The sequence below is a fragment of the Zootoca vivipara genome, chromosome 6 (assembly GCF_965207765.1).
Source record: "Zootoca vivipara chromosome 6, rZooViv2.hap1.1, whole genome shotgun sequence".
Classification (NCBI taxonomy): domain Eukaryota; kingdom Metazoa; phylum Chordata; class Lepidosauria; order Squamata; family Lacertidae; genus Zootoca; species Zootoca vivipara.
The window spans coordinates 75,162,048-75,441,898 of record NC_142589.1 but is presented as its reverse complement, the minus strand read 5'-3'; the positions used below and the strand labels follow the sequence as shown (position 1 = coordinate 75,441,898).

The window sequence follows — 279,851 nt, the reverse complement described above, 5'->3', positions numbered from 1 at the left end:
TACAGGGCTGCCTTCAAATGTTTCCAAAATGTTATATAATTACAGAACTCATCTCCTTAACCTCTGATGGGAGGGCATTCCACAGAGTGGACGCAACTACCGAGAAGGCCCTCTGCCTGGTTCCCTGTAACCTCACATCTCTCAGTGAGGGAACCTCCAGAAGGCCCTCAGAGCTGGACCTCAGTGTCCAGGCTGAATGATGGGGGTGGAGATGATCCTTCAGGTATACTTCAGGGCCAGGGTCGTTTTAGGGCTTTAAAGTCAGTAGCAACACTTTGAACTGTGCTCGGAAACATACTGGGAGCCAATGTAGGTCTTTCAGGACCGGTGTTATGTGGTCTCAGCAGCCACTCTCCCAGTCACCAGTCTAGCCACAGCATTCTGGATTAATTGTAGTTTCTGAGACACCTTCAAAGGTAGCCCCACGTAGAGCACATTGCAGCAGTCCAAGTAGAAGATAACCGGTGCATGGAGCACTCTGATGAGACAGTGTGCAGGTAGGTAAGGTCTCAGCCTGCATACCAGATGGAGCAGGTAGACAGCTGCCCTGGACACAGACTTGGCCTGCGCCTCCATGGACAGCTGTGAGTCCAAAATGAGGCTGCGCACCTGGTCCTTCAGGGGCACAGTTACCCCATTAAGGACTAGGGAGTCCCCCACACCTGCCCACCCCCTGTGCCCCACAAACAGTACTTCTGTCTTGTCAGGATTCCACTTCAATCCATTAGCTGCCATCCATCTGCCAACTGCCTCCAGACAGTCACACAGCGCATTCGCCACCTTCACTGCTTCTGATTTAAATGAGAGGTAAAGCTGGGTATCACCCACTTACTGGCCAGCCCAACCCCCCTTGATGATCTCTCCCAAGTAAGTAGCAGGTCCTCTGCATGGAGAAGACGGAGAAATGCTATTGGGTGTGAGAGAGAAATCAGAACTGCTCAACACTTACCGTACTTTTCTGTGTATAAGACTAGGGTTTTGTTTTGTTTTTACTAGAAAAAAAACTGTTAATAGGGGAGGGGGTAGTCTTATACACGGGGGCAATCTCCCCCATTTTCTTAATTTTGAGTCCCCCAAAATAGGGGGCATCTTATACATGGCGGGGGGGGGGGTTGTCATACATGGAAAAAATACTGTGTACCTGAACAAGTGTGCATGCACACAAAAGCTTATACCAGAACACACTTAGTTGGTCTATAGGGTGCTACTGGACAATTTTTTATTTTCAAAAATTATTTTTACTTCGATGGAAAAATAAGGTACTTTGCCTCTGTCTTCACCCAAAAGGAAAGCTGTGCCCAACCTAGTGATAACAGAATCAACAATGCAAGAAGGGAGCTGCAGCCCAATATGGGAAAAGAGTTAGTAAGGGAACACCTAGCTACTTAAAATGAATTCAAATTTCCAAGATCTGATGAGCTGCATGCAAGGGTTCTAAAGGAGCTTGTGGATGTCATCTCAGAACCTCTGTCTATAATCTTTGAGAAATCTTGGAGATCATTTGAGGTCCCTACAGACTGGAGGTGGGCAAATGTTGCCCCCATCTTCTAAAAGGTGGGGGGATAAGATCCAGGTAACTACCAACCGGTGAGCTTGACATCGATACCAGGAAATGTCCAAGAACATATAATTCAACAGTCAGTCTGTGAGCACTTAAAAAAAAGGGTGCTGTGATTACTAAAACCCAGCATGGGTTTCTCAAAAGCAAGTCATTCCAGAGGAATCTCACCTCTCTTTATTTATTTATTTTTGATAGAGTTACAAGCTTGGTGGATTGGGAGAATGCGGCAGCAAAAAAAAAAAAAAAGCTAATGCTTACCAGAGAAGAATGGTAAATTAAACTGTTGGACTGAGAATGGTAAATTAAACTGATTGGGAAGCTCAGGAACCAAGAAGACCAAAACTTTAACAAAGAGTGGGGTGGTGGTGGAATTATCTTGGAGACCACTGTAAGCAGATGAAAATGTTAGCCGGACTGCAATAACACTTGTAATGTAGCAAATACTATGGAGACAATGGAGTGATATAAAATATGGACTAACTGAATAATATGCAGTTGAAAGGGTTGACAATAGGACCCATGGAGGGGAGGATGGGAAGTCCAGAGATTCGGGGGAATCTTTAAATGTGGATGAGTATGCTTGTATTGTCATATTCTTATACTTGTAAAATCAAATAAAAATTATTTCCAAAAAGTAAGAAAAAAAGAAGAATCTAATGCTGTTCTAGGCAGCATTGACAGAAGTATAGGGTCCAGATCAAGTGAAGTCATAATACCGCTCTAATCTGCCTTGGTCAGACCCCAACCGGAGTAATGTGTTGTAGGTTTAAGAAAGATATTGAGAGATATTGAGTTTAAGAAAGATATTGAGAGGTTAGAACTCTGATTCTTCTCGCCAGGCCCTCCCCAGGCCAGAACCTCTGTTCCCCAGAGAACCCCCCCCCCCCAATGTCTTACCTGCTAGAAGTAGAACCAGGCAGGATCTTGCAAACCCAGAAGGTCCGCAAGCTGTTGGGCGGTGTCTGCATGTTGTTCGAGTTGCTCTTGCAGGTGGGAGGGTTTGGGGCATCCTGGGAGGTTCTCTTTGTGCCCAGGTTGGTGCTTGGGTTCCCCCCGTGTTCTTTGATGCCGGTGACTGGGATCCCCAGCTGAGCCCAGAGACCCATTCTAGGTTCTCTTCCCCCACCCTAAGCCTAGGGTGCTTCAGTGCCAAGAGCCTGCTCAACCCCAGTGTAAACTCCCGGGTAACAAGAGGAAAGAGGTCATAAAGCAGAGACATGAGTCATGAGCTGAGGGAGACCCCATGAGTTCCCTCCTGCTATGAAATAATAATAATAATAATAATAATAATAATAATAATAATAATAATATATTTATACCCCACCCATCTGGCTGGGTTTCCCCAGCCACTCTGCGAGGCTCCCAACAGAATATTAAAAACACAATAAAGCATCAAACATTAAAAACTCCCCTAAAGAGGGCTGTCTTCAGATGTCTTCTAAAAGTAAGGTACAGTGGAACCTCGGTTTATGAACACCTCGGTTTACGAATTTTCGGTTTACGAACTCCGCGGACCCATCTGGAATGGATTAATTCACTTTCCATTACTTTCAATGGGAAAGTTCGCTTCAGTTTATGAACGCTTCAGTTTATGAACAGACTTTCGGAACCAATTACACCTATGCTTCGGCTTAAGTACGCTTCAGGTTGAGTACTCCGCGGACCCGTCTGGAACGGATTAATCCACTTTTCATTACTTTCAATGGGAAAGTTTGCTTCAGTTTATGAACGCTTCAGTTAAATACTCTGCGGGCCATCTGGAACCAATTGTGTTCATAAACCGAGGTACCACTGTAGTTGTTTACAGTCATACCTCGGTTTAAGTACGCTTCGGTTTGAGTACTTTAAGTTTAAGTACACCGCGGACCCGTCTGGAACGGATTAATCCACTTTCCATTACTTTCAATGGGAAAGTTCACTTCAGGTTAAGTACGCTTCAGGTTAAGTACAGACCTCCGGAACCAATTGTGTACTTAAACTGAGGTACCACTGTATTTCCTTCCTGATGGGAGGGCGTTCCACAGGGCGGGTGCCACTAACGAGAAGGCCCTCTGCCTGGTTCCCTGTAACCTCACTTCTCATAGTGAGGGAACCACCAGAAGGCCCTTGGAGCTGGACCTCAGTGTCCAGGCTGAACAATGTAGGGTGGAGACGCTCCTTCGGGTATTCTGGGCCAAGGCCATTTAGGGCTTTTAAAGGTCAGCACCAACACTTTGAATTGTGCTTGGAAATGTACTGGGAGCCAATATAGTTTTTCAGGATCGGGGTTATGTGGTCTCGGCGGCCACTCCCAGTCACCAGCCTAGCTGCCACATTCTGGATTAGTTGTAGTTTCTGGGTCAGCTTCAAAGGCAGCCCCACGTAGAGTGCGTTGCAGTAGTCCAAGCGGGAGATAACCAGAGCATGCACCACTCTGGCGAGACAGTCCGCAGGCAGGTAGGGTCTCAGCCTGCATACCAGATAGATACACTGAGCTGCAGCCCAACTGCTAAATATTGTATACGAAACCAAAATACCTATTCAGATTCAAGACACAATAAACATCATTGACACACCAGATGATATCATGTGGTGCGTGTCTGTAAAGAGATATAAAGGGGGGGGAAGAGATTGTGTAGGATCAGAAAGGTCACATGAAACATTCACCTATGACCACTAAGAATATTGCTCGGAAACGTACTGGGAGCCAATATAGGTCTTCAGGCCGGTGTTATATGGTCTCGGCGGCCACTCCCACTCACCAGTCTAGCTGCTGCATTCTGGATTAGTTGTAGTTTTCAGGTCACCTTCAAAGGTAGCCCCACGTACAGGCAGGCAACAAACTCTTACATCCTCCTAGTGTCGCAGTAGCTTATGCGATGTGTGGAGACTGGCCCCTTCCTTGGAGATACCTGAGGCAGTTTATCTGATTTTCTTTTCTTTTGCATGGAGCTTGGTTAGGGGGAGAAATTTGACTTGGTTGGCATGTGAACCTGCTTATACCTCACTTTCCAAAGCAATTAGAATCATAGCATCGTAGAGCTGGAAGGGGACCACAAGGGTCATCGAGACCAAACCCCCTGCAATTCAGGAATCACTTCTTTGAGATTGGCAACCCCATTCTCTGGCCAAGAAAGGTGTGCAGAAACCCATGCGCTAGGCATTACGTCGGGCAAAATTGCATTGCAAAAAAATGTGTATATCTCTGCTTGGCAAGAAATGTGCATGTTAGGAGAAAATCTTAACTGAATTTTCACGAGGTCTTTAAAAAAACAACAGAAAACGTACTGCACACTAATGTGGAGGATTGAACCTATAATTGCAAAATATGAGAAATGGGGAGAAACGGAAATGGACTTATTTGCCTACTGCTACTCACAATGACATCCAGACAACACCACCACCACCAATATGCACATTATAGAATATGGCAGATACTGGAATATACAGTAAACCCATCCCAGCAGTCCCTTACAAAGCAGTGCCGATACAGTCAGAAATAACCACTTGAGGCTTTTATTTCACCAGCAGATATGATGTGTGTGGTTTTTCTTTTTCTGCCTGGGGGCCTGGATAGACCTAAGAGATGGTGCTTAAGTGTCCCATCACGATCTCCATGCATACGATATTCATCTTCGGGGGTGGGTGGGTGGGTGGATTTGGAGGTTCCTTGGAGTTTGTTGGTGCTGCTCCATACTTGGATGATGGCAATATTCTGGACTAGAATGATCAATCTACCTTTAACCTGGAAGAAAGCCAGTCTAGAATCAGAGGAAAGTCGCCACAACTGGAAGCAACCCCACCATCTTTATCTCTGATACCCTGGAAGGTTATACTTCTAACGCATGGAATTTATTTAATTATTGCAATTATATCGCCCCCTGTGTCCCCCCCCCAAAGAGCTCAAGGGGGCATGCGTGGTTCTCTGCCTTCTCATTTGATCCTCAAAACAGGCTAGGGCGTCCCCTGCCAATCGGTGTTGATGATACTGAGATAAATGAACCAATGCCTGGCTCATTATAGGGTGATTTCCTGTGCTGCGCAGGATGTTGAGATGCGATTAGATGCTAGTAGAGGATATGATATTTGTCGGATATGATCCTTCCTTCCTTATGTTTGTGAGTTCAGCAAAGGGAACCCCCCTCCCCCAATAACAATACGAATTTTGTGCAACATCTGTCTCCATTTTAATCATTGGAACCCCACCCCAAACCACTTCCTCCCCAAAGGTGGAAATGGGATTCCAGAAGTCTGCAATCCCTCCCTGCCTCCTGGCTGGATGTTGTTTCGTCGTCATCATCATCATCATTTTATTATTTATACCCTGCCAATCTGGCTGGGTTCCCCAGCTATTCTGGGCAGCTATCAGAATATATGAAACATAATAAGGCATCAAACATTAAAAACGTCTCGATACAGGGCTGCCTTCAGATGTCGTTCGTAACTTTTAGAAGACATCTTAACTTATGTGGTTTGTGGTTTTTGCAGAGAAAAATCTGGTTTTCTCCAAAAAGAGAGGTTTCAGGCTCCATCCTCTAGGTTTGCTACTTACTGTGCTGCAGAAGACATGGTGGGTACCGTGGAGGGGTCCAATTCAATGCTAAAGAAACAGGGAAAAGGATCAAAGAGTTTAGGAGGGAGAAGTATGGTGCCTCTCCATTGTGTCAAAGATGGTCGCTTCTTTAGAAAACTTCCATGTCCCTTATTTGACTGGTGCTCTATTTTCTGCTGTTCACTGAGCCTCTCTGGTGTTTAATTTGCCTTCTGGGGACACCTCTCATTCAAAGTTTTGGTGTAAGATGCTACCGTTGTCATTCAATTCCCCTCCCCAGGGTCTATTCATGTCTCAGTGGGCTGACGCAAGGGAGAAATGTGCCAAGAGGAAGGCACGCTTGGCAAATCCACACCGTGATCAACTCCTGCCTGGAAACCAATGTCCCCACTGTGGAAGGACGTGTGGATCCAGAATTGGCCTCCACAGTCACTTACGGACCCATTGTTAAAACCGTGTTTATGGAAGACAATCTTACGGGGCTACGAGTGATCGCCAGAGAAGAAAGAAGAAGCAGTGCTGGATTTACGTATAAGCTAAACAAGTTATAGCTTAGGGCCCCACTCTCTTGGTCGCCCCCCCCCAAAGAAATTAAAGGGGGGGGGAACCTGGATGTACATTTCCAAAATTTAAGATAAAAAACAATAAAATAAAACCTACATACAGCAACAGTATTTTGTGTTGTGTAGGCTCCTATGATGTGCATATTTTGTTATGTGCAAATGGCTTTAGATACCTATTAGGTCTATAAATTACAATATAACATATATTCAACATGAAGAACAGCGACAATCTGTTGTTGACAAAGGACAGCTGGACATATAAAGGGTCCTGTTACCTTCAGTAGCTTAGGGACTCATCAAACCTAAATCTGGCCCTGGGGCCACCCCTTTGCAGTTTAAAAAGAACCTGGATTGTTTAAGAGGCTAAAACTAGCCCATCCAAACTCCTTCAACACCTGAGCCCAAGCACTGTGTCATTTAACCCTTGGTTCACATTACACCAACAAGAGGAACATGCAGGAGAGCTGGTGCGAAGAACCTCTGGCCCTCCAGATGCTGTTCTCATCTTCCCTGCGCATTGGCCGTGCTTGCTGGGCCTGATGGGGGGGTTGTGGGGCAGCAACATCTGGAAGTCCACAAGTTCCCCGCACCTGCCACGGAGGCAGGCTGAGGAACTTGCACCCCACACCCCAAGCACTCACTGCCCCATTGTGTAGGGCTGGTACTTACGTAGATGCCTTGTTCTTACTGCCCACCCTAGGGAAACAAAGGAAATTTCAGAGGTAGGCGTTAGACTTGCATCGTTTCCCACAGTGGACCAGAGTCTCCCTTCTTTTGAAGGCATCTATGCAGAGCTCCACCTCATCCTCACATCCACCCCTGAGGCTGGGTTGGTGGAGCTGCCCTGTGGGACTGCTGCAGCCATAGAGCTCTCCCAACTTTGCTGCTGCCTTGCCCTGATGAGTGCAACCCTAGTGGTACCACGTACCATGTATAAGTGCCAATTTCCCCACCAACAAACTACCTAGGGGTGTGTTTTTTTCAGCAGGAACTTGGGGAAACTGAGTTCCCTTACCTTTTAAAATTATATATATATATATATATATATATATATATATATATATATATATATATATATGTCAAGGGTGGGCCTGGAACAGATATGCACACAATCCCTGGGCCAAAAACACACCTATACCTGTAATCAATGAAATTGTGGCCATTTCTAATCCAGATCGTTGTCTGCTTGAGTTTATTAATCCCATCTTACATTTAGCCACGGCCTGGGGAGGAGCTGGCTGCGCTGTGACTGGACGCGCAACAAACCAACTTTGCGATGAGTTCCCCCACTCCCCCACCCCACCCCAGAAAAAAAGCACTGGCGCTACCAATGTGAAGGAGAGTAGCTGATTGGCTGACCTAGTGATCTATAGGGTCCAAGGTATTGTAGGGGAAAGGTGGAGTCTTTTTTTTTTTTTTACTAGGACCGCAGTCAGGTGCAGGACTTGGGTGGATGGATATATGCTCAGAATGGGGTACCTTGGAACACACACACTGCTCAGGAATTTGTGATCTGTATCCAGAACCAAGCTCACAAGCCCCTCCACACAAAAGCCCGCTTCTGTCTGCATGCTAGACCATTACAAAGTCACAAACCATTGTTGATCCACTGAGAATCAGCCAAGGATCTGCCAGTTCCTCCTGATCTACCTTCTGCCCTCCTGTTCCAGGGGACCCCAAGAAAGTTCCATTTTCCTGAGGAAATCTGGCCTGATCCACGACAAACGTCTAAAGCACAGCCAACACACTTTGAAAGCACATGGCTTCCCCCAAAGAATCTCAGGGGCTGTAGTTTTCCAGTCACAAAAGATGCAGTCCCTGGCACCCTTAACAAAATACAATTTCCAGGATCCTCTGGGGGAAGCCATCAGCTTCAAATGTGCATTGGTTGTGCTTTAAATGAGTGGTGTAGCTCTTTCCGTAGTCATAGTGGATTTTCCCAGCTGTTCCCCAGATTGAAGATTGTTTAGTTTGTCCCATTGGTTGGAGCCAATGAGAACCAACCAGACCCTATTTGAATAGCTCCACTCCTTTATCTCTGTAGCCCTGCCTTGAACTAGAAACCCACCGACTTCACAGTTCTTAAGTGCAGTACTTAGTGCTGGTTCTTACTTGTCTCCAAGGATAGGTTTTTGGTTTACGTCTTCCTTAACAGAGGGTGGAGTCAGAAGTGGAAACTTTTTGAGGCTCATGGGACTGAAGCGTCTTCTCAGAATTTAAGCCATAGGTATCTTTCCCCTCCAGAACAGAGTTGTACAAATCCCAGTTCTGCATGTCTGCTGCAGAAATTGACTAAGGATAGCACCAATTGGCTGGTTCCTGTGATGTCAGGAATCTTCAACCTTCCCTGGACACATCCTTGGAGAAGTTTTGCAGTTCTTTTAAATTGTTTGGCGGGGATGCACATTCAAATGAACAGGAGTAAATGTACATGCTGTGCTTAAAAATAAAATATATTTCAGACAAGTAGTCTGAAGAAGCACTGTGAGGATGTGGAATATGGAGCAGATGATTCAGCAGGGGAAACACAGCCCAGAATAAGTAAGGAGGTAGTACAAGAATACTTGGCTAGTTTAGATGTATTCAAGTCTCCAGGGCCAGATGAACTACATCCAAGAGTATTAAAAGAACTGGCAGAGGTGATTTCAGAACCACTGGCAATAATCTTTGAAAATTCCTGGAGAACAGGCGAAGTTCCAGCAGACTGGAGGAGGGCAAATGTTGTCCCTATTTTCAAAAAGGGGGAAAGAGAGGACCCAAACAATTACCGCCTAGTCAGCCTGACATCAATACCAGGAAAGATTCTAGAGCAGATCATTAAGCAAACGGTCTGTGAGCACCTAGAAAGAAACTCTGTGATCACTAAAAGTCAGCATGGGTTTCAGAAAAATAAGTCATGTCAGACTAATCTGATCTCATTTTTTGACAGAATTACAAGCCTGGTAGATGAAGGGAACGCTGTGGATGTAGCCTATCTTGATTTCAGCAAGGCCTTTGACAAGGTGCCCCATGATATTCTTGTAAAGAAGCTGGTAAAATGCGGGCTAGACAATGCTACCATTCAGTGGATTTGTAACTGGCTTACTGACCGAACCCAAAGGGTGCTCATCAATGGCTCCTCCTCATCCTGGAGAGTAGTGACTAGTGGGGTGCCACAGGGTTCTGTCTTGGGCCCAGTCTTATTCAACATCTTTATCAATGACTTGGATGATGGGCTTGAGGGCATCCTGAGCAAGTTTGCAGACAACACCAAATTGGGAGGGGTGGCTAATACCCCAGAGGACAGGATCACATTTCAAAATGACCTTAACAGATTAGACAACTGGGCCAAAGCAAACAAGATGAATTTTAACAAGGAGAAATGTAAGGTACTACACTTGGGCAAAAAAAATTGAAAGGCACAAATACAGGATGGGTGACACCTGGCTTGAGAGCAGTACATGTGACCACAAACTTGACATGAGTCAGACCACAAACTTGGTATGACCACAAACTTGACATGAGTCAGCAGTGTGATGCAGCAGCTAAAAAAGCCAATGCAATTCTGGGCTGCATCAATAGGAGTATAGCATCTAGATCAAGGGAAGTAATAGTACCACTGTATTCTGCTCTGGTCAGACCTCACCTGGAGTACTGTGTCCAGTTCTGGGCACCACAGTTCAAGAAGGATACTGACAAGCTGGAACGTGTCCAGAAGAGGGCAACCAAAATGGTCAAAGGCCTGGAAATGATGCCTTATGAGGAACGGCTTAGGGAGCTGGGTATGTTTAGCCTGGAGAAGAGAAGGTTAAGGGGTGATATGATAGCCATGTTCAAATATATGAAAGGATGTCATATGGAGGAGGGAGAAAGATTTTTTTCTGCTGCTCCAGAGAAGCGGACATGGAGCAATGGATTCAAACTTCAAGAAAGAAGATTCCACCTAAACATTAGAAAGAACTTCCTGACAGTAAGAGCTGTTCGGCAGTGGAATTTGCTACCAAGAAGTGTGGTGGAGTCTCCTTCTTTGGAGGTCTTAACATATTTCTGTATCCTATAATATGTCAAGAATGCTTTGATGGTGTTTCCTGCTTGGCAGGGTGGACTGGATGGCCCTTGTGGTCTCTTCCAACTCTATGATGTGAATGTCAGATTGTTGAAGTAGTGTTCAGTTTGCTGATATGCATGCCTGTCATTTCAGGTAGGAAGCCTGGAGAAGCCAGACTCCTGCTATGGCTGAGGGACACTCTGTAAGTTCTCTTATTTTCTGTTACCTGAATCCCTGCACTTCTCATAGAACCCCAAAGATGGAGATGGAATCTCGGAGCTCTGAGACACCCCTGTAACCCCGAAAAGCTGGTTTTTTCCAAGGAGGAGGGGGAAGGGGGGAGGAGGAGGAGGAGGAGGAGAGCAGAAGAGCACCCAGGATTTGCCTGCTGCTTACCTTGAAGGTTTTTGGCTTGCTATTGCAGGAGGTTCTGGTTCAGCACTTCTAAAATAAGCAAAAGGACAAAGAGTTCAGGAGCAACAAGGTTGTTCGGGACCCTCTCAATTGTGTCACAGAAGGTTCTCAGATATTTGAGGCCTAAGTCATCTAGGTGCTTTAAACGCTAGTCTGAACACCTTGAATTTCACCCAGAAATGAACCAGCAGCCCAATGGAGCCGTTTGTGAGGAATAAGGTGAGGAGGCATCTAACCAACAGCCCGGTTTTCCTGACCAAAATTCTGAGCCACCCTAAGCTATTTGAGTTTCTTCTGCATGAGAATGAGCAGGGTGGTCTAGATAGGGAAAGCACGGCCGTGTGAACAGGGAACAGCCCTCCCCAATGCCACAACCCATCACCAAATGCCTCCCCAGCACCCACCCACCATCTTCAGACTCCAGGCAGCAAAAACCAGGTTCTTCCAGAAGGCTTTTGGGATCTCGTTATTCATTGCTTCCCCTGTTGCTAAAAAAACGGTTATTGATTTCTGTTATAAACATTTTGATTTAGCCATTCAGTAGAATTATGTATCTTACAGTAATGGAGCTCAGCAGTTGTGGGCAATGCCTATCAGGTGTCCACACTAAGATTGGCATAGTTTCTCTCTTAATGAAAAAGATTGCCACAGAGCTTTAGGCCTAGGCCTCCAACATTTCTATGATGAACATAGTGACATCCCTATCTATACCCTCCAACATTTCTCTGATAAATTTAGGGACACCCAGTGCTACTTTTCTGGAAAAAGAAGTGCCGGAACTCATAATGAACACCTCTCTCATTCTACTAGAATGGCAATGGCGCCCACCAGAGAGGTGTCAGAACTGAGTTCTGACAAGTTCCGGCTGATAGAGAGCCCCGAGGACTTCCTATTCCATACCTTCCAACATTTCTCTGATGAAAATAGGGACATCCTAAGGAAAAGTGGGACATTCTGGGATCAAATCAGAAACCGGGATGGCTAGTGTAAATCTGGGACAGTCCCTGGAAAATAGGGTTGGCACCTTTCAGATTACTGAAAGATTAAATTAGAACCTATCCTTTTAGATACAAGGAGAAACAACAAAGCAATAAGTGACGAATAGATATTTGTTACCTTCGAATTCGTCTGCTTCGAAAGCTAATCAGACCCACGGCCAGTAAGACCCCCAGGAAACATCCAAGAACAATGGCTGAGATGGCTCCTCCTGTGAGGCCTCTGGTTGTTACTTCCTCTTCCTTGTCTTCTGCAGGTAAGGGAAAAGTCATGTGAAAACAGGTAAGAAGGCCCACCATGCTCCAGTTCGTCTTAGGGATGGTGGCAACTCTTCTCCTTTCTGCCAGCGATGGGAACCCAAATCTGCCTGTGGCATTGGCAGTGTGTGGTTTCCAGAAATGCAAAGAATACTTGCCTCTCTATGGACTTTGACCGTTAGCCTTCTATTTCTGCCTCGGAAATTATGCTTTATTATACTAAACTAGGGTTGTGAGACATGAAAGAAAGTTGTTGAGCTTGCTTTTTTTGGCCAAAGTTGTTGAGCTTCCTTTTGCAAAATCTCCCCCAAAAATGAGGGGTTTGGGCGATTTTAAAGGAAATTCCCGGACATTTCTACCAATTTTTGGAAATTCTGCCAGGACACTATTTTCGATGGGGGAATTCCAGATATATCCGGGAAATGCTGGACATATGGCAGCCCTTGCTTTGGCCATTTGCCACTTGACACCAGAAACAGCTGATAACTCTTCCTATCACCTGTTTCTGGTGTCTGTTGGCAAAAGGCCGTCGTGACAGGTCAACAACTCTGTCTACGGCTCAGCGGTGTGCAGCAGCCGGGGGCCTTTTTTATGCAGGCAGATTTTTATAGATTGGATTGAGGTTTTTGCCTTAATGGAGGTGCTCCTAAACCAAGCATCCCATTTAAGCTTGACCGTCCTTCGCACCTGTTCTATAGGTTCTATAGTTAAGAAGGGCCCTGAAAAGGAGTTACCTGGAACCTCCAAATATTTTCGCCCAATGACAGTGTAGTCTATCCCATTCCTCCACACGTCCATCTGTATCTCATATACAGCAGTGTCCTTAGGGGTGATTTTGGTGATGAGGAGAGAGCAATCCTCATTAACAATTTCCCGACCAGTATGGCCAAACATGTAATGCACAGTGACATTTGGTATAGTATAGTAGAGCACAATGGACCTCGATTCAGGGCCCACCCCTCGCTGCCAAAGGCAGCCCACAAAGTCTTTGATAGTTTCATCCAGGGTGAGTAGGATGTCCTCGCCTCGGACCGGAATTGATGGGTACAAACTGATCCCGATAAACTCATTGGGGGGTTCCATGGTTTCCCTGGGCTTAGGACGCTTTGAAGTGGGACCACCAGGACCACCCTCTGTTGTCACTGCAGGAGGAGGACTCTTGGGGGGTGTCCAACCAGCAGGAGGAGTTAGGGGAGGAGGGTGGATAACACGAGGGGTTGGAGTGGGAGTAGGACCCTTAGTTCCCACTGCTGGAGGGAGAGGGGGTGGAGGTGGAGGTGGAGACTTAGTTGTCACTGAAGGAGGAGGGGGAGGGGGAGGAGGGGGAGGTAGGGGTGGAGACTTAGTTGTCACTGAAGGGGGAGGTGGAGGTGGGGGAGGTGGGGGAGGGGCAGGAGGATGGGGAGGAGGAGACTTAGTTGTCACTGAAGGAGGAGGGGGAGGTGGGGGAGGTGGGGGAGGCGGACGAGGACGGGGAGGAGGAGACTTAGTTGTCACTGAAGGAGGAGGGGGAGGAGGAGGGGGAGGGGGAGGTGGCTGAGGGGGAGGAGGACGAGGACGGGGAGGAGACTTAGTTGTCACTGGAGGAGGAGGGGGAGGAGGAGGAGGGGGAGGGGGAGGTGGCTGAGGGGGAGGAGGACGAGGACGGGGAGGAGACTTAGTTGTCACTGGAGGAGGAGGGGGAGGAGGGGGAGGGGGAGGTGGCTGAGGGGGAGGAGGACGAGGACGGGGAGGAGACTTAGTTGTCACTGAAGGAGGACGGGGAGGAGGGGGAGGGGGAGGGGGAGGTGGCCGAGGGGGAGGAGGGGGAGGACGGGGAGGAGACTTAGTTGTCACTGGAGGAGGAGGGGGAGGGGGAGGTGGCCGAGGGGGAGGAGGACGAGGACGGGGAGGAGACTTAGTTGTCACTGAAGGAGGAGGGGGAGGAGGGGGAGGGGGAGGGGGAGGTGGCCGAGGGGGAGGAGGACGAGGACGTGGAGGAGGAGACTTAGTTGTCACTGAAGGAGGAATGGAAGGAGCCCCAGTTGTCATTGCAGGGAGAGTCCCATTTGTCACTGCAGGGAGAGTCCTGTTTGCCGTTGCAGGGAGAGTCCCGGTGGTTGTTTCAGGGAGAGCTGCAGCTGTTGTTGCGGGGGGAGCCCCAGTTGTTGCTGTTGCAGGGGAAACCATGGCTATCACCGCAGGAGGAAGAACAGAAGGACTCGTCGTGGCAGCCACCTGAGGCAAACGAGGAGGCTTAGGAGCGGCCATTTTCTTCACATGAGGACGACGGGCTTTAACCCTTCTGGCAGCTTGAGTCAACAGGAAGCAAGAGCTCAAGATGTAGGCTGTGGAATGGGGATGAGAAAGTCACTCAGTTCAACAGGCCAACAACAGGCAGGGGTAACAGAGACAGGAACCCTCGTAATTTCATTTATTCTTTCTCCTACGTTTAAATCCTGCCTTTCTTCTGTCATGGCATCCAAAGTGCCATACATGCGGCTCTCGGGTGGTCAACAATTCAGTCACTGACCAGGCCGAGACCTACTAGGCCTCAGCAAGTTAGTGGTGGCCTCACCTGCCTTCAGACAACCCTGCAATTTTACAACCAGGAGGGGCATCGCAGCTTACACCCCTGAGAACAGATAAAGGGGGATCTTAGATCATCTTTATATTTAAAAAATATACGATTGTCATCTCAGAATTTGGGAGGCATGGCTTTTTATACTAGCAGAATATGAAAAGAAGCAGACAAGAGATCGTATAATGGCTAAGGGATGAAATTCCCTTTTATACGAAACCCTTTTTGTTAACCCATTTTGCTCCCAACAAAATCTAAAAAGCTGGTGCAAATTAAATTGGGGTATAAGCATTGAAGAGGATAAATCGAGCAATTTATGGGGGAAAGCACCATATAAATATTTGTCAGCAGCTACCAGGGAATGTTTCGGTGTTCTTGAAGCTACGAACATGGGTTTGACCAAACTGCGGGAGGCGGTGGAGGACAGGAGTGCCTGGCGTGCTCTGGTCCATGGGGTCACGAAGAGTCGGACACGACTAAATGACTAAACAACCAGGGAATGTTTATTAAAAATTGTGCATGGATAGTATTTAACACTGAGGCATCTATGGATGCCAAATTATAGGTACACACCAACTTATGTGGTGGCGCCGTCCACAAATGGAACAATTTTGGAATGAAGTTTTAAAAGAGATTGTAGCTCAGACAATCCCAATAACCCCAGTAACAGCCTTACTTCATTACTACAGATATGGACCAATTAAAAAGTAAGGAATTAATAACACATTTATTGACAGCAACTAGAATGGCAATAGCCAGAAATGGGAAAACCTTGCAGTTAATGAATATTGAGCACTGGTATAATATAGTCTGGCAGGCAGCCATAATGGAAAAGCTGTTTGAAAAAAAGGTGCCGTGGTGGAGGAAAAAAAACCAGATATGTCTACACGGTGTGTTGTGATTTTATTAAATATACAAACAAAGCAACACAGAGATGAGAAATACCTGGTTTTTGAACCTTTTTAGAAGTCAAACGGACTTCAGGAATGGATTCCATTCAAGAACCAAGGTACGACTGTACTGTAAAACAGTATTTTACATCCCCACCCAGTAACCCATATTTTGTTAGTCCTGTTTTGTTTAGGATCTGTGTGTGTACAGTTCGAAAGCATGTCAAAGTGCAAGTAGATAAATAGGTACTGCTCTGGCGGGAAGGTAAACGGCGTTTCCATGCGCTGCTCTGGTTTCCCAGAAGTGGCTTAGTCATGCTGGCCACATGACCCGGAAGCTGTACACCGGCTCCCTTGGCCAGTAAAGTGAGATGAGCGCCGCAACCCCAGAGTCGTCTGTGACTGGACCTAATGGTCAGGGGTCTCTTTTACCTTTACCCTTTATAGCTATAGCTATAGCTATAGATATATGTATTTTTTAAAATAAATAGATCTCAGTCCTTCTGGGTCTATTCTCCCTAGACCATCATCAAGCCAGGATCTCTGTTCCCCAAAGACACCCCCCCCCCCAAAAAAATCTTACCTGCTAGAAGCAGAACCAGGCATGATCTTGCAAATCTGGCGGGGCCCCAAGCTATAGAATGGTGTCTGCATGATGTCCGTGTTGTTCTTTCAGGTGAGAGGTTTATGGGCATCCTGGGTGGTTCTCTGTGCCCAAATTGGGGTCTGGGTTCCTCCCAAGTTCTTTGATTGTGATGACTGGGATCCCCAGCTGAGCCCAGACACCCATCCCTGCTTTTCCTCTCCCCCTCAGCCCAAGATGTTTCACTGCTTGGGAGCCTCCTTAACCCCTAGTGCAAACTCCCAGGTAACGGGAGAAAGAGGTCATAAAGCAGAGATATGAGTCATGAGCTGAGGGACAACCCATGAGTTTTCTCCTGCTTTCAAACAGGCAGACTAGAGGCTCATGCATTTCTCCAATAGCCCCTGTGCTATGGAGGTTGGACCCCTGTAGATATCCAAACTGCTGCATTTGATTTAAAAACAAAAGCACATATGTAGCATCATCCTACAGGCCACACAAAAAGTCCTGTTTCCAATCCCCGGAGCTCTGCCAGCTTAGAGCTAGCATATCGAGGAAACAATCCATCATTCCTCCCTCTGTCCTGACTCCTGTCTGATGACCTCCTCAGACTCAGATTATGGCTTCCAGCAGAAACTTCAATGATCAGATCAGTACGACACATGGGCCAATTGGAGACCTAAAGACATGGCATGGGCTAGAAATCTGGACACTGTAGCTGTGAGCAGAATAGGAGTCTCCTAAAAACTCTCAGCACCTTTAACAAACTACAGTTCCCAGAATTATTTAAGGGGAGCTATGGCTGTTTAAGAGGGACGCGGGTGGCGCTGTGGTCTAAATTACAGAGCCTAGGGCTTGCCAACCAAAACGTCGGTGGTTCGAATCCCTGCAATGGGGTGAGCTCCCGTTGGCGGAAAGGTAAACGGCGTTTCCGTGCGCTGCTCTGGTTCGCCAGAAGCTGCTTCGTCCTTAGCTGCCAAGTATCCCATTTTTCGCGGGAAACCCCTGCATTTGAATTCTTTTCCCGCTGTTCTCCCGAATGGAGAAAAATCCCGGGAATCCCCTGGATTTCCTACCTGCCAGGGAGCCTCCATTTTGGGCGCCACTGTTCCCCTGTGTGGGCACTGGAAATCGGGCAGAGCGGCCACCGCCATGCAGCCACCACCAAGATGGCCGCCAGGCATGTGTAGAAGCGACTTCTGCTGCCGCTCTGCCCGATTTCCGGTGCCCACACATGGGAAGAGCGGCCCCGGAAGTTGCTTCTACGCAACTTCCAGTGCCACGCCACTGCTGATCCCACATTTTTCAGCGGGAGATGTGGCAGGTATGGCTTAGTCATGCTGGCCACATGACCTGGAAACTGTCTGCGGACAAACGCTGGCTCCCTTCGCCTACAGAGCGAGATGAGCACACAACTGGACCAAACGGTCAGGGGTACCTTTACCTTTACCTTTATGGCTGTTTAAAGTGGTGCACCATTGCTTTAAATGTATAGTGCAGGGGGGACGGACCACGTTATGTTCGTGTCACATTGGAGGCCTTGTTTTGAAAATGGATCCCTTACCCTCTGATGAAAATAAAGACATCCCATTCCATAATTATAATTTTACTATTTATACTCCACACATCTTACTGGGTTGCCTCAGCTGCTCTGGGCAGCTTCCAACATTTATAAAAATGTTAAACTTTTTTTAAAAAAACTTCCCTATACAGGATTGCCTTCTGACGGCTCGAGGGTTGGATAACTCCAAACCTTCCAACATTTCTCCAACATCCAGACTTGGATCACTCTGAGAAAATGTACCATCTCTCCACAAAGGAGAGTTAAAAAAACAAAACAAAAAGGAGTTCAACGTCCAGCTGAAGTCTCTGACAATCAAGTCTCCGTTTGCCCAGTTTGGCAGATCTTTTTTTTAATATAATTTTTATTAGTTCTTCCAACATTATAATAACAAACACTATCCGTTTGCCCCCTCCCTTGGGTGGGCAGGGTTTGCGACACCATGTGGACTCCTGGAACAGGTGAGCCACCCACCTTTGTTCCAAGGGAAGACATCGCCCTGCCCTCATCTTGGCAGGCCTATGGGCAAGCCGGCTGGGGATGGGGCAAGGGCCAGCATAAGGGGCTGATGCCCCTCGGCCCAGGCTCACTTGTTTTCCTTCCAGGTTCCTTTCCAGGTTCCAGGACCTTTGCTGGTGAGGAAAGTGCCCTACCCCCGGCCATGTGGGTTTTGGGCTGCTGTGCCGGCTCCGCAATACTGCCCTGCTAGCCCTGTATGCGTGTGTGTGCCTAGCGACTGTTTCCTTTTACAGAGCAGCGCACGCCTCTCAGCTGGCTTGGAACTCCCGGGACCGCAGGCAGCATTTTGTTGTTGCGTGTGTGCTACATATCCAACATTATAATAACAAACAAATATAATCTTTGATCTGACAAGCTTATGACTTCCCTCCATCCCTTCAGCTCAGCTGGTTTATTTGTTTTGTTTTCAAGTCTTCGTATTGCACTTTAAAACATTGATCTCTGACCTTCATAGCTTTAAAATCAGTTCTATCTCAATTGGTCTAGAACAGGGGTCAGCACAGTTTTTGTGGCTTAGGCCGGTTCACGGTCCCGCAGATGCCGTGGTGGGCCGGAGTGTGTGCACGCACAAATGCTATTTTCGGCACTCTTTCCAGGGCGGGGGAGGCGTGCACAGCTTCCCATTGGCTGCAGGAGCTTCCTGCAGCCAATGGGAAGCCGGCCAGCATCATGGAAGGCGGTCCCCGCTCAGCTCTGCACCAGTTTAGCGTCACGCACAGGAGCCGATCAAGCGGGTGCTGGGGGTCCCTGAGTGGGCAGCGGGGGGGGGTGTCCATGGGCTGGTTAAACAACCCCCATGGGTCACCTGTGGCCCATGGGCCTTAGGTTGCCAACCCCTGGTCTAGAAAATTTCAAAGTTTATCATTGCCGGATTTATTCCAATCCTGCTAGTGTTTTCACATTTTTACAACAATTATTCATATACCAAATAAATTTGTTCCAGTCTCTTTGGAATTTTTTTTTTGACTTGGTTCCGGATTCTACCAGGCTAGTTCCGCCTAGTCTCTCATTTTCGCCAGCCACTCCTCGTTGGTAACACCTGCAATTTCCATCTTTGGGCTAATAAGGTTCTTGCTGCCATCGTGCCATACATAAATAATCTTTAGTCTACCTTTGCAATTTCTTCTCCCATCAAACCCAGCAAAAATGCTTCTGGTCTTTTGAGAAAAGTATATTTAAACATCTTTTTTAACTCATTGTAGATCAATTCCCAAAATGCTTTCACTTTATCGCAAGCTCACCACAAATAATAAAAATCTCTGTCTTTCGCTCTGCATTTCCAACATAATTTGTTTCTCATCCTGTACATTTTGTCCAATTCTACCAGTGTCAAATACCACCTATACTGTACATAATTTTCATTACATTCTCTTTTAAGGCCATGCATGTGGTCAATTTTAAACTTTGATTCCACAGTTTTGACCAAGCTTCAAACTCAATATTATACCCAAAATCAACAGCCCATTTTTATAATAACTTCTTTGGTCTCTTCATCTTTTGTATACCATTCTAACAACCAATTATACATCTTTGTTAACAATTTAACTTTGCCCTCCAACAGTTCGGTGGCATCTTAGGCGGTTGTGCACATGCCTTAGAGCAGGCATCCCCAAACTTTGGCCCTCCAGATGTTTTGGACTACAATTCCCATCATCCCTGACCACTGGTCCTGTTAGCTAGGGATCATGGGAGTTGTAGGCCAAAACATCTGGAGGGCCGCAGTTTGGGGGTGCCTGCCTTAGAGGGAAACAACATGGCACCCTGCAGATGTTGTGAGACTCCAACTCCCAGCCCCTGCTACTATGGCCAATGGTCAGGGGTGATGGGAACTGTAGTCTAACAACACCTGAAGAGCACTGTGCTGGCTACCCCCACAAGACATCTCTAACAATCAAATGGACCCATTTATCCAACCTGTGTGCAATTTGGCAGACAGATTGGATAAATGCCAATTATTGTAGACATGCCGTGTAGCACTCATGCCGTGGAAATCAACAAAGTTACAGGCAGCAGATGGTTGTCGTCGCCCCGCCCCCCCTGAAATCAGTGCAAAAATGGAGGCAAAACTAAAATGTAACAAAAGTAAATTGAAAACAAGGTCCATGGGAATAAACAAAACAAAGGCATCTTTCAAAAGGAAATTAAATGGAAGGCTAAATCTATTCCCATTTAAGTGCCTACCCTGAAATTCAAGTGATTCACCATGATATTATAAATTTTAATATGTACATTATGTAATACCATGGAAGTTAATGGAGTATACACTCATCCCAACCCAGACCCAGGCAAAGGATTACAGATGCCGACAGAAGTGGGTTCTGGAGGCTTTTATTTCATCAGGGGCAATGTTGTTTTTCTGCCCCTGAAGGCTTGGGTGGGCGTTGTTGTTTAGGGTGTTGATTATTTCGTCATGATTTCCAAGGATATGGTGCTCCTCTCCTGGAGTGGTGGTGGTTGGGGGTCCACGGGCTTGGCTGATGCTGTCCAAGACTTGAATGCTGACTAAATTCTGGACTAGAATGATCTCTTCACCTGGAAGAAAACCAGCCTAGAATCAGAGGAAGGAAACCAGAAGTGGAAGCCGCCACATTCCCCACCAGCTTCCTCTTTGAGGACTTTGAAGGCCCCCTTCCACAATGTGAGTCTGACCCAAGCTGGACATAGAAATGGAATCGAGGAACTTTGATCTCTGTAATGATCTCAGGCAGGCAAGCAAGCTCCAATAAGAATTTATGAGTCTCTAGCAGTTTTATGGTACGTTTATTTACAATTAACATCCAGAGAGCGGCTCCGAGCCTACCCCTCTTCACTACGAGTTGGTCACTCTGAGTCTCCTCACTTTTTGCAGCACAAAGGGTGCCAAAGTCCAGTCCTTCCTCCTTTGTATACTTCCATTGCATTTTAACCCTTTCAGCTCTTCTGGTTCGGGGAGAAGGTGGGTGGACTCCTCCCTCCCCGCTCTCAAACATCGCCTTCCTCCTGTTTGCTTAGCAACCGCCTCAATGCCATCTATCTCCTCCCCTCCCTCTGCCTGCGAGCTTTCTGAGTCTGCTGCTCTATCTGAGCCTGATAAATCTTGATGAAGGAGGCCTGAACTAACCCACTCCTGCTCTGTCTGTGATTGCATTCCCACATCTCCAGAGTCAGACTCTGGCTCTCTCTGTACTGGCATTCCATCTCCAGAGTCAGGCTCTGCCCAGGCATTCGATTCAGCCACGTCCCTGACAACCTCCAACTTCTGTGGTCTCAGACAACACAGGGCAGAATGAGGTAGAAAAGTCCTGAGTCCACATCCCTTCTAAGTTTATACAACCTTCTCTAAGATTATACAATAATCTTACAGTGATGCAATATTAATAGTTAGGGATGCATTGCAATGACCAATGCAGATCTCCTTGTTTTGTCTTTTTGCTAGATCTGCTCTTTTCTGCTTCAATATCTTGTTTCCCAGTTACTTGTGTTTTCCATGAAGTTCCATTCTACATAACTGTCAGGGACTGTACTGAGGAGGAATGGTGGGTGCCGCCACCCCCTTTTTTCTGAACCTTCCCAGGGGCAGGAGGACAGTATTGATTTAGAACAGTGGTTTGAAGAAGGGCATAGTCCAGAGGGGAAAAGCTGGGAAATACTAGGTGAGGAACAGCCAGAAGAGGAATAGGCAAGAGAGAGACAGCTGGCAGATTCAGTGTCCTTGGACAGCATTCCTGACACACACACACCCTTCGCCTAAGACTAGAAGGGCTTGGGAAATGTTAGAACAGAAAGTGCAATGACAACAAACTCAGATTACCCAACGTAGGAGTGATGTAGATTAATGGGGATGGGGGGGAAACCTTTACTGGGAGCAACACCGTTTTATAGAGAAATATGCATTCCTTTGTCTCTCGCTGTGATCATTAAAGAATTTATCTGGTAAGAACACTCCTTTCGTTTGATCTGCTTATTTACTGCCACCCGGGGAACAGATCTGATTCCCCGAAATCTGAGAGTAACAGAACTTTCATGACATTCTCTTGAAATGGAAACACTTTGGGTTTCCAGAGTTCCTAAATGCTTGACTTCAGAGCACACAGAACAACTCTTCCTTGGGGTTCCTCCCATGCACTTTCTCCAGAATGACCCTAGGAGCCAATCCCCAATGGCCGATTTGTCCCCCCCCTTTCACTCCAATTGGCTCCAAACAGCACAAAGAAGGCTCCTTCACATTGGCTAAAGCACTCCCCTTTCATGCTGATTGGGCAGCTCCAGGATATTGGAGATAGTGATCCTTCTGGGACCCTGCTGCAGAAATAGTAGTGAGTGTTTGACCCCACCCTGACCCTGGACCACTACACCACTGTGGTTGGGGATTGAGAGAGAACCAAGGGACAAGCCATAGGTAAGAACTAAGAAAGAAGCAGGAATCAGAACCATGAGACAGGCCATCTTGGGGCCTGAAACTGGAAAAAAGGATGGCACTATTTTCCGATTCTCTTTTTAATTACCCACGTGGGCTCCACAAACCTTATTTTCCTCCCACTGGTACTTACCCAGGTCGGACATTGTGGCTGCTTAAAACCAGCTGATTCTCCATCCTAAGGAAACAAACAGCATCTCAAAGGTAGGCTTGGGACTCACAGGGTTCCCAACACCGGACCAGAATCTCCCCACTTTTCCAGCTCCTCTCCTCAATACCGCCCCCCAGGATACAGCTAAGAACCGGATTAAAGTACATGCCAGCATCCTACACATCTGGATAGGCTTGCCTATACAAAAATGCTGTTAGCAAGTAAAGAGTACATGCCTTAGGCTTAGGGGACAGCAAAAGGTGCCTGCCTGGTGTCAAGAGGCAGCGAGTTCCAAAGTTTTGCAATCTTTACCAGATTTGCAATCTTTACCAGAACCAAGAAAAGTACAGATTGACAAATTTGCCAATTTTGGTTCCCTAAATTCCTTGTTTTCCCAGCATTTGAGTGTGAATTTCTCATATTGAACCCATTTTTGTACATAGTTTTGTCTGATCAACATCCCCCCCCCCCCAATAAAATAAACCAATCATTTTTGGTAGGGTTGCGTTCATGAACATGCATTTAGATGCACATTTTAGTATATGCATTTCTGGACATATTTTTTTGGCTGGAGAACTACATGGCGACATTTAGGGAAATGTGGATTTTGAAGGATGACTGTACTTCAGTTCACATTAGGCAAGCTCACTTTTAAATGAGAACACAATCATTTCCCATAGGAAACCTGGAGAGGCCATGTTCGTTCTCTGGCTGAGGGACCCTCCATAAGTCCCGTCACTTTGCATTCGCTGGATCACTGGAACCTCATTTAACCCCCAAAGGTGGACATGGAGTCCCGGAGCAGTAAAACCAGACCACCAAAGCTGGTCTTCCAAAAACAGGATCTGGGCCGTATCCTGATTCCTGCAGGCCTGCGACTTACCTTGCGCGAGAAGGTCTGTTGCTTCCCATAGAGCTAAGGAAAGAGGAAAAACAGCAAAGAATTCACGAGTGATAAGTTTATTTCTGGCAGCTCTCAGCGGCCTACCACAAGCTCCAGCTTCCCATCTTTGACATCCATGGAGAAATTTTGCAACAGTTTTAAACTGTTGAGGGGCATTTTGTGCCTTTTGAACATATGGGAACAATTGTATGTGCAATGGTTTAAAAATAAAATAAAATCTGCAGACAGTGTATATTTTTAGAACCCATCTGATTTCTGTAACAGTAAGTTGTTTTAAACCATTTTAAATGTTTTCATGTTCTAACCTGCCCTGGGACCTTAGGGTTAAAGGCAATGAATGAATAAGTGATATAAATCACAAGTGAGGAAGACCACGACTGACTGTTGAAGTCATGCTCAGTTTTCTGCTGTGCATACCGGTAATTTCAGGGTCATACTATGGCTGAGGGAACCCTCCTCCCCCAATAACAATACAGTACAAATTTTGTGCAACATCTGTCTCTATTTGAATAACTGGATCCCCCACCCCAAACCACTTTATCCCCACATGTGGAAATGGAATTCCAGAAGCCTGCCCTCCCTCCCTGCCTCCTGGCCAGATGTTTAATCATCATCATCATCATCATCATCATCATCATCATCATCATTTTATTATTTATACTCCACCGATCTAGCTGGGTTTCCCCAGCCATTCTGAGCAGCTATCAGAATATATAAAACACCAGCTGTACCCGGCCACGCGTTGCTGTGGCTCTGTGAGTTAAATTGAAAAAAAAGGAAAGGGAAATTTTACCGGGTGATGGGGGTTAGGTTAGGCGAGGCCGGCCTGCGTTTCGGGACGTCGGGGTGTGAGTTGAGGAGCGGTGAGGCCCAGCCTCCTTCCTGGCCTGCCTGGCGGCCTTCCTCTCTGCCCGGCGGTGGGGGTGAGGAGAGGCAAGGGGTGTCCTGACTCTGGCGGCGTCGGCGTCGGTGGTGGTGGTAGATGCGGGGCCCAGCCTGACTTTCGTGTTGTGGGCGGCAGAGGCGGCGGGTAATGCGGGGTCCGGCCTGTTGCGGGTGATGGGAGGTGAGGAGCGACAAGGCTTTTCCTCCCTCCCAGGATATCTGCGTGTCCTCCCTCTCACCCCGGTGGCTATGGTTCTGGAATGGCGAGGTAGGAGGAGGAGGAGGAGGGGCGGGAGTCTGGAAACATTGTTTTATCCCTCCCCCCCCCCATAGAATGTCCTATAGGATATTTTCCTCTGGCGTCCAACAGACGGTGCTATTGCAAAACAAACGGATATGGTGTCTGTTCCTCTGACGACCACTGGAGGGAGCTATTTTTTAGACAAAATCATGTTGTTACCTTTGACAGGTGTGACACCTGTGTAATCTAAGTTTATGCAAACACCCGCATATTGGAATGGAATGTTGTGTCCAAATTTCAACACGTTAGGTCAAGCGGTTTCGGAGAAAAGTGGTCGTCCGTGAACATGGACCTTTTACATTTATATATATATATATATATATATAAGATAATAAAGCATCAAACATTAAAAAAAAACACCTCCCAGTACAGGGCTGCCTTCAGATGTCTTCTAAAAGTTATGTTGTTCTTAACTTTTAGAATACATCTTAACTTAGGTGGTTTGTGGTTTTTGGAGAGAACATCTAGTTTTCTCCAAAAAGAGAGGTTTCAGGCTCCATCCTCTAGGTTTGCTACTTACTGTCTTGCAGAAGGCATGATGGTTACCACAGTGGGCTCCAATTCATTGCTAAAGAAAGGGGAAAGGATCAAAGAGTTTAGGAGGAAGAAGTTTGGCGCCTCTCCGTTGTGTCAAAGATCATTGCTTCTTTAGAAAACTCCCATGTCCCTTATTTGACTGGTGCTCTGTTTTCTGCTGTTCACTGAGCCTCTCTGGTGCTTAATTTCCCTTCTGGGGACACCTCTCATTCAGTGTTTTGGCAAGAGATGCTACCGTTGTCATTCAACTCCCCTCTCCAGAGTCTATTCATCATATGTCTTGGCGGGTTGATGAGATACATCTTCAGGACATAGGAACATCAAAGGAGTCTGCTGGATGAGGCCTATGGCCCATCTAGTCCAGCATCCTGTTCTGACACCCAGATGCCTGTGGGAAACCCGTGAGCAGGATCCGAGCACAAGAGCAACTCTCTCCTCCTGTGGTTTCCGGGAACTGAAGGAAGAGGAGAGCCATGGTGGCTGGTAGCCATTGATAACCTTCATGAATTTGTCTAAACCTCTTTGAAAGCCTGTGGTTTCTCATGTGCAGACATCCCATGAGAATGCAAGCGCATGAGCAATTGGGCTTTCTCCTAGTTTCTCATCCCCCCCAAAAAAATATTTCTATATCGGTTTGTGATTCATTTTTATTTTTAAATCCTCATGAGAATTAATCAGCATTATTGCGACTTTCTCCTAATACCGACATATTTCATAGAGAAATTCACAGAACCACAGATTTGTAGAGTTGGAAGGGACCACAGGAGTCAACTAGTCCAACCCCTTGAAATGCAGGAATCTTTCACCCAACGTGGGACTCAAACCCATGACCCTAAGATTAAGAGATGCATGCTCTACTGACTGAGCTATGGAATTTTGCCTGATATACACATTGTGGAAAAGCAATGCCTCTCGTGTAGGCACCAGCTCTTTAGGATGACCCAGTTCCCACAAGGGGCATTCGTATCCTGGTCAAAAACCTGGCTTTTCAAGAAGGCTTTTAGGATCAACTGATCTATTGGATCTCCTACTAATACTCAGATAAAAGTGGGATTGGGGGTTGCTTTTTTAAAAAATTGTGCTCCGTCTGTATTCAATATCTGACACCCTCCTCTCCCTCTGATTCTCCTTCCATTTCAGTTTTTTTAGTCATTTTTCATACAGCTTTTAAATTTTTGGTTAGGCCCCTCAAGATTTGTGCAAGATCAAACTGGAATGCAAGAAGAAGAAGAAGAAGAAGAAGAAGAAGAAGAAGAAGAAGAAGAAGAAGAAGAAGAAGAAGAAGAAGAAGAAGAAGAAGAAGAAGAAGAAGAAGAAGAAGAAGAAGAAAGCATCACCTTCTAGAAGTGTGTGTGTGGGGGGGGGGGGTTCTTCCAGTAGCACCTTAGAGACCAACTAAGTTTGTCATTGGTATGAGCTCTCGTGACAAACTTAGTTGGTCTCTAAGGTGCTACTGGAAGAATATTTTGTTTCAACTACGTCAGACCAACACGGCTACCTACCTGCTTCTAGAAGTGAACACAGTCAGGAAACTTATCAGCACTATTCCCAAAAGAACCGCTCCCACAATGGTGCCCAAAGCGAGCCCTGCGATAGCGCCAGGAGTTAGGCTTCTATTTTTTTTCTTCAGTTCTGGAATCTTTTCTTCTGTAGAGACAAGGAAAGGCAACTGTGAGAATGAGGAAAAGGAAGGATCACAACGCCTTGCTCCAAATGGTCAAAGCTACTTTGCTTAAGTTTGCTTTTCATGGAATCATCATAGAATTGGCAGAGACCCCCAAGGGTCATCCAGTCCAACCCCCTGCATTGCAAGAATCTCAATTAAAGCATCCGTGACAGGTGAACACCCAACCTTTGCTTAAAAACTTCCGAGAGCCCACAACCTCCAGTGGGAAACCATTCCACTATCAAACAGCTCTTACTGTCAGAAAGTTCTTCCTGATGTTGAGTCGGAATCTCCTTTCTTGTAACTTGAAGCCCTTGGTTCGAGTTCTACCCACCAGAGCAGGAGAAAACAAGCTCCCTCCATCCTCCATGTTAAAGCCCTTGAGATATTTGAAGATGACTAATTCATAAATGTGAGCTGAGTCAGATTTCTTCCCCCGGTTCCCAGTCCTTACCTGTGACCAGTAAGAACGCCTCGCCCACTTCGTTAGCAATCCTTCTAGTCTTGAATATTTCGTAGAGGCCAATGTCATCGAATGTTACGTTCCGGATGTGCAGGGAGCAATCGAAGTTCGCCGTCTGACGCCCATCATAGGCTGCTTTAGGGTAGAATGCAGCTTTTGGGGGTGGGTGATAGAGGAAGATGGGGAAGGATTCGTCCTTTTCCCCTTTTGTCCACAGGCAGGAGGTGGCATCCATCATAAGTCCTTTGGGGATGAAGGTGACATCCTGCCCCACCAGGGGAAATTCTGGATCCAGGCTGACCTCAATGGTAATGTTCTGAACAGCTTGCGTCAACAGGAAGCATGAACTCAATATATGACCTAGAGGTGAAGGGGCAAGGAAAAGACAGTCAGGACACGGCTACACTTGTCAATTGTATTGTTATAACTGCGTTATAAACATGTGGCACCAGATGGCGCTGCAGAGCAGCAATCCATCGCCAAAGGGATTTTCCATTAAGCGCTTTTCTAGCGTTCCCCCCCCCTATAGCGTTTTTTTTAATCTGCCAAGGAGTGTGGTGGAGCCTCCTTCTTTGGAGGTCTTTAAGCGGAGGCTTGGCAGCCATCTGTCAGGAATGCTTTGATGGTGTTTCCTGCTTGGCAGGGGGTTGGACTGGATGGCCCTTGTGGTCTCTTCCAACTCTATGATTCTAATCTGTATAGATCCAGCCTCAGTCAGTTCTAGGAAGTGACATAAGAAAAAACTGTTATATTGGATCATACCATTCTATTCATGGGGGGGGGGTCTGCATGGATTTCTCCAAGGGGATGTGTGTGTAAAGGAAAATGGGAGTAAGCTAGTTTCTTACCCAAAGAGAGAATAATATTGCTTGTACACTTTGCCTACACATTGCAGGTTCTGCAGAAGCAAGAAACTTCCTCTTTTTTCTTTCTTTCCCACAGAATGAAAGTTGCGGATCTGGAGATAATGGCTGGCATCCCATGTAGCGCTAAGCAACTTTCCTCTCGGTGCAAGGATTCAAGCTTGAGCAATGGGATTTCTCCCCCTCTCCTTTCCCAGGCAACTCCTAAATCTGTTACTGGGGGGGGGGGGCTCCCTGCATGCTCTGCTGCAGATATGGGGGTGCAGATTTTCTGCCATACAGTTATAGTTTCTGCCACATCTTGGCGGCAGGGCATGTGTGTCGTCCAGCCCAGTGGGTGGTCCTGTCTGTCAGCTTCCTCCTCCTCCTTAGTTTCTAGACCTCTGTAGGGAGGAGGGTGGGGATGCCACTAGGCTGGCACCCTTCCCTTGCAGAAGCCCCGGGAACCAACTGCCCTGCGAGGGAGAGCAGCAGGACCATCTCCTCTGGCATTGGAGGTGGCATGAACTGCCCCCTCACCTAGTATGGTAGTGGGAGTGGCAGGAAGCTGGGGAATTTGAGCCACGCCTCGGAAGACCGAGGTCCTACTCTGTACAGCCATCAACACCAGTTGCAATGCAGCCAGGGGTCAAGACTCTTCCTTACATACTGTTGAGGCCTGTTCCAAAGTCTGAGCAGCTCCAGGGGTGAGATCTGGAACAAAATATCGGGGGCGGGGCGGGCAGGTGCCGTATTTTTTCCGTGTATAAGACGAGGGTTTTTAATTTTAAAATATTGTTTAAAATTTGGGGCTGGGTAGTTCATAGGGGTGACAGGTAACTGTTTGCACCCGCGAGTAGGAGATATACAGTGGCGATTGGCGTTTGGGATTGGCTGTTGTGGTGGCAATTGGGCAGGCGATTGTTGTTTTTTGAGAGGTGTGCGATTGGCAGCTGCGGTCAGGCGGGTGAGTGATTGCCGGCAATCCACCCACCAAAAAGCTCCACAATCCTGGGCATCCCCCCCCCAAAATAAAAGAAATATCTGGGCAATCTCCCCCCATTTTCTTAATTTGGAGTCCCAAAAAATAGGGGTTGTGTTATATGTGGCAGCGTGTTATACACAGAAAAATACAGTAAGTCCTACCCCCCCCAATAGTTGATCACATGACACAGCACACACAAACCATTTGAATGGCAATATCCACCAGCTTTCGGGGGGAAAGCCCCCTCAAATATTTTATGGGGGGGCAAAGCCCCCATGGCCCCTATGACTAGGCCACAATGGCAGGTCCATCTGCTCTATGAGGGGTTGTATCATTGAGAACATACCTCCCTTGGAGGGTCTGATGAGACTGTAGCCCCTTCTTTGTTGGTTTTGAGAAGGATGATCCCCCACTCCCCTACTTCCAGCACCAATATGGTCAGCACTGGCTATGGTACAGTCACTTCCGAGAAAGCAGTTGGTTGGGAGCTAACCAAGCATTCAACTAAGGATCAGTACCGGAGATTGTTCTTTTCCTCCACCCTCCGAATGCCCTTTCCTTTCATGCCATGTATTTTTGATTGCAACATTTAAGGGCAGGGACTTCGGAGGCTGCTCTGGGAGCATTTTTCCACCAAAGTGCAGGGTGTAATAAGGAGGAGGGAAAGGTAAACATCAGGGGAAGAACAAGAATCAGTGGGGTTGGACTTGACAAACTTCAGGTCTCATTCCAACTATGAGTTCTGTGAGGAAGGCCTGACAAAGTTGCATCCCTGGGGAAAGGGGTTAGAAGGGGGAACATTATATCCACTTTACATATTTCAAAGAACAGTTGTATTGTTGCACCATGATGTCAGGATTTTGGATTGGGTGGGGCATGGCTTGTACTGAGACAGCCAAAGAAGTTACATCACCTCGAAAGTGCAATGTTAGATCCACGGAGTCCCAACTAAACTCTCACCTGCAAGAAGCACCATTGCCCAGGATCTCCCATGGCCACAGGGGGTGCCAGCTTGTGGGCACTGTCCACATGATGTTCCTGCCCCTCTTGGAGATGGGAGGGGCTTGGACATCCTGGGTGGCCTTTGTGCCCAGGGGTTGGCTAGGCTCCTCCCGTGCTCCTTGCCGCCAGCGGCTGGGGCCCCCAGCTGAGCCCACCCACTCCCCACCCACCCCAGGCTGTCCTCCTAGGCCCAGGGTGCTTCATCCATAGCTCCCCTCTTCTCCCCCCACCCCACTGTGAAGCTCCCTGGTAACAGGAAGAGGTCACAAAGCAGAGGACTGAGCCACAGGGAGCAGTGTGTGCATGGGGGTAGAGTGGTCCTGTTTGGGGAGGTTCTTCTGAAAGGCAGGCTATACATTTGTACACCAAGGCAGAACTTTTGCCATTTTGGACGTGGGGGCAGTTGGTTTTGATCAGCAAGGAGATTCTGAGTCAACTTCCTGAATTATCAGCTCTCTCTCTGTGTGTGTGTGTGTGTGTGTGTGAGAGAGAGAGAGAGAGAGAGAGAGAGAGAGAGAGAGAGAATTTTCACATTTCTTTTAACAGTTTACAAAACACAAGAAAACTAATAACCTTTTTTTTACTCATTCACAAAAAAATATTTACACACCTCTATTGATAAAACTCCCCAAATTGTTTAAATTTTACATAGAACTATGCAATATTAAAAGGGACGTGGGTGGCGCTGTGGGTTAAACCACAGAGCCTAGGGCTTGCCAATCAGAAGCTTGGCGGTTCAAATCCCCGCAATGGGGTGAGCTCCCATTGCTCGGTCCCAGCTCCTGCCAACCTAGCAGTTTGAAAGCACGTCAAAGTGCAAGTAGATAAATAGGTACCGCTTCAGCGGGAAGGTAAATGGCGTTTCCGTGTGCTGCTCTGGTTCACCAGAAGCGGCTTTGTCATGATGGCCACATGACCTGGAAGCTGTATGCCGGCTCCCTCGGCCAATAACGCGAGATGAGCATCGCAACCCCAGAGTCGGTCACGACCGGACCTAATGGTCAGGGGGTCCCTTTACCTTTATGCAATACTAAACAGTTAACATCTATTGTTATTGCTTGGAAAGGGGTCACATGTTGAAAGGAAAGTCTTTCTTCACACACGCCACAGCCTCGGTTGAAATACCCATCACAGCTGAACCAGAGAAGCCAAGTGACGGACAGAGCATCGCTTTAACACCAGGAAGTACAAATCTGAAAAAAAATGAGTGTCTGCAGCTGGAGAAAAACAAAATCGTTACCTATTTCCTACATCCACTTTCTGCACACAGAGAATTGGATCTGCCTTCACTGGGAGGGAAGCTGGGGGCCTCAAAATGCTCTCTTCCCATCATATATTTAAGGCCAAGCGACTCTGGAACTTATAAACTGAGAACAGAAAGACCTCTGGGGACATGAAACGGGGGTGCCCACATAAAGGTCCACAATTAGGAAAGATTTTCCCCTTTCCTATCTTTTAGAGACTCCCCATATGCCTTTAGCGGGTTCACAGTACATGGTCTCGGACCATGTTTCTGAGCACCAGCTTCCTAAAAAAATTACCTTGTTGATTTTTGTAATGAGAGTGAGCAGCTGATGTCACAAAGCACAGGAACCTCGGCTTTCCTCAAATTGTTTGCTGTGCTTCTTCATTGTAGGAACCATCAGCTTTTAATTGGTGCATATATCGAAGCCAGGCGATGTTCAACTTGCCTTTGCAGTCCATACCTCTGATTCAATAAACATTTATTGTGATTCGGGATCGAAATGTCTGTCGTTGATCCTACAGACCACAAGGAATGTCTTGGTGACTTGCATCCAAAACTTTGGGGGTAATATCAGAAATGATATTTAAAAATTGGATTAAAATGCTGGGGGCGGGGCAATGCAAATTGGCATTTTGATGCCAGTGACATTGGACAGAAGTTGTCAAAGATTTGCATGCATGAGCAGCACCCAGGCAATGGGAACTTGAGGTTTGCAAGGGGCAGCAGGTCCAAGGCAGGTTTAAAGGAGAGAGAGCTGTCAATTTCAGAACATTGGACAGCTCTGGGAAAGGGAGAGAGCTGTATGAAGAGTCCTCCTAAGAGAGCTCAGGCATTTGCAATTTCTCCCCAGCATCTGTACGATATCTCATTCCATTTTAAATAATCTTTCTTTTTGGTGTGATTCTTTGGCCAATAGCCATATCTTCACTGGAACAAATTAATAGGCCGTCCATAGGCCTTTTCCACCTGCCTTGCCCCACCCTGCAGTCTCTGCTTCTCAATTTGTATTGTATTATTTTATGCACTGTGACTTGCCGTTGTTTTTTATTGATTATGGTTTAGTTTAGAAATTATTTATTGTGATTTTTAAGAGTGGGATTCTGTTTAATTTTTATATGCTGATATTTAATATTCTACACTATTCTAATGGATTGTTGAATATTACTTTATTTGATATAAGTGGCTTATTTTAAAGTTATGTTTTATTATCACATTTTTGTATTGGATTAGATTGCTATAAGGTGTACATTCCTTGTTTCTTCAACTTGAAAACCTCCTTGGGTATAGTAAAATAGAAAAGTGGTATAAATGTGAAATGAAAATGAAATATTATTTATTTGGAGCGCCTGGAGCCCGCTCTTCAGCCAAAAATACTCCCAGGGGAGGCTCATCCAGACCGAGGTCCCACTTGCAGCATTGAGAAACCCTGTGATCTGGCCTTAGCTGAGATATATTGACTGACTCAACAAGACGCAAGCAATAAATGTTCTGGCTAAGTACACCCAGAACACTCTGGTCAAAGTACATCAGGTTTAAAAGTGTGGAGGAAGCAATGACAGGCAAGAATAAGCCTTCCCCTGGTTGAGGGGAATGGGGCTCTCTGCTGGCCAACAGGCAAGGGCTTTCCCCATCTGTCTTGCCCCACCTTCCAGCCCTCAGAACCCTAGGAGATTTCAGAAGGAGTTGCTACGAAGGCCATTATGTGATTGGTCTGTTGTTCTGTTCTGTATTGTATTGCACTTATTAGTATTTTAATTCATGCGGAGTGTTTTAATTGAGTTGATACAGCAATCGAGAAATTTCGTTGTTCCCGCAAGGGGATAATGACAATAAAGATCTATTCTATTCTATTCTATTCTATTCTATTCTATTCTGTTCTCTGATGAACCGAGGGGAAGACTATGAGTCATGGGGCTGGGAGGAGAGCGTGTGTGAATTCAGAAGTGCTTAGTTTGTTTCTGGTTGTTAGTTTGGGGTTGCCATATTCTGAAGAGCAAAAAAGAGGACACATTTGCCGACTTCTACTTTAAACGACACGAGTGGCCAAAATTGTGGAGCCTTTTGGGAAAAGTGTATTTTTGAGGTTTGATGGCTCATAACACCACTTTTTTTTTTTAGTAATACCATAAACGTACGTATATATCAGTGGAAAGATAATTTAATGAAGAATGTAATGCAACAAAGTTTGTTCAATTATCTGTGTTCCATCAAAAGTTATAGCCGAATAACCAGGAAAAGGAAGCACAACTTGCTTAGGTTGATATGCAGTAGCTTTCCTTCATTTGAATGTAGCCAATGAGAGCCAGTCAGGTGTTATGAGCCATTAAACCGCGGAAATACACTTTTTTCCAAAAGGTTTCCACAATTTTGGCCACTAGTGTATGGATCACTGTGATGACTCTACCCATGAAAAAAAGGGCATATGGCAAGCCTTGTAGATTGTGAGTGCTGTAATGTTTTGTGGATTTTATAATACGGCTTTTCTTGTGGTTGTGCTGTTTCATCTGTTTTTAAGTTGTTTTGTTAACTGTGTTTTTTATAGAAGGGGGGTTGCCTCACTGATGATTTGCAATTGTTTTGCTGGTGATTTGTTCATTCTTTTGTATGATTTGTGTTGTAATTGTGATGTTCCTGCCATGTAATTATTTATAGTACGTAAGCCGCTTTGCGACTCACGTGAGGGGGAAGCGGCAGAGAAATATAATACAGTCGTATCTTGGTTCTCGAACGGAATCTGTTTGACTTCCGAGAATGTTCGAAAACCAAGGCACGGATTCCGATTGGCTGCAGGAGCTTCCTACACCCAATCGGAAGCCTCGTTGGATGTTAGGCTTCCAAAAAAAAAAAAATCGCAAACCGGAGCACTCACTTCCAGCTTTGCAGCGTTCGGGAGCCAAAATGTTCAAGTCACAAGGCGTCCGAGAACCAAGGTACGATTGTAAGTGAGAAAAAAATGAAGTAGATCTTTTAAATGCCTAAGAATATACAAAGAGCTCGGGTGCACTAGGCAAAGGCCCATCTCATGCAGCGTCCTGTTCCCATAGGGGCCAACCAGATGCTGAATTCCAAAGGCAGAATCTGGACACAAAATCACTCTCTCCACATGTGATTCCCGGCAGCTGGCATTCAGAGGCATACCGTACTGCTCCCAGAGGAGGTAGAACATAGTCATAATGCCTAGTCCTCATTGATAGTCTTATCCTCTGTGAATTTCTGTAATGCAGAGTTCCCTGGGAAGAGGCATTGAATAGTAAACCACTCTGAGAACTGTATATGCGTGGGGAGAAATAGAGTCTCCAGCAGCTCCAGGCACCCTTAGCAAACTACACTTCCCTGGGCAATTTAGAGCAGTGGCTCATAAACATTTCCCCCTCTAAGCCACACTTTCAGAATGGAAATTTGCTCACGCAACTCAGACTTATTTTTATTGGTAAGAAATGCATTGGAATCTGAAAAGAAAAAACTCCCAGCAGGGGGCCTTCTCGGTAGTGGCACCCGCCCTGTGGAACGCCCTCCCATCGGATGTCAAGGAAATAAGCAACTATCTGACTTTTAGAAGACATCTGAAGGCAGGCGTGTTTAGGGAAGTTTTTAATGTTTGATGTTCTATCATGATTTTTAATATTCTGTTGGGAGCCACCGATAGTGGCTGGGGAAACCCAGCCAGTTGGGCGGGGTATAAATAATATTTTTAAAAAATTATAATTATAATTATAATTATAATTATTATTATTTCCACTACTACACAAATACCTTATAATATGGTCAAGGGGCATCCAGAAAGAATAAAGCAATACAGCTACATAAGAACAGGAATCATTCTCAAAATGATAATTATAAATTGGTTTCTTACATATGTACCTTGAATATGTATACTGCACAAGCTCAGTGAGATGTGGGAGCTTGGCTTCGACAGGTAATCTCGTTTATATTAGGTCTAACTTGAGGCAAGCAAACTCTCATCTCCTCATCAACACACACACAAAAAAGCCCTTCTCTTTTCTGACCTTTCATATTTGACAGGCTTGAACATCCCTGTTCACAGCAATATGTTGTGGAGAACTGCAGAAAAGTAGCCGTGCTCTTGAAGAGAGGCATGGATGCAAAAAACAAAACAAAAATGAATGGTTTTGATACTGTACTACTCTATACTATAATGCACTGAAATGTTCAAAGGTTTCTTTGATTGTCCTTGAATCTTCCTGCCACACTTGCCATCCAGTTCCGGGGAAGCTGGGCGGGGGGGAGACACCCTGACTGGCTCCAGGAGAGGGCAAGGCAGGGCAGAGACTCAACCCTGCCCACATCGGAGGCTCCTGCAGACACATAAGTAGAGGCAGCCTCCAGGAAGCAGAGTGAAGGGACCCAGGAGTCCGGCTGAGTACCGGAACACCCAGCTTGGCAATGGGGAGCCAGGAGGGGCGACTGAGTCACCACTGGGGGATTGTCCTTGGGTGGAAAAGGAGCTGGGAGGCAGCATTTCTAGCAGGTGAGAGGGATCTGGACCCTCGGGGGGGGGGAGGGGAGAGGGGGACCCAAAGTCGGTTGCGGAACAGATTACCCTCGATAGTCTTTGGTGGTGTGTAAGTGGGTCTCTGCCCTGCACTTGTCTACTTTCGGAGTTCATTCCCCAAATGAATTCATCCTGCTGCTGCTGTAGCTACTGCTGTTCTTACTACAAATGATTCCTGCCCCCGCCCCCAAGGGCCAGATTTAGGTTTGATGAGGCCCTCAGCTACTGAAGGTAATGGGGCCCTTTATAGGTCCAGCTGTCCTATGTCAACAACAAATTGTCACTGTTTTTTGTGCTGAATATATACTACCGTAAATGATAATTTATGGACCTAATAGGTATCTAAAGCCATTTGCACATAACAAAATATGTATTTTATTAAAGTAATTGTTGAACTGAAATACAATTAAGAAGAAGTATATTAATAGTGAAATACAATTAGGAAGAAGTATATGGGGGGGAAGAGGGGCGCTAAATTATAGCTTGTTTAGCTTATGCGTAAATCCGACACTGCCCCCCCCTCGCCCCAGCCAGTTCTGCTCCTATTTCTGATGCTCTCTGGGACAGAGGACCCACTTTTGATAAGATTTGCACAACATCAGAAAACGGCAGCAGTAAACCACATGGTAAAAATGTATGTGCCCTATATATTGTGCAGCAACTTGTGTACGCAAAGAGTTTACGACTCCTTTCCTTTCTTTGCCAGTGGGTGTGTCGGGAACTTAGCCTTTTATAAGTATAGATGGAGGAGCAGCATCGTTGCCAGGAAAGGTTGCAGAGTTTGGGCCTCTTTAGCTCAAGGAAAAGGCAAGTTGGAGGCAACACGATAGAAGTTTATAGAATTCAGCGTAGTGGACAGAGAAAAGTTTTCCTCCGTCTCTCATGACACCAGAAATCATGGGCGTCTAAAGGAGCTAAGTGCTGGAAGATTCAGCATAGATAAAGTCCACACATAGTTAAACTATGGAACTCACTGCCACAAGAGGGAGAAGAGGATTGGGCAGGAGGGGAGAGTCAGGTCCTGCTTGCCAGTTTTGCCAAAGACATCTAGTTGGCCACTGTGAGGACAGGATGCTAGACTAGATGAGCCATTGGCCTGATCCTGCAAGGGGCTCTTCCTATATTTCCTTTTGATCCCTCACTAGCTATATCTATTTATTTTGATTATCCAAAATTTGCACACACACACACACACACACACACACACACACACACACACAAACCAGTTGCACAAGCAAGTTCTCAATTGCCTGTTGACTTTTGCACATTTCTTGGGTGGGGGTTGTTTTAAAAGGAAGGCACACCCACAGCGTTCTGTGCGCATGCCCTGCTTGTACTTTACTGGCATAACAGATTTGACAAATTAAAAGGTGGGAACAAACAACCCAGGGAACGCTTCCTGGTATGAACAGGTAAAGCTGAAGTTGCAAATATATTTGGCCTATATAATAGTGTTGACACAGTGGGTGGGAGGCGGGCAGGTTGTACTCTGGGCAAGAGCGATTATTTCCCCCTTTTTACAGCATCACTAGGAGGAAGGGGTGGGTGCAGCTTAGCACAGTACCATCAAATAATGGTCAAAGCAATTCTTATAGAACCATAGAACTGTAGAGTTGGAAGGGACCCCAAGGGTCCTCTAGTCCAAGCCCCTGCAATGCAGGAATCTCAAAGCTGTGCCTGTGAATATCTCCTTTATCCTGAGTAATCTGTTTTGTATGATTGGCTCTTTGGATACAGGTAGGTAGCCGTGTTGGTCTGGATCGAAGTAAAATAAAAAAATTCCTTCAGTAGCACCTTAAAGACCAACTAAGTTTTTATTTTGGTAAAGCTCATACCAAAATAAAAACTTAGTTGGTCTTTAAGGTGCTACTGAAGGAATTTTTTTATTTGGCTCTTTGGACTGATGAAGCATGTAGCAAAACCTGTAATATATCCGGAAAACAGGTCTTCTTTTGCCCACCTGTGTTCTTTCCATCAGGGTGGTGTCTTTGATCCCTGTTTTGTATGATTGGAAAAAATTGCCACCTCTGGCTTCATGAGAAAAATCTCTCTTATATCCCACACTGCAGCCTCCGTACTGAGTTCTTGCTTCCTGCTGACTCAAGGCCAGGACACCATTGCCACCAAAATCTCCATCACTGTGGAACCACTGAATCCAGTAGCAGGGCAGGATGTCACCCTCACACCAGAAGTTGTCTTAGAAGATGTTAAAAGGTACTGCTGGTACCGTGGGGTCACAGCTGAATCGGAGGAACTGATCTTCTGTATATATCCGTTTTATGAGTTGGGAGCGGCCTACACTGGGCGAGAGACAACAGGTCCTGGCTGCTCCCTTCACATCAGGAATTTAGTACCAGAGGACTCTGGGATTTATACAGTAACACTGGACAAAGGTGGAATGCTTTCCACTACAGGCCATGTGGACATGGAGGTTTCAGGTATGATGTTCTCCAGCACTTCTGACGCCCTTATGTCAGGGATGAGGAAATCGGTGGGCCTCCAGATCAGCCCTCAGACAGCATGGCCAGTGATCAGGAATGAGGGGAGTGGAAGTTGGACAACATCTGTCACCATCCTGATACATCTTTAGGCACCGGGGAGAAACATTATAACTAGGCCTTAGGGCCTTCAACCATCTGTAGCCTTTTAGATGCAGGTGCAATATTTTTCATGTAGCTACAGTGGTACCTCGGGTTAAGAACTTAATTCGTTCTGGAGGTCCGTTCTTAACCTGAAACAGTTCTAACCTGAAGCATCACTTTAGCTAATGGGGCCTCCAGCTGCCCCCGCATGATTTCTGTTCTCATCCTGAGGTAAAGTTTTTAACCTGAGGTACTATTTCTGGGTTAGCGGAGTCTGTAACCTGAAGCGCCTGTAACCCGAGGTACCACTTTATGTCTTTGCCCTTTCCCCGCTTGGTTTTAATGTACAGTGGTACCTCTGGTTACGAACTTAATTCGTTCTGGAGGTCCGTTCTTAACCTGAAACTGTTCTTAACCTGAGGTACCACTTTAGCTAATGGGGCTTCCCCCCGCCGCCACGTGATTTCTGTTCTCATCCTGGGACAAAGTTCTTAACCCGAGGTACTACTTCTGGATTAGCAGAGTCTGTAACCCGAAGTGTTTGTATACCACTGTATACAATAGAGTATACAATACAGTATACAGGTATTTCCTGTATATGGTAGATACCACTGTATCTACCGTATTGGCCTGATTATAAGCTGCACCTGGATATAAGCCGCACCTTTAAAATTCGGCAGCTTGGGGGAGGCTTGTGTGCCACAGACAGGATGGGCGCCATTGCCCCGCACTCCTGGGATGCTTCCTGTGGGGGGGGGTGAGCCATGCTGCTTTGCTGGTGGTGTAAGGTCGCGAATATAAGCTGCACTTTAATTTTTCACAGTCAGACTTTGGGTGGGGAAGTGCGGCTTATATTTGGGGCAATATGGTATGTGGAGTTGTTTGCTTGTAAGTCACTGAGTTTTGCCCTGGGCAAGATAAAGGAACTAACCAAATTTTATCATTAATAATAATAACATCTGGGGAGCTACAGGTTCCACCATGCCTAGTTTTAATGCAACCTGAGTTGTCTCTCCTGCTGAGTCTTTAAGTGTCAAGCGTCAGAGGATCCAACCCCACACACTAGGTTGCTAGGGATGGATAAGACAAGGAAAGTTCTTACCAATGCTTTTTATTCAGTATTCACAGAGAGAGGATTAGAAATGCAGCCTCTTGGAGTAATGGTGTTTCTCCGAGTGAAACCCTGCCCCCACTGTCTCTCCCATTATGCGTCATTACTACGGTGGGCTGAGCTGTGCCTTCTGCCTCTGAGCTCTCTGCTCTCCTACTTTCAATGCCCACCGGGTTCTGGGAAAGGAGGGGTCTGGAATGCTTTCTAAAGACAATGAGTCTGTCAGCTGTCTCTCCCCTGGTGCTTCTTCCTCCTCCTCCTCTCCCTCTCCCATTATTTCCCAGCTTTCCCCCTCATCTGCCTCTGAGCTGTTGTAATTCTGAACTGTCTCCTTCTTCTCTGGAAGGGTCAAGCTGGGGAGGCGGTCTCCACCATCCCTCCTATGCCCAGTCCCTGGCATTAAGTAAAGCATCCCATGTGTTTCACCTGGGAGTCTAGTCAACCTCTCTCTCTCTCTCTCTCTCTCTCTCTCTCTCTCTCTCTCTCTCTCTCACACACACACACACACACACACACACACACACACACACACACAAAGTGAGCCTCTCCTGTCTTAGGGAATGGTCTATAGGTGAGGTTCCTTAATGGTCATATGTGATGGAGAATGCAAGAGCTGGAACACACGAGGACTCACCAAGGATGAGCCTCTTTCTATTCTTTGAACAGAAATCCTCTCCAGACCAGTTCTGTTGCCTGTAGAATCGGTGGTGGCAGAGAACGGGAGCATCACCTTGCACTGTAACACCTCGGACAGCTCCAATGTCAAAGTCTTCTGGTTCAAGGATGGGGAGCTCCTCCAAGCTCAACCAGGACTCTCTGAGCATAACAGAACCCTCACTCTAGCTGGAGCCTCCAAAGATGTATGGGGGACCTATACCTGCGAGGTCAGAAACTCCATTAGTGACGCCATGAGCAATCCCAGCGTAATAAGCAGTGAGTGATCCTACCCTGACCATGCTGGCAATTCCTATTCTCCTCTCCTGGGGTGGCTGCGTCCAAGAGATTTGAGGGGTTACTAAATGTTGATTAGTGGTGGTTCAAGAATGTTAGTGATGACCTATTTTGCAAAATGAGAGGTGCTGAGGGCAAACCTGCCTGGCAGCCACAATCGTCCGCCTGCAGAGATAGGGTTGGTCCTAAAACACATACACACCATCCATGTAAAAAGGTGCGCCTTCAGCATTCACCAAAAGCTGTATAGAGAAGGTGCTAGAAATATATCTGTGGGGGAGATATTCTACAATTTGGGGGCTACCACAGAGAATGCCAAGTCCTGGGTGACTTCCTTGACAACTGAGGGTAGAGGAACTACAAGAAAGGATCCCTCTGCCGATCGTCTGTAGGGTGGTCTGTAGGGAAGGAGGCAGCTTGCCAGATATTTGGGACCTATGTTGTTTGGGGTTTTAAACACTAGCATGAGCACCTTGAATTCGCCCTGGACACAAACTGGCAGTCAACACCGCGGTTTTAGAATACTGGTTAATTGAGTTCTAAAAGTCACCACGGCCATTAATCTGGTCACTGCATCCCTCGAAAGGACATTTTTCGATTCCAGGTTCTCGTTCAAGTCAAGCTCCTTGGGAGGCAGAGGACATTGCTAAGGTCACTGCTGGGATCTTGATTCTGATACTGTCATTGATTGGGCTGGGGTTCTCGCTCTACAGATGCCGTGAGTATGACAATGAAAGCTGCAAGCTAGAACTAATTGCTAGAAAGTTAAACCTGGGACTGTTGCTTACAAATCCGTATTGGGGGCAGTGGGGCGGCGGCGGCGGCGAATAAGCAGTGTGGGAACATAGGAACAGAATAGGGAGTTAGAATGTGCCATACAGCCCAAGTAATGGGAAATTGCTTTAGAATCTGTATGGAACGTTTTGTTAGACTTAAAATGGAGACTGATTCAGCCAAAATTAATGTTTCGGGTATACTCGACTTCACAAGGTATAGTCTAATAGTATAGTGTGAAACAGTCTAACATAGGTTAATGCAGAGGAGTAATGCTAAAAAGGCTTCATTGAGGCATCTGATGTGGCATGTGACTCAAAATTCCTTTTGGTCTGAAGGTATTGTCTTCATTCATTTTGTATTGGAGAACTCCTTTGCAGATGTCTATTGTTTATTGCATTTCCGAAGGCAGCCCTGTTCAAGGATGTTTTTAGTGTGTGGTGTTCTATTATGCTTTTACTATTTCTTTGTTCGCAACCACCCAGAATGGCTGGAGCTACCCAGTCAGATGGGCAGCACATTATTATTATTATTATTATTATTATTATTATTATTATTATTATTATTTCTGCCCCACTTTTCCTACAATGAGCTCAAGGTGGTGTACGTTGGTTCTTCCCCGTTGCATTTTATCCTCACACTTTTGCGAGGGAGGTTAAGCTAAGAGGCAGCGACTGGCCCGAGGTCACTCGGTGGACTTCAGGTGGCCAAGTGAGGATTTGAACCCTCGTCTCCCAGCTCCTGGTCCAGTAACGCATATAGTATATTCTTAAAAAGTAACAACTAATGGAGAGCTTGAATGTTAAGGTTTGGTTCCCAGTAGCCTCTCTCCTTCAGGTGGCCGATGTCGGACTCAAAAAGCTTCCACTGTTGAGGCACCTGAACCGCCAACATGTGACCCTCCTGCCTATGAAAATGTTGCCCATTCCAGACAGGTAAGGCCTTAGATGAGCTTTGTAAGGCGCCCCTACAACCAGGTGGTCTTTCCTTTCAGTGCTGTCATTAAGCTTGGTGTTCTAATTGAAGAGAATATAAAGGAACCTTCCCTGAGTAATTTATAGGTAAAGGTGAAGGTACCCCTGACCGTTAGGTCCAGTCACGGACGACTCTGGGGTTGCAGCGCTCATCTCGCGTTATTGGCCAAGAGAGCCGGCATACAGTTTCCAGGTCATGCGGCCAGCATGACTAAGCCGCTTCTGGCGAACCAGAGCAGCACACGGAATGCCGTTTACCTTCCTGCTGGAGCAGTACCTATTTATCTACTTGTACTTTGATGTGCTTTCGAACTGCTAGGTGGGCAGGAGCTGGGACCGAACAACGGGAGCTCACCCCGTCACGGTGATTTGAACCGCCGACCTTCTAATCGGCAAGCCCTAGGCTCAGTGGTTTAGACCACAGCACCACCCACGGCCCATGGGTAATTTATAGACTAGATTAAATGAGTTAAAGTGAGGGTCACCAAAAGGCAATGGCAACCCTGAGGTCTTCCCTGGTTGCCTATGAAGCCTCTGAGCACCCACACCCACACAGCCTCCTTGCACATGAGATGGTGAGAATGGTCACCCAATTTTCCCTTGAAAAGTAAACAAGAATGAAAGCTGGAAGAGAGACGCTCTTTCCCACTTCCTCCTTCAGCTCTATGACATTTCCAAGGTTCAGATTCATTCTATTTGGAATCAGCTTTAACTGAGATCCCTTGGAAAAGAGAAACTTGTGTGTACACGCTTTCTCTTTTTCAGTTTTTTCGCGGGAGCAGAGGTGGGAGAGAAGTGACCTGAGGGCAGGCACGCCGACTCGAGAAAGAGATTCTGGGGGCTTGCATTGCATCCAACATTGTGTGTGATGCCCGGATGTTGGACACGAAAGAAACCCCCACGGAAAATATAGGGCATAACTTAGATTAATCCATTCAAATGGGCCTCTCTGTAAGTAGACATATTTGGTACAGCCCCTAGGATAGCATCCATGGCACTCGTTCCGTTAGCACAAGGATTTACACTTGCACAATGGACTTCCCCTCTCCTTCCCTCAAATCTGCTCTGGAGGGTCAGGGAAAGCCCAGGACAGATTTAGGGGGCACATGAGGCTAAAGGAGAAAGTTCCATTGCGCAGGGGCGTAGCGAGGCACCACGACACCCGGGGCGGCAAATTGCTACGTAATGATGCATGTCTCGCTACGTAGAGGGGGATCGCAACCCCCCCCCCCGCGCGAATTTAAAACGGAGCCTGGACGCTCTGTTTCAGCTCCGTTTAGAAGTCGCGGGTGGGCGCGATCCCCCTCTACCTAGCAAGATGTTGCACATGCATGCTAGGTAGAGGGGGATCACCCCCGTGACTTCTAAATGGAGCCGAAATGGAGCGTCTAGGCTCCAGGTAGACAGCCCACTGGCACGGGGCTGCACCAGTGGGCTATCTGCCTGGAGCCTGGACGCTCCGTTTAGGCTCCGTTTTGAAGTTGCGAAGGGTGTGTTGTACGTATGCGCAGCATCCCGCTGCACATACGTGCTAGGTAGAGGGGGATCGCGCGCCCCGCAACTTCTAAACAGAGCCTAAATGTAGCATCCAAGCTCATACGCCGATTGCGGGGTGGTGGTGCAGCCCCGAGTGCCACCCCCCCCCCTCCAGCAGGCACCCGCGCAGCGCCCAATCACTCGGCCGGCGCGCCTGCAGTCGCCCCCCGAGGCTGTTGTGCAGAGCTGAGGGGCGGGGCCGCGGCCCCGAGTGACACCCCCTCCAGGGCCTTGCCCGGGGCGGACCGCCCCCCGCTTGCTCCGCCCCTGCCATTGCGCAAGCACAAAACCTTGCACTAACAGAAGAAGTTACTCAGTGTTGCATTGGATGCAAGTCCTAAATTCCATGTAAAGGACACCTGGATATACCAGTATAACCCAACCAACAAGAGAGCACTTGCATTTATTGGCTCCTCTTTCAAAAGTGCATTCTGCTTCTAAGGCAGGCATAGGCAACCTTGGCTCTCCAGATGTTTTGGAACTACAACTCCCATGATCCCTAGCTAACAGGACCAGTGCTCAGGGATCCTGGGAGTTGTAGTTCCAAAACATCTGGAGAGCCAAGGTTGCCTATGCCTGTTCTAAGGAAAAACAACAACCCATGTCATCAACTCGGGGTTGACTTTGAAGTTTCCAACCTGATGAACCCCTGTTTTCTCTCCAGACCCCGCAGTGAAGAGACAAAGTCTGCATAAAGAATATGTAACATGGTGACAGAGGAGCTCCACTGCTGAGACTTTTTTTCCATCCTTCAGCCATTGACCCTTTTTCGAGGAGTTTCATTGCTTAGTGATTGTGAGGACCAGCACAGTCTCTATCAGGGATTCAGGATAAAGAGACACTGCATTTTCCAATGAGGCCTTCTGGAAATCATGGTCTCTGTTTAGAGCAAGTCAATGCCCACCAAGACCCTTTCCCATATTGTGGGATGTAATCCGTGTAGCAGTCAAATACAACACTTCCTGTTTGCCTAGAGTGGACACGCAGGGGAATGTTGGTCCAGCCAGTTGAACTTCCTGTTACACCTGGTCTGGAGCATCCTCCCCTTGCATGTGACCAGGTAGGTGGGCGTGACCCTTGCAGACCCCACAAAAGGTCCAGTCATGCAGCCACCTACCTCTTTTGATGCCATTTCCTCTCCTGTACTACACTGCTGGCTCTCTGCCAGCAGCACATGGGCCCATCCTTACAAGGATGTAAGCCACACTGTAACTACAAGCTAAAGCCTGCCTTCAGGGATCACACTGTGAACTGAATGTAATTAAACTTTTTATTACTTATAAGAAAGAGTGCTGTGTCCTTATTTCTTTTTAAAGAGGGAATGAAAAGGGGAGTTACCAGGATCAATCCAGTCTGAGTAAAATGGATTAGACTGCTTAACTAAAGAGATTCAAACAAATCTGCAAACTAGCTTCTTGTTAGGAGAGATCATCAGGGGGTTTGGGCTGGGTGTCCATCAATATGCAGATGATACCCGGCTCTACCTCTCTTTTAAATCGGAACCAGTGAAGGCGGTGAAGGCCCTGTGTGAGTGGCTGGAGGCGGTTGGAGGATGCATGGTGGCTAACAGATTGATGTTGAATCCTGACAAGACAGAAGTACTGTTCTTGGGGAACAGGGGGCGGCTGGTGTGGAGGACTCCCTGGTCCTGAATGGGGTAACTGTGCCCCTGAAGCACCAGGTGTGCAGCCTGGGAGTCATTTTGGACTCACAGCTGTCCATGGAGGCACAGGTCAGTTCTGTATCCAGGGCAGCTGTCTGCCAGCTCCATCTGGTACACACGCTGAGACCCTACCTGCCCGCAGACTGTCTCGCCAGAGTGGTGCATGCTCTAGTTATCTCCTTCTTGGGCTACTGCAATGCGCTGTACGTGGGGCTACCTTTAAGGTGACCTGGAAGCTACAACTAATCCAGAATGCAGCAACTAGACTGGTGACTGGGAGCGGCCGCCGAGACCACATAACACCATTCTTGAAAGACCTACATTAGCTCCCAGTACATTTCCAAGCACAATTCTAAGTGTTGGTGCTGACCTTTAAAGCACTAAACGGCCTCGGCCCAGAAGGAACGTCTCCACCCCATCATTCTGCCTATATCAACTTCCTTAAGGCTTATGAAATATTAAATATTACACATTTTTTTCAAATGTAATTTAAATTTCTTCCATTCTTCTTCCACTGTCTCTTCTTCCTGGTCACGGAGTCTACCTGTCAGTTCGGCGAGTACCATAAAGTCCATCATTTTCATTTGCCATTCATCTATAGTTGGTATTTCTTCTATCTTCCAATTCTTGGCAATGCAGCTGTTGTGGCATGCAGAATGTATGTAATGTCTTTTGAGGGGATTTCTTCCTCTATTATTCCAAGCAAAAAGACTTCTGGCTTTTTAATAAAAGTGTCTTTCAACACTTTTTTAATTTCATTATACAGGTTTAGCCTTTCCCAGAAGTCTTTTACGTGATCCACCTGGAGAAGGAACTGGCAAGCCACTCCAGTATCCCTGCCAAGAAAACTCCATGGACAAAGACAACAGGCATATAAAAGTTATGACGCTGGAAGATGAGCCCCTCAGGTCGGAAGGCGTCCAACATGCTACTGAGGAAGAGCGGAGGACAAGTACAAGTAGATTCAGAGCTGATGAAGCGGCTGGGCCAAATCCGAAAGGACGCTCAGTTGCGGATATGCCTGGAAGCGAAAGGAAAGTCCGATGCTGTAAAGAAAAATATTGCATAGGAACCTGGAATGTAAGAACCATTGATGGAGGTAAGCTGGATGTGGTCAAAAATGAGATGACAAGAATAAATATTGACATCCTGGGCATCAGTGAACTAAAATGGAAGGGAATGGGCGAATTCAGTTCGGGTGACTATCATATCTACTACTGTGGGCAAGAATCCTGTAGAAGAAATGGAGTGGCCCTCATAGTCAACAAAAGAGTGGCAAAAGCTGTAATGGGATGCAATCTCAAAAATGACAGAATGATCTCGATACGAATCCAAGGCAGACCTTTTAACATCACAGTAATCCAAGTTTATGCACCAACTACCGGTGCTGAAGAAAGTGAAATTGACCAATTCTATGAAGACCTACAACACCTTCTAGAAATGACACCAAAGAAGGATGTTCTTCTCATTACAGGGGATTGGAATGCTAAAGTAGGGAATCAAGAGATAAAAGGAACAACTGGCAAGTTTGGCCTTGGAGTTCAAAATGAAGCAGGGCAAAGGCTAATAGAGTTCTGTCAAGAGAACAAGCTGGTCATCACAAACACTCTCTTCCAACAACACAAGAGACGACTCTACACATGGATATCACCAAATGGGCAGCATCGAAATCAGATTGATTATATTCTCTGCAGCCAAAGATGGAGAAGCTCTATACAGTCAGCAAAAACAAGACCTGGAGCTGACTGTAACTCAGATCATCAGCTTCTTATAGCAAAATTCCAGCTTAAACTGAAGAAAGTAGGAAAAACCACTGGGCCAGTAAGATACAATCTGAATCAAATCCCTTATGAATACACAGTGGAAGTGAGGAACAGGTTTAAGGATTTAGATTTGGTGAACAGAATGCCTGAAGAACTATGGATGGAGGCTCGTAACATTATACAGGAGGCAGCAACGAAAACCATCCCAAGGAAAAGGAAATGCAAGAAAGCAAAATGGCTGTCCAACGAGGCCTTACAAATAGCGGAGGAGAGTAGGCAAGCAAAATGCAAGGGAGATAGGGAAAGATACAGGAAACTGAATGCAGATTTCCAAAAAACAGCAAGGAGAGACAAGAGGGTCTTCTTAAATGAGCAATGCAAAGCAATAGAGGAAAACAATAGAATGGGGAAAACCAGAGATCTGTTCAAGAAAATTGGAGATATGAAAGGAACATTTCGTACAAAGATTACCATAATAAAGGACAAAAGTGGTAAGGACCTAACAGAAGCAGAAGACATCAAGAAGAGGTGGCAAGAATACACAGAGGAATTATACCAGAAAGATATGGAGGTCTCGTACACCCCAGGTAGTGTGGTTGCTGACCTTGAGCCAGACATCTTGGAGAGTGAAGTCAAATGGGCCTTAGAAAGCACTGCTAATAACAAGGCCAGTGGAAGTGATGATATTCCAGCTGAACTATTTAAAATTTTAAAAGATGATGCTGTTAAGGTGCTACACCCAATATGCCAGCAAGTTTGGAAAACACAGCAATGGCCAGAGGATTGGAGAAGATCAGTCTACATCCCAATTCCAAAGAAGGGCAGTGCCAAAGAATGCTCCAACTATCGCACAATTGCGCTCATTTCACACGCTAGCAAGGTTATGCTTAAAATTCTACAAAGCAGGCTTAGGCAGTATGTGGACCGAGAACTCCCAGAAGTGCAAGCTGGATTTCAAAAGGGCAGAGGAACCAGAGACCAAATAGCAAACATGCGCTGGATTATGGAGAAAGCTAGAGAGTTCCAGAAAAACGTCTACTTCTGCTTCATTGACTATGCAAAAGCCTTTGACTGTGTCGACCACAGCAAACTATGGCAAGTTCTTAAAGAAATGGGAGTGCCTGATCACCTCATCTGTCTCCTGAGAAATCTCTATGTGGGACAAGAAGCTACAGTTAGAACTGGATATGGAACAACTGATTGGTTCAATATTGGGAAAGGAGTACGACAAGGTTGTATATTGTCTCCCTGCTTATTTAACTTATATGCAGAATTCATCATGCGAAAGGCTGGACTAGATGAATCCCAAACCGGAATTAAGATTTCCGGAAGAAATATCAACAACCTCAGATATGCAGATGACACAACCTTGATGGCAGAAAGCGAGGAGGAATTAAAGAACCTTTTAATGAGGGTGAAAGAGGAGAGCGCAAAATATGGTCTGAAGCTCAACATCAAAAAAACCAAGATCATGGCCACTGGTCCCATCACCTCCTGGCAAATAGAAGGGGAAGAAATGAAGGCATTGAGAGATTTTACTTTCTTGGGCTCCTTGATCACTGCAGATGGTGACAGCAGTCACGAAATTAAAAGTTGCCTGCTTCTTGGGAGAAAAGCAATGACAAACCTAGACAGCATCTTAAAAAGCAGAGACATCACCTTGCCGACAAAGGTCCGTATAGTTAAAGCTATGGTTTTCCCAGTAGTGATGTATGGAAGTGAGAGCTGGACCATAAAGAAGGCTGATCGCCAAAGAATTGATGCTTTTGAATTATGGTGCTGGAGGAGACTCTTGAGAATCCCATGGACTGCAAGAAGATCAAACCTATCCATTCTTAAGGAAATCAGCCCTGAGTGCTCCCTGGAAGGACAGATCGTGAAGCTGAGGCTCCAATACTTTGGCCACCTCATGAGAAGAGAAGACTCTCTGGAAAAGACCCTGATGTTTGGAAAGATTGAGGGCACAAGGAGAAGGGGACGACAGAGGACAAGATGGTTGGACAGTGTTCTCGAAGCTACGAACATGAGTTTGACCAAACTGCGGGAGGCAGTGGAAGACAGGAGTGCCCGGCGTGCTATGGTCCATGGGGTCACGAAGAGTCGGACACGACTAAACGACTAAACAACAACAACATCATTTTCATCATGTTCTCTTTCAAAGTAGTACATGCAGTAAATTTAAGTCCTTCCCACACTCTCCCAATCCTTTAGCATTATATTGTGCCCCACATCTCTTGCCCATTCAGTCATTACTGATTTCATTTGTTCATCTTTCGTATGCCACTCCAGCAACAAATTATACATCTTAGAAAGATTTTTTTGTACTTCTCTCCAACAATGCCATTTCCAGTTTGGATTTATCTGTTTGAAAACCTGTATTTTTCTTATCCACCCTAAACATTTCATTAATCTGATGATACTGTAACCAATCATCTAACGTATCTTTTAAGCTGATGACTTTAATTTAAATTTAATTTAAATTTATCATCAACTTGTATCAGCAAATCACTATATTTCAACCATTGGGTTTCCATATTCAATCTTTTATGGGCCTTAGCCTCCAAAGGTGATATCAACCTGGGTGTTTTCCTTTCTAACAAATCTTTATATCTGATCCAAACATTATACAATTATTGTCTTATTATATGATTTTTAAATCTGTGGGCCTTTATTTTGTCATACCATAAATATGCATGCCACCCAAGCACATTATCAAACCCTCCCAAATCTAATAAATCAGCATTTTCCAACATAAACCATTCTTTCATCCAACAAAAAGCTGCAGTGTCAAAATATATCTTTAGATCTGGCAGGAAGAAACCACCTCTTTCTTTCACATCCGTTAACATTTTAAACTTGATTCTAGGTTCCCCCCCCCTGCCAGATAAACTAAGCGGCGCAGTGGTTTAACCCACAGCACCACCCGCATCCCTGTTGAAACTAGGGATGTCCTATTCCATCATCATCATCATCTTCATCATCATCATCGTAAGGTGACAGCTGTGTTCTCTGGGATTCTGTCAGCTGCAGGAATGGGCTGGAGAGGATTTCTGCAGATGAAACAGAAAGACAGTCATCTTTTGTGGGTCCTCTTGGTTGCTGAATCTGGTTATGGTCTCTTTAAGAGAGGCCATCAAAGAAAGCCACTTTGAGCCATTAACATGTGCTAGTGCATATTAATTTGTTTAAAAATGCTTTTAAATGAATATAACTCGCCGCCCCCCCCCAAAAAACCCTGAAACATTTCCCAATTGAACAGCTATAAAAAGGCAGTAGCAAGACTAGCGTATTCTGGTTTAGTTTTCTGATGGAAAAATGAATAATTTTGTAGGGCCTCAGTCTTGGGGAAGAGGAATTGTGTTTAGGACAAATTCACGAGCCGCACGGACGCCCCCCCCCTCGAGGGAAAGCACAGAACTCTCCCCCTCAGAGCTCAGCAGAGGAGATAGATTTGGGTGCATAAGAAGTAAGAATGGCTGGAGAGCAAGTTAATCATACCTGAAACGGTGATGTTTGTAGTCCCTGTGTTGATAACCCCAATACCTTCTGATTTAAATGAATAGGTTCCAGAGTCACTTAGCTTTAAATCTGTGATGCGAAGGGAGCAATCTGGGTTCACAGTTTCCCTGTTAGTGAAGGCAGGTCCAGGGTTCTGACCATAAACTGGACCTAGGAAAAAGGTAATAATAATGTTTCTTTCTTCAGTTGCCCCTCGGTACCATTTGCAGCTACGAAGCTTCTTCAGATCTAAACCTTCTGATGTCAAGGTGACACGAACTCCTTCTTTCAGCACTTCTGGAACAACTCTGATACTTTTTCCAATTCTCTCCTGGCCTCGAGTCAACAGGAAGCTGGAACTCAGGATGGAGGCTGCAGTATGGAGAAGAAAAGAAAAGACATGTTCTGGTAAAGAAGAAGAAGAAAAAGCACACTCTAAATATCCCAGTTTGTATCAGTGATTCCCCTCAGGAGCTGTCCTGCAAACACTAAGTGCAGCTCTTACTTTATTGAGCAAGCAAGGCAGTTCCTTTCCTGGCAGCTGAGCCTCAGCCTTCTTCTGGGGCAGGCATGAAGAAAGGGGAAGCATTATTGCACTTCCCCTTCCAGGACCTTCCCATGTCTCCAAGTAAGCAAACATTAACATAAAGGAGTCCAGTGAAGGAGGTTTGGGAACCAGTCTGTGTTTACCTCCTTCAGGGAGGCAGGATGATTCTTTTCTTTTCTTAATTTTTCATTTATAACAAATAAACATATTAACCTGATTTATAAACCCTTTATGTACTCTCACCATACCACAAATACACATGCCAGCCTAATATATTATCATGACATTCCAAGTCTTTAATATGCAGATTCTTCAGTAACAACCATTCCTTCAACCAGCACAGACAGGAAGCTTCAAAATATAATCTCATATCCGACAGGAAAAAACCTTTTTCTCTCTTTCTCATCTATCAATATTTTGTATGTTATTCTTGGTTTTTTCCCTTGCCAGATATATTTCAAAATATCTTTTTGCCATTTATTGAAACAATCTGTTTTGCCGATCACCAGCATTGATTGAAACAAAAATAACATTCATTTTAATAAATGATTCCTTTCTTCACACAAAGTGCTCACTGGGCACTAAGAATCCTTCTACCAATTTTAAAAAAATCTCCCCCAGGGCTCCAGCCTACCCCTTTAGTACTACCTCTCTACCTTCCTCCAGAGCTGCTTTTCTAGAAGGCTCTGAGGCATTGTCAAGGTCATCCCCCGCCCAACTCAGCTGTATGTAACCATACCCTCCAACATTTCTCCAATGAATATAGGGACATCCTAGGGAAAAGCAGGGCATTCCAGGATCAAATCAGAAACTGGCTTCTGTAAATCCGGGACTGTCCCTGGAAAATAGGGATACCTGGAGGGTCTGTATGTAACTCCACCTGCAGTCTTTCAGAACTCTGATTCTGTGTCCAAGTAGGTAGGAAACAGAGGGTGAAGCAGTGCGGCCCTTAGTGGGACTTGCCAATTTTGCATTTCAATCCAAGTTTAAGTACATACTGTATTTAAAATGCATTTTCTTGCAAATGAACACAATAGTCTAGTTTGATTTCCTGACAAGGACATCACAACAACATTTGGAGGAGCATAAAATCTGGCAGAGAGTGAGGTTTAGACCTCTGCATTAGTCTGAGAGATGCAGATCTCTATGAGAATTAAAAGACCAAATTCCTCCTGCATCCGCACCCTACCCTCAAGCTCAGCTGCATGTAACTCCACCTGCTTTCTTCCAGCGCTCTTACCAGCAACCCCTTTGGAAATGGGGTCCGGATTCTGCATCCTAGTAGGCAGGAAACCGAGGGTGTACAACAGGGTGGTCCCTAGCAGGTCTTTTGCATATAAATACATGTTTAAAACATTATTTTCACTCAAAACAACACCTTCCTCTAATTCAAATTCTTGTGAACTGCACCACAACAGCATTTGGAGAAATCGGGTGCAGAGTTAGGTTTCGACATCTGCATTAGTGGGAGAAACCAAATTCCTCCTGCATCCTCAACTCCCCCCAAGTAAGTCCTCCCCATTATAGGGTGTTGCCCTCTCACCTGCTAAGAGCAGCATCTGCCAGGAGACCTTCCAGCTATGGGTTCTGCATGGCCTGTCCATCTTGTGGGTGCACTTCATGGAGGATCGGTTTGGCTCTCTGTCCCTTCACAGCTGGTGCTCCAGGGTCTTTATCTGCTCCTTGCCTAGCACCTGGTTCCAGCACCACTGCTGACTCCGAGCAAGTCTCCAATCAGAGAGACAGGGACTTGGCCACTGACTTTTCAGCACTGGGTTTCCCCGCAAGGGTTGGAAATCATCCAAATAATGTTCTTTCATTAACTTCCTCCTTTGCCCTTACTAGCCAAGCCAATCCCTGAACTATTTGCTCAAATACAACTCCACAGGTTGTACTTGGCACCTGCTTCTGCTTTTTCAATTTACATTTGTGATTACTAGTGCTAGGATTTCACCATAAATCACATGCTGAGATGCTGGCATACTATTATTTCCCAGTGGAAGTGAGCCAACATTTACATGCGTTGTTGCTCCAACCTTTAAACACTAATAGCGGCACCATTCTCTCTTTGTTTTTCCAGCATTTTCCCTCTTCAGCCGAGACTTGTGATTGATGAGAAGCAAGAGGGACAAAGTTCATCCTGGGACCAAGTTCTTAACCCGAGGTACTACTTCTGGATTAGCAGAGTCTGTAACCTGAAGTGTTTGTATACCACTGTATACAATACAGTATACAATACAGTATACAGGTATTTCCTGTATATGGTAGATACCACTGTATCTACTGTATTGGCCTGATTATAAGCTGCACCTGGATATAAGCCGCACTTTTAAAATTCAGCAGCTTGGGGGAGGCTTGTGTGCCGCAGACAGGATGGGCGCCATTGCCCCGCACTCCTGGGATGCTTCCCGTGGGGGGGGGGGTGAGCCACGCTGCTTTGCTGGTGGTGTAAGGTCGCGAATATAAGCTGCACTTTAATTTTTCACAGTCATACTTTGGGTGGGGAAGTGCGGCTTATATTTGGGGCAATATGGTATGTGGAGTTGTTTGCTTGTAAGTCACTGAGTTTTGCCCTGGGCAAGATAAAGGAACTAACCAAATTTTATCATTAATAATAATAACATCTGGGGAGCTACAGGTTCCACCATGCCTAGTTTTAATGCAACCTGAGTTGTCTCTCCTGCTGAGTCTTTAAGTGTCAAGCGTCAGAGGATCCAACCCCACACACTAGGTTGCTAGGAATGGATAAGACAAGGAAAGTTCTTACCAATGCATTTTATTCAGTATTCACAGAGAGAGGATTAGAAATGCAGCCTCTTGGAGTAATGGTGTTTCTCCGAGTGAAACCCCGCCCCCACTGTCTCTCCCATTATACGTCATTACTACGGTGGGCTGAGCTGTGCCTTCTGCCTCTGAGCTCTCTGCTCTCCTACTTTCAATGCCCACTGGGTTCTGGGAAAGGAGGGGTCTGGAATGCTTTCTAAAGACAATAAGTCTGTCAGCTGTCTTTCCCCTGGTGCTTCTTCTTCCTCCTCCTCCTCTTCCTCTCCCATTATTTCCCAGCTTTCCCGCTCATCTGCCTCTGAGCTGTTGTAATTCTGAACTGTCTCCTTCTTCTCTGGAAGCGTCAGGCCGGGGAGGCAGTCTCCACCATTCCTCCTCTGCCCAGTCCCTGGCATTAAGTAAAGCATCCCATGTGTTTCACGAGAGTCTAGTCAACCTCTCTTTCACACACACGCCCAAAGTGAGCCTCTCCTGTCTTAGGGAATGGTCTAAAGGTGAGGTTCCTTAATGGTCATATGTGATGGAGAATGCAAGAGCTGGAACACACGAGGACTCACCAAGGATGAGCCTCTTTCTATTCTTTGAACAGAAATCCTCTCCAGACCAGTTCTGTTGCCTGTAGAATCGGTGGTGGCAGAGAACGGGAGCGTCACCTTGCACCTTGAAGTTGAATCCTGACAAGACAGAAGTACTGTTTTTGGGGGACAGGAGGCGGGCAGGTGTGGAGGATTCCCTGGTCTTGAATGGGGTAACTGTGCCCCTGAAAGACCAGGTGCGCAGCCTGGGAGTCATTTTGGACTCACAGCTGTCCATGGAGGCACAGGTTAAGTCTGTGTCCAGGGCGGCTGCCTACCAGCTCCATCTGGTACGCAGGCTGAGACCCTACCTGCCCGCAGACTGTTTCGCCAGAGTGGTGCATGCTCTAGTTATCTCTCGCTTGGACTACTGCAATGCGCTCTATGTGGGGCTACCTTTGAAGGTGACCTGGAAACTGCAATTAATACAGAATGCGGCAGCTAGACTAGTGACTGGGAGTGGCCACCGGAACCACATAACACCGGTCCTGAGAGATCTACACTGGCTCCCAGTACGTTTCCGAGCACAATTCAAAGTGTTGGTACTGACCTTTAAAGCTCTAAATGGCCTTGGTCCTGTATACCTGAAGGAGCATCTCCACCCCCACCATTCAGCCCGGACACTGAGATCCAGCACCAAGGGCCTTCTGGTGGTTCCCTCGTTGCGAGAAGTGAGGTTACAGAGAACCAGACAGAGGGCCTTCTCGGTAGTGGCACCCACCCTGTGGAACGCCCTCCCAGCAGATGTCAAGGCAATAAGTAACTATTCTACTTCCAGAAGACAGCTGAAGGTGGCCCTGTTTAGGGAAGTTTTTAATGTTTGATGCTGTACTGTTTTTAATATTTGGTTGGAAGCCGCCCAGAGTGGCTGGGGAAACCCAGCCAGATGGGTGGGGTATAAATAATATATTATTATTATTATTGTTGTTGTTGTTGTTGTTGTTGTTGTTGTTGTTAGTGATGACCTATTTGCAAAATGAGAGGTGCTGAGGGCAAACCTGCCTGGCAGCCGCAATCGTCCGCCTGCAGAGATAGGGTTGGTCCTAAAACACATACACACCATCCATGTAAAAAGGTGCGCCTTCAGCATTCACCAAAAGCTGTATAGAGAAGGTGCTAGAAATATATCTGTGGGGAAGATATTCTACAATTTGGGGGTTGCCACAGAGAATGCCGAGTCCTGGGTGACTTCCTTGACAACTGAGGGTAGAGGAAGGGGGCAGCTTACCAGATATTTGGGACCTATGTTGTTTGGGGTTTTAAACACTAGCATGAGCACCTTGAATTCGCCCTGGACACAAACTGGCAGTCAACACCGCGGTTTTAAAATACTGGTTAATTGAGTTCTAAAAGTCACCACGGCCATTAATCTGGCCACTGCATCCCTCAAAAGGACATTTTTCGATTCAAGGTTCTCGTTCAAGTCAAGCTCCTTGGGAGGCAGAGGACATTGCTAAGGTCACTGCTGGGATCTTGATCTGATACTGTCATTGATTGGGCTGGGGTTCTCACTCTACAGATGCCGTGAGTATGACAATGAAAGCTGCAAGCTAGAACTAATTGCTAGAAAGTTAAACCTGGGGCTGTTGCTTACAAATCCGTATTGGGGGCAGTGGGGGGGATAAGCAGTGTGGGAACGTAGGAACAGAATAGGGAGTTAGGATGTGCCATACAGCCCAAATAATGGGAAATTGCTTTAGAATCTATATGGAACATTTCGTTAGACTTAAAATGGGGACTGATTCAGCCAAAATTAATGTTTCAGGTACAGGTGAAACTCGGAAAACAAGAATATCGCCGAAAAGTGCATTTATTTCAGTAATGCAACTTATTTTTTTATTTTTATTTTATTTTTCACAAATGCTTTCTTTTGGAAATTCCACAGTAATAAAACAAATAGTTACAATAATACAAAAATAAACACTGCTATTACATTTCATTAATTACATTCCATTTATAATTGACCCGCCTAACGACAAATAATTACAATTACAACAAAAAAAGGCTTGACATATCTTGCTTTGCATGTCATGCATCTATCTCACATATTGGTTTCACCTTTTAAGTTGCGTTACTGAAATAAATGCACTTTTTGACGATATTCTTGTTTTCCGAGTTTCACCTGTATACTCGACTTCACAAGGTATAGTCTAATAGTATAGTGTGAAACCCCCTTCATGGATCACTGCCTTGCCGTGGCGAAGGGGCTTAAATAACTTAGAGAAGTTATGTTTTGACCAAACGTGATCCACCTGGAGAAGGAATTGGCAAGCCACTCCAGTATCCCTGCCAAGAAAACTCTATGGACAAAGACAACAGGCATATAAAAGTTATGACGCTGGAAGATGAGCCCCTCAGGTCGGAAGGCGTCCAACATGCTACTGAGGAAGAGCGGAGGACAAGTACAAGTAGATTCAGAGCTGATGAAGCGGCTGGGCCAAAGCTGAAAGGACGCTCAGTTGCGGATATGCCTGGAAGCGAAAGGAAAGTCCGATGCTGTAAAGAAAAATATTGCATAGGAACCTGGAATGTAAGAACCATGAATGGAGGTAAGCTGGATGTGGTCAAAAATGAGATGACAAGAATAAATATCGACATCCTGGGCATAAGTGAACTAAAATGGAAGGGAATGGGCGAATTCAGTTCGGGTGACTATCATATCTACTACTGTGGGCAAGAATCCCGTAGAAGAAATGGAGTGGCCCTCATAGTCAACAAAAGAGTGGCAAAAGCCGTAATGGGATGCAATCTCAAAAATGACAGAATGATCTCGATACGAATCCAAGGCAGACCTTTTAACATTACAGTAATCCAAGTTTATGCACCAACTACCGGTGCTGAAGAAAGTGAAATTGACCAATTCTATGAAGACCTACAACACCTTCTAGAAATGACACCAAAGAAGGATGTTCTTCTCATTACAGGGGATTGGAATGCTAAAGTAGGGAATCAAGAGATAAAAGGAACAACTGGCAAGTTTGGCCTTGGAGTTCAAAATGAAGCAGGGCAAAGGCTAATAGAGTTCTGTCAAGAGAACAAGCTGGTCATCACAAACACTCTCTTCCAACAACACAAGAGATGACTTTACACATGGATATCACCAAATGGGCAGCATCGAAATCAGATTGATTATATTCTCTGCAGCCAAAGATGGAGAAGCTCTATACAGTCAGCAAAAACAAGACCTGGAGCTGACTGTAACTCAGATCATCAGCTTCTTATAGCAAAATTCCAGCTTAAACTGAAGAAAGTAGGAAAAACCACTGGGCCAATAAGATACAATCTAAATAAAATCCCTTATGAATACACAGTGGAAGTGAGGAACAGGTTTAAGGATTTAGATTTGGTGGACAGAATGCCTGAAGAACTATGGATGGAGGCTCGTAACATTATACAGGAGGCAGCAACGAAAACCATCCCAAGGAAAAGGAAATGCAAGAAAGCAAAATGGCTGTCCAACAAGGCCTTACAAACTATGGCAAGTTCTTAAAGAAATGGGAGTGCCTGATCACCTCATCTGTCTCCTGAGAAATCTCTATGTGGGGCAAGAAGCTACAGTTAGAACTGGATATGGAACAACTGATTGGTTCAAAATTGGGAAAGGAGTATGACAAGGTTGTATATTGTCTCCCTGCTTATTTAACTTATATGCAGAATTCATCATGCAAAAGGCTGGACTAGATGAATCCCAAACCGGAAATAAGATTGCCGGAAGAAATATCAACAACCTCAGATATGCAGATGACACAACCTTGATGGCAGAAAGTGAGGAGGAATTAAAGAACCTTTTAATGAGGGTGAAAGAGGAGAGTGCAAAATATGGTCTGAAGCTCAACATCAAAAAAACCAAGATCATGGCCACTGGTCCCATCACCTCCTGGCAAATAGAAGGGGAAGAAATGGAGGCAGTGAGAGATTTTACTTTCTTGGGCTCCTTGATCACTGCAGATGGTGACAGCAGTCACGAAATTAAAAGACGCCTGCTTCTTGGGAGAAAAGCAATGACAAACCTAGACAGCATCTTAAAAAGCAGAGACATCACCTTGCCTACAAAGGTCTGTATAGTTAAAGCTATGGTTTTCCCAGTAGTGATGTATGGAAGTGAGAGCTGGACCATAAAGAAGGCTGATCGCCGAAGAATTGATGCTTTTGAATTATGGTGCTGGAGGAGACTCTTGAGAGTCCCATGGACTGCAAGAAGATCAAACCTATCCATTCTTAAGGAAATCAGCCCTGAGTGCTCACTGGAAGGACAGATCGTGAAGCTGAGGCTCCAATACTTTGGCCACCTCATGAGAAGAGAAGAATCCTTGGAAAAGACCTTGATGTTGGGAAAGATTGAGGGCACTAGGAGAAGGGGACGACAGAGGACAAGATGGTTGGACAGTGTTCTCGAAGCTACGAACATGAGTTTGACCAATCTGCGGGAGGCAGTGCAAGACAGGAGTGCCTGGCGTGCTATGGTCCATGGGATCACGAAGAGTCGGACACGACTAAATGACTAAACAACAACAAAAGCATCTCAGCATGTGATTTATTGTGAAATGCTAGGACTAGTAATCACAAATGTAAATTGAAAAAGCAAAAGCAGGTGCCAAGTTCCTGGCTGAGAGTCTACACTAGATCAAATTTCTGGACTGGTTGGAGACCACCGCATTAGACCTTTTCTGTAATGAACCCTAAACTTCCAAGTTCCCAGTTTCGGTCTCCCTCTGTGGACTCTTGCAACCCGGACTGCACCTTTGCCGTATTTTTTTGAGGTGGGTGCTGTGGAGTTGTACCGGCATTTGAGCAAATAGTTCAGGGATTGGCTTGGCTAGTAAGGGCATAGGAGGAAGTTAATGAAACAGCATTGTTTGGATGATTTCCAACCCTTACGGGGAAACCCAGTGCTGAAAATTCAGCGGCCAAGTTCCTGTTTCTCTGATTGGAGACTTGCTCGGAGCCAGCAGTGGTGCTGGAACCAGGTGCTAGGCAAGAAGCAGATAAAGACCCCAGAGCACCAGCTGTGAAGGGACAGAGAGCCAAACCGATCCTCCATGAAGTGCACCCACAAGATGGACAGGCCATGCAGAACCCATAGCTGGAAGGTCTCCTGGCAGATGCTGCTCTTAGCAGGTGAGAGGTCAGCACCCTGCAATGGGGAGGACTTACTTGGCGGGAGTTGAGGATGCTGTAGGAATTTGGTCTTTTAGTATAGGTCTGCATCTCCCACTAATGCAGATGTCGAAAACTAACTCTGCACCCAATTTCATGCTTCTCCAAATGCAGTTGTGGTGCAGTTCTCAAGAATTTGAATTAGAGGAAGGTGTTGTTTTGAGTGAAAATATTTTTTAAAAAACATGTATTTATATGCAAAAAAACCTTCTAGCGACCACTCTGTTGTACACCCTCGGTTTCCTACCTACTAGGATGCAGAATCCGGACCCCATTTCCAAAGGGGTTGTTGCTAAGAGTGCTGGAAGGAAGCAGGTGGAGTTACATGCAGCTGAGCCTGATTGTAGGATGAGGATGCTGGAGGAATTTGGTTTTTAATTCTAATAGAGATCTGCATCTCTCAGACTGTGGGACCCAGGTGGCGCTGTGGTTAAACCACTGAGCCTAGGGCTTGCTGATCAGAAGGTCAGCGGTTCAAATCCCTGTGACGGGGTGAGCTCCCGTTGCTTGGTCCCAGCTCCTGCCAACCTAGCAGTTCGAAAGCACGTCAAAATGCAAGTAGATAAATAGGAACCACTACAGCGGGAAGGTAAACGGCGTTTCCGTGTGCTGCTCTGGTTCGCCAGAAGTGGCTTTGTCATGCTGACCACATGACCTGGAAGCTATACGCCGGCTCCCTCGGCCAATAATGCGAGATGAGCGCGCAACCCCAGAGTCGGTCACGACTGGACCTAATGGTCAGGGGTCCCTTTACCTTTACCTTTTTATCTCTCAGACTAATGCAGAGGTCTAAACCTCACTCTCTGCCAGATTTTATGCTCCTCCAAATGTTGTTGTGATGTCCTTCTCAGGAAATCAAACTAGACTATTGTGTTCATTTGCAAGAAAATGCATTTTAAATACAGTATGTACTTAAACTTGCACTGAAGTGCAAAATTGGCAAGTCCCACTAAGGGCCGCACTGCTTCACCCTCTGTTTCCTACCTACTTGGACACAGAATCAGAGTTCTGAAAGAACTTGATGACTTCTGGATGACCTTGACAATGCCTCAGAGCCTTCTAGAAAAGCAGCTCTGGAGGAAGGTAGAGAGGTAGTACTAAAGGGGCAGGCTGGAGCCCTGGGGGAGAGTTTTAAAAAAATGGTAGAAGGATTCTTAGTGCCCAGTGAGCACTTTGTGTGAAGAAAGGAATCATTTATTAAAATGAATGTTATTTTTGTTTCGATCAATACCGGTGATCGGCAAAACAGATTGTTTCAATAAATGGCAAAAAGATATTTTGAAATATATCTGGCAAGGGAAAAAACCAAGAATAACATACAAAATATTGATAGATGAGAAAGAGAGAAGAGATTTTTCCTTATCGGATATGAGATTATATTTTGAAGCTTCCTGTCTGTGCTGGTTGAAGGAATGGTTGTTACTGAAGAACCTGCATATTAAAGACTTGGAATGTCTTCATAATATATTTGGCTGGCATGTGTATTTCTGGTATGGCAAAAGTACATAATGGATTTATAAATCAGGTTATTATGTTCATTTGTTATAAATGAAAAATTATAAAGGAAAGGAAAGGAAAGGAAAGGAAAGGAAAGGAAAGGAAAGGAAAGGAAAGGAAAGGAAAGGAAAGGAAAGGAAAGGAAAGGAAAGGAAAGGAAAGGAAAGGATAGAATCATCCTGACTCCCTGAAGGAAGTAAACACAGACAGGTTCCCAGACCTCCTTCACTGGACTCATTTATGTTAATGTTTGCTAACTTGGAAACATGGGAAGGTCCTGGAAGGGGAAGTGCAATAATGCTTCCCCTTTCTTCATGCCTGCCCCAGAAGAAGGCTGAGGCTCAGCTGCCAGGAAAGGAACTGCCTTGCTTGCTCAATAAAGTAAGGGCTGCACTTAGTGTTTGCAAGACAGCTCCTGCAAACAACTGGCTCACTGATACAAACTGGGATATTTAGAGTGTACTTTTTTTCTTCTTCTTCACCAGAACATGTTTTTTCTTTTCTTCTCCACACTGCAGCCTCCATCCTGAGTTCCTGCTTCCTGTTGACTCGAGGCCAGGAGAGAATTGGAATAAGTATCAGAGTTGTTCCAGAAGTGCTGAAAGAAGGAGATAGTGTCACATTGACACCAGAAGGTTTAGATCTGAAGAAGCTTAGTAACTGCAAATGGTACCGAGGGGCAATTGAAGAAAGAAACCTTATTATTACCTTTTTCCTAATTCCAGTTTTTGGTCAGGCAAATGGAACTGCCCACACTGGCAGGGAAACTGGGAACAAAGATTGCTCCCTTCAAATCACAGATTTAAAGCCAGATGACTCTGGAACCTATTCATTTAAACCAGAAGCTTTGGGGGTTTCCAACACAGGGGCTACAAACATCACCGTTTCAGGTATGATTAACTTGCTCTCCAGTCATTCTTACTTCTTATGCACCCAAATCTATCTCCTCTGCTGAGCTCTGAGGTGGAGAGTTCTGTGCCTTCACAATTCCTCTGCCCCAAGAATGAGGCCCTACAAAATTATTCATTTTTTCATCAGAAAACTTTACCGGAATATGCCTTTTTAGCTGTTCAATTGGAAAATGTTTGAGGGTTTCTTTGGGGGGGGGAGAGTTATATTCATTTAACAGCATTTTATACCAATTAATATGCACTAACACATGTTAGTGGCTCAAAGTGGCTTTCTTTGATGGCCTCTCTTAAAGAGACCATAACCAGATTCAGCAACCAAGAGGACCCACAAAAGATGACCGTCTTTCTGTTTCATCTGCAGAAATCCTCTCCCACCCAGTCCTGTGGCCGACAGAATCCCTAGGGTCAGGGAACACAAGTGTCACCTTATACTGCAACACCTCTGACCGCCTTGACGTCTCCATCCTTTGGTTCAAGGATGGTAATCCTGTCCTATCTAAGACCGGGCTTTCTGACCGGAACCGAACCCTCACGCTAACTAGCATCACCAAAGAGGACGAAGGGATCTATACGTGTCAGGCAGTCAACCCTGTCAGTAATGCTATAAGCAACCCCAGTAAGATAACTTTGGCATGTGAGTAATCCACTAATAAACAAGGAACCCCTTTCCTCCTGACTCTGCTCTCCATGCTAGTGGTTTCTAACTCCCTATCGCTTTTTGTGTGTAGGTAGATTATGGTGGTGAGAGAAAGGCTCCGTGTGTCTGCCTGGCTTGCTGCTCGGCAACATGCAATGAACGCCTCATTCTGGGAGTCAACGGGGTGGGGAGCAAGCGGTCAGCAGAGAAGCCCTCAGAGTGGCTCTGATGGAGAACTACAGGGTCTGCCACCCGCCTGTCATCACTCTCAGTGCTTACATCCAGACTGGACTGAGGTCCAGCTCCGAGGGCCTTCTGGCTCACTGTGAGAAGTGAAGCAACAGGGAACCAGGCAGAGGGCCTTCTCTCTAGTGGCGCCCGCCCTGTGGAACGCCCTCCCATCAGATGTGAAGGAAATACACAACTATCTGACTTTTAGAAGACATCTGAAGGCATCCCGTTTAGGGAAGTTTTAAATGTTACAACTATACCGGAATACGCTAGTCTTGCTACTGCCTTTTTAGCTGTTCAATTGGAAAATGTTTGAGGGTTTCTTTTGGGGGGGGGAGTTATATTCATTTAAAAGCATTTTTAAACCAATTAATATGCACTAGCACATGTTAGTGGCTCAACGTGGCTTTCCTTGATGGCCTCTCTTAAAGAGACCATAACCAGATTCAGCAACCAAGAGGACCCACAAAAGATGACTGTCTTTCTGTTTCATCTGCAGAAATCCTCTCCAGCCCAGTCCTGTAGCCGACAGAATCCCTAGTGGCAGAGAACACAGGTGTCACCTGATGATGATGATGATGATGGAATAGGACATCCCTAGTTTCATCAGGGGTGCGGGTGGTGCTATGGGTTAAACCACTGTGCTGCTTCGGCTTGCCGATTGAAAGGCTGGCGGTTTGAATCATAGGATCATAGAGTTGGAAGAGACCACGAGGGCCATCTAGTCCAACCCCTTGCCAAGCAGGAAACACTATCAAAGCATTCTTGACATATGCCTGCCAAGCCTCTGCTTAAAGACCTCCAAAGAAGGAGACTCCACCCCACTCCTTGGCAGCAAATTCCACTGCCGAATAGCTCTTACTGTTTAGGTGGAATCTTCTTTCTGGTAGCTTGAATCCATTGCCCCGTGTCCGCTTCTCTGGAGCAGCAGAAAACAACCTTTCCCCCTTTTCTATATGACATCCTTTCATATATTTGAACATGGCTATCATATCACCCCTTAACCTTCTCTTCTCCAGGCTAAACATACCCAGCTCCCTAAGCCGTTCCTCATAAGGCATCGTTTCCAGGCCTTTGACCATTTTGGTTGCCCTCTTCTGGACACGTTCCAGCTTGTCAGTATCCTTCTTGAACTGTGGTGCCCAGAACTGAATCCCCGCAACGGGGTGAGCTCCCATTGTTCAGTCCCTGCTCCTGCCAACCTAGCATTTTGAAAGCACGTCAAAGTGCAAGTAGATAAATAGGTACCGCTCTGGTGGAAAGGTAAACGGCGTTTCCGTGCACTGCTCTGGTTTTGCCAGAAGCGGCTTAGTCATGCTGGCCACATGACCCAGAAAAACTGTCTGCGAACAAACGTCGGCTCCCTTGGCCTACAGAGCGAAATGAGCGCCGCAACCCCAGAGTCGTCTACGACTGGACTTAACTGTCAGGGGTCCTTTACCTTTTTTTTTTTAGTTTCATCAGAGAAATGTTGGTGCTTATGGGACAGCTGTTTTCAATGCTCAAAGGGCCTATAGCTTGTCATGCAGCCCACATAGATGAGTGTGGGAGAAGAGCTTGGTGGAGCTGGAAGGATCAAAGAATATCACTAGACTGGGGAAGAAGAAGGTGGGGGAGAGGGGGTTGGGTGGTAATACTTTGGGTGTATGTTGGGTTTTATGCAACATTAATGTCTCACATCAGGTGAAAAAAAAAGACTCTACAACTTGAAAAAAAGAGACAATGCACGTTCTCTCATAAATCAAGAAAATCTTTAATAAAAAATATTCAGAAAGAAAGAAAAAGAAAATCACTAGACTGGGCACTGAGTTTGAGGAAGAGCTATTTCTCACCTTTTGGAGGGCAACACCTTGGCTTATTTTCTAGCCAATCTCATGTGAGCCAGGAAGAGTTGCATTCATTTCTGGACATTATTTGCTGCTGCCTCTCTGCCCCCAAAGCCGGGTAATTCTAAAATATTAACTTTCCTTCCTTTGGTGCTTTTAGAGGGAGAGATGAGAGGCTAGATTATTGTCAACCCTTAATGCAAAATCATGGGAAAAAAGTCCTTTCCTCTTCAGATTCTTCAGGTGGTTCTTCTCCTTCTTCTGGTTCTGCTGGAGCCCTCGCTGGGACTGTTATTGAGTCCCTGGCTGTGATATTGGTGCTGGTGGGGACCCTGACTTACGTCTCTCTCCGTGAGTAAAACTAGAGCTGGCCGTCGACTGCAGGGTGTTCTCAGCATGGTGCTACCAATTGTGGGATGAGTTTTACTAGTTAGGAGAGGATATATTAATTGCAATTTATACCTCCAGGCACCCACTTGTGCAAGTTGAATAGAGTTTAAAATCCCATCCTTAGCAGAAAATTGAAGCATAGGAATTGCGAAGCCTTCTTTTGATAAAGCCCAGCTACAAAGTAAGCTGTTTCCCAATTTCTTATCTTGCTTGACAAAGAATCAGGCAACAGAGTGGGAAGTACCGTAAGTTTAAAACATGATTTACTTACTTTTAGTCATGCAATGGTTCTCAGCAACAGCAGCAGTATACAAACTATGCAGGTAAAATACTTATATTTACAGTAAAAACAGCCTCAGACATGTGCCTGAGCTGGAGCAATTGGAGGTATGTCTGCCCTCATTGCTGGTTGAAGGAAGAGGGGAGGGGAAATGAAATCACATAGATCCCTCTCTCTGAATTACATGTCTATGGTCTGAGTCTCTGCCTATCAGCAATTCAGCTCTGTGGTCTTAACCCCTTCTCATGCTAACTAGCAAGAATATGCATTGTTCAGTTGGGCTGTTAATCTACTACACCAGTGGCCCCAGCACACACACACACTAGTGAAGAGCAGAGAGGAGGAATGATTCACTGTATATAGTTTTAGTTTATTTTCCTTAGACTAATAGTTGTATAAATTGCAATGTTAATTCTGCAATAAATACTTTAAGCTGAAGTGAAATGGGTGAGGTGTTTATTCCCACATGGTAATTCACCAACACATGAGCTGAACTAAGAAAGAAGAGCCTGGAAGACTTTCTGGGTGACTCTGATGACTGGAAAAGGAACCCCAAATGATTGGCATAGTGTGGGGGTAGGCAACCTAAGGCCTGGGGGCTGGATGCGGCCCAATTGCCTTCTCAATCCAGCCCATGGACGGTCCAGGAAGCAGCATGTTTTTACATGAGTAGAATGTATGCTTTTATTTAAAATGCATCTCTTTTGTGGGGCATAGGAATTAGTTCCTTCCCCCAAAAAAATATAGTCCAGCCCACCACATGGTCTGAGGGTCTGTGGACTGGCCCATGGCTGAAAAAGGTTGCTGACATTTGCACTGACATTTAAATCAGTCGCCTCCTTTAGGCTGTAAGCTGTTGGGGGACTAGTATGTGTGCCTGTGTAAGAAACAGTGTCATGGTTAGAGTGTCAAACTGGGAACCTTGAGACCAGGGTTTGAATCCCCATGTGGCCACAAAGCACCTTGGGCCAGTTGTTGCCTCTCATCCTAACCTACCTCACAGGGTTGTTGTGAGGATGAAATGGAGAGCAGCAGAACTGTGTAGACCACCCTGAGCTCCTTGGAGAACAGGTTGGGATAGGATGCAATCAATATCAATAAACTGCCATTTCTCCTTGTTAAGGACAAGATTCAAACAAATGGTTCTTAAAAAGCATAAATAAATGGTCTTGCTGCAATTTGCTTGATGTTACCCTGCTCTGGGACGCGGGTGGCGCTGTGGGTTAAACCACAGAGCCTAGGGCTTGCCGATCAGAAGGTTGGTAGTGACGGGGTGAGCTCCCGTTGCTCGGTCCCAGCTCTAGCTCCAGTTCGAAAGCACGTCAAAGTGCAAGCAGATAAATAGGTACCGCTTCGGTGGAAAGGTAAACGCCGTTTCCGTGCACTGCTCTGGTTTGCCAGAAGCGGCTTAGTCATGCTGGCCACATGACCTGGAAGCTGTACGCCGGCTTCCTCGGCCAATAATGCGAGATGAGTGCCGCAACCCCAGAGTCGGTCACGACTGAACCCAATGGTCAGGGGTCCCTTTACCTTTACCTTACCCTGCTCTCAGGGGCAGATTTTTAGGGTGTGTTGTAGGATATGAGGTCCACATTACGAGTTTATTCCCAGACTTCTCCCTCTTCCAGGTGTCTGTCGTCGAAATGGCAAAACTTCCACCCAGGTTGTATCCACCCCTCAAATATATGAGAATGTTCCTCCACCTGGACAGGTGAGTGACTCAGGCATCCATAAGGCCGTTTGGTGTGAGATGGGTCCACCTCAAGCATGGTGCCCACTAGGCACCTACAGCATCTAAATGCCATGCCATCTCCACCCCATACCCCTTTGATCTGGGTTTCCTCTTTTCAGGGGAAATTAAATAAGTTTTAAAAAAACCTGTTGCCTACAATCAGTTTGTGACATCAACCTGTTTATGTACCTGTGTAACCTCCAAGACATTTGGGGATGGTATGATTGAAAAATTGTATCTGATGTAGAAATATTTCATCTTTCTTTCTCCTCCTGAAGCGTGAAGAACTTTCAAACTCTGGCAGACTTCAGTTCTCTGCCAGGAGCATTAACGGAGGATCGATTATAACCAGGCTCTGTTGGAAGAAAGATTATAACCTTGCGAGGAGGGCTGCCATCAGACTAGTTTTCTTATGCTGTTGTTTATTGCCAACATTATGATGGGTTTAGAAAGGAGCAGATCCTCTCAATTTTAAAGCATTTACCTGGTAGACAAGGATTAGGAAAACTCAGTTCTGGGGGTTAAAATATCACTTTGCCTGTCCCTCAGTCTTTCCACAACACACACCCCTTCTCAGGTCATGTCCACCACCAAACTGGCTTCACACCTTGCCTGAGTGTTTTCGCCTGGCTAGAATATATCTTTGAAAGTCTCAGCCTTGCCCGGATAAAGGTGTAGGGAGGGATGTGTATGGAAACTAGCCTATTGCACAAAGGTGAAATTTACATTTCTCGCTCCACCCATTTTTACATCCGGCTCCACCCGCTACTGATCTGTGGCCACTTAAAATCTTCCTTTCCCATCAAGCTGGGGAAATTTTCCTTTCTCTTGTAGCAAACCACGTGAATGGAAAGGGCAGGAATGTTATTGGAAGGGGCACCCTTTTTGGTAATTGAGCCAGGATCTCAGATGATCTTAAAATTGGGTTTTGAGTCGATGTAGAGTTGAGCATGTTTTCTCTTTATCATGTTGGCAGTTTATGTAATCTGGAATTGGTCACTCCAGTTGAATTTTGCACCAGGTCTCTGGCCTTGTGAATAAACATGATTTGACCTGTTTAGAGTACTAAGTCTTGAGGCACCCTCAAGCTTTTCCCGCTATTGCACGTTTATTTTTTGCATCAGTGCTAATTTACCTGACCTTGGGATCAGATTATGGGTGCCATTTCCATGATCCAGAGGATTTATGGTCTAGATTAAACAGTGGAGCACAGAAAGGAATGACAAATTAAGTCACGAAGATGCGAAAGGAAAGTGGGTTTAAAAAAACAAAACCAAAAAAAACCCCAACAACTTTCTGTTTTCAGAAAACACTCCCTGTTTCAGCATCTGCCAAGGTGCCCCTAAATGTGGGTCTTAAGAAAATGGCACTGGCCAGGTTCAGCTGGCCACACATTTGAAACTGGCCATAATAATAGAAACTGAATTCTCAGAATTCTGCACTGACACACTGCCAGAACTGAGCATCAGTGCTACAGTGAAGTGCTACCTTCAACACATTTTTTGTCGTTGACCCAGGTTCATCATGAAAACTCCTCCAGCGCTGCCAACACATATGAGGTGAGTCCTTTGCGCTTCAAAATGTTTGGAAATGCCAAATATGACAAAATATCTGTTACAGTGGTCCCTTGGTTCTCAAACGCCTTGGCACTCAAGCAACTTGGAACCCAAACACTACAAACCCAGAAGTAAGTGTTCCGGTTTGCGAACATTTTTCGGAAGCCGAACATGCTCCGTTTTGAGTCTTATGGTTCCGATTTGAGTGCCACACTTCTGTTTTGAGTATTATGCTGAGGTCTGTCCATTTTTGCTATTTATTTTGCGTTTTTGTTTTTGTGGCTCTTTTTTGTGACTGTGTCTAGTTCAGCTACTGATTGATCGATTGATTGTGTGACTGCAGTAAATTGTTTATTGCTTTCATTTTATGGATCTATTGTCTCATTAGAGAGTAAAATTCCTGTTAAATTGCTGTTTTAGGGGTTGTTTTTAAAAGTCTGGAACGTCTTAATCCATTTTGCTTTACTTTGGAATGCTTTGGTTTGGGAACAGACTTCTGGAATGGATTAAGTTTGAGAACCAAGGTACCACTGTATTAACAAGAGCCAATCAGCGGCTCTCACAATTAACCCAGGACTACAGACACAACTCAGAATGCTGGCATTAAGATGGCCTTGTACATTTTAGGGCCTTATGGGCAATTAATTGTCTTCCTCATGTACCTACCCAACAGAACATAATGGCCCAATACCAAGTCACCCCTTTAGTCTATCAAGACGAGTAATGCCTACATTGAATGGCAGCTGCTCTCCCAGATTTCAAGTGGGGATCTCTCCCTCCCGAACAGAAATGTATACACCTGGATGGCCAGCTGCCAAAGGTGTGCACGTCTCCTGCAGGGTTGTAGAGTCAGGTGGAAATGGGTGTTTCAGCAAGTGAAGCTTTTCTCTGCTCACACTGCAAAAGAAGCCCTGCAGGAACTGGACCTGAAATTCCTCCTTCGCCTTGAATTCGCAGTGGCATTCCCTGTATTCCGAATTATCCAAATCCCATGCAGAGGACGCCCAGGTTCCCTGACCAGTATAAACCACTTGCATTAAAGACACTTGCTCTGATTTCCTTCTCTTCTTACAAGCCATTACTTCCAAGAATATAAATACGTAAATAAAACGCTGGCCAGGAAAGCAAATGAAAGCAAAGATGGGTTTGACTTTGCGGCTTCCACCTGACCCATCTCCATTTTCTCTTTAGACCTTGCAGCCCAGGATCCCATCTGTCTATGAAGAGATACAGAGATAAGAGTTGGACCCAGCAATTTCCTCTCCACTACTGAACCTCTCCTGGGCCCTCAAGCCTCTTTCCTGATCTGATCTCTTCCTTTCAGATGGTGCTGAGTAACTGTAGGGACCAGGACATTTTCTCTGCAGGGCTTAATCCTTCTGGAAATCCTAGTCCTTGTTCTGAAGAAAAGAGCCAGCCTTGGTCCCCAAGGGACTCTCATGTTGGGAAAGACTTGCAGATACTGAGACAGAGACACAAAGGAAGTTCTCCCTGGAAAGGCCAGGCAGATATCCTTGGAATTGCATCTTGTGTGACTAAAGGATTAATGCTGAGGGGGAAGAAAGAAAAGGGAAATTCCTCATGAAAACTCACCTGCATTTTAATGTAAATATAATATATTTACATATATATGTAAATATAATATATTTAATGTAATATACACATTTTTCCAAATAGTTTTGACAAATGTTGACATTTTTCAAGTATTCCCCCCCCCCAATAAAATCCATGTTTCCATGTTATTTTCACACTATATGCACACACACTACACCCCTGAATGCTACTGCTGGAATGAGAAAGTCTTTGTCATACACCTGCAGTTGAGTAAGAATAAGAATAAGAATAATATTTATACCCCAGCCACTCTGGGTGGCTCCCAAGAGAATATTTCAAACATGATAAAACATCGAACATTAAAAACTTCCCTAAACAGGCCTGCCTTCAGATGTCTTCTAAAAGTCAGATAGTTGTTTATTTCGTTGACATCTGATGGGAGGGCGTTTCACAGGGCAGGCGCCACTACCGAGAAGGCCCTCTGCCTGGTTCTCTGTAGAAAGAATGTCTGTCTGCTTTCATGTGGGAGGGAGTTCCAAAGACAGGTCACCAAAGGTATGGCTTCTAGTAGTTGCAAGCTGTGCATCCGAGCCTTGGAGGAACACAAGCAGAGACTCCCTTGGATATCTCCATGCTTGGGCAGGGATATAAGGGGTTAGGCAGTCCTTGAGATTGTAAGGAAACCTCTGAGCCGTTTATTACAATCAAGCTGTGAAAGCAAGCAAGCTACCCTAGCCTTGTGTCGCTGGAATGTAGCCTCTCACAGCATCCACCCCCACCCCCCACCCCCCAGACGTGTGTGTCCCAGAAGCTTGTCCATGAGGCAATGAACCTCTCTGCCTGAAAACGTTACCCCACACCGGATCTGATTGACATTTTCCCTTCCTCTAATATGAGAAGGCCTCTCCTCTCCTGAAGTTGCCTCATTTGCTGTGTGGTTCCTCCCCAGCAGCCTTCTTTCCCCATTCGTCGTTGCAGAACCACAGCTTTTACACTCCTCTCTGGGCAGAGAGGGAGTCCCCGGCCTCCAAGAAAGCGGAGTTGTCCCACCCAGCCTCCTGTTTCGCTGGGGTGAAGGATCCAGCAAAGCACAGCCAGAGACCTGGGGGTCACTGGCGGCTGAGTGGAAGCAGGAGCTGCTGGAGGAACCCAGGCATCCTGGTGACCCTGCTGGCGGCAGCATCCAGCTTGTGAAGTCCCACAATGGGGAGGAGGCAGGAGCGTCATCTGAGCCTAGCAGGTGAGGCAAACTGGGGTGACAAAGAAGGCCTGGGAGTCTGGGAAGGTGCTGAAAGGGAACCACAAGAGGTTTTCCCCCTTTCTTCGTGGCTGCATTCCTTGTGGCTGTGTCCATTTGTATAGGGGAGAGGAGAGGAGAGGGGGTGGGAGCAGACCCCTTTGACACATCCCTGCCCATGGATGAAGAAGAAGAAGAAGAAGAAGAAGAAGAAGAAGAAGAAGAAGAAGAAGAAGAAGAAGAAGAAGAAGAAGAAGAAGAAGAAGAAGAAGAAGAGGTTTCTTTTAAAATTGTAGCTCAATGCAGAAAGAAGGGAGTTTACAAGCATGCAGTTGAACACACACAAAAGGAACACAGACCAGAGAAACAGACGTATGCTGTATTCACACACATGTAGTTTAATGGAACTTACTTCCATGTAGGGGTCAGTTTTTATTTTCTCCATTTCCCGTTTTTCCAATCTCAAACTCAGTTCTCCACATTTTGAAGCAATTTCTGATTTTATTTTTAAATGCTCATTGAAATTATTCCGGAAATTAGTGCTCATTTCTCCTAATAAACATGTTTTTGTGTGCAGTTTTGACTAATGTACACTTTTTGGAAGCAATTTCTTCTACTATAATGCACTTTTGTATATTATGTTCTGCCAAGAACATATTTCATATTTATGAGAATTTTCTCCACAATATTCAAGGGGGGAGTGAACTTTAAGGGAACTACAGTACATCATAAAATTCAGTAAAGTGAGAATTTTGAAGGATGTCTTTATGGTGTTTCACCTCTAGGGATCTAGCAAGAGTTAAGTTGCAAGGGTGGTAAATAGCCAATAGGAGCTCTCCAGGCAGAAGCAGGGGTATATAAGGAGAAGCAGGCAGTCAGAAGGGGGAGATAAAAGGGAGAGTTGATGGGAGTTGATGAGAGAGGTGGAGAGGATTTTGAGATAGAGGGTTAGAGAAGCTAGGAGGTGAGCTGTGGTGCAGAATCTGAAAGAGTAATAAGGGAACTTCAGTCAGGAAGGAAAAGGGGGGAACTAATACTAAAGGTTAAGTTTAAGGAAAAGTACTTGAGAAACCAATAAGAATTTATATGCTTGTAAAATAATCACCTAAATAAACTTATTTGTTTGGTTTGCTTTTCATCTGACTGGAATCCATTAATTGTGAACCAGTACACAGACTTACTGGTTGGTGGCAGCAAGGGAAGAATAGAGGTGAGGGAGGTACTGGGTCAATAGACCGTTAAACGTCCGGGGACCCTTTGCCGGTGTATCTCGCCACAGTCTTTATTTTCATTATTGTACTGTTTTGGGACATGCAAATCTTCAGAGGCTGATTTTCATGTGAACTGAATCAAATTTCATGACTATTGGCAGCTCCATATATATATTTTTGGCCTAGTACAGGTGTTTTTGTTTTCTTCTCCACAACACAGCCTCCATCCTGAGTTCTTGCTTCCTGCTGACTCAAGCCCAGGGCAAGACTGAAATACACATCACAGTTGACCCAAATGAGCTGAGAGAAGGACAGAGTGTTACCTTAACACCAGGAAGTGTTTCTCTGAAGCAATTCCACGGCTGCACCTGGTTTCGAGGGACACTTGAAAACAAAAATCGAATATTTACCTATGCCAGAGCTCCATTTGAGGAACAGCTAAACGGACCTGCCTTCACGGGGAGGGAGACTGTCGACCCATTTTGCTCCCTTCACATCACACTTTTAAGGCTAAATGACTCGGGAATGTATACAAACCTAACTGTCTCAGGTATGAGTTTCCCTTCCTTTCCCATCTTTAAGAGGTGGCCTTGATGCCTTTAGAAGTAGCCCCCTTTTATCCCTCCAAAGTTGTGTCCTCTGTTCAGTTCCTGACTAGATTTATGAGTATTATATCCTCCAATGAACTTGCCCCCAGCACATCTACTGCCCTAAAGAAGCCCAGGCACAACAGCTGAGTTCAGTAATCACAAGCAAATAATGAAGGTTAGGAAAATAAGCTTCCCTTTAGGTTCCAGCTGTGAGGTGGTTCTTTTCGGCTTTTAGTTTCCCAGCACAATGCAGTAGCTAGTCCAAAAGCTCTCTTTTCAACTTCATAGAATGGGCCTTTTGATCAAAGGGGAGGTCTCTTTCCCTTCCTTTTTCTCTCCTTTACCATAATCTCAGTTCTCAGGTCTTGCTTCCTGTTAACTCAATGTTGCAACTGAAATTTTGTAGCTGAACAGAACAGCCAGCAAGGCTGGAGGGAGGAGCTGCTGGGATTCTCAGCTTTCTCTTGTCTGATGTATAGAGTTCCTGATTTCTCTCCTGGAACACATGAAAGCATTCTGTTCTTTTACTTGTCTAGCACTAGGGAAAGCACAATATCTGCCTCAGGCGTTAGATTTTGGTTGCTATGGAAGAGCAGTTTATTGGATTATTAGAAACTGATGGTTTTAAGTAGGGTTGGGAGCCCTGCTTGTGTCCCCCATCTTAGCCTTGGAGCAAAGGCCCATGACATCAGCAACTTGCACAAATAGGCAGAAAATCTTATTTTTGTGATATGCAGAGGTCACTGAGCAAGTTGTTTAAAGGCCCATTCCTGAACTCAGCAGAATTAGTTACAGGTAGGTAGCCGTGTTGGTCTGAGTTGAAGCAAAATTAAAAAATTCCTTCAGTAGCACCTTAAAGACCAACTAAAAAAAATAAAAACTTAGTTGGTCTTTAAGGTGCTACTGAAGGAATTTTACAGGGAAGTTTTTTATGTTTGAGGTTTTATTGTTTTCTTATATCTGTTGGAAGCTGCCCAGAGTGGCTGGGGAAACCCAGTAAATTAGGTGGGGCACTAATAATCCTATATAATAATGTCCAAGATGTCCCTGCGTCCAAGCTGTCCCGTGTGTCCCTGGGTCACTGCGCATGTGCCCCAGGGATACAGGGATTGGACAGCAGAGACTGCGCGCGCGCACTCTCCCCCCCCCTCTGCCTCCTCCAACCGCCGCTCCTGCCGGACACCGCCTCACTGCAGGGCACGTCAGGGAAGCGAGGGTGGAGGCCGGTGAAGGCCTCCTCACAACCCTCCCTGGCCATGAGGAGCGGCGGTTGGAGGAGGCAGTGGGGGGGGAGAGTGTGCACGTCCTTCCTGTCGGCAGCTGCGGGAGAGGAACGGAGGAGGAGAACGCAGCGCTTTCTCCTCCTCCGTTCCTGTCCCCCTGCCGTCGACAGCAAGGACAGGTCCCAGGGTTCGGAGAAGCGCTGCACAAGCGCTTCTCCGAACCCTGGGATGTCTCCTTGCTGTCGGCGGCTGCGGGAGAGGAACGGAGGAGGAGAACGCAGCGCTTTCTCCTCCTCCGTTTCTGTCCCCCTGCCGCCAACAGCAAGGACAGGTTCCTGTCCTCCGTTCCTGTCCCCCTGCCGTCGACAGCAAGGACAGGTCCCAGGGTTCGGAGAAGCGCTGCACAAGCGCTTCTCCGAACCCTGGGATGTCTCCTTGCTGTCGGCGGCTGCGGGAGAGGAACGGAGGAGGAGAACGCAGCGCTTTCTCCTCCTCCGTTTCTGTCCCCCTGCCGCCAACAGCAAGGACAGGTCCCAGGGTTCGGAGAAGCGCTGCGCAAGCGCTTCTCCGAACCCTGGGATGTCTTCTTCCTGTCGGCGGCTGTGGGAGAGGAACGGAGGAGGAGAACGCAGCGCATTCTCCTCCTCCGTTCCTGTCCCCCTGCCGCCGACAGCAAGGACAGGTCCCAGGGTTCGGAGAAGCGCTGCACAAGCGCCTCTCCGAACTCCAGGATGTTCTAGCGCCCGTTATTAAACGGGCTGAAATACACTAGTCCTATATAATAAAGTCCCTGTGTCTCTGCATTCAGTTTTCCCGTGTGTCCCTGGGTTACTGCGCATGTGCCCCAGGGACACAGGGATTGGACGGAGAGACTGCACGCGTGCACTCTCCCTCCCTCTGCCTCCTCCAACCGCCACTCCCGGCCGGACACTGCCTCACTGCGGGGCACGTCAGGGAAGCGAGGGTGGAGGCCGGCGGAGGCCTCCTCCTCACAACCCTCCCTCGCCCGTGAGAGGAGCGGCAGGAGGCCGCGAAGCAGCGGCAGCGAGGTAGGCGTTTGTGTCCTGCGTCCTTCCTGTCGGCGTTCCTGTCTCCCTGCCGCCGACAACAAGGACAGGTCCCAGGGTTCGGAGAAGCACTGTGCAAGCGCTTCTCCGAACCCCGGGATGTCTCCTTCCTGTCGGCGGCTGGGGGAGAGGAACGGAGGAGAAGAAAGCAGCGCTTTCTCCTCCTCCATTCCTGTCCCCCTGCCGCCGACAGCAAGGACAGGTCCCAGGGTTCGGAGAAATGCTGCACAAGCGCTTCTCCGAACCCCGGGATGTTCTAGCGCCCGTTATTGAACGGGCTGAAATACACTAGTAATAATAATAATAGCCGAAATGTGTTCACCATGCACAGCCTAGTAGAACAGCTATGCTTCCAAAATACAGTGAAACCTCGGGTTACAAACACCTCGAGTTACAGACTCCGCTAACCCGGAAATAGTAACTTGGGTTAAGAACTTTAGCTCAGGATGAGAACAGAAATCACGCAGCGGCGACAGCGGGAGACCCCATTAGCTAAAGTGGTACCTCAGGTTAAGAATGGTTTCAGGTTAAGAATGGACCTCTGGAACGAATTAAGTTCGTAACCAGAGGTACCACTGTAACAGGTTTCTGCTTTAGAAACCACGGGATCTCTAACATACTCCAGCGGTGATTTACTGTGATGATCCCTTCTTATGTGGAGGAGTTCCCAAAAAAGGGCCTTTCCTTGATGGCCACACTTGAGGAGGCCAGGAGGCTGCAAGGACCCACAAAAGATGACCCTCTCTCTCTTTCATCTGCAGAGATCCTCTCCAACCCAGTCCTGTGGCCGACAGAAACCCTAGTGGCAGAAAACACAGCTGTCACATTGTGCTGCAATACCTCTGACCGCCTTGACGTCAACATTGGTTGGTTCAAGGATTTCGATCCTGTCCTATCTAAGACCGGGCTTTCTGACCGGAACCGAACCCTCACGCTAACCAGCATCACCAAAGAGGATGAAGGGATCTATACGTGTCGGGCTGCCAACCCTGTCAGTAACGCTTTAAGTAACCCCAGTAAGATAACTGTGACGTGTGAGTAATCCCATTTCAACTACACTAGTATGCTAACAATGGCTCAAACTCCTGATTCTGCTCTTCTGCTCCCTAGTGGTTTCTAAAGGGGTGTTGAAGCTCAAACATACCAGAAGGACAGACAGGGTCACGTATCCAAAGACACACTCTTTGTGTGGTAGTAGCTTAGCTGCCAAGTATCCTGTTTTTCGCGAGAAACCCCCAGATTTTAATCCATTTCCCGCTGTTCTCCCGAATGGAGAAAAATCCTGGAAATTCCCTGGATTTCCTAACTGCCAGGGAGCCTCCGTTTTGGGTACCGCTCTTCCCATGTGTGGGCACCGGAAATCGGGCAGAGCGGCACCAGAAGTCACTTCTACGCATGCCCGGCGGCCATCTTGATGGTAGCCGCATGGCGGCTGCCATCACCAAGATGGCCGCCGCCATGTGGCCACCACCAAGATGGCCACCGCCATGCGGCCACCCCCAAGATGGCCACCGGGCATGCATAGAAGTGACTTCTGGTGCCGCTCTGCCCGATTTCCAGTGCCCACACATGGGAAGAGCGGCCCCGGAAGTTGCTTCTACACAACTTCCAGTGCCGCACCGCTGCTGATCCCCCATTTTTCAGCGGGAGACTTGGCAGGTATGGGTAGTAGCTTATAGAGAAGTTGGATGAGGAGAGGTGAAAGAAGGGGGGATAGTGATAGCTTATGTGTGGAGTTTTGTGTCAGCTTCCCATGGGTAGGCTCTGTATTCATTCATTTATTCATATATTGGAGGATCCCAAACGCAGCCTTGCTATTTAAAATACAGCAAAGGGAGCCCCAGTTTAGATTAAGCAACGTTCCTTACTCCCAGGTTATGGCTACATAGATGCCTTGGCTTATTTCTGAGCCAATCCTATTTGAGCCAGGAAGAGTTTCGCTCCGTTCTGGAGACAGTTCATATGTTCCCGGGCCTTTGCATCAAAGCTTGGTATTGTTAAAATATCAACCTTCCTTCATTTACCCAAAGAGCCCTAATACTTTGGGGAAGAGATGTCAGCCATAGTTAAAGCCTTTAAAAAATATGCTTTGCTCTTCAGCTTCTGCTACTTCCGGTTCTACTGGAGCCCTTGCTGGGACCATTATCGGGTCTCTGGCTGCGATATTGGTGCTGATGGGAACCCTGACATACGTCTTCCTCCGTGAGTAACACCAGCACTGGCCCCATGATTCAGACCCACCAAGTGTCCCTATTTTCCAGGGATGTCCCTGATTTAGAGAAGACATCCCGGTTTATGATTTTATCCCGGAATGCCCCGCTTTTCCTTAGGACGTTTCTATTTTCATCGGAGAAATATTGGAGGGTATGGAGTTATGAGACCCCCCGAGCCAAGGACATAAGTAACTATACAACTTTTAGAAGACACCTGAAGGCAGTCCTGTATAGGGAATTAAAAAAAAAAGTTTAATGGGTGGCATATAAATAATAAATAAATTGGAAAAGTGTTGGAGGATATGGACTAGTTTGTCCCTATTTTCATCGGAGGAATATTGGAGTTATCTGACCCCCATGTCATCTGAAGGCAATCCTGTATAGGGAAGGGGATTTTTATGTTTTATGTTTTTTATATGTGTTGGAAGCTGCCCAGAGTGGCTGGGGCAACCCAGTAAGATGCGCGGGGTATAAATAGTAAAATTGGACGTCCCTATTTTCATCGGAGAAATGTTGGAAGGTATGCATAGTTCAGGGGTCCCTTTTCAGGGAGCTGCAAATGGCCCCAACACACACACACACACACACACACACACACACACACACATTGGGGCTGCACAGACAAGCTTGGTGTCCATTCAAAACCCACAGCGCACCCACACACTGCTAAAACAGCTGCCTGAGAGACTAAAGAAGAGTGGCAGCACAGCTGGGTTCAGCCACAGGGGGGCACCCTTCTGAGCTCCTGGGGTCCTCAGCCAGTGCATCCTCTGGCAACAGGCCAAACCACTGGAACTTTCCAAACTCCTTTGGTGCTTTCCCTGCTATGCGACAGGAAGCAGATGAAGAACCCAGGTGGCTTCCACTCTCAACAACAACAACAACAACAACAACAACAACAACAACAACAAATTATTATTATTATTATTATTATTATTATTATTATTATTATTATTATTTATACCCCGCCCATCTGGCTGGGTTTCCCCAGCCACTCTGGGCAGCTCCCAGCAGAATATTAAAAACACGATAAAACATCAGAGATTAAAGACTTCCCTAAAAAGGGCTGCCTTCAGGTGTCTTCTAAAAGTCAGACAGTTGTTTATGTCCTTGACATCTGATGGGAGGGCGTTCCACAGGGCAGACGCCACTACCAAGAAGGCCCTCTGCCTGGTTCCCTGCAACCTCACTTCTCGCAGTGAGGGAACCGCCAGAAGGCCCTCGGTGCTGGACCTCAGTGTCCAGCTGCATTTCATTCAAACACACCTCATGCATTGCTTATTCAGTTACTGGGAGGTGGTTGTTTTCAAAACTCAGAAAATTCAACTTTATTTAACTTAGTGGAATAGCTGGACAGTTTCGCCAGGGATAGAAGACTTAAAGGTAAAGGGGCCCCTTACTGTTCGATCCAGTCGTGGGCGACTCTGGGGTTGCGGCGCTCGTCTCACTTTACTGGCTGGTGCGGCCAGCATGACTAAGCCGCTTCTGGCAAACCAGAGCAGCGCATGGAAACGCCATTTACCTATTTATCTACTTGCACTTTGATGTGCTTTCGAACTGCTAGGTTAGCAGGAGCAGCGACCGAGCAACGGGAGTTCCCCCCGTTGCAGGGATTCAAACCACTGACCTTCTGATCAGCAAGCCCTAGGCTCTGTGGTTCTGCTATTCTGCCCAACAGTGGTCCATAGAGCAACTTCCTAAATTATCCTAGACACTTCTATGTCCTCTCCATTAGTTTGACCACTTCTTTCAAATAGCATTGCCTCCTCCCCCGGAAAACTGAGTAAGGGAATCATTTTGCTGGAGATTGCTTGATGTTACACTGCTGTCGCAGGCCGATCTGTAGAGTCTGCACCAAAATAAGGAGTTCTGTGTTAAGACTTTATTCCCGGACTTCCCCCCCCTCCAGGTGTCCATCATAGGAAGGACAAAACCTCTGCCACAACCTCTGCGGCCACACCCACCCTTCAAATATATGAGAACATTCTACCACAGAGGAAGCCTGAGGTAAGTGACTCAGAGCGGGTATTTGTCATGAGATAAATACTCCTCAAGCATGTACCGTAGTTCTTTCAAAACGCCCATTGACATAGAAATGTAAGCCCATACCCCCCCCTTCCCAATTTCATCTGAATTTACCCTTTCAAGCAGCAGGGAGGGGGGTGCACACGAGGAAATTCAGTAAGTTAAAGAAGCGACAAACAAACAGAAACAACAAACAGTCCCCCGACTGGAAATTTGCACTAACAAGAACTGGACCATTCACCAACTGCTGGTGCATTCCTGCCTGGATAGCGCAGTTATCAGGGCGCTGCTACTGCTGCTGCTGAGAATGCGAAGGTTGCAGGTTCGATCCCCATATGGGAAAGCTGTGTTTTCCCGCATTACAAGGAGTTGGACTGGATGATCCTCAGGGTCCCTTCCAACTCTATGATTCTGTGGCCGATGAATGATCTTCACCACCTTTTTTTCTTTGACGCAGATTGAGCCCGAAAGCTCCTCTGAGGCCGCCAACGTATATGTGGTGAGTGGAAATCCCTTGCGCTTCAAATGTCAAATATGTTCCAAATATCTGTTGTTGGCCGGAGCCCCTTGGCAGCTGTCGCGCGCCATCAATGCAGCGGGATCTGCATGGGCTTCCAGTTTATTCGCATCCCATGCAAAGGAGACACAGGTTCCCCAAGCAGGATAAGGGCTTATCCACACCCACCTTTGGCTCTATGCATTGCTGTTTGCTCCAATTTGATGGTTAGAGTTTTCATGGGGAATCTGGCATGGCAAAAGAAAAAAAAATCATCTTTGTTGTTATTTGACCTGGACCAGGTGCCTAGAAATGTGGAGCAAAGTTGAGAATGGATGAGCCCTAACTCATGCAGAAAGAAGGCAATTTGCCAACGAAAATGTGTTTGTGGCTTCCACCTGACCCACCTCCATTTTCTCTTTAGGCCTTGCAGCCCACAACCCAGTCGGTATACAAAGAGATAAAGAGATAACAAATGCCCCCCCCAACCTTCTCTCCACTGCTGAGGCCTCTCCCAGGCCCTCAAGCCTCTTTCCCTTTCGAATTTCTTCCTTTCAGCTGCAGCCAACTGATTGTCGGGACCAGGACATTTCCTCTTCAGGGCTTAATCCTTCTGGAAATCCTAGTCCTTGTTCTGAACACAGGAGCCAGCCTTGGTTCCCGAGGGACTTTCATGTTGCCTGGTGGGAACAACTTGCAGATACCGAGACAGAGACGCGAGGGAACTTCTCCCTGGAAAAGGCCGGACTGAAATCCTTGAAATCGCACCTTGCATGTCTAAAGGATTGGTGCTGAGGGAGAAGGAAGGAAGCGGGCAAGTCCTCATTAAAACCCACCAGCACCTTTTTCCTACTGGACACATTCTTGTGTGCCGTTTTAACGGATGTTCTAACTCTTGCAAGCAATTTCTCCTAATATGATGCATAGTTTCCTGGTATTTTCATGGACCAACTCTTTTTAATGCACACTTTCGCCTAATACAGTGGTGCCTTGCTTAACGAATGCCCTGCTTAACGAAATTTCCGCTTAACGAAAGGATTTTTCTAGCGGAGGTTGCCTCGCTAGACGAATTCGTTTTACGAAAAATTCATCTAGCAAATCGCGGTTTCCCATAGGAATGCATTGAAATTCAATTAATGCGTTCCTATGGGGGGGAAATTCAAAATATTCAATGCATTCCTATGGGATTCGCTAGACGAATTTTTCGTTATAAGAAAAGACCCGTGGAATGAATTAAATTCGTCTAGCGAGGCACCACTGTATATGCATTCTGGACGCATAGCTTGGTCATTTCAAGGTGTGGATAAGTGAATTTTTTTAAGGATGGCTGCGCTTTCAGTTCTCATGTTGTAGAAAGTGAACATTTGATCGATTTGCCTTTAAGTGTCTGGGGGTACTCAAGGGTATGCAGTACTGGCACTTCCCCCCTTGTATTGGGAGGGGAATAGTGTGGGAATACCTTAGCACTGTACCGTAGCTCTCAAACGTCTTCTCCGAGCCACACTTTCAGAATAAAAATTTGCTCACACTGCAGTGAATTTTTTATTGACAATAAAATGCACTGGAAAATGAAAAGAAACAACACCTAGCAGTGCCTGATTTATGACATAGGACATTATTATTATTATTATTATTATTATTATTATTATTATTATATTTATACCCCGCCCTCCCCAGTGAGAGCCAGGCTCAGGGCGGCTGACATCAATAAAATTACAATAAAACATAAAAGAAATAAAAACAATTGATTAAAATGCAGATTAAAAGACGGTTTAGATTTTAAAATTGTTTTAAAATGCAGCCTCATTTTAAAATGGCCCAAATCAAAACCCAAAGGCCAGGCAGAACAGCTCCGTCTTGCAGGCCCTGTGGAAAGATGTCAAATCCCGCAGGGCCCTGGTCTCCTGTGAGAGAGCGTTCCACCAAGTTGGGGCCAATACCGAAAAGGCCCTGGCCCTAGCAGAGGCCAATCTAGCCACCTTATGGCTCGGGATCTCCAAAATATTGTTATATGTGGACCTTAAGGTCCTCCGCGGGGCATACCAGGAGAGGCGGTCCCGTAGGTACAAGGGTCCCAAGCCGCATAGGGCTTTAAAGGTCAGCACCAACACTTTGAATTGTGCTCGGAAATGTACTGGGAGCCAATGTAGGTCTTTCAGGCCTGGTGTTATATGGTCACAGTGGCCATATAACTACACTGAAATGTAACTACTCGGCAGCCAGTACACTACACTGATATGTTTCTTTGATGTTTCTTTGATGGCCCTTAATCTTCCTGCCATGACTGCCTTCCTCTCTTGCCACACCAGGATGGCATGAATCACTGCCTTTGCATGTGATGTGTGTCTAGACACTAACACTATTAAGTGTAAAGAAGATGTGAATTTGGGTGCCAAGTTCCTGGTTGGGAGTCTAAGGCGGGTTTGGGGTCCTGATTGGTTTGAAGACCACTGCTTTAGACCTTTCCCACAATTAATCCTAAACTTCCCAACTCTGTATGACACGCTGCCTCGGCCCAGTTCTTCAGATCAGATCACATCTCTGAGAGGCGAGTGCTGACGAGCAAATTGTTCCCGGAGTGGCTTGGCATATGAGGAAGCAATAGAGTTCTGCTACGGGTGTCTTGCAGTTCTTGGGGGAAACCCAGTCTTGAAATCTCAGCTGCCCAGTTCCTCTCTGTGTGGTCAATGACTCAGCCGGAGGCAGCGATGGCACGGCATGCTGGGCAGGGAGCAAAGAAGGACCCCAGAACACCAGCTGTGCGGAGACAGGCAGCCTAAACCGAGCCCCAACAAAGGGTGCCTGCAAGATGGGCAGGCCATGGATGGTGTCCTGGCAGATGCTGCTCTTAGCAGGTGAGAGACCAGCACCCTACAAGGGGGAGGACTTACTTGGGGGGAGGGGGTAGAGGATGCCCAAAGGATTGGATCCTTCCAGTTCCGATACAGGCTGACTTTATTTGAATTTCTCGGACTAATGTGGGAATACGAGCTTAACCCAGATTTCATACTTCTCCAAAAGATGGAGTTCTCTGGAATTCCAGCTAGAGGAAGCTGTTATTCTGAGAGAAAATCAGGTGCATATTTAAGTGCATATTTTAAAATGGAGGGCTGCCTTCCTGCTGCCCTACCATTTCCACAGAGGTTGCTGGCAGGGAATCTGAATGAAGAGAGCTGGAGTTATAAACAGTGGAGAGGGAGAAGGACTTTGAAGGTGCCCCAGAGCCTTCTAGTGAAGGAGCTGTGGGGAAAGATAGAGGGGGAGTACTAGGGGGGCAGGCTGGGGTTCTTACGGAGACAGAGACAGAGAGCCCAGATCTCAATGAAGCATCAAAGAAACCGTATCAGTGCTTGGATTGTGGAAAGAGCTCCATTAGCAAGGCACATCATCATCCCACCTCACGGGAAAGAAATGTCACAGGTTTGAAACCATCTGAATGCTTAGAATGTGGAACGAGCATCAGTCACAAGGCTAGTCTTACCTCACATTTTAAAAAAATCCACGCAGGCAGGAGAGAAACCATAGGAAGCAGTCTAGAGTGAGAGACTAGGGTGGTGTCCACACTTTCCAGAAACTCTACACTTTGTGAGACTTCTGTGGGTGAGCTGAGAGTTTGTTTCAGTGCTTTTTCTTTTCCCTGGGGGGAGGCAGAGGGATGCATACCCCTAAACGTTTTGTGAATCTAAGTTTGGTCTCATCGAGGGGCAGTATTTCAATATGAGTAGGAAAATGAAAGTACCCCTAAACATTTTTTATAAAGGAAAAAAGCACTGGTTTGTTTGGACCCTGGGCGAGAAACCGGCAGCTGAGAGGGAGGGTGTGACAGAAGGAAAATGAATTCATATTGATTTATATACATTGGGAGCTTTGTATCAATTTTCATATGTAACTGTGCATTTTGGTGGTATTTTGTCTAAGTTGTCTGTCATTTATTTTAGAAACCTTTTTTATTATTTTTCAGTTAAAAGGATATAAACGCGAATATCAGCAGTGTCAAAACCATTGGTTTCCCTCCCCTTCCCACCCCTCACCCAGATTGGAAAAATAATGTGTCAACTTTTCCCATATGTCTATGTGCATAATTGGTGGGTGCTGGTCATCTGGGTGTTGACATGGACATTTTAAAAAGGGGTGCCCTATTTCAACAAAATTGTCTGTATCGGATACGCCATTCCGGGCATGTACTCAGTTAGTTTCTCAGGTAAAGCCATTCTCCACACATTTGTGTGATGTGCAGGTGAACGAGTCCTTTCCAAGTTTTTTGCTATAAGTACCATAATTTTGCTGCCGCTAGAAGAAAAGTGATAAGTTCCTTGTACGGTGGTACCTTGGTTCTCGAACTTAATCCATTCCGAGAGTCCGTTTGACTCCCGAAAGCATTCGAAAACCAAAGCGGAAGCTGCGGCGGAAGTTTGGCTTCTGAGAAACGTTCGCAAACCGGAACACTTCCAGGTTTGTGGCGTTTGGGAGCCAATTTGTTCGGGAGCCAAGCCGTTTGAGTACCAAGGTACCGCTGTATAGCCATTTAAGTTGAGTTAATAAACCTAGCCATGGATTACATTGTACGCTCTGGTTCGTAATTTTGCTAAGGGTGTATAAGATTGCTGGTGCATCGTCCTGTTTCTTCTAGAGTGGAGAGACCCAGGCAGGATGGGGCCTGTGGGTGGGGTCATGTCTGGAGTGCTTGGATATAGCAGCTTCTCTTTGGGAATCCTGACCTTGGAAAGCTGAGCACCTGATGCCATAGGGCAGGTATCCAGGAGAGACCAAATCATGTGTTATGGGTAGGGATGGGTGAAACCATCAAGTTTGGTTTTTTCTTATTTTTCTTATTTTCACATGTTCTCCACGTTCCTGCATTAGGGGAAAAAAAAACCCCATGAAATTTCATCAGCATTTTAGTGTGAAATTCTCTTGATACACACTTTTTTTTTTTTTTTTGCAAAGCAATTTCCCCTACCGGTAATATAGCACCTTTCCATATGCTGTTTTTTACTTGCTCGTTGTGAATACGCTCAACTCTCCCCTTGGAATATGTGGTTTTGGCGGGAGAACTGTGTCGCAAAATGCAGAGCTTAGTGTGGATTTTGAAGGGTGACTGTGCTTTGGGTTCATGCATTGTTCCATTGCATTTAAATTTATTTATTAAGTTTGTATGTAAATTTATTTATTTATTTGTTGCATTTATATCCCAACTTTTTATCCATGGAGCTCAAGGTGGCTCATTCAATCCCCACCACAACCCTGTGAGGTAGGTTAGGCTGAGAGGTAGCAACTCTCACAAGGTCGCCCAGTGAGCTTCATGGCCGAGTGGGGAATTGAACCCTGGTCTCCCAGGTCCTAATCTGACACTTTAACCACTGCACTAAAAGGTAAAGGTACCCCTGACCGTTAGGTGTAGTTGCGAACGACTCTGGGGTTGCACGCTCATTTCGCTCTATAGGCCGAGGGAGCCGGCGTTTGTCTGCAGACAGTTTTTCCGGGTGATGTGGCCAGCATGACAAAGCCGCTTCTGGCAAACCAGAGCAGCGCACGGAAACGCCGTTTACCTTCCCGCCGGAGTGGTACCTATTTATCTACTTGCACTTTGACGTGCTTTCGAACTGCTAGGTGGGCAAGAGCAGGGACCGAGCAACAGGAGCTCACCCTGTCACGGGGATCAAACCGCCGACCTTCTGATCAGCAAGCCCTAGGCTGTGTGGTTTAGACCACAGCGCCACCCGCGTCCCATAACCACTGTACTACCACTGACCAATTTCTCTACCCTCCCCCATCCCTAGTTCATGGGCAGCGGTCAGCCTGGTTGAATGTGCAACAGGAGCCTTTTCTGATCTTGCTATTCTGAGTCAGGAAAAGTATTGCTCATCATAGTGACCCACCTCATTGGCCCTGTAGCATCCCTAATTCACACTCTCGCAGGAACAAGAGGATGAATGAATATGATGCAAAGATGATATCACCACCACTCCGACACTGAAACTCGGTACAGAAGGATGGGGGGAAGTTACAGTGAAGGAGAATTTAAGCTAACTTACACTGGTCTGAAAGTCTTTGGAAACTCCTTGGCCTAGAACCCAAGGGCGTACCCACCATGCGGCAAGTTAGGGCAGCTGCCCTACTCTAGAAGCAGGGCTGGTGGGCAGAGGCGGAGCACAGCCCGGCGGAGCGCGAGTTCGCCATTCCCGCCGCACCGCGCCGCACCCTCCCTCCAGCTCCCCGGCGCGCCCTCAGGCAAGGCCAAGCGCGGCGGGGAACCAGGGAGCGCGGCGCGGTGGGTGGGAACGCCGAACTCGCGCTCCGCTGGGCTGGGCTCCGCCTCCGCCCACCAGCCCTGCTGCTAGGGAGGGGCACAGCCCGGCGGAGCGCGAGTTCTCCGTTCCCGCCCGCCGCGCTGCGCCCTCCCTCCAGCTCCCCGTCGCGCCCTCTGGCAAGGCCAAGCGCGGCGGGGAACCAGAGAGCGCGGCGCGGCGGGCAGGAACGCTGAACTCGCGCTCCACTGGGCTGGGCTCCGCCTCCGCCCACCAGCCCTGCTTCTAGGGAGGGGCACAGCCCGGCGGAGCGCGAGTTCGCTGTTCCTGCCCACTTTGTGGCCCCTCCCCTTCCGTGCCTTGGCCCCTCCCCTTGCCCCCCCTAGTTTTGATCCTGGGTACGCCCATGCTAGAACCATTTATTCTTTCTTTCTTTCTTTTTCTTCTCTACCTTACAGCCTCCATCCCAAGTTCTTGCTTCCTGCGGTTTCCAGGCCAGGGCAAAATGAGAATACACATCAAAGTTGAACCAGAAACCCCAAGGGACGGACAGAGTGTCACCTTAACACCAGAACGTGTTGATCTGTTTAGCTGCCACTGGTACCGAGGGGCAGCTGAAGAGAAAAATAAGATCTTTGTTTATTCACTAAGCCCATTTACTGAACAGAAAAATGGACCTGCCTTCAGTGGGAGGGAGTCTGGGGCCACAGACTGCTCCCTTCACATCACAGATTTAAGGCTGAGTGACTCTGGAACTTATACATTAAGAATGGGAGGAGTTCTACGAAATGAAATGGGAGCTACCAGCATAACCATCTCAGGTATTGTTTTCCCTTCCTTTCCCACCTTTTAGAAGTGCCTTCAGACGTCCCATCTCTTTTATCTGTCTAGAGTTGTTACATTCCTGCATTGCAGGGGGTTGGACTGGATGTCCCTTGGGTCCCCTCCAACTCTACAATTCTATGATCTACTGAGTCTTGCATCTGCCGAGGACCAAGTAAACTTGCCCCCAGAACAGCACCTTCTGCGGAGAAGCCCAATCATAATAATTAGTAATTTTATTATTATTTATACCCCACCCCAACTGGCTGAGTTCTGTAATTATAAGTGAATCGCGAAGGCTTAGATTTGTTTGTTTATTTATTTTTCAAGTTCTGCTTATGGGACATGGTTCCTTTCCTGGCGCACCTCAGCAGAACAAAGTTTATGTTTCCCAAATGTGCCCTAACCCCAACCAAATGCACATAAATCCCTCCCAACACACCAGGGAGTACCCCAAAAGCTCCCTGACCTTGACAACTGTTTGATTCCTGCATTAGCTTATAGTGGGTCAAAATTATGTGTCCAAAATAACAGGATGCCACTTTAGAAGCTGCAGGATCACTTTAACATACATCAATGGCAATGTACTGCATAGCCCTCAACCATCCCGGTAAAACTGGGACATCCTGACCCGTCCCCCCCCAGTGGAGAACGGCGGCCATTTTGAACACGGTGAACTTGCATGATTTCGCATTGCAAACTCGCCCTGAAAAAGCACTTTTTCAGGGCTGCGATCATGTGAGTTGTGTGGAAGTACAGCCCTGGAAGGCAGCATCCCGGTTTTTTGTTGCGACGTTGAAATATACTCAGAGTCAAGAGCATAGCTGCCAAGTCTCCTGTATTCCCCAGGAAACCCTCGTTTTCCCAGCCATTTCCCGCTGGCCGCCCGGATTTTTTAAAATCCCGTAAATCCCTCAGATTCTTACCGGCCCGGGGAGGCTCCTTCTGCGCATGTCTGGAATCTCTGGACATGCGCAGAAGCAATTTCTGGTGCTGCGTCCATTTTGGAAATGGGCAGTGCATGCGTCGAAGCGACTTCCGGTGCTGCTCTGCCCAGTTCCAAAATGGCCGCAGCATGACTTCCGGTCGTAGCGCGACTTCCGATCCTGGATTTTTCAATCTGGGAGTTGGCACCTATGGTCAAGAGTGAATTTCATGCTCTTTATTTGGCTTGTAGTAGCAACAGAAGAAGAAGAGAAGAATGGCTCTTTCCCCAAAATGTCTGCCTATATACATTATTTACACAATGGGCCTTGCATGATTGGCTACTTCAGGGCTGCACCTGTAGGCCAGTCAGGTTGCAGATTCACTTCTGCCAGCAGCCTGATTGGCTGCTCCTGCAGGCCAATCAGGTTGCTGACTCACTTCATCCAGGAACCTGATTGGCTGCTCCTGCAGGCCAATAAGGTTGCTGATTCACTTTCCCCTGGAACTGGATTGGGTGACTCCTGCGGACCAATCCGACTGCTGCATTCGGGATCCTATTGTTCTAGGATTCAGCTCAGTACATAACAGACGTGTTGGAGGCTAGGCTACTGTAATGATCCCCTGCTGTATTGAGTAGCAGCCTCAAAGTGGCCTTCTTTAGTAGCTACAATTGAAGATTCAGTGACCATGAGGACCCACAAGTTATGACAGTATTTCTGTTTCATCTGCAGAAATCCTCTCCCACCCAGCCCTGTGGCCGACAGAATCCCTAGAGTCAGAGAACACAAGTGTCACCTTATACTGTAACACCTCTGACCGCCTTGACGTCTCCATCCTTTGGTTCAAGGATGGTAATCCTGTCCAATCTAAGACTGGGCTTTCTGACCGGAACCGAACCCTCGCGCTAACTAGCATCACCAAAGAGGACGAAGGGATCTATACGTGTCAGGCAGTCAACCCTGTCAGTAATGCTGTAAGCAACCCCAGTAAGATAACTTTGGCATGTGAGTAATCCACTAATAAACAAGGAACCCCTTTCCTCCTGACTCTGCTCTCCATGCTAGTGGTTTCTAACTCCCTATCGCTTTTTGTGTGGAGGTAGATTATGGTGGTGAGAGAAAGGCTCCGTGTGTCTGCCTGGCTTGCTGCTCGGCAACATGCAATGAACGCCTCATTCTAGGAGTCAACGGGGTGGTGAGCAAGCGGTCAGCAGAGGAGCCCTCAGAGTGGCTCTGATGAAGAACTACAGGGTCTGCCACCCGCCTGTCATCACTCTCAGTGCTTACATCCAGACTGGACTGAGGTCCAGCTCCGAGGGCCTTCTGGCTCACTGTGAGAAGTGAAGCAACAGGGAACCAGGCAGAGGGCCTTCTCAGTAGTGGCGCCTGCCCTGTGGAACGCCCTCCCATCAGATGTGAAGGAAATACACAACTATCTGACTTTTAGAAGACATCTGAAGGCATCCTGTTTAGGGAAGTTTTAAATGTTTGAGGTTTTATCGCTGGGGAAACTCAGCCAGATGGGCAGGGTATAAATATTATATTATTATTATTATTATTATTATTATTATTATTATTATTAACACCAGTCCTGAAAGACCTACATTGGCTCCCAGTACGTTTCCAAGCACAATTCAAAGTGTTTGTGCTGACCTTAAATGGCCTTGGCCCAGTATACCTGAAGGAGCATCTCCACCCCCATCATTCAGCCTGGACCCTGAGGTCTAGCTCCAAGGGCCAGCTGGTGGTTCCCTCGCTGCGAGAAGCCAAGTTACAGGGAACCAGGCAGAGGGCCTTCTCAGTGATGGTGCCCGCCCTGTGGAACGCCCTCCCATCAGATGTCAAGGAAATAAACAACTATCTCACTTGTAGAAGACATCTGAAGGTATCCCATTTAGGGAACTTTTAAATGTTTGAGGTTTTATCGCTGGGGAAACTCAGCCAGATGGGCAGGGTATAAATATTAAATTATTATTATTATTATTATTATTATTATTATTATTATTATTATTATTATTACCTCACCCTGTCCTGTCTGTTCACTATCCCTCAAGCACCCTGTTTCTAGCAATTCGCAGCTCCTCTAAGGTGTGGCCAGAATCCCACCACCAGTCCAATCCTCTTCCTCTGTGCCTTCCCTGAGCAGCTCTTGGTTGGGCAGATTCCATCCCCCCTCTTCCTCATGCAGTCAGTCCCTGACATGGTGGCACTTTAGTAATGCTGATGGACTAAGAGCTGCTCACCGGTAAAACCTACTTTACCCAACAGAGTAAGCTCTGCTCCTAACTGTATGGTGGACAGTTTTGCTGCTGTTTTTTGCTGGTCTGAAAACGCTCACTGTGGGGAGGTGCATAGCAGCTGTGCGTACAGAATGATGCCCCCTACCATGTTTTCCAGCCCCTTGCTTCTACCATAGAGTCTACAGAGGCTAGATTACAGGCAGTCCTTAATTATGACATTGCTCAGTCTCTTAAAAATATGCCTTGCTCTTCAGATTCTTCTGCTGAAGCCCACACTGGTACTGTTATCGGGTCTCTGGTTGCAATATTGGTGCTGATGGGAATCCTGACTTACCTCTTTCTCCGTGAGTAAAACCAGAACAGATCCCAGACTTCAGGAGACCCCTGTCAGGGCCACACACACACACACACACACACACACCCCATAGCTGCCAAGTTTTCGCTTTTCTCGCGAGGAAGCCAATTCAGCATAAGGGAAAATCCCTGTAAAAAAGGGATAACTTGGCAGCTATGACACACGACAGCCTGAAGTAGCTGCCTTGGGCAGCAGAAGCCCAGTAAGCAAGGGTTTGGGGGTGGGGAGCAGCGTCAGGGACAGCAGCTGTTGCAAAGTAGCAATATTGTACAGCTAGGTAGCTAAATATGTGTAAGACTGACTCATTTTTAGGAATCGAAACATTGTCCAGACACTCGTTAAATAATCAGAATCTTCATTTGCCAAACAGATGATAAAATAATATATGCAAACATTCACAAAACACAGTGCTATTTTTCTAGAAAAAGAGGTGCTGGAACTTATAGAGAACTTATATAGAACTTATAGAACTGTAGAGTTTGAAGGGGTCCTAAGGATCATCTAGTCCAACCCCCTGCAATACAGAAATATTGTGCTTGAAGCGACTGGATGCATAAAAACGAACTCCTTTTGGAATGAAACATTGTCCAGACCCATTAGATATCATTCAAAGCTTTACTTGCAGAACTTTCTTCAAAACATCAAATATACTGTACATCCAAATAACTCCATACAATATCTTTTGCTGTCCAGCACAGGCTCAGCATATTCAAAATAAAAGATAATTCCAAAAAGATCTATAAGCAGAGACCTCTCTCTTCCTACAGCCTCCATTTTGACTGGAGCTGTATTCACTCCCTTCAGCAGGCTCTTTTATACATCTTTTCCCCTTCAGAGCCCAGGAATTCAGCCACCACCCTTCCAAGATGGTGAATTTGCAATTCAATACCTTAATCACCTGATCTAAGGTTAAACACTCAGGTGTTAGCTAGCAGAGAATAACAACAATTATCAGCCCTCCAAGAAGCTCAGAGAGCACTTAGTGGAATTTCCCCATGTTAAACCTTTTCAGCAATAGGTATTCTCCATTTCAGTGTCAATTAAACAAATAGCCTTAACCGTGTTTTCTGTGTCCAGCTACTGAAAGTGTCCTGCCCAACCCCACGCTGTGAGTTTCATTGATGGGGATTCGAACCAGCATCTCCCCAGTCCATCTGACGCACAAACGTCTCTGAAGGTTTTGAAACATTCACTTGTTTCAGGATGTGAGCCTTTTGAGGACTGGTACATGTGCCTGTGTAAAAACTGCTGTTTCCCTTCTTGTTAAGGACAAGATAGAAATGGATAACAAAAAAAGTGTAACGAAAAGGGTTTTCTGCAGTTTACCTGAATTTACCCTGTTGCCAGAGGCAGAAGTGTATAGTCCAGGCATCCCCAAACTGCGGCCCTCCAGATGTTTTGGCCTACAGCTCCCATGATCCCTAGCTAAGAGGACCAGTGGTCGGGGAAGATGGGAATTGTATTCCAAAACATCTGGAGGGCCGAAGTTTGGGGATGCCTGATATAGCCTGTAAAAGGGTAGGAGTTCCATGTGAAGAGCTTATTCCCAGACTTCTTCTCCCTCTTGCAGGTGCCCGTCATCGGAATGGCAGAAGTTCTTCTCTGGTTGTACCTACCCCTCAGTTATATGAGAATGATCCACCATCTGGACAAACAAAATCTCAAGTGAGTGAATCAGGGGGCCTCTAGATGGGTGTTTGTCGTGAGATGGATATTACTCATGCAGGCAGATTTTTCATTGAGTTCATAGCCCGCCTTTGGAATCAAGATGGCAGCCCATATCCCCCCCCCCGTTGTGGTATTGATTTACCATTTTCCTGGGGAAAGTTGGCCACAATCCATTTGCAAGAACTCAAAGATTTGGCAGTTGTCTGTGCTAGTACAGTGGTGCCTCGACTTACGAATTTAATCCATTCTGAAGGCACCTTCGTAGGTCAAAAAATTCATAAGTCAAAAAGTGCCATTGGAAATGCGATTTCACATAGGAATGCATTGGAAACGGAAAAATTCGTAAGTCGAAGCAACCCTATCTAAAAATTCGTAAGTCAAAAAATCCCTATCTAAAACCGCCGCGGTTCCCTTTCAGATGTTGAGACATTCGTAAGCATGCGGCCATTTGCCTCATTCGTAAGTAAAAAAAATTGGTTGTCGAATCGTTCGTAAGTCAAGGTACCACTGTATAACTTCAGCCTATTTTTGTGTTCGATCCAGGTTAAGCCTGAAAGCCCCTCCAAGGCAAGCAACACATATGAGGTGAGTAGAAGGTCCCTTGCCCTTTGAAATGTTTGGAAAATTTCAACTAGGCTCAAAATATCCATTATCAACCAAATAATAGCCTATTACTGAAAGATCTGAATTGGCTTGCAGTTTGATCTCAAGCACAAGTCAAAATGCTAGCCTTAAGCTTCTCTCATACAGTTTAGGGCCTTAGAGTTCATATTCTCCCACACTTAGCTACCCAACAATTTAGACCGTCTTCTGAAGCCCTTTTCCAGATTCCCCCCACCTTCAGTGGTAATGTGGGTGGCAGCCACAAACAGGGCCTTTTCTGAGTGGTGCCCCAAGTCTGTAAGTCATCCACAAGGGAAGCTTGCCGGGTGCCAGCACTGCTACCCAGTGCAAAGGTGGGCAAATCTCCTGTAATAGAAATGGGCATCTCAGGAAATATAAGCTTTTCCCTCCACGCACTAAAGGAAACTTCAGCAGATATTGCCCCTGAAATTGCTCTTCTACAGTGGCAATCCCTGCATTGTAATTTATCTGAATTCCCATGTGAAGGGCACCGAGGTTCCCAACCGATATAAATTATCCAGACAAAAGGCACTTGCATTGATTTGCTTATCTTCTTACAAGATGTTCTGCTTCCAAGAATATAAAGAAAAAAATGTCACCACCCTTAGTCTCATGCTGCCCAGGAAAACAATTCAAAACCAAAATGGATCTGACTTTCTTGTTTCCACCTGACCCATCTCCATATTCTCTTTAGACCTTGCAGCCCAGAATCCAGTCTGTCTACGAAGAGATAAAGAGATAAGAGTTGGACCCAGCAACTTTATCTCCACTGCTGAGCCTCTCCTGGGCTCTCAAGCCTCTTTCATGTTCGGATCCCTTCCTTTCAGCTGCAGCCAAGTAACTGTAGCTCCCAGGACATTTTCTCTGCAGGGCCAGGTCCTTCTGGAAATCCTAGTCCTTGTTCTGAAGAAAAGAGCCAGCCTTAGTCCCCAAGGGACTCTCACATTGGGAAAGACTTGCAGATACTCAGACAGAGACACAAAGGAAGTTCTCCCTGGAAAGGCCAAACAGAATTGCATCTCATGAGAGTAAAGGATTAATGCTGAGCAGGCGAGGAATCGCCATGAAAATTCATCAACCTATTTGTGTACACCTCTCCTAATAAACACCCTTTTTTTTGCATTTTTTTGTCTAGTGTTCAGATTTTTGCAAGCACTTACTTTCTCCAAATGCGATGCATCTTTTCCTGTCATTTTCATGACTATATTCTTTATTACACACACTTTCCCTTAAAATATACATGCTTGATGTACACATCATTTGGTTGCAGAATGGCATTGCAAGATTCAGGTGCGTGTGAATTCTGTAGGATGCCTGCATTTTCGTTCCCATATTTTTCGGGGAATTGTTCCCATATTGTAAGGGACAAAAGGTACAGAGACCCCCCTTCCATCCTGAGGAGTAGTTCCTCCACCAGCAGCAGCGCCAGTGGGGAGGGGGAAGAGTCCAGTGGGGAAGGAGGAAGTAGGGGACAGAGCTCTGGCAGGATAGGAGAGCCTCTGTTGCACGTGAGAGAGGAAGAGAGAGCGGGGGAAAGGGGGGAGAAGGAAAACAGGGAAAGGAGACCCTCTTTCCCTCCGGTTCTGGAATTACGCAGGAGGAAACACGGAAGAAGATTTGGGGTGCCCAGACTCTTATGTTGGAAGAAAACGCGGGAAGCGCCATTCCAGGGTTCTGACCCAGACTGAGAACATGTATCCTGTACAGCTCTAGCACTGTAAATAGCCTGCACACAATAAAAGCATGAAAAGGCAACGGTTTGGAGAGTCGTTACTCTAGAGTAGTCGCAGAGCCTCCTCTGTGACACATATTGTTCGGGAAATTTGCACATTTGATATATTTGCCTTCAGTGCAAACTGAACTTGCCTTAGGAACACCACTTCAGCCCTGTCCATCTGTGCACCGCAACACCAGTATTTAGCAGACCAAATATTGCTGGGCTCAGCCTCCCATGAACCCCCCACCATGCTGCTTGGGGCTGATGGGAGCTAGAGTCCCACAACACCTGCAGGAGCCTAGGATCACAAACACACCCCTGCTCTGTTACTGATTTCTTCTTCCTGCTTACAAACCAACCTTCCACGTGTATCAAGTTTCTCCCCTTACTTGTATCTAATCCAGCCAAGGAGAACCTTGTCAGGTCCTGATCCTTGCCCTCCTTGAGTGTCATTGCCTTGAACTGTGATGAAGCCTTCTGCTTCTGCTTGAAGTTCAGTAGAAAGAACATCTGACTGATCTCATGTGGGTAGGAGTTCCCTGGGCCTAGGTCCGCAACATTGAAGGTGTGTCTCTGGGCCATGGGGGAACCACATGGAACAGAGACTCTCCCAAAGATCTCCAGGATCGGGCAGGAATACAGGGATAAAGGCAGTCCTTAATCTTGTATTAAAACCTCTGAGCCATTTATTACAATCAAGCATTATGTAAATACTGTGGAAGGAAGGAAGGAAGGAAGGAAGGAAGGAAGGAAGGAAGGAAGGAAGGAAGGAAGGAAGGAAGGAAGGAAGGAAGGAAGGAGGATAGCTCAGTTAGACTCTTAATCTCAGGGTCTGTCAGGGGCCGTGCTGAGGAGGGTTGCATAGAGAAGGAATGGTGGGAGACTCCCCCTCCCCCTCCCCCTGCTCCTGATCGAGATCCTGAATCTTCCCAGGAGCAGGAGAACAGTATAGATTTGGAACAGTGGTTTGCAGAGGGACACAGTTGAGAAGGCAGAAGCTGGGAAGTACTGGGTGGTGAACAGCTAGGAAGAGGAGAACTGGGGGAGAGAGAGTTAACAGACTCACTGTCACTGGAAAGCGCCCGGCCACTCAGCCCAAGGTCAAGAAGAACAGATAAAGGGGCAGCACAGAAAGCACAGTGGTTGCGAGATCTGGTTACAAGACATGGTAGTGATGTGGGTGGCTAGGGAGGAAGTGGGTGGAGCCCTTAATTGGGAGCACTGCCATTCCTAGGAAATGGATTCTTTGTTCTCTCGCTGTGATCATTCAAGTTCTAACTGGTAAGAAAAGAAAAGACTCCTTTCCCTTTGTTCTGCTTATCTACTGCCAAAGGGAGTGGGGGGAGGAAGCCGATTCCCTGAAGCCTGGCAGGGTCATGGGTTCGAGCCCCACCTTGGGCAAAAGATCACCACATTGCAGGGGTTTGGACTGGATGAACCTCATGGTCCCTTACAACTCTACAATTCTATGGTTCTAGGGAGGGAGGGAGGGTGGCCAGAATATACCTCCAGGTACAGCCTCACATTCTACCCATCCCTGGCATGTGATCCTTGGAAGAAGAAGAAGAAAGTCCCCACCTTCTTTTCCTTGCTGCAATCAGAGGAAGTTTCTCCACTCCCCAGCCTGATTCATTTGCCATGTCCCCAGCCCTTCCTTCGCCATTCCTCTCTGCCATCCATCATCTACAGCACCAAAGCCTTTGCACTCCTCTCTGCCCCCACCCATTAGCGGTCACTGGATGGAGGGAGGGAGGGAAGGAAGGAGGGGAGGCAACTGTCTCTGGGTCAGCAGGGCTGCCCCACCCAGCCTCCTACCGCAGGAGGAGGAGGTGGCATTGAAGGAACCCAGACACCCTGATCCTGCTGGCGAGAGCATCCTGCTTAAGTGAAGACCAGGAGGAGGCAGCAGGGGCATCTGAGTTGAGCAGGGGAGGAGAGCTGTAGTAACAGAGAAGGAAAAGAGGCAGTGAAAGTGTTAGAAAGCCAAAGAAAGTATTTTTTGGTTAACACATGGGCCTAAATGGCAATGCAAGTGTGTCCTCTTGCTCCATCAACCACAAGAAAACAAAAGGAAATCAAGCAGACGTTACGACAACTGAAAGGAAACTACAACTAATCCAGAATGCTGCCCTACACTGGTGACTGGGAGTGGCCGCCAAGACCATATAACACCAGTCCCGAAAGACCTACATTGGCTCCCAGTACGTTTCCGAGCACAATTCAAAGTGTTGCTACTGACTTTAAAGCCCTAAACGACCCTGGCCCAGTATACCTGAAGGATCATCTCCACCCCCATCATTCAGCCTGGACCCTGAGGTCCAGCTCCGAGGTCCAGCTGGTGGTTCCCTCGCTGCGAGAAGTGAGGTTACAGGGAACCAGGCAGAGGGCCTTCTCGGTAGTGGCGCCCGCCCTGTGGAACGCCCTCCCATCAGATGTCAAGGAAATAAACAACTATCTGACTTTTAGAAGACATTTGAAGACAGCCCTGTTTAGGGAAGTTTTTAATGTTTGAGGTTTTATTGCTATTATTATTATTATTATTATCATTATCATTATTATTATTATTATTATTATTCTGTTGGGAGCCACCCAGAGTGGCTGAGAATACCCAGCCAGATGGGTGGTGTATAAATAAATTATTATTATTATTATTATTATTATTATTATTGGTTCAGGAGTTTGACTAACAATGCATGAAACATGGGCTCACTCCTCCTGCTAAAAAATAATATGCCAATGCCTTAGGGTGTGGTGCGGGTTTAAACGACAGCACTATTGAGCCCAAATGAAAACAAAAAATGTGAAAGTAGGGCTGGAAGTCTAAGATGGGTCTCAGGTCTCGATTGGTTTGGAGATCACTGTTTCACTGTTTCGAACAGTAATGAACTCTAAAGTTACCAACTCCCTATGCACACTTGTTCATCTCAGATCATATCTTTGCTCCCAACGCAGAGAGGTGGGTTCTGCCGAGTTGAGTATTTGAGTGAGAAGTTCCAGGCGTGGCTTGCCTGATAAGGGCATAGGAGGAAGTGAAGGAAAGAGCTTAATTTGGATGATTTCCAACCTTTGGGGTGAAACCCAGTGCTGAAAATTCAGTGGCCAAGTCCCTGTTTCTCTGATTGGAGACTTGCTCGGAGTCAGCAGTGGTGCTGGAACCAGGTGCTAGGCAAGGAGCAGAGAAAGACCCCAGAGCACCAGCTGTGAAGGGACAGAGAGCCAAACCGATCCTCCATGAAGTGCACCCACAGGATGGACAGGCCATGCAGAACCCATAGCTGGAAGGTCTCCTGGCAGATGCTGCTCTTCGCAGGTGAGAGGTCAGCACCCTGCAATGGGGAGGACTTACTTGGCGGGAGTTGAGGATGCTGGAGGAATTTGGTCTTTTAGTACAGATCTGCATCTCTCCCACTGATGCAGATGTATGAAATCGGGTGCAGAGTTAGATTTCAACATCTCCAAATGTAGTGGTGGTGCAGTTCTCAAGAATTCGAATTAGAGGATGGTGTTGTCTCGAGTGAAAATACCTTTTAAAACATGTGTTTATATGCAAAAGTACAAAGGCCTGCTAGGGACCACCCCGTTGTACACCTCGGTTTCCTACCTACTAGGATGCAGAATCCGGACCCCATTTCCAAAGGGGTTGCTGGTAAGAGCCCTGCAACAGGGCATAAAAACTCCTTTTGGAATGAAAGAAGCTTACATGCAGCTGAGCTGGGGGTAGGATCATGACCTCAGAGACTTCTCAAGAAGGAGCTCTGAGGGTAGCACCAGCGGTATTAGAAACCGAAATATGAAAGCTAGAAGCTAAATGGCAGTTTAAACCTAGGTTATGGGCGCAACAACAGAATGTCTAGGCGCGATTTTTTTTAGTAACAAAATTACAAAGCTGAAAATGAATGCACTGCAGCTAAAATATTATGTTCATATTTCACTTGGGCTAGTCCTTCCCCTGCCCACCCCCTTAATATTCTTAAGAGGGTATCTTCCCCAGTCTTCAGAGAGTAGCTGGAAGTGGGGACGCAGAAAAGGGTCCTCTTTTCCTTCCCCTCTGCAGTGTTAATCTGAAATCGTCGGCGCAGTACTGCACCCAGAGCTCAGAAACTGCTCACGCTGATGAAATTCCCTGTCGCAAAGTGTGCCTGGAACAATGGGAGTTTTGAACGCTGAACACCAGAGGACCAGGCTGCAGTCCTTTCTGAGCCAGAGATGGAGAGGCAAAACTGTTGGAGGGGGAACCTGGGTGTCACGGTCCGGTTTATGGGCGGCCGAAGTCCCGGCTGAGGACATCGGGACCAGAGACAAGACAGCGGGGTGGGAGCTGGAATGGGAGTCTGGAAGCCAGGAGTCAGGACACCAAGGGCCTGAGGGTCAGGGAGCCAGGATTCAAGAAGCCAAGAGTCTGGGGATCAGGAAGCAAGGAGTCAAGATGCTAAACACAGCAAGGCAGGAAGCGTGTTGCTGTGGCAAAGAGCCAAAGGGAAATGCTGACCTTATATCCCTTCCCGGCTCTTGCCACCAGGTGCTGTGAGTTACCAATCGGCCTCACCTGTGCGGCCGCACTTTGCCTCTTCAGAACAAACTTAGGAAAGCCCCAGTCCTGCGAAGCCCTACTAGCCACAGGGCCTGGCTCTTGCACACACTCCTGACACTGGATACCCAATGAGATGCGGGCCTTGTGAGTAGAAAGCAGTCACCCTGAATTCCTGAAGGGGGTGAGCACAGACAGGGAAGAAGACCTCCTTCACTGGACCCTTTTACGCTACTGTTTATTTACCTAGAAGCATGGGAGGGTCTTGGAAAGGGAAGTGCCTGAACGTTTCCCCTTTTTTCATGCCCCAGAAGAAGGCTGAGGTTGAGCTGCCAGGAAAAGAGCTGCCTCGCTTGCCCAATAAAGTAAGGGCTGGACTTACTGTTTGCGGGACAAATCTTGAGGGCAGGGGCGGTCCAGGACATTTTGCTGGTGTGTACAAAACGCCAACCAAATGGGCCCCCTCTCTGCCCTCGCCACCATGCCTGTGTTTCCACCAACTCCACCGCTGCAACAAGGTAGCGGCAGCAGCCAAGGGGCAGCAGCAGCAGGGAGCGCTAGGGGGGGAATGGCAGCAGGTGGCGTGGCAGCATGGGCAAAGCTGCAGCAGGGCTAGCAGTGGCACAATGGCGAGGCTGGACCTTACATTACTTCGCCAGCCTTGCTGGGATCACCAAAATGGACTGGGGCATTTGGAGTGTGCTTGTAAGGCTTGGTTCCTAATGAGGGATAATGAATATATAATCGGTTATGATGTCATTCAAAAGAGAAGGTTAAGGGGTGATATGATAGCCATGTTCAAATATATAAAAGGATGTCATATAGAGGAGGGAGAAAGGTTGTTTTCTGCTGCTCCAGAGAAGCGGACACGGAGCAATGGATTCAAACTACAAGAAAGAAGATCCCACCTAAACATTAGGAAGAACTTCCTGACAGTAAGAGCTGTTCGGCAGTGGAATTTGCTGCCAAGGAGTGTGGTGGGGTCTCCCTCTTTGGAGGTCTTTAAGCAGAGGCTTGACAGGCATATGTCAAGAACGCATTGATGGTGTTTCCTGCTTGGCAGGGGGTTGGACTGGATGGCCCTTGTGGTCTCTTCGAACTCTATGATTCTATGAAAATATACGAATAAGCCACTTCAAAATGATGTAAATATCATACAACACATCTCACAAAATATACAAGTAATATACAGTATCCAGTGAGCACTGATCCATTAGTATGATCTGCACTAGTATGAATATTTTGTTCGCTGATGAAGCCTTTATTCCGAAACAGTTGAACTATTTCGGATATACTGTCCTTTTGAGACTCCAGAGAAACATCTTCCTTTGAGACTTTTGTGAGATGTCTTCCTTTGAGAGACGGCTTGGCATTCCTCGCTATTTGTTGATTTGTTTGATTCTTTTTTTTACTCTGAGACATATAACAACTTGTAGTTACTTGTATATTTATGTACAACAAAGGAGAATTTAAGCTAATTTGCATCAACTGGCCTAAAAGCTTCTGCAGGCAGTATAAACTTGACTATTGGCAGTTACCTACTATCAGGTCTCTTATTATTCTTATTCTTATTATTTAATAAATGTGTACACAACACTATACCCACAGGTCTCAGGGTCGTCCACAAGATAAAATCAGAATATAAAAACCCAAAATCCATAATAAGAACAAGAACAACCCAGTAACCCCCTTCTCCTCAAGACTTTTTAAAGGGGCATTGGATGTCAATAAACCAAAGTCCTGGTTAAAGAGGAACATTTTTGCCTGGCGCCTAAAGGTGTATAATGAAGGCACCAGCCAAACCTCCCTGGGGAGAGCATTGCACAAATGTGGAGCCACTGCAGAAAAGGCCCTGGTGTTGCCACCCTCTCACAAAGGAGGCACATGAAGAGGGGCCTCAGAAGATGATCTCAGGGTCTGGGTAGGTTAATATGCAGAGAGACGGTCCAAATGGAGGTCTTTTTCCTTCTCCACCCTACAGACTTCATCCTAAGTTCTTGCTTCCTGATGACTCAAGCCCAGGACAGTCTTGGAAGGCCCTTCTCGACTGAAGCAGCTTCTGTAGAACCAGAGACTGCCACCTTCACAACAGAAGGTACTGAACTAAAGCAACTTACTATCTGCTCTGGGACCAAGGAACAATTGATGAGAGAAATTGGATTTTTATCTATTATCAGGTGCCATATATACACAGCTCTTGCTATCCAAACACAATGCGCTCTCAGGAAATCATTTTGTTAGGTGAGTGTTCGGAAGTCAACGATTTCCATTGGTTCCTAGGGGGAAATTTCTATTGCGTTCCCGACCATGAAATTCTTGCCCACATGATGAGGAAAAACCTGGGGAAACCCTCTGAAACCTTGCAAGAGGCAAATGAGGAAGGGGAGAATGCTCTCTTATTTAACCGATCTCTTCCCCTCCCTCCCTCCCTCCCACCGTGGTTTCTGTGAAATGCCTGCCATGGACCAGGGAGAAACCCCCAAAGGGTTCTTTAAGGATGTATGCAGGTCCAGTTGTTTAGATATCTGAATCTGCAGCTTATATAGCCAGGTTGGGTACTAATTCCTCACGTTTGGATAACTGAATTTTCACATAGCAAGCGTTTGGATAGCGGGACCTCTGTGCAGTGGACAGGAAAACGTTTCTGCCTTCATTGGGTGGGAAACTGGGGCCTCAGATTTAAGGCTAAGTGACTCTGGAACACATACACCATAAATGCAAGGATTTCTGGGCTGTTATGAAAATGATATATCAATGGTACAGGTGAAACTCGGAAAATTAGACTATTGTCAAAAAGTGCATTTATTTCAGTAATGCAACTATTTATGTTTCTTTTAATTTTTACAAATGCTTTCATTTGGAAATTCCACAGTAATAAAACAAATAGTTGCAATAATACAGAAATAAACACTGCTATTACATTTCATTAATTGCATTTCATTTATAATTGACCCACCTAACGACAAATAATTACAATGACAACAAATAAAGGCTTGACATATCTTGCTTTGCATGTCATGCATCTATCTCATATATTGGTTTCACCTTTTAAGTTGCATTACGGAAATAAATGCACTTTTCGACGATATTCTTATTTTCCGAGTTTCACCTGTATCTAACATTGTGCAAATTGACAAAAATGTATAAATCTTTTTATCATATGTGGTGGTCTTGTAGTAAGGTTAAAGCTTACTGGGAAATGTAATGGATTGAAAAGGATGTTTAAAATAATGTTTGGTAAAAAAACAAAAAACCAGAAGCTTTTCTTTGGGGAATTATAGGGACGGAACTACCTGAACTGTATAGAAACTTATTCATGCATGCTACTACAGCAGCAAGAATATTACTTGCCCCAAAATGGAAAGAAGTAGAAGTCCCAGCAAAGGAAGAATGGATACAAAAACTTATGGAATATGCAGAAATGGCAAAACTTACCAGAAGAATAAGAAATCAAGATAACAAACTTTTAATGAAAGAATGGAAATAGTTTATTGAATATTTACAGAGAATTTTTAAACAGATAAGAACATTGGCTGGATTATTGTAATAACCTGCAGTTTCATAAGAGTATATATTTAAAGTAGATGAATAGATGATTTAATTTGGACATGCAGAAGATGTTAAAAATAAATTTAAGGAACTGCAGAAAGAGGGGGAAGTGAGTCAAGTTTTGAAATGTTAAAATGACTGTAAAATTATGGAAATGTATAAACTTGAAAAATCATTTTTAAAAAGAATTTCTGGGATGTGAAATGGAATATAAACATAACCATCTCAGGTATATGTCCCCCCCCTAGTTCCCCATGTTTTAGGGGGACGCCCTCAGTATGTTCCTTTTATTCACCCAGAGCTGAGTTCTCTTTTCAGTCTCTACATTTTTAGGGAAAGTTGCTTTGTGGCAGTGTATGTCTCAGGCAAAATTACATGTATATTGGGAGAAATTCACTCTTAAATCGTTGATGAATTTTCAAAGGAGGTCTATTTTCTTTTCTGTAACTTTCAAACTAATGTGGAGAACTGAACCCAACTCAAGACTGGAAAAAACAGAAATGGACGTATTTGCTTATCCCTGGTCTGGAGGGACCCCAAGTCCTCTTCCTTTTCCTTGAAGTTAATGGTCCTTTTCTCTGTCCATCCCCACTGTCAGGAATGAGCCAGCTCCTAGTGGAACTTTACAGCTAGCTGCAGAACAGAGAGGGTTAGATCTGACGCAGGCTGAACAGGGGCAAGTGCCCAGTGTGACTCCCTTGGACATTGAAACGTCGGTTGCCAAGGGAACAACTGAGAGTGGGCTGGAATACAGCCAAAGCTCTCAGGAAGTTCAAACAGATGCGAGCAGACACAGAGATAGTCTGTCAGAACGGGAAGAGGCTGGAGCTAATCCAAAAAGTCCAAAGAGTCGGCACGAATGGGAGGGCTGCTAGACAGGAAACAAAACAAGAGACGTAAGGTGCAAAAGTTCAATATATTCTGTAGGAACCAGAAGGAATCTTCAGAAGGGTCATCTTCTGATAATGTTGGTGGCTTTGTTACAGCCATCTGGAGCTATCTTTTTGTTTTTGCAATAAATCCTCCTTTTTAATTACCTACACTTACTGTGTTATCAAGCCGAAATCTGGTCTCCTGACCCACCCTGCAGCTTCCACCCATTCCATCTTCTTCTCAATGCATTCAGAAACTGCAGCCGGGACCATAATCTCAACGACAGAGGAACAATCAGATCTACACAAAGAAAAGAACTTCATTGATACAGAAAAAGGTGGGAACTCAGAGAGCAATAGTTTGGCCTCCTAGTTCTGAGGGGAGGGGAACTCTTACATTTCCAGTTCTGAGCAGTGAGCAGAGGTGCTAACCTCACTCCTTTCAGATCAAGGGATGGGATTCACCTAGCAACTGAAGTTCCTAAAAATATTCTCCGCAGGCCCAGTCAACCACTCAAAAAGTTTGGTGGCCACCACCGTCATCATTGGGGTTCTGCTGGTACTCGTCGTAGCTGGGTTTCTGCTTTACTTCTTTCTCTGTGAGTAACATGCTGGAACCTGGGAGCACAAGGCTCCCAACCATGAGACAGAAATGACGGTTCGTGTCCAGAGCAGGAAGGAGATGTGTTTGTAGGCTTAAAATCCATCCCTTTCCTTAGACCTTTTGGAGACCCGGTAAAAACTGCTCCTAGGAAACCTAGGAGGTCATGCCAGTGGTCTATCTAGCTCAGGACAGTCAACACTGACAGGCAGCAGATTGCAAGCAGGGGTCATGAATCATAGAATAGTAGAGTTGAAAGGGACCCTGAGGATCATCCAGTCCAACCCCCTGCAATGCAGGAATAATAATAATAATAATAATAATAATAATAATAATAATAATACGCCACCCATCTGGCTGGGTTTCCCCAGCCACTCTGGGTGGTTACCAACATAAATTTATTATTAATAATAATAAAGCGATAAAACATCAAACATTAAAAACTCCCCTAAACAGGGCTGCCTTCAGATGTCTTCTAAAAGTCAGATAGTTGTTTATTTCCTTGACATCTGACAGGAGGGCGCCACTTCCAAAAAGGCCCTCCCCATCTGGTTCCCTGTAGCTTCACTTCCTGCAATGAGGGAACCACCAGAAGGCCCTTGGAGCTGGACCTAAGTGTCCGGGCTGAACGATGGGGGTGGACATGCTCCTTCGGGTATATGCAGCTGTCCCATGTGGGGATCAAACTTGCAACCATGTCATTATCAGAACCATGCTGTAACCAACTGAGCTATCCAGTCTCTCCCAGCCCAACCTGGAGATGCTGCTGGGGATGGCACCTGGGACCTTCTACATACAGGGCAGCTGTTCTACCACCAAGCTGCCTTAGAAGAAGTCCTCCTTTTGTTCCATCTTGCTCAGTATTGTCTACACTCCAAATCCAGAGATTTGGAGAGGGGATGCTCCCAGCCTCACCTAGGGGTGCCCCCAGGGACAGAACTGGGGGTGTTGTGCATGCAAAGCAGATCCTCTCCCACTGAGGGATGACAACCCTTCCCCCTTGCCCTTCATGCCCAGTAGAGACCACATTTGATGAGGATGACGCTGCTGATGTTAATGTAGGGTTTGGATGTTAACATTTGACTCCGAGCCTCCTCCCTTTCTCAGGTGTCCGTCGTAAGAGCTACGGGACGCCCACTCAGGTCATCTCCGTGACACCGTTATATGAGAACATCTCCCCTGCTCAAAAGGTAAGGCCTCAAGTGGGCGACACGAAGGTTTTCTCTTCCTATGTGCTATTGTCCTGCTTTCGGGAATTGGCTTCCTCCCCTGTGGCAGTAAATAAGAAGATCAATGAAAGGAACGTCTTACCAGTTAGATTCTTTAATAATCACAGAGAAAATAACACGTCTACCTAGAAATGGCGGTGCTCCCAGTTAAGGCTCACTCCCCCTCTCCGTCCCTGTTAATCTACGTCACTCCTATGTCTTGTAATCTGATCTTCTACCCTCTGCACTTTCTGTTCTGCCACTTTCTGAGCTCTCTGTGTCTTTGGGGAAGGCGGGTGAATGCTGTCCAGAGACTGTGAATCTGTTAACCCTCTCTCTTCTAGTGTTTCTTTTGCTAGCTGTTCCCCATCCAGTATTTCCCAGCTTCTGCCTTCTGAACTATGTCCCTCCGCTAACCACTGTTCCAATTCTTTACTGTCCTCCTGCTCCTGGGAAGATTCAGGATCAGGGGGAGGGGGAGACTCCCACCATTCTTCCTAAGTGCAGCCCTCCTCAGCATGGTCCCTGACAACTATTCAACATTGGCTTTCAGATTTTGAGGTGCTGTCGAGAGCATAACAGTACCTGCCCTGGGAAATTTATAAACTTTAAACAGGAAGGTATATATTTATTAAAATGCATAATAACAAATGTATAATTCCCAGCCTCACAGTGACTTATCAGGTGCTACATTAACACAAAGCTTAGGCTGAGAGACAGTAGCTCAGGGGTGCCCAAACTTTTTTTTAGGATTGAAGTTGTAGAGCCTTTTTTTTTTTACAATTTTACCCCAAAGTTGTTGAGCTTTTTTCTAGGATTGAAGTTGTTAAGCTGTTTTTAGGATTTTTGAGCTGTTTTTAGGATTTAACCCCAGGACATATAATGCCATGGGGACCGAATTAAATTGACCGGCGGTCCGGATTAGGCCCCAGAAATGGGCTTTGGACATGCCTGCAGTAGCTGGTTGCCCAGTAAGCTTCATGGCTGAGCGGGGATTTGAACCCTGGGTATAACAACCAATAAATGACCTTCAAGCATTTTTCATTCATTTCAGGTCGTGCACAACAATTCCTCTGATGCTGACCAGGTATACGAGGTAAGCACTGGCAGGAGCTCTTCATGATTTACCCTTGAGAAAAGACCCGGAAGAAGCCAATATTGGGCAATAATTTTGGAGGTGGTGCTGGGTGCACTTCAGGGAGGGTAGATGCAAAGGAGGGGTGGGCTCTTGTGTCTCTGAGAGCTGGTCAGAGGATGGGATTTCTTATCTTTCCCTCCTCCCAGGCACAAATATCAATCATGTCACCTGATGCCCTGCCTCCCTTTCTTCTTTAGAGTCTGCAGCATGGAGATCAGAATGTCTACAACGAGTTGATGTTCAGACAAAACCCATCGGAAGCCCCCTCTGTTAGGTCGTCTCCTTGACCCCCATTGCTCATCCCTTTTCAGAGAAGATGTGCTCATTTCAGCACATCTGAAGTGGGGAAATCATGTTGTTGTTTAGTCGTTCAGTCGTGTCCGACTCTTCGTGACCCCATGGACCAGAGCACGCCAGGCACTCCTGTCTTCCACTGCCTCCCGCAGTTTGTCAAACTCATGTTGGTGGCTTCGAGAACACTGTCCAACCACCTCATCCTCTGTCGTCCCCTTCTCCTAGTGCCCTCCATCTTTCCCAACATCAAGGTCTTTTCCAAGGATTCTTCTCTTCTCATGAGGTGGCGAAAGTATTGGAGCCTCAGCTTCACGACCTGTCCTTCCAGTGAGCACTCAGGGCTGATTTCCTTAAGAATGGATAGGTTTGATCTTCTTGCAGTCCATGGGACTCTCAAGAGTCTCCTCCAGCACCAAAATTCAAAAGCATCAATTCTTTGGCAATCAGCCTTCTTTATGGTCCAGCTCTCACTTCCATACATCACTACTGGGAAAACCATAGCTTTAGCTATACGGACCTTTGTTGGCAAGGTGATGTCTCTGCTTTTTAGGATGCTGTCTAGGTTTGTCATTGCTTTTCTCCCAAGAAGCAGGCGTATTCTCCGTCAAAATGGGCCCTCCTTCCTCCGAGGCCTGTCCTTCTGGCTTCGAATGAGCAGCCACAACAAATCAGCACCGGAAGAAGAGTCTGCTTCCTTGTGACCCTGCTCCCGTCTTAAGATGGGGAGGCTTTCACAAACATGCTTGCAGAGGGATCGTGGTTTGGTGAATGTTGAGTTTTTTGGGTGGGAATTTTTGTAATTTGGTACAGATGGATACATACTAGTTGTATAATAAAAAGGAGAACTCAATGGATGCCTAGATCCAGGTTTGGGGCAAGTCGTCTTTGGTGAGAGAGCTCCAGCAGAGATTTAAAATCACTAAACATGCAACGAAGTAAAGCATGGAAATATAGGCTGCTGGACCTTTAACATATCCCCTTCTTGGTTGTTTCCAAAGCTCCCCACTGCCCTCTGCCTAGAAAAAGACCATAAATTTGGTAAGTTAAAAATGGTTTACTTGCAAACTCTTTGAGACCCAGCATCTCCTCCCCTCCTGGTTTTTTGGGGGCAGGAGCTGGCACAAAGAAGACCTTGGGTCCCCTGGTCCCCCAAATCACCTTGGGAGTTTTTAGGGGATTTTACAATCTCATCCACCACCACCCCTTCCCTCCGCCTAAGTCTCTCCCATGGACGGGAGAGCTGCCGTCATGGCCCCGGACACAAACTGGAAACTGCAGCCATGTAGTTTAAAGACTAACAAGCAAACCCTACTCCCAGCTCAATCAAGATTTGAAGTGGGTGCTAAAAAACCAGAAGCATTTTAATTAGGAATCTTAGGACAAGACATACCGAAGAAAATGAAGGATTTTTTCATTGTATGCCACCACTGCAGCAAGAGTATTGTTAGCACAAGGGTGGAAGAAGGAAGAAATACCAACCAAAGAACAATGGCAAGAGAAATTGATGAATTATGCAAAACATGCAAAATTAACATACAAATTACATGAAAAGGACAATTGGGAATTCAAGGAAGAATGGGAATTATTTACAAATTATTTGAAAAAAACAACAGGGAGGCTTACGTTCACTGGCAGGATTTGAATAAACATACACAATTTTCTTTTATTAAAATAATGTAAACAATTAGGGAAATGATATGTATAATTGTATAACTTGCAGAAACAATATGCAAAAATAAATCAGTTAAGGGAGCTGAGGGAAGTCCAGGGGGGAGGGGGGGAGGGAAGGAGCGGGGAAAAGGGAAAAATGTAGATGATTGCAGTATTGACAAACTTTATTGGTTTAATATTGATAAAAAAAAGTTTTTTTTAAAAAAAAGTGGGTGCTTATAGCTGGTTTGCTATAGTCTCTGCTTCTGAAGGAATATTGATTGACTTGAACCATTTGTTCCAACCAGCATTTGTTCTATGCTGGGGTTAAAGGTTTAAATTGTGTTAGCTGCTGTGTTTTGTGCAGATTTTCACTGGGGTTGTTGTTTTGATTGAGCTCCTTTGTTTCGGTTTCAGGATTTTTATCATAAATTGCATTTTGCATTTTATTGTTATAAGTAAAGCACCCAGAGAACATGGCTGGGTGGCTGTATACAAATGTAAATGATAATAGTAAATGATTAATAATAATAATAGATGATGATGATGAATATTTGCTCAATAAACAGGTTGTCTGGAAGCAACCGCTGTATGCTGAGATGACTGTGTGTAGCCCCCCCCCCCCACACACACACACACTTCTGGACGGTTATGTAATGTTTGACTCAACGCTGCAAGACTGATGCTGTAGCTCTGATATGGAGGGACGTTCTCTGAGGGAAGCCCCGTTGAAGTGAATTGTGCAAGCATATTGTTCATTTAGAGAAGATTCTCACAGGATTCTGCCCCATATTACTTAATTGTGTGTGTGTGAGAGAGAGAGAGAGAGAGAGAATTTGACATTTGGAGTTTCCTCAGGCGCCTGAAAGATTTGAGTCATGACTCCATCTATTGCTTCCTTCTTCAGTTGTCAAAACAATTTTTCTGTGTTGCTAGAATCGCCTCGCCACACTTGGAGCCATCTGTCTGGGCTCTTTCGGACTGTCACTATTTTGGGGAGACCATTTGCAGGCCACACTGTTCTGCACAAAACTTGATGCATTTCCACAAAGACAGGGATCTGACTTTAGTTGGATGCTATGCAGGTGGCGCTGTGGTTAAACCACTGAGCCTAGGGCTTGCTGATCAGAAGGTCGGCGGTTCGAATCCCTGTGACGGGGTGAGCTCCCGTTGCTTGGTCCCAGCTCCTGCCAACCTAGCAGTTCGAAAGCACATCAAAATGCAACTAGATAAATAGGAACCGCTACAGCGGGAAGGTAAACGGCGTTTCCATGTGCTGCTCTGGTTTGCCAGAAGCGGCTTTGTCATGCTGGCCACATGACCTGGAAGCTGTACGCTGGCTCCCTCGGCCAATAATGCGAGATGAGCGCGCAACCCCAGAGTCGGTCACGACTGGACCTAATGGTCAGGAGTCCCTTTACCCTTTACCTTTTATGCTTTTATATATGGTGTAAATCACCCAGAGTGGCTGGGGAAACCTAGCCAGATGGGCAGGGTATAAATACTACTACTATTATTATTATTATTATTATTATTATTATTATTATTATTAATTATATTACCTGTCAAACACCATATACTGGTCTGCAACTGCCCCCCCTGCCTGCCAGTTGACCACTCCAGCTGCATGAGATTGAGAGGGCAATAAAAACAACATGCGAGTCTTTTTACCACTCCTCTGCAGTCTCATTGGACTCTGGACTTTGGGAGCCATCTATGGTCTCACATGATTCCTTATTGCGCCAGGTTGGGGTGGAGAATGGAGGGTCCTTCATAGAATTATAGAGTTGGAAGGGACCCCCCCAGGGTCATCTAGTCCAACCCCCTGCAATGCAGGAACCTCAGCTATAGCATCCATGACAGATGGCCATCCAACCTCTGCTTTAAAACCTCAAGTGAAGGAGAGTCCCCAACCTCCCGAGGGAGTCCATTCTGCTGTCAAACAGCTCTTATCGCCAGAAAGTTTTTCCTGATGTGCAGTTGGAATCTCCTTTCTTGTAACTTGGACCCATTGGTTCAAGTCCTACCCTCCAGAGCAGTAGAAAACAAGCTTGTTCCCTCTGCCACGTGACTAATCTTCTTTTAAGGTCATGCTAGTTGGTGGCCGTCACTTGTGGGAGCGGATTTCACAGGTTAACTATGGGCCATGTGGGGAAAGTCCTTTCTCTGCTCTGTCCTGGACTTTCCAACATTCAACTTCACTGGACATGGAATCCTAGTGTAGGGTTGCCATATTCCTAAAAGTGAAAATCCGAACACAAAAAAATGTTGAGCTTTTTTGCCCAAAGTTATTGGGCAAAACAACAAAGAGAGTTTTTGAGCTATTTTGAGATTTTCATGGACACTTCTTCACCGATTCCCATCCGGACATTGCTTCCGCCTGCAGTATTCCGGCTATGTCTGGGAAATTCCAGGCATATAGCAACCCTAACTTACCTCCCCTACCCACCCACCCCCAAACCATGTCTGCCAGTCCAGCTGGAAGGAGCGTGTGCAATTTTGAACAGAGAAAAGCCCGAAATGTGGTAACCTTTCCTCCTAGGGGAGCTTCTCCCATCCCCTTGATAAATTGGGCTGTCCTTTTCTGAGCCCTTTTCCAACTGCGCACGTCTGGGGGCAGTTAAGACTGGGCAGCGTCTCCTTGGCTCAGGCTTTGGGCTGGGGATCTGTGTTTGTCTTGTGGCCTCATCATAAGGTGATGCCACAGGCTCCTTCCTTCCCCTTTTTCTTCCGCCAGATGCCGACCGAAAGCTTTTGCTCACATCACTCCACCATGGTGGCAAAAAAGACAATCACGCAAATGTATAATCAGTGCAAAAACAAAACTATGCCGTGATAAATCCCTGAAACGAGATATTGATAAAGGTGAATAATACTAAAACTCAACTAATGATTACTCAAAGAAACATAATAGGTTTAAATTTCCCAAAAGAAACTAGGATATAGAAAAGACATGAATATCTCAAAATAACCTCTAAATAAAGTAAACCTTGACGAGGTGCCAGCTAAGTGACTCGTTTCACCGGAAAATCTCTATCTGTTTCCTCAGAAGGAAAATGTTAAGGGGCTGAGGTTTCCTTATAATCAAAACTAAACAGGAGCTGTAAGCTCTGAAAAGAATTGAAAATGACATACGGTAGCAGTCAGGGATAAACTTCCCCAAGAAAAGACTATAGTTGTTTAAACTAAAGGTTAGCTAACCTATGGGACAATTCAACTAATGAATATCATTGCTCTTAGAAAAGATTAAGTAAAGGGCTGTAAAAGCTCTCCTAGTTGTGATGGTGTGAAGCCATTGTTCAGACTGCAAGAGGGTGTTTCTGATTCTTGGCTTATATACCTAGTGGAGCTCCATTTCTTAAAGGGCTAGGAACAATTGATTGTCTTAGGGCACGGGTGTCAAACACAAGGCCCGGGGGCCAAATCCGGCCCGCCAGACCTCGTCATGTGGCCCGCCGAGCGCCCCAGCCAGCGGGACCCAGCAGTGGGACCTTGCTGCTGAAGCGCTGCGCCAACAAAGCGCCGACAAACAGCTGGGGCCGGGGGGGGGCTAGAAAGGCGGCCGGGGCAGCGCTGCGTGGAGCGCCCCGAGCCACAGCAGGCGAAGGAGGAGGCAGCTTGCTGGGTCAGCGCCCGGCAGCGCCGCACGGAGAGTCCCGAGCCTCTGCGACACAGCAGTGCTCTGTAGCACTTTGAATCCTCCTCCTCCTGCCACGGCTCGGCACCTGGAAACGGCTGCTGCTGCTGCTGCTGAAGCACAGACAAAGCACCCAGCAGCGCCGTGTGGAGGAGGAGGAGGATTCAAAGTGCTACAGAGCACTGCTGCATCCCAGAGGCTCGGGACTCTCCGCACGGCGCTGCCGGGCACCGACCCGGCAAGCCGCCACCTCCTCCTCCTCTTGCCTCACCTCCTCCTCCTCCTCCTCCTGCCGCGGCTCAGCCTCATGAACGTGAGCTCAGCAGCGGCTCAGCCCCACGAACCTGCAACTCTGAGGCTTTACACACTTCTCCTAAAACGGACACCCGCTGCCTCACGCTGCACGGGAAATGCTTTTTGCCCCTGGGTCCCTTCGCGCTCTTTTCTGGCGCTGAATCAAGGCGGTGACCCCCCCCTTCCCTTTCTTTCTTCCTCTCTCTCGTTCTTATTCTTTCTTTCCCTCTCCTTCCTTCCTTCTTTATCTCTGTCTTCTCTCCCTCTTTCTTTTTCTTTCCTTCTTTATTCCTTCTTTCCTACTCTTCTTTCTCTCACCTCTTTCCTTCCTCTCTCCCTCCTGCTCCCTCTTTTCTTTTTCTTTCTTCCTTACTTCCTTCCTTTCTTCCTTCCGTCCTTGCCAACTTTCTTCCTCTCCCTCATTCTTATTCTTTCTTTCCCTCTACTTCCTTCCTTCTTTCTCCCTTTCCGTCTTCTCTCCCTCTTTCTTTTTCTTTCCTTCTTTATTCCCTTCCTTATTTCCTACTCTTCTTTCTCTCCCCTCTTTCCTTCCTTCCTCTCTCCCTCCCACTCCCTCTTTTCTTCCTTCCTTCCTCCCTCCCCTCCCCTTCCTCTCCCTCTCCTCAGAAACATAGGATGCTGCTTTATACTTCTGGCCCTTAAACCCTGGAACCAGGAAAACAGCTCCAGTGAGTCAACCTTAGCCAGTCCCTTTGGTGAAGGGTGGTGGCTCACTGGCAGAACATCTGTCCTGCATGCAGAAGGACCCCAGCATCTCCAGGTACCAGTAGCTCTGCAAAGCTCCTGCATGAAACCCTAGCGAGCCTCCACCACCCAGTGCAGTTACCAAAAATCATTTTTCAATAAATTGTACAATAATTGTACATTTGAATATCTACTTGCCATTATTCTGACTATGTTGGTTATTATTTACATTATTACAAAAAACAGTAATAATTGAATGCAGTGACAATAATTTATGATAATAAAGAGTGGACACATAGTCCTACAGATACAACCGGCCCTTTGAGGGTGACCAAACTGCTGATGCGGCCCCCAATGAATTTGATTTTGACACCCCTGTCTTAGGGTGTGTCATCACTCCACTAGCACATGACGTGGCACCCAACAAGAGGGCTGGGAGTCACGAGAGGAGGAAGCCCAGCTCTGCCTGATTCACGCTGAGGACAGGATGATCCTTCCATTACAAGCCCCCATTCCACTCCTGTACTTGCGAACCACCCCCTGGAGCACTCGTGGAGGGTAACAGGAAGAGCAAAGGAACCCAGGCTGACAGCACTGTTGTCCTGTCAAGCAAAGCCCCCAAGTTGGAAAGGCAGGCAGGGCATCTGTGCCTCACCTGGACCCTGCGTAGGTGCGTTGCAGGGGGTTGGACTAGATGACCCTTGGGTCCCTTCCAACGTTATGATTCTATGAAGAGCCCCAGGCAGGCAGCCCTCCTAACAGGGCCATGTCTGCCGGTGAAGTGACGCCAGCATCAGTACCAGTCTGGGGTGGAATTTTGTGCCAAATCAAACACCCACAGCTGAAGCAAAGCAGCATTGCAGAGTTGGGACAGTACGGCTTATCATAGCTCTGGATTCCCTTTCTTGCTAGAAGCCAAAATCTTGCTAGAAGCCAAAATCAGCACCCTTTAAATATGTGGCTAGGAAATTGGTCAATTTCTTTCCCGTGTGTGTCATGCTGTCAGCTCAGAACTCTTCCTGTCCATCCTTCTGAGAAAATGTCTTGCTTTTTATTATTATTATTAAGCATACAAGAAACAATCCAATACAGCCAATATTTCACAGGACAGGTGGGTGTGGAAGGGGGGAGAGATTAATAAGCAGCTATTAACATCAGCTATCAAGGGACCCAGGTGGCGCTGTGGTTAAACCACTGAGCCTAGGGGCTTGCTGATCAGAAGGTCAGCGGTTCGAATCCCTGTGACGGGGTGAGCTCCCGTTGCTCGGTCCCAGCTCCTGCCAACCTAGCAGTTCGAAAGCACGTCAAAATGCAAGTAGATAAATAGGAACCGCTACAGCGGGAAGGTAAACGGCGTTTCCGTGTGCTGCTCTGGTTTGCCAGAAGCGGCTTTGTCATGCTGGCCACATGACCTGGAAGCTATACGCCGGCTCCCTCGGCCAATAATGCGAGATGAGCGTGCAACCCCAGAGTCGGTCACGACTGGACCTAATGGTCAGGGGTCCCTTTACCTTTACCTATCAAGCTATTAAGGGACGTGGAGCTGAGGAACTGGTTTCCCTGCCTTTGCGTTTTCAGATGTTGCTGTACTCCAACTTCTGTCGGCAGCAGCAAGGGCTGACCAGGGCCAGGGATGATGGGAGTTGCAACATCAGAACCATCTGACTCAGGCCTGCCCAAGACACTTTGCCGCCTGAGGCGAACTGCAAAATGCCCCCCCAGCCACCAGGGAAGAAAGGGGTGAGTGAAGACCTACATCTGGAACAAGGGCGGAAATAAAGATCTGCACCAGGAACAAGGGGCGGAGGAGATCAAAATCTCGGGAGCCCCCCTCGCAAATTATCTCCCAATACATTTTTTATTTGACCAACCAACAATTTTAATGAACTGATGTCGATAAAATCAGTATTATTTTGATCCGTTGTTGCAGGGCCCCTAAAAGGTGTGGGGCCCACAGGCCAGTGCCTACTCTGTCTACTTGCTAATCCGGCACTGGCTGCATTACAGGAGGTTGGACTAGATCAACCTTATGGTCCCTTCCAACTCTTACAGTTCTAAGGTTCTATGATCCCTTGGAGGCTGGATCTCCTGCTCCTGTGGCTCCTGCCGCCTGAGGCTGTTGCCTCACCTTGCCTCATTTGTGCACCCTGATCTGACCCCACCGCTTGCAGGGGGGCTGCGTGCGCCCAGGACAGTTTCTCCGGTTTACAAAGTTGCCCACAGGCCCCCAAAAGTAGGCGGAACTTTTTTTCGGCGCCCCCTTCTGGCAACACCCCTTGCTGTCTTCGCCTTCATCGACGTCGTCCGCATCCGTGCCGTCCTTTTCCTCGCCAGAGTCTCTATCTTCCTTTACCGTCGGGGCCGCCCAGGCGTTCTGTTTATTGCGCATTCATGACGCGCCTGAACTCTTCGGTTCCAGGCCAAAAGGCGGCTGAGCCTGGAGGGCGCGGCGTTGGCCATCGCGTCTTCGCGCTCCTCCGTCTGGTTCTGGGCAGAGCCCTCTTATTCCTGGCTCCCGACGGCCGCACATTGGCGAGAATGCAGCGGTCCCCCGACCTTGCCAAGGACGCAGGGAAGGAGCCAGACGGCTGAGTCGGATCGCTGTGGGTGCAAGCCCGGCCCCCCGAGGAAGGCAGGGCTGGGCAGGATCAGCTCTAGGCTGCCCGGAAGCGGGCAAACGAAGGCGCCCCCACCACGAAGCGAAGCCCCGCCGTGGGCAGGTTGGACGTGCGTCCAACCCAGCCTTGGAGACCCCCGGGATGGAGGAAGTGCTGGCGCGCAGGGCTCCTCGCAGGTGAGCAGGATCGGGACCAAACTGATGGATATGGTTATGGTTTCGTGCTGCGAAGCTCCCAGCACTTTTTAAAACGAAGAGCGGGGGCCAGATGGATCAGGGGGGCTGCAGAAGCATTGAGACTTATTTCACTTTATGCGTGCGCGCGTTGTTCCTCTGATCAAAATCGCACACGCCCCTTCCAGCAGCTTGCAGACATGGATTGGTGCAGGTGAGTAGGAGAAGCAAGTACTTGACTCTCCCCCACCCCGCCACCCCATGGCTATTGGCAGGAGTGCCAACTTGGTGCCCATGCAGATGCCATGCACCGTACATGGCCCTGGGCTGGCACCGAAGTTTGTGGGTGCCCTGCCCCTTCATGCGGAATTTTGTGGGTGCTCGAGCACACAAGACCCCAGGGAGTTGGCACCTATGGCTATTGGCAGCTTTTGGGTCGGGGTTTCCCTTGAGCACGCTGCTGTTTCTCTTTTGACTTCATTTCTGCTGTCACTCAGCAGTTGAGTTTTCTATTAGAAGAATGTTATGCAGGGTGATCATAGCATAGAGAATTGAATGCTCCCGACAGTTGAAATTCTCCACTGAGAGAGGCTGAATTCTGCGCAGGCTGAGAGCCTTTGCTTGGGGCTCCTTAGTTTGCCTAATTGTTGAGGGGGGGGGGGAGGTTGCATCTGCCCGTCATGGCAAAGAACATTGCAGCGTGCAGCAAAGGCACCATCTTTATCCCTTCAGCTGAGATGGCATCGCTGGTTCATAAGCTGTGGCTGACACTCACTCAGCCCGGTGTTTTCGCAGTGGGTGATGAGGTGGGGTATCTATTTCTTGACTACCCAACTTCAGAATGTGGGGGGGGGGGAGTGGGCAAAGGGGTGAAGAAGGCCCTGCATACGAAAACTTAGGACATATTTTGTTTCTTCCACTGTTACCGGTACTTGTACGTTCAAGAATGTGTGTATTGCAGTTGATGTCTCTTTGATGCAGTGAAAGAGGAAGACTTTGGGGGCATCCATGGATCTCTTGAAGGGAACAGAACTGTGCTGAGACTAGGACTTTCGTTTGAAGTGACGTCTCCTCTTTGCTCTCTCCCCTTTACAGCCTCCATCCTGAGTTCCTGCTTCCTCTTGACTCAAACCAAGGGCGAGAGGGAGATAGCCATCAAGATGAAAACAGAACACCCAGAAGAAGGAGAAAGTATCACCTTCACGCCTGCAGACATTGATAAGGGGAACCTTAACACCTTCAGCTGGTACCGAGGGGAAATTGAGGAGAGTAGTCGGATCTTTACTTATATACTAGTACCAACCAGAATACAGAATAATGGACCTTCCTTCACTGGGCGGGAGACTGGTGGCCTAGACAGCTCCCTTAACATCAGGCATATATGGGTAAATGACTCTGGACTCTATACATTGACTGCTAAATTATCTTCGGAAACGGTGATAGGATTTGCAGTCATACATGTCTTAGGTATGGTGTTTACTTCCGCCTTACTTCTATTACTGTAAGTTATTTTAAACTGTTTCTAATATTGTGTGTTTTAATGTTGTAGCCCAGGGGTCCCCAGACTTACCGGGCTTTGGGCCGGTTCCCACCACGCCGATCGCGCGGCGGGCCGGCGGGCGGGGGAGTGTGCGATCGTGCGGGCCGGCGGGCGGGGGAGTGCGCGATCGTGCGTATGCGCACGGGCGCTTACTGGCGCGGCGGCGCGCTTCCAGGTCAGAAAAAGTGCCGGAAATCGTTTGTGCGCATGCGTATGGGCCTCCCCCGACCCGGAAGTGCACCAGAAATGACCTCTTCTGGGTCGGGAGAGGCCCATACGCATGCGCACAAAGGATTTTTGGCGCTTTTTTCCGACCTGGAAGAGCGCCGCCGTGCCGTAAGAGCGTGTGGCGGCGGTGAGCGGCGGGGGTCGTCGCGGGCCGGATTGGGAGGCCAATTGGGCTGCATCCGGCCCCCGGGCTGTAGTTTGGGGACCCCTGTTGTAGCCTGCCCTGGGAACTAAGGGCACAGGATGGGTAAATAGTGGTAACAGAAATAACAATTACAGAGTTGACTTTATAATCTGAAACACAGACAAAAAGAGAGACATCGCACATTCTTTTGTAATTCACGGAAATCTTTAATAAAAATTGTTTTTTTAAAACAAATCATAGTATTGCAGAGTTGGAAGGGACCCTGAGGGACATCTCGTGCAACCCGCTGCAATGCAGGAATATGTGTGGAGACGAGTGATGGGGGAGCCCAAGAAATCCACCTGCACCTGGCAGCCCTGCCGACCTTGAGGATCATATTCCATAAATTGGGAATTTCAATTAATGCCGTTGCGATCTTGCTTGTTTACCTTCGGGTAGAATTGCTTAGTCAGTTAGAATAGAATAGAATAAATCTTGTCCCCTTGCGGGAACAACGAAATTTCTCGGTTGCTATATCAACTCAAATACAGTGGTACCTCTACTTACGAATTTAATGTGTTCCGAAAGCACATTCGTAAGTCAAAAAAAAATTGTAAGTCGAATCCCATAGGAATGCATTGGGAGAAAAAATTTGTAAGTCGAAGCAACCCTATCTAAAAATTCGTAAGTAGAAAAAATCCTATCTAAACCGCATCCAAGATGGCGGACGGAGCTCCATTCGTAAGTAGAAACATTCGTAAGTAGAGTTATTCGTAAGTAGAGGTACCACTGTAGGACACTCCACATAAATTAAAATACTGATAAGCGCAATACAATACAGAACAATATAACAGATAAATAAGATGACTTCAGAGTCCAGAGTTTCCATTTAAGGCCAAATTGGTGTGGGAAAGAAACTTTTCTTGAGACGGCTCATTCTTGCCTTCAGTGTGGTGTAGTGGTTAAGAGCGGTAGACTCGTAATCTGAGGAACCGGGTTCGCGTCTCCGCTGCTCCACATGCAGCTGCTGGGTGACCTTGGGCCAGTCACACTTCTCTGAAGTCTCTCAGCCCCACTCACCTCACAGAGTGTTTGTTGTGGGGGAGGAAGGGAAAGGAGAATGTTAGCTGCTTTGAGACTCCTTAGGGTGGTGATAAAGCGGGATATCAAATCCAAACTCTTCTTCTTCTTCTTCTTCTTCTTCTTCTTCTTCTTCTTCTTCTTCTTCTCTCTTTATCTCCATCAAAGGAGATAAAAGGAGCTCAAAGAAATGATGACCAGGATCTAATGCCTTTTCTATGGCACCTGATGGTATAGCTATGTTCTAAGGTAGAGAGTGAACAACCAATGATACTCTCTGCTGTTTTAATAATTCTGCACAACACTATCCTTTCCCGAGAAGTACAGCTTACATACCACATACTAGTCCTGTTAATACGATTTTGTAATTTCTGTATATTGTTGCTTTACCCATTTTATTGCTTTACCCATTTGTTGCTTTACCCATTTGCTCCCTGCTCCGGGGTTGAAAACATCCAATGAAGAATGGGATAGGAATACTGCAGATAAATCAGAATGGAATGGAAGGCTCTCGTGTGCAGGGGAGCCTGAATGTCCCATGCACACAGGTGCATTTGTCCATGCAGGCCACCGTCCAGCTGCATTCGTGGAGGGATGGGAAGAGAAAGTTTGAGACGCCTCACTGCAGCAAGGCCACAGACAAGCTTGGGGCAAAGTTGCCACCTTTTTTTCTTTTGCTCCTGCCTTTGACAGTAAATCAGAGCAGGCAAGAAAGAGTCTGGTGATACTCTTTTTACCGCATATCTCCATGCCAGGGAGAAGAAGAAAAAAAAACACCCTTAGCTATTTATCAAGGCTCTTCTGAATGGCGCATGAGCTGGGGAAATTAAATAACTGGCAACATTAGGTTGGTGTCCAGAAGAGCTGGTTTCACTGAAAATTGCCCTATACTCAATGTTACACATGTGGAGGACATGCAAGGGGGGGGGAAAGAATTTTGGAATGTAATCTTTAATGAGCTTTAAAAAACGATTAAGGTATCTGTAAGGGGGAAGGCTTACAGAGAACAGTCTCCCCTCATCAGGACAAGCTCGTCTCCGAGCACCAACTCGAGCGAAGGGTCAGATGACAAGAGCCAGGAAACGGAAAGGGAGTGCCGGCCCTCAAGCAGCATCCAAGAGCCTTTGCTCCATAGGCAGGAAGAGAGGGAGGGGGAAAGAGGGGACAGGAGTCAGTCGGTCAGCAGGCCATTCCCCTCCACACCAGAATTGAGGTGTCGGGGAAGAGGGAGGCGCTTCACGGTTCCAAGGCTCTTGTGTTGGTCTAAAACCCGGAAATCGCCAGTGCAGGAATCTGATTCGGAATGAGCAGACGTGAAATCTGTGGCACCTTGCACTGTAAATAATGTGCACTAATAAAAGCATCTAAAAGACAAGCAGATGTGGAGGGTCGTTACTCAAGAGTAGCCACAACAACCCTGACAGCATCCTTTATTTAAAAAACGGAGGCGTTTCTCTTAGGGATACTTGGCCCAGATACAGTGGTGCCTCGCTTAACGAATGCCCTGCTTAACGAAATTTCCGCTTAACGAAAGGTTTTTTCTAGCAGAGGTTGCCTCGCTAGACGAATTCATTTTACGAAAAATTCGTCTAGCGAATCGCGGTTTCCCATTGGAATGCATTGAAATGCAATTAATGCGTTCCTATGGGCAAAAAATAAAATTAAAAAAAATTCAGTGCATTCCTATGGGATTCGCTAGACGAATTCTTCGTTATAAGAAAAGATCCATGGAACGAACGAAATTCGTCTAGCGAGGCACCTAAAAGTGCGAGAGAATTGTTCTTGTATGCTACTGTAGCTGCAGGAATATTAATTGCATCAAATTGGAAAGGAGAGAAAATTCCAACAAAGTTGGAATGGCAAAGTAGGTTGTTGGAGTACACCAAATTGGCAAAAATGACAGTAAAACTGAGAGGTTATACAGAGCAAACTTTTATTAAGAGATGGGATATGTACAAAAAAAACCCAACGTTATAAATTACTGTAATAGCATAATGCCAGTGGAAGGACTCGAACAAATTATGTGGTATGTTGCCTAACAAGAGAATACAATACTAATAGTGTGCTAGATAGGTTAAGCAGTGAATACACGATGGGGTGGCGGGAAGTCGTTGGATACTGAAGTGGAATGTACAGTGATATGATGTAACAAATAGAATGATTATCTTTCTTTTGCATTATTATTATTATTATTCAACTTGTATGTTTGTTATCTCTTTTTAATCTCAATAAAGCAATTTTTAAAAAGAAAAGAAAGAAAATTGCCCTATACTCATGTGATCAACTGGTCACATACTTTCCAAACTCACAGCACCTTTATCTCCTGTCTTGCAGAAGTACAAAGGGCTGACTCCCATCCTCAAGCGTCCATTTTTGGAATCATCCTAGGTTGTATGATTATACTCGTGGCCCTGGGAGGTGTGGGGTTGGTCCTGTACCCCAGGTTTTCCTCAGCGTAAGTCTGCCATCCTGATCCCCTTGATTCAGGGTCCCCCTGAATTTGCCATCTCCCCCCCCTCCCCCGGTTCTCCGGGAAGTTCCTGTTCTGCTTAACTGGTTTGAGTGGTCTCTCTGTTCACGCTCAGGGTTTGAGGCTGTCTCACTGGTGTGGGTTTCTTTCCCATCTCTCCAGCCTAGGTTGGAGTCCCACCCCACACAGAGACATCTTTCCCATAGGGGTTAGTGGCTCGTTACGCCAGGATGCCGGCCTCTCAGGGTCACCCCAGCGAGTGGGGGAGCTGCACGGCTTTGCCAGTAGCCTCCCCTTTCCCTGCAAGCCGCCAGCTGCGCCCCGCCAACCATCTTTCCTTCCTACCCTCCTCGGCCCGCCCCCCTCTGCGGGTGGGTCCATTGCTGCTGCTGCTGCTTGTGCTGCTCGCACAAGCACTCGGTTCCAGTGGTCTGGTCAGCCACGCCGCAGCCATCACATCGGCGGCGTCCTCTGTGGGCGGCAGCTCCCAGGGCTACGAGGTGGTCCGCAAGTTGGGCCCCGAGTTCTAAATTCTGGGAAAGGGAGGGAGCGCCGGAGGGATCTTTGCACCACAGTGCCGGATATGCTTAAGATGGCCCTGACCCCACGCTTCTCTTAGAAACATTCAGTGCCCCACTGTTTATGCCTCCCAGCCAAATGCACAAACACTAACCAGGGTTGCCATATTGAAGAGGGGGCAGAGGAAGAAATGCCTGCTTCAACTGTGACACTCGGGCAGGGGAAGTTGCAGCAACTGAGGTTCCCTCTTCTCAATAGTCCGCCAAAGGCACCATAGGCCTATCCTCTGTTAAACCTGGTGATTCACACACATTTGCGAAGAGTAGATGACCACATCAAACCCCCCTCCAAAATTGGTTAGAAACTGTACACTTTGGGTTGACTTTTCAATTCTAAAAGGAAAGGTAAAGGACACCTGACAGTTAAGTCCTGTCACAAACGACTCTGGGGTTGCAGCGCTCATCTCACTTTACTGGCCAAGGGAGCCGACATTTTGTCCGCAGGCAGTTTTTTCCGGCTTATGTGGCCAGCATGACTAAGCCGCTTCTGGCGAAACCAAAGCAGCGCACGGAAACGCCATTTACCTTTCTGCCAGAGCAGTACCTATTTATCTACTTGCACTTTGACGTGCTTTTGAACTGCTAGGTTGGCAGGAGCAGGGACTGAGCAACGGGAGCTCACCCCATCGTGGGGATTCGAACCACCGACCTTCCGATCGGCAAGCCCTAGGCTCATGAGGGGTAGCTAAGTTGTGACCTTCCAGATGCTGTCAGACTCAATAAATGTCTGGAGGACACCTGATTGAGGAAACCTCCCTTAAAGGTATTTTTTGCCATTTTGGGAGTTTCCAATATCTAGAGGAAATCCTAGCAAGGCATTTTTTGTGTGCCCCCAACCCATCTCAGGCCACTCGCCCTGCCTGCTTCCACTAATCTAGTAAGAGTTGTTCCCTCCATGGTCTCAGCCTTTTGAGCAGAGGGTTCAAAAGGAGCAGAGGGTTGTGGGTTTTCAGTCAGTGCCTCCTGCTTGGCTCTGGTGGGCTTATGCTCTGGGAGTCCTCTCTGTTCCCTGATGCTCTTTCTCTGTCCTGTTTCTGTCATTTCAGACCGGGGCGCCGCTGAGACGAAACCCAGCCTGGTAAGAATGACACACATATGATTCCTAATGTATTCAGACTCCAGAGTTCTGGTCCAATCTCTAGAACGGAGTAGGGAGGGGAGGGGGGGTTGAGCTAAAGCAGAGCAAAGTGAAGGTCTTCCTTCCTCAGAAGGAAGTAGGACACGGGTGAGGAACTTTTTCAGCCCAGCGAGCCAGATCCTTATTTCCATGAGTCCTGTGGGTCAACTTTGACAGGTAGGCTGGGTCACCCACCTACCAGTCACCTGACAACCACTCCCCTCAGAGCATCCTGCTTGGTTCTGCTGGCCTTGGGTTCTGTCTGTTGTACATTTCAGGTCTGTGACTTTCTCTCTTTGTAATTTCAGACCAGTGCATCTGTAGGAAGAGAATACAAACCCACATTGGTAAGGATAGAACAATCGCAGACCCTAGTATATGCAGACGTCAGCATTCTGATTCTTTTTTTAAAAAAATAATAATTTTCATTTTTAATTTTCATAATACAACAGAAAAAAGAATTAAAGTAATATAAAGAATAAAAATACAAATAATAATACAACAAAATACAAAGAAAAAAATTAACACAAAAATCAAAATAAACAATTCCCTCTCACCCTTCACCCTACACCCCCACCAACCCTTGTGTGACTTCCAGCCTATTCTCTATTTCGACACTGGTTTCTCAGAGAAATTATGTATGCCTTTTTGAATGTTTTATATCTTGATTATTTATACTACTTGAACCCTTCACCTCTCTGCTAAGAGGTTAGCGTTTTCCACAAATTTCTTCTTATAATCGTTGAATTTTTCCCAATCTTTATCAACTTTGTGTTCAGATAACCCTTTACTTTCTCCTATTTTCCTTGCCATATTTTGGTATCCTTAATTTGCCAATCCTCTATCTTTGGTATTTGCACACTCTTCCATTTTTTTGCTATGAGAAGTCTGGCGGATGCAGTTGCATACATAATAAAACACTTATCCCCCTTCCCTAATCTCCTCGATTCAAAGTCTAGAAGTGGGAGAGGGGTTGAGTTGCAGCAGATGATGTATTTCTTCCTGCAAAGGAAGTAAGAGCAGAACCTCTTCAGCCCAGCAGTCTAGATCTTTATCTCCATAAATCTCCCTGGGCCAGGTTTGCCCGATAGGCTAGGTCACCAACCTGTCAATCACATGGCAACAATGACTATGAATTTCATTTGCAAGCAGGTTCCCTTGAAGTCACTTAGAAACAAACCTCAAAGTGAGGGCCACCTTTGGAAAGCAATTTTCCAATCTATATCAGTCGATGCAACCCCAGGATTAAGATACCATGTTATTTGGAATAAAACTTGCAGCATTTCCTGAGGACAGGCAAATGCTCAATATATAGAATAATCCCCAAGAAATACAAAAAGTTATAAGAACTCTGAAAACCAATAATTCACCATGCTTTGATGGTTTACCTGCATAATTTTATAAAAACATTTTCAGATAGCAGTACTGTTAAATTAAGCTGTTAAATTATTGTAAGCTACGGTAACTAAGGTAATATAAGAATCTTGGAAAGATGAAAAAAATAACCTTAATTCATAGGAAAGACAAATATCCGACAATACCCTAATCTTATAGACCAATATCATCATTAAACCAAGATTTTAGAATTCTTGCTCCAATGTACACAAAAAGGTTAAAGTTATTTTAATGTATAGACATCCAGACCCATGGGTTTCATTATAGGCTGTTTACTATCAGTTAGTGCAATAAAATTCTTGTATTTAATAAATGAAAGAAATAGAAATAGCTTTGGTTTTCTTAGATGCTGAAAAAGCTTTTGAGAGGATAGAAAGCAATTATTCATACTCCCTGTTGGATAAATTAAACACAGTGGTACCTCTAGTTATGAACTTAATTCGTTCCAGAGGTCCGTTCTTAACCTGAAACAGTTCTTAACCTGAGACACACTTTCAGTAATGGGGCCTCTTGCTGCCGCTGCGCCGCCGGCACACAATTTCCGTTCTCATCCTGGGGCAAAGTTCTCAACTCGAGGAAACTCTTTCAGGTTAGCGGAGTTTGTAACCAGAAGCATTTCTAACCTGAGGCGTTTGTAACTCGAGGTACCACTGTACTGGTGTTCCTTTCTTGGAAAATATCAAAGCTGTTTCTGAAGACCCATGCACGGTTTTATATATAAACGAACAAATATAAATAAATTCCTGAAATCATTTTTGAGGAGGCAGAAGCCCCCCTTTCACTTTTGCATTTTTTGTATGCTGAACCATTGACAAAATTGATACAATCTGCAAAAGAAGTACCAGGAAAAAATGTTAAATCAAATACCAATGCTGGTATTCATAATATTGATGTTGTGTGAAGTATATATGTATTCAACAATACTATGTACCTATGAATTTGTTGAGTTTATGTGTTCGTTGTGTTTTTTAAGTGAAATTGAAAAATATATTTAAAAGGAAGGATCTAGAGCTTGGCTGTTACCCTGACACCTTTACACTCGCTCGCTGGCTGGATTATTGGAAGGTGGGATCAAGTTTGATGTTTCCTGGATAACAAATCGATTATTGATTGCATGTTTTCCCTTATAACCTTGCAAGTAGAAAGTTGTGTGCTCTGTTGTGTCATCGTGTTTGCTTTTGAAAAATTCAGCGAAAGCTAGAAGTCCAGGGAACGGCCTTGCAATAAACACTCAAAAGTGCTGCCCCAATACAGCCCCCCCCCACCGCAATCCATTTGAACCTCCTCTTGGTCCCACTGACTCCTTCTTATGGTCTCTTGCAGGGTGAAGAGGACATACAATATTCAACACTAGCCTTCAAGGCCAACCGCCCTCCTCAGTCAGAGTCAGGAGCCGTCCGGCCATTGGAAAGCAACATAATATGCTCAGAAATCAAGCAGAAATGATCAGGGATAATTCTCCCCTGGTGGTCTCCTCAGTGCAAACATCTCCTATGACTCACCTCCTTTGCCTGGATTGTTTTGGGGAAGAATGTAGAATTCTCCCACATAGGCACACAGTCGCCTGGTGTAATAAAAAGTTTTAGCAGTGAGACCAAGTGGTTCACAGACGAGGCCTCAGTTCTTGCTGTGACTTGTGTGCGTACCGAGAAAGAGGCTGCTTCATCCTCATAACTGGGTGGGGGAAAGCTAGCAATGGTTTGTATCTCTTTTCTCCTCAGCATGTCAGGCCATTGTTTCACTTCCTGGCTGTGCCAAACGTCCCCTCTTTCTCCTGTCCCTCAAGTTTTGGTGTCACTACCCCAGACACCACAAGCCCTCCTTGAGGGAGCTGGATTTCAGGCACCGGCGAAGAAAGCGCTCAATATCCGGGAAAGTGTGCACTGGGAAGCAGGCTGGTGCGGCAGTTGCGTCCAGTGCCGGACAGGAGAGGACCTTGGCTCCTGATGCCTCCATCTGACTCCAGATGCTTCTGAGCTCATCCTTTTTTGAGGAGGCATAAAAGCTTGCTTGGGGGCCAGGCCAGACCCGTGGACTAGCAGTTCTCCCCTCTTGCTGGACTGGCAACATCTCCAACAAGACAGCAACGCCCTTTGCCTTCCAGTCTGGCTTTAGGCTCCAGCTACTCTTTTGCTCATGTGAATTTGAAACTGCCCCATGGATGGATATGTCAGGTGGAGACATGAGGGCTTGAAGTGTGTGTAGGGGATTTGTAGCGGCAAAGGGATAGTGATTTCCCCTCTGTTGGGTAAAGCCATTGGTCCTCACACACACATCAGTTTCTCCAGATTAACCCACAAAATCCAGTCTACAATGAGATGACTGTCAGGATGCTGTTAGTGGGTGCCAGCTGGTTGCCCAGGAAAGTATAAAGACAAGGAAAAGTTTCTTACATCCCTTTTTTATTTCATTATTTACAGAGAGAGTCATAGAATCATAGAGTTGGAAGAGACCACAAGGGCCATCCAGTCCAACCCCCTGCCAAGCAGGAAACACCATCAAAGCATTCCTGACAGATGGCTGTCAAGCCTCTGCTTAAAGACCTCCAAAGAAGGAGACTCCACCACACTTCTTGGCAGAAAATTCCACTGCCGAACAGCTCTTACTGTCAGGAAGTTCTTCCTAATGTTTAGGTGGAATCTTCTTTCTTGTAGCTTGAATCCATTGCTCCATGTCCCCTTCTCTGGAGCAGCAGAAAACAACCTTTCACCCTCTTCTATATGACATCCTTTTACAGTGGTACCTCGGGTTACGAACATGATCCGTTCCGGGACGCAGTTCATAACCCAAAATGGTCGTAACCTGAAGCGCCATTTTGTGCATGCGCAAAGCGCAATTTCCATGATTTTTCTGCTTTGCGCATGCGCAAACCGCACGCGCCGCTTCTGCAAACTCCTACTTCCAGGTTTGTGGAGTTCGTAACCAGAGGTGCTTGTAACCCGAGGTACGACTGTATATATTTGAACATGGCTATCATATCACCCCTTAACCTTCTCTTCTCCAAGCTAAACATACCCAGCTCCCTAAGCCGTTCCTCATAAGGCATTGTTTCCAGGCCTTTGACCATTTTGGTTGCCCTCCTCTGGACACGTTCCAGCTTGTCAATATCCTTCTTGAACTGTGGTGCCCAGAAATGGACACAGTGGTACTATTACTTCCCTGAATCTAGATGCTAGAGGTGCTAGAGAGGTTATAGAACCCAGCCTCTTGGACAATAGCATTGTCCCGAGTGAATCTCCACCCTCAGTCTCTCCCACTTCCTCATTTGTCATTCTCACCATCTCTACGGGTGCTGCTACGTGCCCTCTGTCTTTGAGTTCTTTGCTCTCCTACTTTTAAGGCTCACAAGGTTCTGGGAGATGACAGGTCTTGAATGTTTTCTAATGGAAGGTAAAAAAGATAAGGTAAAGGACTCCTGGCCAGTAAAGTCCAGTCAAAGGCGACTATGGGGTTGTGGCGCTCACCTCGCTTTCAGGCTGAGGGAGCCGGCATTTGTCCACAGACAGCTTTCCGGGTCATGTGGCCAGCAGGACTAAACCACTTCTGGCGCAACGGGACACCATGATGGAAACCAGAGCGCACGGAAACACTGTTTCCTAAAACACTGTTTTCTAATGGCAATGTGTCAGCCGGATGTTGTTCTGGCTCTCCCATGATTTCCCAACTTTTCTCCTCATCTGCCTCTGAGCTGCAACCCAATTCAAACCCCTGTTGTAGACTGTCTTCCTCTTCCTCCTCCCTGGAAGGGTCAGGATGGGGAGGCGGTCTCCACCATTCCTCCTCTGCCCAGTCCCTGACAATGACAGAAGCATCAAGGTGCAGATTGGTGAAGCAAGCGAGGACACAGCAGGCTGTAAGAGAGAGTGGGGTGTGTCAAAGGGAATCAAACAGTTTATCTTCCATGTTTCTCCAGCGTTGTGGTATCTGCTGGGTGGAAAGGGAAGAGGGGTGCTAAATGGTTTGCAGCTTAGAGATTTGAATGAGATGCGAAGACAAATCTTGGGTTAACTCAGCGTGGCAAGGGCAAAAGAAGGACCAGGGAGGAGCAAAGCGTTCATGAGCTCCCCTCCAAGAGCCCACACCCACATGCTCCCAGTAAACTGTAGTTTGGCTTACCATGCCATTCAAAGGAGTCTGTTGTCTTGTGCCTTGGGACTGGGTTTAAGTTGATGCCACCTCAAAAGGAGGACCCTCATGGAGTCATGGGTATATGGTTGAGGGCGACCCAGTAGTTCACTTGGGATACAAACCCCAGCTCCTTGTCAGGGACTGGCTAGATCAGGCACCCCGAAACTCCCAGATGTTTTGGGACTACAACTCCCATCACCCCTAGCTAGCAAGACCAGTGGTCAGGGATGATGGGAATTGTAGTCCCAAAACATCTGGAGGGCCGAGTTTGGGGGTGCCTGGGCTAGATGAAGAGAGGTGGGGGAAGCCGGCAATACCCCAGAGGAGGGGAAAAGCTGGGAAATACCAGAGGCAGGAACAGGAATCCTCCTTGGAGGCTCCACCACAGAGCTACTCTGACAGCTTCTCTGCTGACAACTTGCAGTCCGTCCGTCCCCCACTCCCAGAACAAGGCATTTGTTGCATGTTGCTGAGCAGAGAGCCAGGCTGACATAGAGAGGGTCCCTCGGAGCTCTCTGTAGACAAAGGAAGGGGCCTGGTGCAGAGGGCTAGGGAGTGGAGGGGGAGCTACAAGCCTTCTTCACCCAGACAACAGCTTCACTCAGAAGCAACCTTTGGAAGTCTCTTATTTTAAAAATAATAATTTTTCTTTGATTTTACAAGAGTAAGATAACAATACCAAATGCATATCCATATTTAGAGATTTCTCCGAAACTCTAGGCTTCCTACCTTCCCCTCCATGGGTCCTGTTATCAGCCTTTTCAATTGCATATTATTTCATCATCCACGTTTTATGTCTCTCCATTTTGTCCATAGTAATTTCTACATTACAAGTATTATTGCAATCCTGCTAATGTTTTCATCCGCTTACAGTGGTCTCTCAAGTAAATTGTAAAAAAAAAAAATCCCATTCTTTATTAAAGTTTTGGCCTTCTTTGTCGGAGAACCAGCCGGCAATGGTGCGAATAAGTTGAGACAGACAGGGATCCGCAGATGCAAAAGGTATGCAGGGAAGTGCAGAGATCTCTCTCAACCTCAGCCTCTTTATTAAGCATTTTCCCCTCGTAAATATACATTAACCTTTAACTTATACATCACTCATGCCAACAAGGAAGATGTGTAAACAGACAGACTGGTGCCAGTGGTCCTGTGGTCCTGTGGTAAATCACTTGATGGATTGCCCCCCAATAAACCGTGCCTTGTACAAAGAAGTCCATATGTACACCCCCACACTTCTTGGTTCCTGAGTTTTCCAATCAGTCTTGCCATTTCGGCATAGTTCAACAGTTTGGTTTGCCATTCTTCTCGCAACCTTTCGAAGTCCCAGTGTGCTCTTTCTTCTGCTTTCCTTAATAAAGAAACTGTTAGCCAAGCGCTTCACTCTTTTCCTCTGATCTGCGAAAGACCTGCTCTCCTTGTTGGCTCCCTGACACTCCTTATTTGCAATTGCCACCTAGGATCATTGTGTATGAAGAGAGCATTGCACAAAGACAACAGTCTTGATCGGAGATAATGGGATGTCAAGGGAAGGGACAGTCACCTGCTCATGGCAGTCGATGATACGGGGTGGCCAAAAGCTTATTTGTGGGTGCAGGGCATATAAGTCTGCTAGCTTAACCATGCCTACTCAGGAGTAAGTCCTACTGAATTCAGTGGGGCACATTCCCATGTTAAGTGGGGTTAGGATTGAGGTCCCAGTCGGCAGCAGCGGAGCTTCATGCTCCGTCACCGGGGGCGGAGAGCAGGCACACTGCCCATAGTGACATGGCGCGTGTTCTGGGGGTGCGGCACGTCATGCATTTTTGGGGCGGGGTGCACAACATGGCACGCTTTGGGGGGCGGGGCACACTGTGCGCAGTGGCGAGGCGCGTGTTTTGGGGCAGGGTGCACGTTTTGGGCGGCGGGCAGGCAGCAGCAATGGTGCCCCTGGGATCGCGTCGCTCAGGGCGCACCGCCCCTATCTTCCTACGCCCCTGCCAGTCGGTATCTTGAGCTCTGCTGTGAGCTTTCGTGAAAAGAAGGAACTGAGAACAAGTCCCTCCCTCCAACTTTTGACCTTCAAGTGGGGCCAAGGGAAGGAAGTTTGCCTGCCTTTTCTTCATCCCTTCTGGGTAGGGCCTCCTCCTTTCTTCCTTCCCCTTTCTGCCACAGCCAGAAGCCATGCCTCAGCTCTGGTCTCTGCCCCACAGCCTGTCACCTGGCTGGCTAGCTTTGGCACAGAGAGAGATGTGAGGTGTGGGCTTCTGTTGCCAAGTTCCCTACCCTACTCTGTGCCCGTTGGGGGCTCTTGCCCAGCACAGAAGCAGGAAACACAGGAGCACCAGAAAGAGAAGACGAATCCAGGAGTCAGCCGAGGGGAGCATCCTCTGGATCAAAGTCTGAAATGAGGAAGCGGGAGAAGCTGCCGTACTGTGCTTGGGCTTCGCTGGGGAAGAAGAGTTTATGGCAGGCCACACTCTTCAAAGGTGAGATGGATAGGGACCCTAAATAGGAGGAAGGAGACACAAAGGGGGAGGGGAAATAGGTGCTGGGTTTCGATTTGTCCTTTGCTGGAGGGTGGCTAGTCTTTGGTGGCTGACTGCACAGCTCCAGTCACCAATTTCCCCACATTTCACCATCTGCTATCTGATAGCATGGAAAGAGGTTTTGATCTCTCTAAGGGTGACAGGCCACATTCACAACATACATTTAAGGCATTGTGATACCACTTTAAACCATCATGGCTTCCCCCAAAGGATTCTGGGAGGTGTGGTTTGTTAAGGGTGCCGAGTGTTGTCAGGTGACTTCTATTTCCCCTCTCAAAACTACAATTCCCAGAGGTGCCTCTGAAGAGGGGCTGACTGCTTAAGCTACTCTCGGAAGTTCTTTGGGGGCTGCAGTCCAGCAATGAGCAGGACACACACAGACTCACACACACAATCACATTTTTTTAAAAAAATTAATTTATATACCGTTCTTCATCTGAAGAGCACAGGGTTGTTTACATATAACTTTGAAAAACCATAACATACTCTTGAGAGGAGGCCCTTTTCTCAGTCCTGCCCCCTTCACAGCCAATCTTGGTTGAGATGTAGGACAGAGCCTTCTCTGTGGCTGCTCCCAAATTTTGGAGCTCCTTTCCTAGAGAAGTTAAACCGGTTTCTTCCTGGTCCTTCCTTCCTTATTCCAACAGCCTTTTAGGAACTGACTGTTCTTAAGGAAAGGGATGGTGCTGCGATGTTTTTATAGTTATTATCTCTGTTTTTAATAGATCATAAATGTGTGTGTGATTAATTATCTTTTAATGATTATCTTTTCTATGTTTGTAGCTTTTGAGTCCTAGTCTGGGGGGAAAGCCAGACTATAAATAAATATAATAATAAATATAACAACCACACACGCACATAGGGAATTGTTTTATTGTGTACTTGAATTGTGAATGCTCACATTTCAATGTTTGTGCAATTTGTTTTTATAACCTATAATCCACTTAGAAGCCTATTTTAGCATTAAGTGACATATAAACTAAGAAATTATAATGGAAAGAGGTGGAAAGAAGATGAAGTCCCTACCAGAGAAGAATGGCATCCACCCAAGTTGATGGATTCTGCCTAAATGGCTAAAATGACCGGAAGAATCAGAAATCAGGAAGACCAAAATTGCAATAAGGAATGGGGAAAATTTATAACTTGTCTTAAATACCATTGCAAACAGTTAAAATCGTTAGTAGGATTGGAATATCACTTGTAGTTTAATGGTGAATCTTGGATACAGTGGAGAGGTAGAAGATTTGGATTATCATAAAAGATGTAGGAGGAAATGATTAACAACAGGACCCACAAAAGAAAGGAGAGAATTCCAGGAGATTCTTTGGAATCATGTTTTTATGCTGTATGTCAGATATGTGACTGTAACATTTTAATCTGAAAAACCAAATAAATAAATTGTTAAAAAGGAATTATAATACGGGGACATGCTTTTGCTCTTCTTCCCACCCTTCATGCTGCAGCCTCCATCCTGAGTTCTTGCTTCCTCTGGACTCAAGCCCAGGCCAAGACTGGAATACCTATCAAAGTCGAACCAGAAATACTGCAAGAAGGACAGAGTGTCACTTTAACACCAGGAGATATTAATGTGACCACACTTCGTAGCTGCAAATGGTATCGAGGGTCGAGTGCTGATGAAAATCGAATCTTCACCTATTTCCTAGCTCCAGTGATTTCACAGAAAAATGAATCTGCCTTCACTGACAGGGAGACTGGGAGAAGAGACTGTTCCCTTCACATCACAGATTTAACACCAAGCGACTCTGAAACCTACACACTGGAACCAGAAGGACCTCTGGAACACAGAACAGGGGCTATCAATATAACCGTCCCAGGTATGATTAGCTTGTTCTCCAGTCATTCTGACCTTTTATGCACCCAAATCTCTGCTGAGCTTCGAGGGCCAAATGACTCTGGAACCTATACGTTGAGAACAGAAGGACCTCTGGGATTTGAAACAGGGAGTGCAAACTTAGAGCTCTCCGGCATGAAACACACCCATCCTCTAAGCAGCTTCTGGCTAGGTCTCTGAGCATATCTGCTGGTTGAGAGAACTTTCCCCCAGCACAACTGTCTCCAAGAAGAAGCCATGTCATAACTGCTGGGTTCATTAACTGCAAGCAAATCACGGAGAATTAGAAGAAGAAGAATGTTTAGGTTTAGGTATTGAAGGCAGCTACTTTTAATAAGGGTTCCTGCTGTAATTCCATAATTCCTAGCACAACATGGTGGGTCTGGAAGTTCCCCTGGGTGGTGGTAACTGCATAAAATGGGCCTTTTGATTGAGGGTAAGGTCTCTTCCCCCCTTATTAAACCCCTCTCACGTGGCAATCACAATCCGCAGGTTTTGCTTGACTCGAGCCAAGCACAAGACCCCAACTGAAAGAGTTCATTTGCCGCCTTCATTATACACCTTTAAAGGTATATATAATATATATAATACACCTGACTGTTAGGTCCAGTCATGGATGACTCTTGGGTTGCGGCGCTAATCTCGCTTTACTGGCCAAGGGAGCCGGCGTACAGCTTCCGGGTGATGTGGCCAGCATGACTGAGACGCTTCTGTCGAACCAGAGCTGCGTACGGAAACGCCATTTACCTTCCCGGCGGAGCGGTATCTATTTATCTACTTGCACTTTGACGTGCTTTCGAACTGCTAGGTGGGCAGGAGCTGGGGCCGAGCAATGGGAGCTCACTCCATCGCGGGGATTCGAACCACCGACCTTCTGATTGGCAAGCCCTAGCCTCTGTGGTTTAACCCACAGCGCCACCCGCGTTGCTCTATATACACCTTTAGGCACCAGGCAAAAACGTCCCTCTTCCTGCAGGCCTTTGGCTGATTGGCATCCGATGCTCTTTTAAATGTGTTGTAGGAGGGGGAAATTATTAGTTTGTTCTTATTTTGTGGGTTTTTTATATTGTTATTTTATGTTGTGAACCGTCCCGAGATCTACGGATAAAGAGTGGTTAATAAATTTAATTAATTGATTAATAATAAAAATGGTGGAACCAGCAAAGTCAAAAGGAAGGAAGAGTTCCTGCTCAGATAGGTTACTTGATACTAGTCCTCAGGGTCAGCAGATGGAAGGAAACTCGGCCATTGCCTATTACCAACCTTCACTTAAGGAACAGATCCATGGAAGCGCCTGCTCTGGGTGGGAAACTGCAGGGCCTGGGTTGTCTGGCTTTTAAAATAGGAGATTCTTTCATTTCTGTGTTTTGCATCATGGCTATGTTATTCTTTCCTCCATTCACCTCGAAGGCCTTGATATGTTTGAAAAAAGGCAGTCAGCCAGATGAATGCTGGTCCTTATTGCTGCGATTGCTGAGTTCCTCAAAACCTTCTTTCTGGTTCCAGATTCTGCTCTGCTGGAAGCAGGAGTCGTATCTCGGATTGTCGTTGGGTCTCTGGTTGGGCTGATGTTGTTTGGAACACTGCTTTGTGTCTTATTCTGTGAGTAAGATGTTGGAAGCCTCAGGTGCCTGGCTCCTGTCGCCAACTACTGGAGCCCAGGGGAATTGCTGGACAGGGCGGGGACACAGGGTCTGCAGAAACAAATGTGCATAAAATGTGTTTGTGCTAACATTAATGCCAAACAATAATAATAATAATAATAATAATAATAATAATAATAATAATAATATTTTTATTATTTATACCCCACCCATCTGGCTGGGTTTCCCAACAGAGGACTAAAAACAGAATAAAAACTTCAAACATTAAAAACTTCCTGAAACAGGGCTGCCTTCAGATGTCTTCTAAAAATCAGATAGTTGTTTATTTCCTTGACATCTGATGGGGGGGAGGGCATTCCACAGGGTGGGTGCCACTACTGAGAAGGCCCTCTGCCTGATTCCCTGTAACCTCACATCTCTCAGTGAGGGAACAACCAGAAGGCCCTCAGAGCTGGATCTCAGGCTGAATGATGGGGGTGGAGATGCTCCTTCAGGTATACTGGACCGAGGCCGTTTAGGGCTTTAAAAGTCAGCACCAACACTTTGAGTTGTGCTCGGAAACGTACTGGGAGCCAATGTAGGTCTTTCAGGACCGGTGTTATGTGGTCTCGGCGGCCGCTCCCAGTCACCAATCTAGCTGCCGCATTCTGGATTAGTTGGTAGTTTCCAAGTCACCTTCAAAGGTAGCCCCACGTAGAGCGCATTGCAGTAATCCAAGCAGGAGATAACTAGAGCATGTAAGCCATCCATGTCACACACACACACACACACACACACACACACACACACACACACACCTTCAGTTAAGTCCCTCTTCCATTCATTTATTCCCCTTTTAATTTTCTGACAGATCCCACTCCAAATCAGTTCTGCTTCTATCATCCCAATTCTTTACCCCAATATCATCCCTTATGATAAAGAAAAAACATAAAAGCAAAGCACTGTGTAGGGTGAATGTTCAGGTTTGATTCCAACTTTTCTCCCTCCTTCAGGGGCCTGCCGTCTGAGATTTAAGACTTCTGCCCAAGTTGTATCTGAGCCTCCTTTACCTGATGATGTTCTCTTTTCTGGACAGGTGAGACCTGGACAGGTGAGGTATAGTGAGAGAAGCCGTTTGCACTGCCAAATCCTATTCCAAGTTTGTTTTCAAGCAGGCAATCCATTTAAGAACATGAAAGGGTTGCAAGGGCCCTGCCCCAAGGAATATATACAATCAGCAAGGCAGGAAAAGGATTAGCAGTTGACAACTCAGCAAAGAGAGTGGGATTGGGACACACAAAATTGGCTTTCTAAAAGGGAGGCCGCCCTCCTTTGGGGACGTTAAAAAATGTTTTGCAAGCCTGCATCTCCCCAGGGTTCACCTAAGCCTGTTGATACCCTCCTTCATTTCTCAACGGATCCATTTTGGTTCAATTTCTGTTGCCACACAGCTCTCAAGTTTGCTATTAGAACTAGCAATATTCAGAATTCAGCACTAACGCCCTGTCTGGGCTCAACAGCTCATCAGCCCCTGCTACTGGTGCTATTGCTTAATAACCAAGAACTGGTCTTAAGCATCATTACTATTATTGTTGTTTGTATTAAATCCAGGTCAAGTCTGACAGCTCCTCTGATCCCATCCACATGTACCAGGTAGGTGAAGTTCCATCACATTTATCCTTCTCTCAGAAAAGACATGTGATCCCATGTGATCTCCTCTCTCAAAGGGACAGAGCCACTGGAAGGAAAGGCCCTAACAAAGTCCTCCGATGACTTTGGTCTCTGGCTGAAACAACATCCTCTTTAACTCAGCAACATGGTTGACTGGGAGCTGTCCGTGGTCCTTATTTACCTGGCCTGAAGTCCCCGAGCCCCAGCAGAATCAGAGAGGCAGAAACTTTCAGACATGTATGCAAACACCTCCTCCACATATGCTGACCTTGTAAAGTAACACCTTAACATCCAAGCCGATGAGGGATTTGTTCTAAATACAGTGGTACCTTGGTTTAAGTACACAATTGGTTCCGGAAGTCTGTACTTAACCTGAAGTGAACATTCCCATTGAAAGTAATGGAAAGTGGATTAATCCATTCCAGACGGGTCTGCAGAGTACTTAAACTGAAAGTACTCAAACCGAAGCGTACTTAAACCGAGGTATGACTGTATGGATTCAGGTTCCCCCCTCCCTGCTTTCCACACTGATGCCTTTCCCTTCCTCTTCCCTTCTTGGTTAAAAGTTGTTTGCCTTAGGAACTTAAAAGAGCCTTAAAATAAATAATTAAAGTATTAGTTTAAAAGATTCCCTCTTCCTGCTCAATTGTCAAAGACTCAGGACAATTTTATGGTAGATAAAGTCTATTCATGGCTATTAATATGGCTGGCTGTGTGGTGCCTCCACGGTTAGAATCATAGGCTCGTGGAACTGTAAAGTTGGAAGGGACCCAAACGGTCATCTAGTCCAACCCCCTGCAATACTAGAGACTCCCTGACAGATGGCCATCCACCCTCAGTGGCCAACTTCCCAGGATGCCCAGGTTAAAAAAAAAAAAGCTTTGCTCTCAGTGCTTCTGTCTCATGCAGCTCCATTTCGTCCTCAGGCCCTCCAACAGAGAAACCAGGCAATGTATAACCAGCCAAACTGGTAATGCATGAACCCACCAACGTCCGTTTTACTTCTGACTTGGAGCTTCAATGGAAGGGCACGCCCTGGAAGTCCAAAGTACAGCCCCCTGTTTCTCTGGTTAAAGGGATCTTGTGGAAGGGCAAAGGAAGAACTGCCTGAGACCTTGGAGATCCAGTTGGAATCAAAGTACTGAGCTAGCTCTGAATCTGCCCAAAGTAGCTTCCAATGCCCTACTCTGGGAAGCTCTCCCTATAATGGCCATGAAATTCGTGAAACTGTTACTTGTGTGGCCAGTGGCTGAATCTGCAAATATAGCTCATGGCATCCTTTGCCAACCAGGTGCCTGCCAGATGTTTTTGACTCCAACCACCATCAGATCCAGCCAACAGCTCTGGATTAAAGAAACAGAAAACCATATTCCATTTTTTTGCTATGGACAAAATAATTTGTTGCCTGAGACAACAAGAGTTGTTGAGCTTTTGGGGGGCAAAGTTGTTGAGCTTGCAAAATTTCTTCCTTCTTGGCAGCAATAAGTAATTAGCTAATTAGCAATTTGTTATACTTTCAAATCATCTGCCTGAGGCTGCTATCTCACTCTGCCCAATGGAAGGGCCAGCCCTGGCTAATGGGTCAACTACCTCCTTTCTTGGTGGTGTAAGAACATGCCCCATGGTATATCCAGTTGATGAGGATCGAAATGAAGGAAGATGATCTCTTAAGTTCACAACGCTTTGCCCAGGCCTTCTCCAACCCATAACCCCAGAATCTCTGTTTCATTTGCTTATTTATTTATACTGTTTTATTTGTTTGGGATAGTATTTCAGAGAGAGAGAGAGAGAGAGAGAGAGAGAGAGAGAGAGAGAGAGAGAGAGAGAGAGAACATAGTGCACCGCTTACAGATTTTAAGCACTTTGGAAATGCTTTTAAATAAATCAATAAAGCTGCTGGTAGATGCAATTAAAAAATAAAGGAAATTTCCTGAATCACCACCAGGGGGCACATCATTGCATGTATTGAGAGAGTTTCTTGAAACTCAGCAGAATAAATTTCTGAGTAAGGTCATCCATCCAGGAGGGTTTAACTTCAGGTCCCCCCCAAAATCAGCCTTTGTCAAAGTGCTTTGGCAAGTGTCCTGGCAACTTGGTTCCCGGGTGAAATGGATTAACCCAAGTCCTTTTTCATCTGGTTTCCAGCCTAGTTTTATTTGTTAGTTTGCTTTTTACCTTTCTTTACCACCCATCAACTTAACTGTGCTCTCAGCCGAACACCTGCCAACGTGGTGAGACAAATTATCTATAGAGAACTTAACCGCTGCTGACATTAACACTGGCCAAAGACAAGGCATGAAGTGAAGGAAGGAAGACGAACTTAGTCCATCCATGTCATAAGAGGAGGTTGGATGGCCACCCGTCCTGGATGCTTTGGTTGAGATTCCTGCATTGCAGAGGGTTGGACTAGATGACCCTCGGGGTACCTTCCAACTCTACAATTCTATGATTCTGAGATTCTATGACCCTAGAGCAGGCATCCCCAAATTGCGGCCCTCAAGATGTTTTGGCCTACAGCTCCCATGATCCCTAGTTAACAGGACCAGTGGTCAGGGATGATGGGAATTGTAGTCCAAAACATCTGGAGGGCCGAAGTTTGGGGGTGGCTGCCCTAGAGTCTATCAGTGACCAGAGTCAGACTCCTGTTCCACTGGCTAAGGCACTGGACCAAGTTCCTGCCATTGAACCCGGTGGTCAGGGGCAAACTATATGATATTCCACAGCGCAAGTACCTGTTAAAGGAGCTGAGCTTAATTTTCTCTATGAAAAGTTAAGTCTCCAAGGAGATGAGAGATTGTTGCTGCCCCAATGAGAGGGAAAGTCCTCTCAAAGAAGAGACTGCCATTTCCTGAACAGCCACTAGAGGGACACAGAATCCCATATTAAAAAAAACAGGGTGTTGGGGAGTTGATAGAAAATATCCAATCTCAGTTTTGAAAGTCAGTGGGTGGTCTCCAGCAAATATTCCTATCTCAGCCTAATTTATCTCACAGGGTTGTCGTAGGGATAAGATGGAGTAATTCCAGACACACCGTCCAGAGCTCCTTGGAGAAAGCGTGGGATGTGATATATAGCACCACCACAGCCAACAACAGGCTCAGCTTGTGGGCTGTTTATTTGCAATGCTGTGTTTTTATGAAGTATATTGCGAGAATGCTTAATGGGTACTGGTGCTTCCCCATTAATACAGAGCACACATTAAGTGCTCAGGAAACCATTTTAACTGCATTGCCTGAATCAAGAGGCGTTGTCATCACTAAATACCTCCTCAAATGATGGGGCATTTAAATGCATTTCACGAGATGCAATTAGTGCCTTATCGATTCAGTTGTTTTCATGATGTATGCAGAAATTAATTCGGTATCCCAACAGTTTTTGTTGTTGTTTTGCAATTTGGAGAGGGGTCTTTTTTTGGAGGCCCAAACCCTAATCTTGTCCCATCACCAGCTTTGGTTGCCATCCTAGTCGTCTTCAAGGAATAAGGTAGGGAAGAATGTTATCCTTTGTCTCAGGCAGCAAAATGTCTTGGGCCAGCTCTGCAGGCAGCCAACATCCCAAGAGATTTGTGCGTGTGTATGTATTTTCCATCTCAGGCACCAAAAATGTCTTCAACCACCGCTCTGTCAGGGTTGCCAATGGCAGGGCACCCCTGGGTGCCCCTGCAGAGCCCTGCCCTGGTGCCCACAGGGTCTCACTGCCCCCATTCCTCCACAGGCACAAATCAAGCTTGAAAGAAGGAAGAATCCTCTCCCCAGCAACAATCTCCAGGAGGATCACCACACAAAAAAGTAAAAATACAAAAAATAGCTTGGACAAAAGTTGCAACACTCTTTTTTCAAACCTCGGGGCAGCTATGAAACTATGAAACTAATGAAGCTTAAGTTTCAGGGCCCCTAATCCTGAAGCAATTTTGGATTAAAATTTTTGTGTTGAGAAGACCCAATTTGAGTCACACAACTCTAATTGGTTAATCTTGCGTTGTATATATTTCAAGAATCCCTAAGTTTGAGAGTCAGTAGCACAGATGTTGTAAAGGTGTGGTGATCTGTCCGGCAACAACCCCCTTGAAGAATCATAGAACTCTAGCATTGGAAGGGACCCCGAGTGTCAGCCGGTCCAACCCCTTGGAATGCAGGGATCTTTTGCCCAACACGGGCTCGCCTCGAACCCATGACCTTGAGATTAATAAATGTCTCATGTTCTACCGACTGACCTACCCAGAGCTCGTTGTTGGCTGCGAAGGGCCCCAAAAACGTAGGTCCGCCGGCGCCACTGCTTTGGGTTTGGAAGTGTGGGTTTGTGAGTGTGGTTGTCGTGTGCGTAATTGCGCTACACGCACCGAGCGGTGCAAGCGCGGTTCCGCCGTGTGGCCGGGAAAGTTTCCCAGGCTTGCAGACGCTCCCAGGGTTCCCCGAAGGTTGGCGACCCCCTTTTCCTCCCGTCCCACGTTTCTGCCCGAAACTCGCCCTGCCTTTCCGGGCGGGAGGGCGACCTCGGCTCTCTCTATTGCGCTTCCCAGACGTGGCGGGACGGGCGCGCCCCGGCTCTTCCTCCTCCCTCCTCCTGCTCCCCTAACGGGAAGTGTCTGCTCGGCAAGGCGGAGCCGATCGAGGCTTCAGTGGCCGCTGGCTGGTTGTGGGCAGAGTCCTCTTCTCCCCGCCTCCGACGGCCGCGCCTTTCCTGCGAATCCCGCTACCTGGCCGAGGACGCTGGAGCGCGCAGACGGGGTACAAGCCCGGCCCCCGAGGGCGGGACAAGCGAGACAGGGTAGGGTAGGGCAGGGTCGCCTCTAGGTTGCCGGATCTCCAGCCGGGCAGATCAGAACCCAGAGATCTGCGGCCGGGCGCTGGTGAGCAGCTGGAAGCGAAGGGCCACACCACGAAGCGAAGCCCCGCCATGGGCAGGCAAGAGGCATGGAGACCCCCCGGATGGAGGCACTCCTGGCACACGGCGCTCCTAGCAGGTGAGGCCGACCGGGACCCTAAAAGAGAGCCACATATTTATTTATTGGGGGGGCGCTGCTTGCCAGGGAGTTGGAGAGTCTCAAAGGAACGGGGGGGGGAGAATGGGGCATCTCTCTCTGACCCCGCTTGCCTGCCCTGTAGTTGTGTTCCCCAGCAACAATGATTCTGTGTTGAGATTCCTGCATTGCAGAGGTTTGGACTAGACGACCCTCGTGGTCCCAAAGTTGGAGGGGATCCCGAGGGCCATCTAGTCCAAGCCCCTGTGTGAAGCTCAAACCCACAACCCTGAGATTAAGAGTTTTGTGCTTTACCAACTGAGCTACCGAGGGGATGATTGTACGATTCTAGCTCATATGATTACTGTGTTTATTGCATTTATTAGAGCAAGATCCTAGGGGTGATCAGATGTTTAGTGACTATTCAATGCATCACTCTTGATTTTGACTTCAGAGCCCCTTAGCACCATAGGTCCACGCTCATGGCAAATTGCGCTTGAATAGCTACTGTCTTTCCACCTCTTCCTGAGAATGTTCCCCTAAGGCATCCACTTCTTACAAACTTTTGAATACTTTTGCAGGGTTGAGGCAATTTCATGGAACAGGAAGCTATCAATGGCTGCTAGACTGGCTGGCTATAGATTACCTCTGGTGTCGAATACAGTCCCTGAATTCCAGTCCCTGGGGATCTGGAGCAGGAGAGGGTCATTGTACTCATGTGGGCTTCCCAGAGGCATCTGTTTGCCGCTGTGGGACCAGGATGCTGGAATATAGTAGTCCTGATCCAGAAGTCAGGCTGGCCTTATGTTCTTAGGTCTTACGGGTTACCTAACCCAAATCAAGGGAACTTCTAGCACCTATAACCTAGTCAGCCCCTCTCCATAGGGTCAAGTTACATGGGAGATGGGTGGTTGTTGTTGTTGTTTAGTCGTTTAGTCGTGTCCGACTCTTCGTGACCCCATGGACCATAGCACGCCAGGCACTCCTGTCTTGCACTGCCTCCCGCAGTTTGGTCAAACTCATGTTCGTAGCTTCGAGAACACTGTCCAACCATCTCGTCCTCTGTCGTCCCCTTCTCCTAGTGCCCTCAATCTTTCCCAACATCAGGGTCTTTTCCAAGGATTCTTCTCTTCTCATGAGGTGGCCAAAGTATTGGAGCCTCAGCTTCACGATCTGTCCTTCCAGTGCGCACTCAGAGCTGATTTCCTTAAGAATGGATAGGTTTGATCTTCTAGCAGTCCATGGGACTCTCAAGAGTCTCCTCCAGCACCATAATTCGAAAGCATCAATTCTTCGGCGATCAGCCTTCTTTATGGTCCAGATCGGTGGTTAGGCTCCCTTTTTCCTGAGCTGCAATCTTTGTTGAGCTCATCCTCCTTTGAGGTTGCTGTTGGGTGACATCTGGTTTGGACTTTCCTGCCCATAGATCTAAACCAATTCCAATGGGAATTCCCATCCCCATGGCAGGGATGGGATGGAAAGTGAAAGAGATAAAAGGAAGGCAAAGGTTATAGTTCTATGCAAAGTTTGCTGATAATGCTGAGGTTTATGGAATACTTGTACAGTATGGCTAAGGAAAAGAGGCAGTTTTAGAAACTAAGATAAATATGTTAGGCGCCAAATGGCTCCTTAAACCAAGGTTACAGTTGCCAAAGCGGAAGGCTTAGTTGCCATTTTGGGGCCAGATGGCTCAAAAGTCATATTTTCCAAGGCGACCTTTTGGTTCCTGAAGTTCATTCGGATTCATGCAGATAAAATATAACAGATAGAATTCTACAGGATGTGTTGCTAATGTGTGAAAACAGTCCAGATCCAAGAATTTCCAGGCACACAACTCCAGATAGTGGAGACGTCATGCGGGATATCTGTTTCTTGACTATACTATTTCAGAACACAGGTGGGGTGTGACAGCTGACTTAATTATCTCCATTATATTAAAAAAAATTTTTTCACTTTTTTCATATGCTCATTAATGTGTGCATTGTAATTATATCAGCACTCTTTTGGGCTAAAGTCTCTTTGAAATAGTGTAAAAGCCCATAACAGCATGACTTTGGGGGCATTTCTTCATCACCTGACGGCCTTTTGGAATATGATTACTACACATGCTGATATCTGTTCTTTTTGCCTAGAACAGGTCTTTTGCTTGCAGTTAAGTTTCCTTTTTTTTTCTTCTCCACACTGCAGCCTCCATCCTGAGTTCCTGCTTCCTGTTGACTCGAGCCCAGGAGACACCTGGAATAAGTATCAGAGTTTATCCAGAAGTGCTGAAAGAAGGAGATAGTGTCACTTTGACACCAGAAGGTTTAGATCTGAAGGTGCTTAGTAGCTGCAAATGGTACCGAGGGGCAATTATGGAAGAAAAATACATTATTTTTACCTTTTTCCTAACTCCAGTTATTGGTCAGAAAAATGGAACTGCCCACACTGGCAGGGAGACTGGGAACCCAGATTGCTCCCTTCGCATCGCAGATTTAAAGCTAAGTGACTCTGGAACCTATTCATTTACACCAGAATCTTTGGTGGTTTCCAACACAGGGGCTACAAACATCACCGTTTCAGGTATGATTAACTTGCTCTCCAGTCATCCTTACTACTTATGCACCCAAATTCTCCTCTGCTGAGCTCTGAGGTGGAGAATTCTTTGCCTTCCCCCTTGGGGCGAGAGGCAGCTCGTGAATTTGTCCTAAACACAATTCCTCTGCCCCAAGAATGAGGCCCTACAAAATTAATCATTTTTTTCATCAGAAAACTATACCAGAATACACTAGTCTTGCTACTGCCTTTTTAGCTGTTCAATTGGAAAATGTTTGAGGGTTTTTTTGGGGGGGGGGAGTTATATTCATTTAAAAGCATTTTAAAACCAATTAATATTTTAAAATCCCTATACTCTGTTACTTGCATTAGTAGGAATTGGGGGGGGGGATCCAATACAGTTCACATTTAAAGTCAGTTTCCAAAACAATATGAGACACAGCAACCCTTTGAAATTCACACTTACCTGAATTTTGCAGTTCTCCAGCCCAGTAATGTGTCCAAAAACACAATATAAGAAAGATAATGTGCAGAAGAATGCACATTTGTGATAATATACAAAAATGCATTATAATGTGTGTGTTAGGCAAAATTGCAAAGCAAGTTATGTACATTGGAAGAAATCGCACTAAAATCCTGCTGAATTTTTTTAATTTTCATGAGGATTTGTTTTGATGGGGAAATGTATAGAACTGAATAGTAGAGAAATTAGAAACTTAAGAGAAACCAAAGTTGACAGATTTGCCCATTCCTCTGCACTGGTCACCCTTATATACTGTTACATTAGTTAATTCCCATTATATGCTCAATCTGGATGGCTAAAGAGTCGTAGACCTGCACCATTTCCCCCTGTGAGTCAGTACATGCTCACAGGGGAAATCAAGTTCCTGATTGTTGTTAATGATTTATAATGCAAAAATAGGAATTGTTAGTGACTCCAGATTAACCAAACTGGAGGGGAAAGATGGGGTTTTCTGAATGTGGGATGTGAACCAGTCTCCTTGGATCTGTGCCAGCTTGTTGGTATTGAAAAGAAGTTGATTCAATTTGGCTAACCTGCTGGAGGGGAAAAAGTAGTTCTCTATTTTGAGTGAATGGCACAGACAGGAGTGCCAAGAAAAACAATGAACAGTGGTGTCTGGGTTATCAATAGAATAAGGTTGGCTGATATATATATTTGTAGGGTGGTACCCTGGCGTGCTCTGGTCCATTGGGTCATGAAGAGTCGGACACGACTAAACGACTAAACAACAACACTCTGGACGCTGGTGGTGCTGTGGTTAAACCACAGGGCCTAGGGCTTGCCGATCAGAAGGACGGCGGTTCGAATCCCCACGACGGGGTGAGCTCCTGTTGCTCGGTCACAGCTCCTGACAGCCTAGTAGTTCAAAAGCACATCAAAGTGCAAGAACAGTGGTGCCTCGACTTACGAATTTAATCCGTTCCGAGGGCACCTTCGTAGGTTGAAAAATTCGTAAGTAGAAAAGCGCCATTGGAAACACAATTTCCCATAGGAATGCATTGGAAACGGAAAAATTTGTAAGTCGCAACCCCATCTAAAAATTTGTAAGTCGAAAAAACCCTATCTAAAACCGCCGCGGTTTCCATTAGGATGTCGAGAAATTCATACGCGTGCGGCCATTTGCCCCATTCGTAAGTCGAAAAATTCGGTTGTCGAGTCGTTCGTAAGTCAAGGTACAAGTGTAGATAAATAGGTACCGCTCCTGGCGGGAAGTTAAACGGCGTTTCCGTGCGCTGCTCTGGTTCACTAGAAGCGGCTTAGTCATGCTGGCCACATTACCTGGAAGCTGTACGCCGGCTCCCTTGGCCAGTAAAGCGAGATGAGCGCCACAACCCCAGAGTCAACCGCGACTGGACCTAATGGTCAGGGGTCACCTTTACCTATACCTTTACTCTCTGCCATTTTTCTGCATCTGGTCTTGCACAAAAGTGGTTGGAGGGCTACCCCAAAGTGGTAGATTGTCCTAGGTTCAGTCCCCAACATTTCCAGGTAGGGCTCGGGGGAGAATCTTGTCTGAGATTGTGTAGAGCAACTGCTGGCTGGTGTAGTCAATAGTGAGCTAGATAGACTAAGGCATTGTAAGGCAGTTCTCTGTGTTCCTATAAGGGACAGTTCTTTCCTGTTCTTTTGGACTGGGGGCTATCCTGCCTTGTTACCTTGATGAAACTTTCCCAGGGGTGTCTTTATACAATGATGTTGGAGCAAATTAATCCACTGTTTTACATGTCCTGTTCTAGTATGCAACAGGCTCCCGAGCTGCAGAAAGCGAGTGGAGCATCTGCACATTGAGTTAAGGCCACATGGAGGCCAAGGCACATGACCAAAGTGACATGATGAGAAGGGAGTTGGGTGTTTACATTGCTGTCATGGTGTGGGTTTGTTCCATGTACACCTCGCTTGAACCAGAGAGTTTTCCAAAGTGCCAAAACTGGTGTGGCAAATGTGGTGCAAGTTACATCCAACTAAGGATGTGTTCACACTTCTTCTGTTTACTGTGCACTCACACTGCCTTTCCAGTGCTGGGTTTTTTAATCCATGTTCACATGACGTTGGCCAAAATGCCCATGTTATCTTGTATTTTGTTATAAGATGCTACTGTTGATGTGTTGTTTCTCAAACCTCAGCCCAGTTGGAATCCTTAAGGTCTGGACACCTTTGCATAGGGTAGAGACACCCCCACTTTGCCAATGTGTGTGCAAACAGAAACAAATCTGACATGAATGAAGATGTGCTTATGTGAACAGCTTGCAAGGGTGGGGAGCAGGGAAATGCTTTAAGATGGCAGTGTCTACCCAAAGTTCTACTTGAAAACGACCCATTGAAATGAATGGACCTAATTTAGTCATGTCATTTCAATGGGTCTACTCTGAGAATGACTAACATTGGGTGCAACCCATTGTCTTTAAAATGAGTAGAAGAAGCAAGAGTGACTCATGGGGTACAATATACATGGGCCTTATTTCAATGAACAGGAGCTATATGCTTAAAAGAGACAGGTGCAGGAAAATCTATTGATGCATTGCACCCCATGTTAATTAGTTATACAGTGGGTTCCACTGGATTTTTCCTTGTTTTGCACCAAAATGCCTTTGCTTGCTCCTGAATGGCAGAGTTGGCGTATTAATACCCCAGGATGATTTAAATACAGGTCTGATTTGACTTAGCAGAGGTGACTCCCAAAACTTGGTTGCCTGCGTGGACTTTGGGTTTTAATATTCCAGGGGTGCCCTGTGCAACGCCCCCTGCGGCACCCTCTTAGCCCAGCGCCCAGTGCGAGCAAAGCAGTCATGCTCCCCTAAATTCGCCTCTGCCTGCATGTTCTCACATGCACAGATTCCTAGGCTGCAGTCTGTATGTATCACTGATGTGTGTTTGGATCACATTTCTTCATATGCTATAGTATACCAGCTATATTCATCTGAGTGTTGCAACGCGTGCTGTCATATTCTGTTAAAAGGGTATTAAACTTGAGTAGGTACGAATTGAATTCAGAATTCTAAAAATCTGAATATTTGGTAGGGAGGTTTTCTGAAGCACGAAATGAGATCATGGATTTGTGAAAGCTAACTATAGGTTTTCCAAAGTTGCTGGGCATTTATTTATTTATTTATTTCGGCTAATATGCCAAAATGGTTGTCTGATCCAGCTGTCTGACAATAATCGGACTGTTGATATCCCACACATTATCCACAGGGATGCTGGGAATGCACATGTGCGAATCAGCACTGAAATATTATCAGATCAAACACTTGTACAGCGCTTGAATACTTGTTGCTGGATATAGGAACTGAAAAAACACTGAATACTCAATTACTTGTCAATTGTAGATGTGTTCTCCATCTGTCAGACTCTATAGAAGCATCTCTGTTCTTTTCTGTTTTTGTTAATACATTTCTGAAATGTTTATTTGCTGGGTATTTGTTTCTACCAATCTCTATCAAGCCTCAGTAGGAGAAAAAAAACTGTTGTTAATGGTTCTCTGTTGGCAACCCTCTGGTTTCAAACCAGTGATATGATAGTTGCAACCTGCAGCTGATGTGAGCTGATGCTGGACGAAGCAGCTCACTTTAGGCATCCAATTCCAGGGTGCTATTAAGAATCAGAATGCAATTCATGATCTGGTGGTGGTGTTATATTTTACCAGCATTTCGATTGCCATTTGGTTTTTCCTGCCTCGGGTACCAACCGGCTTCTGAAATGGGGCAATCTTTGGTTCCCTTCCTCATGCTTTCACATAGCTCAGCAACGATAACACTGTGTCTCTTCCATCTGTAGAAATTCTCTCCAGCCCCAACGTGCTTGTTTCCCCATTCCCTTTCCTAACTGAGTTCGAGACTGCCATTTTAACTTGCAAAACCTCGCCTAACGTCAGTGTCGCCTGGTTCTGGGATGGAATGCCTCTCAGGGAGAGCTCTCAGATGCAGCTTTCCAATGCTAATCAGACTCTCACCATCCATGGCATTAAGCGCAGCGATGCTGGGGACTATCGCTGTCAAGTGTCCAACCCAGTCTCCACTGCAAGGAGTGATGCCGTATACATTTCAGTGTTCTGTGAGTATCTGTCTCCAAGCGCCGTCCGTTGGACCTGTCCCGGTCTCTGCTTCTTCTCTGTCCTGTGGCATCTTCTCCCGCCTTTACATCTCTTCAGGTGGTTCGGTTTCAACAAAAAAAGTCTTATTTTATTTCTGGTTCTTCAGATCTCTCCGGGTTGCTTCTAGGGAACTTCTTCATGGTGCTTGGATAGAGAGTCAAGATATGGTGATTGTACTGTGCCAATGCAATGTGCAAATTTTGTTGCGGTATCCATGAAAATCTAGTTCCAACGGTTCAGTTCAGAAGTCCGCCTCCGCTGCTGGCTGACTCTAGCACCTTGGTCACCTTCCTTGTCCTCTCTGTTCCTCATTAGATTAAATTGTAGCTTACCCTCACCTTCTAACAGGAATGGTCCTGTTCAGTATCTTTGCCAGTCTGCCATGCCCTCCTCTAGAATACCCCATTTCATTCCCCGCCCTGTTTTCCATTTTTCTTTCTTTTCCAACAAACAACATTAGGTGGCTTAGTCCTCATGGCATTTTTTGCTGCCTTTGGTTATTTTTAAATAAAGATTTGGCATAGTTATGCAAACCTCAGAATTCCTCCAAGCACTTCCTCTCGTTTTCCCAGTGGCAAATATAAAGTTTACAATAGGTGTGGTAGGGTGTGTTGTTTTTTTACAATGAGTGAAACAACCATAAAATAAATGCAGGTTAAAGTCCGAATTGGATTTCCACATGACATCAAAGTGGCTTGTCCTTCTGGGAACAACACGCAGAGGGATAATATTAATAATAAGGCCCAACGATTAGATTTTTGAAGAGAGGAAGCAACAGATCATTCTAAATAAAAGCATGAAACAGGTAGTCCCGAAAAGAAGCATGATGTTGCGGACCATACGTTTTGTATTAACTGAAAACAGTTGAGTTTTTTAGTGTTTAATTTTGTGTGTGTGTGTGTTTGCCATGTCAGGCAGGCACCATTTGTTCTGTCTCAAGCACCATATTAAGGGCCTTACACAGAAAGGAGTGAAGCCATTCAGAGCTAGGAAGAGAAATGGCCTGCAGATTTCCCTCAGATTCATCCTAGCTCTGCCTTAATTTGAACATTTCGTGGGTCAAACTGGCATGTGGCTCTTCCAGGCAATTTATTCATGTTCCTCTTGCCTGAGGGAGATAATTTGTGGACGTGGGAGGAGGCTGAGAAATCTCCGAAATCTCGCTTTGAGGCCCACTTATAAAATCCCAGACACCCACCCCTTTGAGCAGAGAACACTGACAGACATGTTCTCTTCACGGAGAGCTGAACGAACCAAGCTGCCTATATTTATTCCACATCTTTCTTTCTTTTTATCTATTTCCTTCCCTTTTCTTGTCCACTTCATGTAATTCTGAAGCAACAAATAAATCAGGAGAGGGCTGTGTGAGGGTTCGCCCCAGAGTCTAGTCAGGTGTGAGGGAGAGAGGGCTTGGCCCCGGTCTCAGCTAGCACAGAAAGGCCTCCGCAGGATTTCCCCCCTCGCACAGATTTGTTTTTCTCTTCTTCCTCCTCCTCCTCCGTTTCTCATTAACTTGACAACTGTTTTTATTTGCTGGCGTCAGGCGCAGCTTGCTGGCACCGCTCACTGTGGCTCCCTTGGGTAAAAGGGCACCCAGGCAAGCGAGGCGAGGCAGGACAGGGGCGGCCTCTTGCAACCGAAAGGCGCTAAAGGCCTGCTCTGCTAGGGAGCTGAAACAGGAGGTTTATTAACAAGGCTCTTCTCACAACAAAGGGAATATAGCCACAGCTATGCCTTTTATCAAAGGAGGTGCGATTTTGAGGCTCCGAGTTAGCCCACATTGGCCATACAATTTTCACTTCTCCACCCCAGTAATATTGTTTGCAGTAGTTTAAGGAATTTTTAAAAGTGCTCTTGGGGATAGATTTAAATGCGGAACAAAGCTTGCTACTTTTGGGTGCTGCACTGGTAAAATTGAGGCAGAATGAGCCAGACGTCAAAGAGTTCATAGCTGTGACTATAGTATAGTCCTGGCCATCTGCTCCCATCTTGGTAATTATTTCAGTTATTAGAAAGGCAGAGTTGGAAAAACAGGCCCACAGTGCCTAACGGTCATTGAAGTTCCTTATTCTCCAAATAGTAAATTCAATTTCACATATAAATTAAGATTGCAAGGCCATGATTATTATTGTTTCAGCAAAATGGCTTCCCCTATTAGTCTACTGGAAAGGCAGATTAGCTGCTGCTCTCTGCTGTCTTCAGAAGCCTTCGCCCCAATACACAGACACAACACACATTTTTTTAAAAAAAACTGAAGGCAAAATTTATTTTAAGTCTGCTCAGGTACGCAACTCGGCCTTCAGAAACGTCTGGATGAACTTTAGCCATAATTTCTTTAAATAAATTTTTTTATTAAATTTTCAACAAAAACAACAACGAAAACACTGACAATAACAACCACAAACAAAGAAAAATATGCACAAAAACAATATCAAATCCATAAAATGGGATTCTCCACCCCTGGCTTCCCTCCCACCCACCCCCAGTTTGTTATTACTATTTACCTCAGATTTCCTGTACTATTTCTAAAATTACAAGTGTTTTTTAAAATCCTTCCAATGTATTAACAAACTTTAGCCATAAATTTTAGTGTTTCTGTTTTAGTTATGGACAGAGCACACAAACTATGAACGATCCACAAAGGTTTTGAATGGGTGGCAGGACAGAATGCAAGGGGCTCCAGACCCATTGGGAAAAACCTCTATGGAGACAATGCACAGCCACTTCTGATCTGCAGGGCTAAATGATCTGACTGCAGCCACTTTTCCTTCATTCCATATCAGTGAATAGAGCTGTGAACAGTCTGTTTCCTCCACTAGAAACCGGGTAAGGAGGATTCAATCAGGGAAACCCTTTGCGAAGGAAACACAATCTTTCTGTGCTGCATTTTTAATGCTTATTGTTTTGATCTTTTCACTTGCCAGCCTCCTTGGGAGAACTCATTCATAAAGGCAGGACGATAAATAATTACAATGAAGGTATAAATAAGTAAAAAAAATGTAATGCCACCCCCACCCCCACGGTTGCATACAAGAAGGCTGAGGGCCAATTTTTTGCCAGGGGCAGCAAAATATTTTGAGCCATCCCTGTTAGGCGGACTTCCTCCTGTGCCACTTCCTGCAGCAAACTCCCAGAGAACATCTCTCAGAGGCTGCTAGTATGTGCAGCCATTGCTGCTGTGCTGTATTCTGTGTCCCTGCTGAATAGGAATCAGCCAGTCGAGCATTTTTATTGCGTCATCTAAATAAAGGTCATTCCAGTTATCCCTAGAGACAGGTAGAATAGGAACAGCAGTGTCTGGAAATGGTGCCAGCTAGTACTGGCAGGTTGTTCTCCAAACAGGTGCTGTTTGTACAATTGATTTATTTCCTTCTTCCTAGTGCTGAGCCCTGAGAATGAATAGAAAGTTTGATCCTGGTCTCAGCCGTGGCTCAAACTAAACTCTGAGGGCACTTCTGCTAATTTTCTGAGTCCTGCCCTCTCTGTCTACAGTTTAAAATGAATTTATTATTTCCTTCCTGCCCTGTGCCTGTGCCTGTCGGTACTGTAAAGCTGCTTCTCATTTTCATTTCACTTCTAATTTGTATACCGCCTTTTTATATTACTCTACACAAGTATATTACTATACAACAAAGATTGCACACCTTATGACAATCTGATCCTATACAAAAATGTCATGATGAAAGCCTAACTTTAAAATAAACAACTTATATCAAATAAACTAATATTCAATCATCCATTAGAATATAATAATAGCACACAATGAAATATCAGCAGATAATAATTAAACAGAAATTCACTCTTAACAATTACAATAAATAATTTCCAAACTATAATCAACAGAAATAGCAAGTCACAGTGCATAAAATAACACATTACAAATTGCGTTTGCCAGTAAGTTGCGTTGTGGCCCATTTCAACGACAGGCTATAGTTCAACAAGATAAAGGTGCATGCTTTAAATACGGAAGTTTCTGGATTCTGTGCCTCGCACCTCAAGTGAAAGGTTATGGAAAATACCTCTGCCTGAGATCTTGGAGACCTATTACCAGTCGCATTCAATAGTACTGTGTTAGCTGGACAAGTGGTCTCACTTAAATAGCTTCCTCTTGTATGCTACTGAGGCATTGCTCTTCCACAGCTAGCTGGAAATGGAATTAAAATAGGTGGTGCTTCATACTGTGGCATTTTGTATCCAGCAATAGTTGTCCATATGGCCAGGATTGTTCTATAACGTCTACTCACAAAAGCATCCTATTCAAGAAAGGCCCCCTTAAAAGCCTTGGTTATATGTTATCCACACCAGGCATCATGTTTAGGCTGGAATTACATTTTATAGCAAGCTCCTGCTCATACCACCATATGTCAGGTTTGAAGACAACACAGAATACCCTGGGACACAACAATTCCCCATAAAAAGTGAGGGAGCAAAAGATGGCAACTCCTGGGGAAGGGACTAGCGTGGATGCAACCTCAGTGTAATTCCAGAAGTTGTTGAGCAGGGCCCTATAGGAGCTGCACAGAAATTGACTGAAGGGGGGGGGTCCTGGGATCTCATTTTGCAAGCAGAAAGCAGAGGTGCCACAAAGGGGAAGGATGCGTACCAAGGTGACAATGACGAAAACCAGCAGCCTGCAGCTAAGACTCATCACTGTAGATCTGTATGGAGATACACCAAGCTTGTTGTCATAACATCTGAGGTGAGATGCACAGGTCCCTAGGATGCCTGTCAAGGAGGTGCAAATAGACCCAGGTGAAGAGATAAGTCCTAGCAAGATTCTCTCTTAGCACTGTTCTATTTACTTGTGTCTGTCACCTTTCCCTGGAACATCAGGGGGCTAAAAAATTCCCTGTCTGTCTGGCTCCATCTTGTTCTGGTGAAGGAATCTTTCATGTTGCGAAGGGATGGGAGGGAATCTCAGTCGCCTGCTGGAATAACAACATGGTAGCTTCATCTGTTTGCCTCAGTTGGACCCGAAACACCTGAGATCCAGCCAAAAACAAGAGTTTACAATGAGCATTCTGACATCCAACTCAGCTGTGCAGCTATTGGAGAGCCTGCTATTGTCTATACTTGGTTTATCAATGGGACAGAACATTCTGTCGGATCCCAACTGCTTATCCGAGACATTTCCGTGGAGCAGTCTGGGACGTATCTCTGCAAGGCGATGAATAAAGTGACTCGTGACCAGAAAAACACCACCTTGGAAATTGAGGTGGTGGGTGAGTAGTTCAAGAATGGCTATCTGTTGCCACTATTCAAGGAATATGATCTGCTCCGGCCTGTTTACTGATTACACCCTGCTGTCAATTTGGGTTGATGAAGCTTTCTCTTTATATCTGATTTTGGACCTCCAGGTCTTAGCTTGTTGTCTCTCATGCTGTGATCCCACTGTGCTTTCATCCAGTGGCTGACTCTTGTTTGTTTTGTTTCCATGTCCTTTCTTCCTTAGGGTGTGTCCAAGCCAGCATTCTTGATGCATTGGATTTTTCATCTTGCCTATGACCATTTGCTTTTTTTTGGTATGCTGTCACTCTTTTCCTTTGGGGTGCCAAAGTTTTCCTAGATGTCTTCCCACTTCCTCTGATATCAACAGGAAGTTTGCACATGCCACTAAGCCTCTCCAGTTTTCGTTTCCAAGCTGGTTTTTTTGTGGAGTCAGGATGGAATATGGTGCTGATTTTTAGCCACAAAATCTCAGTTCTTTGTGAGATGTTACCTTCTGTCTTAAATCTCTGGGGAGCAAATTATCAACTGATAGTACAACATTCCCTGGCAATGATTTTTCCAATGGTCTCTTCCTTTGTCTGTCTGGGCCCAGTGCCTGTTTCTCTTAATATTGGTTCTTTTCCAAATTGATCAAAATCCAGCGCTTTTCACTACACGAAACATGGAGCCCTTTTGCAACTTTTCTTTCTCAACAGGAGAGGTATGTAATGTGGCCATTTCTGGCCCCTCTAATGCCACAGAAAATGATAATGTCACTTTGACCTGCACTGCTGCTGGCACCAATGTTTCGTATTACTGGCTGAATGGAAGCCAGCTGATTGAAGAAGGAGGTCATATCTCTTTAGATGACAACAACCAGAAACTCATTCTCAACCCAGTCACCAGGAATGATTCTGCCTACTACACCTGCTTTGGGAACAACAGCTTCTCTGAAAATTCCAGTGAGCCACATTGGCTGCAAATCTTCTGTAAGTCTAGACTGACTATGTGGGCAATGGCAGGCAACTGGTGTCCCATAGTCCAAACCAAGCTGCAGTCAATCATAGGTTACCCCATCACATTCTACCTTCTGTAGCAGACAGAAGTGGCTCTTTTAGCCCTTATCACAGCTTGCTTCAGGAGGGAGAAGAAACTGCCAGGGTCTGTCCTGAACACACGTTTGCTACAGCCTCCCTCTTTTTCCTGAGAGCAGTGTTCTGCGGCTATCCATTGCAGCTAGCTGTGAGTATACTGCCTGCATGAAATGAAGAAGAGTAAGAGATTTGACCCACCCCTGGGACTCAACTATGAATTGGTCCACAGGTCTATCTTATTGCTAACCCCTAATCCTATTGTTATTGTTGGAGGTTTTTTTTCTATGCTCCATTTCATCCAAGAAAGCCCCCACCCCACCCCCAGACACTCTCCAAGTTCCCAAATAGAAATTTCAAATACAAAATACAACTTCCTTACGGAGTTGAAAGGGTTATTTTAGGTAACGTTGTGTGTAGGCTGCAGGGGACTTTGCCTCTTTGGGTTACCCCAACAAAAGACATAGAGAAAACTGAAATAATCATTGGTTTTCACTACATCTGTCTTTTGATCAATAGGCTGATTGAAATATCATCTGCATCCTGATCAGGTTTCTGCTCCTCTGTAGATTAATACCAAAGGAAAGGCTCAAGAGTGGGTAGTGAGTGATTTACCCTGAGGTCCATACTCTTTGCATCTAAAAGAGTCATCTATTACCTAGAGCCAATTCTAATGATATACTGTATATCTTCCCAAATACCCTAGAGGTCATATATTCATTCAGCATCCATTCCCAGGGTGAGGCATCCATTTTTCTCCAGGTCAATAAGATCGCATGGGGACAACATATTGCAAAAACAAAGGTTCCAAGGGCTCTGTGTTTTGGCATCAGTGTAGTAACAACTGAGTAGCACCCTTACTACTAGCACAGCCTGGCCCTTTCCAACATGTGGCTTTCCTATATTTACTTCAGACGGGCCTGACAACCCCACAATCGACCCTCAGGAGCCAGTTTATAGAGACCAATCCACCCTTAACCTCTCGTGTTCTGCCAACTCCAACCCACCTGCCAGTTATTCTTGGTATCATAATGAGAATCTTCTGGAAGCTCAGAACGAGTCCCAACTCCTGATCTTGCATCTTTCTCTAAATGATGCCGGCAAATATACTTGTAAGGCCACCAATGACGTCACCGGCCTTTTCAGACACACCAGCCTGGAGATCAGCGTCCTGGGTGAGTAGCTTGAATGGCCAGGCTGGATCCTAGGCTAACGTGCACCTTCCTGTGGCTGATAAGACTGTCCTTGCAGTCACTGCTTCATCTGTACAATGGGGACTTGATTGCGCGAACTCTGTCCCATGGCCATTTTGGCTTCCAGAATGCATTCCTCGTATTCTTGTCTCCTCACTGTCCCTTTGCAGTAGCCATGGCGATCACTCCACTTCAGTTCTTGATGTACCATGAACTTTCTCTTCTTCAGGTCAAATCCAGTTCTTGATCTTGGAGTCTCTATGTCTCCCACCCTGTTTTTGAACTCACACTACTATTTCCTGTCAATGAATCCACTCAGATAATGGACAAAAATTGTGCAGACATTCCTGCCAGTTCTCCTTTGTGTGTCCTCTCTTCAACAACCTTCCTTCTAGACCTTCTGTTGTGATGGTTCACGTTGGCAAGCATTTTGCAATTATTCACTTGGTGCTTCAGGCCCTGAACTGATTCTTTCATTCCAGATGCCTGTCTTCCTTAACTTTGTCCAGTAGTACCTTAAAGACCAACTAAGTTTGTTCTTCGTATAAGCTTTCGTGTGCATGCACACTTCTACAAAAGCTTATACAGTGGTATCTCCGGTTACGAACTTAATCCATTCTGGAGGTCTGTTCGTAACCTAAAACGGTTCTTAACCTGAGGCGCGCTTTCGGCAATGGGGCATCCTGCTTTGCACATGCCTCCAGCATGCGATTTCTGCTCGCATCCTGGGGCAAAGGTCGCAACCAGGAGCAGCTACTTCCGTGTTAGTGGACCTCGTAACCCGACGTGAGCGAAACCAGAAGCGTTCACAACCAGAGGTACCACTGTACCCAGAACAAACTTAGTTGGTCTCTAAGGTGCTACTGAACTTTTTATTATTATTATTATTATTATTATTATTATTATTATTATTATTATTATTTCGACTGTGTCAGACCAACACTGCTACCTACCTGAATCTATAATTCCTTAACTTTGTTCCACTTGGGCTTAATCTTGGTTTTCTATAGAAGGTCATCTTTGTTCCAAAAGCTGGATCAGAAGATTCTCCACTAATTTGTACTGATCCATAAATAACACATCACAAAGGAGCAAACTGTTCTTTTTTCTCTGTTGCTGAACCTTTAGATTTATTCACACCATTTCCTTTAGTGTAGTGACCATTTTTCATTAAAAAATGCATCTTTTTCTGGGAAGAGCAGGTTTTTCTTTTTCTTTTTTAAAGGACTGCATGTTTACTCCAATAGATTTGATGCAGTATGGAGGGGTTACTTAGAACTGGAATCATGAAGAATCCAGTGCTAGCTTCTGTTGAAATAAACTAGCAGAAAGATCTATCAAGGTGTCTGTGGCGGATGGGTTCACAAATGCAAAAGTGTAATGCATTCTGCCTTCATTTAAATACAATCAAGGCAGAAAACAGAATAAAATTTCTATGTAAACTTGTCAGAAGAAAGTTTTACCATGTTATTTGCAGATCATAGAATGCAGTGCAGTATCTCTCTGCTTGAAATACAAATGCATCTGCAAACACTCTTGTGGAACATTTCTATATTTCATACCTTGAATATCCAGAGATATCTCACTGAGACTCAGAACTGATGCCTTTATAGGCAGAAGGCATTTGAATACCTTCTCATCGGCCTGCCTCCATTGTTGCCTTAAGTCCTTTTTCTCATGGTGTGTTGCACATTCCAAATCACAAACTGTCAGTCAATTGACTATTGCTATTCTTTGTGGTCAATTTCATTTTTAGGATCCTAAAGTTTTCCTAGATGTCTTTCCACTTCTGATGTCAACGGGAATGTTCTACCTGTCACTAAGCCTTTAAATTTCCTTTATAATTGCAAAGCCAGTTTTCATTTCACTGCCTTTTCAAGCTGTTTTTTTTTGGAATATGGTGCTGATTGTTAGCCACAAAATCTCAGTTCTTTATGAGATGTTACCTTCTGTATTAAATCTCCTCTGGGAAGCAAAGTCTCAACTGGTAGTATAACACTCCCCCGGCATTGATTTTTCCAACAGTCTCTTCCTTTGTCTGTCTGGGCCCAGTGCCTGTTTCTCTTAATATTGCTTCTTTTCCAAATTGATCAAAATCCAGAGCTATTGCACTACAAGAAACATGGAGCCCTCTTGAAAGTTTTCTTTCCCAACAGGTGATGTATATAATGTGGCCGTTTCCGGCCCCTCTAATGCCACAGAAAATGATAATGTCACTTTGACCTGCACTGCTGCTGGCACCAATGTTTCATATTACTGGCTGAAGGGAAGCCAGCTGATTGAAGAAGGAGGTCATATCTCTTTAGACAACAACAACCAGAGGCTCATTCTCAACCCAGTCACCAGGAATGATTCTGCCTTCTACACCTGCTTTGGGAAAAACAGCTTCTCTGAAAATTCCAGTGAGCCACATTGGCTTCAAATCTTCTGTAAGTCTAGACTGACTATGTGGGCAATGGCAGGCAACTGGTGTCCCATAGTTCAAACCCAGCGGCGGTCAATCATAGGTTACCCCATTGGCTCTTTCAGCCCTTATCACAGCTTGCTTCAGGAGGGAGAAGAAACTGCTAGAGTCTGTCCTGAGCACACGTTTGCTATAGCCTCCCTCTTTTCCTGAGAGCAGTGTTCTGTGGCTCTCCATTGCAGCTAGCTGTGAATATATTGGCTGCATGAAATGAAGAAGAGTAAGAGATTAGACCCACACCTGGGACTCAACTATGAATTGGTCTGCAGGTCAATCTTATTGCTCACCCATAATCCTATTTGGCAGTAGGCCTAGTTGATATATCATCCAAAACTGGTTTGAAGTCCATATTGTGATATTGGTTTCATAATTTCTGACCTGGCAATATATCATGAAGCATGGTGTGTGCTATGTAGAGATCGCAATGTGGAAAAAACTGTGAAGCCAGCCAATGCTTCTCTCGATTCCTGCAGCCCTTTTTCACTCTGCCATCTCAGCTCTCCCCTGCTTCATGCGGGGTCAGTGAATCACAAGAGCAGCCACCGGCAAAAAGCGTGATCCAGGAAAAACCGTGAAGCCAGCCAAAGCTCTATCCTTATTTCAGATATGTTTAGCTGGTGATACAGCACAATGTTGAAAACCAGATATCTCCCATCCCTAGTGGGCAGTGGGCCGTGTTCTGTGTCTCTTCACTGCAGCTAACTATGAGTATAGTGGATGCAAGAAGTGGAGAAAGGAAAGAGATTTGACCCACACTTTGTACTCTTCCCTGAATTGGCTCCCAAGTCATCTCATGGCTAAAACCTAATCCAATTTTAAAGAGTTTTTAATGCTCCCTTTCGCCAGAAAATGCCCCCCTATGGATGCTCACAAAGTGCACAAATAGAAATATCAGATAGGGTTGAATGGGGTTTTGATCTGATCCTGTGTGCAGCATGCAAGGGATTTCATTCATTTCCCAATGGCTACAGAGCAGTAACTGAACCTTGAAAGCCTAGTGGCCAGTAGGGAGGAATACTATAGAATGGATCAGGTAATAGTTGCCTTGGGTCACCCAAACCTGCGACAAACTTGGCTCGCTGCCACATCCAGCTTGGACAATCCCAACAAAAGTTGTGGAGAAAACAGAGAAAACTGTTTGGTTTTACTGTATCTGTCCCTTCGAGCAATGGGCTGATTGGAATATTATCTGCATCCTGATCAGCTTTCTGCTACTCGGAAGATAAATACTAAATGAAAGGCTCAGGAGTGGGTATTTAGTGTTTCCAACCCCTCTTCCCCAAACTCAGATCCTTAGCAACTAAAAGAGTCAGGAAAAACCTAGAGCCATCCTGACAATATATTATATGTTTTTCCAAGCAACCCTGAGGTGCTATATTCACTGAGCATCCATCCCAGGGATATTTCTCCAGGGTAGTAATGTTGCCTGGGGACAGCAGGTTGCAAAAACAAAGGTTCCAAGGGTTCTGTGTTTTGGCATCAGTGTGGTAACAACTGAGTAGCACCCTTCCTACTAGCACAGCCTGACCCTTTCCAATATGTGGCTTTCCTATATTTGCTTCAGACGGGCCTGACAACCCCACAATCGACCCTCAGGAACCAGTTTACATAGAGCACTTCCCCCTTAACCTCTCGTGTTCTGCCAACTCCAACCCACCTGCCAATTATTCTTGGTATCATAATGAGAAACTTCTGGAAGCTCAGAACGAGTCCCAACTCCTGATCTCGCATCTTTCTCCAAATGATGCCGGCAAATATACTTGTAATGCCACCAATGATGTCACCGGCCTTTTCAGGCACACCAGCCTGGAGATCAGCGTCCTGGGTGAGTAGCTTGAATGGCCAGGCTGGATCCCAGGCTAACGTGCGCCTTCCTGTGGCTGATAAGACTGTCCTTGTAGTCACTGCTTCATCTGTACAATGGGGACTTGATTGTGCGGACTCTGTCCCGTGGCCATTTTGGCTTCCAGGATGCATTCCTTGTATTCTGTCACCTCACTGTCCCTTTACAGTATCCATGGTGATCACTCCAGTTCCTGAAGTACCATGAAGTTTCTCTCCTTCGGGTCATATTCAGTTTTGGTTTTTTTTTTGTAGTCTCTGCTCTTACCATATTTCTGGACTCACTACTCTTTTTTTCTGTCGATGAAAACACCCAGATAACATACAAAAACTGTGCCAAAGTTCCTGGCATTTCTCTTCCTCTGTGTGCCCTGTCTTCAATAACCTTCTTTCTAGAAATTTGATTCATGTGGTGGTTCAAGTTGGCAAGGATCCCGGAATGGACCCTTTCCTTCCAGATACCTGTCTTCCTTAAATTGATTCCACTTTGGCTTTATCTTGGTTCTCCATGGATGGTCATCTTTGTTCCAAAGACTGAATCAGAAGATTTTCCACTGATTTGCATTGAAACCATAAATAACACATCCACAAAGGAGCAAACTCTGTTCTTTTATTCTCTGTTGTTGAAGCTTCAGATTTCATCACACCAGTTCCTTCAGTATAGTGACGGTTTTTCATACATAAATATTTCTTTCTCGTCAAAATGAAGGTTCTTTCTTAAAAAAAGAAAAGAACTGCATGTTTACCCCAATAAATTTGATGTGGTATGAAAGGGGTACTTAGAGCTGGAATCATTAAGAATACAGCGCTAGCTATCAATAAATCATGATGTCAGTGAGGGATATGTTCTATGTAAACTTGCCACAAGCAATATTTACCATGTTAATTGCAGATCATAAGATGTAGTGCACACTCCGTACATGAATATCAGTATTTACTTGCTCAAATATAAATGCAACTAGACACACAGTCTTGTGGAACTTTTTTATATTTCATACATTGAATACATAGAAATATTGTCACTGAAAGTCATAGCTCATGCCTTTGTAGGGAGAAGGTATTTGAAAACCTTCTCATCTGCCTCTATCCATTGTTGCCTCAGTCCTCACATTTCCTCATGGTGTGTTGCACATTCCAAGTCACAAACTCTCAGTCAATGGACCATTGCTGTTCCTTGTAGGCAGTTAATCTTTTCCGGGTTCCAAAGTTTTGCTACCGGTAGATGTCTTCCCACCTCCTCTGATATCAACTGGAAGGTTGCACCTGTCACTAAATCTTTATATTTCCTTTATGATAACAGAGCTTATTTTCGTTACACTGTCTTTTAAAGTTGGGGTTTTTTTGGGGGGGGTGAGAATATGGCTCTGATGTTTGGCCACAAAATCTCAGTTCTTTGTGAAGTGCTACCTTCTGTCTTAAATGTTGTCGAGGAAGTAAACTGTCAACTGGTAATACAACGCTCCCCCGGCATTGATTTTCCCAACCATCTCTTCCTTTGTCTGTCTGGGCCCAGTGCCTGTTTCTCTTAATATTGCTTCTTTTTAAAATTGATCAAAATCCATGGCTATGGCACTACAAGAAACATGGAGCCCTTTTGAAAGTTTTCTTTCCCAACAGGAGAGGTATATAATGTGGCCACTTCCGGCCCCTCTAATGCCACAGAGAACAGTATTGTCACTTTGACCTGCACTGCTGCTGGCACCAATGTTTCGTATTACTGGCTGAAGGGAAGCCAGCTGATTGAAGAAGGAGGTCATTTCTCTTTAAACAACAACAACCAGTGGCTCATTCTCAACCCAGTCAACAGGAATGATTCTGCCTACTACACCTGCTTTGGGAACAACAGCTTCTCTGAAAATTCCAGTGAGCCACATTGGCTGCAAATCTTCTGTAAGTCTAGACTGACTATGTGGGCAATGGCAGGCAACTGGTGTCCCATAGGCCAAACCCAGCTGCAGTCAATCATAGGTTACCCCATCACATTCTACCTTCTGTAGCACACAGAAGTGGCTCTTTCAGCCCTTATCACAGCTTGCTTCAGGAGGGAATAGTAACTGCCAGAGTCTTTCAGGAGCACACGTTTGTAATAGCCTCCCGCTTTTTCTGAGAGCAGTGTGGTTCTCCATTGCAGCTAGTTGTGAATATACTAGCTGCATGAGGTGAAGAAGAGTAAGAGATTTGACCCACACCTGGGACTCAACTATGCATTGGTCCACAGGTCAATCGTATTGCTAACCCCTAATCCTATTGCTATTATTACAGGGGGTGTTTCTATGCTCCAATTCAGCCAAGAAAGGCCTCCCCCCAGCCTACCCTGGACACTCTCCAAGTGAACAAATAGAAATTTCAAATAAAAAATACTACTTCCTTATGGAGATGAAAGGGTTTCTTAGTTAACCTTGTGAGTAGCATTCAGGGGACTTTGCTCATTTTCCAAAGGCCATAGAGGTGTAACTGAAGCTTGAAAGTCTAGTGGCCAATAGGGAGGAATACTATAGAAGGGATCCAGTGTTAGTTGCCTTGGGTCACGCAAATCTGTCAGGAATGTGGCTCACTGCCACACCCAGTTTCAACAATCCCAACAAAAGTTGTGGAGAAAACAGAAAGAACTGTTTGGTTTTCCTGCATCTGTCCCTTTGATCAATGGGCTGATTGGAATATTATCTGCATCCTGATCAGCTTTCTGCCACATGAAAGGCTAAATAATGGGGATTTAGCATTCACACACCCCAAGCTCAAACTCTTAGGGTCCTGATATTCTTCCAAACAACCCTGAGGTGATATATTCACTGAGCATCCAATCCAAGGAATATTTCTCCAGGTCAATAAGATCGCATGGTGACAACATTTTGCAAAAATAAAGGTTCCAAGGGCTCTGTATTTTGACATCAGTGTAGTAACAACTGAGTAGCACCCTTACTACTAGCACAGCCTGGCCCTTTCCAACATGTGGCTTTCCTATATTTCCTTCAGACGGGCCTGATAAACCCACAATCGACCCTCAGGAGCCAGTTTACATAGAGCACTTCCCCCTTAACCTCTCGTGTTCTGCCAACTCCAACCCACCTGCCAGTTATTCTTGGTATCATAATGAGAAACTTCTGGAAGCTCAGACTGAGTCCCAACTCCTGATCTCACATCTTTCTCCAAATGATGCCGGCAATTATACTTGTAATGCCGCCAATGATGTCACTGGCCTTTTCAACCAAACCAGCCTGGAGATCAGCATCCTCGGTGAGTAGCTTGAATGGCCAGGCTGGATCCTAGGCTAAAGTGTGCCTTCCTGTGGCTGATAAGACTGTCCTTGCAGTCACTGCTTCATCTGTACAATGGGGACTTGATTGTGCGGACTCTGTCCCGTGGCCATTTTGGCTTCCAGGATGCATTCCTCGTATTCTGTCACCTCACTGTCCCTTTGCAGTATCCATGGCGATCACTCCAGTTCTTGAAGTACTCTTCTTCAGGTCAAATCCCGTTCTTGGTCTTGGAGTCTCTCTGTCTTTTACTATATTTCTGGACTCACACTAGCTTTTTTCCTGTCAATGAAAACACCCAGATAACAAAAAAATGTGCCTCTCTCATCTGACTCTATCCATTGTTGCCTCAGTCCTCACATTTCCTCATGGTGTGTTGCACATTCCAAGTCACAAACTCTCAGTCCATGGACCATTGCTGTTCCTTGTATGCAGTAAATCTTTTCCGGGTTCCAAAGTTTTGCTAGATGTTTTCCCACTTCCTCTGATATCAACTGGAAAGGTGTACATGTCACTAAGTCTTTATATTTCCTTTATGATAACAGAGCTTATTTTCATTACACTGTCTTTTCAAGCTGGTTTTTTTTTGGGGGGGGGGCTTAGAATATGTCTCTGATGTTTGGCCACAAAATCTCAGTTCTTCGCGAAGTGCTACCTTCTGTCTTAAATGTTGTCAAGGAAGCAAACTGTCAACTTGGTAATACAACGCTCCGCCGGCATTGATTTTCCCAACCATCTCTTCCTTTGTCTGTCTGGGCCCAGTGCCTGTTTCTCTTAATATTGCTTCTTTTTTCAAATTGATCAAAATCCATGGCTATGGCACTACAAGAAACATGGAGCCCTTTTGAAAGTTTTCTTTCCCAACAGGAGAGGTATATAATGTGGCCACTTCCGGCCCCTCTAATGCCACAGAGAACAGTATTGTCACTTTGACCTGCACTGCTGCTGGCACCAATGTTTCGTATTACTGGCTGAAGGGAAGCCAGCTGATTGAAGAAGGAGGTCATATCTCTTTAGACAACAACAACCAGAGGCTCATTCTCAACCCAGTCAACAGGAATGATTCTGCCATCTATACCTGCTTTGGGAACAACAGCTTCTCTGAAAATTCCAGTGAGCCACATTGGCTGCAAATCTTCTGTAAGTCTAGACTGACTATGTGGGCAATGGCAGGCAACTGGTGTCCCATAGGCCAAACCCAGCTGCAGTCAATCATAGGTTGCTCCATCTCATTCTACCTTCTGTAGCAGACAGAAGTCGCTGTTTTAGCCCTTATCACAGCTTGCTTCAGGAGGGAATAGAAACTGCCAGAGTCTGTCAGGAGCACACGTTTGCTATAGCCTCCCGCTTTTTCTGAGAGCAGTGGGGTTCTCCATTGCAGCTAGCTGTGCATATACTGTACTGCCTGCATGAAATGAAGATGAGTAAGATATTTGACCCACACCTGGGACTCAACTATGCATTGGTCCACAGGTCAATCATATTGCTAACCCCTGATCCTATTATTATTATTACAGGGGTTTTTTTTTCTATGCTGCAATTCAGCCAAGAAAGGCCTCCCCGCAGCCCACCCTGGACACTCTCCAAGTGCCAAAATAGAAATTTCAAATAAAAAATACAACTTCCTTATGGAGATGAAAGGGTTTCTTAGCATGTGTGTAGCATGCAGGGGACTTTGCTCATTTTTCAAAGGCCCTAGAGCTGTAACTGGAGCTTGAAAGTCTAGTGGCCAATAAGGAGGAATACTATAGAAGGGATCCAGTGTTAGTTGCCTTGGGTCACCCAAATCTGTGAGGTATGTGGCTCACTGCCACACCCAGTTTCGACAATCCCAACAAAAGTTTTGGGGAAAACAGAAAGAACTGTTTGGTTTTACTGCATCTGTCCCTTTGATCAATGGGCTGATTGGAATATTATCTGCATCCTAATCAGCTTTCTGCCACATGAAAGGCTAAATAATGGGGATTTAGCATTCACACACCCCAAGCTCAAACCCTTAGGGTCCTGATATTCTTCCAAACAACCCTGAGGTGATATATTCACTGAGCATACATTCCCAGGGATATTTCTCCAGGTTGGAATTCTTGCATGGGGATAGCAGGTTGCAAAAACAACTGTTCCAGAGGCTCTGTGTTTTGGCACCAGTGTAGTAGCAACTGAGTAGCACCTCTTCTAACAGCACAGCCTGACCCTTTCCGATATGTGGCTTTCCTATATTTCCTTCAGACGGGCCTGATAAACCCACAATCGACCCTCAGGAGCCAGTTTACATAGAGCACTTCCCCCTTAACCTCTCGTGTTCTGCCAACTCCAACCCACCTGCCAGTTATTCTTGGTATCATAATGAGAAACTTCTGGAAGCTCAGACTGAGTCCCAACTCCTGATCTCACATCTTTCTCCAAATGATGCCGGCAAATATACTTGTAAGGCCACCAATGATGTCACCGGCCTTTTCAACCACACCAGCCTGGAGATCAGCGTCCTGGGTGAGTAGCTTGAATGGCCAGGCTGGATCCTAGGCTAACTTGCGCCTTCCTGTGGCTGATAAGACTGTCCTTGCAGTCACTGCTTCATCTGTACAATGGGGACTTGATTGCGCGGACTCTGTCCCATGGCCATTTTGGCTTCCAGGATGCATTCCTCGTATTCTGTCACCTCACTGTCCCTTTGCAGTATCCATGGCGATCACTCCACTTCAGTTCTTGAAGTACTCTTCTTCAGGTCAAATCCAGTTCTTGGTCTTGGAGTCTCTCTGTCTCTCACCATATTTCTGGACTCACACTACTTTTTTTCCTGTCAATGAAAACACTGAAATAACGAACAAAAATTGTGCAGACAGTCCTGCCATTACTCCTCCTTTGTGTGCCTTGTCTTCAAGAACCTTCCTTCTAGAAATTTGATTGATGTGGTGGTTCAAGTTGGCACGGGTCCCTGCATGGACCCTTTCCTTCTAGTTGCTTGCCTTCCTTAACTTTGTTCCACTTGGGCTTTATCTTGGTCCTCCATCGATGGTCATCTTTGTTCCAAAACCTGGATCAGAAGATTTTCCACTGATTTGCACTCAAATCCCAAATAACTCATTCCCAAAGAAGCAAACTCTGTTCTTTTATTCTCTGTTGCCGAACCTTCAGATTTCATCATACCAGTTCCTTCACTGCTGTGGATTCCGTCTTCCTTGTGAAATGCATCAGAGATGGAATTGTAATTATTGTTTGCTGCAATTCTGTGTTTTTAGGTTATTTACTGTATCAACTATTTTCTTGTCCACTTGCCTTGTTCCATGTTGACATTCATCCCAGACTGGACATTCATTTTACACTGACAACCTTTTGCAACTGATAATGTTGAAGTGTTTCTATGTGCGCCCTCCTGTTCTTTGCATCTGCCAACTTGTTCCTTATTGCTGCAGAATTTAGTTTACTGAAGTTTCCTAATTGAAAATAAAGAAGAGTTTCACCTCTCAACGGCAAATGGATCACACTGCAGGACCTCTCCTTAAAGGACAGCCGGATATATTCAGCTTCCAAGATGCAGAACGAATAAACTACCCTGAAGAGGCCTACTTACTTCTCCACTTTTAACTTGGATAACACCATCATTCCCTCTACTTCTCTCTCTTTTCTCTCTCTCCCTCTACAGGATATGTCACTAATATCACCATCAGTGACTCTGGCAAGGCCATCGAGAATAGCACCACAGTTCTGAACTGCACCTCCGCAGGCACTAACGTTTCCTACTCTTGGTTAAGAGGGAACGAGAGCCTAGTGGTTGGAGAGCGCATTTCTCTGAGCAACAACAACCAGGTCCTCACATTCAGTCCAACGAGCCGGAATGACTCGGACAGCTACAGCTGCTATGGATATAACAGCTTCTCTAATGACAGCACCTCATACTTGCTGAATGTTCTCTGTAAGTCTGGTTCTACCGTTGAGGGAGGGTTGAAGCAGCACTGGGAGCGGAGCATGTGGAGGCTTGACTTAGGCCCTGAGAGTGCAAGACTATAACTTTTAAAGATGAGGATAGCTGGCAAGTAGATTCAATAAGACTGAAATACACAAAGGTAGAGAGACCCACCATGTCTCTCTGTGTGTCTCTGTTGTTTTTTAAACCCCCCCCCCACTTATTGCAGTGTAGTAATAATAATAATAATTAATAATAATAATAATAAATTTTATACCCCACCCATCTGTTTGGGTTTCCCCAGCCACTCCGGGCAGTTCCCAACAGAATATTATTATTATTAATAATAAAAGCGATAAAAGATCAAACATTAAAGACTTCCCTAAACACGGCTGCCCTCAGATGTCTTCTAAATGTCAGATAGTTGTTTATTTCCTTGACATCTGATGAGAGGGAATTCCACAGGGCGGGCACCACTACCGAGAAGGCCCTCTGCTTGGTTCCCTGTAACTTCGCTTCTTGCAGTGAGGGAACCACCAGAAGGCCCTCTGAGCTGGACCTCAGTGTTGAACGATGGAAGTGGGGACGCTCCTTCAGTATATCATAAAATATTTTGAAAGTACCATCAAAATCTCTCGGAGAGATAGAAGATCATTGTAGCGGCCCTTATTTGATCTAACCATACACTTGATTTCACACAGCACTGTCAAATCTTAAGAACCGCATCAGCCCCAAAGATAGTAAGTTGAAGTTCAGGGGTCTGCATCATATTGAGCGAGATCTGTGGCCCCTGTAATCCAGAGCCAATGAAACGTAATGATTAGAGTGTTAGGCTAGGACCTGGCAACCCAAGGTTCAAATTCCTACTCAGCCATGAAGCTGACTGGGTGACCTTGAAGCAGCCACTGTCTCTCATCCTAACCTCCCTCACAGGCTTGGTGTAGAATAATACAGAGGGGAGAACCAAGCAGACCCCCTTGAGCTCCCTGGAGGAAAAGGTGGGATATAAATGAGAAATCAGAATAAATGAATAAATAGAACTGCCTGGCCTGATTGGCAGCAAAGTAGCTGTCCAACATCGGAGGCAGATGCCATTTCTGGACTGCTGGAATCCTTCTCTGCAGATGGCAAGGACTAGATTTGTGGCCTAGTAAAGGCATACCATGTGCTTTAGCACATAGCTCCTTCCCAGTACGTATTGTGCAACTTCCTGTATGGTGACTGGCTGGCTGTGGTGTGATGTAAAAGTCTAGCCCTGCTGCTCAGAAGTTAGCTGAGGCAATACTCCTTCCTTGTCTCAGATTTCACACAGACACACACATTTTACTGACAAAACCTAAGAAACCAGAAGGAGCTATTTCTCCTTTCGAATGCTCAAACTGCAACTGCTGCACATCTGGGCACATTGGGCTCCTCCTTGAGTTTTGATGAGGGAGAGTTAAATAATACTGCTGCCTCTTGTGTTACCTCGGAGCTATTAAAGTGACAAGCACTATCTCCCAATCAAGACCTGCCACTCTTAAGCTTGCAATTCCTTCTTGTCCTTAAGCAAAGCCAGCCACCCAGCAAACTTCAGAAATCTTAGCTAATTGCTTTTTTTTTAAAAAAAAAAAAAAAGGCCAGTCTCACTTTATAGTGTATTGTCCTGACGCACAGCTTTTCCATTTAATTGAGCGTATATGTTCCTCTTTTCATAAATTGCTCAAGAATAAGCCGCAACAAGTTCCCAAAGATACATTTAAAAACAGTGAACAAAATTATTGCCCACATCCTGCCCAGCTTGTTCAGCTTCCCATTTAAGGTTCACTGTTTCCTGCTTTCCTCTCTCTGATAATAGAGTCTGCAATATTGATTCCCAGATCACAAACCAGTTAATTGGAAGTCATGACTTCTACCAAGGATTTCCCCACAGTTTTGGGGAAATCCTGAGAATTCCTTTGTCAGGATTCCCAGAGAAATGTAAGCATGCTCTAAGTAAGTAAACTTATCCTGGATATGGAAGGGGCAGTCTAAACCTCCCAAGGCAGCTATTCTGCTGTCTCCGAACAAGCGCTTCTATCTGCAATTCAGCTTACTTCCAACTAAGAGAACAACATCACACTTCGCATGCCGAACACACAGGCATGTGCCGGTCAATCCGACTCACAATGCATTTTGCCAAAGGTGGCACCTGAGCCCTCCAGGATCTCGCTGGCTTCCCCCAACTTCTGACTCTCCTGTATTTACTCCAGATGGGCCTGATGACCCTGTAATTAGCCCCAGTGAGCACTATTACGCAGAGGGCTCCAACCTCACTCTCTCCTGCACTGCTGACTCCAACCCAGCTGCACAATACACCTGGAGTTTCAATGAGACATCAGACATGCAGTCCACCTCCCAGCTTTCTATCCACAATCTGCAGTTCAACCAAAGTGGGAATTACACCTGCAAGGCTTTCAACAATGAAACCAATGCTAACTCCTCCGCAAGCTGGAAGATCTGGGTACTAGGTGAGTATCTACAGGGTTACACGCATCCATGGCTTAGAAACGTGACTTCTAACTCACTGGCATTTCTTTTGCCATGCTGGTCGTTTATACTCCTGTCCCACTTCCTGTTCCCATGGGACTCTTCCTGGAGCCAAATCCAATGCCATCTTTTTGCCTCCTATTCTGTCATATTCTGCCTACCCAGCAGGCTCAGGTGCTCTTCTGTTAGTGATTAGTCTCTCACAGGATATTGCTTGACTCAGTGTCTCTTCGAATCAGTCACCTGTCAATGAAGACCTTCAAATCAAGATCACCAATGGAATCACCTTCTGTGGTGTTTTGCTGCCTTGGCAAACTTCTTGTATGTTTTCTGTTCATCTTATTCGCAAGACTCTGTCCTCTCCAGGATGCATCTCCTGAAACAGGATAAGAATCTTGATGCAACAGCTTACTGCTTCCCTTCAAAGGAATGGTGCTCACAGCCACTTGCTTCACTGTCTCTCCCTCTGGTGCCTTTTTGCAGTGACTGTAACTTCTATTTAGGACTGGCCACAAATCAAAGAAAACAAAAATATCTCTTGTCCGTGGAAATTGTCCATCTGTCCCCAGTCAGGGCCTTGTTCATCACCTGTCACTCAACACTTCTTTGGTATCTTTGAGGTCCTTCTTGTTCTTCTGTTGGTGAAAGCATTCGCATGGCTTTTAAACTACGTTTCTGTCCTCCTTGGAAGATTTCAAGGGAAGAGGGAGTCCTTGCAGGCAGACCTGCAACACCCTTCCCTGCATCTCTTCACCATTTGTTTCTTGATAACCCTCTGCCTCCTCGTTATTCTTTCCTTACAGCGGAAGTTTCTGACGTTACCATTACGGGTCTGTCGGAAACCATTGAGAACAAGTCACTGATTCTGACTTGCACCTCTGCTGGCAGCGAGGTCTCTTACTATTGGTTCAGAGGGAATCAGAGCCTGGAGGATGGAGGGCAAATATCGCTGAGTCACGATAACCAAACCCTCACAATAAACCCGGTCAACCGGTCTGATGCAGGTCCCTACACCTGCCTTGGAGTCAACAGAATCAGCAAGAACACCAGTACCCCCTTCGAACTGACAGTGTTCTGTAAGTGTGGCGCCAATTCTCAGTTCATCCCTTCTATCACCACCTCCCAGCTTCCCTCTCCCATGTATGTGCCTCCTAAAATCCGAATGAGGAATATATCATTCTTCAGTCCCTTGAGCCACCTCTTCAGCCCTTCACCATGATGCCCAACTTGTGATTCTCCTCTGTTTGCTCCAGATGGGCCTGATGATCCTGTAATCAGCCCCCAAAACAAAAATTACAGTACGGGATCCAGCCTCAACCTCAGCTGCAGTGCCGACTCTCACCCGCCACCTCAATACACTTGGATTTTTAAAGAGGAAACAATTGGGAACATCTCTGAGCTGTTGATCTCAAATCTGTCTCTCAACGACACTGGGAATTATACCTGCAGTGCTTTCAATGCTGAGACTAATCTCAGCAAAAACACAATCCTCCATGTTGAGGTGTATGGTAAGTATCTCTTCAGGGATCCCAGCTTGGTGTTTTCCGCTGTGGCACCAAATGCCACCAGTTTGTCTGCATTCTCTTTGGGGCAGCTCCCTATGCTGCCCACTGTCTCCTCATCTGTCCTTTCCAATGTCTATATTCATCAAGACTTCCATGAGTCTCTCAAGGAGAGATCAGGCTGGTCTGTAGCTTGAAACTTCCTATGCTGGGTGTGGCTATTACCCTGGATTATACTTGGTTTACAGGAACTTCCTTTATTTTCTACTCATTTTGCCTGATGCCTGCAGCGAATGGTCAGACAATACAAAAACCTGGAGTGTTAAATGATGACAAGAATCATGACTGGTGGTAGGGTGTTGCCGCCGCCGCCATTTTAATAACATATACACAGCTAACTTGCGCGTTGAAACATGCCACGTGGTCCTAACTTGATAGCCCAGAGTGCTAACTTGGGTATATTATATTCTGTCTACATCTGGGAAGGGGGATGGGGAATCCCATATAATGTTCCTTTGTGTACCATGCTTATTTAGATTAGGAATTGAGGAACCTTTCTTCTGTGGAGACTGAGTTGCTTTTCCTTAGGAGTAATCTCTTTGTAGCTGGGGCTGCTCTTTTCTTCCTCCCCACCCATCGGGCAGCAGGGGGAGGGAGAGCTTGAGCTTCTCAGAGGTCTGAACTGAGAGCTTTCAAAGCCCGCCCCCTTCCCTCCACACTTCTTCCATTAGCTGAGCACGATCTCTATTGGCTCACCACCCACCTCTGCCCTGCCTCCTTCTCTTCCTCTAGGCACACACCCACAAAATTCGGAGGAGGGCCACTTGCCTCCCACCCCAGATTTAGCTCTTTAGCATGTAAATTTCTTATGCAACATAGGCCGTGCTGGAATGTTAATGAGATTCTGTTAGCATAGCTTAGTGATGGGACTGTCACTTTGCATTGTGTATTGGAATGCTCTGTGCTATCCAAACTTCTAGGCCAGGGGTTCTGTGGACCACCCATGGCCTGCAAGCTTCATTCGGGTGTTCTGCAGCATGTTTGTGGGAAAACACCATTTGAATTCTATGTTAGTCGCCCCCTCCACCGACCACATTGAAAATTGCTGAGGGTCTTAGTGTCCAAAGCTTTCTCCACTTCTGTGATGAACTGGGAAAGAGTCACTCTGCGGCATGTGGAGTGAGTGCCATCAGCCTCAGCTTAGCCTGGTCTCTGTGCAAATCTTGGACCCCAAATACGAATGAGGCTTGTACTGGGATTCTGGCTATTTTAGGTGGGGAGGGAAGAAGCACTTCAGAGCATAATAGCATGGAGTATCAGAATAGTAACAGGAAGCAAACGGATCTGAAAAAGATCCAAGCCCTTGAGAAGACCTGCTCAGCGACTAAGCTAGGTTTAATTCTTTGTTTGCTGGAAGATCATATGCAACTGTTGCATTGCCCTTTGGGCAGTGCCAACTTGGCAGTTTTAAACCAGTGTGACTGGGATTCTTTATCCTGCTGTGCGCCTTCCAAGCATGCATTCAGTGCATAGGAGTTATGAATTCACAAATTTTGCATGAACCGTACACAAATACGCAACATTGTATTTGAGATTTCACCCTCTTGGAAATGGCAAGCATGATTATCCCCAGTTGGGGGTTCTCCCATAAAGAGAAACTGTTATCCCTACAAGTGCCAGATTCCAAAGCTTTTAAAAATGTTACTAGCCCTTACTACTGCAACAATATGTCTGGGAGTGTTTCGTAGATAGTTGCTGAAATTTCAGAAGCCAAGGGCGGTCACTACAGTAAAAGAATGGTTGCCAATGCCTGGGGTTTGTCCTTACACAGGAAAACATGAACCAAGAGATTATGCAGAGCAATACAAATGAAAGACTAAATTGTGGAAATCTGTGAAATAAGTTGAACCTGCATAATTTCTTTTATGCCGCAGAATTCAGAGTTTTTTTGGAGCAGAATTGGGATTCCCTAGGTAGATGTAGATTTTGTTTGTTTTGTTTGTTTTTAAAACATGGAGTACAAACAGCCCTGATTCTCGGGTAACTAATTTATGCTAAGTGATTATGCGAATGCCTCCTGTTAAGTTTCAGTTGGTTACTAGGTTAATGTGTCACAGCTCTGCTCAGGTTCAGAGAGTCCTGTATCAAGATCTGCTTCCAATCCCCACCATCCATTGAGTGTTGAAGTTGTTGCTGGCTGTTTCTCTTGGCCGCATTGTCACATGCCACCCAGAACTGTGAACCATCATCAGCTCCATTGCTGCTTCCTGGCAGATGAGATAAATGGCTGGCTAGATCGGAGGGAGGAGTCGGTCGGCAAAAGCCTGCTCTTTCACATCTTGTTTGCTCTGTAGAATTTGAAGATCACTTCTTTGTGCTTTCTCAGTCCACCCTTTCACAGCATCCATTGTCTATGAAAATGTGACGTTCCAGGTGTGTTTGTGTCCGTCAGGTTCTTTCAGCACAATGCATCTCAAATGCCTTTCTTTAATCTTAGTTTCAGCATTTCCTTATTATGCCAATAAAGCTCAACCCTTGAACTGAGATATGGCTTTCTCACCCTGGGGGATATCCTGGCTGACTGAGTCACCTCTCTCAGTGATAACAACTCTGTGTAATGCATCTGAGGTCTGTTCCTCATCTCTCTTATTCTCCCACCACCACCCTCCCACCCCACCTTTGTCTTATGCATCATCAGTATAACAAACTGTATATTCCTGCGTATAAGACTACTTTTTAACCCAGGAAAATCTTCTCAAAAGTCGGGGGTCATCTTATATGCCGGGTCATATTTCTTATACAGTGAGTATATCCCAAACACTATATTTTAACTGGAAAAGTTGGGGGTCATCTTATATGCACAGTTATATATTCTTATACGCCGGAATATACGTACCTGCCTTTCAAACCTGTTTACTTGTTGTGGTTCCCAGGGACTGTATCCTTGGAATTCTTTGAAGGGGTTCTGAAGGAATCCTTCTTGTTTTCCTTCTAAAATTCAGTTCCCATTGCTCCTCACTGGCGTCGCTTTGCTTCTTTTTAATTGAATTCATTCCCAAATCCAAGAAAGCCAATTAAACAAGAGCACCAACATGTGTGATTCAATACAAAAATCAAAAGCATGTCTCTAAATCTGATAAATCCTGCTGCACCACCGGAGGCGTCCCAGGGGTCCTTGAGCCATGGGGTCTTTTACATCTGTTTGTTTTCTCCTCCACTCCTTTTTTTAAAAAACTGTTTTAACTATTGATTTTACTTTGCTTATAGGACGGCTGAGTGCATTATGAAGTGCAGTCGTGGTGGGGGAACCCCTTTCTCAGAGGCATCTCTACATATAAATGAACATATGCAGATTGTATGCAAATAAATGTCAGGGACCTGCACCCCTGTCCATTCAGTTACCTAGCAGTGACCCTCCCCCCCCCCAACACCATCCAATAAACGTCTTGTCCTTCCTCCTAGTGGTTAGGAGGGCCCCTCAATTGGTGCCTCTGCAGCTTCTTTGCTGACTTGTCTCCTGCTCTCTTCAAGCAAGCAATGAAAGGAGCAGGCTCACCCTGTCACCGTCTTCCCCAATGTGGGTGACCTCCAGATGTTCTGGATTACAGCCCCCATCAGCTCCTGCTAACACATCAGTGCTGGAGCTGATGGTACTTGTAATCCCAAACATCTGGAAGGGCACCAGGTTGAATTAGACTGCCTTGTCTTCTTTCTTTCTCTCTCTCTCTCTCTCTCTCTCTCTGAGAGGTGGTGCCGATTTGGCCCAGGAGAAGAGACAAGCTAATGGGCAATGGCATCAATGGTGCCTGTTCAGGAAGAAGGCACGACTAAGAGCATCTTCCCCCAGGACCCCCGGGAACCTGGAAGTATCACTGCGTGCGGTGCAATTGCCCAGGATGTTCTCCTGCACAGCCTCATGGAAGAACCCTGGGAAAGCTTTCCTGCTCCTTCCTGCAAATTGCATAAACTTTCCCGACACTTCATTAAAGCACTTAGCAGCACACTCCCCATATTAACATCCCCTTTACAAAAAACCCACAACACCCTATTATGTGACGCCATCAGCAACTGGTGTCCAGCCACTTTTAAATGGGCAAGGGACCTGAGATTGAGCACTAATAGGGCTTATTAACAAATGAAACTGATTTGCAAAAATGATACATATAAAAATATGAGAGACACTGCACACACCTTTGTAATTCAAGAAATCTTTAATAAAAAATACTTTTTTTAAAAAGTGACCACAACAACATATAGGTTGTTTAAAAAAAAATATCAAATCACCTTGTTTTTGTAAAAAGTCTCTGGGTTATAGCAGTCGCTGGCGCCACTTAATTGTTAATTTCAAAGCATGAGGTCAGTTGTTGTCTCAGCTACTCGCATTTCAAAATTTCATTAAATCACAGTTTGCAAATTCCATGTAAATTGCTGCTAAGAAGAGGCCTTTAGAAAGCAGCTGCAGGAAGCTTCTAGCTCACTTGCTTCCTCCTCGAGATGCCTTGGCTGGAAATGCTGCCAAAATGTATCTCCTCCAACACATACACAGACACACCCTTTTTGTGTGTTCTCTATACTGCAACAGAGACAACAATGCCCAAAACAACTCATGACCCTGGCAATTCAGTACGTAATTCCTTGAACACTTTCGTATAGTAATCTTGAGCTATGCTTTCAAAAGAAGCAGGATTCTGCTTTAAAGGGGACAGGATTTCTAACACACTCCAGAGGCAAAGTGCTGCACTTTCCCTAATAACCACAATTGAAGTGACCCTGCCCAGATTTAGGGGCCATGAGGACCCACAAAGCATGACCCTCTTTCTGTTTTGTGTGCAGAAATCCTCTCCGACCCAATCCTGTGGCCTGCAGAAGCCATAGTGGCAGAGAACGCAACCGTCTCCTTACAGTGTAACACCTCCGACAGGCCCGATGTCACCGTCACCTGGTCCAAGGACGGTAACCCTGTCCCAGATAAGGCTGTGCTTTTCAACAGGAACCGAAACCTCAATCTAACTGGCGTCTCCAAAGATGAGGAAGGGATGTATACATGTATTGCTACCAACCCTATCAACACTACTAAAAGCAACCCCAGTAAGATTAGCTTGGCATGTAAGTAACCCTGATTTGAAAATGCTTGGTGACTCCTTTCTCCTTGCCGTTGCCGCATGCATTTGGCAGCAAGGGCATTTGTGAGTCCTAATGGGGATTTCCTCTCTCCCTTGATCTCCCCACCCCCTGGTCTTTCTGAAATAAGAGGTGCTGGCGCTCAAAGCATACTTGGAGGCTATGAGCCCACTATTCCCTAACCCCGATGTGTGGAGGTAGCTCATGGGGAGGCGGGAAAAGCACTCTGGAGATGCTGTCTCCTTTGTTCATAGAGGCCTGCATGCTAAAGCTAAGCCCCAGGATTGAAAATGGCTTCAGAGAACTGAACCCCAGCAAACACTTTCTTACATTAAGCTCTAAAGCTGGTTGGCCAGCTCTTTTGCTGCGTTTGGGGTGGTGCACACACACACACAGGGGGGGCGTGGCAACACAAACGCACCCCGCCCCTGTTTCCACCCCTTGGTCCTGATTCTACTTGCTTTCCTTTCTAGATGGGCCAAATAACGCTAAGCTGAACCAAACAGGAACCATAACTCTAAAACTAGGCTCCCATTTGGCTCTGCTGTGTACTGCAGAGTCCCTACCAGAAGCCCAGTTTCAGTGGTTTTTCAATAATACTGATATGAATGTGACGGCGAACACCTTCAGCAAAGACTTAACAGCCTGGGAAAATGAAGGCAATTACACCTGCCAAGCTTTCAACAGTGTCGTTAAGAAGCTGGCCTCAGCATCTGTCAATGTGAAATTGACAGAGCATGGTGAGTCCTGTGACAAGCCCACATTTGTCTCTTGTCCCACCAGCATTTTGAATGCCCCACAGTCTCCCCCTGGACCTAATTATTTGGAAATGTGGCCAGTCCAAGTGGAATTAACAGAGGAGGACGCAACTGACTTTTTTTGCGGGCAGAAAAGGGTGGTATCTAGAGTCAACTGCACCAAGATCTCATTGACACCAGTTGAGTGAGTTCATCGTGACAACTCCCCGTGATCTCAGTGAAACTAGGTGCAACCAACTTTGTCTGGATCCAACCCAAAGTCTTGTTTTGGCTTTCCCTTGCTCCTGCGCCTTTCATTATTTAAAAAAATGTATACCCTGCCTTTCTAGGCGAAATGGCTATGCAAGACTGTTAACAGTGTCACAAAATAAAACATGACAAGCAAGATGAGATATAATCAAACAATAAACTGCGTTAAAAAAAATTAAACTTTAACTACAGCCTGAAAACGTAATAGCTTCAGTTTTCCCCACCCCGCATTGTTGCACCTCTTTACTAGCAAAAGCTTCACCTGCTGGGTGTCCGACTGCAATTTAACAGCACAGATTGGGCAGGGCCAGGGTTAAAAAAACAGAAGAGGCAGACCTTGTTATCTATTCTTGCACCTGAATGCTAGGGAAAAAACTTTGTGGCAAATTTCTGTAGTCTTTAGTATTGAGGGTTTTATGCAGCGAGGTGTTTTCTTTTGGAGGAGGAATGATGATCCAGAGATGTGTGGACATTGATTTAGAAGCTGTACAGAAGTACAGAAATGACACGGGTTGCCTAGGCATCGTAGAAGAGGTGCAGCAAGTGCAAGCCATGGTTGTTGGGGGGGTTTTTGCTTCTCATGGGGCTACCCATGTCACTTTATACGTCTGGTCTTCCCTATTCTAAATCCCATAGGGAGCCTACATGGGTAGAAAGGGCTGGCTGCTCCAGAAGTTCTTCCTCCACACAGGAGGAGCCACGGGGCATCCAGGATGGAGCCTCCACACACCCTTTGTATCTTTGTTGCCCCTGTACATGTGACGTGTGAAGAGACCTACTGGTTTGCAAGGTACAGAGGTACTCTCTGTGCCGAAACCTTAGAACCCCATTTCTTGTGGTGGTTCTGGTTTGTTGGTTTGTTTGCTTAGCATCATCCATAGGCATGGTGTGAATTTGTTAATATTGAATCATTACCAAGCCCCTGGTTACAGGAACAAATTTAGACATTTGTTAATTTTCGTCTTCGTTCTCGGTGTTCGAAAAGTCCTGCAGCTTCCTCTTACGTGCATCAGACCCAAATGCGACACAACCTCTCAGTTTAGAGCTGCAAATTTAAAGCAAATAAGAAATGGCCTTTAAGATGCAGAAAAATTGGAAACCTAAGTGTAATATAAGCAGTTGTATATTGCTTTTTATTAGATATCGTTATTTTTATTAAATCGTTTTTTGTGATTGTGTTTTTAGCGATTGTAAGTTTTTTAACTGTTTCTAATGTTGTACTTTAAATTGTTGTAACCCGCCACCAGGACTGTAGGGTGATGGGTGGATAATTAATAATAATATGTAATAATCATAGAATAATATGAACCAGGAACAGATTCCCTTCTTCTCCTGTGAGTGTGCATCAGAGGGCTCCAAAATCATTTGACTGTGGTGTGTTTCACACAGAATGCTAAGCCAAAGTATGGCTAAGTGTTTTGGAGTATTTTGGAGCAAGCGTGTGGGTTGCTCAACACTAGGGCTGCTATATTTCAAAAGTTGTTGAGCTTTTTTTTTGGCAATGTCCAGGAAATTCCAGACATATGGCAACCCTACTATCTAGAGCTAAGCCATGGTTTGTCATAGCACATGGTCCAAACCCAGGCTCGTGACTTGTCTTCCTCAAACAAACCACAAGCTGTAAGCCAAGAGCAAACCTTGGTGATAGCCCATGGTTGTTTTGGAGTGAGACAAACCACTAGCCCAGGTGCACACAAAACACTAAGTCAAACCATGACTTAGCTCCTGGTAGGAGAGCAGCAGCAGGGCTAGGGGAGGAGGTAGCCATCACCAACTTGAATAACTTCTGAGTAGATATGGTTAGGGACTGCACTGTTAGTTTCGGTCTACAAAGCCCTATAGAGCTTGGGATGAGGATATCTGCAGGACTTCTTCCTCCCGAATATGCTGCCCACGTCACTATGGCCTAAAGATGGGGACCCCCTGACCATATCATACCTTTAAAGAAGTTAGATTTGTTGGAGTCGAGAGGGCCTTTTCTGTTGTGGCTCCTACCGTGTGGAGTGCTCACTCTCCCTATTGAAATAAGGCCAGCCTGGCTGCTTTTGCCAGCGGTTAAAGATCTGCATCTTTGCCTTGGCCTTCCCTGACCTCTAATCCTTGGCTGATTTTTCTGGTTTTGTTGAATCTCATAAGGCTTCTGGGTTGTGAACTGCTTTGCTATTACAGCAAATGAAAAGTGCTGTAGAATTTTTTTGTAAATTAATCCTAAGGCCAGCGCTTGTGAGGAAAGGGGATATGAAGTGAAAGCTTGAGAATCCTCGCTGCACCCACACTACATATAAACTTGGGGTAAAGTTGCCTCCTCTTTCTTCACTCCTGCCCCTTTGCTTTGTTAACAGTAGTCAGACCATGCAGAAAACAAGCTGGTGAAGTTTTTCCCACCACCACTTACCTCCATGCCAGAAAAAAGTTCACTGTGTGAATTTCTATTTGTCAGAGTGATGTTGAAGGCACAGGAGCTAGGGACGCTAAAATAAATAAACAGATGGCAACCTTGGCTAGAGGTCCCAAAAGACTGATTTAGTAAAGGGAAAGGGGCTTTGCAGTCATAGAGTTGCTTTTCTTTTTGGGAGGAAAGGAAACTTCTGCATATCAACCTAAGCATGTTGTGCTTCCTTTTTCTGGTTATTTGGCTTTAACTTTTGATAGAATACAGATTATTGAACAAACTTTGTTGCATTACATTCTTCAGTAAATTGTCTTTCCATTGATATATAATTTTATGGTTTTACCACCCCACCCCCCAATGGATGTGGGTGGCGCTGTGGTCTAAACCACAGAGCCTAGGGCTTGCTGATCAGAAGGTCAGCGGTTCGCATCCATGCAATGGGGTGAGCTCCCATTGTTTGGTCCCAGCTCCTGCCCACCTAGCAGTTCGAAACACATCAAAGTGCAAGTAAATAAATAGGTACCACTCCGGCAGGAAGGTAAACGGCATTTCCGTGTGCTGCTCTGGTTCACCAGAAGTGGCTTAGCCAAGCTGGCCACATGACCCAGAAGCTATCTGCGGACAAACGCCAGCTCCCTCAGCCTATTGAGCGAGATGAGCGCGCAACCCCAGAGTTGGCCACGACTGGACCTAACGGTCAGGGGTACCTTTACCTTTACTCCCCCCCCAAAAAAAATGGTATTATGAGCCACTAGACCTCAGAAATACACTTTTTCCAAAAGGTTTCCACAATTTTGGCCACTAGTGTATACTCTGTTTTCCAAAGTTCACAATTCCTCTTGTTCCCCTCTTCCAGAATCTCCTTCACCACCTCCGGGTCCCGATACAGGAGTAATTGCTGGAATTGTCATAGGTTGTGTGCTTGGAGTAGCACTCATTGGAGGTCTGGTATATTTCCTGTGCACCAAGACTGCCTTGGGGTAAGTCTGCCATCCCGTTCATCTTGGATTGGGGTCCCCCATTTGCCATCTGAATTTGCCATCTCCCCAGCTTCTCCAGGACCTTCTTGTTTACCTGGTTTGATTGGTCTCTCTGCTCATGCTCAGGGTCTGAGGCTGTCTCATGGGTGCGGGTTTCTTTCCTGTCTCTCCAGCCTGGGTTGGAGCCCTGCCTTACACATCTCTTGGAAGAACCAAGTGTGTCCTGCTGTTCATGCCTCCCAGCCAAAGCACAGACAGTAACCTGGGTTGCCAAATTCAAGATGGGGCAGGGGAAGAAACTTCTCCTTCTACTGTGACACTTGGACAGAACTTGAATAAGTTGCAGCAGCTGAAATTCCCACTTCTGTATAGCCTGCCAAAAGACACAGAAGGCCTGCCCTCTGTTGAATCTGGTCACTCCAAAAGCACACACATTTTATTTATTGATTTATAAATAAATTTATTTATTATAACAAATATGCGTATACTGCTGTAATATAACAAATATATCAAAGCGGTGTGCAGCAATAAAAGCATAAAATCATACAATAAAACCACTAAAAGCATTTAATACATTTAAAACACACATATGGAGCGATTGAATAATTATGATTGGATAGACCCTTTTTTAAAAGTGCAAGTCCTAAGCATTGTTGATGAGATGTTTAGGCAGCAATATTAAGTATGGACCTGCCAAACTTTCACCTCTCAGGGACCCTGAAAAGTCAAATACATATGTTACTGGGGAGATCATAAGGGGTGGGGAAGAATGAGGATAGTGCCAAAATTTCAAAGATTGACGGTGTTCACGGGAGGAGAAAAATTGTCTCCTGAACTCGGAACAAGTGGTCACCACAAGTGGTCAGTGAAAACAGTGCTTCATCTGGGGCATTCTCAAGGAAAGAAAATGGCTCTTGTTCCCCTAAAAGAAGAACTCTGCTGTAGTCGCCAGTGGCAAGATGATTTTAAAAGAAGTTTCAGTAAGTTTCTGCCACTCCTAATGATGTGTCCCATCCCCCATCCCCCATGAACTTGGTGGCAATTGCAGCCGCCCCGCCGCCCCCACTCCCTTGGTGTTCTCACTGGTCAGATGTCAGTGTGTGATGCAGGGCTCATTTTGATTCATCCCCAGTTCAAATTCTGAGGAGTAAATTCAAGTTAGAAAAAAAAATTCTTAAGAGTCCCCCCCCCCACTCCCTTACATATTTTGTTTCAGCTTGAAAGCGCTAACAGACGTATAAAGGTCAGGGGGGTGTCTGAAAGACAGAGAGACTAGGGAGGGGGTCTTCAGATCATCTCCAATACTTGCCAATGAAGCCATAAGCAATGGAAGACAAAACAAGACTGGCCTGTGGCTACTGGTTTTTGCTCGTAACCACATAGGGATGTGCCCTAGGCCTATTCTCAGTTCACACAGGAAACAGTGAGGCCCCCCAAGGCCTTGCCAGTGCCCTTTTATGACCAGGAGAGGACCCTTCAACTCTGTAGATGTTGTTGGACTACAACTTACATCATCCCTGACTAGTGGCCCTGTTAGCTGGGAATCATGGGAGATGTAGTCCAGCAACATCTGAAGGGCTGGAGGTTCCCCGTGAACTGAGTGCACTCTTTAGAACGTGTCCCAGAATTCCCTGCAATTTACCAGGGTTTCCTTTGAAGGCACACGAGGGCTCCCTTTGCAAACAGGTCAATACAGGGAAGATTCCATCAATGTAGAAAGTTTGGAAACCACTGATGTGGCCAAGGGCAAGATAAAAATTGGATGGATGACTATGTGGCACAAAGAAAGTGAATGAGATTTATTATTTCACGTGACTGGTCACTAGTATAGGACGAGGGATAATGTGCTGGTTCTGTTGTTGGGGGAGGGACACCCCCCCCCCCCGCTTGCTATAGGATCACACAGTGTCTGCTGTTTACCTAGGAGGACGGAGCAGCACTCATCTAATGGAAACATACCCTCAGCTCCCGGCCGCAGTAAGTATCAGCCCAATGGGCTGGGCCGGGCCGGGGTCTGTGTGACGCATGTTGTGTGCTCTATGTTACTCTCCCCGACCACCATCACCCTGTTTAGGGTGAGCTTTCATAGTTCACGAAGAAGATAGGTGGCCTTCCCATGCACTTCTATGCCAAAGCATGGGCAAGTAGGACCGCTCCATCCCCAACCCAGGTGCATCATGGGAAACTCCTGCTTAATCCACTTCATGGGAGCGGGGAGAAAGGCCTTCACAGCTGCTCCAGCTCCCATTTCCAAGAGGCTGGCTGGGGGATTCTCTTCCCTGACCCCTCCTGGGGAGGGGAAAGTAAATTGCTGTTTTCTGTGGAGTGCGGGTATCTTCCTGTCCCCTATCGCCCTCTACGCCCACCCCACAAAAAAATCATTTATCATCATTTGGGGATTCCTGCTGCGGCTCTATAGCTGGCCTGGTGGTGGAAAAGCTCATGAGAGGGGACTTGTGGGAGGTGATGGGGCTCGCCGGACTGGTCTCTCCAGAGAACGGCTATTTCTGCCCTCTGCACTGCCACCATAATATTCCTAGAATCAAGTCTATCCAAGACCGTTCTTTGCCTGCCTCTTTAATCACGCTTGGGCTTCGGTGCGAAGCAAGGAACGGAAGTGAAGAATTCAGGGGCGAGGGTGGAAGCAGGTGGCTTCCTCCCTCTACTCCCCACATTGGCCTTGGAGTGCTCAGGAGGACTCAGCACAGGTAGGAAGATGCAGCAGGTGGGGCTGGAGCAAGGGAGAAGGGTATGAGATGGGGACAAGACTGGAGTGAGGAGGGGACAGTCTACACACACATCCCCTCTCCTGTTCCACCTGTCCAGCTGATGGACCGTTACCTTGCTTGCCATTGGTCCCCACCCTGCATTCAGCACTCACCTGGGGCTCCTAGAAGCTGTCAGCATGCGACAGCAACCACATCCTGGGAACGGCTTCAGCTGGCCGTCTAAACCAGTTGAGGGTAGCCAATGTGTCTCAAACCCTCAGTGAGCTAGGGACTTCCTCTGCATGCGAAGACAGACTCTGGCAGATGGAGCGGACGAGATCAAGAGTGGGTCCAACGGTCAAGAAGGCAATTTCTGCACTTGCTGTTGAGGGAAGTAAGGGGCAGATGGGGCTAATCCATCTGGGAAGAGAGCCCATCTAGGAGAAGGAAAACTCTGATCCTAAACCTCTGCTGCCTTGTGGGATATCTTCGGGAGAAGAAAAGACTCAGGAGTAAACCCTACACAAATCCAGAGTGGAGTCCCTAAAACGACTGGGGTTGTACACCTCCTTCTGGCAACTCCTGCAGCCTAGCTGGCACCAAATGTCTTGCTCTGCTTTCCTTTGGACCACATCAGCAAGACCAAGAGGGCGGTCTTGTCATGTGGGCAGCGCAGGACCTCTAGGCACACTTGGATGCTGCTCATGCAGCGCTTTGACGTCACTCCCAGAGGCACACTGTCTCTCAAGACAGACGGATGCCTAAACACACGTTGCTCGTGTCTGCTATGCTGTAGGATTGCCAGTCTGGGGTTTTAAGAGCTGCCTGAAGAGAGAATGTTTACCTGCTAGGCCTTTTCCCCAACTTTCACTAAACTCTGGTTTAGTGAAAGTAGCAGCTGTGCATTACCCGGTGGACCTCTCCTTGCTTTGCAGCCCTAAAAGCGGGGGTAGCTTAAGCTGTGGCCCTCCAGATCTGTTGGACTCTCCCATTGGGAGCCCAGCAATGTCTGGGTGGCACATGGTCAAAGAGGTCAGCCCTAAAGGAATGCAACCCTTTAGGAGATTCCTGATACCAAGGGGGAAATCCTGGCCCAGGCACCTTCATTGCTTACCACATTACTAATCCAGCTCACGCCATTTGTCCTGTCTGCTTCCGCTAATCCAGTGGGAGTCCCCGCCCCACTGTGGTCCAAGGGCAGAGGGTTGTGGGTTTTCAGTGTCTCCTGCTTGGCTCCCGTGGGCTTGTGTTCAGGCTCTGTCTGTTGTACCTGCCAGTTCCCTGATGCTCTCTCTCTGTCCTGTCTCTGTCATTTCAGACCAGGGCGTCACTGACACCAAACCCACACCGGTAAGGACGGAATCATGATATTGAAGTCCGTATCATGATGTTGGTTTCATAATTTTTGACCTGGCAATATGTTGCAAATCATGATGTGTGTGTGTTTGTGTGTGTGCTATCCAAAAATCACAATGCAGGAAAAACCATGAAACCAGCCAGTGCCTCAACATAGCTCCATCCTTATTTCAGACATTGTAATATATTGGTACATTGGGATGTTTAACTGGTGATATATCACAGTATTGAAAACCAGATATCGCCCAGCCCTAGAGGGGTCTGGGGGCTTCTTGAGCCCATTCCCAATCCTGACAAGGAAGCAGCCCCAACTCTTTGACCTGCTAACAGCAGCTTCATCTGCAGAACGTAGCAATGTGACAACGACTCAAGTTCTTGATGGGGACAAGAAGTTTGGATTGCCTTGATGGTGGCAAACTGTCTTTCATTAGAGATTTCCAGGCAGAAGCTGCACGGGTCCACGTAGCATAGATGCCGTAGTAGTGGATTTCTTGCATCAGCAGGTCATGGGATGCTTAACAAACAAACATGATAAATGGCCTCAGTTCAGTATACCTGAAGGAGCGTCTCCACGCCCATCATTCTGCCCGGACACTGAGGTCCAGTGCCGAGGGCCTTCTGGCGGTTCCCTTGCTGCAAAAAGCAAAGTTACAGGGAACCAGGCAGAGGGCCTTCTCGGTAGTGGCACCCGCCCTGTGGAACTCCCTCCCCCCAGATGTCAAAGAGATAAACAACTACCAGACTTTTAGGAGACATCTGAAGGCAGCCCTGTTCAGGAAGGCTTTTAATGTTTAATAGATTATTGTATTTTAATGTCTGTTGGAAGTCGCCCAGAGTGGCTGGGGAAACCCAGCCAGATGGGCGGGGTATAAATAATATATTATTATTATTATTATTATTATTATTATTATTATTATTATTATTATTACAATCAAAAGCTTTGCTAGTGGACTTCTGTCGATCAAGCTGTTGTTAAGGCATGGGAGGAGGTCTGCCTCTCCCCACCCCTGTGTTCTGGCCACTTGGTATCCTAGCCCTAATGATCCAGGCATCAGGTTCTGGCCTGAGAGGTGAGTGGACTTTGGTGCCCGTACAGCCAAACTACCTTGGGGATGTCTTGCTTGCTCCAGGGTAATGAGGTAAGTCTGTACAGTCTGCTAGTCAGCATAGTTAAATTTTACCTTGCTTCTAGCAACTCCGAGGGAATTAGATGTGTCTCTCTCAGAGCAGGAGGAGAGGGGGAACTAGGAGCTAGTTGCTAGGAGATTCATAAGCTTCTCCTTGGCCTCTACCTCACCTGCTTGGAACGGCCTCCACCGGGAGGTGGTGGACTCTCCTTCCTTGGAGGTTTTTAAGCAGAGGTTGGATGGCCATCTGTCAACGATGCTTTAGCTGACATTCCTGCATTGCGGGACCCTTGAAGTCCCTTCCAACTCTGTGATTCTATGATTCTGTGATTCCCTCATCACATGCAAGTAGAATCGTCACCTTTTAAAATGGACCTGCTCATGTGCAGTGGGTAGGGGGCTTGGGGCTAAGGTGGTGCTGTTAGCCACACTTACCTTTTGCCCTTCTCTTTCCAGGCACAGGTCCACACTTTAAAACTCCGAGTCTGAGAGCTCCTCTTTCTTTTGCCCTGGAACTTTCCCCGCAAAATCTAATTATTTGAAGTGCAACGAATGGCCATTCAAGTTTTCTGTGGGTTGCCGTTTGCAGCTTTAAAGAGCAGGTTCTTGTGCAGGAAGCTATGGATTTAAAAAAAAGAGAACGCTCGGACACAGAGGTTTAAAGTGTGGACCATTCCTGGAAAGCATGGAGGAAAAGTAAGTGTGGATAAGCTGTAAGTGTTGGCCAGCAGAGGAGGAAGACCAGAGCAAAACAGCCAGAAGCAAAATACAGAGAACCTAGTAAGCTTATTGTGATGGAGATTGTGCAGATTGTTAAATTCCAATGAAATGAAATATGTTTCAAAATATCAAAATAAGAGTTTAGTTCTTGGCTGTTACCTTGGTACTTTTTACACTCGCTGGCTGGATCACTGGAAGTTTGATGTTTCCTGAGTAACATATTGATTATTGATTGCATGCTTTTCCTTATAACCTTGCAAGTGAAAAGGCCTGTGCCTTGTTGTGTGCTGCTGTTTGCTTTTCTTAATTCCAATGAAAGCTGGAGATTCGGGGAAGGGCCTTTCAAGATCCCAGGAGGGGCTGCTCCCCCCACAGGCCCACCTGTGGCCTTCGAACCTTCTTTTGCTCCCTCTGACTCCTGCTGATGTTCTTTTGCAGGGTGAAGAGGACATACAATATTCAACACTAGCCTTCAAGGCCAACCACCCTCCTCAGCCAGAGCCAGCAGCCGTCCGGCCTTTAGAAAACACCATAATATACTCAGAAATCAAGAAGAAATGATCAGGGATGAATCTCCCCTAATGGGCTCACTGGTGCAAACATCCCCTATGACTAATCTCTGCTTCATTTGCCTGGATTTTATTTTGGTTGTGGTTGGGGATTTTTTTAAAAAACTGTTGCCTCTTCTGAAGATGAGGCTATCGGTCCCTCCCTTACACACACACACAAACACACACACACCCCTCAAGTGGTTCTCCTTTACCAACCCGCTGAGCTGAAAACAAAAAAGCAGAAGTTTGTCTCCACGCCCTGCCACCTGGTGTAATTGAGGGTAGGGTTTGGAATGGAACCAAACCATTCAAAAGCGGGCCTTCCTTCCACCCACCATGCCGTGGCTGGCATGCATGACAAGAGGGAGGCCATTTCATCCTCGGATCTGTGTGGAGAGAAACTAGAAACATTTTAGATATCTCTTTTCCCTTTCACTCTCTCTCTCGACCCATCCTGCTATTGTTTCGCTTCCTGGCTGTGCCAAACCTCCCCTCTTTCTCCTGTCCCTCGGGTTGTGGTGTCGCTAGGCAGCGGTGTGGCTGCTGCTCCCTCAGGCCTACCCCAGACACCACAAACCCTCCCTGGAGGAGCTGGATTCCAGGCACCGGCGAAGAAAGCGCTCCGGGAAAGTGTGCATTGGGAAACAGGCTGGTGTGGCAGCTGCGTCCAGGGCCAGCCCGGACCGGACAGGAGAGGACGTTTGCTCCTGATGCCTCCATCTGACTCCAGATGCTTCTGAGCTTATTCTTTTTTAAGGAGGCATAAAAACTTGCTTGGGGGACTCAGACCAGACCCGTGGACTAGCAGTTCACCCCTCTTACTGTCCAGAATGAACTGGCAACATCTCAACAAGACAGCAACACCCCCTCGCCCTGCAGTCTGGCTTTTGGGTTCAGCTGTTCTTTTGCTCATGTGAATTTGAAAGTGCCCTAGGTATGGATATGAAACTCGGGGTGACATGTGGGTGGGAGGGGGGATTTGTGGTGGGAAAGCCATAATTATTTCCCCTCTGCCTGGTAAGGCCACCGGTCATTATTCCCTCTCCTCCGCCACCCCATTTCTCGCAATTAACCCGCCAAATCCAGTCTATAATAGAAGGAGCAAGATGCTTTTGCATAGCAGATTGGTTAAGCACAGCAGGCTGCTATAGAACATGGGGTGAGCTGAGGCGTCTTGAATAGATTCCCTTCCCTAGAAATGGAAGAGAACTGTGCCAAATGTCTGGAGGCTTAGAGCACTGGATAGGGGTTCCACCTGCGGAAGAGGAAGGGATCTGATAGTTCCCCGTGTCCCCTGGGTGACCGCAGAGCCAGTGGGCAAAGCACTGGGCTCAGTTGCAAGAACCCTGACGCTTGCTGAGCAGCCTTGAGCAAGTTAACTACCCCTCAAACTAACCTTTGCAGGATCGTGGGGCTACAGTGAGATAAGGCTATAACAATAATAATGCCTGGAGCCAGCAGGAGGGGGGAGGGGTATTGGGAGATTAATTTATTTTAATTGCAGGTGTAGAATTAGGGACAGCAGGGTCTGCATTCCAGATTAGCTCAACTCCCACGCTGCAAAGGAACTGGGCTGCTTTGCACAATTCAACGAAGTGTGGTGAGGAAGAAAGGAGGAGGGTGCTTGGCAGCGAGCAGTTGTCCGTTTTGCTTCAAACATCAGCGCCGGTTTCGCAACTAGCCAGCTTCTAGCTAATGGGGCAGACATGCCAAGCGCTGTTGATGTTAGCCTGAGCAGACCTCGTAAGATCTCTGATAGGAACGAGAGGGGAATCCTGTGCCTTCTGCTCCCTCGTTGTGTTGTTTGGGTGAGCGTTTTCCTCCTCCACCACCACCACCCCATGCCGAAAGTTTGTCATCTTTGACTGAGAGTGCCCCTTTGCTGCGATAGCATCTCGTACACTCTGGGCCTCGCTAATTGTTGGGTGTGGCTGGAAGACGGCATGTATTCACGTTAAGCTCCATGACGGAAGGACAATGGAGCAGTGTTTGGAACAAGCGCCACACTCATCATGCCCCAGTTAACCCATGCATCGTTCTCCCATCTTGAGGAGGCCTGGAACAGTCGTCTGCAATGAAGGAACCCCACAAAAGAAAGCTTGTCTCCCTGTTGCATCCGGTTGGCACCGGGCCTTTGGAATGATTACTCAGTGTCCTGCAGGACAGGAGAAGCAGAGATGGCCGCTCAGATCTGAGGGCGGCTGTTGAGAGTGCAAAATTGGAGATGGAATGCAAAGCTGATGATTGTGAAAATTTGGGCTGTTTTTCTGGATGTAAAATGATGAATAATTTTGTTTTTAATAATAACGATAATAATAAATTGAGAATGGAAAAGACTTTTGTGTACCTTGTGGAGGGGGAGGCAGGACCGGCCCGCCCATGAGGCAAGGTGAGGCAAGGATCCCCAGGGGCAACAGATCCAGCCTCCAAGAAATGTATCCCCCTCTGTTACTGCTCCAGCTGCGGCACACCCCAAATTCAGTGGCCTCTTGGAGAACAGGAGGTGCTACTAGTCTCTTCCTCCTACACTTGTTCTTGATAAAGATCTTTATTCCCACCTTGTTCCTGATATAGATCTTCACTCACCCCTTCTTCCCTGGCCAGGGAAGGGGCACCATTTTGTGGTTCACCTCAGGTGCCAAAATGTATTGGGGTATCCCTAGGGGGAAGCAATAGGATCCCATAACTCGACAGGGGACACAAATAAGACTTTTCTTGTTCCTGGGCCTTTAGCAACAGTTTGATCTGCTGAAACTGGGCAGTGAAACTTTTCACTCACATGACGACATGCAAACGAATCTCTGCAAATCAGGCTGCTGCTAAAAGTGATGGGAGCAATGCAATGCAGCAGGAAGGTTTGGTGAGAATGTGTCAGGCAGGCTGGCCTGCACAACTCATGACCCATTAAGAATGGCGGCCCGCCTGGAAGTAGTTAACTTGCTTTTACTGCCTGTCTGAGGCTGCAAACATGAGGGAGCGGTGAGATAGCATCTTGTGCTCTTGCAGGAAACAATGCATGGGTGTTAGATTACATAAGCCTTTGTAGCTCCGACATTTTATGGGTCTGGTGTGTGGCGGTATTCCACTTGACCAATCAACCAGGCAAACCTTCCTCCCCCCTCCCGACTTCCTGGCTGTCCTACAGCCCATAGATGCAGCTTGTTTTGCAAGGTCCCTGGTCTCTAGAATGTGATAGCTACGGGGATGCCATCGCAACTCACCTTTTCCCGCTCCTCCTCATGCCCTCCCACCCATCAGAGGTGCTCCGCAGCGCCTTCCCTTGACCCCTGCAGTTGCATCACCATTTTCTGTTGCTTTGCATCTTTGGGAGTTTGCATGAGCAAACTGAAAGTCAGCTGGGCAGCTTTTCTTGCTGCCGCCCCTGCATGCCAATACTGTAAAGATTTTGCATGTCAAATATCTTCCAGTGTTATGCCTGTGAAGAGCAATTGCTGGAAATCACAAATGGGGGGGGTGATTAATTTAATGTCCTGGTGATTGGTGGGCTTCCCATAGACATCTTCCTATTTTCTTAAAAACCCTTGGGTGTTTTTTTGGGGGGGGGTGCAGCAAATCTCATGCCACCCCTAACATGTCGAGCCTTGTTTTCCAGTTTTGTATTTTTTTTAGGCACATAATCACCTTGATGCTTCTGTTTGGTGATGCTGGCTATACCATGTCTTTAAAAAGCAGCTGGCTACTTATCTCTAGAAATGCATAGAAAAGCTTCCCTTGCATAATTTCTCTGTCTGTTTCTTTAAAAACATACAATAAAAGGGAGGGGTGGCAATTACGCTGTGAGGGTTAACCCAGTTTAAAATCACTTGAAGTTTACAGTGTAAACACATGCCCTGAAACATTTCCCAGATGAAAATAGTTATGCTTGGAACAGCAGTATTCACTCATGCCAAAGTTCTCTTCTCCTGGAATCCTGTGCCCCCCCCCCCCCGTGTTTTGCAAGCATTCAAGAAAACACTTCACCCCCCTCTGGATGCAACATATCTTTATTGCGAAACAGCCTGTTCTGTGCTCATTTCAAAGCCAGGATGATAATTGCTATTTTGGTAAAAGATTTTTAAAAAAGAATTCCGGTGTGTCACCAACAGTTCAAAACAGAGCACAGAGCAGTTCATAAAATGGCAGACTGTCCACTGAGCTGCCTTACTGTGTATAGAACCTTTGGCCATTTTGCTCAATATTGTCTACCCTGACTGGCAACAGTTTCTCCAGGGTTTCAGAGAGAGTTCTCCATTAGCCCTAACTAAAGGTGCGGTGCTAGGGGGATTGAACTTGATATCTTCTGCTTGGCACGGCGTCATGTAACCACCTGCACAAACCAGAATGAATGTGCAATAAACAGTCACATAGGCTTTCTGAAAATTTGATGCAAAGAGATCGGGATTCATGCTCGGTTTTGCATGGCCGAGCCAGATGCATGGCCATCTGGAAGCAAAGAATTTACACAGTCCAGAGCCCAAGGGTGCAATTTTCAATACTTTCCAGAGGAATTTCTTATTGAAGGATGGACGGGTGTCTTCTTCTCACATCCTTTTCCGTTCCTTTGCCACCGCAGTGGCGTTGAGGCTCCTCCACACTGCCTTGGAGCAGCTGCCAGTTTGATAGAGACTTAAGCACTTGCGAGATTAGATTTAGAAACGCCAAAATGTTCCAACACATCCCCCACGCGACCTGAAACCCAGCAGGGGTAATGCAGATGGTCGGAATGTTGCTATTTTAAAAATGTGGTTTATTTTTAAACCAGATTTGTTTGAAATGTGGAGAGGAAGCTTGCTGGGCCAGCGTTGTTTGGCCACGGTCTTCAACGTGGGAGCGAAAACAAGGCCAGGAGAACATGGGATGGAGGCTTATGCCGAGTCCAGACTGTGGGTCCATCTAGCTAAGGTGGCCTGCACTGGCAGCAGCAGCTGGTCAGGGTGTCAGGCAGGCAGCAGACCCAGCCTGACCTGGGGAGACCTGGGACTGTACATGGCGCCTTCTACATGCAAAGCAGATGTTCTAATCTAACCCATTGATGGGACAGGCCAAAGATGGATCCCTGGGGCAACATTTTGCCTCCATTAGGAGCAAGGGGCCTGTGCTTGGCCTAAGCTTAAACAGACAATGTGGACACTGGAGATGCAGCCTGGAAAGCTGGTCTAGTCTGTGAACCCATTTCTGTGACTAAAACATTGAGATCATGGCTAGGAACACACTGTGCATTTAAAGCATCCCCCCCCCCACACACACAAAGCTACAATTCCTTAATAAACTTCAAGTCCCAGGGTTCTCTAGGTGGGGTGGATGCTTCCAATATATGGCACGTACAGAGCCTTTATTGCAGATAGTGCTTGAGTATGCATACCCTCCAACATTTCTCTGATGAAAATAAGGGTGTCCTATTCAATAATAATAATAATTTATTTATATGCCACCCATTAAACATTTTAAAAAATCCCTATACAGGACTGCCTTGAGGTGTCTTCTAAAAGTTGTATAGTTACTTATCTCCTTGGCTCGTGGGTCGCCTAACTCCATACCCTCCAACATTTCTCCGATGAAATTAGAGACATCCTAAGGAAAAGTGGGACATTCCGGGATCAAATCATAAACCGGGACGGCTTCTGTAAATCCGGGGCTGTCCCTGGAAAATAGGGATACTTGGAGGGTCTGGGGTATGTTGATGCAACTTGTTTCCCTGCATCAGTGGGGCTCTGTGGGATGTATGTTTCCTAAGATGGCCTGCAACCAAGGCTTTTTTTTCCCAGCCGGAACTCAGTTCTGGCACCTCTCAAATGGGTGCATGGCCATTCTAAGAGAACAAGGGGGGTGTTTGTGGTCAGTCCTGGCACCCCTTTTTCTAGAAAAATAGTACTGGCTGCAACTGATCAAATACAGTGGAACCTTGGTTTATGAACACCTCAGTTTATGAATTTTCGGTTTACGAACGCCGCGGACCCATCTGGAACGGATTAATTCACTTTCCATTACCTTCAATGGGAAAGTTCGCTTCAGTTTATGAACAGACTTCTGGAACCATTTACACCCATGGTTCGGGTTAAGTACGCTTCAGTTTAAGTACTCCGCGGACCATCTGGAACAGATTAATCCACTTTCCATTACTTTCAATGGGAAAGTTCGCTTCAGTTTATGAACGCTTCAGTTTATGAACAGACTTCCGGAACCAATTGTGTTCATAAACCGAGGTACCACTGTAGTGCAGAGGTGGAGAAGCTGCAGCCTTCCAGAACGCGGTTCATTGGCATGGCCAGTGGTCAGAGGCGATGGGCGTTCTAATCCTACAAGCTCTGAAGAAGCACAGATTCCTCATCCCTAAAACAGCAGGCATAGTGGCTGAACTTGTCTCCGAATGCCTGTTGGTGAGAATTGCAGATCCTGCTTTCAGGTTTCCCATGGTCATCTGGCTGGCCGCTGTGAGAGCTGGACTAGATGGGCCATTGGCCGGATTCAGCTGACAGCTCTTCTGATGTCCTTATGGATGGACCAGACCACCCCCTCCCATTACAGATTGGAGAGTCTCAGCTTCTCCTGCTGTTTTGCCGAGAAAGTGATGGGTGGGTCATCAGATTAAAAATATAGGCTTGGAAAACATAACTATCCTGCAATAAGTTGCCAGGGTTTCAAAATACAGAAGCAAATAAAAATAAATTCCAGTGAAAAAAATCCCAGGACAAGGCCCCGTCTCACCAATTTTCATCAGCAATGTTTTAATGGTCAGAGTGTACCAAGTATGTACCAAGAAGGCAAACATACTTGGTACACTCTGACCATTAAAACACTGCTGATGAAGAATTGGCGAAACAGGGCCTTGTCCTGGGATTTTTTCACTGGAATTTATTTTTATTTGCCTCACTATCATACTGGAATTGATTCCTATTTGAATTCATCTTATCACTACATAAATAAAACCTTTTGAAGACTTACTTGAAATTCATCTTCCTCCTGGCCCGAGTTCTTGCAATTTACTGTTTATTTCTGGACTTCACCAAGAACTCCAATTTCTACAGGGTTTCAAAATACACCTTAACATTTAGAATGAGTTCATACCATGGACCGCCCTGAGACCTCCGGGTATAGGGCAGAATATATATATAAATTCAATAAATAAATTCAATAAATAAATACAGAATCCAGTAGGCTGTTAATATCTACATACGTGTTAGGATAATAACGTCATATATATTTATCTTCTTCTCTGCCGATCCCTCGTAGCCAAGTAAGATTGTCTTTTAACAATGAGTCCGTAAGTGACTGTGGAGGCCAATTCCAGACCCACACGTCTTTCCACAGTGGGGACATTGGTTTCCGGGCGGGAGTTGATCACGGTGTGGATTTGCCCAGCGTGCCTTCCTCTTAGCACGTTTCTGCCTTGCGTCCTGAGTTTGAGTGCCTTCAAATCCCATGACACCTTTGGTAAAGGCTGATAATTTATGGGAGTATATTATATTGTATTTGTTTCTTCCACACATTTTTTCCCCTTTCCTGTTTTTTTCTGTATGTTTTTTCAGTATCATGTTACTTCTTAATCATTTAAATTCTTTCAATAATACAGTGGTACCTTGGTTTTAGAACAGTCCGGTTTAAGAACGATTCGGTTTACGAACTCCGCAAAACCGGAAGTAGTGTTCCAGTTTGAGAACTTTACCTCGGTCTAAGAATGGAATCCGTACGGTGGAAGGGCACTGGGGGCGGGAGGCCTCATTAGGGAAAGCGTGCCTCGGTTTAAGAACGGTTTCAGTTTAAGAATGGACTTCCAGAACGGATTAAGTTTGTAAACCGAGGTACCACTGTATATTAATACCAAAATCTTAGCAGCTGCAGTCTATGAAACGGCAGGCTGCTCCCAGCAGGATGCCTTCCCATTGATGCCCCAGAGAGAAGATGCCACAGCTACTTTGCACTCTGAGTTTCAACTTCTAGGGAGCCTGTGGAGATAGCTGGACCCGTGAGGAACAAGGCCAGCAGCCCCTGCGAACAAAATGTTGGAAAGGTATCCGTCAGCGGCAAAAATAAAGCAAAATTAATGGAGCAGTTTACTAGAGACGAGGACCTGACAAACTGGGACAGTTGCAGCATATGTATTTTTACCACCAGTTGGGTCGGATTTGGATTTTTATGCCTCGGGCCTCAAAATAGTTCAAGCTGTCTTTTAGAAGGCGGCCTTCATTATCTTGTGTGATGAGTGAGGAAAAGTTAAACGGAGACATTTTTAGAAACAAGAATGAAAGCGCAATCTGACCTCTGTCCCAGGCATCTGTTGTGTGTGAGGATTATTTAAAACATATTCAAGAATATATTAAGGCAGAGTGTGCTTGTTTCCATCACTCCTCTCTCAAACTAGAAGTGCTTGCTGTGTTTTCCTCCTGGCTCACACCCCTCACATGAATGACCCTCCATTCTCCACCCCCATCTTGGTGCGATAAGAAATCACGGGGGACCATAAATGGATCCCAAAGTCCATATTCCAGTGGGACTGCACAGGTGGGGTACAAGGGCTCTTGCATCAGTTGAAGAGGAGGAGGAGGAGGAGGAGGAGGAGTTTGGATTTGATATCCCGCTTTATCACTACCCGAAGGAGTCTCAAAGCGGCTAACATTCTCCTTTCCCTTCCTCCCCCACAACAAACACTCTGTGAGGTGAGTGGGGCTGAGAGACTTCAGAAAAGTGTGACTAGCCCAAGGTCACCCAGCAGCTGCATGTGGAGGAGCAGAGACGCGAACCCGGTTCCCCAGATTAGGAGTCTACGACTCTTAACCACTACACCACACTGGCTCTCTTACCACCCTATCAATCTCATACGGCTGGGTTGGGCAGCTGGCAAGTTCCAGACCCATCGGTGGTGTTTGACAGAGGACCCAAAACACCCCTGTCAAATTAAAGTCGGAAATGCAGTCAAGTTACATGCAGTGCGGTGTGGTTTGCAAACTGTTTTCTGGGGAACTCTGAAGTTCCTCTGAAACTTCACCATGGTTCTTCAATTTGGACAGTCACATCTCCATCAAAGGCAGCTATCTGCAAACCACACAGGTCGCTTCCAGAGGTCCTCGTAGTGGCTGCTGGGCAGTGGGCGAGGAGGAGAAGAGGCTGACACTGCCAGGGCCCAGCCCTGATGACAAAACAGCTCTGAGGTGCAGGTGGAAGACAGGGTCACCCTGGACAGGAAAAAAGTAGGAACTGAGAGGAGCACAAGGTGTCTTGATTTTAAAATAAAGAAATGCTTTGTGCATCTGCATCTAATCTTTCCCCTTTCTAAAATGTACAGCCGTACCTTGGAAGTCGAACAGCTTAGTTCCTGAACGTTTTGGCTCCCGAACATCGCAAACCCGGAAGTGACCCTTCCAGTTTGTGGACTATTTTTGGAAGCTGAATGTCCGGCAGGGCTTCTGCAGCTTCTGCTTGGCTGCAGGAGCTTCCTGTAGCCAATCAGAAGCTGCACTTTGGTTTTCGAGCGTTTTGGAAGTCGAATGGACTTCCGGAACGGATTCCGTTCAACTTCCAAGGTAGACTGTATTTACCGGTGTTTTTTCTTTTTCTTTTTGTAAATCCATCAAAGAATAAAATAAAAATCAGAATTAAGGGTTTTTCTCAGAACAGTGTGTGTGCTGTGTTTCATTGGTGCCGTGATGATGTCACTCGCCCTTCTTCAAATAGGAAATGCTTGGGGGGGGAGGGTGGAACACAAAAATGGATGGTTGAGGAGGGTCGGTTGCGGGTGGAGGGGAGAGAAGGGCAGAAATGTCCCTATTCTTGCCCAGAGATGGAAAGAACATAAAGTTCCTACCAGAGAAGAGTGGCAGGTGAAGTTGATGCACTATGCTGAAATGGCTAAAATTACCGGAAGAGTCAGAAATCAGGACGACCAAAATTTTAACAAGGAATGGGGGAAATTTGTAACTTAACTTAAAGACCATTGCAAACAGTTAAAATCGTTAGTAGGATTGGAATATCACTTGCAGTTTAAGGTTGAATTCTGGACATAATGGAAGAGGTAAAGGGTTTGGATTATCATAAAAGATGCTGGAGGAAAGGATTGATAATAGGACCCACAAAGGGGGGGGATAGAAGCCCAGGAGATTCCTTGGAATCTTGTTTTTATGATTTATGTTTGATATCTCTCTGTAAAATTTTAATTTGGAAAACAAAAAAATAAAATTTTAAAAAGAAAAATGTCCCTATTCTCAGCTGAGGAATGTTGGAGGGCATGGGATATCGTGTGCGATGATGAGCAAGGCTTCAAAAGATAACTTTGAGATGCATTCATATGGCAGCCCTGCCCTGGACAAACATTGTACTGTATTATTCTCTCTGAAAAGCTACACACCCTGGCTCTTCAGTTTTTGCCCGTTTGGGCCTGGAAGCGGGTTAGTAGCTCAGAGCTTCTTCACCCTTACATTTCCTCCAGACTTTCCAGGTCCGGGTCCTTAAAGCTCTGTGTCTGTGCCATTTTTTCTGCTCCAGAGCTTTCACCACTAAAAAGCGTGCTCCATAAAGCTCAATCGGAGCAAATGGCCATCTGTAGAAAACACAAATTGCCATTCAGCTTTAAATAGCAGACGAAATCTCCAGAGCGGAAAAACAGGCACTCAGACACAGAGCTTTAAGTCACAGACCTGAACCTGGAAAGAGTGGGGCGAAAAAGGTCAGTGTGGATAATCTTTTTAGATATTAAGCTATGACACAGGTACTCTCCTGCCTGGAATTCATTTCTGCTACAAGCTTAGTAGGTAGATATTTAGGCTAGTGGTTCTATCTCAGCTGAGGAACCTCAAAGGTCATCCAGCCCAGCCCCCTCCTGCTACAGAAGACTCCCATGCTAAGGCATCCCTGATAGATGGGCCACCCAACCTCTACTTTTAAAGGTCTGACAAAGGAGCGCCTACCAGGGCCGGCTCGTCGTAGACCCCCGGTGGCGCAGAGCACCATGGCGCCAGCCCGCCAGGAGGGCGCCGCGAGCTGCGCCCGCCCGCTGGCCGGCCGGTTCGCCGGTCCGCTGCGCAGCTGCGCAGCTGCGCGCGGCGCCCACCTACCCACCGCGCTGGGAAACGGGGCGGGAGGGCACCGGAGAGATCGCGCTGTGCCTGCCCGCCCGCCCACCGTGCAGCAGCGCCGCGCCCACCTGCCCAACGCGCTGGGAAACGGGGCGGAAGGGCGCCGGAGAGATCCAACGCACCATGGCAACAGGGGCGCTTAAGACGGCGCTGGCGCCTACCATGTCCCTGTTGGCATTTGGAGTTGAAGGCTGGCAAAAGCTGGATTGAGACAGAATGCTTTCCCTGGATAAAACCGCCCAGAGGCTCTGAGTTACAGAAAACAAGCAGGTTGATAGTTATTAAAGGAAAGACAGGTTGACAGGAAAGATCCCTCGTTCTGTTTAGCTAAGGAGGATTTCCTATAATCCATGCTTGCTCCTGCATCTCAAGAAAAGAGAGGTCCAAAATACGTCTCTGAAAAGGTATCTTGTGGTCAGCTCCCCTCACGAATGTCCCTGTGAGATTCTTGCCTCCTCTGTACCTTCCCAGGGGTGGCAATGTCTCGCACACTACAAAAGACTCCCCTATCTCTCTTTTCTGCCATCAAAGACCACATTGACACATTTGAAGCACTGTGATACCACTTTAACAGTTGTGGCTCGCCCCAAGGAATCCTGGGAAGTGTAGTTTGTCAAGGGTGCTGCTGAGCATTGTTAGGAGAGGCCTATTCCCCTCCCGGAGCTACAATTCCCTGTGAAAAGGGATTGATTGTTAAATCAGTCAGAGAATTTTAGCTCTGGTAAGCCAATAAGGGATCTCTCCTGACAACTCTCAGTACCCTTAACAGACTACACTTCCCAGAATTCTGTGGGGGGAAGCCATGACTTTTTAAAGTGGTATCATAGTGCTTTAAATGTACTGTATAGTTTGAATGCGGTCAAAGTTTGGTTAAGGAGGAGCCTTGAAACTTCCCATCTTCAGAGCTATTGGACGGCAGACAGACCAGGCACTCAGGTGACAGGTGCATAATATGGTATTTCTATGTATATCATAGCAATGGTTTCAAAATCAGCAGCTGCACATATAACTTAGCATGTGCAATTTTTATGCAAATCTGCATCCTCCTTTGCATGTTTTTGAGGGGATGTGTTTTCTCTTCTTTTGGCAATGTGTAAGTGACCACCTTAATCTCTCCCCCGGCCACTTGTTAGGGCAAAAGTTCCTTGATCAAAAAGTCTCACTTTGCTCTCTTTCCGGGCGGCCATAGCCGAGGCAGCAGTGGTCAAAATGACGTTCAATCCGTTTGTGACCTCAGACTGCAGCAAGAACCGCACTTCAATGCGCCATCTCACATTTGCAGGAAGGTCATGTCTTCTCCCCTTTCCAAGGAGTCGAGGCAGGAATACAATGTCTGTTCTATGCCCATCCGAAAGGATGATGAAGTCCAAGTCATCCGGGGCCATTACAAAGGGCAGCAGATCAGCAAGGTAGTCCAGGTTTACAGAAAGAAGTATGAATGAGTACAGTGTGCAAAAGCCAATGGCACAACTGTACAGGTCGGCGTTCACCCTGGCAAGGTGGTGATTACAAAACTAAAGCTGGACAAGGATCGTAAGAAAATATTGGAACGTAAAGCAAAGTCTCGCCAAGTTGGCAAAGAGAAAAGAAAGTACAAGGAGAAAACAATTGAGAAGACACAAGGGTAAAATGGACTCATTTGTGAAACCCATTAAAGTTTCAATAAAATCTCAGTTTTCCCAAGTTGTTTGCCCAAGCAAGGGAAGGGCGCCATAAATGTGGCACCACGAGACCAGAAATGTTGTTCTTCAAGGGCAAGATGTTTCCAGAGAAACCTCATAAACCCTACAGGGACCCACCCTCTGCTAACCACTGCTGGTCAGAGTTATAAACAAGACTTTGCCAACCACTATGGTTCAGGGCAATACACCAGCCTATGCCCTGATAAGGAAAATCCTGGCATGCGGATTTACTCCGCTGCCCAGCTCTTCGCGCTGCCACTCCCCACGTATCTCTCCGGCCAGCAAAAGAAGGAGTCTCTAGCCAATTTAAAGAAGCAAACAGTGGTCAGCAGACCTGATCTTTATTTGTTGCAACAAAGTTCAAACACACAAAGAGTAGGAACCCCAAGCATGGGGCTGTGTGAACTTTTAAGACCTCTCCCCATTTCCCATAACACATTTTTCAACAGCATCATCGATACATCCCAAATATGTCACAAAGTAGGAGTGTTTGGCATGTGGAGACACGAGCCCATCACCCATCCCTGTCAATAACCCCTTTAACTACCCTCTTCCCAAAGAACAATAAAAGTATTTACACATCCCCCTAGCTGCAAGGCTTTCCTGCTCTTCTCCTTTGAAAGTATCAGGATTCAATCCACCATCCCAATGGGTTTCTTTCTGGGGTGTGTGCTGCCCTTGATTGCCTCCTGCCTCCTATTGTGTGGCTAAATTCACACCTTACGGAGGGCCAAGGAGTACTTGACCTTCTGTTTAAGGGATTATGGAGGCAGGGGGAGCCCTGGATTCCCCTCTTCCAGAGGACCCATTAGCCCAGGCACCATCAGCTAGCCCAGGCACCATCATCCCTAGCTAACAGGACCAGTGGTCAGGGATGGTGGGAATTGTAGTCCCAAAACTTCTGGAGGGCCGAGTTTGGGGATGCCTGCTTAGCCGTTGGAGCCAAGGAAATCAGTCAAACCGTTGAATTTTGCCAATTATTCAAAGTTTCTACAGTTTTCTATACAGTCATACCTTGGTTTGCGGCCGCAATCCGTTCCAGGGAGCCGGTCGCTCCACGAATCGGTCGCTCCCCGATGCACGCTTCTGCGCACACACACGCTGCGCAGATCACTTCTGCACATCCGAGCGCCGCGAAACCCGGATGTAAACACTTCCGGGTCCGCAGTGGTCGGAAACCGAAGCGGTTGCAAACGGAGGCGGTCGCAAACCGAGGTATGACTGTACCATAGCTGCCAAGTCTCCCATATTCCCCGGGAAACCCCCGTTTTTCCAGCTGTCCCCAGCCGAAAAAACGGATTTTTTTGTTTTCCCCCGGTTTATTCTGGCGCGGTGGCCATTTTTTAACTGGGTGGAGCATGCTCAGAAGCGACTTTTGATGCTGCTTTGCCCAGTTCCAAAATGGCTGCAGCGCGACTTCTGGTGCGGTGGCCATTTTGGAACAGGGCAGAGCAGCATCAAAAGTCGCTTCTGAGCATGCTCCACCCAGTTCCAAAATGGCGGCAGCGCTACTTCTGGTCTGCTACTTCCGGTCCAGTCCCTTATTTCTCAGGCCAGAACTTGGCAGGTATGGACTGTACTGCATAGTCAGAGGAAACAGCTTATTGCTACAATTTTATAGGCTGCTTTTCTGAGCCTCTTTGCTGTTGTGTATGCATGGTGCCTGTGTCAACCGTCATTGTCCTGGCCTTAGTCAGAGGCTGTGGTGGGGACTTGGGATTTGGGGGGAGTTGTCTAACTGCCCCCCTCCCCCATTCCTGGTTTTAACAGCTCCATCCCCACCAAAGTATTGCATGCTGTTGCAAGATGAGTGCAGTGGAGATTCGTGAACATGAAACACCGTGAACATCTCTGTACAGCAGATTTCTCACCGTTCTCTCTGGCCACAGGGTTCCTAGGCCCTTAGTAGCTGCATGACAGGCAGAAATTCAACTGGTGCACCCCCAAACAACTTAGATCCAGGGTATCTTAATGATCACCAGAGTCCTTATATCCCACCGTGATCCTTGAGATCATTGTGCTTAGTTTCCCACCGGGACTCAACCATGGAGTGTCGCCAAACCTCGTGCAGCGGAACAGTCTTCCAGCAGAGATGGAACATGCACCCTCGCTTCTCACTTTCAGGAACGCCGTCCTAAAAGACCTTTGCAGCTGTTTAATCCGCCAGTTGTTTTGATGATTATTTTTTCCTGTTTTAATGGTGCTTTGTGGTTGTACGCAGCCCTGATCTTACGATATGGCAGTGCAGAAACATGTTTATCAATCAACAAAAGGCTGAAATGAGCCGGGGGGGGGGGGACCACAAATGGATGCAGCTTTCTGTATCAACCTTGGCTAGAAGCTCTCCTTGCAGAAGTGCAGAAGGGGGAGAGAGAGGATTAACCATTAACTCAGCCTCAGATGAATCAGAGGGGAACATCACAAGTTTGACAGCAAGTCAGCTGTTCCCTCCTCCTCTTGTTCTTCTCTGTGCTGTTTGAACTGCAGATTCTCAGAGCAATGGAAACTGAGCCCCACCTACCCACCCCCGCTTCTGTTTAGCCTCTGGATAAGGTTGGGCAGCCAGCCTGCTTCCTTCTAAGCTATATTTGGATCTGGCCTAACAAACGCTGCCAGTCATAAACTCCCAACAATGATTTTTCCAGGACTGCCAAGCGTTTGCTTTTAAGAACATCAGAAGATCAGGCCAATCGCTCCAGTATCCTGCTCCCACAGAGGCCAGCCAGAGGCCCATGCAAAGCTCAGAGGCACTACCTGTTGCTCCTACACTTTCCAGGTTTCTTGGCTTTTAATTTAGTATTGTGTGGTGAGGAAATCAGACAAAGGTTGCCAGCTAGGTGTGGCATGCAGTACAGTGGCATCGCATTCGGGGGAAACAGAGCAGCCACACGTCAAAACAACAACAACAACAACAAACAACAACAACAAAACCCAACCCCGTGCAACGATCCTTAAATCCTGCCAGATTTACATTTCTTGGTGTTTTTCGTTAGCAGGAGGCAAATCTACCCATTTCGGTTTCTCTCAGTTTCTCCTTTTCCCAGTCCAAAGTTCAGTTCTTGGCATTTCCACATCAGTTTGCAATAAAACGAAAACAAAAAGTCCTCCAGAAAATTCACCCACTTCTTAGTGTGAATTTCTCCTAACGCAAATATGTTCGTGTTGCATTTTGTCCAATGTGCACATTTTTGCAGAGCAATTCTTCCAAATGTAATGCAATTCTTCTACGTTATTCTCTCTGATAGATACACTTTTACACATGCTTTTTTACCCTAGTGTTTTGGCTGGAGAACTAGTCTTGGCTGGAGAACTGCCTTGTGAAATCTGGAGATTTCTCCTCGCATACACACTTGGAATTTCTCTTAATATATAGATTTTTGCAAAGTAATTTCCCCTAATAGAATGCATTTTCAATGCTACTTTCACTAAAATGTGCATGGGGGGTGGAAGTTTATCTTAGTATATAGATGTTGCATGCATTACTCGGACGGAGGACCGCATCGCAAGATCCAGAGATGTACAAAGCTTTAAGGATGGTTCTCTGACCCTGCCAGAGCATCCTGCCTCCTTTTCTAAGCCAGGCAGAAGCTTCCCGAGCTTCGGGAAGGAGGCGCGAGGCTCTGATTCGGTGGAGGTGAGATGTCGGTACTGCAAACCTGTGCATACCGCCAGAAAAAAAAAGCACTGTGTAGACGTCATGGGTTTTCAGTGCATGGAGAGATGCAGTGGTAGCTGCCAAAACCTGCAGATCAACTCGTCATTTGAGGCACTGCTAACACAGCCTGGTTGAAAGATTTGTGGTGCTGTCCACAAACACACACAGCACAATTTACCTGCAAGGGTATGTGTTCCTGTGCCGGAAGCATAACTCAGTAAATGAGTTTATATTTTGTTTCCCAAGTAACCTTGGCTCTTTAAGACCTGAAAGAAAATGAGGTCTTGAAAGCTAGAGAACAAACAGCCTGAAAAGTGTGTCAGTAATGGGCTTGGGATTTTTTTTTGTTTTTTTTATAAAGCCCTTGATAAAAAATGAAAGGAAGAAGAGGCAAGATCGTGACTTTCAAAGAGCTTTAAGGTCTGCCAGCATCTCTTCTTCTGCGTAACGTGATTCCATTTTCCATATATCAACTGACCTCCACAAGGCCACTGATGCAATTCAGGGAGGAAAATCCCAGGTGGAGCTTGGAGACGGCTGAAGCTGCTAGGGTTTTGTTTTCCTTGAAAAGCCTCCTGTGCCCTGCAATGGATGCAGATATTCAACAGGGGAAGCTTCTTCATCAGTGCCTCTCCATGACCCATAAAATGCCCGTTATAGAGGCGGAAGAGCCCCGCCAAAAAAAGACAGTGGCAACCTCAGTCCTCCTCCCTGTAACATCAAAACAGAGTCTAATATATTTGTGGGAAGAATGAGCCATGCCAGGGATGAAGGACAACTGTAGTAAACAAAGCTTGGCTTCTTTCCAGCGAACCTAGTGCTGTGGAAGTGGTGTGACGGTTCCATTATCAGCCTTTGAACCTTGCACTGAACCACAATATCTGGCCTTCCCTGCTGAGATCGAAAGAGATTAAGCCAATTTAAATGTACTACAGAGGAGAGTTTCTCACTGACCCAGTTAGGAAGAAAATGGCTTGACCACCTCTTGTGTCTTCAACGGCAGCTTAATCTTCAGGAGATGCTCTTTTTTTACAGCAGTAGAGGAGCTTTGCCACCTGGTAATGTCAGCAGATCCAGCTGTTGTTAAATGCAGAAGAGCAGTAGTAAGGCAGAAAGTTGGCAGCCTTGATTTCCAGACCTGTGGGGCTTTTTGGCACTAAGGTTGTGAACTTTCTGAGGGTAATCCATCCTTAGCATCAACTAAGATAAGCCCTCGTTTGCACATGATAAAGTTTATCTCCAGTAGGGTGAAAGTCTTGAATTTCTACAAATCAAGTTGCTGCAACAGGCAGAGAGAACATGCAAATACTGAATCAATAAGACATGTCTCTTCTGCCTCCTGCCCCCACCCTGTCAATAAATTGCATAGTAACAGGTCCGAAACCTCAAGAGCTTTGGGTCACCTCCCTATAACCTGTTTACTGAGCATCCATCCTGCTTTCTTTGCGCATAGTTTGTGGCATGTTATACAGCATTGATTGCTTAATGAGCATTCATTCATATTTCTTTATGATTTTCTTTGGCAATCCCTCGTAGCTGAGTAAGATTGTCGTCCATAAACACAGTTTTAACCATGAGTCCGTAAGTGACTGTGGAGGTCAATTCTGGATCCACACGTCCATCCACAGTGGCAGCATTGGATTCCGGGTAGGAGTTGATCACGGTGTGGATTTGCCAAGTGTGCCTTCCTCTTAGCACGTTTCTCCCTTGCATCCTGAGTTTGAATGTCTTCAAAGCCCATGACACCTTTGGTAAAGGCTGTTCTCCAATTGGAGCGCTCGCAGGCCAGTGTTTCCCAGTTGTTGGTGTTTATGCTACAATTTTTTAGATTTGCCTTGAGACAGTCTTTAAACCTCTTTTGCTGACCTCCAGCATTACGCTTTCCATTTTTAAGTTCAGAATAGAGTAGTTGCTTTCGAAGACGATCATCAGGCATCCACACAATATGACTAGTCCAACAAAGTTGATGTTGAAGAATCATTGCTTGAACACTGGTGATCTTTGCTTCTTTCAGTACACTGGTATTAGTTCACCTGTCTTCCCAAGTGGTGTGCAAAAATCTTTCGAGGAGTTGGAGATGGCATTTATAAGTGGTCCATGTTTCCCAGTAAGGTTGGCAGTACAATTTCTTTGTGCAGAAGATATACAACAGCCATGTACACACTCCTGTCTACTCTGCATCCAGCAAGCTCCCACAGTTGGTTTGGGAAGCCAAGTTCGCATCTTGTGTCAGCCACAATCCATCTCTATCTTGTATATAACCCATTGCTACTTAGGAAATACAGCAAACCAGCTTTGATACAAATTAAGAAAGAAAGTAAAAACACACAATCTAGCTGTGTTTTAAGCCAGTAATGCATATACATTCAACATTGTATCAAGCAATTGCTCATTGGTTGGTTTGTCTGTCTGTTTGTTGCAGTTATACCCCAGCCTTTTCTCCAAGGAGTTCACACACAACAACCCTGTGAGGTAGGTTAGGCTGAGAGGCAGTGTGACTGGCCCAAGGACACCCAGCAAGCCAAGTGAGGATTTGAACCCTGGTCCATCCCAGGTCCTAGTGCGACACTCTAACCCAGGCACCCCCAAACTGCGGCCCTCCAGATGTTTTGGCCTACAACTCCCATGATCCCTAGCTAACAGGGATCATGGTCAGGGATGATGGGAATTGTAGTCCAAAACATCTGGAGGGCTGAAGTTTGGGGGTGCCTGCTCTAACCACTACACCACACTGGCTCCCACATTTGCCACCCCTATTCCAGCAAGTTTGGAAAACTCAGCAATGGCCAGAGGATTGGAGAAGATCAGTCTACATCCCAATTCCAAAGAAGGGCAGTGCCAAAGAATGCTCCAACTACTGCACAGTTGCGCTCATTTCACACGCTAGCAAGGTTATGCTTAAAATTCTACAAGGAAGGCTTAGGCAGTATGTGGACCGAGAACTCCCAGAAGTGCAAGCTGGATTTTGAAGGGGCAGAGGAACCAGAGACCAAATAGCAAACATGCGCTGGATTATGCAGAAAGCTAGAGAGTTCCAGAAAAATGTCTACTTCTGCTTCATTGACTATGCAAAAGCCTTTGACTGTGTCGACCACAGCAAACTATGGCAAGTTCTTAAAGAAATGGGAGTGTCTGATCGCCTCATCTGTCTCCTGAGAAATCTCTATGTGGGACAAGAAGCTACAGTTAGAACTGGATATGGAACAACTGATTGGTTCAAAATTGGGAAAGGAGTACGACAAGGTTGTATATTGTCTCCCTGCTTATTTAACTTAAAAGGGAGAATTTTGACATGCGTACAGCAGGCATGGGGAATGTGCAGCCTTCCAGATGTTGGTGGACTCCATCTTCCATCATCCCCCACTATTAAGGACTGCTGGCTGGGGCTGATGGGAGTTGGAGTCCAACACTCGTAGAGCCACAGGTTCCCCCTCTGAGTCAATTCCGACACACGTCAATTCTACAATTCTATGATTCTTTTTTAATAATAATAATAATAATAATAATAATAATAATAATAATATTTATTTTACAAGTACAGCATTATAACAATACAAAACACATATCCATATTTGGAGATTTCTCCAGATCTCTAGACTTCCCACCTTCCCCTCCATGGGTCCTGTTATAAACCATTTCAACTGCATATTATTTCATCATCCAACTTTTACGTCTCTCCTTTTTATCCATAATATCTTCTACATTACAAGTGTTATTTCAATCCTGCTAATGTTTTCATCTACGTACAGTGGTCTCAAGTAAATTATAATTCCCCCCCCCATTCTTTATTGAAGTTTTGTTCTTCTTGGTTCCTGAGCTTTCTGCTCAGTTTTGCCATTTCGGAATAGTCCCAACAGTTTAGTTTGCCATTCTTCTCTAGTAGGAACTTTATCTTCTTTCCATCTCTGGGCTGGTAACATCCGTGTGGCTGTCATCGCATACATGAAGTCTTTTCTGCTCCTTTGGGATCTTGGTACCTACAATGCCTAATAAAAAAGCTTCTATTTTTTTGGTTTGTTTGTTGTTGTTTTCACAAAAGTTATTTTAAACATTTTTTTTCAGTTCATTATACATCGTTTCCCAAAAGGCCTTTATTAGATTACATGACCACCACATATGATCAAAGGCGCCTTCTTTTCTTTACATTTCCAACAGATATTTGTGCTTGTCTCATACATTTTTGCTAACTTCCTAGGAGTCAAATTCCACTGGTACATCATTTACTTTCAGCGTACAACATGCCAAGTATGATTCTATGGTTCTATCTCTGCCCTGTGCCCTTGTTGGTTGAGTAAAGAGGGGAATTTCAGCAAATGCTACTTCTTAGACAGGGGGTGGTGGCGGGGAGGAGCAAAGCTGGACCTGCTGAAATTTCCTCCTCTGCTCAGAGTGTTTGGAGAGCCTCAGGATTCCCCCTGATCTCTGGCTTAGACACACTGTCCTGAAGTTCACTCCTCATCTTAGAACCCTATTTTTTCTTTGCCACAGCTCCCCATCACTGCATGTGAGTGGACCAGTCAAGGCTTAAAACAGGGGTGGGCGAACTCAGACTCAGGCCATGGTGTCATGGTCTGGGGTTGAGGGGCGGGGGTCAAAGACCCCTTCAGGGCAGTCTTAAGCGTATCTGGCGCCGTGGTGCAAAGATCCCTCCAGCACCCCCACACACATTTCCCTCCCAGTGGGCAGCAGCTGGAGGGCGGCTCCTCTGGTGGGGAGGAGGCTCCGGGCGCGGTGTGGCATGGCAGAGGCGGACGAGGGCAGTGAGCTGGTGCCGGGCGGCACCGCGTCCAGCCTCCGCCTCTTCCCTGGCGCCCTCCAAAACGTGGCGCCGTGGCGCCGTGCACCACTAGCCTCTATTGGTAAGATGCCCCTGGACCCCTTACTATTTCCACAGCAGGGTCTCTGTCTCCAGAGTCCGAGGGCCACTTGGTCAGCATGAGTGGGGAGCTTTTTAGCCCCTGTGAAGGAGTCTCCTCCCCCATTGTGTCAACTGGAGCCAATCAGAGGGGAAGGGGGCGAAACTGCCGCAGAGGATGGGCTCCTAGGGTCACTCTGGAGAAGGAATGCAGGAGCAACGCCAAGGAGTTGTGGTTCTTTATGCTCCAAAGCTAAGCATTTAGAAACTCTGAAAACACAAGGGGCTACTCATTCAAGAGGATAATGTGCGACTTCTGTTACATACAATGGAACGTCAAGGAAAGCACGGCTTAAGTCCCTCTGAGAGAAAATTTGGAGCACTCCAAATCATTTGCCCATGCACATACACAGAAAATGGTATTATCTGTTATGTATTCAGTGGTCTGCGTTTGCCTGAGCTTGAGTCTGGACCGGGGTTCAGCAACCTTTTTCAGCCGTGGGCCGGTCCACCGTCCCTCAGACCATGTGGGAGGCCGGACTATATTTAACTCTGTCTCGGGAGTTAATGGAGGAGAGGGCCTTTGGGGGTGAAGTCAAACTGTTGGAAGGTTGCAGTGCCTGCTGTGGCTGTAGAGACCGATATGGGAGAGACATGCTTTGTTGCAGCTGGGACAGGTGAAGGTGTCCAGTTGTGTTGCTGCAGATGCACCCTAGCATTTCTTCTCTCTGTGCTCCTCCCAGAGGTCATTCATCCACTGGTCACTGCTACAAATGACCCGCATCTCCACAGTGAGCTTTGCTCAAAGTGGCTCACCACAGAAATCCACTTATTCTTAAAACATTGCAGGGCTGTTAGAGGGTGCAGATATAGGTGCACAGGATCATAGAAATGTCGGGTTGCAATGCAAGGATATTGGACATGAATATGTTTAAATGTTACCGTAGAAAACTGGGCTCTGCAACGGTCGCTTGGTTGGTGTGAAAGTGAAGAGCCTTTGTCTGAAAAAAAGTTGATGACAACTGCTGTGGGCTGCAAGCCAGGCGAAGGAAACTGATCGCCAAGCTCTCCTCTCTCTCCCTAACTGTTACTCATTAGATCTGTCAACCATCCTGTATCTCCGAAACGGTGTGTCTAGACCGGTGGAATCTGAACTCGGCATGGCAGGTATTTCTTACTAGGCTGGTATAGAATGTTGCTGCTTGGTGAGTCCCCCGTAGAGAGAGCGGGAGACACAGACCAGGTAAGGTGATCGTTTCCTTGGAAGTTGGCACGGAACAGGGTATTGCCTTACCCAATCCCAACGTTGCTTACTAGCTTTTCATTAACTGCTCGGAGCATTTTATGACCTTTTGAAGAATGGCTAGAAAGCTGCCACTCCTTCTTGCCAATATTGCAGGGGTGACGCACTCGTGGTTCTTCGGAGAGAGAGGTGGCGATTGTCGGTGCGATGGCACCATGAAATCTGACCACGGAAGCAAATTTCGAAGTGCAGCAAGTCAACCCAAGACTTTATAGCCACACCCTTCCTAATGTTGCAGGCACACCTTGCATTTTGTGTCCCTCTAAATAGTTTATTAAGGGTGTGGGGGAATTGTAGCTTGGTGAGGGGCGAATTAAGGTCCACAAGATTCTTGGGTGTGGGGTATCACGCGGATGCTGTGGATGTGACCTTTGGCTATAATGCAAAAAAGAACTTTTGACACATATAAACATCATAGCTTCAATACCAAGGCTGAACATCCAGTCTGATGAAGAGTTCTTTTGGTCTCAAAAGCTCATGGTCTCTTTCAAATTAAGGGTTGCTGTTTAACCCTTTGCCATTCGTGCCAGTTTAATTTACGACTTAGAATCATAAAATCATAGTTGGAAGGGACCCAGGGCTCATTCCTGCAATGCAGGAATCTCAAAAAGTCTTCCTTTCTTGGCTTGGTGTATTAGGTGGGTTCCTCTCTGAGAAAACCCGATTTATTTACCATACAGAGGATTGGAAAATAGCAGACCAGGAGATGATGGCATTACCTCTTCTGTGAAATAGGTGGTGTCACTCTTTGTCCCTGCCCAGCTACACCACTCCTCAGAATCTGGTGGCTGTGTAGAATTGTGATAATCTTGGCTTTTTTGTGATTAATAAAGAGCAAGTTCCTAGACCTCGTTGATACATAGATGACAAAGGCCTAGAACAATATAAGTACCTGGGAGAGTTGGAAGGGACCACGAGGGTCATCTAGTCCAACCCCCTGCAATGCAAGAATGTTTCACCCAACATGGGGCTCAAACCCACGATCCTGAGATTGAGAGTCACATGCACAATTGAGCTATCTGTTGGGGACATTTGCTAAATTCCAAGGACCTGACAATCATTTCAGTAGTCCTAATATAGAAATAGACAAGGCATAGCTCTAGTTTTGCTAATTCCTGCTTTCTGGTCATGGCAGAAACACCGATCCATTTACACATACTTTTCAAGTCCATTCTAGACGTCTGGGTTAGGTTCAAAACAATGGGACAAGCGAAAACGTTTCCTATGTATTGCCTTTGATGTTAGGTTGCCCCGAAGTGGCTACATTTGGAACTGCAGCCTCCAAAATCACCTTGCATTAGATTACTGCATCTTGGCAGGTAAGATTATTATTTTAAAAAGAAAAAAAACTTTGAATGTTGTCAAACCTGATGTTTTGTTTCCATAGCAAAGGAACAGGATTCCAAGGCATAAGGAAGAGGAAATAATAAAAATTAAAACTGTCATGTCGCACACAATTACTTGGCAAGAAGCTGCATGGAAATCGAGGGAAATTGCTTCAAAGTAAATAGGAGCTTTGGGCTGAATCATGTATAGCTTATGAGAAAGGTCGTGAACTTTTGGGCAGAAGGCCAAGAACTACCCACAGTGCGTTTCTAAGGCTGAGTGCACACCGTAGATTTAAAGCACGTTTAAATCTGATTATACATTATACCCCTTCTCCCCCCCCCCCAAAAAATAATCCTATGAACTGTAGTTTGCTAAGGTTGCTGGAGCTTGTGCCTCTGGGAGGGGTAAACTCCAGATCCCAGGATTCTTTGGGAGGGAAAAAATTTGATAGTCTGCACTTCTGATAAGATCTGATTCAGTGGGTATATCAGATTTTCGTCAGGCACAGCTGCAGAAGGATGAGAAAAGCTCTCAGACGCAGTGGAATTGATTGGTACAGAATACAATCAAAGTATGGGTCAAATGAAAATATGAGAAAGCTCATAATCTAAACTCTCTGTAAGTTTTGTGCAAGCAAATCCGGATGAATGTGCCCCAAAAATCGATTGTCTGGAGGACCCTTCATCACCCCGACCACTGGCCATGCTGGCTGGGGCTCATGGGAGTTGGAGACCAAGAATCATAGAATCGTAGAATTCGAAGGGACCCCAAGGATCATCCAGTCAAACCCGCTACAATGTAAGAACATTGTCTAACTACAACTCCCATCATCCCTGACCATTGGCCATGCTGGCTGTTGGGAGTTGAAATCAGACAACATCGGGGAGGGGGGCGGTGCTTCCATACCCCTTCTCTCCTTCATGGGAAAATAACGAGAGTACAACTGGATTCTATAGCAAGGGTGGCAAGATGAATAGATATCCTAGGAGCACCTGGGTGCTCTTTTAATTAAGGAAGCAAGCAAGCATCAGACTCCATCATTATAAGCATGTCAAAATTAACAATCACGCCATTCTTTTGCTTGTTTGGGCAGGCCTTCTCTCCCATGAAACAGGATGTTTTGTCCTCAAAGAGGATCTCGGCAACACTAACAAAACAATAATAATCCCCATACCAGGAAACTGGCCCTGGGGTGAGTGCCATCAAAGTCTTGTTGACACTGGTGGGGCATCGTGCTTGGCTGGTTTGCCAGACGGGCACCAAAAGGGGGAGGGGGGAATATGAGGGTCACACAGGAACAGCTCCCAGCCAGGGGACGGATCCGCAGCTGAGATCCAGTCAGGTCCTGCTTCCAGGCATTTGGTTGGCCGCTGTAAGAACAGGATGTTGGACTAGATGGGCCACTAGCCAAGCCAAATCCATCGCCAGGAACTTAACTGCCCAATCAGCTTCTTGACCTGGGAGGGGGCACGTTCTTGCCCTCTGCCTCGGGCAGCAAAACAACTTGGCTCGGACTATTGGATTGTCAACTTGCAACCTGACCGCTCCACCTGCACCTTTACATTTCCAGCTGTGGTGAGATATGGCAGCGACCACTTCCCTGCCTGTCCTACCTCCCCAATCTTTTTGTCCCCCCCCCTTCACTATAGCAGGTTTGCTAGACAGGCTGCACAAGTGGGGAGGGGGGGGAGGAGGAGGAGGAGGAGGAGGAGGAGGAGGAGGAGGAGGAGGAGGAGGAGGAGGAGGAGGAGGAGGAAAGGACCGGGATAGCGAGTGAGGAAGCCACCACCAGCATCTTGTGACAACTCTACACAACTGGTTGTACCAGCGGCAGCACACAACGTTGTCTGTCCCAGCCTCCTCCTCCTCTTTATTATTTTCTTCAAAACAATAATCTATTATACTATACTATACTATGATATTGTTACACGCCAGCCCAGTCTCTGAGCAGTGCGAGATCCCAGGGGTTCCAGGGCAGGGTTCATGGTTCCTTTTGGGAATAAGTCACAGAGGAGACTGTGGTGTCTTTAGGATATATGGTTTATTTACCCGTATGTACCACATGAGACTGCGTTGGAGGGGGTTCACAGCATCAACACCCAAAAGGGTCTTTGTTTCTCCTATAACTGCAGCCTTGGATTCAAGCAGAAACCAAAACATTGCTCTCAAGCACTGCTCTGACTCTCTCTCCAGCTTGCTCCTTTTCCTATCACCGGCAAACTCTAAATTCTGCTTCGTTGTTCTAACTGCAAGCTCGAGGAGGGGCCCAGTGTCGTAGCGGGGTGGGCAGAGGGGCAGTGGCCCTGGGCACAAAATTCTAAAGGGGTGCAACCAGATACAACAGTTCTTGGACTGGCCAAGCTGGGAGGTGGTGGCGCTGCCAAACCGAGAAGGTATCACAGCTATCACAGGCTCTGCACACGCCCCCGGCACGTGCCTCCACCCCAGCTGCCCGGTCCACCAGGGGAGTGTAACACTTGCTCTGCTCCGGGCACCAGCAACCCATGCTACACCACTGGAGGGTCCTCACACTGAGTATCTTTATTTTGTTCTCCTCAGTGGCCCTTCAACCAGGATATCACCTCATAGCATCATAGATTAAGTGGAGATTGCACATTACGGCTGACTGTGCCCCCACCCTGGGAGAATTCTGTGCCCCCACACTTCTGTCTGCCCTCCATTTCGCTTCCATATAGAAACGTCACTCTCCAACTGCAGACCTTCCAAGTGTCCCTATTTTTCAGGGACATCCCTGATTTAGAGAAGCCGTCCCAGTTTCTGATTTGATCCTGGAATGTCCCGCTTTTCCTTAGGGCGTCCCTATTTTCATCGGAGAAATGTTGGAGGGTATGGAGTTTTCCAACCCCTGAACCGCCTGAAGGCAATCCTGTATAGGGAAGTTTTTAAAATGTTTTATTATGTTTTTGTATGTGTCAGAGGCTGCCCAGAGTGGGTGGGGCAACCCAGTGAGATGTGTGGGGTTATTGTTGTTTAGTTGTGTCCGACTCTTCGTGACCCCATGGACCATAGCACGCCAGGCACTCCTGTCTTGCACTGCCTCCCGCAGTTTGGTCAAACTCATGTTCGTAGCTTCGAGAACACTGTCCAACCATCTCGTCCTCTGTCGTCCCCTTCTCCTAGTGCCCTCAATCTTTCCCAACATCAGGGTCTTTTCCAAGGATTCTTCTCTTCTCATGAGGTGGCCAAAGTATTGGAGCCTCAGCTTCACGATCTGTCCTTCCAGGGAGCACTCAGGGCTGATTTCCTTAAGAATGGATAGGTTTGATCTTCTTGCAGTCCATGGGACTCTCAAGAGTCTCCTCCAGCACCATAATTCAAAATGTGTGGGGTATAAATAGTAAAAATTATCATTATGGAACAGGACTTCCCTATTTCCATCGGAGAAATGTTGGAGGGTATGCAATTGGTTTCTATCAATCCTGTCAAACCAGCCAATCCACACTTTTAAACTACAGCCCCATTGCTGAAGGGTGAATTTCGAACGGTGGCTGAGCTCCTCTTTGTGTACTGAAAGTGCAAATTAGGTAACTTGGCCTTTCGATGCAGACTGAATCAAATGGCTCCCCCATCTGTACTTGGGACTTGCTCCAGGAAATCCCCCTCAAGTGCTTTTTGCCTGGCTGGAATATGTCCTTGAATGCCTCTTGCCTGCTTCGGTGGAATGGGGTGTGCGTATGTTTGGAAACCTCTTCGTTCCTGAAGTATAGTCCGTTGTACAAAGCCAAGACTCACAGTTGTTGCCCCGCCCACTTTTCCATTTGGCCCCACCTCTTGACCCCAGGTGAGGGTCAGCCTTGGACTGGGGGAAAAAAGGTACCCTCCCCTCTTCTTTTGTATTTTTATTCTCTGATAGCTTTGCTTTCGTTCGAAAATTTCCCCGAGCTGAAACTCGAAACCCAAAAGTCCAGGAAGTAATATGATCCACTCTTTTTTATTTGGCAGACACCTTTTGTGTCTGTCGCTCTGATCTGAATTTGGCAAGCCACACTATTTGCCAACTCCAATTGCCAGGTACAAAAGCTGTATGCGTATACGGGTCGAGAGGAGATTTCCCTCTTCACAAAATATGCATCTCGAAACTTCCAGGAGCTTTTGAAAGCAGCTCTCTCCAAAAAAACAAACATGTTACAGGAGAATATTTCTGCTCCAGTGATCCAGGGCCTGCCCCAAAATAATCCCTTTCTTCCCCAACTCTTCCCGTAAATGACATCAAGCATAAAGGGGAGTTGACTCAAACAGCAGCACAAGCAGATAGATCCCCCGTCGCTACAAATTTGTGCCTTGCAGACTTCTGCGGGCGTCGCTCTTTGCCATGGGCCGATTCCTAGCTTTGACTTTCCTGCTCCTGTCGCTCAGCATCCTTTGCTGCACCGCCAAGGATAAAGGTGAGAGGGAAGGATTGAAACTGGGAAGAGGAGGAATTGCTACGTCAATTCTTCCCCCTTTGGTGGGCGCAGTTGAACAGTGGAACTCGCTGCCGCAGGACGCAGCGACGGCCACCAATTTGGATGGCTTTGGAAAAGGATTGGACAGATTTGTGGAGGAGAAGTCTGCTGGTGGCTATTAGCCATGATGGCTGTGCTCTGTCTCCACGGCTGAAAGCAGTAATGCAGGGGCGGACTCTGGTAAAAGGCCGCCCTGTGCAGACTAATTGACACCCTCCCTCCAGCCCTCATGGCACCAGTTTAAGCCAGGCTTTGGGAAGGAGGCATGAGGTTCTGGCAAGGTCCTAGTGCCCTCCTTCCTCTTTCCCCAAGCCCGGTAAGGGCTTTACTTGCCTATCTTTGGGAAGGAGACAGGAGCCCTTACTGGGCTTTGAGAAGGCACCTTCCTTGGCTGCACGCCTGGTGTGACGGCACCGTTTGCGCTGCTGTAAATCCACCTCTGTAGTAATGCTCCTGAACGCCAGTTGCCGGGAGGCACAGCAGGGGGAGAGTATTTTTGGGTTTGGATCTTGCTTGTCGGATTGCCACAGGCATCTGGTTGGCCCCTGTAGGAACAGGATGCTGGACTAGATGGGCCATTGACCTGATCCTGCAGGTCCCAGTGGTGTAGCATGGGTTGCCAGTGCCCCGGGCTGCATGGAGGGAGGGAAACAGATGGAGTACACATGTGCCTTCAGCTGCCTGACGGCCTCCACATCACAAAGGAGATTGCGGCCGCAGATCTAAGAAAAGAAGAGTCGTTCCATTGTCTAGAGAGATCGCTTCTTGGTTCTCATGGAAAGGGGTCAGCATGGCATAGAACACCCTGCTTTGCCAACCAAAGGTGCCAGGCTCAATCCCTTGCTTTCGCAGCTCAGGTGCTCCTGGGTTGGGGGGGGCGTGAGGTTTGCCACTGTGTAAGACACTGGAGAAACGCTGTTAGAATAAACTAGCCTTCCCCAGTCTAGGACTCTCTATATAGAATCAAAGAGTTTCCACTTCATGTGTGAGTTGGGATTCGAATCCAGATCCTAGTCGGACATTCCAACTATTATACCACACTGACTGAAATGCACATATCAGCTAAGCAAAAACAGTCAAGGAAGGCACTGAGCAGGACCGGTAAGAGGCATGGTCTGGCGAAACATAATGACCAAGGAGAATCCTGGGGGCCAGGCAGAGATGTCTGGGGGCCGCATTAGGCTGCCAAGCCACCCCACCTGAGGTGGAAAGATAAGAAACAAGTTTCCCGTCCCCTTCTCCCCCAGGACCATCCACCTGTCATGGATGCTTTAGTTGAGATTCCTGCAGTGCAGAGGGTTGGACTAGATGACCCACAGGGACCCTTTCTGATTCTATGATTCTTCTCCCCTCTCCAGACACCTGTGCCCCTCCCAAAACCTTTCCAGAGGGTGGTGGGCTCCTTCTCAATGAGGAATGCAGCAGGAGCGGGCAGAGACTGCTGCGAGAGGGAAGAGTCACCCAGAATAGGTCTTGGGACGCAAGGAAGTTCATGGCAGCAAAAAAAACTTATTTCCTCCAGCATCGTTCAGGAGAGAGCCGTGACTCCCCTGAGTGGCTTTGCAGAGGGCACAGTGGGGAGGAGCAGGTGGTAACTTATCCTTCTGTGTCTCGAAATCTAACTTGCTCCATATAAATAACCCGCCCTCATTCTCAGAGTAGCTGTCTTGCTGTTCAGAGTTTACCCAATTGAACATTTTCTTTCCCATTTTCTCTGCCAGGTAGAAGATTCCGTTCAGGCCACAAGGAGCGACAGCCAGCCCGGGGAGGCCACCAACCCTGCAGTTGTTCCGGTGAGTCACTTTCTTGCACCACCAACCCCGGCAGTTGAGAATCTGGAAACTCTCTCCCCCAAGTTCCGCTTTTGGTTTCCTCTGTAGCAGCTGGCCCGGCCTGTTTATTGCTGAGGTGTGGCATTCAAAAAAGATAGGACCGGTAACCTCTTGCACAAATCACTCAGGCTCATCGCTTGGTTTGAGAGTGGCACAAACCAAACCTGACTGAGTGCAATTTGACTCTGAAATTTTCCAGTGTGAAAAATGGAGGCGGATGATGGTCATCGCTCATTCATATAGAATAATTAATGTTGACGGTTAATAATGCAGCAATACGCCGCTTAACGCCAAATTAGGCTTCGAAGTGGTCTTATTAAAAAAACAACCAATTACGCAAGCATTTAAATATAAAGCACCCATAATTAAAATGCACAGACAATCCCATTAAAAGTTAGAATGTGAGCATCCGTAGTTAAAATATGCAATACAGTAAAGCCAAACGATGCAGTAATTAAAGCAGGGAAATCCTGCTGGAGGGGTGAAGGAAATGCCTGTGTAAACAGGCGCATCTTTAAAAGCCGGTGAATTAGATTGGTGTTGTTTTTTTTGCATCATTAGTGAGTGAGGCAAGGACTCAGCATGGTCTGCTATGGATTAACTCAGAACATAAAGGTGGAACCTCATCTATGGAGAATGGGGAAAACTCTCCTTTGTGTGACTAATCTATGGCCCTCCAGATCTCATTTATGGCCCTCCAGCTCCTATCCTCCCCAACCATTGGCCATGCTGGTTGCGGCTGATGGGTGTTGAAGAACATCTGGAGAACCACCCCTGGCTCACTCCCACAATGGAGAATTGGAGGAGGAATTGCATGTGCTTTGGCTCGTTTTCACGAGACATCTCTGCAGTCAACACCCCTAACATAGGAACCTGAGAAGAGCCAATGGCCTATTTAGTCCAACATCCTTCTTCTCATGCCCAGAGGCCTATGTGAAACCCTCAGTTGGGACCCTAGCACAAGAGCACCCTCCCCACTCATGGTTTCCGGCAACTGGTATTCAGAAGCGTTGCTGGTTAGCAACCATGGAAGCAGAGCAGAGCCACAAGGACCAGGTAACCATTGTCTGCCCTCTCCCTGAATTTGTCCAGTCCTCCTTTAAAGCCATCTAAGTTGGTGTCTCAGGGGTGCAGGTGGCGCTGTGGGTTAAACCACTGTGCCACTTGGTCTTGCCGCTCGAAAGGTCGGCGGTTCGATTCCCATCAAAGCGGTGAGCTCCCGTTGCTTGGTCCCAGCTCCTGCCCACCTGGCAGTTCGAAAGCACATCAAAGTGCAAGTAGACAAATAGGTACCACTCCGGCGGAAGGGTAAACGGCGTTTCCGTGCACTGCTCTGGTTTCACCAGAAGCAGCTTAGTCATGCTGGCCACATGACCCGAAAAAACTGTCTGCGGAAGCGGATAAATGCCGGCTCCCTCAGCCTGTAAAGCGAGATGAGCGCCGCAACCCCAGAGTCGTTCATGACTGGACTTAATTTCAGGGGTCCATTTACCTTTACCTTTTAAATTGGTGGCTATGATTGCATCCTGTGGCAAGGAGTTCCGCAGTTTACTATACAGTTTCTTTAGATGTCCATGAGTTCTAGGGTTAGGAGCGCTCTGCTATATTCTGCTTGCATGCCCTAACCCTTTTTGGTTATGGGGGAGGGGGGAGGACCATAAAAGCACCCCTCCATCCAAAATCTTGCACTTGCCTCTTCCCGCTGCCAGTTACCATACCTAATTATGGTACTCATCCTTTGTTGGCTTATGTTGTTTTAGACCTGCGTGAGCCCCGGAATCCAAAGAAACACGGACGGCCGTGTCCTTGTGATGGCATCCTTACCGGTTTGTCTCTGCCAGGTAACAAAATACCTTTAGACAGGGCTGGTGGTAGAGATAAGATGAATGGGAAACATTTATCCTCCACCCCCCATCCCCCCCCAAAAAGACTTCAAAGGGGAGAGGTAATTTATTGTGTATCCTAGGTAACTAGAATCTCATTGATGGGAGGGAGAAAGTTGTAGTCAACACCTGGGTCCCCTAACCAGATCAGTCTCTCTTTTTTTTTTTTATAATAAACTTTTATTTCAGAAGATCATTTAAAATTACATGTTAAAAGAGAACAAGAAAGAAAGAAATACAAAGGAAAAACCAACAGAAAATTACAAAATGAGAAGAAAAAAAAGAGAAGAAAAAAGAAAAAAAAGGGGGGGTCAACAATCCCTCCTTCTCAAATTTACATAAATCATATCTTCTTCTAATCATGCATACAAAACTGATACTTCCACACATACAAAATATACTAATCAAATCATAACAGAAAATATATATATATTAAATCAAAATTCCAAACATTCACCACCTGATTCATGCTACAATTATTAAACACCATTTATAAGACATAAACACAAAACAGAAATAATAATAATAATAATAATAATAATAATAGTAGAAAATGCCAGCAAAATTAAAAATACAAAAGATAGAAATCCAAATGAGAACAAAGGTGAAAAAAGAAAAAAAAGAAGAATACAAGAGTACTTCCGATTGTCTGTCCACTGTTATCTTATAATATGCTCTTCTTCTTACTTGTTACATTCCCACTTTCCTTTCCGGCTATTTCCGGATAATTTTTCCTTACTTTAACCTAACATATATTATCTCTTTGTACGGGTCTTAATTTAAACATATCACCAGCTCTGAATTTAAGCCCTCTTTTATTAAATAGTCCTCTAATAGTTTCCACTCACTTTGGATTTTTTGTTTCGGGGTGTTTCTTATATACGCTGTCATCTTTGCTAAATTCATATACTCTATTACTTTGTTTTGCCACTCACATACCGTCGGCATCTCCTCCCTTTTCCATCTCTGTGCTATGAGGGTCCTTGCTGCTACCACCGCATATAGTAAAATATTCTTCCTATCCTTAGGTATATCTTTGGGGACCATGCTTAGTAAAAACAGCTCTGGGGATTTTTCAAATGTACACTTTAACATCCTCTTTAACTTCTCATAAATTATGTTCCAGAACCTTTGTATTTTTTTACACTGCCACCAACAGTGCATGTACGTTCCGATTTGTTCGTGGCATTTCCAACACTTATTTGAACCTTCTTTATATATCTTCCTTAATTTCTCTGGTGTCAGATGCCACCTATATACCATCTTCATTGTGTTCTCCTTAATTGCTGTGCAAGCTGTAAATCTTATACTTTCAATCCACAAATTCTCCCATTTTGTACACTCAATAGTCCTACCGAAATCTTGTGCCCATTTTACCATGACATCTTTAACTAATTCATCTTTTAGATTCCACTCCAACAAAAATTTATATATTACTGCCAATTGTTTTCCCTCATTTTCAATTAACAATTCTTGTAATTTTGATTTATTTTTCTGAAAACCGACTTCCCTATGTTTCCTAAATAAACTCTGTATTTGAGTATATTGTAACCAGCTTGTACAGTGATTTTTCACCTCCTCATATGGTGTCAATGTATACCGCTTGTCTACCTCCTTTATCAGGTCCTGGTACGTTAGCCACTTTTCCTTATTTCTCCCCCCCCCCAGGGCCGTCATTTCAAAGGGCGATGCCCACCACGGTGTCTTTGGTTCTAATAGTTTCCTAAATTCCAACCATACCCTGAATATTGAGTTTTTGATTACGTGGTCAGTGAATTCCTTATATGTCTTTTCATTTTCTTGCAGAAGGTATGTGTGCCACCCAAGAGAGTTTCTAAATCCCTCCAGATCTAAAATTTCCCTATTGTCTAACACTATCCACTCTTTTAACCAACACAAATTTGCCGCTGCATAATATAATTTTAAATCCGGCACACCCCAGCCTCCCCTCTCTTTGCTATCCGTTAATAATTTGAACTGTATTCTAGGTTTCTTTTTGCCCCAAATAAATCTACTTAAAATTCTCTTCCAATTATTAAAGATCTCCAATTTCCCGATAATTGGCAACATCTGAAACAAGAATAAATTTTTTGGTAATATCATCATTTTTATCGTTGAAATTCTTCCCATTATGGATAGGTGTAAATTATCCCATTTTTCTAAATCTTTTTCAATTTCCTTCCACAGCCTTCTATAATTGTTCTCATATAAATTGACATTATTCTTTGTCACTATTATTCCCAAATATTTTACCTTTTTTACCACCTCCCAGCCCGTAGCCAATTCCAATTCCTTCGCTTCCTTTTCCCTCAAATTTTTAACAATCATTTTAGTTTTCCCCATATTGACTTTAAATCCTGCTATTTCCCCATAATTTTTTAATTTAGATTTCAATTTACCTACCGAATCTGCTGGGTCCTCCGTTATTATTAAGATATCATCCGCAAAAGCCTTAAGTTTGATCTCACTCTTCCTGACTCTCAATCCTTTAATATTCCTGTCCTCTTTTATCTCTGTGATTAGACATTCAATTGATAAGATAAATAGGAGAGGGGACAGTGGACATCCCTGCCTCGTACCTTTTTTAATCTCAAATTCCTCTGTAGCTTCGCCGTTTATTAATAATTTAGCTGATTGCTTTTTATATATCGCATTAAGGGGAATTAATGCAGATCAGTCTCAACTCTGCATGGTTTGTGCTTGTATCTCCTATTTGTGGCCCTGTGAGCGTAAATCAGCCGTGCCTAACCATTGGGAAAGGGTTGTAGCTCCAAGTTAGAGCATCTGTTTTGAATGCAGAAGTTCCCAGGTTCAATCCAGGGGTGGGAGGGACCTTGTGAATGACCTTTATGTGACCCCTATAAAAAGTGTTTGTTCTACAGATCAAAGCGACTGAAAGCATACATTGGGCAGGGGTGAAACTAGGCTTTATTTCACCTGGGTCAAAGACCCAGTTTGGCACACTGACCCCAAGTGCATTTGTGTAAACACACCCACACACCCAGAGGCTGGGAGCCTCAAGGGCCCCCCTCTGGAGGCTTCACGGGGGGGGGGGGGCACACCAGCTAGCCCCCTCCCGTAGCTACAGCACTGCATCAAGTAAGGTGATCTCACAAGTCAACTGCTCCCTAATGGTTAAGGGATTAATATACTAATAGTAACACCTTGATTTTGGCCCAGTAGCAATTCAGCAATTCAGATCTCTGAGCAGAGGTGTTTTGTGGGGGGGGGGGCTCGTACACACTTCCCCTTGTTCCACTTGCCTATAAGTCAAGTGTCCAAATGGTTTCCCCCTTGATCCGCTCCTTTCCCAGGGAAAACCTGCTCTTTACAGCTAGATCGGAGCAGACGTCAATCTGGAGAAAACCCAAATTGCCATTTGCTCCAGTTGAGCACTAAAGAGTGGTTTCCCCCAGAGGAAAGCAGCGGGACAAGAGGAAGTTTGGATAAAACCAGGGTCTTGCTCCTGCCAGCAGCATTCTGTGCTAGCTGCAGCATCCAGATCGAATGCAAGGGAAGCCCCACACAGAGTGCATTGCAGTTGAAGTGGGGTAACCTGTGTAAAAGGGACAGGAACATTGGAATATGCCTTATACCGAGTCTGACCACTGGTCTATCTAGCTCAGTGTTTCTCAAACTTAGGTCCCCAGCTGTTTTTTGGGGGGGGAATTACAACCCCCATCATCCCTAGCCAGCAGGACCAGTGGGCAGGGATGATGGGAAGTGTAGTCTAGAAACAACAGCTTTCCAGGTTTTCCAGAGAGGGGCCATTCCCAACCCTCCTTGGAGATGCTAGGGGTTAGGGTTAGGGTTAGGGTCGATCACTAAGCAAGAGCATCAGAAGGGAAGATATAAACTGTCATCCCCCCCTTTTTTTTTTTGCAGAACAGCTCCATCACCACCACCGTGGAATGGCCAAGCGACATTTGCACCAGAGAAGGCATCGGTGCCAGGCGTTTGTGAATAAGTGCCACATGATGCGGGTTGACATACCCTTGTAGCTTTCTCTGCCCCCAAGCACAGGGCTTAATTCTTTGTGTTAACCATAAAATAAATCCCTCTTCGGTACCTGCTGTCTTTACTTCGTTCGTTTCCCCACAACAGCCCTGCGAAGTAGGTGAAGCTGAGAGGCAGCGATCGGCCTACGTTTACCCAGGGAGCTTCATGGCCAAGCAGGTCCTAATCCAACACACCAACCGCTACAATACCCTCCAGGTATTCTGATTCCCCAGGGATAGGTTCGTGAATTACAGAAGCCACCCCAGTTTCTGATTTGATCCCAGAATGTCCAGGTTTTCCCGTATTCCTTTCCTCCACACAGGGCCTTATTTAGGTTTGATGAGGCCCTAACCTACTGAAGGTAATGGGGCCCTTTATATGTCCAGCTGTCCTCTGCCAACAACAAATTGCCGCTGTTTCTTGTGTTGAATATATGCTATATGGTAATTTATGGACCTAATAGGTATCTAAAGCCACTTGCCCATGTTCCAATGCAACCAGTCCATGCAGAATGTAGGCACCCGATACAGTACAGTATATAGAAATGAGCAAACCAGTGATATTTTAGGGAGCACACTAGCAGGTGGGGCCCATGACTTACCAGTACATCATAGGAGCCTACACAACACAAAACACTTGTTGCTGTATGTAGGTTTTATTTTATTTGTTTTTTATCTTATATTTTGGAAATGTACATCCAGGTGTTTTTTTTCTTTAATTTTTTTTTGGGGGGGGCCCCAAGAGAGTGGGACCCTAAGCTATAGCTTGTTTAGCTTATACTGTACATAAATCCGGAACTGCCTCCACAACTTGGAGAGCAATTTAAAGTGGCAGAAAGATCAGCCCACCCCTCTCCTGTCCCTTTTGTGTGTTTGTGTGCATGTGTGCATGTGGAGGCGCAAAAACAGAGTTCTGTTTATACTGAAAATAAAATACCTGCACCAAATGCAGTACCGGAGGGACAGAGGTAAGGCAGCAGCTGGCAGCAGCACGCGGCACAGCGGCGGAAGGCAGAGGCCGGGCACCCGTAGCGAAAATGTTGTGGGTACTCATGCCCCCAGGGCCCCCTGGAGTTGGCGACAGTGGCTCGAAAGAAGCCCCGAAGCAGGGCCTAAGCACAGCACCTCTCTCTAAGCACTTGTGATTCCCAGCAAACCAGTACATGCAGACATTTTACTCTGACCCAGAAAGGCTTCACTTACATGCTGCGTGGCAGACGTGTGTCATCCGAGGGGCAACATGATAAAATCTGACAGCAAAGCATTTTGCCTCCGTTTAAGGACAGCTCACAAATGATTAAAAGTTGTCCTCGACCCACAAAAGAAGCAAAGGTTACAACTTAGGTTTGCAAACCACGACCACATGACTTAACCGCAGGAAATTGTGAAGTCATAAAACTGGAGCTGCAAACTTGAGGTGATTTTGTTGGTTGATTAACAGAACGGTGGGCAAAAAGAGGTAAATGTCAAACTCAGGCGTGGGGGACATGAAAAGCTCTGGATGTTCACTGGCTACAACTCCAATCATCCCTACGTATTGGTCATGACAGCCAGCGCTGAAGGGAGTTGGGGATCCTGCAACATCCTGCTCTAGAGCCTAGAATTCTGAGGAAGCATCTTTTAAAAGTTGAGGAAGAGGAAGAGATTTGATAAAAATGTGGTGGGCAATCTGTTTTTGGATCACTAATTTATCTTTTAGGGAACAGTCAGAGGCTAATTCTCCTTCTCCTTCCTTGGCTGTGTGTTGCAGGGGGTCTTAATCCCAATAAAATGGAAGTGCTATAGCTCGGGAGATCTACTAATCAGGATAAAAGTTTAGGCCAGATCCTGGATGGGATCACACCCCTTCTGAAGGGCCAGTTACACAGTTTAGGAATGATCCCAGGCTGGGCACTTTCTGTGAAGACAATGTTGACATCTGTTGCTTTTCGCCAGCTTAGGCTGGTTCAGCAGCTGCGGCCCTATCAAAAGATGGCATTGATTATGTCCAGGTTAGATTACTGCAATGTGCTCTAGGTGGGGCTGCCCTTGAAGACGGTTCGTAAACTGAAAGTGGTACCTGTGCTTGGTGCAAAGATTGTATAACACCTGTTCTGCATAGTCATTTCCAGGCACTAATCTACATTAGACAAAACATGCACATTAGGCAAAACTGCAGACAAAAATGCTGGAGATGATTTTAAGAAAAAACATGAATTGCTGCAGAAATGAGTATAACTGAATTTAAGATTGCAAAGGTGAGAAAGCAAGAGAACCAAAACCAATAGATCCAGCCATCACTATGCATTTCTTCCAAGTCTGGCTGTGCACAAAAAGTAAAAAAAAAAAAAAACTTTAGCAGCTGCTAGTGGGGATCTTGTTCACTTATTTTTTTGCAATTGTAACTGTATATTTTTTAATGTGCAGTGTTCCCTGGATTGTGGCTCAGAGGAATCAGGGCAGCACATGTAAAGCACATGACTCCCCCCTCCCCCAAAGAATCCCGGACCCGGAGGACTGTAATTAGTTAAGGATGCTGAAAATTATAGCTCTGCGTGCGGAGAACCACAGTTCCCAGGATTCTTTGCAAACTGCCCTGTGTTTTTCGGATGGTATGTAAATTTAATAAATAATAATATGGTATGTAAATTTAATAAATAATGATAATGATGATGATGATTTACGTGTAGGATTGCACTGCAAATACAGTAAGCAACAAAAAAAACCCAAAAATCGTGCATTTGCAGGGGGGGGGGAAGAAACCCAGCATTGGTATATTAATTATATTAGGCGGCGCGGGACATTCGAAAGCGTCCCGAGCTTAATCCGTATCGATCCCCGGGCGTCCGCACTTCGGCGCGCCCGGACCCTTTAAGGCCGGGCTGGCTGCGGGAATGCGGAAGCAGGGAGCCGGGACGCCGTTGCCGTGGGAACCGGCTCGGGTGACGTCACAACCGACCGCCCCTCCGTCCCCGCCCTCGGTTCATTGGAGAGCGCCCGTCATGTGGCGCTTCCGAACGTTCGCTCCGAGGCGGAAGCCGGTCTGGAAGGGGGCTCACAGGGGGCCGGCGGGGGCAGGAGACGGAACCCCGTTGGGTAAGTAAAGGGCCAGTCAAGGGGAGGCGGGGTTGCCTTTTGAGGCGTTGGCACGACCCGCCGCGGTCTCCCCCCTCCCCCCTCAAAGTTGTAATGGTGGGGTCTGAGTCCGCTCTTCCTCGTTCTGTGGGAGGGCGCTTCCATTTGGGAAGGGGGGGGCTAGTCCTATGTCTCCCGAAACGTCAGGTAGAGACTAAGCTGGGAGGCGGTGGGAACATTAGGCGGTAGACAGTTATTGTTGGGGAGGAGCGGTTTTCAAATAACGTTGTCCCTTAAAGGCCAGCTCACTTTATGGTGGCGTTTGTGACAGTTCCATGGACCGTGTTGTGTGGTTGTTTAAGGCTGAGAGGGTGGCTGCAGCCCAAAGTCACTTAATGAGGGCGTGGGAGGATTTGAACCCAGGTCTCCCAGTCAGTCTGGCGCCCTTAACCTCTGCAGGTCAGGGGCATGGGGTGCCCCATCCCCCCTGGAGGCATATCTACACACACACATATAAGGGTTGCAAGGGGTGGCTTGTCAGAGGTAAATCGCATGCAAGAATCACAGGTGGAGGTACGTAGTTTGGCTGGAGCAGGAATGCTTGCAGAAATTAACACTTTGACCTGTTACGACAGACCCCTTTGCAGTAAAAAACAATAGCAACATAAATAAGGAGCCGCGGTAGGAGATCAAACAGTCAGCTTGGTAATGTTGGGGTGTGTATGTGATGGAATCCGAGGGTAATAGAATAGACTAATATTCTCTCATGGCTAGGATAGCAGATCCTGTGAAAACCCCAACTGATGGACCTTTTCTCCAGGGATGGTCCTCAGGGGTGCCTCAAGTCTTCTGAAGGGTCTGTGGTGATTCATCAGTGCAGAGCTTGAGGCCCAACTGAAAATAGCAAGGGGGTGGTCCCAAACTATTTCTGAAAAAAATGCCCGGCAGGTTCTTGTGGCATTATAAAGATTAACACCTTCAATTTGGTTTAAGCTTTTGTGGACTGCAGTCCCAACTTAGTCGACATGAATAAAATGTTGTTCTGAGTTATGGGTATATGCAGGATTACATACCATGCATCTGATGAAGTTGATTGTAGACCGTGGAATATTATGTCATAATAAAAGACTTGTAAACTGCTTAGAAGTTGTTTTTTATAATTGGTAAATAAATTTTGTTAAGTAAATTTAAAATGTTAGTTTTTAAGGTGCCATAAGAATTTTTGTTTTGTTTTATTTTTGTTTTGTTTTTGCTGCAGCAGGCTAACGTAGCTACACCCTCTGGAAGTTGTTGCAATCAAGTCCTTTATGGGGCTCATGTTGCTGAAAGTATGATCCATGATATTTTGACAGGGTTTTTATTTATTACGTTATATCTTAAGGACCTGAAGGCATGGTTCTCTTACCATTTTATCATCACAACATCCTTGTGAGAGGGATTAGGCTGGGAGATAGTGGCTGACCAAGGTCACCCAGTGACCTTAGTGACTGAGTTGGGATTTGAACTCGGGTCTCCCCAATTCTAGCTACCATATCACATTGTCCCTCAGCGACATCTGCTAGAAATTAACTGTATGATCGACTGTGATGGTCCTTCAGAAGATGGGAGTGGGCTCTAGAGCTCAGTGGTTGTTGGGTCGTTTTGAATCCTTTTGTTTAATAAATTATGGCTTTTCTCTTTAGCATATTAAGCAGTGTGTGTGTACTAGATCTTCTGCTTCTAGAAGATCGTATGTCATTGATCAGTAGTGAAACCTTTGCAACCCTGCTGCCAAGATGTGGGGAGGCAATTTCTTAGCATACCTTCCAAGTGGGGTTTGTATGTGTGTATTCTGCTCTGTGCCCCATAATTGGGTGGCACCTGGGCTTCTGAGGAAGAATGTTGTGTCTGTTATGTTTGCCTGTGGAAATTCTCAGTGAGATTCTCATATAGCAGCTGCATATATCTGAAAATTCAATGAGATGGAGGTGAATTAAAAATTTGATATTGGGGCTTTACGAAGAATTATGTAAGCTTTCAGGTTCCGATATAGATTTAAGCTGCTGGCCATCTGTGTGCGGCCGTCTGGATGATAAGCACTAGTTTCAGAGTCCTACCCAAAGTAATTTCTGAACTCTTAGGCTGCCGTCCTAGACACTGTTACCTGGGAATAGGTCCTGTATAACCAATAGGGCTTACTTCTGGGTAGACATGTGTAGCATTGCACTGCAAATGTCACACATCTCTGCTCTTAAATACAAAATGTTTTTTCACTGTTCCCTTGCTGGATTGAATTTTGGATGACAGCTTCTTTCTCAAATTGTTGTAGAAGTTGTCAAGATTTGTTCCTTCTGTCGGTAAAGGCCCAAGAATGACTAGACTGTGCCACGTTCTCTTCTGTTATTGTACCTGGAGATTCCATCTTGTTCCCTCTCTTGGCTGTGTCTTCTAATTACTTTTTAATGAACCACCTTGCCACATCCCTGAGAGCCCTGATAAAATGGCAATTCTAACAAGGTTTCTTTTCTTTTTAAAGTTGCACACTGAGTGACTGGGTATATGTTCAGATCACGTCAAAGTTCACAATATTACATTCCTCTCAGCCAAGAGTTCTGGTGATTTCTTATTGACCTGGAGACCCCCCTGCCCCACAAACATTGTTGGCATCTGTCTGTCTTGAGAAACAATGGAGTGCGCCTCTGGGGGCAAAGTCAGGCCGTGTTGTTTCTGTTGCGTTAAACAGCCCCAAAGTGACCTCTCTGGGGCGCAAGCCTGGGCAGTGTGTATGGAGGTCCTGGGCTGCCCAGATGACAAGACCCCCCTCTCGACTTCACTGATGTGGTCCAAAGGAAAGCAGAGTAATATGTTTGGCTGCAGGAGTTGCCGGAAGGAGGCATACAAGGCACCAGCCAATCATCTTAAGGACTCCACTCCAGATTTGTGTTGATGTTTTTCATATGTTATTTTCAGATAACGGTGAGTGGATTGGAAGCTTGATCTTTAAAGGAAGATATACCTGCAAATTTGGTTTCTCAAACCAATGCCTGCCTTTAATTGCAAGGATTAGTTTCAAGGTTTAGTAATGTTTTTGCATATTTCCCTGGCACCCTACCCTGCAGGCCCTGAGCAACCTACAGCAGTTTCATAGAACTCGTTTTGTCACTTTTCTCATAGGACTTGTCTAGTCAGTGAATTAACTTGTAACATGTCATGCTGAGTTGGTACCACTGTTTTTACAGTACTTCTTCCTCGGTAGTGGCAGCACAATTGGTTTGCAGAACTTGTTGAGGCCTGCGAATGCATTGCCTAAGGCGCCACATTCCCAATCTACAAGCATTGCAGAACCGGGCACCCTTTTGTTCCTGGCAGAATCTCCGACCAGCCTTTTCTCTGTGCCAAGGTCATGCCAAGGGGCAGGGAGGAGGCTGGCAGCTCAGCTGGCGGCCACAAAGGGAGATTTGTGTCGCGCGCGCCTGGCACAGCTAGCGGCTGTGCCCCAGAGGTCACCCGATGATCTTAACTGATGTGGGCATTAGCTCTGGCAGAGCCGCGTGAGATGCTGTTTCTCACTGGTCTGTGTTTTTGCTAGAAACTGCGCGGCACTGGAGCACCTGGGGTGAGGAGGTGGGGAGGGGAGGGGTAGGCCAGGAAATGGGTGTGCCAATCCAAGAGCCACGTGGACATGGTGTGACACGGAGGCTTGGCTTTCACTGCAGGTCAGTCATTCCTTAAGCTATCCCCCCTTCTCTTCTCTCCCCCCCCCTGCACAGCAGAGGTCAAAGGGCAAAGGTTTCACACCCTGCCAGGAGGAGGAAAGAAAAGGGAGACAGTTGACTTCCTCCCTCCCTCCCCTCCTCCCTGTGGAGTTCCAGCCACAAGGCTCTTCCCTGCCCTCTCTCCCAGTCCCCTGTTTTCCGCGTTTTTTGCATTTGACATGTGCCCCTTGCTCTCATCTGGTCCCCATGTGTTTCCTAGTTTACCCAGAAACATTTCTTCCCCCACAGATGCCAAAGTGGTGACTCAGCTGGGCAAGTCTCGAACTCCATGTCCTGGGAGGGAATGATGAAAGCCTGGGTATCTCCTGGCATCGCAGATCTTTCAGATCTTGCTCAAAACTAAGTTTTGCCTTCCGCATCTTGTCTTTTCAAACATCCCATCTTTGGAACTCCATGCTGCTGTAGAACGTGGATGGGGAGCCTGTGGCCCTCCAGATGTTGTGGGACTGCAACTCCCACCATCCTGACTGGGGACTGATGGGAGCTGGACTACGACCACATCTGAAGGGCCACTCGGCTCTCGTGCAGCTGGTGCCCTTAAGACAGAAGCTGTCGGCTTCCATTCTCTCCTAGGAAGAAAACTCAAGTTGATGATAAAAAAGGATTTGACCATTTGTTATTTAAAAGGATGCTGCATGTCTCTTAGGGTGAGGCCCACTGTAAACCTGAATATTGGGAGTGCGGGAAACTCGTAACACCTTTGCTGCTCCTGGATCCCCTGCATTAGCCACCAGGGGCTGGGAAGACAGCAGTGACAGGGCAGTCAGGAGGCTCTGGCTTGTGGGTTGCTAAATTCCTTGGGACCCAAGTACTTAAATGAGCCCCTTCCCCAGTATCAGCCATCTCGGACCGTATGATTGGCAGGTAGGGCATTGTTGGTAGTGGCACCACTGGAAGCTCACCTGTGACGGGGCCATTTTTGTGGTGGTTCCTCGTTCATGGAATGAGCTTCCTAGTGAGGTACGTCTGTCTCCATCATGATTAACTTTCTGGATGCATTTGAGAACATTCCTGTTTGGCATTTGGTATCCTGAGATCACTGGATAAAATAACGCTTTAAACTGATTTTAGAACGTTTTAGCTGTCTTAAAATGCTTTTTTAAAAAAAAAATATGCGTATTTGTTTCTTCAGGAGGCTTCTTCAGGAGGAAGGGTGGGATATAAATTCAGCAATTAGTAATAAGCATGACGACATCAACAACATCTGGTGGCTTTGAAAGCGAGATCCAGGCCGGGAGAACCAGCTGCAGACTGGTGGTTGGAACATGAGAGAACGAAGATATAGATATAGATATAGATATAGATATAGATATAGATATAGATATAGATATAGATATAGATATAGATATAGATATAGATATAGATATGCCTCTTAGCTCACTTTCATAACTATGGAGTTATTGTCCATTTTGTTGCAAGCTGCCTCAAGATTTTGGCTGCTAAGAGAGGTATAAAAAGGTAAAGGGTAAAGGGACCCCTGACCAAGAGAGGTATATATACTCCAAATAAATAAATTGACTTCAGTGGTTGAGGTGTCCCTGCTGCACTGTATAGAAAGATACTTACTCCTCTCCAAGATCCAGAATGATGAAAACTGGTTCTGCCACTTTGCAGCAGAAGCTGATTATGCACAGTGCTGTTTGGCTAGTGTCCGTGAAGTTACAATTCCACACCTGGGAGGTTTCACCATCTATAATTTTTAAAAAGGCAACCTTGGAAGCGATGGCAGATGCTGACGTGAATAACTCTCAGCCTAGCTCCAGGAAAAGAGTAAATAAATTAAAAAGGCGTTGTGGAATGGGCAAGGTGAGATAATTCAGTTGGCATTCAGATTGCTGATAGGCCTATCCCTCTGACAGAGTGTCAAAAGAGTAGGGGCAGGATAGGGTCAGTTTGTGTGTGAGAGAGAAAAGTGCGTAAAAACCTTTTAGAGGAACTGCCTGCACTATGGACACCTTACCAGCGCATGTATTTTTGAAGTGCGGTGTGTGCTTATGCTGAATCTGGAATTGTTTTTTGTGGAATCAGAGTGGAGGAGGGAGCAGGCGTGAGGAAGGAATTGGGAAAGTGTGTTTGTGGGGAAGGCATAGCAAAGGTCAGAAACGGAGCGGAATGGCAAATTCCTGCTAATCGGAAGGGAGAGAAGCCTCCTCTTAGCTGTTCTTTCCAACCGAGGGCAGAAATGACAGGTACGCTGTAGTGAGGACCAATATTTTATTTGGTATTCGAATAAATAAAGACATTCCAGCCCCTGCATGAAAAGTTGGCACGGACCGCTTTAAGAATGGGGCATGGCACACATCAGCCTACTAGCTGAAGTCTGACCATTTCAAATTGTGCCCCACGTTGTCTGATTTAAATAGAAGTCGCAGGACCATTTCCTGGAGAGTCTATGATCCCTATTAGTTTTTCTGATCTGGCTCAAGGAGTGCAATGCCCCTTTCTTGCCCTTAGCGCTCTGCACAAAGGCTGTTGCTCTAAAGCAGCCCAAGTTTCAAGGAGCCCCTTGGGACCTATCTGTGCATGGGGAGAACGTGGCCCTCCTAGAAAGAGTTGGTCTAATTGGCACCGTTCTTGAAAACATGGTCACGGGAGCCCCATAAACAGCCCTGGCTCCCTGCCCTGTGTGAGGAAGAGCAGGGGTCTGTTCTGTTCTTCTGGTGCAAATAGCTTCATTCTTCTGTTACGGAATCAACCAACTCAGTTCCTACAGTATTAAATGCAAACGAATATAATAGGTCAGTGGTTGCTGAGGACCAGGGTTTTGGAATCTTTGTTGCCACACTATTTCACAGGGTCGGAAAGGACCCAGGGGGTCATCTAGTCCAACCCCCTGCAATGCAGGAATCTCAACTCCATGGCACATGGCCGTCCAACCTCTGCTTAAAAACCTCCAAGGAAGGAGAGTCCACAACCTCCCGAGAGAGTCCGTTCCAACTGTTGAACAGCTCTTACTCTCAGAAAGTTCTTCCTGATGTTTAGCTGGAATCTCCTTTCTTGCAACTTGAATCCATTGGTTTGGGTCCTGCCCTCCAGTGCAGAAATATATTGTGTGGTGTAAAGAGTACTGTATAGTCATAAGGACATGCCAGACTCTCCGCTTCCTTTTAGTGGGAGGGAAGCACTAGGTTTCTAGTCCTCATTGATTGCAGAGGAAGAAACAGGCAACAGCTGTGTACACAGTGCTGCTTACTCTGGCTCTGGCATTTGAAGCTGTAGTGTGCGTGGCATTAGCCCCAATCCATATCTATCCTGTAGTTTCTTGGGAAATGACGCTGTTTGTTATGTTTCCCCTCAAACCAGTTTCCACCCAGTTCAGAAATATATGCCATGTTTTTGCAGTTAAGCTGATGATGACATGCTCAGATGACAGCTTCAGGAATAGGAGTTGGAGGCATGGGCGTAACTAGGAATTATGATAGGGGGAGCAGGACTTTTGTTAGGGGGGAGCAGAACAGAGCTATCTGTGACGTGATTGGTCAGTTTAAGTACAGTATTTTTATTTATTTACTTGATTTGGGGTGGCAGCTGTTCCCCCCCCCCCGTTGCCGCCGCCTATGCCCACAGTTGGAGGGGTTCTTGCAACCACAGGAAAAACCCATCAGGCAATGCACTTTGGGTGAAAATATCTCCCCCTGCTCTCCAGCTTGTACAACAACAAGCAAGTGTGACTTTAAAAGGGGGGTGGGGTGGGGGAGCAGCCGTATTTTAAACCTCCAAAATATACATGGGTAATTCTAGCTGGAGGGACAGGCATTCGAGGACTGAGACCTCCATTCCCCACAATCCCTAATTTTCTGCCTTGTGCACCTCGTTGTCCTCTTGTCTCCCCACTCCCACCTGTTGCTCTCCCCCCAGTTTTCCTGGCCCAGCTTCCCTTGCAAAGCATCTTTCCCACTGGGGTCCTTTGCACTCTCAGAAAACAGTACCTAACATCAACAACAGCAGCAGCAGCAGCAGCAGCACCACCTTCCACCCTCCCCGCAGCTTTGCTGTGGGCACCAAATATATCCAGTGAAGAAAGCAATTCATGCACACCAACCACTCTGTACCTAATTTATTCCAGCCCTGGGTTTGCGGAGAGGGAACTGGCAGCGGAACCGGAATGTTGGAATTTTGATCCAGCGCCTGAGCATTCCAGAACGCTGAGGGGGAAACAGAGAGATGAGCTGAGACGGCAGCTTGGCAGCTTGACCCTCCTTCCCCTTCCCAGTCAATTCCAAACTCTCCCTCCCTTGTCCCCTCCTCTGAGGCGGAGCCAGCCTGTTGACTTCCCCGGCCCTCTTTTAAGCCGGCTGGCTGGGCAGGCAGCCAGTGGCCGAAAGGCAACTCCAGGCGGCATCAGGGAGCCCCGGTCTTTAGTGGGCAGCGGTGGGTGAGTACCCTCGACACAAGCCCCTCTTCCTGTGCTCGAGCATCTCCAAGAACCGGCTGGGGTGTCAGCCGTCTCCTGTCCCCTGGTAGCCTGAAACCAGGCTCTGCCTCCTCAGCGAGCCGAGACCTCTGCTGCTGCCGGTGGCCTCCCCGGCAGGGCTGATGTATGGATTTTTGAGGATGCAAAGAGCTTTGGATGTCTTTGAAGTGCATTGCGTCAGTGCTGGAGGCTGCTCCTAACTATTTGGAAGGCCTGTTGATAGAATGGTGGTTATTTATTAAATGTGGGTGTGCTGTGCCCGTGGGGAGTGCTTTGGGCACCTGTCGGCGAGGGTCGGGGGCTTGCCAGTCACAGAATTAGAGTTTTGGAAGGGACGCACACACCCCAGGTCACCTGGTCCAACTCCCTGCAATACACAGCCATCTCTGGGCAGGCTCAAGCCACCAGCAGTCAGAGGCATATCCCATCGCTCCTCTTGAAAGGGAGCAGATTTTTGGCTGTACCTCACCAGGGTCAACAGCTTAAGTTGTGCACTCACCTTAACCCCTACCTGCTCTTAGAAGTGAGCTGCATCCAATGGTGGAAGGGGAGATAAAAAAGGGAACTCAGGGACCCCAGTGAGATGTGGGCAAAATCTGCCTGCTCCATCCATTAGGAGTAGGCTTGATTCTCTTTTTGGGATTTTTTAAAGTTTTATTTCCGAATTTCAAAAGTTTACAAATTGATACATGCTTCCAAGTAGACCTCCATTTCACATACAACTTCACCCCACCGTAGTTCCCCCGTATTTTCTAAATTTGCTGCATATTATAAATGTGCTCCCAACTGCTGCTGCTCTTCATTCAAATCCTGCCTGCATTTTTACATGTTTCTATGAAGTGGGCTTGATTCTCACTTGCACAGCTTCATCAGGAGAGTCCCTGTCAGGCGTTATTCCTGGGTGACAGAACCGTTGAGAGTGGGGTGGAGCCCACTGGAAAGGGGCTCTTCCGTACATTGATATTGTCTTAGTAAGTGATGCCCGCTCTGCTCACAGGGCTTCCAGCCTGCGCGGAGGAGACATGGAGGCCGAGGAATCAGGGAATGTGGAGTACGTAGCTGAGGCAGTGACGGGGGAGTGTAAGTAAGGGGCAGGACGTCCGGCGAAGGCGCGCTCTTCTCTTGGCAAGAGGCTCCTTGCATTCAGTCGCAGCAGCATAACTTCTCCACCCAGCTCCCTTCATACCCGCCTCTCTCCGGGGAGGGACCCCCTCACGGCTCTCCTTTCCTCTTCCAGGCCCCCCGGTCACTGACACCATGGATCCTCGGCCCCTGTTCCAGACCCTGCATGCGCTGGCGGAAGACAACGTCAACTTCTTCCAGGAGAGCTCCAGCGAGACCAGCCGGCGCTTTGTGACTGCCTTCACCACCATCCGGGAGCACGCCCGGTGCCTGGAGCCAGTGCTGAACCACTTCTCCACCATCTACCACATCTTCGACCTGGACGAGCACACGCCGGCCAACGGCTACCGGAGCCTGGCGCAGACGGTGCGATGCTGCCTGGCCCACATCGTCCACAAGAGCCGGTACGTGGCTACCAACCGGCGCAGCATCTTCTTCCGCACCAGCCACAACTGTGCCGAGCTGGAGGCCTACTGCACCGCCTTGACGCAGCTGCGAGCCCTCGTCTACCTGGCCCAGCGCCTCCTCACCCAGAACCGGCCCGGACACCTCTTCAACCACGAGGACCGAGGGCTCTCCGAGCAGTTCCTGCAGGAGTACATCACCATGCACAAGGGCTGCTTCTACGGGCGCTGCATGGGCTTCCAGGTGAGGCGGAGGGGAGACGCTCAGCCTGCATGGAGGTGCTAGACTTTGGGGAGGTGGCCATTGACCCATTGAAGGCATCAGCGAACCCCCACGTTCCTACCTGTCATCATTTTTCTTTGGCCTCCTGCTCTAAAAGGAGGTCGGTCTTTCCCCCGTGATGTCCTTGCATCCCCTTAGTGGGACATCTATCTGCAGTCAAGACGGTTGGTCCATCAATAATAAAAATTATGATTACAATTAATTACTTATATTCCGCCCATCTGAATGGGTTGTCTCGGCCACTCTGGGCGGCTTCCAAAATAATATAAAAAACACAGCCAAACATCAGGCGTTAAAAACTTCCCCGTACAGTGCTGCCTTCAGATGTCTTCTCAAAGTTGTTTATCTATTTGACTGGAGGACATTCCACAGGGAGGGTGCCACTACTGAGAAGGCCCTCTATCTGGTTCCCTGTAACTCCATTTCTCACAGTGAGGGAACCACCAGAAGGCCCTCACAGCTAGCACAGTATCGCCTCACTGACTGGCAGCAGCTCTCTGGGGTTTCAGAGGAGGGCAGGGGGACATTCTCAACCCCACCTAGAGGTGTCAGAGATTTATCCTGGGACCTTTTGCATGTAAGCCCTCCGCCTCCTTCCCCTCAGCCCAAACCCTGTGAAGTTGCCAACCCCATCTACAGCTTAGCAGCTGTGTTTGCTTGCATTCATCCCTTGTTGGCCTGGCCTGGCTTCTCCCTCTGTTGTTCCTCCACCACTGGCTGCATTCAGCTGTATTTTCCTGAGGGCAGGGACTCCCCCCCCCGGGTGTTTGCTCTGTGTTTTTTGCTATTTTTACGTAGCAGCCGTCTCATACTGCAGTAGTAATAATTGCCAGGAGAGCCCGCTTCATCCCAGGAGAAGCTGGTGCCCTTTCCTCACGAGACCTCTGAACTCCTCCCAAGAAGTTCACCTTGTTCTCGCCAGTCCCCATCAGCTCCCTTGTCTGATTTTCCCAACATAGAGCCCTCCGTGTTTGTCCCGAAGGAGCCTCTATGGCGAGAGCTGCCTGCCACATACGGAAAGCCAGCTTTGGCCTTCCCCTTTCCTCCTCTCTTATTTTCCACGCAGGCGATGGCCTTGGCTGCATGGCCCTGAGCCATGTGTCATGCAAGACCCTCTGATTCTCTCCCTCCTCCACCCCAACACACTTGCCAGTCATTGTCCAGTCTCACAGGAGACGAAGTTTCCCAACTGAGTTTGGATCTCCATTGCAGAGCTTCCCTGACTCTCTGACTTCACCCAGAGGGTTCATGCAGCCAGGGACCCTGGCAGGACTTTGCAAGGGGGATCCAACAGCTCCTCCTCCTCCTCTTCTTCTTCTTCTTCTTCTTCTTCTTCTTCTTCTTCTTCTTCTTCTTCTTCTTCTTCTTCTTCTTCTTCTTCTTCCGCATCCTTTTTTCACATGTTTGGCTCAGGCTATGAGAACCAGGCCCGGCCAGGCCTCTGCCTGCGAGCAACCAGTTCCCCGAACGGCATATCCTGTTCCGCATCTCCCACGGTTTGGTCCTCCAGCTATAGATTTCTCAGCTTGCCCCTCTCGAGCTTGGATCCAGCAGCCGTGTTTGGGAAGCATGGTGTGGCTGTGGATGTGCTGGACTGGGTTCAGTAATGAACTGGATTAGGGTCAACAAACCGAAGCTCAATCCAGACACGGCTGTTATTGGGTGGTTCGCTAGACTGGATGGATGGGAGGTTGCCTGCTCCTGATGGGATTACCCTCCCTCTCCACTGATGTTGCTTGAGGCTCAGGTGGCCTTTGGTGCTGCAGTGTTCCTTCCATCAGCTTTGGCTGGTGGCCCAGCTCTGCACCAGTCTGGACGGGGACAACCGCCTATGCTCTGCTAACCTCTAGGATAGTTCAATGCATTCTACGTGGGGCTGCCTCTGAAAACGGTTCAGAAGCTTCAAATGGTGCAGAATTCAGCAGGCAGGCTGCTTACTGGGGCAAGACGGTTTATGCATATTGCACCAATCCTGGCCCGAATGCATTGGCTGCCAATGAGTTCCCAGGCCCAATTCAAAGTGCTGATTATAACCTATAAAGCCTTGAAGAGCTCAGGAACCCTGTGCCTCAAGGGACTGCCTCTCTTCATATGAACCTACCTGGATCCTGTGATCATCATCTGAGGCCCTTCTTTGAGGTCCAGAGGGTGGCAACTTGAGAACAGGGCCTTTTCTGTGGTGGCTCCCTGTTTGTGGAATGCTCTTCCCAGGGAGGCTCGCCTGGCACCATCATCATATAGCTTTAGGCGCCCGTCAAAAACATTCCTCTACAACCATATAATAAGCCTTTTGCTTATTAAACTATCTAATAAGTTTAATAAGGGGGTGTTTTTAGGGTATTGCCGCCGCCCCCCGCTCCATTTTGGGTTGCCCTGGGCAAGAAAAAGCAACAAACAAATGTGATTATTCAATGCATTAAGAGTTTCTGCCCAGCCTTAATGTTTACCTTTTCCTTCCCAGTACGCTCCCTCGATCCGGCCTTTCCTGCAGACCATCGCCATCGGCCTCGTCTCCTTTGGGGAAAATTACAAGCGCCATGTGTCCGGCATTGGTGAGTGGCGGTGGAGGGGAATGGCAGGCATATCTTGGCACATCAGCAACATGGGAACTATGTTCCTCTCTCCAATGTGTCCCCCTGAACACCATAACGCTTGTTTTTCCCTCCCTGTAATGCATAGCTGCCTCCTTTTCCCAGGACGCATTACTGGCCAGTGGATCAAAATGCTGTTATTCTCATGTCATTTGTATTATTTTGACCATGTCATGTTGGACTAGGACCTGGGAGGGACCGGGGTTCACATCCCGCCTAGGCCATGGATGAAGTTCACTGGGTGACCTTGAGCCAGTCACTTCCTCTCAGCCTAACCTGCCTCAAAAGGTTGTTGTTGGGATTAAATGAGGGTGGGGCAGGGAGAGATCCATGTATACTGCCTGCAGCACCTTGAAGACAAGAGTGGGCTAAAAACAAATAAGTACCGTATTTTTCCGTGTATAAGACTAGATTTTTTTCCCTTAAAAATAATGTCAAAAATTAGGGGGGCATCTTATACACGGATAAATCTCCCCCCATTTTCTTAAATCTGGGTCCCCTAAAATAGGGGTCGTCTTATAGACGGAAAAATAGGGTAGTTACAGTGGACGCTCAGGTTATGCTACGCTCAGGTAACGTAAACTTCAAGTTGCGAAAGCGGCAAACCCGGAAGTGTTTTGCCGCGCACACATGCGCAGAAGCAGTCTCTCCGGTTGCGAAAACTTTGGGATACGCCCAAAGTATAGGCCAAACATCTCCCAAGGGCAGAAAAGGTTGTCTCAAGTCAGGAAGGACTCCAATCCCTGTAGAAGTAGTGGAACAAGTGCATTTTTGCAGCGCATAAGCGCCACAGGCACATCCCAGCTATGCGTAAGAAGTGCAGTGTCTCTGGAAAATGTGTCAGCGCTTGACCTCGCTCTCTGCTACTAGCAGTGAGCTTCATGGTACCGCATATTTTTATTTTTCTCTCTCCTGCACTAGACGCACAGAGGGGTATAATAATGTGGGCAGCCCCTTTCTCGAAATTCAAAGCAGAGGTTATCCCCTGAGCCGTCACCCAACCCCTTTGATCTCTCTCCCTCTCTCTCTTCTTCCTCTTCCTCTCTCTCGTTCCCCCCCCCCCCCGCATGCGCAGGCGTGGCTGCCAGCTCTCTCTTCACCAGCGGGAAGTTTGCTATTGACCCCGAGCTCCGTGGGATAGAGTTTGAGCGCATCACTCAGAACCTGGACGTGCACTTTTGGAAGAGCTTCTGGAACCTCACCGAGATGGAGCTGCTGGCTGTGAGTCCTGCCTCAGACAACAGGAGGCCGGACCTACTGGGGAGGAGAAGGGACCTTGGATGGGAGAGAGAGACCCTGCCTGGGTCAGAGGGGGAGGCTTGGAGGAGGCATGATCAGATGGCAGGGAGCGTGAGGCGAGGCAAAGAGGTTGTGGGAACTGTGAAAGATGGACAGAGGGACAGGTTTAGCGGGGGGGGGGCACCTATAGCAACAAAATGGGCTGTCTAAATTGTATTTATACCTGAAGGAGCATCTCCACCCCCATCGTTCAGCCCCGGACACTGAGGTCCAACTCTGAGGGCCTTCTGGTGGTTCCCTCACTGAGACAGGGAACCAGGCAGAGGGCCTTCTCAGTAGTGGTGTCTGCCCTGTGGAACGCCCTCCCACCAGATGTCAAGGAAATAAACAACTATCTGACTTTTAGAAGACATCTGAAGGCAGCCCTGTTTAGGGAAGTTTTTAATGTTTGATGTTTTGTCGTGTTTTTAATACTCTGTTGGAAGCCGCCCAGAGTGGCTGGGGAAACCCATCCAGATAGACGGGTTATGAATAAATTATTATTATTATTATTATTATTTATTATTATTGATGCAGCACTGTTCCTGCGTGCCTGGTCCCTTGTGGCCAACTCTGCCCTGGATATTCCCCTGGGGAATTGCTCTTTGGATATTCTCTCCTAGAGCACTCACACAGCTTCTGCCCTCTCCGCAGTCCCTCGCCAGCATGGCTTCCTCGCAAGTCCGGTTATCCCGGGCACTGCTGGTGCCGCCGCACTCCTTTGACCTGCCTTTGGTTGCTGACCCCCAGCTGACAGTCACCATCACCCCCCCAGTTGCCCACACCGGACCAGGAGCCGTACAGATGAGACTCATCTCCCACGAGCTGCGGGAGGGACAGGTAAGCAGCTGGGAACAGCCATGGATTGACTTGAGCTAGGGTGGGTGCGCAGGGTCAGACCTCGTAGCTTTGAGGCATGTGGAATCCTGGGCTTTATTTAGCCTCTGGATGTGGCCCCTCAGACCTCTCTCCCTGGCCCTTGGGGCTCTCCCTAGACCACACCCTTCACCAGCCCTGCCCCGCCACCTCAAGGGCTTTTGCCTTGCTGGAATTTGTCCTTCAACAGCACTGGTGCCTCTTGCATGCCTGGTTGGAAAGCGGTGTGGTGGAGCGGGTTGGGGGTCTGTCATTTTGCATGGCTGGAATGTATCGTCACATCCATTGTGCAAACAATCACACCCGCCGCTTTTGCATCCACCGCTAGCCTGTGCCCCGAGAAGATTGCCTGCAAGGGAACTTGTTCCGCAGGCTGAAAAAGCTTCTCCAGGCGTATGGTCTGTAATTGGATGCCATCCCACATGTCCGTTTCCCTGACTGCAGGAAACCCGGAGTCAAGGACAAGGGAGCTGGTCTGTCCTTCTCTCTGACGTACAGCTTTTTAACCACTCTGCTGCCGTTTAGAACATAGGAAACTGCTGGATCAGGCCAGCAGCCCATCCTGTCAGCATCCTGTTCTCACAGTGGCCAACCAGATGCCTGTAGGAAACCCACAACCAGGACCCAAACACAAGAGCGCTCCCCTTTCTTGTGGTTTCCAGCAAATGATGTTTTGTCATTGTCTTTGTTGTTGGCGGTGTGTTTAATTGTATGGCTTTCATTGTTAGCTGCTTGAGGTTTTTGGAAGCAGAAAAAGCAGCATATACAGTGGTACCTTGGTTCTGAAATTTAATCTGTTCCGGGAGTCCGTTCGACTCCTGAAATGGTTCGAAAACCAAGGCACGGCTTCTGATTGGCTGCAGGAGCTTCCTGCACTCAAGCGGAAGCCACACTGGAGGTATTGGCTTCTGAAAAACGTTTGCAAACCGGAACATTCAATTCCGGGTTTGCAGCATTCAGGAGCCAAGCCGTTCAACTACCAAGGTACCACTGTACACATTTAAAATAAGTGTGTCGTTTTCAGTGCCCCTGTTCCGAGGTTACCCTGAACCTCAGGCTTCTGTCCTTCCTCTTCCCTCCTTCCCACTCTTCCCCCCCCCCAAATGCCTGTTACCTCCAGGGTTTGATCCTGGCTTGCAGGACAAGAGCAAACCAGGGTTTGCCGCAGATGACTAGGAGAACTGCGGTTTGCCTCAAATCAGGAACCTGCTGCGCATGAAGGAGGGGGGAGAGGGCAAGTTCCATGTTCCGCAATGGTTGAGGGTTTCCCAAATGCAAAATTCTTTTTTTATTTAAGCAGAGTCTGGAGCAACAGATTCCAGGAATGCATCACAACAATCTTGTTTGTCAAAGAGAGCCCTTTGAGATTCTGATGGCCTCGGGGACTGGCACCACTGGGCGGCGGCAGGTGGATGCCAGCTGGGCGCCTCTTGCCCCTCGGGGCCTGGCACTGCACCCTCGACCATTTGCTTTCCCCGTTTCTAGGACAGCGAGGAGCTCTGCAACCTCATGCGCCCCGAAGGCCCCCTCGCCCTGGAGCTGCGCTGGAGGACCAAGCCGCTGCCTCGCTCGCCTTACCTGGTGGTGCACTTCCACGGCGGTGGCTTCGTGGCCCAGACCTCCAAGTCGCACGAGCCCTACCTGAAATCCTGGGCTCAGGAACTGGGCGCCCCCATCCTCTCCATCGACTACTCGCTGGCACCGGAGGCTCCCTTTCCTCGGGCCTTGGAAGAGTGTTTCTATGCCTACTGCTGGGCCATCAAGAACTGCCACCTGTTGGGTGAGAACAGGAGAGCTGGGGAGGAAGGAGGTGGGGTCCAGAACTGGGCTTTGGCCACAGTGGCCTGAGAGAAAGCAGCTGCTAAGATCCTCCTCGGAAGATCACATGAAGCTGCGCTATGCTGGCTCTGCCCGTCTGTCTGCCTAGATCAGTGTGTCCCTATGCCAGGCATGGGGAGCTTGTTGAACCACAGCTCCCATCTTCAGGGTTGCCATACATCCGGGAAAACCAGGACATGTCCTCTTTTGCCGGGCCAACATGCCCATTCGGGCGGATTTTTAAATTTTAAAGGAAGTGTTCGGGTTTTTCGGGCTCAAGCGACTTGGACTGTCCTCTTTTTTGCTCTTTGAGATATGGCAACCCTAGCATCTTAGAATCATAGAATGGTAGAGTTGGAAGGGACCACATCGGTCATCTAGTCCCTGCAATGCAGGAATCTTTCCCCGCTACTTGGGACTCGCACCCACAACCCTGAGATTAACTGCCTCACGCTCTGCCAACTGAGCTTTCCCAGGAATGACCCTGACCATTGGCCATACTGGCTGGGAACAAAGGAGCCTCTGGGGCAGGGGCCCAGGTTCCTCCCCATCCTTGCCCTGTGCCCAAATCTCAGGTGGAGCTTGGTTTCCCAGGCGTCCTTCCAGAGATGGTAGAGGGACGTTTCGCATGTCGCTGGAGACCTCCAGATCTGAACGGCAACTCCCACTAGCGGCACCCCAGCAAGCATGACTCCAGCAAGCAACATCTGGGTGGGGGGGGTCATATTCAGTGTAAGGTCTACTCTGTGTAAATGCCTTGTTTGCATAGAGCTAAAAATAATAATAATGAAAGCCGCCTACCAGTTTTTGCCCCGCTTCCGGTGCACAACGAGTTTCTAGCGCCAGCCACCCAGCCAGGCTTCTCTTGGGGCTCACAGCCAGGGCTTCCCATGTTGCTTTATTATTTCATGAAATTTATGCTGTAAAAGTAAAAATTAAATCTCAAAGCTGTTTGCAGAAAGAAGGAAACAATCAAATTACTGTTGCGAGCAGTCGAAAGCTGCTAATTAAAGCATTTTTGAAAAATAATAATAATTAAAATCACGATCAACTAGAAAAAGAATAAAACACATATCAACAGTCTACATCAGTGGTTCCCAATTAGCTAAGTACTGTAACCTATTTTTTCAAATAGGTTTTGATACCTTTACGGTAGTTTATTGTTATGTCCCATAGAACCCCTGGGTTCCCAATCTTACATGGGCCTAAAGAAAATGGTTTTTAGAAGGTGCTGAAAAGAATACAGTGAAGATGCCTGCCTGGTGTCAATAGACAGGGAGTTCTGAAGTGCGGGCACTGCCACCGCCTGCTGTGTCTGGCATTTGGAGAGGGTTCTGCTGCTGGGTTTTGAAAAAGAACCCTCTGCCCCACTTGCCCAGAGTGGTTCTGACCTCTTCTCCCTCTCTCCCTCTCCCCCCTGGCCGCTTGGCAGGTTCCACAGCCCAGACGGTGTGCCTTGCGGGAGACAGCGCCGGTGGAAACCTGTGCATCACGGTCTCCATGCGGGCGGCCGCCTTTGGGATCAAGATGCCGGACGGGATCATGGCGGCATACCCGGCCACCCTCATGCAGGTCTCGGCTTCGCCCTCCCGCCTCCTCACCTTGCTTGACCCGCTCCTGCCTCTGAGCGTGCTGTGCAAATGCCTCAGTGCCTATGCTGGTAAGGGCAGGGGATGCTCGGGGGGGCAAGAGGGGTACCGCTACAGGCCGCACAGGTGGGCAAAGGGAAGCGGTGGCTGAAGGTCGTAGGGTTGGTTAAGCTCAGCTGTGTGGTTGGTTGGTCTGTCTCAGGAGACCACGGAGGAGTGCGCCTTTGGGGGTGAAGTCAACCATTGGAGAGTTATAGCACCTGCTGTGGCTGTAGAGACCGATAAGCGAGAGACATGTTTTGTTGCAACTGGGGCAGAAGAAGCTGTCCAGTTGTGTGGCTGCATGTTTATTCTCCTCCCAGCGGTCATTTCTGCTCTGGTCACTACTGTGGATGCACGACCTGACTGTTTGTCTCCAGGCGCGTCTGCAAGGGATTCCCACATGGCGGAGTTGACGTTGCCAGCCTTCCTGTCTCATTTGCAGACATCTTTGAAATCAGGGTAGATTTGATTTAAATCAAATCGATTTAAATCATGATTTAAATCACTAGTCAGTAAGCCTTGATTTAAATCATCTTCTTTTTTTACAGAAAGACTCATTCTTGCTGGTATAATCTTAATATTTACTACCAGATGAAGGTTTCATTTTTGGAATAATGAATTTTCAGAGTAGTTTTTACAGTTATATCAAACATTACTGATTTGGTAATACTATTAGAAATATATTGACTGATAATTATGAAATTGTGAGGTTTAATAAGTTAACTGTTTATATTTGGACAACTTTTCTGCTATACTTTATTGGAAGGATAAAAATAATCATTTCCTTAATAACTATTCAAACAATTTATTTAACTAAAACAATAACATTATAGCATATGTTTGTCAACTGATGTGGTTAAACAATTTTTATAAAAACAAACCTTAGACTGAGTTTTAGCACACATGAAAAACTTAAAACAAATCCTTATTTCCTGATTAATAGCCTTTGGACTATAATGTAACTTAAATAGAAAACTATCTTTAGAAAGATTTTTCCCTCCAAATTTTAAAAATCCATTTTTTTAAAAAAAAATCTGATTTAATTTTTTTAAAAAATCGATTTTATTTTAAAATCATTGGTTTTTATCCACCCTGTTTGAAATGCAGAGTTGAAGGCGTCTGGCTGCTCTGCTTCAGGCGCACTTCAGGAGCCCAAGAAGTGTATAAGAAGCTTTGCAAATTTGTGTTTCTTTACTCTTGTCGTGGAGCTGATAACCAAGAGTCTCTTAAATTTAAGAATTAAACTCTTTCTCTGGATTCAACCCCCGGTGTCATTATTGGCTGTCTCTGTCCCTGCCTGGGCGCAACTTAAAGGGCCCTTAGTAGCTAATAAGGCTACAGGAACACGTCTCGGCCTGACTGTCTGGGTTTCTTTCCCCCCTTTCCATTCCAAGGGATGGAGCCAGAACAGTGTGAGTCTCCCGCCCTGGAGAAACTGAGCCCCGTGAACATGGTGCGCCGAGATACCACCATGCTCTTGCGAGACTTGCGCCTGGGAGCCTCCTCCTTGTTCGGTTCCTTGCTGGAGAACACGGGCAAGATCAACGGGGCTGACGCGCCGACAGGTAAGAAGCAGCCCTCCCCCATTGCTCCTCGGCCTTGCCATCTTTTCTTGCTCCTCATTCCCCGCCGTCCTCTGACCCACCTTGTCTCTGCAGGGCGCTGCCCCTTCTCCTGGGGCCTGCAGGGCTCCTGCCGGTGCCCCCTGGCCCAGCTGCTGGCGATGCTGTCCCTGGCGTGGCTCTTCTGATCGCAGGGCCTGACTCTTACTAACCCGGCAGCTGGTAGGAGCCGCCTCCTGCCCCTAACAGCATGCAGCACTGCTTGAGGCGAGAAGAAGGGGGCAGGGCTACATCAACGCCCTTGCTGGCAGCCCCAGGGGAGGGTCCTATGGCTGGCACAGGGGTGGCATGTGCATCGGTCTCGTCTGAACGGGGTATAGAGCTGGCTGGCTTGGGGTATTGTTGTTGTTGTTGTTGCTGCTGCTGCTGCTGCTGCTGCTGCTGCTGGCTCAGCATGGCATTTTTGGGAAAGAGCTAGATAAGGCTTTGGAGACAGGGAACCTTTTGCACTGCTCTATTCTCATTCTGCAATGTTGATTCTGGCATTGCAGAAATCTCAGCTTTTCTCTCTGCATTTTGCTCTTTTAATGGTTCCATGAATCGCTAGGTTGAGAGGGGAAGGAAAAAGAGTTTGTTCACTCAGGCTGGATCTACACTGCTCTGTAAAAACGCTTTTAAAAAAGTAATATAGCTCTCAATGCAAATTTCCATTGATGACAGGTCGCTGCTCTACAGTGCCCTCTGGTGTCACGTTTTTATAACACAATTTTAAACGTTTAGACTGAGCAGTGTAGAGTAGTCCCCAGATTTCTGGTTTTGACCTGAGCCAAATTGGACCATTGTTTCTCTTCTCTCCTCTCCATCCCCCCAGCTGCCGCCTCACCTACTGCACTATTGAAGGCTAGAACCTTGTTTCCTTTCTTTCTGCCGTTCTTTTGGCCGTCCCTTTAGGCAAGAACCGAGATTCTCAGAATTCTGCAGGGGTTGCTGTGTCCTTTGTTTCTAGGCCACATTCCTTATGGCAGCTGCTGCTTGGGAAGTCTTACCTGAGCAAACTGACAAGAGTCATGGCCTGTTAACACTGGGCCAGCATCACATGCAGCACAACCCCTGTGCAAAACAGCCTGGCATTGCTTGGTAGCTGCTCACGGCAATGGGCCTCAAGGAGGCTGCCTTCCTTCCCGTCATTGGCTGACTCTTTTCCATGGTGCACACTGCTGGGGAAGGGAGCAGGAAGGGAAGAAGGGGGATTATGTTTGCATCCTCCCAAAGAAGAGGAAGAGCCTGTGCTTCTTTGTGCAGAAGGTCCCAGCTTCAACTCTTGGGATCCCCGGGTAAAAAGACCTTTGCTAACAGACCTGGGAAAGACACTTGCCCTGAGACTCTGCAGAGTGACAGCTGGGGAACTGGGCTGGGTTGATGGATTGTCTGTTTTGGCCAAATTCAGCTTTCCATGTTCCATGCAAAGGTGTCTCTGGTTAGGCAAGGAGAGAGGGCTGTTGCTCTCAGGTTAGGCTTGCAGGCTTCCCATGGGCACCTGGCCAGTCCCTGTAAAAACAGGGTGCTGGACCAGATTAGCTCTTCTACCCACAAAGCAAGCTGTGCCCTTATTTTGTACAGGGGTGCCCACTTTTGTGCTTTATTCTGGATTTTTTGAGGTGGTAGATGATGATTTGAATTTGTATATTAGCCTTTCATGCGAAGACCTCAGGGCGGTTCACAGCATGAAATACAGAATAAAACCACAAAGCAGATAATAAATGTTACAATTTATTATAACAATAATGGTTTTTATAACTGCTGGGTGCCGGCCAGAGTGGCTGGGGCAACCCAGTCAGATGGGCAGCATATTATTATGTAATATGTGCAATGAATATTATGCGAGATATGCAGTGAAGGCTCCAGGCGAGCCTCCCTGAGAAGAGCATTTCACAAACGGGGAGCCACCGCAGAAAAGGCCACCCTCTGGACCTCTCATGGACACAAAGAAGGGCCTCAGATGATGATCGCAAAGTCTGGGCCGGTTTATATGGGGAGAGGCGGTCCTTGAGGTATTGCGGTTTGTTTACAAAACTGCAAAGAACCATGTGATAACAAGGAGGAGGCAGTGGGGGGGGGGTCCTAGCCAGGGAATGTATGGGGAGATGTGTGGCATGAACAGGTAGGGCAGTGTGCTCCCTGCGACAAGAGGACATTCTGCCCCCTTTGTAAACTGGAGCATTTTACCGCAGTCCCCAGGGGTGCTTCCTAGATCAGGTGTCACCTTCTCTTCTCGGTATCGGGTTTTGCAGCAAGAAACAGGAAACGAAAGCAGCAATGGGCTATGACCACAGAGGGGAAGGGAGCAGGTTTATCCTCATTCACCCTATTATTATTATTAGTAGTAGTAGTATTTGAATTTCTATACCGCCCTATACCTGGAGGTCTCAGGGAGGTTCACAGAACAAAATCAAAATATAAAACCACAAAATATATAATCAAAATAAAAACAACAACCCAATAGCCACCTCTCCCCAAACCTGGAAGCTGCAACTGTGTGGGCACAGAGGGGGATGGAAGAGTTATGGAGTGAACATTGGCTCTAGGGAAACAGTGAACGCTGGGATTTGTGCCGAGAGGGGCAACGACGGGTCTCACTGTGGTCGAAACTGGGGAGGGAGCACTGTGGAGGCACTCATTAACCAGTCACTCCCCACCCGGCATGCAGAGCCTGTGAGGAAGAGCATCTCCGAGGTGGGCCTCAAATCCAAGTCGCTCGCCAGCAGCAAAGAATCCCGCAAGAGCCAGACCTACCAGAACCTTTCCTGTGCCTCGGATGCCTCTCCGGCGCCAAGCCCTGCCCCAAGCCCCACCCCGGACCCAGACCCGAACCCTCCAGCGGCCAGCTTCTTCATGAGCGACGGCGAGCACGAGGCGGCGACCCCCAGCTACGACGGCACCCTGACCTTCCCCGACGGCTTCCAGCCTCTGCGCTCTGAACAGCCGGCGACCTCCATGCCCCTGGAGCTGTCACCCATCGTCAAGAACCCATTCATGTCACCGCTGCTGGCACCGGATGCGATGCTGAAGGGACTGCCGCCCATCCACATCGTGGTGAGTGAGGCTGCGGGGTAACGCCGCCCTTCTCGGCCCCCTGGCCAGCGGCTGGGCTGATTTGGGGCTCACGGATTCGGGAGGTCAGCAAGTTTCAGGAGCAGGTGCTAGGGTCAAGTCAGCAATAACTCACAAGGTGTCAGTGAAGTTCAGACTTTATTCAAAGAAACAAAACAGCTCAGGCCTAGTGATCCCAGTAATTCTCCCTAGTAGGTCTTGTCCCAATGAGGTAGTTACTAAGACTTTGCACCGCTCTCTAAGTCTCCTCCTCCCCCAGGTCCTTCCCTTGCGATCTGGAGGGATTGGGGAGCTGGTCGCAGCAGGAGCGAGGGACTCCTTGGATTCTTCAGCAGCCAGTTTCATCTCTGCCTCCTGGCCCCCTTCCTCTCCTGCCTCTGATTCTGGACTGCTCTCTGCCACAGCCTCTCCCTGCTCACTAAACCCTGTTACCTCTCCAGCTTCGGACACCTCCTTCTCCCAGTCTTCTCCTTCTTCCCCCTCTGACCACTCATTGTCATCCCACCACCAATCCCTGGGCTCTGAATCTTCTTACCCTGGGGGTACCCTTGGGGGTTCCCCAAGTGATGCCTCTCACCAGTCTTCTGCATCCAGCCAGTCCATGACAACAGGATACAAAAGTTAGCAAGCCGACCTCCCTTGGGCTTCACAGAACTGCGCAGTTGGCTGGCAGGGTGTGGGGGAACAGGTTTCAGCAGCACGTGTTAAGGAAGCCTTTGCCAGGGACTCCCATCGGCCCCAGTCCAGGCTAGGGGCTGATGGGAGTTGGAGTCCAGAACACCTAAAAGTCACCAAGTTGACAAAGGCTCTCTTAAGGGAAAAGGCTGAGGTGCTAGGGAGTTCTCTGGGGTGGGGTGGGGTGGGTAGAGAAGCAAGGGAGCGGCTAGGTTGGGCATTTCAGCATCTCTTCTTCAGAAAACAGCCTAGTGGATGCCTCAGGGAGAGAGTCGTCCCTTGGCATGATGGGAATGTCCTTCCATTCATCAGATGGCCAGGCGAACCCTCTCTCTCATCCTGTCTTTTTGACTTTCCTTTGCCCCACCCTCCACTGGACCTCCACATCTCCCGCCGCCCCCACCCCACCCCACCCACATGGCAATTGGGCAGGGTTGTCTCAGGTTCTTCACCCCCTGGTTTACAGGTGGCAGCCCAGAGCCGTGCATTCACTCTGCCTCCCTTCCCTGCCTCTCCCTAGGCTTGCGCCCTCGACCCCATGCTGGACGACTCGGTGATGTTTGCCCGGCGGCTTCGAGCGCTGGGGCAGCCGGTGACACTGCGGGTGGTGCAGGACCTCCCCCACGGCTTCCTCAGCCTCTCCCAGCTGTGCCGCGAAACACGCCAGGCCTCTGCTGTATGCACAGAGCTCATCCGGGACGTCCTGGTCCCCCCGGATCCAGCCACACAGCAGCCCGCGGCCACTGCCTCCCATCGGAAGCACCGGAAGCTGGAGAGGACCTCCCAGAGCACCGGGGCTGCCACCAGCCAAGCCACCAACCACACCCCCACCCAGGAAAACAGCACGGCGGCCACCGAACAGGAGGGGCCAAGCAGCGCAGCAGTAGGGAGCGGTGCTACACCTGAGGCCCAGGCCAGAGCAGCCCAGGAGCACCAGGAGGGCAGCAGGTCCCCCGAAGGCCAGCAAAGTGGGGCCACAGACAGGTCCACGCCCGCCTCGGGTCCCGGCCCCTCCGACGGGACGGTGGGCAGGGGGGTGGGGGCCTGAGCCCTCCAGCATCACTGGAACCGCTCTGTTTAAGAAGGTGTAGCGTGGCTTCGTTTTGCAGTGGAAATCCCTCTTGGTGCTTTTTTTCTCTTTGCCCAGTCCTGCCATTGATGAGTTGCGGGAGGCAAATATCCTGTTGCTACCAAAACCTGGGGGCCGGTTGCCCCGTATTCTCCGTTTTTATACATGTTGGAGTGTTTTTAAAAGGGCAGAACCCTGCTGTCGATGGGTCCTGGCAGTCCTGGAGTTTGTGCACCTCCTTCTCGCACACGGCCCCTTCCACAATCCTGCTCCTTTCTTCGCACACCAGCAGCCCCCCCCCCAACATGCCTTCCTATGCACATAACACCCCACTGCCGCCCGAGCACCTCCAAGGACGATCCGTGTTGGGGGTGCAACTTGGCACAGATGAGCACAAGCATTGACCTCCCTTCTCCTTCTCGGGAGGAAACAGAGGAGCAGGGCAACTTTCCAGTTCTTGCAGGCCTGCCCAGCCCCCTCCTCTCCCTTGCACAATAAGCATAAAATCAGCCACTGCCCGGTCCCATCCCTCGATGGGGCGTCCCAGCTGCCACTTCTCAGTATTCACTTTTGTTCTTGGAGGACACATTCCATCACACTGTGACCTTCCTGTCCTCCAAACTCAACACACTCCCCCCCCCCTTTGCCTTTCACTGTTGTTGCTGCTGCTATGAACCAAAGGGGGGCACGGGGAGATCTGGGTGCTTCTACCCTCCTGGAAAAGGGCTGTGGTGTTCCCTCCCCACGTGCAAGGGATGCGGCGGGGGGCAGGGGAACTATTTTTGTAAATAAAAGCTGGTTCGATTTTGAACAACTCGTCCTCTGTCCTTTGGATCCAGGATTTTGTGTGTGTGTGTGTGTGTGTGTGTGGCTTCAAGCAGTCGTGGTAAGGCTGAGAGAGGCACCCTGCGGGCGGAATAAACCTTCCACCCCACCCGCTGTGCACGGCCACAGCAATATTGTGCAAATCAAGGCAGCAGGAGCACAGGTAGTGTATACAAAGAGTGGGGGACCTTTGCCTCTCTTTCTGTCACTGAACTACAACTCCCATTGGCCCCAGTGAGTTGGCCCCTATGGTCAGGGGTACTGGGAGTTGTAGTTCAGCAGCAGCTGGGGGGGGGCAAAAGTTCTGTGCACCTGGGATTCCTGCATTGTGAGGGTGGGTTGAGCTAGATGACCTTGGGGGGGGCACCTCCCAACGCTACGTTTCTACAAAAAGCAACTAGCCCATAACATTTTGTTTAGAAGCAAAGGAAGCAGCCTTATACTCTGAGCGTTGGCACATCTAGCCCAGTGTCGTCTCCACTAACGAGCAGCAGCTCTGCGAGGTTTCAGGCAGGGGATGTTTTTCCTGGAGATTTTGGGGATCTTCTGCTTGCAAAGTGGATTATCTGCCGCTGAGCTACAACCCTTCCCCTTGGGTCTGGGCATATCTGTGTGGCCCGAAAGATGGAGAGGAGGAGGAGGAGGATTTATAGTTTCCATGCCTAGTTGCTTGAAAGGATCACTCAGGCCTGTGATTCCTTCCTCCTTCACATTTCAAGCAAAGGTCTTCCTTAGGGCCGTGGAGATGTTTTATCTGGATGTGGCAGGGATCGAAGCTGGCATCTGCCACATGCGTTTCTCCCAACTGGAACAGAGTGGAGGGTTTGCAGCCCTAAGGAATTGCACAAGCGACTTCTGCCTTGCAGAAGGGCTGCAACCGTTGTGCCTCCATATGGCATGTGGCAATTTGCATGGCATGTGGCAATTCGAGGTTGTTGTTTTTTTTTGCAAGAGTGGGCTGTGAGAGCGACTGGAGCAGGGGAGGTGGGGGGGAATCGACAGGCTTTGGGGGCAAGTAGAGGTGCAGGAACACCCAGTTCTGGCGATTGAGAAAAGGGGACGGGTTTTCACAAGGCACTGCAGAACTGAGCCATTTCTCAACCACAGAGCATAGTGTGCTCAAGTCTGCAACAACTTCTGGGTCCCTTGGGTTGAGTCCTCTATAAAAGCCAAACCACTTCTTCCTAATTTGTGCTGGAGTGTTGCCAGCTGAGCCCCACCAGAGGTCCAGAGGACATCTTTGGCCCTCCTAACAACCAGCCTTTGCTGGGAATCAGACAGATGATAGCACTTCAACTGTCATGGCTGCCCCCAAAGAATCATGGGAGCAACGCTTCACAAACAAGAGTTCCCAGATTTTTTTTGGGGGGGGAGCAATGTGCTTTGGATGTATGTGTGAATGTGACCCAAGTCTTGTGTTTTACACCTGGCCTGCAAACACTTGTAAGGATAGGCTAGAAAGAGATTTAAGTGGGGAGACGGCATGGGAGGAGGGACGGGACGGGGTTGAAGGGAGGCCTATAAAATCCTAGGGCCAGCTGCCACTGGAGTACAACCTATCTGTGAGGTGGGTTAACCTGAAATGTTGTCATTGGCCAAAGGTCCCCCAGCGAACTTTGCAGCTGAGTGTCGAGTTGAGCCTCATCTCTCAAGCCCTAGAGTCTTAACAATGCAGCCATAATCACCTGCCATTCTCTCAATTCTGTGCAGCAGTGGTTAGGTATTTGATGATGGGCAGACTTCTAGTCAAGAGGGGAGACCATTCATGCCCTAGCCCCGAATAATGCTGCTTTATTTTCTCCTGGAACGCAGCTGCCGCCTGGAATAACAAATAACAAAGCTCAAAATGTGTTAGGGGTCTATAAACATTGTACGAGTGCAGAAGTCCCTGTAAGGGATTTGACTGGTGTTAACACATGTTGTGCACACACATATATATTTCTGCTCAGCTTGCCCAGTGTCCGCCCTCTTGCATTGCAACAAAAATAGATTGCAGGGTCCAGAACGGCTTTTGTCCTAGTTGTATTGAATCCAGGATTAAAATAATAAGCAATGTGTTGGCATAAGGACACTGGGCTCTGATGGTTCATTCTCGCCTCCCTGTCAGAGATCATGTTAGCTCAAGATCGGTGTGTTGTAATGTCCTTTCCTTCCTCTCTGCCTGTTGGGATCTTCTGTTGTGCTCAGAAAAGTCTTCTACAAGCAAGGTTATTATACTTCAGTAGGCAAGGCAAGGCAAAGCAAAAACCTCATTTTAATAGGAAGATTAGTCTTTGTATTTTGCGAATTACAAAACTCTCCCCGCCCACACAACCTGCTTTTCATCCTGAGAGCCTCATTAGTGTTTCTAATATCCCCCCCCTTAAATTAAATAGAGTCATTGAATTGTAGAGTTGGAAGGGACCCTGAGGATCATCGATCAGTCCAACCCCCTGCAATGCAGGAATATGCTGCTGTCCGATACAAGGATTGAACCTGCATCCTTGGCTTTATCAGCACCATGCTCTAACCAACTAAGCTTTCCAAGCTGCTGCATACCGTATATTTGCTGACAGAGGTCCTGTACTCCTGGCAAGCAAAAGATGGGTCCACCTGTTTGGCAGCTAGTGCAGGACACTGACATAGCAGTGCCAGATTTCCCCCGCACAGGGTGCCTAGCTGAGGGGGCACCAAATGGGAAAGACCCATAACATAGAAAATCCATTTGGGAGCACCAAATTTTGGCCTTGCACAGGGTGCCATATGATGGAGAGATTACCAAAGTCTTCCCCTGGACACACAGATGTGCGTGTGGAAATAACATGTTGCCCTGCTTTTCCTGAGATGGGATCTAGTTTTGATCTTTTTGTCTCCCCATATATTTAACTGTACTATTTCTTAGCACATAACTTGCACAGTTTTATTCTTTCGCATTTTCCTTTAAAGAAATCTGATTTGATGTCGTCGTTGCTGCCCTTCGATCATTTCAAAGTGTTAAAAAAAACCTTTAAAAACAAAACAAAAACATGTTGCAACAGAATTAGGGTGGTGCAAGCAGTTCCCTACACAGGGTGTCAAACTGAGGAGGTGCAAAATAGTAGTAGTAGTAGTAGTTATAATGCCACCTATTTAGGGTTACCAGACATCCCTGTTTCCCGGGGACAGTCCCTGGATTTGCAAATAAGTCCCCGGACAAATTCCATCCCCGGAATGTCCCCGGATTTCCTCTAATCTCCCCTGGAAACGCAGCAGCGGCAGTCTCAGCAGCCTGGAGCAGTTGGCTCTGGCTGGCTTCAGGAGCTGCTTGGAAGTCCCCATATGATGGTGGTGCAGGGGCTCTAAGATGCAGCTTCCGGGCTGTCTCCACCTTCTCAAACCCCAGCAACTAAGCTGTGAAGGGAGGCTTCACACTGCCTATCAAAGCTTGTGTGCAAGCAGGAGGGGGCAGGAATCTCTCAGTTAGGCAAGGGTAAGCCTCCCTTCTCAGCTGAGGGATCCGTGCCCCCTCCTGCTTGCATGCAAGTAGGAATGGCGTTGAGGCTGCTCCAATGGGAAGGGAGGCATCACGCTGCCCGAGCCTTGCCGCTGCCACCGCTCTCGGCTTCCATGCTTGACCCACTGCACACCGCTTCCCCATCACCACCGAAGAACCAACTCAGGGGCTGCCCAGGCTCATGGAGAAAGGAGATAGAAGCCTCGAACGTGGCGGTTGAGGTCAAGGTGGCAGCAGGCCCTCTGCCACCGCCATCGCTGCAGCATCAACGTCCCGAACGTGTAGTATTTATTTATTTAGAGTGTCCCCGGATTCATTGAAAAAAATCTGGTAACCCTGCATGATGCATATCTACTCAAAAGTTAGTAGGGGCGCCAAATATTGTCCTCACTCAAGATGCCCTATTACCCAAGTGTGTCCCTGGTTGTAGAAAGGGGAAATAGAAGTGCAAAATGGGGAGGTGGAGACGACACACTGGGTGCACTGCTTTTGCGCATTGCTGCTGTGTGTTTTATATTGTAAGCTGCCCCGTGACCCCCGGATGAAGGGCAGCATAGGAATTTCATAAATACTGTAACAGTATGAGGGAATGTCTGTGGAAGAAAACAGTGGTGTGGAAGGTGGCATGGAGGTGGGGGTGGCTGCTTTCAGGAGGCTCATGCCAACGGCCCAGAAGCTCCTGTGGGGTTCAGTGTGAGGTGGGGTGATGCCTCGTTGTCCCCAGGCATCGGACTCTTTCCAGGCGGAGGGATACTGTTCCTCTTCTACACGCACGACCCCTTCACTCCCCCCTGTCCCCTCGCAACGAGCCCCAGCGGCGGGTCGCTCCGCGGAGCAATCCCTGCCCTTGCCCGCCTGGGGGAAAAAGTCCCGGACCCTCCGAGAGGACGGATTCCAAGATGGCGGCGCGGCCGGGTTGTTGCGAGCGGCCTTGACGGAGCCGGTGTGAAGCGACCGCCTCGGAGGCCCTAAGAAGCGGCATCGGTCCCTTCCCCACGCTCGAAGCGAGACGGAGAAAGCGCCGGTGGTGGGGCCGGCGAGCGGGCCGCAGTTACGGGTAAGTAGCGTGAAGAGCGGCGCATCTCACGTAACTTGCGTCCGTCTGCGAATAGGAACGCAGGGGCGTACGGTGCGGGAAGAGCGTAGCAGGCGTCTGTGAATAGCTCGCTGGGATGGGGGGAGAGCGAGGAGCTACGCGAACAGCGCGGCGGGGAGATCAGGGCGCCCGGCAGGGGTCGCTGCGCGCGCAGCTTCAGAATTCGAAAAGGTGCAAATGGGCGAGGGCGGGGGCAGTGAGGCTCTTTACGCAAGCGGAGTAGAACGCTTTCGAGAATACAGTACAGTGGTACCTCGGTTTATGAACACAATTGGTTCCGGAAGTCTGTTCATAAACTGAAGCGTTCATAAACTGAAGCGAAATTTCCCATTGAAAGTAATGGAAAGTGGATTAATCCGTTCCAGACAGTCCGCGGGGTACTTAAACTGAAGCGTTCATAAACTGAAGCGAAATTTCCCATTGAAAGTAATGGAAAGTGGATTAATCCGTTCCAGACAGGTCCGCGGAGTACTTAAACTGAAGCGTTCATAAACTGAAACATGGGTGTAATTGGTTCCGGAAGTCTGTTCATAAACTGAAGCGTTCATAAACTGAAGCGAACTTTCCCATTGAAAGTAATGGAAAGTGAATTAATCCGTTCCAGATGGGTCCGCGGTGTTCATAAACCGAAAATTCATAAACCGAGGTGTTCATAAACCGAGGTTCCACTGTAGTAGTAAGGAGACACATGCGCGCCGGTGGGAGGCTCAATGTTTCGCTGAGGTTTTCATTGTGTTCTTGGGGAAAACAGCCTTAAACAAACAATGCGTAAAATGGCCATTTTAAACTAATAACCAAGAATTTCCATGCATTCTAAGCATTTTTTTTACATTCCTTTCCCAGTCGATATCCCTCTCAAGTGAGGGAAAATAAACAATTCCATTCGTTAAAGGGTACTAGCATTCGATGCACAAAGAGGTGATCTGGTGGCATAAGCAGGGATCACATTTTATTTGGCAATCACTTCCTGTCTGTGCCTGCTGGATTTTAGCTATAGTGGTGCTTCAGCTGTCAAGTTCTCAAAATATTACCATTTTGATGTAAATGTTTTTTTGGGGGGGATGCAGTTAGCTAAGAGAGGTTGTGCCAAATCGGATCCTACAGGTACAGTACCCAGCTTTATAGATGTTATTGTTACTTAACTTGAAATTATTTCTTCTGTTTAAGTAATTTATTACCTTGCTTGCCCTATGTAAACAATCCTTACGTAGCCACAAGCAGCAAAAAAAAGTGTGTGAAAGTAAATAAGTGGGCTAGTAGCATCATTTGCAGGCTACTCACTTTTGTAGGTTTATTTTAAAAGTTGGCTAAAGCAGCTCTTGTGGCAGCTTACAAGGCTAGTTAAATACAACGGGCCAATTTGTTTGTGACGTTAAACCAGGCATCCCCAAACTTCGGCCCTCCAGATGTTTTGGACTACAATTCCCATCTTCCCTGACCACTGGGAGTTGTAGGCCAAAACATCTGGAGGGCTGCAGTTTGGGGATGCCTGCGTTAAACTATATGCTTCCATCATTGTTACTACTATTATTACATTTATTACCTGCCCATCACCAGCAGGTCCCAGGACAGCTTGCAGTGATTTAAAATTACAAACAGTTAAAACAGATCACAGTACAGTAGTAGTATGCTGTCCACTTGGGAGACTGGAAATAAAAGATGGGAGACTTTTTTGTCTGTGTTTGGTTTCAAATAAACCAGAGTTCCGTGTTGTGAATTTAAACTGGTTTGTTCAAACAAACCAGGATCAGGTAATGGTTTGTAATCCTGTTTGTTAACAGACCATATTTTAAAGTAACCAAAGTTTTCCAAGTTTGGGAATATTTAGAAATTCTGGGTGGGTTACTCTCAATTTTCTCCTCCTGGCCATCTCTGGCTAACCATCAAGGTTATTGTAGTTTATTAGAAGCTCCAGTAAACAGGATGAACTTGCAGTACAATCCTTTGTATGTTTACACAAAATTAAGTCCCACTGTGTTTGATGCAACTTGTGGAAGTGGCTAACCTCTAGGTGTTGTAGGAACCCAACTCTCATCAGCCAGCAGGGCCAATGCCAGGGATGATGGGAGATTCAGTCCTGCATCATCTGGAGGGCCACAGGTTAACCACCACCTTAGCCTAGTAAAAATAGTAAAAACTATTCCAGGCAAGAATTCTGGAAAAGGAATTCCACAAACCAGATGCCATGAAAGAACACTGCCTGCCCCCCAGCCATCTGCTTAATCTCAGGGGTGGGGGGAGTTCAGGAGAAGAAACTACAATGAAGATTGTAGCTGGTGAACAGCCTTATACAGTATAGGAAAAGGTTGATTAGAGCTCTAAGTTAAAACTAACTCTGAATTGCGCCTGGAAATATTTAAAGCACCAAAGAAATATGATCTCATGGTGAACCCTAGTTAACTGCCTTGCTGTTGTGTTCTTGACCATTTTATAACAAAAGAAAGAGAGTTGTAAACTTTTTTACAAGGCAGTAAAGTATTTGTTAAATCTGTAAAATCTCTTTGGGCACATGAATGAAGACATGAAATTTCACCATTGGTATTAGAGTATCTTATAACTACTTCAATACTTGATGAGATTGTACAGCTGCTTGATGCAGTTGTAATGACATTATTTTCAACATGGAAATAGCACCTTTGTGAGTTTTCTTATGGGCAAGTCTTTTTATTCCCCTCCACCCAATCAAACTGAAACTTCTCTTCACCCTAGTTGCTCCTAGTCTGAAACAAGGATCAGGTGCCTCCAAGTTCACATACATGGATATCCAGGTGTCTGGATTCCCTTTTAGTGTGTTGCATATAACTCAGTTGTCCCCTCCTCCCATGTCTTGTTCTCCCTTCCCAGGCACATCAAAAATGGCCCCAGCCTGCGAACGGCTGCAGTTTCGATTTCCTGGCTATGGCGATGGGGTGCTGCACCGCATGGACCAGCTGAGGCAGCAGAGGCGCTTCTGTGATGTGACAGTGCAGGTGAACGATCTGCGGGTTCCCGGGCACCGCGTGGTCTTTGCCGCTTGCTCCCCTTTCTTGCGCGACCAATTCCTGCTCAATGACTCACAGGAGGTGTCCGTCTCACTCTTCCAGAGTCCGGAGATTGGGCGCCAGCTTCTTCTCTCTTGCTACACAGGATGCCTCGAGGTGCCCATCAAGGAACTGGTCAACTACCTGACAGCTGCTTCCTTCTTGCAGATGGGCCACGTGGTGGAGCGCTGTGCTCAGGCGGTCTCCCACTACTTAGTCCCCAAGGCAGACACCCTGCTGCGGGAGGAGCAGGCGGAGGGGAGCTATCTCCAGCAGGATGGGGAAGAAGAAGTGGAGGAGAAGCAACCTCCTTCACCCACGGGGGAGACAGATTCCGAGGATGTCAAAGTGGAGGTGCCCGAGTTCACCCCACGTGACTCCCACGGCCCTTCTTCTCCTGCAATTTCCCTCTCCCTTATCAACTCCGCTGTGGAGATCACGCGCAGCTACTTGCAGGGTTGCTATGACGACGAAGCAAGCAGCGAAGGACTTACTTTCCCTCCAGCAGCTCCTGCCCCTGCACCTCAGTGGAGGAACTACCCGCTGCATCGTCACCGGCATGGCACGGCCATGGCATACAGGGACTGGCGGGCAGGTGGCGGGGTGGCATCGTGGAAGGTGCCGGGGCTGGAGCGCCCATACCGTTGCCCCCGCTGCAACAGTGTGTTTCAGCAGCTGGGGAACTTTGTGAGCCACGTGCAGGAGCACAAGCTCTTCCTGTGCCTCCGCTGCGGCAAAGTCTTCTCGCAGAAGAGCAACCTGACGCGCCACATCCGCGTGCACACCGGCTTCAAGCCTTTCCAGTGCCCAATCTGCCGCAAGTGCTTCACCCAGAACGCCACCCTGCAGGACCACCTCAACCTCCACAGCGGCATCAAGCCGCACAAGTGCAACTACTGCGAAATGCACTTCACCCACAAACCGGGCCTGCGGCGCCACCTCAAGGAGATGCACGGCAAGAGCACCGTCCAGAACAGCCACGAAGAGATTGAAGAGGTCACCATTGACTTTGATTGATGCAAGAGTAGGGCGGGAGGGGCGGCTGCAAACTAAGCGGTAGAGTCTTCCATGAGGCCAGGCAGAGTCTTCGGTCAGTCCAAAATTCCTTTTAGCAAGAGATGGGCTGCGTGAACTGGGTAAGGGGCAAATTGCAGACAGAAGCAGTCGACGCAGGGGTGCCACAGGCCACAGTCGTGGCTTTTCAAGTAGTAAGGGAAGTGCTGTGGCTATAAAGTTTTTACTGTAGAAGAGCACAGAGGACAAGGGGTGAACCGTCATCTGAATAGGAGACAAAATCGCCCCACAGCAAGGAGAGTGAAGATGCTGCCTGAGGATGTCTAGGCCCGTTTTGTAAATGGGTTCACGTGAGGGGAAGCCGCTGCCTCAGACAGTGGATTTTGGGTGCCCTTAACGGCAGCAGTGGGGAGATGAGAAAGTTGGCTCATGGGGCACAATCCACTGGGCAAGCCCCAGTGAAATGAAGGGGAGCCCTGCAAGAATGTGATGGTGCTTTGGTATAGCTCCCTTTCAGAGTGTGTGTGTGTGTGCACGCGCACGCGTGCACAAGACCATCATGGCGGATTAGTGTGTAATGGGATTGTCATTTATTTCCTACCTCACACATGTCAGTGTTTGCTTTGGCCCTGGTGGGGGCGCTGCAGAATCAGCCATCTGACTCAACACCAGAATAACTTAATCAAATAGGGATGACAGGAGATGGAAGTTTACAGTTGATTGATGAATTAAAATTAACGTCATTGGGTTCTGGTGGCAGACACCCAAGAATTATTGAAATGATTGCTAATCTCTTAATAAAATATACCACATGTCACTAAAATCGGTCTCCTTTCCAAGATGATTGGAAAGTAGTCAACATTTTGCTGCTGTTTTTTTCGAAAGGGGGCAAGCAAGAAATTAACAAGCCACTCAGCCTAAGGTCTGCCTCTGGTAAATTGAGGGAATACGTTGTTAATGATAGATGTATGGAGCACATTGAAGAAGTAAGTCTTGCTTACTATCAGCATGGCTTCTTTAATGGGAAGTCCTGCCTGACCTGCCACCTTTAGATCTTTTGAGAGTGTCTACAACTCCATGTAAGCTATAAGCCTTGACGCCTATATGAAGATTTCGTCTTTTTCAGAGGAAGTATGCCACTGGGTACCAGTTGCTGGGGTGTAACAGCAAGGGAGTCTGTTGGGATTTTTTGTCTGCTTTTTGCGATGTTGGTGGACTTTTTGGAGGCATCTTGCTGGTCACTGATGGAAAATAGATACGGGACTAGATGGACCTCTAGTCTCATCTCTCATGTTTGCACATCAGCCTTGCATTTAAGGACTAACCTGGCTGGTGTAAGCAACCAGAAATTGTATGCTGGCAAGCAAGTGGTTTGGCAGAGAAGGGGTGGAGGCCTCTGTCCCTCCTCCATACCCAGCATAGAAACCAGGTGGGCTTCCCAAAGAGAGGAGCTTCTTCCTCTGTGCCCAGCATTGAAATGAGGTGACCCACTGCAGGAGAGATGGAGCCCGCCCCCAGCAGACTACTACTACCGGTACTACTACTACTATTTATTTATTATTATTATTTTGTAGGCTACTAGCTTTCATAGGATTATTTACAACATTCTCTTTCATTCTCTATTTTCTCTGGGGTAGGAATCACCAGTGATTCTATTAGGCCCTTGTTAGACATCCGCACCAACCGAGTTGGCGCAGTGACTGGGGCAATGGAATGAAAGCTTGCCCACAATATCTTTGCTGATCTTTATTTTTAAATAATAATCAAACAGCTGCAAAAAAACCCTTCTCACCATCTTTCTTCAACAGTACTCAACAGCATTCCCTAACAGTATTCTATAACCACACACTACACCACTTGAGCAACTGAAGAAGTGCGCATGCACACAAAAGCTCATACCAAAATAAAAAACTTAGTTGGTCTTTAAGGTGCTGCTGGAAGGAATTTTTTAATTTTGTTTCAACTTAAATACAGTTTTCAAATAATCAATTACCCTATCACATTGCTGCATTCGGTGCAGTAGGTAAGCTCCCCCTGCTAATTAGTTAAATTGTTAAGATACCTCAGGTGTGTAGAATTGTCAAAAGCTCACAGATGTGCTGCCATGCAGGTTATAATTCCAAACACCTCTGAGTAGCACCATTGATCACATTAATATCAAGAAAACCTAACAGCCCTAGTGTGCTAAATCAGTACAATGCTCATTTTTAAATCTTAACCCAATTAAGATGCATTCTGGAGAGGTGGACAAAAAGATGCTTGAGAAACGCTTTCAGCTTCCTGCATCTCGCTGAGGGGAATTATTGCTCAAGTTCTGAGAACCTTAGTTCTAGGACAAACTTTTCCTTCTCAGCACTTGTGTAAGCCATTGCCTCTCATGTCACTTATGGTATTTTTCCTGTTGCTTCACATCTGCTGTCACAAGGACGTGTGCTCTTTTGTCCTTAAGCACTGGCAGCCTACCCTGTCAAGAAATGAATTTGGAAACCAAATTTGGAAATGACTCAAGATGCCCCAGGAATAATAATGTGAAGTTAGTTTCATGCAAGAGATCATGGCTTCAGGTTTGTTGTGTCCTCATCTCTTGGGTCCAGGAAATAGAGTGGAAGATCCTGAAAGCCCCAGTTTCTAGAACCATAGTGATGGGGTAATCCTAGAAAGTAAAGTTACCCAATAATAAAAAATTTCCACAGTAGTTCATTAACTTTTCTAGGGTCAAAGTAAAAGGCACAAAATAGCAAACAAGGTTTTTAGTCGTCATCTGATTGGCTAAGTCTGCTTAGGGTCTTTGTCTTAAGAGGGAACATAAGATGAGGAAACATACTTAATTTAATTAGGTTGTCCTAGATGCTGTTCAGATATCACGTTACATTTAGGGATGCTGGGATGAAGAAACAAGCGATAGCCTATACCCCATTTTCGAAAAGATTAAAACCATCAATTATCCAGGGCTGTCTCCAGCCTTGGCTCCTTCACCAATGTAATTTAGGTGAGGGATGTGCGTGAGAATTGTTACACAAGGGCCTCAGGCATCGCCTGGGGTTCTCAATGCATCCATTCTCCTTAGCTGCTGAACTGATGTGACAGGCTCCCTGGGTAGCAGCTGGTACACATGTGTGCCACCCCTTTCTACCCTTTCCTAAGCACTCTGGGAATCCGTGTGCTTCTGATGCAATAGTCAGCAAGTTGAATGGAGCCATGTCAGTGAAGCAGTTCTTGCTTTGGCTCTTCCTGATGTTGCATGGGCCCCACAGAATCTGCCAACACAAGAGTAGAACCTACTAGCTATACATTGTATGTGGAAGTTCTTTGTGTAGGGAAGATGAAAATCCCAAAGACTGTAGACACTGGTAGTGCATGCCTGAGTAAATTTGCATTGGAATAGCTCTTAAGAGGCTGCATGATTTGTACAGCATCAGATGTGTCATTGCTGCACTGACTAGAGAGATCACTTAGTGCTCTGCCAACTTTATTGACCCAATGACTTTGAACGGATTCCAGAAATGTTATTCAGGTGCATTCTCTGTTCTTCCACCTTGGGTCTCCAGATGTAAGGGTCTCCAATTCAACACTCAAACCATTATACCACAATGACTCTCAATCCCAAGTTTGATAGGGCCTTTCACAAAGCCATGCAAATGTATTATTATTATTATTTATGCCACTTAGATACCACAGATGCCTTCTGTTTCAACTTTAAAATGCTTTTCTATTCTGTCAGACTTGCGCAGTCAATTAAAAACACATACAGTAATTCCACAGTAGTTAGCCAATTTCTTATTTTAACATTTTCATATGGCTTTTATTTTATGTTTTATATCCAATTGTTGTAAACTGCTCTGATACTTTTCCGTGAATGCTGATACATAAATATTTTTGGAAATATTAAATAAATGTGCCAAACAGGTTTCTAAGAGGCCTGAGACAGCTCAGTCGGTAGAGCATGAGCCTCTTGATCTCGGACGTGGGCAAAAGGTTCCTGCATTACAGGGGGTTGGACTAGAGGACCCTCGTGGTCCCTTCCAACTCTACAATTCTGTGATTCTATTGAGTGTTTCCCGGACAATGTGCAAACTTCTGTGTGCATACAGGTTCCTGCGTTATGCAGGTGGTAGACAGAAATGGAATACTTTGACTTTACCTGACAGTAAGCTCCTATGCTACATGGTTTGCCACGAGGACCTGGAAATTGTGGGAATGTATGTTTGTGTGTAAGAGAGAGAGAGGTCTCTCCATGTGCAACTGGGGTGTCAGTGGAGCTCTTGTAGGTATCACCGCACTGTCCCTTTCTTGCCAGCTTCGTACTCTTGGCCCTCCAGGCACTGACAACACCCAAGTTCATTACTGTATATAGAAGCTTGTTTGAGTCTTTGAAGTGGGGATGGTGGGTGGGAGAGCCAGCAGGCATGAAAGGCAGGGAAATGATTGCTGTGCATTGCCAGGGGCATGGAGGACTAATATGTTCTGCAGTGGACTCGAAGCTTCGCATGTCGGCATGGGGAGCCGTCTGTGCAAAACAGCCCCCATGCAGAGGGAAACGGAAAGCCAGCCACAGACTGTGCTGGCACTGAAAGAGTCTCTTTGAAGCCATATGTCGCCAGGATTTACCTGTATATTCCGGCGTATAAGACGACCCCCAACTTTTGAGAAGGTTTTCCTGGGTTAAAAAGTACTGTAGTCTTATACACAGGAATATACAGTATTTTTCGTTATGGGAGCTGCCTTGCACCCGCATCTTCTGCTGTGGAGCTGAGGTGTTGGTACAAGAGGCTGACTGTGCCACGCTGGGAAGGCTCGAGACCTGATTGGTTTATAGAAACAGCACAGTGAGGTAGCAAAAATGTACTCTGCCCTGTGCTACTTGAGACAGAAGGTGGAAGGTCACATGTTTGAACTTTCTCATTGATCATATTAACAAGGGTACATCTATGGGATGCACTGCCACAAGTTGTGATGGCCCAGGCTTCAACAGCTTTAAAGCAAGATCAGGATGATTTATAGCGGACAGACCTATCAATGGCTGTTGGCCATAATGGCCAAACGAAACCTCCAATTCCAGGAGCAGTGTATCTCAGAATACCAATTGTGGGAGACAGTCAGCAGAGGAGGACTGTTGTTCCTTTCATGACCTGCTTGTGGGCTTGATGGAGGCACAATTGCAACCGGGATGCTTAAATAAATAGATCTGATCTGATCCAGCTTAGTTTTCCTTGTGTCACAGAGAAGACTAGGATAGAATCCTCCCCGTCATCTGATTTTCCATGTGCAAGGACTCTGGGAGGGTTGCTTTTAAAATGGAATATTCAACCACAAATTCCCACTGTCTGGAGTGGTACAAACAAGATTTTCCCACTGCAGGGTGGGTGGATCCAGCCTGAATTGGTTTGTGTCCACTAGGAAGTAGAGAATAGTGGTTAGAGCAGTGCAAGCGGAGACCCAAGACATCTCTGCTGATGCTATGAGGAGGAGTCAGAATTTAGGATCTTTAGGTTTGCTCCTTCATTCTGAGAAATGGGTATGTGGCTGCAGTTATTCATTCTCTATATAATTCATTACACTGCTAGTACTGGGTTCTTTTGTTCACTGTGATTGGAAAGCATTTATGAGCATGTGAAGGAAAACAGCTGGAAGCAGGAAACAGCCAGGAGCACCTGGGAGGAGGAAGAGGGGAACGGCAGCCAGAAGAAAAGCACAGGAAGCAGATAAAGCTGCCTAAGTGGCAGCTGTCACAGACAAAGAAAGATTACTCATCAGAAAAGTGTGGCTCTAAACCAGAGCTCAACGATGCACAGATGTTGCAATTCAGCTCACTTGAGTTGAATTGGCTGTTATAAGGCAGTAGAAAACATGATTTGCCTGGGTAAGGACCTAGATTAAGATTCACTGGTGATAATTTTGTGGAAGAGACCTGATAAAAACACCTGTTTGAAACCCAGGAGTGGATCAACAGGACTGAATTAGATTAACTATGTGCAGAAACTAATGTATAGAAGGACTAGGGTGCCTTCACAAAGGCAGTTCATTCCATTTGCCCGACATTTCCCAATCTGTTAACTTCCACATTATGTTTGAGCTTTCATACAACATAAAAGCCAGTTTTTGAAAAACTCATGGAACATACCGTGGTCCATGTTATTTGATTCCAGGAGAAGAAAATGTTTGCAGGCCATTAGCCTGGAAAATCACAGTACAGTAGTAAATTTTCTCCTGCTGCTGTGACAAACTGGTCTCCCACAACCAGGAGAGGCATGAAAAGGACGGAGAAGTTAGCTTTGTGCAGGCGCAGTCTCAAATTGCTTGGGGAAAGCCCTGGAGAGGCTTACTGTGATAGAAGCTGGTTCACTTTTGTCACAGGCAGAACAGCAGCCACAGGTATTTCCCCATCTCTGCTGCTATCCCATTTGGATTAACTACAATTCTTTTCCCCTTTGATCTGGCTGGCCCACCCTCTAAATCAGAGGTGGGCAGATTTCAGGTTTCTACTTCATCTTACACTAGACCTTCCAAGATCTACCAACCAGAGTCAAGTGCAAAAGTCATACGGTCAGCATTAAAGAACATTGCACTGAGCCTAGGAATCTGCTTTCTGACCCAGAACAGAGCTGAGTTCCCAGCCCTTTTGCCTGGTTAGGTTTCTTCACTTCAGCAGCCTACTCGACAACGTGGGAAATGCCAGTTTGTTGCCGCTGTCACTGTTGAAACAATTTGCAACCTACTGCAAATCATCCAAAGATCCACCAGTGACCTGTCTTGGTTAATTGACTAACACTAAAAATGCAATGTTTTGTCACTCGTAGACAAAACGCCAGGAGCACCCACCCCATTCTCATTTCCCGTAAAGGAGTTTTATCGGCGAGGTGCAGCTGTGTTTTGTTGTCTTCTCGTTTTTAGTAAATAGTGTTGAATTTTGTGTTTGTTTTTATTAAAGTGCTTAGAGATGTTTTATTACATTAAGCGGCATAAAATACTTTATTAATACATAATGCTGCTGTTTGTACAGCATGGTTTCTGCCCAGTCGGACATATTTCTAATCACTGCAGGGTAGGAAAATACAGTACCATCAGGGCTCAAGTTTTACATTGGCCACCCATTCATTTAATGCCAGGCCAGTAAACCTGCTGACACGCATAGACTGGTAAGTTTTGATGAAACCATTGGGCGCAAGCCTGAAAACTAATTTAGTTTAATTTTTAAAAGAATTGCTTTTGCTTGCTTTGGAAGCAATTTGTTCTCCTTCATTGTGGTATTTTTTAATTTTGAAAGCTGCTTGCTTTTGAAGATAGCCAAATGAAGCTGACACAGTCACCACATCAAAGAACATCCATGGCAGCCAGACCCAGATCCACTGATAGTGATTCCATTTGCAATCTTGCTTCAAAATCAGCGGCTCCAGAAACCACCCGGGACAGCAAAATTTTTACGACTAGAACTGAAGCAACCTCTTATCCAGAAGGTGCAGCCCTTGAAAAGTCTCCAAGAAAGCCTGGAAACTGATCTCAGATTATGCCGTGCAGCTGCTTACCGGTAGTATGGCCAATGTGGTATATTTTGCACTGGAGAGAAACCTGTTTGTCAATGCTTGGCTATTAAAGCTTTGGAGATTTGGGGTTGAGCTGAGTCCCATGGACATGGTATCTGAATGAAGAACTAAAGAAGGGACAAGATGCAGAGCTCCAATTAGGGTGGCTGCTTCCACATCAGCCCGCCACAAAAAAGAGGCAATGCATCATCAAAAAGGGAGGATTTGCATTACATTTGCACCTGCTGATTTCTACATATAACCTACCTCACAAGCTTGGTTTGTAGATTAGATGGGAGGGGGAGAATATCCCTGCATGCCAACCTGGAGCACCTTGGAAGAAAGGTGAGGTGTAAATGTAATAGAGATCTACTACTAGCATTGAAGGGGGTTGGGCTAGATAACCCATTGGGTCCCTTCCAACTCTAAAATTTTATGATTTAATTGAGCACGCTGCTTTATGAGTGAGGCGTAGGCAGCTTGCACCCTCCACGAGCGACGCCTCAACACCTTCCATATGGGCCCCGTTAGGAAGATTTTGGGCATTGCATGGCAGGATGGAGTCTCAAACAAAGATGTGCTCTCCCAGGCCCACATTCCTAGCATGTCTGCGCACCTGTCTCGGTGAAGTCTACACTGGTTCGGTCATGTCCACAGAATGGAAGGTGGCAGGGTCTCCCAAGGACGTGCTCTACGGGGAGCTGGCTTTCGGCAACAGGCCAATTGGCAGACCAACTCTGTGTTATAAAGACGTCCGCAAATGAGATGCGAAGGCTGGCAGTATCAACTGTCCCTTGCAGATGACTGCAGTCCTTGGAGACAGACAGACAGGCCATGTATCCACAGCAGTGACCAGAGGAGGAATGACCACTGGGAGGAGTGCAGAGAAGAAGAAACGCCAGGGTGCATCTGCAGCAACACAACCGGACGCCATCCTCTGCCTCGGCTGCAAAAACAAACAAACATGTCTTGTCCAAATCGGTATTTGCTGGTCCTGTAACTCTCCCAGCACTTTGACTTCTCCGTTGTCTCCTGAGACAGATAGATGCCAAATTCAATACCAGTGCTGGTATTTTTCTAACCATAGTGGGAAAAATGCTGACCTGTGTGTTCCTTGCTCCATCTGCTGTCCAGTTAGTAACAGTGAGTGGGCAACTTCAAGTTCTTCCCTTCTCCCGCACGGCTCTTCCTTTTTATATTCTTTTATCTTTAAAGCGGACTTGGGTGCATGGCTCCCCTAGTCTCAATCCAGCTGTACCTGTCCACAATCCCCGAATGAGGACGCACCTCTCTGCCAACATCAAAAGACTCCTAGTTCGGCCGCCTCCTCATCTGGTGGTTCAGTGTTTTGTCAAGAAGCAGTGGGAAGTCTTAATCCGTCATACTTAATCCGTGTTGCCTTAGTTACCTGTCCTTGAGCCCTTGGAGATGGGGTGAGCTATGGGTCTCAAAATGAATGAATGGGGTGAGGACCAATGGGTGTCTGGGAGTACATCTGCTTCTGTCCTGAAGCCTTGCTCACTTGATAGGCAGGGACATTATGGCTGCATTTATCTCACTTAAGTTCAGTATTGCTATCATTTGATATTAAAATACAAGTAACAAAATTTGAAAGTGTCTGTCCCATGTCTCTTCTTCTGAAAAACAAATGCATGCTGTATGTTTTGTGGTTGATGTGCACTCATTAGAAAGGATTAGGTGGCTTGCAGGTTGGGTTGGGTATTTAAAATGATGTTTGTTTAAGCAGATAAGAAACTGGAAAGTCGAGGTGAACGAAATTATGGGAGGCATCTTTCAATCAAAGAGACAAGTAAAGTGCAGTATATGCCATATATGATGTTTGCTTCTCAGGTAATTATTAAGGCCACCTCATGAGAAGAGAAGAATCCTTGGAAAAGACCCTGATGTTGGGAAAGATTGAGGGCACAAGGAGAAGGGGACGACAGAGGACGAGATGGTTGGACAGTGTTCTCAAAGCTACCAACATGAGTTTGACCAAACTGCGGGAGGCAGTGCAAGACAGGAGTGCCCAGCGTGCTCTGGTCCGTGGGGTCACGAAGAGTCAGACACGACTAAACGACTAAACAACAACATAAATGGACCGTCCAAAAAAGCATACTGCAAGGATGGATTTCTTGCTTACATGTGCAATAAGAGAAAACCGTATTTCAACAGAGCAATCATATTTTCTCATATCCTTTGCTATTCTACTTTGGCGTGTTAGCTTTTCGGCAGAAATGACTTGTGAAATTCGTGCAAGCCAACCTGAGATATCAGCTGCAAGTGGCTTCCAGCAGGCCACAGTTTCTAAACTGACTGCAGTCAGAATCATTAAAATGAACTCTTTTGAAAAGTACTGTCCTGCAGGTTATTGAAGATTGATAGCAGGGCTCATAAAGCATCAGGGTGCGATTTGTTGGACAGCCTGCAGGGTGATGCTACAGAACTCGTGCACAGAGAACACAGCCCTGCACCTTTTAGGAGTCACACAGAAGATGGAATTTCAGCAGCTGGAGCCACTGTATTAATAGTGTTACAAAAGTCGTGTGCCACCTCCACTCTCTGCAAGATCCCAGGGGTCCGAGTTCCTTTGGAGAACTGAGACACGGTGGAGACTGTCGTAGCTTTAAGAAATATGGTTTACTGTATTCACTTATTCACACCTTCAGTCTGCATGGAGGGAGTCCAGATCTTACAGCATGGTCCTTTCAAGAGGGGCTTGTCCCCCCCCCCACAGCAGTGCAGCCATGTGCAGTCCAAGGCATCTCTCCCAGCCAGCCTGCCCAAGATGGACCTAAGCCTGCCTTCTTCCTTCTTCCCAGCACACCTTACTAAAGACTCTCCTGTCACTTCAAATACATAGCCCATCACCTTGGCAACATCCATCTCCCCAGGCCAAAGGATTCCTCTCAAATGCCCCATCAACACCTTTTGTCACGTTAACAGATTTGCTCTTCGGATAAACCAGCCAGGCTGGCTTGCATAAGCCAGTCTAGGGATTCCTTGCCTGGCACAGCTCTGCAGCTTGCACTTTCATCCATATCGCATTAAATAAAAATCCTAATATTTATTTATTTCAAGGGTTTAGGGGGTCCTCTACCCCCCCAATCTGTAACAATAGCTTACTAGGCATCATGTCTAATAGCCAAAAAGCAGTAAGGTGAGCGTCACACTTCCAGGTGAACATTTCCAGATTGCTACCTCTTCTGGCTCTACGACAGATTGCGCTATGTGCCACCAGCACACAGAATCCCCCTGCCATTTGCTGCTAGCCCAGACAGGCTAGCTGATCAATAAGGACAGCAAAGCAGCCATAGCTCGGGCTAGTCAGTGCCTCTTTTATGATGGTTGGTGGTTCCAGTACCACTGTTGAGACACCGCTTCTGTGCTATTGCAAAGTAGCAAGAGCCAGCTTTTAAAATTCCCTGCACATCAGGTGTCCCTACTGATCAGGAGCAGCAGCTGAGAGGAGGAAACAGCTCCCAGCTTTACTTCGAGAGCTTACTTTGTTTGCCCTACATCCATGAGGACTACGGACACAGGAACAGATTGCTTTAAAAATCGAAGGTGAGATTCTCGGCATTGCTGTAAGTTACCTGAAACCAGGGGTATCTTCTGATTTCTAGATATCCAAGCCATGAGAACCTTTAGTCCTCATTCAATGTCCGCTGTTCCCAAAGTCTGCCTGACTTGTCACCGTCATCCCCAATCTTCTGGACAGAGAGGCAAGTGTATGAGGCTGAGTCACTCTGCAGGATTCATCCTGGCCTCCTTAGCCAGTAGGGTGTGCTTTAAGCCCTTAGTCACCAATGCACCTTCCATGGTGCTAGTGGGAAAAGCCAAGAGAAGGAGCTGGGAAGTAGCCAGCCTCATCATACAAGGCGCTAAGCTCAAGGGATGGAGGAGTGGATTTTGGAGTTCTGATAGGCAAGGACCATACATGGTTTCCCTCCAAAAATGGTGTGAAGAGAAACATTGTGTGATGTGGGAGAGAAGTGGTAGCCACCAACTCAGAAAAGAACAGTGTGAAATTGATAACCAGCTTGGATGGCTTTAAAAGCTTTGGTTGGCATCCAACTATCATGGGAGACCATCAAAGAGTGTGCCTTTGGGGGTGAAGTCCAAACTGTTGGAAAGTTACAGCACCTGCTGTGGCTGTAGAGGCCGATAATGGAGAAACATGTTTTGTTGCAGCTGGGGCAGATGAAGGCGTCTAGTTGTGCGGCCACAGGTGCACTGTGATGTTTCCCCCCTCTGCGCTCCTCCCACTGGTCATTCCTCCTCTGGTCACTGCTGTGGATGCACAACCTGACTGATTGTCTCCAAGGACTGCAGTCGTCTGCAAGAGATTCCCACACAACAGGGTAGATGTTGCCAGCCTTCATGCCTCATTTGCAGACATCTCTGTAATGCAGAGCTGGTCTGCCAATGAGCCTGGTGCCAGAAGCCAGCTCCCTATAGAGCACGTCCTTCAAGACCCCACCCTCTTCCATTCTGTGGACATGGCCAAGCCAGCATAAATGTCACTCAGACAGGAGTGGGGACATGCTGGGAATGTGCGCCTGGGAGAGCACAACTTTGAGACTCCCGCCTTGCCATGTGATGCAGGAGACAGGATTGCAAATTCATAGAAAAAAGGGCAATCACAAAATCATAGAATTGCAGAGTTGGAAGGGACCCTGAAAGTCACCTGCACTACAGGGGTCTCAGCTAAAGCATCCAAGAGAGATGACCGCCCAACTTCTGCTTTAAAACCTTCAAGGAAGGAGAGTTCACCACTTCCTGAGCTAGTCCATTCCACTGTTGAGCAGCTCTTACCATCAGAAAGTGGGGAAAAAACAATACAAGTTAAAAGCCTTTGCAGACGACCTAGTTTTGACTTTGCAAGATCCAGAAGTTAGTGCAATTAATGCACTAAATATGATTCAGGAATATGGAAGTGTGGCAGGTTTTAAACTAAATAAAAGTAAAACCAAAGTATTGGACAAGAACTTAACAGCAGAGGAGAAAAAGCGGTTGGAGGAGGCCACTGGTCTGCCGTTTGTCAAGAGGGTGAAGTACTTAGGGGTGAATTTGACTTCGAAGAATTTAAATTTGTTTAAAGATAATTATGTAAAGGTTTGGAATGAAATTAAGAGAGACATGGATAGATGGTCTGATTTAAAATTGTCCTTATCAGGTCGAATTTCTGTGGTGAAAATGAATATATTGCCAAAAATGTTATTTTTGTTCCAGTCATTGCCAATTATAGATAAGTTGGAATGTTTCAAAGAATGGCAGAAGGCACTTTCAAAGTTCATATGGCAAGGGAAAAAGCCTAGAATTAAATATAAGTTGTTGACAGAAAGTAAGGATAGAGGAGGCTTTTCCATGCCAGACCTCAGAATTTATTATGAAGCAGCTGCCTTCTGCTGGTTGAAGGAATGGTGTTTGTTAGAAAATGCAGATATATTAGACCTGGAAGGGTTCAACAATGTGTATGGATGGCATGCGTACTTATGGTATGATAAGGTTAAGAGTCATAAAGGTTTTAAGAACCATGTAATCAGAAAATCGCTGTTGAATGTTTGGAACAAATATAAAGATTTATTAGAGAGGAAAACACCTCTTTGGATTTCACCGTTGGAAGCGAAAGCGCGAAAGAGAACAAATTTAGAGACCAAATGGCCTAAATATAGAGAAATTCTGGTGGAGGAAGGAGACCAGTTAAGATTAAAGACATATGAGCAGTTAAAAGGTAATATTGATGACTGGCTCCAATACCACCAGATAAATGAAATGTTTAAAATAGATAAGAAGATTGGTTTTGGACTAGAGAAATCTAAGCTAGAGACAGAAATGTTAGATCCAAAGACAAAAAATCTTTCCAGAATGTATGATTTATTGCTACAGTGGCATTTGAAAGATGAACAGACAAAAAAAGTGATGATAGATTGGGCGAAGGATGTGGGACACAATATTATGATGGAAGACTGGGAAAGATTGTGGGGGAAAAATATGAAATTTACCGCTTGTACTGTGTTAAGAGAGAATATGATGAAAATGATGTATAGATGGTATTTAACGCCAGTGAAACTTGCTAAGATTTACCACAAACAGGACAATAAGTGTTGGAAATGCCAAAAAGCAGAGGGAACATTCTATCATATGTGGTGGACCTGTCCACTAGTCAAGGATTTCTGGGAAAAGATTTATAACGAGTTGAAGAGAGTGTTCAAGAACACATTCATTAAAAAACCAGAATCCTTTCTACTGGGCATGGTAGGAAAAGAAATACCTTTAAAGGATGTGAATTTGTTTTTGTATGCCACAACAGCTGCTAGAATATTAATAGCAATGTACTGGAAAACACCAAAAATGCCTACAGTGGAAGAATGGCAAATGAAGATGATAGATTACATGGAACTTGCTGATCTGACCGGAAGACTACGCAACCGGGGAGAAGAGAAGATGGAGGAAGAGTGGAAGAAATTTCGAATCTATTATGAAAAATATTGTAAAATTGATATATGAAGAGTAATTTAAGCAAATATGGATGCTGCAGGTTAATGATTTAGAAATTGTGTTTTGGAAATTTAGAGTGATAAACGGACTTTAATAGTAAAATACAAGGGAAATTGAAAAATGTATATAGGGAAAGAAAATAGGATTAGAATCTGTGAGGTTTGATATACAATGAACCGGTAGAGGGGGACCTCGAGGAGGTCCATTATAGTTAAGATAGAAAATTTGAAATATGATCAGTGGATTTTTCTTTCTTTTTTGGTTTTTTTTTCCTTTCTTTTTCTGTGGTGTTTTTGATGCTTTTGATGTTGTGATTTTTTCTTTTTGTGTATTTTTCTGTATTTAAATTTTGAAAAAGCTAATAAAAACGAATTTAAAAAAAAAACAACAGAAAGTTCTTCTTGATGTTTAGTTGGAATCTCCATTCTTGTAAGGAGCGGGGACCCACTGCTCCCCACCAACAGCATCCTCTGTGCCCTCCTCCTAAGAACATTAGAACACGAGAAGCGCCTGCTGGATCAGGCCAATGGCCCATGTAGTCCAGCTTCCTATTCTCATAGCAGCCAACCAGATGCCTGCAGGCAGAACCTGAGCGCAAGAGCACTCTCCTAGCAGCTGTTTTCCAGCATCTGGTATTCAGAAGCTCCACTGCCGCAGCCTCTTCCTCATCTGACAGCAAGAGACACCCCAGTCCAGAGCCAATCAGGATTGAAGGACTCTTGAGAAAAGTGAGGATGACAAACAGGCCTGGGGGGGGGGGAGGAGCTGACTACATTTGCCCCATGCTGGCCAGGAGTCCCCACTAGGGGCCTGCCAGACTTAGCACTCTGTGCCTCCCAACCAACCAGGGACTCCTGCCCTGGGCCTCAGGCAAGCTCTGCACGGGCCTGATGACAAATACTACACTGTGCGGGCCTTGAGTCAAATGTGTAACTCCCACACATAGTTGTAAACTTGAATCAGTACAACCTTGGAGAGTATGCTTGCCAGCTGAGCTTACCAAATGGAATAGAACCCAGGTCTTCAACCTGCCAGATTTTCGTCTGCCATAGTTGAAGACTTGGGCAGTGTTGGCACCTCTCATCCCATCCCTTGGCCTTTGTCCCAGAGAGGTTTCAAAACACAAGGAGGACCCGTTTTGAGGGTTAGATTGCAGCTCATCCACAGAGCTCTTTTTGACTTGAGAGTTAGCCAGTGATTTCAGCTTGTTTGAAATGTCCATCTTGCTGAAACAAAGTTGGTCTGTCTCTGCTCAGCGCCTGAAAAGGAGACCCACCGTGGAAATGTGACTTCCCTGATGGGAGTAAAGTGAGAGATAAATCCACTATAAATTAAAATGAAAGCAGGTTTTCTGGAAAACTTTGGATCAGAAAAATATCCATGGTCCTAAACTAAACTGGGATCTGACTTCCGTGGCTTCTGTTTCCACTGCTGGAGGCAAGGCACTTCTCTGCTGTCCAGTTTCTGGGAATCACAAGAGCACTTGCTCTCAGGTCCTGCTTGCTGGCTTCCTATAGACATCTGGTTGTCCACTGATGAGTACAGGATGGCAGACTAGTGCAATTTATTTTTACATTTTTATAGGTTTGGCAGGGGTCAGTCTGGATGATACCTGTGGGTCCCTTTCAGACCTGTGATCCTATCACTGTGAGGTTAGAATCTGCAAGATAAAACAGGGCAAACCAGTCTGATTCTGAAAGCTGGGAAGACAGAGGTATGTTTTGTTTTGCTCTGTGCTGGACTCAGAGAGAGATGTGTTTTGGGGCTTCCCTTGAACCCTAATGGGGAAACAAAAACTGTTGGGGTGCTCCTGCTGTGCACCCCTCCATCCCGTGAGAAGGTTGTATACATGTGTAAACAAAGCCAAATATCCTAAGGACACCACAGTCTCCATCAATGTTTATTCCAAAGAAACTGAAGCCCTGGGACCACTGGAGTTTCTTGCCACTTGGAGATTGGAGTGAGTACAACAATATGATTGTGCCAATGCTGATTTGTGGTGTTTCTTTTTCCTGTATTTATTTTTATTACATTTCTGTACTGCCCTCCATCCAAGGATCACGGGGCAGTTGACAATATAAAAACACATAGTCACAAACGAAAACAACACCCCCTTAACGTACACACATGTGCAGCTTTAAAAGCCATAGATTGTTTAATTAGCCAAAAGCCTGGGAGAAGAGGAATGTTTTTGCCAGGCGCCAAAAGATAAGTAACAAAGACGCCAGGCAAGCCTTCCTGGGAAGAGCATTCCCATTGCCAAATTTTAACTAAAATTCATTCATTGTGTAACTAATTAAATTTTATGGGAAACCGCAGTTTTTAAAAAATGGGATTTTTTTCCACTGAAAAATATAGCGGCCAAAAATATTGTGGAAAATTTTCCAAATTGGGTGGAGAGGGGATGTACCCCACATCACTGGTTTCATCTGCTATTTGAGATACATTATCAATCACCATGATCCTCTGATATTCTGGCTCGGTCAAAATTTATATAACAGAAATGTAAATTACTTATCTCTTGACAGGTTGGAGCACGTGCAGCCACAGAGAGATGGTGCTGTTTTATTTTGGAGTTGTCTGGGTTCATTTCTGAATCTCGTGCATCTCTTATCTGAGGGAACTGCCCTAATTCACTGGCAATAAGATGGAGGGGAAGAAAGAGGAATCACACTTGGCATCCAGGAAACGCCTTGAACAGCTTTGAAGGCCGTACGCCCAATTTCCAGGTGAAAGGGGAAGTGGTTGCCTCATTGCTCAGCCTGTGAGCTTCTCATAGCCATCTCATCTGGCTACCCTGTGGTTGGAGGACCGAGGACCATGGGTGTTAACTGCTGTAGCAATGATAAAAGTTTTAAAACGCAGCAAAATCTGGTCAATTTGCATTTGCATCCTGGGAAATGTAATGTGGGATTATTGAGAGAACGCCTGTGAGGTGCATTTCTTCGCTTAATGCATTAGCTGCCTTATTGAACACCCTGCCACAAGATAAGGGGACAGCAACAAGTTTAGAAGGCATTGTTGTGGTTGTTTAAAGGTAAAGGGACCCCTGACCATTAGGTCCAGTCGTGACCAACTGGGGTTGCGCGCTTATCTCGCATTATTGGCCGAGGGAGCCGTCGTATAGCTTCCAGGTCATGTGGCCAGCATGACAAAGCCGCTTCTGGCAAACCAGAGCAGCACATGGAAACGCCGTTTACCTTCCCGCTGTAGCGGTTCCTATTTATCTAGTTGCACTTTGACGTGCTTTCGAACTGCTAGGTTGGCAGGAGCTGGGACCAAGCAACGGGAGCTCATCCCGTCACAGGGATTCGAACCGCCAACCTTCTGATCGGCAAGCCCTAGGCTCAGTGGTTTAACCACAGCGCCACCTGGGTCGTTTAGTCGTGTCCAACTCTTTGTGACCCCATGGACCATAGCACGCCAGGCACTGTCTTCCACTGCCTCCCGCAGTTTGGTCAAACTCATGTTGATAGCTTCGAGAACACTGTCTAACCATTAGAAGGCATTAGAACACGAAAAGGATTGGGTAAACTCGTGGAAGGGGATAGAGATCTACAGCTGATGTTCAACCTCAGTAGCAGCAGCAGCAGCAACTGCTGCTGCAGTCCACTTCCTAGTCCTGCTCAGCAGGTTTGGCTGCACAGAAGCTGCTTTTGGTGAGCCAGAGGTGTGGCATCCGTAATCTTTTGGTTGCCTTACCTTGATCATATCTCTGGTTTCTGGTCAGTTGGCACTTCAATCAGGAGACCGAAGAGAGCAAGCGACATGGCTTGCACCACCTCCTGCCTCCCTACAAGCTGGAAGCTGCAAAGATCAGCTGCAAGAAATGTTTCTGCAGCTCTTTCCAGAGGGGTAGACGTATTAATCTGTTGCAGCAGTTTTGTAGCACCTTCAGGATTGGCAGTTTCGTTAAGCTTTTTTGTGGAGTGAAAAGCTTCTGCCAGAATTACATTTTGGTGCTGCAACTCTCTGTGGATTTTGCAGCAGTAACTCAAGAGCGACTCCTCCCATGCTGAGCATTTAACTCTGCTAGAATCTTGTGTTTCTGCTTATAGTGCAATCCAAACCAAGGATCCTACTGAATGAGAGTTTGGAGGTGTTGCCAGTATAACTCCCTCATCCCCACTTAAGCTGCCCAAACTTAAGCTGGCCTGTCCCCAAAAGGAGCATGGTAGGACTGGGCAAGGAGATTTACAGCTATGCCAAACCTCTTCCAGCTCAGTCATGGGATCTGGCAAGCTGGCACAATTTACACTGAAGTGTGGCATAAGTGAAATTCTTTCAAGGCTTGTTTTCCCTTCAGCAGGCTTGGGATGACTCAAGTCAGCAGTATATCCTTGCCCCGAATTGAATCTGGAATAAGGGTAACTTAAACCAGCATTATGTTCCACCAGCTTCCTGGATTTAGGATTGCTCTGCCTGATGCAGAAACAGACCCAGTAAGGCAATGCCTTTGGAACAGCCTGTGTTTAAAATTCTAAAGCGTTGCCAGGTTACACAGAACTCTTCTGCAGAGTGAAGCAGGAAAGCCAAGCTACATTCCTCTGCCA

At 46.7% G+C, this 279,851-nt stretch overlaps 10 protein-coding genes and 1 pseudogene across 24 annotated transcripts; 9 read left to right on the top strand and 2 right to left on the bottom strand.

Moving 5' to 3' along the window:
* Nucleotides 1–22,987: 22,987 nt before the first annotated feature.
* Nucleotides 22,988–30,664, bottom strand: LOC148685466 (pregnancy-specific beta-1-glycoprotein 3-like). The gene is made up of 6 exons (XM_088671304.1): nt 30,553–30,664; nt 27,757–28,125; nt 27,139–27,283; nt 25,620–25,667; nt 23,893–23,925; nt 22,988–23,036 (listed from the first exon to the last, which is right to left on the bottom strand). The coding sequence occupies exons 1-6, from the start codon at nt 30,662–30,664 to the stop codon at nt 22,988–22,990; spliced, it is 756 nt and encodes a 251-aa protein (XP_088527430.1).
* Nucleotides 30,665–38,068: 7,404 nt separating this feature from the next.
* Nucleotides 38,069–40,987, top strand: LOC118086182 (cell adhesion molecule CEACAM16-like). The gene is made up of 3 exons (XM_035117525.1): nt 38,069–38,090; nt 38,423–38,791; nt 40,713–40,987. The coding sequence occupies exons 1-3, from the start codon at nt 38,069–38,071 to the stop codon at nt 40,985–40,987; spliced, it is 666 nt and encodes a 221-aa protein (XP_034973416.1).
* Nucleotides 40,988–50,353: 9,366 nt separating this feature from the next.
* On the bottom strand, nt 50,354–53,472 carry LOC118087398 (cell adhesion molecule CEACAM8-like). The gene is made up of 3 exons (XM_035119999.3): nt 53,296–53,472; nt 51,206–51,577; nt 50,354–50,757 (listed from the first exon to the last, which is right to left on the bottom strand). Exons 1-3 carry the CDS (start codon nt 53,372–53,374, stop codon nt 50,648–50,650), a joined length of 561 nt encoding a protein of 186 aa, XP_034975890.3. The 5' UTR covers nt 53,375–53,472; the 3' UTR covers nt 50,354–50,647.
* A 5,919-nt stretch (nt 53,473–59,391) lies between these two features.
* On the top strand, nt 59,392–109,968 carry LOC118087997 (cell adhesion molecule CEACAM7). 10 transcript variants are annotated; one of them, XM_088672655.1, is made up of 7 exons: nt 59,392–60,229; nt 102,054–102,167; nt 104,748–104,831; nt 104,994–105,092; nt 106,202–106,284; nt 107,357–107,398; nt 107,638–109,968. In XM_088672655.1, exons 1-7 carry the CDS (start codon nt 60,151–60,153, stop codon nt 107,725–107,727), a joined length of 591 nt encoding a protein of 196 aa, XP_088528781.1. In that variant the 5' UTR covers nt 59,392–60,150; the 3' UTR covers nt 107,728–109,968. The 10 variants fall into 10 exon arrangements, with proteins under 10 accessions (XP_088528781.1, XP_088528775.1, XP_088528776.1 ...); XM_088672650.1 differs by lacking the exons at nt 102,054–102,167; nt 104,748–104,831; nt 104,994–105,092; ... (1 more) ...; nt 107,357–107,398; nt 107,638–109,968 and adding exons at nt 62,284–62,655; nt 63,038–63,310; nt 65,605–65,721; ... (1 more) ...; nt 69,290–69,331; nt 70,520–72,695 and having other exon boundaries at nt 59,933–60,229; XM_088672654.1 differs by lacking the exon at nt 59,392–60,229 and adding an exon at nt 98,631–98,854.
* On the top strand, nt 71,985–94,944 carry LOC118087602 (uncharacterized). Its single transcript, XM_088670975.1, has 13 exons — nt 71,985–72,122; nt 73,551–73,880; nt 78,311–78,412; nt 80,333–80,430; nt 80,906–80,947; nt 81,503–81,738; nt 83,606–83,799; nt 87,651–88,013; nt 89,673–89,945; nt 91,435–91,524; nt 93,106–93,200; nt 93,747–93,788; nt 94,522–94,944. The coding sequence occupies exons 1-13, from the start codon at nt 72,086–72,088 to the stop codon at nt 94,567–94,569; spliced, it is 1,950 nt and encodes a 649-aa protein (XP_088527101.1). The 5' UTR covers nt 71,985–72,085; the 3' UTR covers nt 94,570–94,944.
* A 20,574-nt stretch (nt 109,969–130,542) lies between the features above and the next one.
* On the top strand, nt 130,543–139,043 carry LOC118086119 (uncharacterized). 2 transcript variants are annotated; one of them, XM_035117396.3, is made up of 6 exons: nt 130,543–131,936; nt 133,460–133,831; nt 135,355–135,450; nt 136,445–136,542; nt 137,043–137,084; nt 138,029–139,043. In XM_035117396.3, the coding sequence occupies exons 1-6, from the start codon at nt 131,855–131,857 to the stop codon at nt 138,074–138,076; spliced, it is 738 nt and encodes a 245-aa protein (XP_034973287.1). In that variant the 5' UTR covers nt 130,543–131,854; the 3' UTR covers nt 138,077–139,043. The 2 variants fall into 2 exon arrangements, with proteins under 2 accessions (XP_034973287.1, XP_034973288.1); XM_035117397.3 differs by having other exon boundaries at nt 130,544–131,936; nt 136,445–136,527.
* Nucleotides 139,044–141,709: 2,666 nt separating this feature from the next.
* Nucleotides 141,710–190,471, top strand: LOC118086118 (hemicentin-1). The gene is made up of 23 exons (XM_088671351.1): nt 141,710–142,065; nt 144,250–144,624; nt 148,895–149,170; nt 154,178–154,432; nt 155,135–155,407; nt 156,424–156,684; nt 158,859–159,131; nt 160,731–160,991; nt 162,626–162,898; nt 163,982–164,249; nt 164,430–164,437; nt 165,130–165,402; nt 166,489–166,749; nt 167,903–168,172; nt 170,395–170,652; nt 171,475–171,747; nt 171,925–172,179; nt 177,007–177,279; nt 177,768–178,034; nt 181,550–181,673; nt 183,598–183,650; nt 185,700–185,731; nt 188,023–190,471. The coding sequence occupies exons 1-23, from the start codon at nt 141,999–142,001 to the stop codon at nt 188,143–188,145; spliced, it is 5,052 nt and encodes a 1,683-aa protein (XP_088527477.1). The 5' UTR covers nt 141,710–141,998; the 3' UTR covers nt 188,146–190,471.
* Nucleotides 190,472–200,368: 9,897 nt separating this feature from the next.
* LOC132592375 (large ribosomal subunit protein uL24 pseudogene) lies at nt 200,369–200,872 on the top strand (annotated as a pseudogene).
* An 8,851-nt stretch (nt 200,873–209,723) lies between these two features.
* Nucleotides 209,724–224,274, top strand: LOC148685465 (uncharacterized). 2 transcript variants are annotated; one of them, XM_088672660.1, is made up of 4 exons: nt 209,724–210,560; nt 218,213–218,284; nt 220,084–220,164; nt 224,092–224,274. In XM_088672660.1, the coding sequence occupies exons 1-4, from the start codon at nt 210,554–210,556 to the stop codon at nt 224,205–224,207; spliced, it is 276 nt and encodes a 91-aa protein (XP_088528786.1). In that variant the 5' UTR covers nt 209,724–210,553; the 3' UTR covers nt 224,208–224,274. The 2 variants fall into 2 exon arrangements, with proteins under 2 accessions (XP_088528786.1, XP_088528785.1); XM_088672659.1 differs by lacking the exon at nt 209,724–210,560 and adding an exon at nt 215,381–216,431.
* A 2,876-nt stretch (nt 224,275–227,150) lies between these two features.
* LIPE (lipase E, hormone sensitive type) lies at nt 227,151–252,658 on the top strand. Of its 3 annotated transcripts, XM_035120251.3 has the most exons (11): nt 235,320–235,388; nt 236,425–236,507; nt 236,665–237,197; nt 239,698–239,788; nt 240,903–241,048; nt 241,760–241,945; nt 243,467–243,761; nt 245,232–245,459; nt 246,825–246,995; nt 249,700–250,085; nt 251,299–252,658. In XM_035120251.3, the coding sequence occupies exons 2-11, from the start codon at nt 236,450–236,452 to the stop codon at nt 251,824–251,826; spliced, it is 2,622 nt and encodes an 873-aa protein (XP_034976142.3). In that variant the 5' UTR covers nt 235,320–235,388; nt 236,425–236,449; the 3' UTR covers nt 251,827–252,658. The 3 variants fall into 3 exon arrangements, with proteins under 3 accessions (XP_034976140.3, XP_034976143.3, XP_034976142.3); XM_035120249.3 differs by lacking the exons at nt 235,320–235,388; nt 236,425–236,507 and adding an exon at nt 227,151–227,279; XM_035120252.3 differs by lacking the exon at nt 236,425–236,507 and having other exon boundaries at nt 235,278–235,388.
* A 4,358-nt stretch (nt 252,659–257,016) lies between these two features.
* LOC118086093 (zinc finger and BTB domain-containing protein 26-like) lies at nt 257,017–262,097 on the top strand. 2 transcript variants are annotated; one of them, XM_088672648.1, is made up of 3 exons: nt 257,017–257,201; nt 260,085–260,209; nt 260,324–262,097. In XM_088672648.1, the coding sequence occupies exons 2-3, from the start codon at nt 260,096–260,098 to the stop codon at nt 261,275–261,277; spliced, it is 1,068 nt and encodes a 355-aa protein (XP_088528774.1). In that variant the 5' UTR covers nt 257,017–257,201; nt 260,085–260,095; the 3' UTR covers nt 261,278–262,097. The 2 variants fall into 2 exon arrangements, with proteins under 2 accessions (XP_088528774.1, XP_034973246.3); XM_035117355.3 differs by having other exon boundaries at nt 260,085–262,097.
* Nucleotides 262,098–279,851: the final 17,754 nt, after the last annotated feature.

Excerpts from the sequence above, each read along its gene's own strand:
- LOC118086182 (XM_035117525.1), top strand. The coding sequence starts at position 38,069 with ATGATTGGCTCTTTGGATACAG. Across the intron at positions 38,091-38,422 it reads GATTGGCTCTTTGGATACAG|CCTCCGTACTGAGTTCTTGC; the intron begins GTAGGTAGCCGT and ends CCCACACTGCAG. Across the intron at positions 38,792-40,712 it reads TGTGGACATGGAGGTTTCAG|AAATCCTCTCCAGACCAGTT; the intron begins GTATGATGTTCT and ends TTCTTTGAACAG.
- LOC118087997 (XM_088672649.1), top strand. The coding sequence starts at position 60,151 with ATGAAGTGCACCCACAAGATGGACAGGCCATGCAGAACCCATAGCTGG. Across the intron at positions 60,230-62,283 it reads GCAGATGCTGCTCTTAGCAG|CCTCCATCCTGAGTTCCTGC; the intron begins GTGAGAGGTCAG and ends TCCACACTGCAG. Across the intron at positions 67,752-69,078 it reads ATGTTCCTCCACCTGGACAG|AAAACACTCCCTGTTTCAGC; the intron begins GTGAGTGACTCA and ends TTCTGTTTTCAG.
- LIPE (XM_035120249.3), top strand. The coding sequence starts at position 227,186 with ATGTGGCGCTTCCGAACGTTCGCTCCGAGGCGGAAGCCGGTCTGGAAG. Across the intron at positions 239,789-240,902 it reads GCGCCATGTGTCCGGCATTG|GCGTGGCTGCCAGCTCTCTC; the intron begins GTGAGTGGCGGT and ends CCGCATGCGCAG. Across the intron at positions 245,460-246,824 it reads ATGCCTCAGTGCCTATGCTG|GGATGGAGCCAGAACAGTGT; the intron begins GTAAGGGCAGGG and ends TTCCATTCCAAG.
- LOC148685465 (XM_088672659.1), top strand. The coding sequence starts at position 216,359 with ATGGGCCGATTCCTAGCTTTGACTTTCCTGCTCCTGTCGCTCAGCATC. Across the intron at positions 216,432-218,212 it reads CTGCACCGCCAAGGATAAAG|GTAGAAGATTCCGTTCAGGC; the intron begins GTGAGAGGGAAG and ends TTTCTCTGCCAG. Across the intron at positions 220,165-224,091 it reads TACCGGTTTGTCTCTGCCAG|AACAGCTCCATCACCACCAC; the intron begins GTAACAAAATAC and ends TTTTTTTTGCAG.
- LOC118086119 (XM_035117396.3), top strand. The coding sequence starts at position 131,855 with ATGAGGAAGCGGGAGAAGCTGCCGTACTGTGCTTGGGCTTCGCTGGGG. Across the intron at positions 135,451-136,444 it reads ACTGCTTTGTGTCTTATTCT|GGGCCTGCCGTCTGAGATTT; the intron begins GTGAGTAAGATG and ends TCCCTCCTTCAG. Across the intron at positions 137,085-138,028 it reads ATCCCATCCACATGTACCAG|GCCCTCCAACAGAGAAACCA; the intron begins GTAGGTGAAGTT and ends TTTCGTCCTCAG.
- LOC118087602 (XM_088670975.1), top strand. The coding sequence starts at position 72,086 with ATGGGGAGGAGGCAGGAGCGTCATCTGAGCCTAGCAG. Across the intron at positions 80,431-80,905 it reads TACCACAGAGGAAGCCTGAG|ATTGAGCCCGAAAGCTCCTC; the intron begins GTAAGTGACTCA and ends TCTTTGACGCAG. Across the intron at positions 89,946-91,434 it reads CAGTAAGATAACTTTGGCAT|ATTCTTCTGCTGAAGCCCAC; the intron begins GTGAGTAATCCA and ends CTTGCTCTTCAG.
- LOC118086118 (XM_088671351.1), top strand. The coding sequence starts at position 141,999 with ATGGGCAGGCAAGAGGCATGGAGACCCCCCGGATGGAGGCACTCCTGG. Across the intron at positions 154,433-155,134 it reads CTTGGAAATTGAGGTGGTGG|GAGAGGTATGTAATGTGGCC; the intron begins GTGAGTAGTTCA and ends CTTTCTCAACAG. Across the intron at positions 172,180-177,006 it reads CCTCCATGTTGAGGTGTATG|AAATCCTCTCCGACCCAATC; the intron begins GTAAGTATCTCT and ends TTTTGTGTGCAG.
- LOC148685466 (XM_088671304.1), bottom strand. The coding sequence starts at position 30,664 with ATGTCCAAGCCCCTCCCATCTCCAAGAGGGGCAGGAACATCATGTGGA. Across the intron at positions 27,284-27,756 it reads GGCGTTCTTACTGGTCACAG|AAGAAAAGATTCCAGAACTG; the intron begins GTAAGGACTGGG and ends TTGTCTCTACAG. Across the intron at positions 23,037-23,892 it reads AACAGACCTTCTCGCGCAAG|GATGGAGAATCAGCTGGTTT; the intron begins GTAAGTCGCAGG and ends TTGTTTCCTTAG.
- LOC118087398 (XM_035119999.3), bottom strand. The coding sequence starts at position 53,374 with ATGAAGTGCACCCACAAGATGGACAGGCCATGCAGAACCCATAGCTGG. Across the intron at positions 51,578-53,295 it reads GCAGATGCTGCTCTTAGCAG|CCTCCATCCTGAGTTCCAGC; the intron begins GTGAGAGGGCAA and ends TCCATACTGCAG. Across the intron at positions 50,758-51,205 it reads TACAAACATCACCGTTTCAG|AAATCCTCTCCAGCCCATTC; the intron begins GTATGATTAACT and ends TTTCATCTGCAG.
- LOC118086093 (XM_035117355.3), top strand. The coding sequence starts at position 260,096 with ATGGCCCCAGCCTGCGAACGGCTGCAGTTTCGATTTCCTGGCTATGGC.